This window comes from Columba livia, chromosome 2 (genome assembly GCF_036013475.1).
Source record: "Columba livia isolate bColLiv1 breed racing homer chromosome 2, bColLiv1.pat.W.v2, whole genome shotgun sequence".
NCBI classification, from domain to species: domain Eukaryota; kingdom Metazoa; phylum Chordata; class Aves; order Columbiformes; family Columbidae; genus Columba; species Columba livia.
In genome coordinates this window covers 163,158,400-163,439,235 of record NC_088603.1, presented here as the reverse complement: position 1 = coordinate 163,439,235, position 280,836 = coordinate 163,158,400, and the positions used below count along the sequence as shown (strand labels likewise).

The 280,836-nt window shown below is 58.9% G+C and overlaps 7 protein-coding genes, 3 long non-coding RNA genes and 2 other non-coding genes across 58 annotated transcripts in view; 4 read left to right on the top strand and 8 right to left on the bottom strand.

The window, feature by feature from the left end:
- Positions 1–845, bottom strand: part of LOC135578762 (uncharacterized) — a 4,478-nt gene extending 3,633 nt beyond the window's left edge. For 3 of the 5 annotated variants that reach the window (XM_065054857.1, XM_065054858.1, XM_065054859.1), the window contains exon 1: positions 1–845. This exon is cut by the window's left edge and continues 48 nt beyond it. In XM_065054857.1, coding sequence (XP_064910929.1) covers positions 1–434 — 434 coding nt within the window. In that variant the 5' untranslated portion in view covers positions 435–845. The other 2 variants (XM_065054860.1, XM_065054861.1) reach the window with 1 other exon arrangement.
- A 393-nt stretch (positions 846–1,238) lies between these two features.
- On the bottom strand, positions 1,239–1,429 carry LOC135578900 (U2 spliceosomal RNA). Its single transcript, XR_010471009.1, has one exon. It is a non-coding gene; the product is annotated as a U2 spliceosomal RNA (small nuclear RNA).
- Positions 1,430–1,742: 313 nt separating this feature from the next.
- LOC110356053 (uncharacterized) lies at positions 1,743–6,616 on the top strand. Its single transcript, XR_002409095.2, has 2 exons — positions 1,743–1,810; positions 3,109–6,616. It is a non-coding gene; the product is annotated as an uncharacterized LOC110356053 (long non-coding RNA).
- On the bottom strand, positions 3,209–7,988 carry LOC106146023 (uncharacterized). The gene is made up of 3 exons (XR_001230553.3): positions 6,412–7,988; positions 4,580–4,788; positions 3,209–3,857 (listed from the first exon to the last, which is right to left on the bottom strand). It is a non-coding gene; the product is annotated as an uncharacterized LOC106146023 (long non-coding RNA).
- On the bottom strand, positions 7,719–7,909 carry LOC135578899 (U2 spliceosomal RNA). Its single transcript, XR_010471008.1, has one exon. It is a non-coding gene; the product is annotated as a U2 spliceosomal RNA (small nuclear RNA).
- Positions 7,989–8,206: 218 nt separating the features above from the next.
- On the top strand, positions 8,207–16,285 carry LOC102084499 (uncharacterized protein DKFZp434B061). 2 transcript variants are annotated; one of them, XR_010470832.1, is made up of 3 exons: positions 8,207–8,290; positions 11,693–14,858; positions 15,011–16,285. XR_010470832.1 is itself a non-coding variant. In XM_065054868.1 (3 exons), exon 3 carries the CDS (start codon positions 15,020–15,022, stop codon positions 15,989–15,991), a length of 972 nt encoding a protein of 323 aa, XP_064910940.1. In that variant the 5' UTR covers positions 8,238–8,290; positions 10,315–14,858; positions 15,011–15,019; the 3' UTR covers positions 15,992–16,285. The 2 variants fall into 2 exon arrangements, 1 of the variants encoding a protein (XP_064910940.1); XM_065054868.1 differs by having other exon boundaries at positions 8,238–8,290; positions 10,315–14,858.
- A 533-nt stretch (positions 16,286–16,818) lies between these two features.
- On the top strand, positions 16,819–18,122 carry CCDC166 (coiled-coil domain containing 166). The gene has a single exon (XM_065054869.1). The coding sequence runs from the start codon at positions 16,819–16,821 to the stop codon at positions 17,743–17,745; it is 927 nt and encodes a 308-aa protein (XP_064910941.1). The 3' UTR covers positions 17,746–18,122.
- A 697-nt stretch (positions 18,123–18,819) lies between these two features.
- Positions 18,820–46,693, top strand: MAPK15 (mitogen-activated protein kinase 15). 2 transcript variants are annotated; one of them, XM_065054854.1, is made up of 14 exons: positions 18,820–20,117; positions 23,018–23,116; positions 28,875–28,904; positions 31,357–31,447; positions 31,957–32,087; positions 32,242–32,399; positions 33,297–33,436; positions 34,720–34,777; positions 36,319–36,456; positions 36,704–36,809; positions 40,193–40,595; positions 40,880–41,031; positions 43,762–43,989; positions 45,486–46,693. In XM_065054854.1, the coding sequence occupies exons 1-13, from the start codon at positions 20,049–20,051 to the stop codon at positions 43,966–43,968; spliced, it is 1,782 nt and encodes a 593-aa protein (XP_064910926.1). In that variant the 5' UTR covers positions 18,820–20,048; the 3' UTR covers positions 43,969–43,989; positions 45,486–46,693. The 2 variants fall into 2 exon arrangements, with proteins under 2 accessions (XP_064910926.1, XP_064910927.1); XM_065054855.1 differs by lacking the exon at positions 45,486–46,693 and adding an exon at positions 44,101–44,285.
- A 2,542-nt stretch (positions 46,694–49,235) lies between these two features.
- Positions 49,236–74,947, bottom strand: FAM83H (family with sequence similarity 83 member H). The gene is made up of 5 exons (XM_021283590.2): positions 74,659–74,947; positions 55,800–56,260; positions 54,671–54,835; positions 54,227–54,351; positions 49,236–52,124 (listed from the first exon to the last, which is right to left on the bottom strand). The coding sequence occupies exons 1-5, from the start codon at positions 74,867–74,869 to the stop codon at positions 49,478–49,480; spliced, it is 3,609 nt and encodes a 1,202-aa protein (XP_021139265.2). The 5' UTR covers positions 74,870–74,947; the 3' UTR covers positions 49,236–49,477.
- A 30,192-nt stretch (positions 74,948–105,139) lies between these two features.
- SCRIB (scribble planar cell polarity protein) lies at positions 105,140–238,686 on the bottom strand. Of its 40 annotated transcripts, none has more exons than XM_065054809.1 (46): positions 238,299–238,686; positions 210,772–210,889; positions 210,464–210,542; positions 208,777–208,866; positions 208,125–208,181; positions 203,309–203,372; positions 202,132–202,206; positions 201,900–202,044; positions 195,777–195,895; positions 194,422–194,621; positions 191,488–191,654; positions 190,850–190,974; positions 189,728–189,853; positions 187,962–188,183; positions 187,185–187,499; positions 185,198–185,260; positions 170,952–171,041; positions 164,866–164,943; positions 162,289–162,603; positions 161,798–161,878; positions 155,930–156,178; positions 155,592–155,702; positions 154,106–154,282; positions 152,778–152,894; positions 150,644–150,832; positions 149,899–150,018; positions 149,608–149,664; positions 145,079–145,132; positions 144,063–144,146; positions 138,891–139,277; positions 137,502–137,570; positions 133,601–133,651; positions 132,980–133,021; positions 132,020–132,145; positions 130,620–130,727; positions 128,119–128,166; positions 127,158–127,305; positions 125,327–125,495; positions 122,877–122,966; positions 122,398–122,586; positions 118,175–118,339; positions 117,401–117,540; positions 116,240–116,277; positions 115,337–115,411; positions 112,756–112,807; positions 105,140–107,568 (listed from the first exon to the last, which is right to left on the bottom strand). In XM_065054809.1, exons 1-46 carry the CDS (start codon positions 238,458–238,460, stop codon positions 107,408–107,410), a joined length of 5,907 nt encoding a protein of 1,968 aa, XP_064910881.1. In that variant the 5' UTR covers positions 238,461–238,686; the 3' UTR covers positions 105,140–107,407. The 40 variants fall into 40 exon arrangements, with proteins under 40 accessions (XP_064910881.1, XP_064910882.1, XP_064910883.1 ...); XM_065054810.1 differs by lacking the exon at positions 238,299–238,686 and adding an exon at positions 228,871–229,013; XM_065054811.1 differs by lacking the exons at positions 138,891–139,277; positions 238,299–238,686 and adding an exon at positions 228,554–228,748.
- Positions 238,687–252,624: 13,938 nt separating this feature from the next.
- On the bottom strand, positions 252,625–279,658 carry PUF60 (poly(U) binding splicing factor 60). 2 transcript variants are annotated; one of them, XM_065054781.1, is made up of 11 exons: positions 279,538–279,658; positions 269,064–269,159; positions 267,303–267,392; positions 266,285–266,335; positions 262,549–262,710; positions 262,054–262,146; positions 260,942–261,155; positions 260,354–260,544; positions 255,573–255,708; positions 254,636–254,871; positions 252,625–253,049 (listed from the first exon to the last, which is right to left on the bottom strand). In XM_065054781.1, exons 1-11 carry the CDS (start codon positions 279,562–279,564, stop codon positions 252,750–252,752), a joined length of 1,596 nt encoding a protein of 531 aa, XP_064910853.1. In that variant the 5' UTR covers positions 279,565–279,658; the 3' UTR covers positions 252,625–252,749. The 2 variants fall into 2 exon arrangements, with proteins under 2 accessions (XP_064910853.1, XP_064910854.1); XM_065054782.1 differs by lacking the exon at positions 266,285–266,335.
- Positions 257,569–260,347, bottom strand: LOC135578758 (uncharacterized). Its single transcript, XR_010470831.1, has 2 exons — positions 259,874–260,347; positions 257,569–259,786 (listed from the first exon to the last, which is right to left on the bottom strand). It is a non-coding gene; the product is annotated as an uncharacterized LOC135578758 (long non-coding RNA).
- Positions 279,659–280,836: the final 1,178 nt, after the last annotated feature.

Below are 280,836 nucleotides of genomic sequence, written 5' to 3'. Positions count from 1 at the left end.
GGGCGCTCCGCCGCCTCCCGCCCCGTTAACACGGAGTACCCACCGAGACACGGACACGCCTGCAGACACAGCTGTTGACGATTGAAGGGCCCGGCGCGTTCTGATTGGCGGCTTTCCACGCCACCTGGCGTCTCATTGGCTGCTCCTCCCCGAGCAGGAGCTCCCCAGGGGCGGACACAGAAGAGCAGCGCGCACAGAGCACGCGTGGGGTCCGGAAGGCCCTTTTCCAGAGGCGTCTCAGACATTGAGCTCGCCGTGGTGCACGCGGCCTCCTGGCCCTTGGGGGTGACCAACCAGACCCCCACCTCCGGGAGGGTCCACGCACGCTGCCCAGTCCCTGCTCCCCCCTGCAGCCCCCACTGCCCTCCCGCCCCTGCAAAACCAGCCCAACTGCCTTCTGCTTTTTGCCCCAAGACAGCTCCCTTAGCGCCCATTTCTGAGCCTAAAACCCAGCTGCCAAGCCTGTTCTCGAGTCCCAAAAAGGCAGGATTTGGCCCCTGTTTCTGAGCCCAAAGCGACACAACTCAGCCTGTTTCTGAGCCCCAAATTCAGGCGCAGGAGCGTGTTTTTCAAGCCTCGGGAAGGGAAAGCTTCGTCTCCATTTGTGGCCCCCACACAGCTGCTTTCTGGCCCGTTTGCAGCGCCCGTGTGTGATGCTGAGGGACGGGGGGAGCTCAGCCCCCCGCAGCCCTGCAGCCGCAGCCGCCCGCTGCCGCAGGAGCGCCCCGGACCGGCCCCGCCCGACCCGCAGCGAGAGCGGCAGAAGCTGCCCGGCCGCGGCGAGGGGCAGCGGGGACGGGATGAGGCTGCTCCTGCTCCCCCCGCCCGGACACGAGCTCGGCCCCGGCGCTGCTTAAGAAACGCTACGTTTAAAAGCCAAGGGGGTGTTTTTGAAGAGTCTGTTAGTTGCCGATTTAACGGGATGAGAAGAGGAAGGGTGCACGGCGTGGGTGGGACGCGCGGGGGCGCCCTGCAGCGGGACATTCACCCGGGACAAGGCGCAGCGCAGCGGAGAACGCGCTCCGGAGAACCGGCCCACGGCACAGAGTGCCCAGCGATGCCCCCGCGCGTCCCGCAGAGCGAGAGAGCGAGAGCCAAGGAGCCGCGGAGGAGCTCTGTTTCGGGCAGGAAGCGATGAACTGCCGCCAACATCCCCGTCACAGCTTTCCCCCCGCAAGACAGAAAGAGCGAATCAAGAAAACAACCAGCTCTGTCTTTCACCGTTACAAGGTCCCCCGCGGGGGTGCACCGTTCCCGGAGGCACTGCAATACCGGGACGATGCGCGGAGCGGAGGGAGCAAGCTCCGGATCCAACTCCCAGGCCCAAAAATCCGTTTAATATAAAGTCCTCTCATCGAGGACGTATCAGATATTAAACTGATAAGAACAGATACTACACTTGATCTTAGCCAAAAGGCCGAGAAGCGATGCCCATCCGCCCGCGCCGCGACGCCCCGCCCGCCACCCACACGCTCTCACCTCACGGTCACGCTCCCCGCGCCCGCGCCCGCCTCCCGCCTCTCTCCCCGCTCCGCTCCCCTCGCTCCCTCCCGCGGGCTCCGCGGCCGCTCACCCCCCGAGCCCCGCACACCCCCGCGCCGGGGCCTCCCGGCGGCCCGCTCGAGCCCTCGGCTGCGCTATTTGCGTAGCCACGCCTCGATTTGCTTTCGCCCCGCCCCTCGCTCCCTGCGCCCCGCCCCGTCTCGTTCCTCTCCGCCCGCTGCTCGCACCATGCGCGTCGCCATTCGCGTTCTCACCTCATTTCTGTGGCGTTTCTGTTTCTGGTTCGAGTTCTTCCTGTTTCTTGCCGGTAATGTTTCTTATTCCCGGCGGTCCGTTCGACCGCCGACCTTGTGATTTGCATGTCCCCGCCCCCAGTGGCCCCACGGAGCCTGGTCACAGAGCGCCACCGCGCATGCGCGGCTCTCGCGGGGCAGCGCCGCGGGCTCGCCAGCAGGAGGCAGCAGCGCGCACCCGCCGGGAAGCGCTCGGGGCTTCTTCCCAACCTCGGCTTTGGGGGGCGGCTGCTTGGGCTGTTTGTTCCCCCCGCCCCGTTGCAGACCCAGATCCAGGGTGCTGGGGCTCCTCCTGTGCTCTGGCGGAGGCTCCGCTCTGTGTGCGCGGCCCCGCAGGACGAGTCCCCCTTTCGCAGGATCACAGAGGGGCTGGGGTTGGAAGGGACCTCCAGAGATCACCTAGTCTGGCCCACCTAGAGCAGATTGCACAGGAGCGTGTCCAGGCAGGATGTTTGGGGGGAATCGGCCCCAAATCGCAGTGAGAAGAGCGGGAAAAGGAGAAGCGGCAGCTTTTCAAATGCTTTGATATCTTTTTTGCTTTTTTCTTCGGAAGCATCTTGAGCCAGGTTGAGTTGTTAAATCCTTTCTATAAACAGGGTGTCTTTGCATTTAAAAACCTTAAACACCACTGATGTTTACTCTTATGCCTCTTCATACATCTGTAGATGTATTTAGGGGATATATTGGCGCTCTTTCTGCCGCACTGACCCTCCTCAGGACGGACCTGAGCGGGGGCTGCGCAGCCAAGGCGGGGTGGGCGAGTGCCCGCAGGGTGCTGACCCGAGTGGGTCTGCACAACCAAGGCGGGGTGGGCGAGGGCCCGCAGGGTGCTGACCCGAGTGGGTCTGCGCAGCCAAGGCGGGGTGGGCGAGTGCCCGCAGGGTGCTGACCCGAGCGGGGCTGCGCAGCCAAGGCGGGGTGGGCGAGTGCCCGCAGGGTGCTGACCCGAGTGGGTCTGCACAACCAAGGCGGGGTGGGCGAGGGCCCGCAGGGTGCTGACCCGAGCGGGGCTGCGCAGCCAAGGCGGGGTGGGCGAGTGCCCGCAGGGTGCTGACCCGAGCGGGGCTGCGCAGCCAAGGCGGGGTGGGCGAGTGCCCGCAGGGTGCTGACCCGAGTGGGTCTGCACAGCCAAGGCGGGGTGGGCGAGTGCCCGCAGGGTGCTGACCCGAGCGGGGCTGCGCAGCCAAGGCGGGGTGGGCGAGTGCCCGCAGGGTGCTGACCCGAGCGGGGCTGCGTTTCCCCTGAGCGCGCTCTGGCAAACGTCGGGAAGAACACTCCTGGCCTCCAGTCGCCTCTCTTTTTAAATGTTTAGAACTAAGGCACTCCTGCTCAAGGACACCTCAGCAAGGATAAGCTGCACCTCTTCGACAGTTACACTTGAAACAATGCAAGTCAACGTGTAAATTAGACCATTCTAACATTTGTAAAGTCTCATTTATGATTGGAAAAAAGAAAAAACAGTGAGACATGAAATATGGGCTTACTTAAAAATAAAACATTAAAAATAAAGACAGAGTCCAGCGCTGCAGCCCATCATCGGGTGACCAGAAGGACAGGCAGGCTCGCTAACGCGGGCGGCTGCACTGCCGCGCACAGGGGAACACGCTTCTGTGACATCTCGACTCGCACAAGCGAGAACCCAAAGCCCAGCGGTGCCACCAGCCTTTCCAAGACCTGCTGTGCTGGGCTCCGTGGAAGGGAATGGACTTTGGTTGGCTGGTGGTTCTAAAGAGAGCCAACAGTCCTGTTGCTGATGACTTCACCCCGGAGATCCGTCTGAGGAAGGTTCATAAAACGCAGCTTCTTGGAGTGAGGAAGACTGCCGTTTTGGAAGGTCTCTTTCCAGCCGAATTCAGAATTACGCGCTGTAGGTTAAGGAACAAGGACATTATCCAAGCAATAACTCCCCAAAACCACATCAGGACTCACTGTCGCTGGTCACAAGGCTGCTAGTGCTTCTTGGGAAAGCAGCAGACGTGCAGGGGCAAGGCCGATCCGTGCAGGTGCCTGCGCCTCAGTCAGCTCTTCCACTACTAGCCTGAGACTTTGGAAACTTGCTGACTGAAAAAGCACAAAGTGTTCATCATTAGAACAGGCTGTTTCTTCTGAACATCTGGACTCTTACAAACAGCTGGCTTTCCTGTTTCCGTTCAAAATAATTTCCACTCTATCGTATAACAGTAAGCACACAGAAACAGAAGATAACTCCTTCAGGAAGGTAAAATAAAGAGAGAGAAGGAAACTTTGCACAGGCGCACCATGCTGTGGAACAGGCTTCATTTTTAGTACTTGTGTTAAAATATTTCGTATTAAAAATACGGAAGGAGCGTCGGCGCATTCTCCATGTTAGCTCTAAAGTCCACTCTACAAGTACCTAAGGAAAACGCAGACACACATCGCAGACGCACCGTCTACCCGCAGAGCGCCCTGGGTTCTGTCCGTCCGTCCTGTTCTTTCACGGCAGAAGATGCGGCGGCCGCGGTGAGACGGCGGCAGCGGACACCCTGCTGGCAGAGGGAAACCCTCCAGCACTAAGATGGGTGGAATCTGAACCTTCCTTTATTTATTTATTTTAATGAAGGCTACAACGGAGTGGAGGAAAACAAGCATATTTTGCAGCACCTCTGGACGAGCTGTGGATACGGGCCACCAGAGCCTTTGTGGTTTGTAGAGAACTGGGCGCCTTTTTAACTCCTCGGAAGCCCGAGTTTCCCCACAACGCGCTTTCCCATGCACAGATAAAAAGTATCAATATCCAAATTCCACAGAATACACCAACCCACCTACAGCGCTGGGGTCACCACACGCCTTGCGTAGGCAGCATCCGAACAAACCGCAGCACACCACCGCTGGGAAGAGCCTTCTCCCTGCTGATGGGGTCTTACCCGCGTCCCAGGCCGGTCAGATGGTCTGTGCTCCCTTCCAGGAACCCCCTGGTGCCGGCGTAAGGTCCCAGAGATCCTGGGACCCATGCACTACGTTCTGGGGAGGACTGAACGACAAAGCAGAAATAAATCGCATAAGAATCCTTCTCTGAAATACGGTAGATCAACAATGACAGTTGTAAGTCACGGAGACTCCTCCTGTTCTCTCTGCTTCTCACAACAGTGACAAACCAGTGCCAAAGGACAGAAAACACCGGGACAGGCTGGAAACAACAACCAACCCCACGCGTCAGAAACGGTACCAGGCACCTTCGCTAACACTTGAGTGAGCCGAGCAAAAATAACTTACAAAACCCCTCAGGAGAGCTGACAAGAAAGACAAAGGAGCCACGGAGAGCGATACCGAGGTCCTCCCGAGAACACCGTGCAGGTCACAGAAGGTGCTTTGAAGGGACGAGCTTGGACGAGGCCACTCGTCACACAGGTGGATTCTGGTGCCCGGAAGGAAAACGGAGGGGACTCGCCAGAGGGCACACGAAGGGCCCGGAGGGATGCGGGAGCTGATGGCGGTGCCCGCCAGGGCTCCAGGGCACGCTGCCGTTGGAGAGCTCCTGCAGCAACTGGAGCAACATGAAGGGCTCCGGATCGCAAGAAAGGCAAACAGGGGTCTCTGGGCTGCAAAATATACAAACAGGTCCCCAGGCAACAAGAACATGGCGGGGGCAGCTACAAGGAAGGTAAATGGGGGCTCTGAGGTGCCCCAAAAGACAAGCTCAGCTGTCCTGAGAGGAGCAGACAGAAATCGGAGGAGTTCTGAGGGGATCGGGGGCAAAAGAGGGGTCTTGAGGGGAAAAGAGGGAAAAATGAGGCCTCTGGGACGTGCCAAGAGCAAACGGGGAAGTTTTGAGGGGAAGAGAGAAAAGAGGGGAATTTAACGGGGCAAAAGGTCAAACAGGCACCGTGATGCCACCAACGAGCCTGCAGGGACCCAAAGGCAGGCAGGGTGATCGCAGAGGAACTGGGAGGAAACGGGTTTCTGAGGGAACCGGGTGGGAGTAAAAAGCTCATGAGAGGTCCAGAGGCAAACGGATGTGTCCTGAGGAGAGCAAATCCAAAGCGAAGACCAGCAGCAGCAGCATAAAGGTAAATTGGGCTTTAATTCTGATCGTGTACTTAAAAGAGTCTCTCAGGCCTATGAATGACTGGTCCTTTTCAGGAAGGACACACGTTTTTACTTCAAAGACTGAAGACTGCACTGAACAGAAAGTGGATTGAGTCCCAGGACAAGCCATCCACACACGAAACAACACCGCCACACATCGATTCCCATCGTGTCCCATTCATTAGATTTCAACGGGCACCCAGGTGCTCAAAAGTTAATTATACCGACAGCACGTATTACTGAAAATGTAGTTAAACAAATAAAGGGCTATTTTCAACGTGCCTATAAAATTAGAACAAAGAAACAGAAGTTAAACACTTGACCCTAAAGAAAGTAACAGGCAGCTCTTATTTATCATAGACTAAAGTTAATTCTTTTACTTGAAACGTCTGCAGCTATCAAGAGACCAATTCAGGAACAGGGCATGCTCTGTTAACTGTGATTTTCCATCAGCTGCTCTGCACTGGCAGCACATTTGCCTTTTCTCCAGGTCTGATGTGGAATATCTGTGGTGTCCTCGAACTCACACACATTTCTCCCCAACGTCCCAGCCCATACGTGCGATCACCTGAGCAGCACGTGGAATCGACCGCCCAGGAGTTTCTTCACCTGACGCGGGATGCGGCACCGGCAAAAGAGGAGGCAAATTGGGAGGTGATTTCGGCTCTGCCTGCTGCATGCTGCAGTCCGGGCTTTCGACAACGCTGTAAATGAACTGCTGGCAAAAAATTGAGTATTAGGATTAAACACCATAGCTGTACATTGTATAAATATTGCTGACTTTGTATGATTAATTAGTTAACAACTGCTCTCGGCAGCGGACACAGAAGAGCAGCGCGCACAGAGCACGCGTGGGGTCCGGAAGAGCCTTTTCCAGAGGCGTCTCAGACATTGAGCTCGCCGTGGTGCACGCGGCCTCCTGGCCCTTGGGGTGACCAACCAGACCCCCACCTCCGGGAGGGTCCACGCACGCTGCCCAGTCCCTGCTCCCCCCACTGCCCTCCCGCCCCTGCAAAACCAGCCCAACTGCCTTCTGCTTTTTGCCCCAAGACAGCTCCCTTAGCGCCCATTTCTGAGCCTAAAACCCAGCTGCCAAGCCTGTTCTCGAGTCCCAAAAAGGCAGGATTTGGCCCCTGTTTCTGAGCCCAAAGCGACACAACTCAGCCTGTTTCTGAGCCCCAAATTCAGGCGCAGGAGCGTGCTTTTCAAGCCTCGGGAAGGGAAAGCTTCGTCTCCATTTGTGGCCCCCACACAGCTGCTTTCTGGCCCGTTTGCAGCGCCCGTGTGTGATGCTGAGGGACGGGGGGAGCTCAGCCCCCCGCAGCCCTGCAGCCGCAGCCGCCCGCTGCCGCAGGAGCGCCCCGGGCCGGCCCCGCCCGACCCGCAGCGAGAGCGGCAGAAGCTGCCCGGCCGCGGCGAGGGGCAGCGGGGACGGGATGAGGCTGCTCCTGCTCCCCCCGCCCGGACACGAGCTCGGCCCCGGCGCTGCTTAAGAAACGCTACGTTTAAAAGCCAAGGGGGTGTTTTTGAAGAGTCTGTTAGTTTGCCGATTTAACGGGATGAGAAGAGGAAGGGTGCACGGCGTGGGTGGGACGCGCGGGGGCGCCCTGCAGCGGGACATTCACCCGGGACAAGGCGCAGCGCAGCGGAAAACGCGCTCCGGAGAACCGGCCCACGGCACAGAGTGCCCAGCGATGCCCCCGCGCGTCCCGCAGAGCGAGAGAGCGAGAGCCAAGGAGCCGCGGAGGAGCTCTGTTTCGGGTAGGCAGCGATGAAGTGCCGCCGACATCGCAGTCACAGCTTTCCCCCCGCAAGACAGAAAGAGCGAATCAAGAAAACAACCAGCTCTGTCTTTCACCGTTACAAGGTCCCCCGCGGGGGTGCACCGTTCCCGGAGGCACTGCAATACCGGGACGATGCGCGGAGCGGAGGGAGCAAGCTCCGGATCCAACTCCCAGGCCCAAAAATCCGTTTAATATAAAGTCCTCTCATCGAGGACGTATCAGATATTAAACTGATAAGAACAGATACTACACTTGATCTTAGCCAAAAGGCCGAGAAGCGATGCCCATCCGCCCGCGCCGCGACGCCCCGCCCGCCACCCACACGCTCTCACCTCACGGTCACGCTCCCCGCGCCCGCGCCCGCCTCCCGCCTCTCTCCCCGCTCCGCTCCCCTCGCTCCCTCCCGCGGGCTCCGCGGCCGCTCACCCCCCGAGCCCCGCACACCCCCGCGCCGGGGCCTCCCGGCGGCCCGCTCGAGCCCTCGGCTGCGCTATTTGCGTAGCCACGCCTCGATTTGCTTTCGCCCCGCCCCTCGCTCCCTGCGCCCCGCCCCGTCTCGTTCCTCTCCGCCCGCTGCTCGCACCATGCGCGTCGCCATTCGCGTTCTCACCTCATTTCTGTGGCGTTTCTGTTTCTGGTTCGAGTTCTTCCTGTTTCTTGCCGGTAATGTTTCTTATTCCCGGCGGTCCGTTCGACCGCCGACCTTGTGATTTGCATGTCCCCGCCCCCAGTGGCCCCACGGAGCCTGGTCACAGAGCGCCACCGCGCATGCGCGGCTCTCGCGGGGCAGCGCCGCGGGCTCGCCAGCAGGAGGCAGCAGCGCGCACCCGCCGGGAAGCGCTCGGGGCTTCTTCCCAACCTCGGCTTTGGGGGGCGGCTGCTTGGGCTGTTTGTTCCCCCCGCCCCGTTGCAGACCCAGATCCAGGGTGCTGGGGCTCCTGCTGTGCTCTGGCGGAGGCTCCGCTCTGTGTGCGCGGCCCCGCAGGACGAGTCCCCACTTGGGGCTGATTCACCCCTAATGGGGGTGAGAAAAGTGCGAAAAGGAGAAGGGGAAGTGGCAGCTTTTGTAGGGGTTTTTATATCGTTTTTTCTTAGAATTATATCGAGTCAGTTTGATTTTTAAAATAATTTCCTTTAAGAGGGTTTCTTTGCATTTAAAGCTTTTATGTTACCAACATTTATTCTCATGTATCTCTACTATATCTATATATTTAGTTAGGGAATGTATTTGTTGTCTATACATTACAGAGTCCTACTTTAATACATACCTCTTTAGACATCTACACATTCACTTAGATATTTATTTAGACTGAGATATCTGTTTACACTTGTAGAGAAGATATATATACATAAGTATATATAGGTATATATAAATATAGATTAGAGCTGATAATTAGGAGCAAGATTTGGAGCTGCTGCTCCAGGGCAACAGCCAGGGCTGACACCCAGGTGCACCAAACCCCACTAATACTGGCCCAGCCGCAGCTCACCCCCAAATCCTGGTGTCAGCAGACGGTCGGACTGTGGGACGCCGGGAATCCCCCCGGGAGCCAAACATTTTGAGTCTCTCCGCTGCGTTTTGGGGCTGCACGGCTTCACTAGGGGCTGGCACTGCTGGGCCGTGGAGGTTTGTCTGGTGCCTGCTGGGCGCAGCCCAGAATTCGTGTTCCGTACAGTCCATTTCAGTCTCAGCCCTGAACGAGGGGCTCGGGCTGCGGGCCAGTGGTTGTGTTAGCGATCAGGACACATAACCACGGGCGTAGTTATATGTGGTGCTTTATTTCAGCGCTGGGAAACCAGGGGTTCGCACCCAAAGCTGGCTTCGACCACTGACTCGAGCTCCACTACATTTATACAATTTGGTTACATACATATTCATTAGAGTTGCAACGTGTATATTGCATATTCATCAGGTTACACAATTATTTCACAATATCAGTTGCAATATCTTGGAACTACTCTAAGCATGCGCAGTGTCCTCTGGTGGTCGTTTTGGGGTCTTCAGGATGAAGTAAGTAGTCTTCATCACTAGTGTACTTTTCACCTTTCATCACAGCACATGCGCACTTTTCAAAAAATTATATAAATTCTTGGATGATAGCAAATGTACCTTCTCAGCACATCTTATTTTCTCAAGATAAGATAAGTACTAACTTTCAGTTCTCTAAAATATGAACTCGTATACAACCTGCATAGCTTTTAAGATAAGGTAGGAATCTTGGATATGGTCTGCAGAATCAAAACACAGCCCACAAAACCCAATTCAACTATAACAGCTGGAGCAGCTTCGGGTACCCACCTGTCCCAGCCCCACGTCCCAGCCCCACGTCCCAGCCCCACGTCCCAGCCCCACGTCCCAGCCCCACAGCCACGTGCCCCAGCACCTCGAGATTGTGCCAATGGGCAGGTGGATTTCAACAGTGTCCACAGCAAGACCAAAATCCCCTTCCCCCAGCTGCCCCCGCCAGGGAACGACTCCGGCTGTCGCTCTGGGTGGGCGAGGGGCCAGCTCTGCTCACCCTGTGTCCCTAAATCGCCCAAACCCCACCCTGAACCCCCCAAAACCAGACTCTTCCACCAAAGCCCCACTCGGACACCAGCCCTAACCCTCCCATTGCAGCCCCGTTTGCTTTCCCTTTTAATTTTTAGCAAAATTAATCAAATTTCATCCTCTTGTTCCTCACCAGGTTTTCACAGACTGAAAATTCCCCTTCAATGCCATTTTTTGCAGCTCTGCCTTGAAATGGGAAAAACCCAAAGGAATATCTCGTTTTCCACCACAGCTTCGCAGTGCTCATCCCAGATCCCTTTCCAAAGCAAAACTCACCTTGAATGCACATTTTTTCACACATTTAATTATTATTCTTTAAAGAGGGAAAAACATTGAAAGAAGAGAAAATTCCACACAGACCCAGAGCAGAGCAGGACTTTGAATGCTGGGGAGAGGGGCTGCACTTGAGGGCTATTTTTTTTTGCCAGTTCAATGTGTTTTGCTCATTTTTTCCCATCCCCATCACACTGTGTTTCTCCACAAGAAAATACTTCTGATGGAGAACAGGGAGATTTCTTTCAATGGCCATTTATCAATAGAAACAAGGCCCGGAAAAACAGGGAGAACACCCCTCCCCATCCCCCAACAAAACAAACAAAAAACGAACAACAAAAACCCCAAACCCACTCAATTTGAGGAAAAAAAAAGGGGGTGGGAGGGTTTTGCTGCTGGTGGGCGTCTTGTAGGAAGGTTTTGCAAGTCACTGCTTAGGATTTGCGGAGAAATTGGGGGAAAATGGGAGAAAACCACTTCTTGTGTCTACGGGGATTGCTTGGGCTGGGACCCCCCCGTGATCTGCGATCGATGCCGGGATGCAAATGGGGAGCTGGGCCACAGGGGGGATTTTCTCCCCCATTTCACCACCTACAAGTGACCAAAGGGAAAGAAATAAACGCAGCATGTCGAGGCAGCAGAGGGTTGTTATTAGGGTTAACCCACACAATAAAGCACCGTTGCCAGGCCGGTCTCTGTCTCTTACAGCCCAAACCCCGCTGGCTCTGCCGCCAGACTTGCTTCCTCTTGTCCACAAGGACTTGCGGCATCAGCCCGAGGAAAAGGAGAAACCACCAGCAAAAGCAACAGAAAGGGCAGCTGCTTTCATCTTCACGGCCCTAATTTTAAACAAAGTCCCTGACAAACCCGCAGATCGCCACTAAACCCAAATCACAGCCTGGCTTGGTTGTGGAACGAGTCATTTTCCCACTTGACTCACAGTGAGGTGGATCATGAGTGGAATCACCCTCCAAACTCAAGAGCTCATTACAGCACGTGGTCCAGTGAGTCTCCCAAGTGTAAATCAAAGTGCTTCTTCACAGCACCCTGCTTCAACAAAGAAGTTCCTAATGCTCTGTTTCTTCTGCTTTTCCTCTGAAAAAGCCTGATATAGGTTTAATTTGAAAGTCCAGGAAAGAAAATGCAACCTCAACAACAAAAACACCTTTCTGCATAGCTCAGCAGGCCCAGAGCCAGCTCTCTAGAGCTGGGGTGGAAATTCAGTCTCTTCTCGTTTGAAGGCACCGTACGAGATTCACATCAGAGCTTTGGACGGTGGATCGCTCAGCATGGAGGGCGCAGAGCCTCCATTCCTCCAGCAGCGCCAGCAGACGCGCCGCGCACCCCTCCTGCGGAGCCACCACAGCTGCCCCACGGACCCGAGAGCCCTTCCAGGTGTCGGAGAACAGCTGCACCAGCCCGTGACAAAAGCCTGCAGGAAGTAATTTAAGAGGCTTTTTCTGCGAGCAACGGAGCTTCTTCCACAGCCCTGGTGAGCGGGGACAAGGCAGGCGGGTTCGGGGAGGGTTCAGCACTACAGAAGGAGCCTTTTCAGAGCGCCTCCTACCGGCCACCCGCTTCACCCGCGCCATCTCGCTGCTGTTCCCGCCAACGTCGTGCCTCGCCCCCTTTAAGCACCTAGCGCGCTCTGATTGGCTGCTTCCCCCCCACCGCCGCATCCTATTGGCTGCTCCTCCCCACACAGCCCCCACTAACGTTCCCAGTAGCGGACCTGAGTGAGGACTGCGGTTCCCCTCAGAGACCGCCCCCCCCACCTCCCCCGCTCCTCGCTCTGGTCCATTTGAAGTGGAGAAACGCGGGGTTGGGGTGGGTTTGCAGTTCTTCGGGTAAATAATTGGAGGGGGTTTGTGGGCTCCGAAGGCTCTTTTTTAATCACCAGCTCGTTATACCGAAAGGACACCAATGTGGGCGTATTTTGCCCCAAAATACAGCTCCAGTGCAAACGGGGTCCAGGTGGGGGGGGGGGGGGGGGGGGGAGACGGTGTCGTGGCTTTTAATCCTCTGGTTTTGGGAAGTTTTGTCCCATTTGGGGCATTTTCCCCAGTGTGCTGGGAAATGGGGATTTTCCACCTCAACGCAAGTGCCTGCAAGGGGGAAAAATCCCTCCCAGTGTCACCAGTCTGCCCAGTTCCCTCCCCCACCAGAGCTTTCCCCTCTTTTTAACCCAGTTTGCTGGGATAAAGTTTCATAATTTCACTTCTTCCATTTCATAACTTCCCTCACAAATTGCCAGGTTAGATGAATAATTAAACCAGTGAAATTCCACACTCGACACAGAGATGCCCAATTTATACATCTACAGAAAGAAAATTTCTCATGTACGAGGATCAGCTAATTTTCCCTACAAAATGCAGGAACTGCTTCCCAAACTACTCATTTCCTTTCCAAAACAAGAAACCCCTCCATAAATAAGGATTGCATTTACAAAAATCCTTTCTGGTATCTGCCTTTCAAATGTCACAAACATTCCCATACACACACACCCCTTCCGAACTTGGACCGCTTGCCGCCCTCTCGGAAAGAAAACCCAGCTATACGGACCAGAAATGCTTGAGTAGATACTGGCACCTAATTTTCAAGGAGGACCCTGTCTTAAGTCATACCTTTTCCTTCAGCACATCTTATTAGGTAGCTGAGGCTGTTTCCCTATTAATATAGTGGCCGCTATAAATCATATTCTTATCAGCCAAACTGCCGTTGTGTTTCTGCTGAACTGATGCCAAAAGTAACACAGCCTGTCACGGTTTGGCCTCACAACCCCAGGGAACAGGAACGGGAACGGGAGTCCTGCAGAGCTGCCCTTGTGACTTCGCTGTCTCATCACCATGGACACCACAAACACCACGCTGCTCCGCACCACAGCCTGGATCACAGCCCGGCTACAGCAATCGCCATCCTGACCACAGCCCGGCTCCGGCAAACGCCATCCTGACCATAGCCCGGCTCTGGCAAACGCCATCCTGACCACAGCCCGGCTACAGCAATCGCCATCCTGACCACAGCCCGGCTCCGGCAAACGCTGCCTTCACCACAGCCCAGCTACAGCAAACGCTGCCCCGACCACATCCCGGCTCCGGCAATCGCCATCCTGACCACATCCCGGCTCCGGCAAATGCCATCCTGACCACAGCCCGGCTACAGCAATCGCCATCCTGACCACATCCCGGCTCCGGCAAACGCTGCCTTCACCACAGCCCGGCTCCGGCAAACGCCATCCTGACCACAGCCCGGCTCCGGCAAACGCCGCCCTGTCAGCCCGGAACAGGGAGGCAGAAGCAGCTCTTTGGAACATCTGTGAAGACCACAGGAGCCGGAAAGGTCAGCGCTTGCTTTGGTTTTGGTTTGGTTTTGTTTTAAGAACACCACATTTCGTATAGTACCAGCTTTAGCAAGGCCTGGTTTTTCCCAGCTCTGCATTTGCCTTTCCTCCAAAACTACGCAATTTCTGCTAACGCAGCTCCCGTGCCTGCCTGCCGTGACCCGCGTGGCTCTGCACGGCCGCCTCCCAGGGCACCCTGCCCGCGTTTCCGTGCGGATTCTTGTCTCCTCGTACCCGCCCCACTGGTGAAGCAGCTGCCACACTCCCAGCTTGGAACCTGTTCTGCGATTGGTACGACAGGCGATTTTAGTGTATTTATTCTAGTTTGTTCACCTATCTGCTTGAATTTAGAATATTTTCTTTAAAAAGGGTCACCAGTTGTATTAGGATACAGGTACATTTTAGTTATAAATGTTCGTTAAAACCATTAGACTTATCAAACTTCTCTCCAGTTCTAAATCCCTGATTGCTCTGTTTCTCTTTTGAATAGGTAGTTTAGAAATTCAGCATGCAAATTCACTCCTTTAGTTTCTGATTATGTCTACAAGAACTGGTAAAACTGATGCACTTTCCTTCCTTCAGAATCTGTTGTGGACTTTGTGCCTCTTATGTTGCAGGTGTCTCAGCAGTTTTAAAACATAATGTTGCATGTTAAAAAATCTTGATCCTCTTCTGAAATGACTTCTTTAAAAAACAGTAGAATCTTAATATAAGATTGTCGGCATAGTGTGGATAGATCCAAGGGAATCCTCTGTGACCAGCTTTCCAGCCAGGTGCCTACACCTGGATAGAAGCCTCTCATTCTGCCTTAATTAGCTGTTCTCATTAAAGCACTGTTATCTCTGCAGCAAGAGAGGACCCAGAGAGAGCAACTTCTAACAGCACAGGAAACCAAGGCGTCGGCTTGGATGCCGATGTGCTCCCATAGAGCCACGACATCTTTCTCACCATAGAGAAAAACACTTTGCCTCAATCTGCCAAAACACCAAAGCAAATTTCAGGTCTCTCACCTTTAACAAAACCAACACAGCACAGATAAACCATCCCAGACGACTGATCTCAGACAGGTAACCCGGGTGGTCTCAGCAGACGCGTCGCTGTGCACCCGCAGCGCTTGGTGCGTGTCCCCCACCCGCAGTACTGGGTGCGTGTCCCCCACCCGCAGTGCTCATTATGTGTCCCCCACCCGCAGTGCTGGGTGCGTGTCCCCCACCCGCAGCGCTCGGTGATGTGTCCCCCACCCACAGCGCTCGGTGCGTGTCCCCGACCCACAGCACTCGGTGATGTGTCCCCCACCCGCATCGCTCGGTGCGTGTCCCCCACCCGCAGTGCCCGGTACGTGTCCCCCACCCGCAGTGCTCGGTGCGTGTCCCCCACCCGCAGTGCTTGGTGCGTGTCCCCCACCCGCAGTGCTCATTACGTGTCCCCCACCCGCAGTGCTTGGTGCGTGTCCCCCACCTGCAGTGCTCATTACGTGTCCCCCACCCGCAGTGCCCGGTACGTGTCCCCCACCCGCAGTGCTTGGTGCGTGTCCCCCACCCGCAGTGCTCATTACGTGTCCCCCACCCGCAGTGCTTGGTGCGTGTCCCCCACCTGCAGTGCTCATTACGTGTCCCCCACCCGCAGTGCCCGGTACGTGTCCCCCACCCGCAGTGCTCGGTGCGTGTCCCCCACCCGCAGTGTTTGGTGCGTGTCCCCCACCCGCAGTGCCCGGTACGTGTCCCCCACCCGCAGTGCCCGGTGCGTGTCCCCCACCCGCAGCGCTCGGTGCGTGTCCCCCACCCGCAGCGCCCGGTGCGTGTCCCCCACCCGCAGCGCTCGGTGCGTGTCCCCCACCCGCAGCGCTCGGTGCGTGTCCCCCACCCGCAGTGCCCGGTGCGTGTCCCCCACCCGCAGTGCTCATTACGTGTCCCCCACCCGCAGTGTTCGGTGCGTGTCCCCCACCCGCACTGTTCGGTGCGTGTCCCCCACCCGCAGTGCTCATTACGTGTCCCCCACCCGCAGTGCTTGGTGTGTGTCCCCCACCCGTCGTCTCCGGAGGAGGAATCGTGGTCCTGGGCAACCGGGAGGATCACACCTGCGTGGCGCTTTCCTTATCCCATCAGATCCACGGCACACATTCCATGGCCACATTGAGGGGGATGTCTCTTCAGCCGTTATCCCCTTTATCGTCATTCTTTCACTTTATCTGTGTTCTTAAATATTTAGTTTCCTGTGTCATATCTCAAGTGACGCTGTACTTAGGGTTATGCCCAAGAAGATACCGGTTTATGTTGTCTCAGGCAGCGGACGGACACGAAGGTGCTCACTGCACCAAGTAAAGCCCTCGACTGATCATTGAAGCCCTGGGTTAAAGGTGGTTGCAATGTTTCCTTTTCTGCTCTTGTTTTGTAGGACCACGCTGACGTAACTTTCTCAATCCAGGAAAAGGATGCAGCTGTTTCTTCAAATATGAATACAAATACAGGGATCTAACCTTGATGGACGGGGCTTAAGGTATACTGCTAATATTTCCTACAGCTAGCTTCCAGCGCGGCATGATGGCTCAGCACTCGCACTGCAGAGTGTGCTGTATGGCGTGTCTCCATTAGCACTTCCATGCTTACCTGCTTTATGGACAAGATCTACAGCCTACGGAGAGACAGTTCACAATGCACAGCCATAGTAACTCACCAGTGGCACTTGACTACATACTCTGAGCTACAGAAACGAGGTTATATGACAAAAGAGAAATATTAAAAATGTGTGTGTTTTTAGATGAGCAGAACTACTTCTCAGGTAACTAGGAAAGTAAAAATGCAGATACACATATGTACACATGTGCTTCAACTCAAGACTTGGGCTTGACATGGGAAGTTTTAGGTCAAACGTTCGGCTGCCAGAATAAGCACTTGAAAACATAAGAACATAAGAGGGCACGATGGGGGAAAAAAGCAACGGTCACACGTGTCACATAGATGCTCACTTAGAATTTGTGGGTTTTAATTCTGTTACAGTTTGGCAGAGCTTACATGTCCAGTGTGGAATATGGCAGCCAAGACCAAGTCGATGAAACAAGACACGAGTGCTGGGAAAAATAAGCAAGGAGTAACAACCAAGAATGGAGATGTATCCCGAGAAATAAGCGACATGGAAGCACTTGTCAATGAGAGGAAGTTGTACCTGCAGAAGGAATACAAGACTCTCACTGACCATGTGAACGCATACATGGGAACAGTGGAGCTCTTCCTCCAGGAGAATAAATTCCTAGAAAAGGAGGCCAAACAGAATGAGGAAGAGAGCAACGCTTATCTCTCCTACATAGCAAAACACAGCCAAAAGTGCCAGAACATGATAATAACATTAAATGATCAGAATCACACTGATCTGTCTCAAGTCCAGAAGGAGAAAGAGGAGCTAATCTCACAGTATACGGAAAAAGAGAAGGAGGTGAGGAGCCGTCTGACGAATGTGGAGACAAAGTACTCTGTTATGAGCAAGGAGGTTGAAGACCTGCAGCCATTCAAAGCTCCATCTCTTCAGCTGGAACAGAGGAAAAGGATTAAAGAGCTGGAGAAGGAACTGTTGGTCACAAAGGTACGGTATGCGGATCAAATGCACACAATCAAGAGCAGATTTCTGAAGGCCAAGGCTGACTGCGAGATGGACTTTCAACAGAAGATGCAGTTTCTCACCAAGAGAGCAGAAGAAGCAGCAATGCTGTCTCTAATTCAGCATATTCAACAGGTGAAAGCAGAGAATTGCCGTCTGCGCCAGGAACTGCTCAGCCTCATCCAGTATTCAACAATCCTTAAGGAAACCAAAGTTCAGCTGCTAGACCAGCAGGAGCAGCTGCTCCGGGAGCAGCGGTACCTGGAGGACGTGGCCCAGGCGCGCCGCTGGCTGCGGGGGGCGCACGGCGCAAACGGCGCCTCCCGCCGCCCCCGCAGCCCCCGCCGCCCCCGCAGCCCCTGAAGCCCCCGCAGCCCCTGAAGCCCCCGCAGGCCCCGCCGCCCCTGCAGCCCCCGCCGCCCCTGAAGCCCACGCAGCCCCCGCCGCCCCCGCTGCTCCTTCAGGTGTGCCCGGTAACCCGAGAACCGCGTCTCCACCCCTCGCTCCTGCCAATGGACCAGTAGCTGTAACGGCGCTGTCAGCTGCTGCCGTCAGTCAGGTACCAGTGCACACAAGTACATGTTCTGTCCGCGATGAGGGGATTGACTCACACAGCTCACGCTCAGCGTGCAACCCAGGCAAAGATCTTAAAAGTAACCTCGGCTTTAACTTTATTACATCTGTATTAGGACATCTGAAACTGCAGTCTCTTCACATCCCAAAATAAACAACGACATTTTCTCTTTGGGATCAGACTTTGATGTTTGTATTCTTAGTGAGGCAATCTCTATGTTACTTTTCACTGCAAACTACATCTGCTGACACTGTAGTGTGCACCCATGTAGGCCAACATTTCAGCAACATTTATTTTCCCAAATCTGCTGTGTGTCAGACTTTGATTTATCTTACCTTCTGCTGGTTTCCAAAGGACAGAAAACAAATACGCAGCAACCAAATCCTCTAAATAATATAAGCAGTTGGAGTATTTGACCCTTGGTCATAAATATCAACTAAATATATCCACTGAGTATATTCATATACATTTTTACTTCTCATTCTTTTCTCGCTTTACTGTTTCACTCGAGAAGCAGGAGGTGAAGAGTTCTGTCACTGCAGCCACAATCTCTTTGAGTTGAACACTTGCATTTTGATCACTTCAATAGCAAAGACACCAGAGGTCACCCTTGCTCTGAAGTTTCAGCATTCATGCAGGGCTATTTTACACCGAGCAGAGCTTAGCTGAGACTGGAAGGAACGTTGAAGGTCAATCGGAGCATGGCCATCTCCAGGGCTTTTGGGTATCCTCAGTAACAGACTCCACAGCCTCCCTGTGCAGTTGGTTCCAGCGTTTGGCCACACTCACAGGAAAAAAAAAAAAAAAAATAAAGTATTTTCTTACATTGAAATGGAATTTCAATTTCCAACCAGCCTGGCTCCATCTTCCTGCTCCGTCTGATCTTTAAGCACATTAGTGAGAGCCCCTGAGCCTTGTCCAGGCTAAACACCAGCGCTCCGCCCCTCGCTGCACCACGGGTGCTCCCTTGGCTGGGCACGATCCTGTACGTGCGTGTCCGTGCTGCCCGGGGAGCCCACGCCGCACGAGGTGCCCGGGCGCGGTGTCTCAGCCGCGTGGAGGGAAGAAGTGGCTCGCGCCGCGGCCAAGGCCCTTCCCGGTGCCGCCCCAGGTTCGCCACCTCCGCCGCCCCCGCATTGCTGGCGCACCGCCCGCGGTGTCCGCCGGCACCTGCAGCTCCTCTCCCGACCAGCTGCCTTGCGGCGGGGCAGCTGCCAGCCTGGCTGCCGCACGGTTGTTCCTCCCCAGGGGCAGCACCGCGCATTTTCCGGTGGTGAGTTCACAGGGTTTCTGTTGCCCGCCAGGGTCCCTCTGAACAGCAGCAGAAGGAACTGCTGTATTAACCACACTGCTCCTTGTTCTGTACCATCCGCAGACTTGCCAAGGCTGCACTCCAGCCTGCTATCCCGCTGATTAACGAAGAAGCTGAACAGCCCTGGCACCCGAACTGGCCCTGGGGTGCCACTCGTGAGGGACTCCAGCTGGACCCCATGGCACCAGTGACAAACGCTGGTTTTTCAGTCTGTCTCCAGGCTCTTCACCGGTCTGTACTTTCTCCCTCGGACAACAAGGGTGTTGTAGGAGTCAGCGTCTGGCGGAATACAGGGCCGGCAAGGGAAGATTTGCATTGTGGGCATTAGCAACAGGAGTTGCTAGATTTAAATCCAAAGCCGTTTTTCTGTTTGCTTTCACGGCGCGCTCGGATGACACCGGGTGCCGAGGGCGATGTCGGGCATCCTGCGCCGGCACCAGCGCCCGTCGGTTCGTCAGGCGGAGGCACCGGACACGCTGCGCCGGAGAAGTTCCACCTCTTGCCGCGCCGCTGCCGGGAGCGGAGAGCGGCCCCCGGGCCCCAGCACCGCCCGCTCCGCCAGCGAGCGCGGCGGGCGCGGAACGGAGGCACGACGGACGGACCGACGGACGGACGGACCAGCCGATCCCACGCCGCCGCACGCCAGGCTGTGCGCATGCGCCGTGCCCCCGGCCGTTTCCATAGCAGCAGACGCCAACAGGGCGCGGGGCCTGGCGGGCCGTGCCGGGCCGTGCCGTGCGGTGCGGGGCCGGGCCGTGCGGGGCCTGCCCGGGGCCCGCCATGGGCGAGCCGGAGGTGGAGGCGCTGGTTTCCCAGAAGTACGAGATCAAGAGGCGGCTGGGCAAGGGGGTGAGTCCTCGGCGGGCCCGGGGAGCGCGGCAGCCGGGCGGCGGGACGCGCTGCCGCCTGCGTGAGCCGCGGGCCGTGCGGGAGGTCTGCGAGTCCATAGAGCTGGAGAAAAACTGCGCTTTGAGGTGTTTATGATGCAGGATAGAGGAAAAAATGCCATAAGTCGTAGCCTGATAACTTTCTGTGATTTCATAGAGTTGTTTCACAATCGAATTTCAGAGGAAAACAAGTGTTACGTTGTAGTACGTGAAACTGAAAATACCTTCAATTCCCCATCTTTTTTTTTTTTCCTGCGAATTACAGGAGAACCGCCACACAAAGCACTGACCTCGCATGTACACCTGGTTTGTAGTGAAGTTAATCCCAGTTCCAAAGTATATTCTGTATGTGCCTGCCAAATGCTTTCACATGGACTATAACCCTATTACTTCAAGTGTTACGCCACATCAAGTGTATTTTTCCACCTAAGATTACATATTTTGGCAGGTGAGGCCACGTTACTTTCCAAGCCCCTTCTCCCCAGGCAGAGTCTAAACCCTCCGGGTTGTCCGCGGTTCTGTTTGGCAGCGGTTTGCCAGCGTTTGCTTGTGTTGATACTGGTAGTTAAGAACTTCGTGTGCGAGGGACACGTGAGAGACGCTCGTTTTCTTCTTCATCCTCTAGGACAACGTTTGTTTTTCTCCTTTTGAAACCACACTGGTCTTTCTTACGGCTGTAGCTCACTCCAAGTTTGCCCCGACCTGACGTTTTCTGCCATCCTGTTACTTGTTACCGGCTTTCTCCCTCTGACTGAATACTGTAACTGTATGTAACATCTCTATGTAACTGTATGTTACATCTCTAATGTGCTTGGTTCTTCAAACAGAATGACCTGAGAAATCAAGGTGTTTGAGAGTTCTCTTTGGAGACCGTTTTAGCACCCTATTCAGTCTTTAATAGTGGCTGCAGGCCCGTCACCTGGGCATCCCCGACATTACCAAAACTACTGCTTGAGCTCCGGACTCCAGCAGGTCCAGTCTCCCGAATATCGGTGTTTCTGCCTCTTGTATGCAGAAAGTTCTGGGTGTATCTTGCATGTACACAGCTGACGTACTTACCTGAGCACTTAAAAAGCTGCTGGAGTCTCTGAAACAGGTGAGAACTGCCCAAAAAATAGAGCTGAGAAGTGCAGCAGTAAAGGAAATAAGCTATTCCTCTACAGGGAGGCAATTCAAAGAGTTGGGTTTGGGCTTCTGTTGTTTGGGGCTTTTTTTGTCTTGTTTTGGTTTTGTTTTTGTTTAATTAAAAGCCCTGGTGTCTGTTAAGGGCACAAGAACTTCTACTCGTGCTCTCTCTATTCTGGTTGGCTGTGTGATTCTTGCCAATGGTGATTACTCAGTCTCCCTTGTGGTACAGATCCAGTTTTCTTATTTATAGGGTACATAGATTTGAATCTTAACTTTCCACATTCTAGGATACTCCTTATATCTGCACAGCTGGGTTATTTCTCACCCAGAAATGCAGTTAATGTTTAAACATTAACATCTCTGATTAACCACCCGTTTTAAACATCTCTGGTTGGGCAGAGCGGTGGTGGCTGAACCATCCCTGAGACACCGCGGGCCGGGCGGACGGGCTCTGAGCACCCCGAGCTGGTGAAGTGTCCCTGCTCGTGGCGGGGGGCACTGGGGGCTGGGAATGTCCCAACCCAAACCACCGGTGATTCTATGAAATGCTCATCCAAAGTAAAACATTTGGAATATGTGACACTAAGTGATGTTCATTGTTAAGTACTCAGACAGCAGCATTGAGGCAGACTTCCCAAGAACATGCGTGTCCTGGCGTGTGGATTCAGATCCTTTGCTGTGCATCGGGAAGCACAGAGTATCAAGCGTCTCAGATAAGGGCTATAACAGTACATTGTTGGTCTCTTTCCTTTTTTCCCAAGTAACAAGTCATAGGACGAGGGGAAGTGGCCTCACGTTGTGACAGGGGAGGTTTAGGTTGGATGTTAGGAACAATTTCTTCCCCGAAGGGCTGTCAGGCACTGGAACAGGCTGCCCAGGGAACTGGTTGAGTCACCATCCCTGGAGGTGTCTAAAGACGCGTAGATGTGGCGCTTAGGGACATGGTTTAGTGGTGGAGTTGGCAGTGTCGGGTTTACAGTTGGATTCAATGATCTTAAGGGTCTTTTCCAGCTCAAATGATTCTATGATTCTGTGATACTGTCACTATGGGCCTTGGCAAAAGTCTCTCTCCAGCCTTTGCACGAGCCCCCTTTACTGAAAGGCCGCACCAAGGTGTCCCCGGAGCTCCTCCCCAGGCTGACCCCCAGCTGTCTCAGCCTTTCTCCCCAGAGCTGCTCCGCCCCCGGCCCATTCCCGTGTCCCTCCTCCGTCCCGCTCCAACAGCTCCATGTCTGGCTGGTGCTGGACCCCAGGGCTGGCCGCAGAGCTCAGGGGCCACGGCAGAGCCGAGGGGACAGTCACGTCCCTCCAGCGCTGGACACGCTGCTCCCGCTGCAGCCCAGGCTGCGGTTCGGCTCTGTGCCAGCACACATCGCCGGCTCATGTCCAGGTCTTCACCCCCAGCACCCCAAGTTCTTCTCCTGGGGCTGCTCTGCACCCCTCCACCCCAGCTGGATTGGGACCGGGGGTGCCCGGCACACCTGCAGGACCTGGGCCTTGCTGATCTCATGAGCATGCACATCTGTTACTGGCTGCTTTGGGGGCCAGGACGCTTGGCCGTGTGGACCTTTGGTTGGACTCTGCCTTGATGTTCTTAGTCCTTGACTCAACCAAGTATTGCTCGCTGACCTAATCTCTCTTTGCTCTAGCTAGTGGTGATTGCATCTTCCTTCAGTACATTCTGCTTCCACAGTGAAGGTCTGAACCTGTTCATCTGTCTTTTTATCTCCCTAGGCTTATGGCATTGTATGGAAAGCCATTGACCGCAGGACAGGAGAAATAGTTGCTGTTAAGAAGATTTTTGATGCTTTCAGGAACAGAACAGATACTCAGGTGAGAAATCCTTCTAACATGTTCTGGAAGATGTGGTGGGAATTCATAGATATTTTCAGGATTTATGTCTCTGAGAGATGTTAGTTCTTTGACAATTATGCATGTAATAACACAGTCTACACATATATTAGGAGATAACAGAGCAATGAATGTCAAGCTTTGTATACCATGGCATCTATAAAATGCTGTAATGTTGCTGAGAAACAAGTCCCTTCATCAGCACACACAGTTTGATTCCTGCTGTCACGCTGCGGTGTCAGAGCACAGAGCACACGTGTCACGTTCCAGTGATCTGCACTGGGCACACGTGTCACGTTCCAGTGATCTGCACAGAGCACACGTGTCACGTTCCAGTGATCTGCACTGGGCACACGTGTCACGTTCCAGTGATCTGTACAGAGCACACGTGTCACGTTCCAGTGATCTGCACAGAGCACACGTGTCACGTTCCAGTGATCTGCACTGGGCACACGTGTCACGTTCCAGTGATCTGCACTGGACACACGTGTCACGTTCCAGTGATCTGCACTGGGCACACGTGTCACGTTCCAGTGATCTGCACAGAGCACACGTGTCACGTTCCAGTGATCTGCACAGAGCACACGTGTCACGTTCCAGTGATCTGCACAGAGCACACGTGTCACGTTCCAGTGATCTGTACAGAGCACACGTGTCACGTTTCAGTGATCTGCACTGGGCACACGTGTCACGTTCCAGTGATCTGCACTGAGCACACGTGTCACGTTCCAGTGATCTGCACTGGGCACACGTGTCACGTTCCAGTGATCTGCACACGTGTCACGTTCCAGTGATCTGCACAGAGCACACGTGTCACGTTCCAGTGATCTGCACTGGGCACACGTGTCACGTTCCAGTGATCTGTACAGAGCACACGTGTCACGTTTCAGTGATCTGCACAGAGCACACGTGTCACGTTCCAGTGATCTGCACTGGGCACACGTGTCACGTTCCAGTGATCTGCACTGGGCACACGTGTCACGTTCCAGTGATCTGCACTGGGCACACGTGTCACGTTCCAGTGATCTGCACAGAGCACACGTGTCACGTTCCAGTGATCTGCACAGAGCACACGTGTCACGTTCCAGTGATCTGCACTGGGCACACGTGTCACGTTCCAGTGATCTGCACTGGGCACACGTGTCACGTTTCAGTGATCTGCACAGAGCACACGTGTCACGTTTTAGTGATCTGCACAGAGCACACGTGTCACGTTCCAGTGATCTGCACTGGGCACACGTGTCACGTTCCAGTGATCTGTACAGAGCACACGTGTCACGTTCCAGTGATCTGCACTGGGCACACGTGTCACGTTCCAGTGATCTGCACACGTGTCACGTTCCAGTGATCTGCACAGAGCACACGTGTCACGTTCCAGTGATCTGCACTGGGCACACGTGTCACGTTCCAGTGATCTGCACTGGGCACACGTGTCACGTTCCAGTGATCTGTACAGAGCACACGTGTCACGTTCCAGTGATCTGCACTGGGCACACGTGTCACGTTCCAGTGATCTGCACTGGGCACACGTGTCACGTTCCAGTGATCTGTACAGAGCACACGTGTCACGTTCCAGTGATCTGCACTGGGCACACGTGTCACGTTCCAGTGATCTGTACAGAGCACATGTGTCACGTTCCAGTGATCTGCACTGGGCACACGTGTCACGTTCCAGTGATCTGCACTGGGCACACGTGTCACGTTCCAGTGATCTGCACTGGGCACACGTGTCACGTTCCAGTGATCTGCACCGGGCACACGTGTCACGTTCCAGTGATCTGCACAGAGCACACGTGTCACGTTCCAGTGATCTGCACTGGGCACATGTGTCACGTTCCAGTGATCTGCACTGGGCACACGTGTCACGTTCCAGTGATCTGCACAGAGCACACGTGTCACGTTCCAGTGATCTGTACAGAGCACACGTGTCACGTTCCAGTGATCTGCACTGGGCACACGTGTCACGTTCCAGTGATCTGCACTGGGCACACGTGTCACGTTCCAGTGATCTGCACTGGGCACACGTGTCACGTTCCAGTGATCTGCACTGAGCACACGTGTCACGTTCCAGTGATCTGCACTGGGCACACGTGTCACGTTCCAGTGATCTGCACTGAGCACACGTGTCACGTTCCAGTGATCTGTACAGAGCACACGTGTCACGTTCCAGTGATCTGTACAGAGCACACGTGTCACGTTCCAGTGATCTGCACTGGGCACACGTGTCACGTTCCAGTGATCTGCACACGTGTCACGTTCCAGTGATCTGCACAGAGCACACGTATCACGTTCCAGTGATCTGCACGGGGCACACGTGTCACGTTCCAGTGATCTGCACAGAGCACACGTGTCACGTTTCAGTGATCTGCACTGGGCACACGTGTCACGTTCCAGTGATCTGCACTGGGCACACGTGTCACGTTCCAGTGATCTGTACAGAGCACACGTGTCACGTTCCAGTGATCTGCACTGGGCACACGTGTCACGTTTCAGTGATCTGCACAGAGCACACGTGTCACGTTCCAGTGATCTGCACAGAGCACACGTGTCACGTTCCAGTGATCTGCACTGGGCACACGTGTCACGTTCCAGTGATCTGCACACGTGTCACGTTCCAGTGATCTGCACTGGGCACACGTGTCACGTTCCAGTGATCTGCACAGAGCACACGTGTCACGTTCCAGTGATCTGCACTGGGCACACGTGTCACGTTCCAGTGATCTGCACAGAGCACACGTGTCACGTTCCAGTGATCTGTACAGAGCACACGTGTCACGTTCCAGTGATCTGCACTGGGCACACGTGTCACGTTCCAGTGATCTGCACAGAGCACACGTGTCACGTTCCAGTGATCTGCACTGGGCACACGTGTCACGTTCCAGTGATCTGCACACGTGTCACGTTCCAGTGATCTGCACAGAGCACACGTGTCACGTTCCAGTGATCTGCACTGGGCACACGTGTCACGTTCCAGTGATCTGCACAGAGCACACGTGTCACGTTCCAGTGATCTGCACTGGGCACACGTGTCACGTTCCAGTGATCTGCACAGAGCACACGTGTCACGTTCCAGTGATCTGTACAGAGCACACGTGTCACGTTCCAGTGATCTGCACAGAGCACACGTGTCACGTTCCAGTGATCTGCACTGGGCACACGTGTCACGTTCCAGTGATCTGCACAGAGCACACGTGTCACGTTCCAGTGATCTGCACTGGGCACACGTGTCACGTTCCAGTGATCTGTACAGAGCACACGTGTCACGTTCCAGTGATCTGCACAGAGCACACGTGTCACGTTCCAGTGATCTGCACTGGGCACACGTGTCACGTTCCAGTGATCTGCACACGTGTCACGTTCCAGTGATCTGCACAGAGCACACGTGTCACGTTCCAGTGATCTGCACAGAGCACACGTGTCACGTTCCAGTGATCTGCACTGGGCACACGTGTCACGTTCCAGTGATCTGCACACGTGTCACGTTCCAGTGATCTGCACAGAGCACACGTGTCACGTTCCAGTGATCTGCACTGGGCACACGTGTCACGTTCCAGTGATCTGCACAGAGCACACGTGTCACGTTCCAGTGATCTGCACTGGGCACACGTGTCACGTTCCAGTGATCTGCACAGAGCACACGTGTCACGTTCCAGTGATCTGTACAGAGCACACGTGTCACGTTCCAGTGATCTGCACAGAGCACACGTGTCACGTTCCAGTGATCTGCACAGAGCACACGTGTCACGTTCCAGTGATCTGCACTGGGCACACGTGTCACGTTCCAGTGATCTGCACAGAGCACACGTGTCACGTTCCAGTGATCTGCACTGGGCACACGTGTCACGTTCCAGTGATCTGTACAGAGCACACGTGTCACGTTCCAGTGATCTGCACTGGGCACACGTGTCACGTTCCAGTGATCTGCACTGGGCACACGTGTCACGTTCCAGTGATCTGTACAGAGCACACGTGTCACGTTCCAGTGATCTGCACTGGGCACACGTGTCACGTTCCAGTGATCTGTACAGAGCACACGTGTCACGTTCCAGTGATCTGCACAGAGCACACGTGTCACGTTCCAGTGATCTGCACAGGGCACACGTGTCACGTTCCAGTGATCTGCACTGGGCACACGTGTCACGTTCCAGTGATCTGCACTGAGCACACGTGTCACGTTCCAGTGATCTGCACTGGGCACACGTGTCACGTTCCAGTGATCTGTACAGAGCACACGTGTCACGTTCCAGTGATCTGCACTGGGCACACGTGTCACGTTCCAGTGATCTGCACTGGGCACACGTGTCACGTTCCAGTGATCTGCACACGTGTCACGTTCCAGTGATCTGCACAGAGCACACGTGTCACGTTCCAGTGATCTGCACACGTGTCACGTTCCAGTGATCTGCACCGGGCACACGTGTCACGTTCCAGTGATCTGCACAGAGCACACGTGTCACGTTCCAGTGATCTGCACTGGGCACACGTGTCACGTTCCAGTGATCTGCACAGAGCACACGTGTCACGTTCCAGTGATCTGCACACGTGTCACGTTCCAGTGATCTGCACAGAGCACACGTGTCACGTTCCAGTGATCTGCACGCGTGTCACGTTCCAGTGATCTGCACTGGGCACACGTGTCACGTTCCAGTGATCTGCACAGGGCACACGTGTCACGTTCCAGTGATCTGCACAGAGCACACGTGTCACGTTCCAGTGATCTGCACAGAGCACACGTGTCACGTTCCAGTGATCTGCACACGTGTCACGTTCCAGTGATCTGTACAGAGCACACGTGTCACGTTCCAGTGATCTGCACAGAGCACACGTGTCACGTTCCAGTGATCTGTACAGAGCACACGTGTCACGTTCCAGTGATCTGCACTGGGCACACGTGTCACGTTCCAGTGATCTGCACTGGGCACACGTGTCACGTTCCAGTGATCTGCACAGAGCACACGTGTCACGTTCCAGTGATCTGCACAGAGCACACGTGTCACGTTCCAGTGATCTGCACTGGGCACACGTGTCACGTTCCAGTGATCTGCACAGAGCACACGTGTCACGTTCCAGTGATCTGCACAGAGCACACGTGTCACGTTCCAGTGATCTGCACACGTGTCACGTTCCAGTGATCTGCACTGGGCACACGTGTCACGTTCCAGTGATCTGCACAGAGCACACGTGTCACGTTCCAGTGATCTGCACTGGGCACACGTGTCACGTTCCAGTGATCTGCACAGAGCACACGTGTCACGTTCCAGTGATCTGCACTGGGCACACGTGTCACGTTCCAGTGATCTGCACAGAGCACACGTGTCACGTTCCAGTGATCTGCACAGAGCACACGTGTCACGTTCCAGTGATCTGCACAGAGCACACGTGTCACGTTCCAGTGATCTGCACTGGGCACACGTGTCACGTTCCAGTGATCTGCACAGAGCACACGTGTCACGTTTCAGTGATCTGCACAGAGCACACGTGTCACGTTCCAGTGATCTGCACAGAGCACACGTGTCACGTTCCGGTGATCTGCACTGGGCACACGTGTCACGTTCCAGTGATCTGCACTGGGCACAAGTGTCACGTTCCAGGGCTGCTGCCTTTTCCCAGCCTGCCTGCCCTGTCAGGTTTCCTCTCCCTTAGAGGTCAGAATGGGTTTCTCCACCGCATTGCAGTCCACACTCTGTTCTGTCATTTTGCTGAGGTGATCATAAACTTGTGTCTCTTTGTTTGTTTCCAGAGAACGTTTCGAGAGATTATGTTCCTGCAGGTAATGTCCATTTTCCCACCTCCTCTCTGATTTGCAATTATCTCTGAACCTGTTCACGTGTTTTCTTCCCATTCTTTCCTGAAATGCGATGACCAGTGCCAGCGTCGCTGTGCATTAATGTTCTGCGCCGCCTTGGCAGGCGGTCTCTCCCTGACGGGGCAGGAACAGCCGAATGGGATGAGGAGCTGGTGTTGTTTTATCGGGACAGGCCGGTTCTTCCACCGTTCCGAGCAGCGTGTCTGCTCTAGGATCCCCACACACACTTGCACTTTCCGTCGTGTCTTACCGTTTTGTGGGCAGAAAGTGTTTTCTTAGGTTTAAACGCAGCGATTCAGAGGGGGGCCGGGGTGTGGGAGAGATTTACACGCCAAAAGGCTTTTCCTCTGTCGTGTGGGAAGCAACTTGACCACTTGAAATAATCAAAACAAAACTAAAAGGGAAGTTCTGTATGGAATTACCGAAGGCCGCTCTTGTTTTGTTATAACTGACCGCACGCTACACTGAATTACCTGATCGGTGGCACTGAACTTATCTGTCCGTCCCTCCACAGGCACCAATGTTTTTGAATAGGGACAATGCCGTTATAACCGTGACCTCCTGAGGACGTAAGCCAGGGCTCACAGGAGGAGCTGTTTCCTGAGACTGTCAAGTTTATGTGATAAAGAGATGAGGGTTTTTAATTTTTGATCATTCTTTAAGCCTGAAATAGAAGCCGCGAACTTAACAGCTAAAACAGGAGAGCGGTTCCTTAGAAGTTAATTACACGGGTAAGTCAGATCATCTGGAGGTTGTAGCACTTTGGAGCAGATGGGCGGAGGAGGAGCTGGGAGAAGGAAAGGACATTGAGTAATTTTAGGGGAGGGTGGTTAATGTGCCATTAAGCCCTCACTTCCATGACTTTTGGTGCTAAATACACTTAAGAATTTTAGTCCCCCCGCCTATTTTTGAACACATTCTGTAGCTCTTTCTTGAGGTTCAGGACTGAGATCAGAAAGGGAAAAATGCAAGAAATATTCTTTCAATGTTTGTCTTAATTTGCTTGACCGAGCAAACTCCTTTCTGTGCGTGATTGCTCAGTTCGGTCTGTCTGCTCATCAAAAGGGCATTTGATGGACTAGAAGTTCGTCGTGACTGAGAAGTACTGATGTAGAATTGGGGCATTTTGGTGACATCTGGATGATATGTAGTATGCCGGTTGTTACGCTGTTTGGAGGTTTCGTGTTCATTATTCTCTATAGCTGTAGAGCCGTTTGGTGCATTTTGGGCCACATTTCAGAATGTCCGTTTTGGTAGCTGCTTTAGCGAGAGCAAAGAGAAGCAGGCCTGGCTCTGACAAGATTGTTTGCAAGGCAGGTTGGTTTTTCTGTACAGACTGGAACTCTTGTATAACTTCCCGATATAAATTCCGGTGCAACACAGTGTGGAGTGAGCTCTTAAACAATACTCAAGTAACACTGCCAGGACTGACCTGCATCTCTGGAAAAACAGCCCTTTTGGGTGAAAACCTGGTTGAGATGATTTGGGTAGGTATTCTGAATGCTGTCCTCAGCACAATTGCGAAGGCGTTTGATGGGCTGCCGGTACGCTCCTGCTCCGTAAGGGTGTGCTCATGGGCTGCCGCGGGCGAGCGTGCGGCTCTGTGCGTCTTCTAGATGTTGTACATCACAGCCAGTTCTTGTCTTGGCCTCGGGGTCTGGGAAGGTGATGCTGTTGTAAGGCTGCTGGACGTAGCTTAATATGATGATTTTGATGCTGTTTGTAACTGAATTTGTGATGGAACTTGAAGAGTCTATATTACTGGTTCAAATAACAGAAAAATAAAGTATGTATTTTAGATGCCAGCACAGATGTTATGGCACAGCTGTTGATAATTCTGTGCTCAGGGCTCATGAAGATGCTGGTACATGGTGAAGCATTCGCAGTGTCCTCAGCTGAGCATGAAGTGAGCAATCGTGGCACTCTCGTCGGTGCACACGAGGGCAGAACTCGCCCCCGGTTTCAGGGATCTGTGCTGGCGTCTATGCTGCCTGGTGTCCCATTGCAGTCCGACCAACGCCGCCTGCGCGGCGCGGCAGCCTCCCCTCAGACAGACACGTTCTGGTTCATTGGGGCTTTTAATCATGAATGTTGATGGCAACTTTGTTCTCTTTTCACTGCCACAATAATTCTTTGCCTTCAGTAGGAAATACAACGTACTCAAATTGACTGGATTTTATCCACAAATGCTCTAGAGGGGTTTTCAGAACTAATGTCTCAGGCAGTAGACATTTTTTTTTCATACTGTAGAACAAGCTTAAATCCTTTTTATTTATTCCAGTAGAAACCTAGCAAAGGAAATAGCATGTTAATATTTGTTCTAGCCAGTAATACAAAATGAAATAGCTTCCTGTCCTCTTTCATGGTTCATAAGCAAGACCCCTGATTTTGACAGCTGGGTCTCTTCCCTCTGCAGGAATTCGGAGAACATCCCAATATCATCAAGCTGCTCGACGTCATCCGGGCGCAGAACGACAGGGACATCTACCTCGTCTTCGAGTCCATGGGTGAGCCTGCGCCGCCTCATTCTCTCGTGTGAGCTGTCCTTGCTCCCTGCTCTGGGGGTCGCGTGTTGGTGCCTTAGTGAATGTTCATGTTAAGCAGGCGTGTAAGTAGGAGCAGAACACGTGGGGTTCTGATTAGGTGGGAATAGCAATGAAACTTTGAAGAGAGTAATAATTATATGAGAACTGTTTGGTTGAGATCAAGGAAACACAACAGTGAGCAACAAATGGAAGGGTCATAGAGACAGAGTTGCAAATGGAAAAGTGTGTGATTTTATTATAACAGAAGTGTGCAATAACAGAAGGGCTGCTGCAGCATGAGCTGCACGTCAGCCTGGTAACACAGAGATTGCAGCACTGCTAGTGATTACAGTGTTAACTGCTGCTGAGGATGCACCCGCAAGACTGCAGCTTGGACAATGGCTTGTTCTGCCCTTGCTCTGAGGAACCTGCATTCACAACTTGGTAATCCCCTGCTGTTGTCAGTGTGTTACTGATGTAATGTATTACAGAGACGGATTTACATGCTGTGATTAAGAAGGGGAACTTGCTGAAAGATATCCACAAGTGTTACATTCTCTACCAGCTCCTGAAGGCAACTAAGTTCATCCACTCAGGAAATGTTATCCACAGGGATCAGAAGGTATATTTCAGTCACAGTCTTTATCTTTCACTCAGGTTTTCTGCTAAACTCTAAATGGAGAAGTATGAAAAGAATGAAACTAGTAAAAGAACCTTGATGATAATCTGCCATTCAGAGAGTGAAGAGCGGTTTTGTTTTCCCTTGTCCAACTCAGCCGTCCAACGTCCTGCTGGACGCGGAGTGCTTCGTGAAGCTCTGCGACTTCGGGCTGGCTCGTGCGCTGCGTCAGGACGGGGGCGGCGGCGCCGCTCTGACCGAGTACGTGGCCACGCGCTGGTACCGCGCGCCCGAGGTCCTGCTGTCCTCGCGCAGGTGACTGCCGGCGGGCGCGGGGGCGGGCGCTCCGGTTCTTCACCGCCGGGGAACCTGTTGTCTGGAAGTCTGGAACCGTTTCGTTTGAGACGTCAGCAGACGCAGTGTCACGTCAGCAGTCTGCTTTCTCAATATACATTTAAGAGTCAGTTCTGCAACATAAAAACGTCTCATTACGTGTTTATTTCCTTTCTGGCTCCTTACACTGTCCATCTGCATACATTATCAATCAGCTCATCTATTTGTCACCCTTTCTTCTCTACACTTATTCTCTCTAACCTTAAATTTGCATCTTTATGGAATTTGGTTGAGTGCCTTAGTCGTCTTCTCCAAATTTAAGGAGAGTTTTTTGATAGACCTTCAGAAAATATTCTGAAATAAACTGTTAGTTAGGCTTAGTCCTTTTTTCAGTTAAATACACGAGATCTTATTGATCGTAAAGGAAATTAAATAAGGTTTGGTTAGTATCCCAGATGTGAAATGTGGATGTTTTGCAGGTTGTCATTTACCCACTGTTTGGCATTCACTTTGCGCAGGTAATTGCACCTACTTTGTCTCTGCATTATGCCCTGAAAAGCCAGTTGTTTCCAAGGGGCAACTTGTGTCTTCACTCTTGGTCATATGAAATGTATATATTACTTTGTCCTGTCATTTACCTGTAATACATTTCCTCTTATGGTTTCCTACTGTGGAGTTTCAGTAGGACAAATCTCCTTTCTTGCCAGTTTCACTATTCCCAAGTCTCATTCACTTCATAGTTAAAACCTGCGAGCGTCCTTATTCAGGGAGTCATCAAGCTAGTTTTTCTAGCAAAATAAGCTAATGCAGACGATGTGAATACTGGGTACAGAAAAGTGTTTGCTTGATTCAGTCCCAGCTCTGCCTTGTTACTCGTAGGTACACCAAAGGCGTGGACATGTGGAGCATCGGCTGCATTCTGGGGGAGCTGCTGCTGGGGAAGCCGCTTTTTCCCGGCACGTCGACAGTGAATCAGCTAGAGCGGATCCTGAGGGTCGTTCCCGCCCCGGCCCCAGAAGGTGGGCGCTGGGGCCCTTCCCGGGGTGCGGGAGAGGGGCTGGGGGCGGAGCAGGGCGGCCCCGCTGGGCCGGGGGTCCCCTGCGCGTCCCTCTGACGTCTCTCCAGGGAAGTTAAAGACTGAGTTGTGAAATGTCAGTGCTAGAGGAAAGTGGACCCGTGCTTGATTAGATGGGCAGCAAGAGCCAGGCCGTCAACACATTTCTGAGATTTCTGAGAGCATATCAGTTTAAAACAGAGTATTGCACTTCAGTGGGACGTGCACAATAGAGGTAAATTGGACTTTTTTGTGGTTTTTTGGTCTGGAAATGTAAACACAGAGGTGAAAGCTGGAGTAAACACATGTTAAATCCAAAAGGGATTGTTATCATTACTATTATTGTCTTCTGTGGTTTCCAGTCTAACAACCCACACACTTTTACAACAGGTTGGTGTGTTCTAACTGAGCTAGCAAATAGTTTTTAGAAAAATAACTGCCTTCAGTTTAAGGACGTTGCAGTTTGGAGGATTCCACTCAAGCTTACGTTTATTAATAGTTTTTATTAGAGATTGGGTTGGCGTGAATGAAATCTGAATGAAAATGTGTGTGTGTGAACAGCGACACAGGTGTCGGAAGAGCAGTAACAGAGCTGCTGTTCTGTTCTCAGCAAGAGGATCGAGGAACTCGTCGATAACGTGGTAACCAGGTCTGCATTCCGAGACTAACGAGGCGTTAGCAGAGGGTCCCGTGTCCCCCCAGGACAGCGGCTGCAAGGCTGCGGTGAATCGCAGGCGCAAACAGACACCGTTCAAAACATCATTGCAAACAAGGAAAGCCAACCTATGAGCAGCAGCTTTGCGTAGGGTTGATGGGGATCAGAGAAACAAGATCCATTCCATAGCAACCGTTGACTCTTTGGGAGTGTGACGGGTCTGTTCAGAAAACAGGTCATTGTCACCAACCAAGAGGAGCCCCTGAGGATGTGACGAGATCAAGAGCTGGTGTCCCTTGTTCTTTGTGTCCCACACTAGTGATCCTGGCCAGATCATCTGGCCTCAGGTATCTTGGTGCTTCTGCATGTGTGAAGTCTGCATGTGCAAGTCTATGAACTCTGTGATAGAGCCAATAGGAACTGAGAAAGTCAGCTTAGGAAATTTGTAAGTCATTGTTCCATCCCGCTCTATAAGATCTCCTATTGAGTTTTATTAGGATAATTGCCTGTGTTAATATCAAATATTTGCTTTCCTTCATATACCGTGTAGGTCTGGTAATCCTGATCTTAACAGTATCTTTTCATTATTGCAGATATTTTGGCTATGCAGTCAGATTACAGGGCCTCGATTATTAACTGCATGGGTTGCGGGTAAGCCTTGTGTGTTCGGTGTCTCAGAGGTCAACAATTTACTGTGTGATGGTGACAAAATGTTCCCCTGGGGTTCACCTGCGGTGTCCACGGGTGGAAATGATTTCTGCTCTCTGCACATTCACCACCCCGGGGAAGAGGTGTGAACTTTAAAGAAGAGAAAAAAAGATGGGAAGAGCAATGACATGATGTGGGAATAACAAAACTAAATTAGGTTGGGCCTGCGTTCCAGGCTATTGTCATGTGTACTTTCTCAGGACCAGAACATGTTCCTATCGTGAGTCATTTGGGTATCTGATGTCGTTGGTTCGGTCTGACAGCCTCATTCCCGCTGCTTAACAACGCTCACTGTGATGGGCTTTTTCCATATACCTCTCATGGTTCTTTTGGATCCCCCAGTTGTGTGCACACACTACCACATAATCCTGCGTTTGTTACGAACCTACTTAGTAAACATTAGTAAACTTAATGCTTTTACACTGTCTTGTGGCCATAGCAAATTGCTCGTATCTGTCATGACACTAGTGGCATCTGTTCCCACGGGGGAGTCCACAATAGGCGCAGCCCCGCTGTGTGTGGTACGAGTTCTCTGAATGTTTACTGCTATGTTTTTATAGGTTTAGATTAGGGTGGCTCGAGCCATAGGCTTTAGCCGGTCCCTTGCTGGTCACATGAACACCGTATGTGTTTTCATGCTGTCTTCTGACATCTTCTTCAGTTGGCATCCTGGGGCATTGTCCCCTTTCATTCAGGGGTGCCAGGATTCCAGTATCAACCTGTGCCAGGTAGCTGAGGAGCCGAGACCCTTCTGTCCCTGCTGATCCGACTGTCAGCACAGCGCGTTTGACCTTTTCTAGGGGGAGTGCGTGGCCACGATAGCCCAGAGGAGTTTCCCGTGGTGCAACTGGAGAATGCCGCTTCTCGTCCTCTCGCTGTGCGCCTGTACTGGGTTCGGTTAGAAGGGAGTTAACTCCCCTCACGGGGCCCGTGTGCTGCTGTCTGATAGCAGCGACACAGCGTTGCTCGCCCGGCGGAGCTGCTCAGCGGTGCCCGCGCTGCAGCCGTCAGGGCCGTCCCCGCTTCTCGCTGGGGGTGGCGCGAGACCGGGGGACACAGCGGGGACCAGAGAGGAGCTCGTGCAGTGAATGAACCGTCACGCTCAGCAGTAGAACCGGGGTGGGGAGGAACTTCTCCCGAGTGGCTGTTGCTTGGACGCCGCTGAGTACTGGGCTGCTGGGGGTAAATCGTTGCTTTTGCACATATATATATTTTTTCCTCCATTTTTAGTTTTTTTCCCCTGTCCACTTATTGAACCGTCTGTATTAACCCTGCGGTTTTCTGGCTTTTGCCCTTCCAGTTCTCTCCCCCATCCCACTGTGGGGAGAGAGTGAGTGACAGGATGGGCTCTCCGCTGGGGTCAACCCACCAGAGCCCTTTTTGGCACCCAGCAAGGGGACAGAGGGGCTCGACATCACAATAGGCTTGATTGGAGTGTGCTAGGCAGGAATTCATACTAGTTACGCCTGTTCTCTGACTTCCAGGCAGCGAGTAACATTGGAGGAGATTTTGCCATCCTCTACTCCACTGCCTGCCTTGGATCTTCTGAAGAAACTTCTGGTATTTAACCCGGATAAACGACTCACGGCAGAGGAGGCTCTGCAGCATCCCTATGTGAACAGGTGAGCACAATACCAACGTGCAGTTTCCCCGATGTCTTCTGAGATGTTACAGACCTGCTCTTGGCACAATTTCTCTTTATATGCCTGACATAAAATAAAAAGGCAAAGCTAAATCTTGATTTCCTCTAACCCCTTTTTTACACCAGAGGTCACACTAGATGATTTGACAATCCTTTTCAACATAATATTAATCTGTAGTGCTGTTTTCAGTCTCAGTGAATTGCATTACGTGTTATCACCTCCTTAGGTTTCACTGTCCCGCCACGGAGCCCTCTCTGGATCATGATGTGATTCTTCCTTTAGCTGATGATATCCAGCTGTCCGTGGCAGAATATCGAAATAAATTATATGAGGTACTTTCTCTTACCCTGTTTTCCAAAATCCTGATCCTCCAGGTAACCTGCCATTCTTGCACACACTGAATTCTCTCATTTTCTTCTATTTGCATTCCCCTAGGCTTCCCATCCCTGTCTTACAGGTACATCTTGGTGCCTCTATTAGTCAGTTCCACACTGTCGTAATTGTTGAGATGTCTTTATATCCCCACTGGGAGAAGGCTGCAAAGCGTGATGTCTGAGGCAGACTGTTGGAGGGAAACGTGTTATGCTGAATCCCACAGTCCGAGAGAGGTGACGCTGCTGCCGCTCCTGTCCCCGGGTCCAGCCAGGAGCACGGTGTGTGTGTTCCTAGTCGGCACACAGGAAACATGCTCACTGTGTACATACATATGTACGTGGCTGGCCACGCGGACCACAACAGGCACTCAGAGCGCTCACACAGGCGCAGGCAGCAGCGGCAGCCTCATCCTGCTCCCTTCTCTGGCTGAGCAGGGGCGCAGTGCGCTCATGGGCTGCGCACGTACACGCAGGGTGGATCCCGCAGAGCTGGGCTCGGGCGCTCGGCCTGCCGGGCCGCGGGCTGAGCCGGTCTCCTCGCTCGGATATACAACCCCAGGGCCGCAGCCCCGCTCCGGTTGCTGTACGGGCCATCGCGGACGCGTGCAGGCAAACGGCTGGCCAGGACTTTCCGGGACCCGTAGCCAAGTCTGCCCGTCCCACCCGCACCACCAGAGTGACACAGGTGCCCTCACAGCCGGAGCTGGCGCCGGCAGACCCGCTCAGCCCCTCGCTCCTGGGCACTGACCTGTTCACTTGGTACCAGTCCGACCTGGTCTTTGCCGGCGCTCACGGGCTCGCCGGCGCTCTGCGGCTGCCATGGACACACCGGCCCTCTGACCCGTGACCCGGCTGCGGTGCTGGCCCTCACACCTACATACACACATGCGGACAAACAGACAGCCTCCCTTCCAGGAAACAGACAGGAGTTTAGTAAGGTAGATCAGACCGCATTGATCAGGTGCAGGGCATGGGCAGACAATTGACCTGCCAGCTATTTACACAACTGACCGCTTTTATTCCTCTTACTCCCTATTTCCCACACTCGTTCCTCCCCAAATCACATAAACCCCTTTCTTTTCCTGCTTTGGTTCCTACCCTAAACATCACATAAGTCCTGTGTTATCCCAGTGGCTTTTCCCTGCATCCCATAATGTGTCTAACCCCTAGGCAGCATCCTCCACCTCCCTGCTCCCCGCCACCCCTGCCTCCCTTCGTCTAAAAGGTGATCCAAAGAAATCCTGATGATTCTTTGTGATGAGTTTCATGGCTGGACAGTGGGGCTGATGTCTGTGCTGGGACACCCCTGGGAAGGTGTTGAGAAGCCCTGGGTTTGGTTTCCAGCTGCCACAGTGCATCCCTGTGCCCCTCTCAGCCTTGCTGGGCTGGGGCTCCTGGCCGGGGTGGCCCCACAGAGCGCTGTTCGGGGTCCCCATCCTGCCGGTGTCGTTCTGAGCTGCACCGGGTTGTGCACACAAGTTGTTGTCACCCAACCCAACCCACTGAGGGTTTTTGCTGGAGCGCAGTCCAGCGCCATTGCGTGCTGCACCACTGACACGGAGCTGTCGCATTTCGGAGTGACTAATGAACAGAGGAGGAAGAGCAAGTGAAGGATCAGTGTAGCTGAAGTGCTAATAATAAAGGACAGTGATGTTTTAGGAGCCATAATCTGAATGCATTAACACAGGGAAATAGTAGGACTTGAAAAATCGGGATACAGTGCAATAATCAAGCAAATAAATTTAAAAGAGCTTATGCAAAATGTTTAGTTGTAGAGGGAAAATGAAAGATTGTGCTTTTGATGCCATTTAGTATATGCAGAAAGATCAAAAGGAAAATAATAGAATCATAGAATGTCCTGAGTTGGAAGGAACGCACGAGGATCACTGAGTCCAGCTCCTGTCCCTGCCCAGGGCACCCCACGGTTCACACCACGGAAGATAAAAAGCTGGACCCTCCCTGTAGACAGTGGGACTGATCGCAGCCTCAGCAGGTTTGCAGATGGCACAGCCGAGGGGCACGGTGCCGTCCAGAGGGACAGGATGGCGTCCAGAGGGTCCTGGGTGCCGTCCAGAGGGACAGGAGGCCAGCCAGAGGGACCTGGTGCCACCCAGAGGGACAGGAGGCCATCCAGAGGGTCCTGGGTGCCATCCAGAGGGACAGGATGCCGTCCAGAGGGACAAGAGGCCAGCCAGAGGGTCCTGGGCAAGCTCAACAAGTGGGCTGGTGTGAACCTCATAAGGTTAAACGACGCCAAGTGAACGCTCCAACAAGGAAATATGAAGACCAGCAAAACTGGCAGTAAATCAAACCTTCAGAAGGAGAAATTGGTTTTGGCTTAGTTTGGGTTTTTTCCCCCTTCCAACAGTGAAAGAAATCATGTAAATGCCATGTTTTGAGGCAAAGGAGCTGGAGGATGGTGAGGGCGCAGGAGCTGGAATGTAAATGTGGTAAAAGAGGTGTTGGCAAGAATGACAGTGGGAAGAGAAGATTGAAAAGGAAGCTTAGAGATCAGAAAATCCAAGGCTGAGAAAGACTGGTAAGGGCGCCCACCTTCCCCGACAGAGAGGAGAAGTGTTCTTGCTTCTATTAACAGAAATTAAAATTGAAGAACGAAAAATAAAATTGAATTAAAAAACTTGAACCTACTTAAAATTTCTTTTAAGGTCTTTAATAGAAGGAAACAGACAAACGACTGTGATAGAGCAGATCAGTCAGTGAAGTGGGTACTTGCGCAGGTGGGAAAGGTGTTCTAAGTGTCAGTAGACTGGTCTCAGATAACCTAGGAACAAGGGTAGGAAACAGGTGAATAGTTTGAATGATCTCACTGGTGGGGTGTCCGGTTCAGGACCGCTGTGATTACAGACCGTGCACCAGCACCCAGGACCTCAGCAAGGCTTCTGTTGCTGATAATGGCATGGAGAGGTTGATGAGAGATAATTGTGAACTAACTGGAATGAGTGTTGTTTGACCATTAAAAAATAAGCTTTGTGAAGTTCTAGAAGGAGATGATAAGAAACAACATGGTGTTAACCTTTTGGGCTTATAGATTCTGTCTTTTCCAAGGCTCATGCACATTTTATTTAGTGGTGTTCTCCCTCAGGATATATGGAAATTGCTTGTTCATCCCATCTTTTTTCTTAATGCTTCAGCCTATTCTTTCTTTCCACTGATAATATTATTTCTATTTTCTTTCCAACCCTAAATTAATTTTAAAATGACACTTTTTACCTATTCTGTGAAACACATGGCAGTTACTTGCAAGTGCTTCTCTTTGATTGCATGTCGTGTTCCCCTGCGGTGTAGCTGTGTTACATCTGACCGCGTCCTCCTTCCTGCAGATGATCCTCGACAAGAAATCCCGTGGCCGTCCAAAAGAGCGGGTGCCCAGAGAAAACACGCGGCTGGGCCGGTGTGAATCCAGACCGCGCGCTCCCGGCCCCAGTTCCGCGCCTGCGCCCGGCAGGAGCGCGCCGGGCGAGCCAGCACCGCCGCTGGCGCCTCCTGTGCGCGCTGGCGCCGCCGCCCGGCCGGGCGCGTCCGGCCCCGGGGAGGGGGCGGCGGGAGCGCCGTGCCGGAGGTCGGAGGGCAGCGTGATGTGCAGTCCCGTCACACGCGCTGCCGCTGGGTGCACGTACCGCCTCCCGCAGCAGGACGTGACCGCCGCGGCGCTGACCGCGCGGGAGAAAGAGGAGCCTGAGCGGGGAAGAGGAGCCAGGGGAGTTCACACGGCAAAACGAGAAGGTGAAAGTGCGGGAGGAACAAAACACTGTTAGATGAGTTTTGAGCATATGACATTCTCTTTAGCCTTTTCCTGCCCCAGTTTTGACTCTCTGTTCCTTTCTGTTTTCTCTTTGCTGCTATCTTTTCCCAGGCCCTTTTGAGCTGTTTTGTTTGCCGCTACATTGATTGTATTCCCATATTGTGAGATGGAGCGAGGTGGCAGGGCCGACTCGGTTTTATGTTCTGTCCCTGCCCCGGTCAGGGTGTTCTGCGTCCTCACGATTTTCCTGCTTTCCCTCGTGTAGGTAAAGTAAATTCTGGTGCTGTGATCAGGAACGGTTCTGCACCACCTTCTCAACAGATTGGAATCTCCCACAATAGGAGACCGGAGAGACAAATCACACGGACAAGCGCAAATGCCTGGCTGCCTCCTGCAGGTGTTCAGAACCTTCCTAACGTGAGTAGCAGTGCTGCCAGGAAACAACACCCTTAACTTTCCAGGGACCAAAATGTCATAGACACGGAATACCTTAACATGCAACGTGAAGATACTTAATGAGAGGCAAGGTCTACTGCTCTGTGAGTGACTACATAGATTTTTATCAGTTAAAATTACTTATGACAAAGATACACTGCAATTTTGTTGCGTGTACGTGGTGTCAGTCAAATGGTACCGGTAACCTAGTTTGATAAGGCACTTGGGCTTGGACAGAGCATGTTCCCTTTACTAGAGAGCGGAACAGTGTGCTAAGTGAAGAGTTTTTGCTAGTAGGGGAAGTAACGAGACATAACTTGCCTCTAACACGAGGTAAATTCATGTAGAAACTTGCGTATTGCAGTCTTCAGTCTTGCTATACCTGCATTTCAGGTATTTTGGCTACTCATGAGGTTTGCATTAAGCTCTGTGCACAAGGCAGTGTTGGGATGAAGAACATCTACAGTAACCACCAGGAAATGCCAGAGGCACGGACGTGCCTTAAACCGCACACCTCCCGCATACGGAATGCTGATCTTCAGCTAGCGTGGGCTTACAAACACTGACGTTCCTGGGGGATTTAAAGTGTAACCCCGGTCCTTCAAACCGTGAGATCATCTGTGACGTGAGCAGCACGAGTATTTTTGCGCCTCTGGGTTCATGCAGGAGTTCTGTGAATTACTGTTGAATTTAAGTATGGCAATTAGGTGCTTTAGAGAGCACGAAGGAAAACAGCCCTTTTGTAAATCTAGGCTAATTTTGGGCTCCGTTCTGCTTTCGATTTTATCACTTCAGACAAGTGAGGATTTGAACACCATTTCAGATGATCACACTGTTCATGTTGTCAGCAGCACCCAAAACTCCCTTTGACTTTGAGAATCACGGATCAGTTCTTTTACATCATCTTCGGTGATGGTGTGTCCTGCCCAAAGGCAGCGAATTCCTTTTTAGCGAGATTGAGACTGTTGGGTATTCCAAACTCAGCTGGAGCTCTAGCTCTTCTTGAACCAGCCTAATGGATTGCTGCTGCTTGTTCAGGTTTTGTGAAGGTTTTAGTCCTCTCCTCTCGGCTCCTTCCTCCTCCCTGTTCCTGCCTGAACTTCCTTGTAGAAGTTGGTATCCTCATGGGGCTCTTAAATGACTTCCTTGGCCCTGCTTCTTCACAGAATTTCACAGAATCCACCCTCGCGGGCAAGGGTTTGTGTTTCCTGAGCTCCTTGTCTGCTCACAAGCTCTAGGAGGCTCTTCCCAGCAGAGGGTGATCAGAGGCAGGCTGTGGCAGAGGAGGAGTATGGAAAGAGGCACCACAGGTCACCCTTTCCGTGACACTGAAGATTCACTTGTTTGTGGTGGGACTTGCTCACACGCACAAGAGAACGCCGGAGTTTCCGTGGAGCCCCACGCCGTTCGCGGTGCGTGCTGGGCGCGGTGTGGGGGGCGCCGGGCGGGCAGCGCCGTCCGGCTGCGCGGGTGCACTCGCCCGCCCCGTGTCACCCTGCAGCGTCTGCAGACGCTGTCGAGCTGCTTATTGCTGTGGCTGTTCCAGCTGTTGTGACTGACACGGAAATACATCTGAATAACTGCTGAAAGGAGACAGGATTGCCACAACTTTGAATATGTCCACGTGCACACTTGCAACCCATCTTTCAGCCCCTCTGCTTTGGAATCTCAATCAAAATGTTTTGAGAGTGAGAGGAACCATTTATTCCACGAGTGGGGAGCAAGTATGGAAACATTTATTCCACAACATGAGGTTGTGGAGATGCTGCATGTGCAGCTGTACATATGAACAATGCATTTTGAGGAATCTTTAGGTAGTTGTGCCCAACGTTCTGTTACTGGAAGAGCATAATGGGGAGAAGATCACCCTGCACATGCCCCGTGCTCTGTATTTGCCCCGTGAGAGGCCAACGCTGGCGAGCGTCAGAGACAGGACATTGTGGCAGAAGGGCGTCAGCATTCTGGCTGATGTCACGTTCAGTGAACGTCGACTTGCCCATCGTTGTCACTCAGCCCGAGCAGGAGCTGGGGAGCTCTGCTGCTCCAGCTGCTCCGCGCTCGGTCTGCGTCCCATGGTCGTGTCCTGCCACGAGCTCCGCGCTCAGCCGTTCGACCAGGCGGCTCCTGCAGCGGCGGGTGCGACGCGGCCAGCGCCACAGCAGTGGATGGAACCTTGTGCCTTCCAATTAACCGCAGAGGTTCACAAAGCATGCACTGCAGTGCACCCGCTCTCCTCTTGAGCCGCAGATTCAGATGTATTGTGGTGTATCATGTATTGTAATGTGCTGATGTATAATTAACATTTCCTCACCTGGGCTGATAAACACAGTACCCACATGCACCTTCCAACTCAAAGTCACCAAGCCCTTGTCTGGCAGACGGCAGGAGGACATACTGGGGGATGATGATGATGATGATCTGTCTTTTGTACATTTATTTAGAGCATTCACTGTTGTTGAAAACAAGATCCTAGCCAAACAGACTTTCACTCCAGTGCCACTAGTTCATTTTTGTTATGCTTGTCCTTAACACCTCCTCTCTCACATGATTCTCGCCATCCCATTCTTGATCTTACCAAGCAGTCTGGTTTGCTTATTTATGTAACATTCGTGATCTGTCCTGCTCCTCAGCTGAAGCAGAATATGTTGTTCCTTGTTTGTATTTTAGAAAACGGGCTACAAGTTACTATCTTGGCTTTTCTTTCTTGCACAGAATCTGAGAAATACTCAGGTTCACAACAAAGATGTTTGTCCCGTTCTGAAGCCCAGTAAAAAGATGTTCCAGATTACTGCCAATATGGGAGCAGCTGGTGACCCGAAAGCGTCGATGGGCAGTTACTCCCAGGCCTACGGAACCATATGTAAATCTGCACTGCAGAGTCTCCCAATACTGAAGTCCTCCCAAAGCCAGGAGCAGTGATTATGGCTGTGTTCTAACGAGGTGAGTACAGCTCATCCCATCAGTCCCTAACCGAGCCGGTGGCACAAACGAGAGCAAAACCTGACAGGCATTTAACGGCCCAGCTGAAGGGACAAGCTTCATTCGTTGCAGGAACAACGTGCCACTTTCCTCGGGACAAACCAACAGGAGAGAAAATCTGAGCCCTTTGCCTTCCAGTCGTACCTGACAAGGGCAGTGCACTGTTTGCTCCCACACCGTGATAGAAGTGAATACTGTCAGTTCATATTCCTCCTCTGAATTATTGCAAAAAAATACAGCAACCTGCAATCTTCTGATACTTGAGTGTATTTAGACATATTCAGACTATTCAGGGCCTTTAGACATACAAAGACATACTCAGGGCCCACATGAACCTCATGGGGTTCAACAAGGGCAAGGCCCAGGTCCTGCAGGTGTGCCGGGCACCCCCGGTCCCAATCCAGCTGGGGTGGAGGGGTGCAGAGCAGCCCCGGGAGAAGGACTTGGGGTGCTGGGGGTGAAGACCTGGACATGAGCCGGCGATGTGTGCTGGCACAGAGCCGAACCGCAGCCTGGGCTGCAGCGGGAGCAGCGTGTCCAGCGCTGGAGGGACGTGACTGTCCCCTCGGCTCTGCCGTGGCCCCTGAGCTCTGCGGCCAGCCCTGGGGTCCAGCACCAGCCAGACATGGAGCTGTTGGAGCGGGACGGAGGAGGGACACGGGAATGGGCCGGGGGCGGAGCAGCTCTGGGGAGAAAGGCTGAGACAGCTGGGGGTCAGCCTGGGGAGAAGCTCCGGGGACGCCTTGGTGCGGCCTTTCAGTAAAGGGGGCTCGTGCAAAGGCTGGAGAGAGACTTTTGCCAAGGCCCATAGTGACGGAGGGAGCGGCAGTGGTTTCGCACGGAGCGAGGGCGGGTTTGGAGTGGACACAGGGACTGTTTCTCGGGCTCAGGGCGGTGAGGCCCCGGCACAGCCCGGGGGCTGCGGGTGCCCCGGCGCTGGGGCGCTCGGGGCGGGCGGACGGGGCTCCGAGCAGCCGGGGCTGGGGAGGCGCCCGGGCAGCGCGGGGGGGGACGGTCTCTGAGCTGCTCTCCCAGCCCGCCCTGTGGTTCTTCAGCAGCTCCGGCTGCGCTGCCTGAAGGCAGATTGATTTATTTGTAATTCTGAGCAGAACGGGTAATTAAGTGTTTCCTGAAGACCAAGGCGACTAAACTCCTCACAGATAATCTCAAAGCCCCTCATTTTGTTTTCCACTAGTGACTCTTCTGGTGTAAATGAACATAATCAATAGTGACTTATTTTAATTGAAATCAAGTAGAAAAGCATTATAAATATAGATAGGTTCTGCTACAATATTTAATAGCTCACCTACCATGCGATATTGTAAATACTGTAACAACAAATACTTTATATTGCAGTACAGAAAATCTTTGTCTTTCAGTCCATGTTTGCTGTGTGTGAAAGGGGGAAAATACAGGGGCATCTCTTTCAATTAATAATACTTTTTATTTCCTTTCAGAAAGCAATATTCCAAGGGATACTGTCGCTGAAACACCATGAAGTTGTTATCAGGCAACAGTGGGACTGCAGTGAACTTCAAAACTATATTCCTGACTTAATGCTGATTTTTGATACATTAACTTGAAGTTCTTGTAAGAAGTTTCTGTCCCTGAAATTCTACGTCACCTCTGATGAATGGTGGTTGTTGCAGAACGTTGGCACTGCGGTTGCAGAGGGGATCGGGCGCTGAATTCCAGCCCGTGAGCGCGGCTGCCGGTGGAACATCCACGTTATCTTCCAGTGCCCGTGCACCAGGGGCCAGCTAAGGGAGGAACAGCACGGCCACCGGGACCAGGCGCCACCGGGAGCCGGAGCGCGCCTCGCAGGGAGCGCTGGTTTGTCCTTCATGAACAGGCGTTTCCTGTGCGTCTGAGGTACAGGCGCGCGCAGGGAGCGGCAGTGACGGGTGCACACGCCGTGTGGCGCTTCTGAGTCCCACACCGGTTCTCACGCGCGGAACAGGCGCCCGCTGCGTGGTTCGCGCTGTGCTGTCGCTGAAAGCCGAACGCCCGGCGATCCAATACAGCGCAGCCCCGGGACCCCCTCTGGACCCGAGAGGCGATGGGCTGAAACACCCGCTCTGTTCTTGGAACGGCTTTAGCGGGTGAATTCGCTGTTCTGCGGTGTTTGTGTACACCTACGTGATCCGGTGGTCAGATCCCAAAGGAGATGGGTCACGCTAGCTCTGGTCCAGAACTCGCCCGTACACTGTGCTGAGCACGACAAAGTGCCAACGATCTGAAACACAGCAGAATTCTGAGAGGTGATGTAATCTGTTACTGTAGAGATCATTAAACTGCTCACTTGTGTGACAGAGGGTGGTGCTGGAGCAGGTGGGTGTGCAGAGGCTGGGGAGCTGTGGAGTCCTGCAAGTGGGAATTACATATATATGATGATATATATCTAGATATCCTGTCTTCTCTAGAGTAAAACAATCTCTATCCGTATCATCTGGCAGAGAACAGCTGTATTGATCATTATGGTTAATTTTGGGACCCACCAATAACTGGATCTGATTCGTTACTAAGAGCAAACAAAATGAGTATACGTACAGCATTCATTTATGAATTTGTACAGAAGTAGCAGTTTATGTGTTGTATCTGAAATTGTGTATATTTATACATTATGGAATAAGCATAAGAAATTAATTTCAGCTTTTTTTTCCAATTTTGTCTGCATCTACCCTTCTTTTTTCTTCTTTTTCCTCTATTTCTAGGTTTACCTCATATTCAAATGATCATTCCTCTTGATTCCTGCAGATTTTTACCACCGTCTGTATCCATATGCAGGTCAGCTTTTGCTTTGGTTTTTCAGATCAGTCTGTTTGTCCGCACGTTCATTTCCCAAGGTTTTCAACAAATAGAAATCAATCGTCATTACGGATATGCAGATTATGTAAAGCCTGCTGAGTGATTTCGAGCTGGCACCCAAAAACAAACGTAAAGCTTTGAAGAGCCGCTGCAGTTACCGTCAGGCCCGGTGCGGCCTCCTGCCCCTCCAGGCCTGGTGTGCTGAGCGCGCAGCGTCACGGCGGGTCACCGTGGCACCGGGGATGGGAATCACAGCTGGGATCGTGTGGGGACACTCTGCGCTCTCATCTGACCAGGGAATGGGAATCACAGCTGGGATCGTGTGGGGACACTCTGTGCTCTCATCTGACCAGGGAATGGGAATCACAGCTGGGATCGTGTGGGGACACTCTGTGCTCTCATCTGACCAGGGAATGGGAATCACAGCTGGGATCATGTGGGGACACTCTGTGCTCTCATCTGACCAGGGGATGGGAATCACAGCTGGGATCGTGTGGGGACACTCTGTGCTCTCATCTGACCAGGGGATGGGAATCGCAGCTGGGATCGTGTGGGGACACTCTGCGCTCTCATCTGACCAGGGAATGGGAATCACAGCTGGGATGGTGTGGGGACACTCTGCGCTCTCATCTGACCAGGGAATGGGAATCACAGCTGGGATCGTATGGGGACACTGCGCTCTCAGCTGACCAGGGAATGGGAATCACAGCTGGGATCATGTGGGGACACTGCGCTCTCATCTGACCAGGGGATGGGAATCACAGCTGGGATCGTATGGGGACACTGCGCTCTCAGCTGACCAGGGAATGGGAATCACAGCTGGGATCATGTGGGGACACTGCGCTCTCATCTGACCAGGGGATGGGAATCACAGCTGGGATCGTGTGGGGACACTGTGCTCTCATCTGACCAGGGGATGGGAATCGCAGCTGGGATCGTGTGGGGACACTCTGTGCTCTCATCTGACCAGGGAATGGGAATCACAGCTGGGATCGTGTGGGGACACTGCACTCTCATCTGACCAGGGAATGGGAATCACAGCTGGGATCGTGTGGGGACACTCTGCCTCTCATCTGACCAGAACGTGCAAATCCGAAACATAACCACCCCCAGAGCGGCAGCCCCGCTGGCGCCAGCAGAGCCGGTCCCGCAGGGAAACACCGGCAGCCGCCACGGAACGCTGTGCACGGGGTCTTAGCGCTCCCGTCGCTGCCTCTGGCCCGCCAGACGCTGACACACCAGCATGGCCGGGCAGGCCAGCCTGGGCTGCTCAGAGCTGCCTGGTCAAGCTTGGTACCAAACCACCACAAGAAAACAGTTCTGAGCTTGAAAATCCCAGCGGCCTTCCTGCCCTGTCTTCACGTGGGAAGATGTGCTAACGAATGGATGCCGCCTCCTGCCTATGGCCACTTGATGAGTTACAGCGCCAAGGAAGTTACCGCTTGGCTAAGACAGTATTTTAGATGCTTAATTAAACTGCAGCTGGGCTGGAAATGGTCCTAAACCGAGGCCTTTGTCCCCAGCTGGGCTGGAAAGGGTCTTAAACCGAGGCCTTTGTCCCCAGCTGGGCTGGAAAGGGTCTTAAACCGAGGCCTTTGTCCCCAGCTGGGCTGGAAAGGGTCCTAAACCGAGGCCTTTGTCCCCAGCTAGGCTGGAAAGGGTCTTAAACCGAGGCCTTTGTCCCCAGCTGGGCTGAAAAGGGTCCTAAACCGAGGCCTTTGTCCCCAGCTAGGCTGGAAAGGGTCCTAAACCGAGGCCTTTGTCCCCAGCTGGGCTGAAAAGGGTCCTAAACCGAGGCCTTTGTCCCCAGCTGGGCTGGAAAGGGTCCTAAACCGAGGCCTTTGTCCCCAGCTAGGCTGGAAAGGGTCCTAAACCGAGGCCTTTGTCCCCAGCTGGGCTGAAAAGGGTCTTAAACCGAGGCCTTTGTCCCCAGCTGGGCTGGAAAGGATCCTAAACCGAGGCCGTTGTCCGCTGATGGCGCTTGAGCCGCAGTTTCAGCCCACCCCTGAAGCAGGACTCCATTGCTCATGGGGAAGCAAACCCGCAGCAAAACGGAGCCCGCAGGCCGGGAACTGGTAAATAGGAAGCTGAGTCTGTTCTGCTGGACAGGACCGTAACCACAGATACGGGCAGAAAGTTGTTCACACATTTTTTCTCCTGTAAACCTTCAAAACGTGCCTCCCATATTGAGTTCGTCATTAGATACATGAGAAGATAGCAGTACCTGCGAAACAATTGGGTTTTATCACTTTTCCCAGCTAACGCGGATGCCTGTGTGTATTTTCCCTTCCTGGACCGAGCGCAAGTATCGAATTTTCTGTTTTGTATCCTTTCATTCTGAAAGGGGAATTATTTTGTCTGCTGAAAACATTCCCTGCGCATAACACAAAGAGACTCTATTTATTTGTTTTAAGCATCTTGGTAATTTAATACTTTATTTGAAACACGCTGTGATAAGGTTGCCTGGTACCTCGTGACGTTACTGGGCGAATGGTGCCGTAGGAGTCTAATGCTGAACACGTTTCCGCTCACTAACCACGCAGAGAATTTGCCTGTGGTGCTTACAGCCACCGCAAACAAGTTACTTCTCGTTCCCCTTTGACAGTCAGTGATTAGATGGAATTAAATAGTGTTTCTATGATCATTTTTTGGTCTTGAAGGTCCCCAGGATTTTGGGCATGAACTTTCCCATCTTCTTGTCTTTGGCATCTGTGTCATATTCCTCCTCACTTTGACTCGTGTGTTCATCCTTTTTGCAGAAGACCTCGAATCTGCTGTAGACTCGCTTCTCCTTGCGCATGTTCTCCATCTTCTTCAGGAGGGTGTCCCTGTCCTCCGACGGCTGCCGCTGCAGGTTTCGTTTCTGGCTCCCGAAACTCTCTGACCTGTGGATGCTGCAGCTCTTCTCCTTCTCGCCCTTCCTCTCCAGGCTGGTGGTTGATCTCGAGAGGTCGGGGTTGCTGGTGGACGGCAGCTGCTTGGCCAGCTCGGCTCTGTTCTTCTGGCTGTTGGCGGAGATCTGCTCCAGAATCACCTTGGTGTCATCGCGGAGGTTGCTGCTGTACAGGATGTTGGCCGTGGACGAGGGGAACCTGCCCTGTGCCGCCTGGCTGCTTTTGGGAGCACCTGCTGCTGAAAACTTAGGGGTCTTTTCTTCCTCCATCGTTTCCTGACCGTCCCCTATGGAAGAGCGTTTGAGAACCACAGCCGGCTTCTCAGATTTCCCGCTCTCACAAGGGGGCTCCTCCTCCAATTTCTTTTCACCTTTTGGGTTCAAAAGCTGCTTCAGCCGCAGCGACCCTTTTCTTAAAAATTCCATTGGATTTTGCTCTTGTTTTGAACAGTCTTCCTCGGATTTATTGAGAGAGCTGTCGGATCCCTGGCTCATAGATACATTTTCAAGAACTGATGTGGTACTTGTCCTGATCTGTGGTTTCTTCAGTTCCGTATTGACTAGTTTTTGAGTGTCTTCCTTGAACGTCACTCTTTCCTTCTTCTCTGGAAGAGTCAGTTTCTGAGTCTCTCCTACAAATATTAGACTCTCCTTCTCGGGAAGAGCAGGTTTATTCTCAATGGGGTAAAACCGCGATGATAATTTGTCCACTTTAGTGCCGATATGTGCTAGGGGATCTTTACTCAACGCGTCGACGAGCTGGGGGCTTGACGAGGCCATTCCGAACGCCCTGTCGACCTCTCCGTGCACTTTGTAAGTGCTGCAGGAGTCCTTGGCGTCCAGCACCCTGCTCTCCAGAATCTTGTACTGCACGGATTTGGTGCATTTCTTCTCCGCGCTCTGGGACTCCTCCTGCAGAAAGCTGGAGACGGCTTTGGTGTGAGTGACCGTAGCTCGCTCTGGGTCTTTGCCCACAGCTTTGTACTTCTCTAGAAGTTCTGCCACTTTAGATGAGGCAGCTGTCTTTATAGTTTCATTGTCTTTTGTCAGCTCACTGGACATTTGTTCTTTTTGGATCATCTGGACCTTTTCTATTGTGGTGTTAGGCTGGTCTAACTTGGCAGCACTGAAAATCAGAGAGGACCTGAGCCGTGAGCTCCGCTGGATCAAAGGATTTATTCTGGTCCTAAACGCGTCTTGTTTCATTAGAGGAGTTTCGTCACCTATTCTGTCAGGTTCTGCAAATTCTTTGGCACTTTCAATTCCCAGTGACTTGCTATTGAAAGACATTGGAGACTTGAAGGCTGGGATGAGGTCGGTGGGGTGCTTTGTGAGGGTGTCCCCAAGAACATCATTATATGCCTCTGATTCCATGGGCATTGGGAGACCTTCTTCTGGTTCGGACTGGTATGCACTCAGGTATGAGGAAATCCTCCAGTTACGTAAACCTGTTCTGTTTTCCTGGGTGTTCTTGTCTTCATCTTGGTCCTCATCTTTGTCTTGTAAGAACAGGCGTTGTTCCAGGCTTTGCTTCTGTGTAGGAGAAGTCTGGCAAATAAATTTCTGTCCTATATTCTGTCGCCTTAACATCATGCCCATGGGGCCGTTGCCTGCCGGGTTCAGCTGATCGGAGCCGTGTCTTACTTCCCTGGAAGAATTTGAAGGTACGTAATCCAGCCTTAAGGGGAAACCCTCCTGTGGGAAACCGGATTCGAGCTCAGGGTACCTGGGTCCCTCTCCATAGTCCTCCAGTTCATTGAACCCTGGCCGACCGCCTCGGATCCTCTCAAAGAGTCCCTGAGGTCTCCCAGAAAGATGGGGATGCTCGAACTGGTACTGGTAGAACTGGTCCTTCTGAAAATGACTAGACTGGATTTTAAATTCGTCCATGTTGTTCATGAACATCTGCCTGGCGTACTGCTTGGAAGAAGCAAAGTTCTCAAATGTTCCCTCTGCAAAACTGTGTCTCTTAAAAGCATCCAACTCCAGCTGCTTGGAGCGGAGAAAACCCCTGACAGGGTCCATCTGAGAGTTCTCCATCTCCACCTTTTTGTACATGCGCATGGCCGACCCCTCCACGGTGTGGCGCAGCATGTCGTCCCGCCGGAAGTTGGACAGGAAGTACCTGTCCTGGTCAACCCTGTCCATGAAGGAGGGGAAGAGAGCGTCATCCCTCTGGAACATCAGGGGTGCCTTCTTGGGAAAGAAAGGCAGGTTATTGCCAAAGGGGGCCATGGCGAACGCGTTCTCGGCCTTTGCCAAGACGTTGGCTGGAGGAACGAGCGGCTCGGACTGCGCGAACAAGATGCGGAACTCCTCGTCGAAGCTGGCCACCAGCTCCCCCTGGAAGATGTGCGCGATGCTCCGGTGGATCTTCTCGAAGGACCACATGAAGCTGCAGGGAGAAACAGAGGCAACGACAGGGGATTAGCATCAAGTGACTCGATTGTTCCACTTCACATTAAACCCTTTGCTTGCCTGAAGAAAATTGTCCTGATATTATTTACTGGTCAGGAGGACATTCATTACACACCGTTGTTCTCAAGCCTCAGTTACTAACTGATTTGGCATCACATCTTTGCAGAGGATTTTACAGGGGAATAAATGGCTTCTAAGAAGGCCAGTCAGTAGTAACAACGGCAAGAGAGCAACCTGATGATAATCCTTACATGAAGCAGATGTTCCTGCAATTACTTTGGGTTGTAATTGGTTTTTGTAACTGAAATGTTGTGCCCATCTTTTTAAAAAGAGCAAAATGACCAACTAGGGAGCTACAGCAAGTCAGCGTTCCCGCGGTCTGAGCGAAAACTGTGAAGCAAAGCTTCCTGGCAGCCACTTCCAGGCACGGGGAAACAAAGACAACGGGGACCAGACAGCAGGGGTTTACCAGGGAAACCATGCCCGACGCCGTCCGCCCGCCCTCCGCAGAGAGAGGGCACGGGGCAGCAAAGACAAGGGGCGTCTTGACCTTAGCAAGGGTTTCCACGTGCCCTTCACATAAATACTTCTGCAGTCAGAGCGGAACCTGTGGACTCAGTGAGTGTGCCACACAGTAAACAGGAAACTGGCTGGACTGTCAGACTTAATGAGCGGTGGTCAGTGATCTGGAGTCTGACGGGTGGACAGTGGTAAGTGGGGTTCCTGGGGAGTCAGGGCTTGGGGAAACAGTCAACACTGCCATTAATCACCCGGACAACAGGACAGTGTGCACCTCAGCAAGCCTTCAGATGGCACCGCAATGCGGGGCGGTGCAGTTGATGTGCAGTCAGGGGACATCGACATGCCGGGAAAATATTCTGACAGCAACATCATGAGATTCAGGACCAGAAGCAATGGGCACGAACTGAAACACGGGAGTTTCTGTTTGGACAGAAGGAAACACGTTTTCACTGTGCGGGTGACTGAGCACTGAACAGGCTGCTCGGGGACTGTGCGGTCTCCGTCTCCTGGAGCAGGGCTTGGACCACATGCCCACCGGAGACCCTTTCAGCCGCTCTGTGATTCCATGCAGGAAGGAGAAGACATTCAGCGCTGCAGCGTTTTTCTTCCCAAGAAGAAGAGGCATTTTTCTTCCCTCTGCCTTTATCAAAACACAGAATCACAGAATCCCAGGATGTCAGGGGGTGAAGGGCCCTCAAAGCTCATCCAGTGCAATCCCCCCATGGAGCAGGAACACCCAGCTGAGGTGACACAGGAAGGTGTCCAGGGGGTTGGAATGTCTGCACAGAAGGAGACTCCACAACCCCCTGGGCAGCCTGGGCCAGGCTCTGCCACCCTCACCATGAAGTTTCTTCTCATATTTAAGTGGAACCTCCTGTGTTCCAGTTTGCACCCATTGCCCCTTGTCCTGTCACTGGTTGTCACCAGAAGAGCCTGGCTCCATCCTCCTGACACTGCCCCTTTCCATATTGATCCCCAGCAATGAGTCCCCCCTCAGTCTCCTCTTGTCCAGCTCCAGAGCCCCAGCTCCCTCAGCCTTTCCTCACACGGGAGATGCTCCACTCCCTCCAGCATCTTGGTGGCTGCGCTGGACTCTCTCCAGCAGTTCCCTGTCCTGCTGGAACTGAGGGGCCACAGCTGGACACAATATTCCAGGTGTGGTCTCCCCAGGGCAGAGCAGAGGGGAAGGCCAGTTTTCTCACATTTGTCCTTCTGATTCTTTCTCAGATCTTGCTGAGAGTTGTGAGCAAACATCTTTGTGGGGCTTATCTGCCTGCTGGAGTTAATACCTTATAATTACTCTGCCCTTTTTACAGATTGTCTGCACTGTTGATGTGAAGGAAGCTTGACCAGGTGTCTGGGCTTGAGGCCTTGTTTAACTGATGTATCTACCTCAGTTGCCAAATGTGCATTGTTCTGAAAATTGCTGCTCAGCATCCTTCAGTGAGAAGAACTTTTGTCACTGATGTTGACTGGGAAGTGCCCAAGCACAGCTCTATCAGTTAACCAGCCTCTGTGTCACTGAAACCGGACAGGTAACGCTGCAGGGCTTCTCACCTGTAGTTGCCGCTCAGCACCACCATGCAGTCCACCAGGAGGAACTTCTCTTTCACGTGGCCTTTGAAGGACATCCCTGTGCGGCAGTAGTAGGTTGGGCCAGAAACTGTCCTCACCCTCAGGAACTGCAAACCAGACAAGGCACGGACTCAGCTGGACGCTGGAACTTCCCTCCCCTGCCCCTCGTCCTTCCCCTCGCTCTTTTAGCTTCCATCCTGCCGCTCCGGTGACTGTCTGCACACACTGGGTAGATAAACCCCTTTACAGTGTGTCCTGAGCCTTCAGCCCGGTTTTGTTGAGCCGGCTCTCCTAGCTTTCCTCACGCTCGTCTTTCACGAGGCTCCGACCCACTTTCCTCTCTCGCAGGTGCCATAACAGCCCTCTGTGTCCCTGCATCCCCTCGGGACGGGGGCCGGGGGCAGGGCAGGGGGTTGCTTTGCTCACCTCCACATAGTTAAGATTGACTCTGCATTTAGCAGCTGTATCGAGGAAGAGCTGCGAGTTCATTTCATCCAGCAAGATGTACACGGGCACTCTGCGGGCAGCAGCATCCAGCACCTCGAACAGCAGGTCCACGTCGGTGAAAATGTCCATCACTATGGCCACCACCTGGGAAAAGAAGGCAAGAGAGACACCGGCGATGTGAGCCCGCGTGTGCCCGCGTGTGCCCGCGTGTGCCCGCGTGTGCCCGCGTGTGCCCGGCACCTCACTCTCCAGCTGCGCTGCCGCCATTCCAATTTCCTTTTTAAACAGGAGCCTTCCCAATAAAAGGTTCCTATAGACACTGTGGACCCCAGAACTGGAAAAAGAATTGCTATCTGAACTTCCCTGCCACTGAGCGTTCCCTTACTGTTGAATCCAACAAGCAGGTGTGTTTTTGGCCATGAGAGCACTACTGGGGGGTTGTGTTGAGGTGCTGGGTCACTACCCGCTCGCCCTCTCCAACACACCCAGGCCATTTTAACGTCCTGGCTGACATGCAGGCAGCCACTATGTAGCCACATGCTGATAATATGGGGAGCAGCTTCAAAGCTCTGTCTCCCTGTCCTTTGCAACTACTATTTTATCGGTGAGTACAAATACCTGACGGAAGGGTGTAAGGAAGATGGAGCCAAACTCTCCTCGGCGGTACCCAGTGAAAGGACAAGACACAAATTGAAATATAGGAAATTCCAGTTAAACATAAGAAAAACCTCTTATACAGTGAGTGTAACTGAACACTGGAACAGGTTGCCCACACAGGCTGTGGAGTCTCCATCCTTGGGGATATTGGAGGACATGTCCTAAGTGACCTTCTCTACTCCACCCCGCTTTGAGCAGGGGGCTGGACCGGGCCGTCTGCAGAAACCCCTTTCAGGCTCAGCTGCTCTGTGACCTGCTGCTGTATTTCAGCCTGGCCTTACACACTTGTGCATGCAACCAGAGAGCAGAGGCAAGCTGTGATGTGTAAATGGCCGTTTTAGAATCATCCTTCCCCTCTCGGGTCCTGGGAGCAAAATGAATGGAATTAGCAGAGGACCGGGTGCATTCTGACTCATCTTTCACACACAAACAAGGCTCTGCAGTATCTTACCTGCTGCGCTGCTCGAATCATTCTGCGAGCCTCCTCCTTGATGCTGGGATTGTCCGGGGGCGGTGGTTGCACCAGGGTTGTCACCTCTGTCCCCCTGAACCCAAAGACCATTGGCCAGCCCAGGTCAAGCTCAGGAACAGCGAGGTCTGAGTTCATGGGCCAGTAAGTCCCGGAGGACCCATCCATGTCATTGTCGCCACTGGTGTCTGTGCTGCCCTCCTGGTTGGCGTACTGGGGTTTCTGGAGGTTCTGTATGATGTGATCCACCTCTGAGCCGCACAGGAAATCGGGGGCTGCTTCCTCGGCCAGGAAGCGCTGGTAACTTTCTTTGCCCTCCTCGGTAAGCACATCCAGAGCCAGGCGGTAATACTCCTTGTAGTGGGGGGGGAGATAGTTCGGGTCAAGGGGGTTGTCCCCCTGTGAGGAGCTTTGAGACCGACGAGCCATGAGGGGATGGGGGGCTGTAAGGAAAGAACAATCGACAGTGAGAGCAGGTTCCCTGCAGCGACACGTCCATTGCCAGCAGTGGGGGGTCACGATGGCAACACCAGACCGGAGGAGATCCAAAGCACACAGAGTTGCGTCGGAGAAAGGTCACTCTGAGTACATGGGGAACCTGAAATTAGGAAGAGGTGGTAGTCACCTAAAGCATCAACAGTTGAACGGTTTTTGGCAGAATAAGGAGCTAACGAAACTGGGCAGCATTGTGATGAACAAGGATGATGCATCAGACAGAACGCCCACCTTTCTCTTTTTAGCCGTCCGATTGCTAAGATTAATTTTGTCTTTGGTTTTAAAGCTACCTTTCCACCCCCGTCCCCCAAGGAATAATGCCGCTGGTTATTATCTGGGCTCCATTAAAACTCATCTGCAAGTGCTGCAAAATGTAGTGTATGGAATACAGCACTAAACCAAAAAGCATATGCATGTATGCAAATGCACCCTCTGAATCCTTATAAATGCCCTCTAAGTCCTTATAAATGGAGCATCTGAATAGAAGCAGTGGAACGCGGGCAACCATAAGGCTATCCTGCTGGTTTAACATGGTCAAGTCAGACAAGTCTTCATGAGACCTGTGAAGAAATAAAAACAAGGGACATGAGATTCCTTCTTCAGTCTCTTGATCTTCGGAAACACGAGTTGAAGTGGCTCATATTCAATATTTGACAATTGTCTGTAGGAAACCTGTTATTTGAGACTAAAGACACACTTGATTCTAACCAATACTTGGAAGCAAAGCTTGTTCTGCCACAAATACAACTCAATAAATAATATCCTACTGATCTGCCAAGAGCTCCAAAGCACTGTGGCTCCTGACCCGCAGTTAACACGGACGCCTGGCTGTGCGTCCCGGGCCGGCTCCGGCAGAGGCTCCGCGGCACCAGGAGCCGGCGCGGCCGTGCCTGACGCCCAGAGGGACGTTACAGGAGCGCAAGTCGGCACCAGGAGCCGGAGCAGCTGCACTCAGCGCCCACAGTGACGTTACAGGAGCGCAAGTTGGCACCGGGAGCCAGCGCGGCCGTGCCTGACGCCCACAGTGACGTTACAGGAGCGCAAGTCGGCACCAGGAGCCGGAGCAGCTGCACTCGACGCCCAGAGCGACGTTACAGGAGCGCAAGTCGGCACCAGGAGCCGGAGCGGCTGTGCTCGACGCCCACAGCGACGTTACAGGAGCGCAAGTCGGCACCAGGAGCCGGAGCGGCCGTGCTCGACACCCACAGCGACGTTACAGGAGCGCAAGTCGGCACCAGGAGCCGGAGCGGCTGTGCTCGACACCCACAGTGACGTTACAGGAGCGCAAGTCGGCACCAGGAGCCGGAGCGGCCGCGCTCGACGCCCACAGCGACGTTACAGGAGCGCAAGTCGGCACCAGGAGCCGGAGCGGCCGCGCTCGACGCCCAGAGCGACGTTACAGGAGCGCAAGTCGGCACCAGGAGCCGGAGCGGCTGCGCTCGACACCCACAGTGACGTTACAGGAGCGCAGGGGACGGAGCGGCTGGCACTGCCCCAGCACGTCTGCTCCCATGGGGCAGGACTGCCGGGCACGCGGGGACCTCCAGCACGAACCGTCGCTCTCGTTAATTGCTCTACGTATAAGCTAGAATCGTTTCCAGATACAGCCTGAGTGGACTTTCTTATCTGACTACCTGCATAGCACCGTCAGTACAGTGTCACTCGTGCTTCAAACTAACTCCTAGCAGAGCTGCCAGGGGTTTATTGTCACCCCACAATCAAAACTCTCGACAAACGGTCGTGCAGACAGCAAGCTGCTCATGGTGCTCACTCAGAATAGCAACGATGGGAGCCAGCTACAGAAACAAAAATCAAAGCAGCAGAAGAACCTTATGACACTGACTGGACAATCAAAATATCAGAGGGAATATAACAGTGATGAAGTGGTGAAACAACCATAATTTTATATTTTATTGATTAATATAAGTATTTAATTGTTGTTTTAAATCTAGGAGAACACAGACCTTTCAAGTGCCAGCTAATGCTAAGCATTATTAGGTAAGAAACTGAAAATAACGCCTCTACACAGATTCAGAGGGAACCTAAAACCTGAATATGTTGTGAATATGAAAGTCTCACTCCTCACATCTTGGAAAAGCCTATTAAAAATCTGAGCTGTGACCCTCTAGCGTGGAGAAGGCGCCTACAAACTGACCCGGGACAGCTGCCCGTTTCCTCCTGCGCTGGGGGCCTGACAGTGCCGAGCTCAAACCAGCAGGCTCAGGTCCAGCGCCAGGAGGTACTTCTGGTTGTACTCACTCTGCAGAGCTCCCGCAGGATGTTTGGGACGCTTGCAGGCGTGTCCCCGCAGGACAGACACAGCGCCTTGTCGAACACCCGAACACCGCCCCATGGCTTCTGGGGGTCCGGGAAGGGGGGAGCGCTACGAGGGGGGCTCTGTTCAGTAAGAGGAGTCGCTTTAGTTTCCTAACCATTTGTGATAACCAACAGATTAATGAATAAGCAGGAAAAACGGTACCAGTGAAGAAATACATTTGATGCAAAAGCAAAATGAGACTCGTGGTTTTCTCAAAGCCACTGAGAAGAACCAAAGACCTGGAGGGACCCCAGGGTGACCGAGCACTGTGGCCACGGGTGAGGTGGGACAGCCCGGCCCGGGGGTTCACTGCTCTGCCGGGGACGCTCCAGGGGCACCGGGACCGGTGGACACCGCCCGGGGCGCCGGGACCGGCGGACACCGCCCGGAGCGCCGGGACCCGCGGACACCGCCCGGGGCGCCGCGGACACGAACAACAAGGGCCCCTCAGGGACATGGCCCCAGGAACGGGGCCGCTCAGGGACGCGGCCCCGCCGCCGCCATTCCGCTGTGCGGGTGGCGCCTCGGCCGGGGGTTGTTCTGCCAGCCCCCGGCCCGGGGCGTCTGTCGGGCCCCCGGCCCGGGGACCGCTCGGCTCGGCCCAGCTCCCCCGGAGCCGCCTGAGGAGCCCGGGCCGGGCGGTCCCGGAGCCGCCGGGGGCGGGGCGGCCTCGTCACCGTCACCTGCCAGAACAGGTCCCGGGGCTGCCGCGAACACCTGAGCTGGACCTCGGCAGAGCTCGGGCCGCCGGCGCTGCAGGTGCGCGCTGCCGGGCAGGCTCGCTCGTTAACCCTGCTCACTTCCTGCAGGTGCTTTTAATTCCTTCCAGAATAGACGCAGAAATCTGAGAACAGCGAAATAAAGAACGGAACAAGTGCCCAACACGAGCAGCTACAAGAAGGGTGTTTGACCGTTACACTGTTTCCAAGGAAAGGCACAAACACTGTAAAAAAGTATCCTTTTCCCCTAAGAAGACCCTAGATTAGGCTGCGCCTAAGTGTAAGGAAACGATCTACAGTTTGCCCACTTTCAAAGTATAGCTGCCACGTGCTCTGATTCCCCTGAACAGATCCTCGTTTTTATTTCAGAAATGAAGTTCCGGAAGGATTTGGAGATGTCACAGCTTGGTCTGGATTCGCAGCAGCAGTTGTCACCCGAGCGGACGCTGCGGCCATGAGAACCCCACGGAGCGTCCCCAGGAGCTCGGTGTCCCCGGGCAGTGCCGGAGCAGCAGCCCCAGCGCTGGGCGGAGATCCCGTGTCTGCGGGGAGGCCGACACGCGGGACACTTGTCACAGCTGCGCGGGCAGCACAGGTGACACGAGCAGCAATTCCAACGGCCTACGCAGACTGCGCTTTGTGCGCGCTGCAGAGCGTCTGCAGGGAGGAGAGAAGCTCAGCAGGAGCCGGCGATGTGTGCTGGCACAGAGCCGAACCGCAGCCTGGGCTGCAGCGGGAGCAGCGTGTCCAGCGCTGGAGGGACGTGACTGTCCCCTCGGCTCTGCCGTGGCCCCTGAGCTCTGCGGCCAGCCCTGGGGTCCAGCACCAGCCAGACATGGAGCTGTTGGAGCGGGACGGAGGAGGGACACGGGAATGGGCCGGGGGCGGAGCAGCTCTGGGGAGAAAGGCTGAGACAGCTGGGGGTCAGCCTGGAGAAGGCTCAGCAGAGGCTTTCAATACTTAACTAACATTTTAACTAATAGCCTTCTAAGGTCATGCCCCAGTGGATGAGGGGAAGGCAACAGATGTAGCTTTTCTGGATTTTAGTAAGGCTAATTTAGATACTGTCCCTCACAGCATCCTCTGGAGTTGTCCGGTTGTGGGATGGGCAGGTACATGGCGCTCTGGGTGGACAGCAGGGCTCGAAGGGCCACAGTGAAAGGGGCCACATCTGACTGGTGACCGGTCACCAGCCTGTTCCCAGGGCTCAATCCCAGGGCCAGTGCTGCTCAGTATCTTATCAACGATCTGGATGCAGGAGCTGAATGCACCATTAGCAGGTTTGCTGATAACACTGAACTGGGAGGGGGTGCTGACTCTCTCGAGGGACAGAGGCCTGCAGAGGGATCTGGAGAGACCGAACACTGGGTGATCATTAGTGGCATGAAATTCAAGCAGCACAAATGCCAGATGCTGCTCGTGGGACAGAGTAACCGGCGAGCAGCGCTGCGGACGGGTCCGGGTGCTGGTGGCAGCGGCTCCAGAGGAGCCTGCACTGAGCTAGAGCTGGGCTCGCCTGGGCTGGGTTTGGTTCGGGTTTTGTTGTTGTTGCTTTTGTTTGTTTGTTTTCCCTTTGTTTTTTTGTTTTGCTTTGTTTTGGGGTTTTGTGTGTGGTTTTGTTTTGGGTTTATTTATTGTGGATTGACAGCCCTGAGGAACAGCTGTCTGCAGCTGGCCGGGTCTGAGATGCTGGTGCAAACGGGATGTTGTTGAGCTGCCCGCTGCACGGCTGTGTCTCTATTCACTATTTGATATGTAATTCCCCCACAAATCAGCTGAAAATTACAGCACTCCGTTTATGGTTAGTAGCTGTTTGCCACTGTGAGGTTTCTAAGATGTAATTGTATTTTTAAACTACTGTCTCTTAACATTTATGTTATCTGGTTTTGATCCATTCAGATGTGCCAGTTACCGCAGTGAAATGCTGAATTTTGTGAGTACCAATTCACGCTCCTTAGAGAAGATGTGATATATGACTAAACATGCCGTGTTGCCCTGTTGTTGTTTGACTAGGACTGTGTGTTCTGGGTATTCTGTAGGGTACTCAGAACGTGTAATGCCGGGGGGAGAGGGTAAGAACCTTCTCATTCCCTCTTAAACCTCCGACTGCTGTTACGCAGGAGGCCTGGAAGAGCAAGACGAGGGAAATATTTGGCAGAAGCAGCAAGGTCTGGGCGAGAGCCCCGTGACATGCACAGCCCTTGTGGGCCCGTGTGCCCCGTGTGTTCCCAGGAGCGACCGCCAGCGGCGCTCAGCAGACAGCGGCTCGTTGCTCTCCGGCCCGGCTCCGCTACCAGAACACACCGAACCCCTTGCCGGGTTTGCCCAGTTCGGGCGGACCGGGCACAGCTGATTTGTGAGCATTCCTGCTGGACGTTCCTGGATCACGGTGGCATCTCAAACAGCAGAGCAGCTCCACGCAGGGGCTGCTCCCCGCTGGAAATTCACCTGCAAACCTCTTTTCTGCAGCTTCATTCACCCCAGAAAAAGACAGATCTCTTAGTTTTAGAAATCCAAACCACTGTAACTGGCAAAGTAACTAGATCACAAACTGAAAATTCACCTAATGTATTTGGAAGCCTGTAACTGCTGGTTAATACAGAATTCTACTGATTTATATGCTTGTTTATTTTAATTGCTAGTCTCAGTTTACACATTTTTATGACACAAGCTATGGGGAAAATGAAAGATGCTGGTGAAAAATGAAGATGCTAAAAAGAATACTATGTGGCAGCACCCCACTGCCCTTCGGGGTGCATGTAAAGGGTAATAAGATATTCTGTAGCCCAGGTGTAGTTCAGGAACTGAATTGTATGAGACCACGGAAATGCAGATCTGCCATTGTGCGCGGCCACATGACACATGATTAGTACGAACGGAACCACTGAACATCCTCCCCTCCATTTACAAGTACTGAGAAGCAGGACCCTGAAGGCTCTCGGTACACAAGCCCCAGAGCCATAAACCTGCGATGTACCAGCAGGAGGGAGCGGGAACGCTCAGGCACATCACCCGCGTCGCTCACAGCCGCAGAGCTGCCGCGCTATGGGGAAGCACCCCGGGGGACACCCCTGCGTCGGACGGACAGCCAGGACTCCTATTGCATCCTGCCCATACGGCCTGGGAAAACCACTAATTGTTTTAGGCTTGATGTCATGAGCAGAACACACCAGTGTGGGACCTGAGAAGTTCTCTGAGACCACTGGGTGTACTGGCATGTGTCACTACTCATCGTGTTGTTAGAGGAAGCTGAAAGAAAAATTCCACGATCAGGTAGCAAGGAAAATTCCCACTTTCTCCGCATCAACTAGCCCTTGAGCCTCGGGCAAACGAAACACAAACAACGCGCACCCTGCAAGCAGGGCAGCGACCCCGGTGCCCGCGCAGCGCTGCTCCAGGGCACCGAGCAGGGCAGTGACCCCGGTGTCTGCGCAGCGCTGCTCCAGGGCACCGAGCAGGGCAGCGACCCCGGTGTCCGCACAGCGCTGCTCCAGGGCACCGAGCAGGGCAGCGACCCCAGTGTCCGCGCAGCGCTGCTCCAGGGCACCGAGCAGGGCAGCGACCCCAGTGTCCGCGCAGCGCTGCTCCAGGGCACCGAGCAGGGTAGCGACCCCGGTGCCCGCGCAGCGCTGCTCCAGGGCACCGAGCAGGGCAGCGACCCCGGTGTCCGCGCAGCGCTGCTCCAGGGCACCGAGCAGGGCAGCGACCCCGGTGTCTGCGCAGCGCTGCTCCAGGGCACCGAGCAGGGCAGCGACCCCGGTGCCCGTGCAGCGCTGCTCCAGGGCACCGAGCAGGGCAGCGACCCCGGTGTCCGCGCAGCGCTGCTCCAGGGCACCGAGCAGGGCAGCGACCCCGGTGCCCGTGCAGCGCTGCTCCAGGGCACCGCACGCCCGAGGGGCTCCCGCCCGCGCTCCAGCCGCTGCTGCAGAGGCTGCAGGCTCAGCGCTCATGCTGCATCTGCCGCATTTTAGGTACCCCAAGGCACCCAAAATGGAGCTTAACGCCCAAGCTTAGGAACCAGGATTGCTCCTCAACGGTCAGATTCATTAGGTCTCTAACATGCCTACATGCAACCTGACTGCCTTCTGTTCCCCTTCACAGCTGTTGGAGAATAAGGGAACAAAATCAAAGCCGCATGGGATGAGATTAATCTTCTAATACAGATTCTCACATTGGGCCAGGTCTTCTCTTAATCTTACTCCCAGAGACATTAACAAATCAGACTTCCAAAGCTTCGGTGCTGTCTTCAGCTTTTCTAACTCAGAGATTACCTTGATCGTGTCGTACAATCCATCCTATACCTGATGCCAGGAGACGGGTGGTTCCAGAATTTAAGTCTTTGAATGGCTAATATTGGAACTGGAAGAGTTTTTTACCTTTTTAGTTGTATTTTCAAACATAACTTGGACAGCAGGGCAATCAGTCTCAGTTCCAGGCATCTTCACTGCAGGACATCTCCATGGACACCCGATGTCCACATGGCTATTACCAGCCACCAAACTCCAGTCAATACAGCGCGGTCAGTAACTGTCTCACACTAAACGAGACACCCCCATCAAGGCTGGTGGATCCTACAACGTTTTGTGAGCCGTCGAAGCGCACTGGTAGTTCCTTTGTACCCTGTTCCGTTTCCAGGTGCATTCCAACGGTTCTGGCTGTATTTGAGACGGCTGTGTCCCGTCCTGCTGGCACCGCCGGGACGTGGCCGCGGCATCGCACTGAGATCGTGGTGACTCCGGTACCTGTCAGCTCCTGCCACGGCCGTGAGGACACGTGTCCTTGTGTCCCTACAGAATGGATTCTCAGTACCTGTCATAACCGTGATGTGCCAGCTTGCCAAGGATCCAAGGTGCTCCGCGTACCTGCCCTATCTTCTGCTTTTATTGACTTTCCCAATAATCATGTACCTAAAACCTTTATCACAAGTGTTTTTACTTATTTGATCAAGATATTAAAGACAAAACATAACACCAAACTTAATGCAAACCTGTTAAAAACAAGTCTATCTAACAATGACTATTTTTTTAAACAAGACTTCTTAACAATTTAAAGTGTCTATTTAAATTTTGAACTGCGTGTTGCCTAGTGTATATCACAACTGCTTTTCTAAAGATCAGCAGTACACGAAGGGGGATTATTAATGCCCCGATGTAACACCGCAAACCATTAGCTCAGCATTGAGCACCACAGGTGGGTCCCCATGTGTCACCGCGTGTCAGTGACGCGCTCACCCGCGGCGCCGGCCAGCGCGGCCAGAGGAAGGGGAAGAACCCCATGGGTGCGTGGAGCTGTGCAGCGGGGAACGCGCCTCGCGAGCCCTGCGGAGGAGCGCTGCAGCGTGAGGCCCGGCTGCCGCGTCGCGCACAGACCAGCAGGCTCTCCTGCACACCTGCCCGGTAACGTTCCACCCAGGAACCAGCTTAAATATGTACTAGAAGGATGTTTTTTAAATACCAAATATGTGTGCACCATTTCCTTAGCAAGCTACTTCAGCATTCGTTTACGTTTATTGCAGTGAAAGCGCACCTTCTTTCACAAAGCAGCCTTTAACTCCAGATTTTAACTGTATTTCCACGCCTGTATCACCCCCCAGCAGGTGTTTTGTCTGCTCGAGCGCTGTGCACATCGCCTCTCCCCTTCCCCGTGGCGGACGGACGGACGGACAGAACGGGCTCTGCTGGGAGGGCTGGGGAACGGTGCTGGTTTCCTTCACAACCCTCTGAGCTCCCTCTGGTAATTTAAACCATCCTCGCATCACCGAATCTTCAATGCTGTAACTGCCACCTTCACTCTGCATTTCTGTATATGTTTTATATCTGACTGTATTAAAATACATTTCATCAGATTGTGGTTTTGTGATCTTTACCGTTATTTAGTAAATACGATATTTATAACTGCGATACTTACAATTTCCCCAAACTTTAGGTGATCCTTGAACTTCACCGGACTATTTACTGATTATATTGTATCGAGCTCCTGAGCAGCACTGGAGAAATGCTGAATTGCTGGAAAGTCTGATGAAAATGAACATCATCATTAACCTCTAATGACTGATGCTAATAAATTGCTATTTCATTAACTACCTAATGCAAGACCTGCTAATTTAGAATAACGTGGGACTTTAATCACATTTCAGAAAGCATTTATTGAGGTGGTTTGGAGAAGTCAAGGTTCATGACAATACGTATCTTACACGTCCACCAGCCAAAGCTGTGTATTCACCGGGACCCCGGGGGGCACCCAGTGAGACCGGGTTCTTGCTCCGGGTGAACTGCCGTGCGCCAGCAGCACACGGTTTGCTTTACACCGTCCCGCCTCTCCGCTCAATTGGTTGGTTTTTCTCCAAAGTTCCCTGCAATTATCTCTGGATTTAATAATTTCTGTGTTTATTACTACTTAATTTCAGTAAACTTTGTGAGAGGCGGTATTAATCTTTTGAATGCGATGCACTTTTATTCCCTGAAACAACAGGATGCACAGAGAGCAGGACAGAGAGAGCGGGACGCACAGAGTGCAGGATGCAGGCACAGAGAGCGGGACGCACAGAGAGCGGGATGCACAGAGAGTGGGATGCACAGAGAGCGGGATGCACAGAGAGCGGGATGCACAGAGATGCACAGAGAGCGGGATGCACAGAGAGCGGGATGCACAGAGAGCGGGATGCACAGAGAGCGGGATGCACACAGATGCACAGAGAGCGGGATGCACAGAGATGCACAGAGAGCGGGAGGCACAGAGAGCGGGATGCACAGATGCACAGAGAGCGGGATGCACAGAGATGCACAGAGATGCACAGAGAGCGGGATGCACAGAGAGCGGGATGCACAGATGCACAGAGAGCGGGATGCACAGAGATGCACAGAGAGCGGGAGGCACAGAGATGCACAGAGAGCGGGATGCACAGAGAGCGGGATGCACAGAGATGCACAGAGAGCAAGATGCAGGCACAGAGAGCGGGAGGCACAGAGAGCGGGACGCACAGAGAGCGGGACGCACAGAGAGCAGGATGCAGGCACAGAGAGCGGGACGCACAGAGATGCACAGAGAGCGGGACGCACAGAGAGCGGGATGCACAGAGATGCACAGAGAGCGGGAGGCAGAGAGAGCGGGAGGCAGAGAGAGCGGGAGGCAGAGAAAGCGGGAGGCAGAGAGAGCGGGAGGCACAGAGATGCACAGAGAGCGGGATGCACAGAGAGCGGGACGCACAGAGATGCACAGAGATGCACAGAGAGCGGGACGCACAGAGATGCACAGAGAGCGGGATGCACAGAGAGCGGGACGCACAGAGATGCACAGAGAGCGGGATGCACAGAGATGCACACAGATGCACAGAGAGCGGGATGCACAGAGAGCGGGACGCACAGAGATGCACAGAGAGCAGGAGGCACAGAGAGCGGGATGCACACAGATGCACAGAGAGCGGGACGCACAGAGAGCGGGATGCACAGAGATGCACAGAGAGCGGGATGCACAGAGAGCGGGATGCACAGAGATGCACAGAGAGCGGGATGCACACAGATGCACAGAGAGCGGGATGCACAGAGAGCGGGACGCACAGAGATGCACAGAGAGCGGGACGCACAGAGATGCACAGAGAGCGGGATGCACAGAGAGCGGGATGCACACAGATGCACAGAGAGCGGGATGCACAGAGAGCGGGATGCACACAGATGCACAGAGAGCGGGACGCACAGAGATGCACAGAGAGCGGGATGCACAGAGATGCACAGAGAGCGGGATGCACAGAGATGCACAGAGAGCGGGATGCACAGAGAGCGGGACGCACAGAGATGCACAGAGAGCGGGACGCACAGAGATGCACAGAGAGCGGGATGCACAGAGATGCACAGAGAGCGGGATGCACAGAGATGCACAGAGAGCGGGATGCACAGAGAGCGGGAGGCACAGAGAGCGGGATGCACAGAGATGCACAGAGAGCGGGATGCACAGAGATGCACAGAGAGCGGGATGCACAGAGAGCGGGATGCACAGAGATGCACAGAGATGCACAGAGAGCGGGATGCACAGAGATGCACAGAGAGCGGGATGCACAGAGATGCACAGAGATGCACAGAGATGCACAGAGATGCACAGAGAGCGGGACGCACAGAGAGCGGGACGCACAGAGAGCGGGATGCACAGAGAGCAGGATGCACAGAGATGCACAGAGAGCAGGACGCACAGAGAGCAGGACACACAGACAGCGGGATGCACAGAGAGCGGGACGCACAGAGAGCGGGACGCACAGAGCCCGCCGTGCGCAGTGTCACGAGCGGGATGGAGCGCCCGCATCTCTCACAGGTGCTGAACACCAGGGTGACAGGCACAGCCCTGAGACCCCTCACTGTGTCTGACACACCTGTGTGAAACTGTATTCAAAATACCACACTGACATGAGTTTTCTCTGCGAAGTCACTGAGATGGCTTTTCCTCACACAAATCCTCATTGCTCAGGTTGCAGTTCTCCAGAAGCACTGCAGTGCTCCCCAGTCCCACGCAGTGTACCGTACTCTGTACTCTGTGTGTTGTCCCCTTTAACACTACCTGTCTGTCATGTAAAAGCCGCCCTGGGTATCTTTGCATCCCCCCTGCAGTCACTCCTCTCGATCCCTGTGCTCTGCTCCTGGTTCCTCCGGGCAGTGACCGGCTGCTCGGTCTCTCCAGGCCTCATTCTCGCTGTGTCTCTTCACCGTATGTTTCTGGAGAACACGAAATCGCGTGTATGGGGCTGGGTCGAAGGTCCCAGCCGAGGAAACACCAGCCCCCACAGGACTAAGAGCAGATGATGTGGAGAACATACAGAGACAGGCCAAGTATTTATGAGGCTTCACCAGGTTCTCCAGGCCAAGTTTGGGCACTGAGGCTCCAGAACCTCCTCACCTGGGTGCGCTTTAATGACTGTGGAGAGCATCAAAGGGTTTTGCTATCACAGAGTTCGCTCAGCCCATATGAAGTTCAGCATTACAACAGCCAGAGGCAAGTTCTACAGCTCAGCAATAGTCACCAACTGGCTCTTCCTCTTCTGAATCTGATGCTTGGTTTTGTTCTTTGCTTTGGACAGGAAAACCAACATCTAGTGACCCTGTTGTGCCACTCCGATTGTCAACAGGTCAACCCCCACGTCGCTCATCGCCTTTCGAGATGGAGAGCCTGAACTTCTTCAACTGTTCCCTATATGGAAACTGTTCCCTATATGGAAACTGTTCCCTGTATGGAAACTGTTCCCTATATGGAAACCGTTCCCTATACGGAAACCGTTCTGTGTCCCCGACACCCCTGGTCTATTCTCTTCTCTGACTGTTTCACTCTCCTGTATTATTTGCTGAGATGGTGGCGCTGGAGCTGCAAGGGGAACGTGAACTATGGCTGTACAGACAGCGTTACCTGCTCTTCCTTCCTCAATTTGCCGTTGGCTTTTCGAGTCCTGCTGATTCGCAGGATGTGGTTTTTTCTTAGTTCTGCTGTTGCTGAACTGCCCCAGTGACAACTGGTTGATTTTCCTGAATCCCAAGAGGCTACAGGCAAACAGCCTGCTGGTTCGGTTGAACTTACAGTCTGATGAACATCCAGAATCCCATTGTACTAGATGGAGCACCAGCAATATTAAATTGGTTATTGTGTAAGAAGGTCTTATAATCTAGGCCTGATTAGGTGTGATAACCAGGTGAAAGAGAAACATGAGCCCAGAGGTACAAAGGAACAACCGGGAGATGTGCAAATTTCACACTGTACATACAATCAGCTGTGGAATTCAGTGGTCTATAGGCATTGTACCACAGACAGCTTCTATAGGGACATTTCAAAAATGGATTTTGATGCAGTTTCTTAAGATAAGGAGCAGTGTGGGAGAACCATGGCTGCGCCCAAAGGACAGGGGAAGTGACAGACGATGTCTGCCGAAGGACCAGGCACGTGGCCCACGATGCCACCGCCGTCTGTGGGTTCACCGGTCCCACACCGTCTCCAGCTCCACACGAGCCCTGCGGTGCTTCACATTTGCTGCTCCTCCGATGTCCAGTCCCTCGGAATCGGTATTTCACGAAGTCAGGAAAAAAAGCACTGACGCAGTGTCCTCTCTCCATGTGTTCTAGAAGGCTATTATAGTTATTTGGCATTTCATGCGGTTCCCTGCTACCCCAAGCAATAATTTCATAAAATCACGTTCATAAATTTATGAGTTTTGATACCAGCAGTCATCACCAGAACCTCACCACATTACAAAGAGCGAACCAGCCCGCAAAACTCAGCCCCTTCCCAAGAAATCCTTCCTGTCAGTGTAGCAGATGGGACAAGGATGGACAGAGCCCGGCACAGCGAGGCTGCAGAACGAAGCGCGTTTTCAGCGCACTGCCTCTTCAGAGCTCGCTTCCTAGCGCGCTGCCACGGGAGAGCTGGGTTTTCAGCAGGAAGCTGAAGCAGACGGAGAAGGCGGCTTCGTGGGCGTGAGTAACTCCTCCCGCGCTCAGGGGCAGCGGGTGAAGCACGAAGGAGCTTGTTGCAAACTGCACAAGCAGGAGCCGAACGCTGATCTAATGGCTGAGGAGGCAGGACTCGGCTCCCGCACCGCCGCTGGGCTGGCCGCTGCCGTGCCCCCTGCACAAACCGCTGCCTCCTCAGCCCAAAACACATCGGCGGGGAGAGCGAGGAGAGGAGGAGACGCCGCCGTCCAAGCGCAATTACCGGAGCCTTCTTTGGGAAGGGAACCCCCAGCGGACCCTGCCCCTTGGCTCGGCCCGCGGGCGGCTGCTGTTCGCGCTGCTGTAATCCGGAGTGACTTCACAAGCACTCGGCTTTTGTGATCCGCAAAAACCTCAGACCCTCTTATGCTGGAAAGAGCAGCAGTGATGTGTCACACTCTACAACTATCTGCACAGAAAAATGTTCAACGCAAGGAAATATTCCATGTAGGCTCAGCAGGGAAAAGCACCTGAGACACGAAGCCAGGTGGAATATTCTCCCTTTACCTCTAGTTTAACAGTAAAAGCTGAAATTGGAGAAAGTGTAGCACTGTTGGCTTGTGCATCATGTACTGCCTGTCCATATTATCTTCCATTTCAACGGACTTTAACTGTTCTTTTTTCTAAAAGAGTGGCAGGAAATTCTAGTTCCAGCCATGCTGACTAGAAGATCACCACAAAGATTAAAACAAATAAATAAATCAAAGGGCCTGCGCTTTTCCTGATTCTTTGTGCCAGGTGTGAACCGAGAGCGATGGGCTGAATGTACCCAGTCTGAGCAAAGGAAACCGGCTCCGTGTTTCCTTTCTCTCTCATCTGCTGCTGATGCCTCAGCACCCGGGGCTGGCTCTATCTCCCTTCCCATGCTGACTCCAGTGCTTGTTGTGACGCGTTCTGCCTGCACAGCAGGTTCCCAGGCGGCCTCTGGCAGCGATGCTGCCCCGCTGGACCTGCTCCTCCGCTTCGGGACACTCCCAGCCCGGCCGTCCCAGCGGGGCAGCGACCCCGGTGCCAGCCCTGCCGGGACCCCGCGGCCACGGGCGCGCACGGCTGGCTGGGCTGAGGCGCCTCCGCTCCGCACCGCCACGGCTGCCGGCGAGGACAACGGCACCGCGGGACAGCCACTTCAGCCCGCTGGGCTGCACGGACGCCACAGCCCCCCGGTGCGACGGGCCTCCAAAGAACTTCCAAACCCCGGCCAAGAAGTGAATCAAGGCGTTTGGGAGAGTCAGAGAAGCAGCAAATGGTGCATCCCAGAGAAGAATGTAAAGCAGCGATGGCCAAGCCGTGGTCCAGCAGCTGGCCCAGGCACCACGTTCAGTGCCACCACTCACGTCCCTTACGGTGGACTGTGAAAAATGTTCAGGTTTCCAAACTGTCTAGAAGCCCCGAAGTTTTGAAATCAATTATTTAAAAATATCTATTTGGCCTCATAAAATAGAAAACATTATATGAAAACAGGTTGCTAATATTCTGGAAGGGACAGTTGTATGAGAGGACAGTAATGCCTAAGGTAGAACTACCTGAGCAGATATTGGGACAATAAGACATGGAGAATGTTGGTCTGCTCTCAATAAAATGTTGTACCAGGTAAACGACTTTGCGGGGGCCTGTCTCCTGGAATACGGTGCAAGGTGTGATGCGTTTTTAACTGTGCACCGTGTGATGGAGGGACAGCTCGTGACTCCTGATCCTGCTGCACCAGACGGAGCAGCCTCCTTTGCCAGCGGCCGACACGCCGGGCCCTGCGGACGCTGCTCCGGTGCCTGCGCTGCCTGTGAGCAAGGACCTCTCAGTCCGAGACTCCGCGATTCTGTGACTCGCCAGGCTCGCAGCCGTGTGCCTGGAGCACCTTTCGCTTCCGAGCGCACTCCAGAATTTCCTGGTTTAGCTATCGCGCTTTGCCATGGAAATTCCACAAGTGTACAGCGAAGGATGCTGGATACGTCCCTGCTAACTGCTCTTCTCACCCGGCAAGGCTCAGACGTGTCCCCAGAACAGTGCGGTGACACGCGGGTGACAGGCTGAGCTAGACCCCTTCTCAGCCACAGCTGTGCCTGCGAGGTGCTCGCACCAATTCTTTTCCCTGCTCTGTGCTTCCTGTCGAAGGCTGCGTGTCCCCATTCTCAGTGCTCTCCCAGAGTCAGGCCGCGGGCTCAAAGCCTGGGTTACTGTTAGAATCTCTGTTTGGAAGATGAACACACGGAATTTGCTATTCCTGTTAAAATGTCATGCACACAACGCCCAGGCCTGTCCGTCTGGTCCCCTGGCCAGCCTCTGCCGGTCTGTCACCCTACGTTAACGCACCTGAGCGAGTGTGATCCCACTCTATCCCGGATGCTCTTGCACGGATCTCAGTCATCATTAGAGAAAAAGTTATCTGCCTGCCGATGAGAAATTGCTTCAATAATCTAATCACTTTGTTCACTGAGCTTTCAGAGATCATAACTTACACATTACATAGTTGTCAGCTGACCCATGAACTGGCACAATGAAATCTGTCTCCAAGGTGAGGTGCAAGTGTCCTGAACGCCACGGGCGTGCGGAGCAGCGGGACGGGAGCCCGGTCGGCTCAGCACAGCTGCCGGGCGCCCGCTCAGCCCTGCTCGTCAGTCGGCGCCGGGGACCCCGCTACGTACAGCCAGACATTCAGAATGTCCAGGGATCTTCCTACGGGCAGAGGAACGGAAAAGTAGCAGAAAAATTACACGTCGTAATTTTCCTGGGGAAGTGGTTGTTGAGGCAGCACGTCCATCTCACCCGTCCTGTGCAATAAACGGTATGGAGTGACACGAGTAAATCCAGCCTGTCGGGACAACCCGACAAACCCAACGTTACAGCTACTGAAAAATGAGATGTGATCCTGTGTGCAAAAGGGGCCTCTTACAGAGAGAAGATTACCCGAAGAGACAGACTCATAGAACCACTTAGGCTGGACAAGACTGTGCAGGCAATCAAGTCCAACTGTGAAGCAAGCACTGCTGGGTCCACCACCGCACCACGTCCCTAGGCACCACAGCGACGACAGCAGTGCTCACGCCAAGCTCACGCTCCATCGATCCCTTTCCTTGGATTTTTATTGACTAGGTAACGGATATAAGGAAGTCTAACACACAGAACTTCAAGAAAAGGTCCAAGAGAGTAAGGTGCGATCTGGAGAAGGAGCTGCACACCGGCCTTGACTTTTACCTTCCCCCACATCCCGATTTTAGAAATGCGTTCACGAAACTCCTCTTCCTCATCAGGGCTCCAAAAATCCACCCAAATGGGGCCTAATAAGCAGTCCAAAAGTGTCCCATTTAACCATTAAGTACAAAGGCGTCCAATCCTGCAAGGCTTGGAGGTGAATTTCGGCTGCTTGGAAAGCTGCGATTTCCTGACACCATGAAGTCTAGAACACAGACGTGTGTGCTCAGCCAGGACTCTGCCGGGCAAACCACCCCGGCCCGCGGTACCCGACCGCTTCACTTCTTCCTGACATGCCGTTTTCCCTAAAACCACAAAAAGCACGTATCTTTTCTTTTCCTCGGAACACTGCTACTTCCACTGCCACACGACAGCAAATTCAGCTCCCAGTTCCTCACGTACAACTCTAAAGCCCCTCAGAAAATGTGAGTTAGGCCAAAATGAGACAAGTTTCTCTCCCCAAACCTTGGCCTTTCTGTGGCCTCACGACAGGGTGAAGGCATGCTGGTTTTCTGTCTGCTTGCCCCTTCGCGCAGGGCAAACGCATGCTAACGTGGGCTGTGCGAGGGCATCCCAGGGGCCCTACGCGGCTGGGTCTGTCACTGCTGTCGGGGGCCAGTTCGCTGCCTGCAGCTGTTACTCGTGTGTTTGGCTTCCGTCACAGCGGAGCTTACTGCAGCGTTCCCGAACTAGATGTTTTTAGCACAAGGAGGATGCTACAGGCACTTCTGTCCTTTTACAAGCATCTCCTCCCCCTCTAACTGTTTTAGAAGATGGAGAACCTAGGTCCTCAGGCCAGACGAAAGCCATAATTGCCCCCTGCTGACCTTAGTGTAGTGGGACAGGAACACAAGACGTTCCCCCTCCACTCTGCTCGCACACCAAGCCTGAGGTCCGTCAGACAGGCTCACATCGGCAGAAAACAACGTCTGCCTGTGCACGCATGTGTCCGCATGCACCCGTCCGCCTCTGCATGTACGTGCACGACCGTCTGTGTCGCTGCTCGCGGGCCGTGTCGGCAGGCGGGCGCGCACGCCCATGGCGGAGCCAGGGCCGAGCCGGGAAGGCGCACCGGGCCGCGGGAGCTGCGTCTGGAGCTGCAGACCTCGGCCCGTCCGCGCTGCCACCACCCAAGTCCGCCCTGTCCCGGCCTCCTGACCACACACTCACACGGCGTCTCCTAGCCAGGAAGGCCGGCTCAGCCTTACTGTGGGAAGTTGAGTTAGGCTGACGGATCTCTTCTGAAGACAGGGATAAGTCTGGAAATATCCACTCCTTGGGGCTTTCTCAAGGAGACGGGACACAAGCTCGGGGAAGCGTTCACTAAGCAGTTTTGATCAGGCTACCTGAGGACTGACAGGTCTGTTCCCTCACCAGCCACAACGTCTGCGCTGGGACGCGCTCCCTCTCTCCTCGCCTCTGCCGCCCGTGTCCTGCTGGCACGCTCCCTTCGCCCGGGGGGCGGTCACGGTGCGGCCGGCAGCTCCTGCTACCGGAGCCCTTCTGTGTCGGAGCAGCCATCTCCTGCCGTGAACGCCCGCAGAGTCCCTGCCCCACATCCCAGGCACCCAGCCCCGTGCAGGGGAGCAGGGCAGGACCTCCCAGCCCCTGCCCGCCACTTCGCGCGGCCATTCGGGTACCCCGGGAGGTGCCCGAGCTTCTCCTACCTTCCCAGGTGAGCCAGGGCAGGTGGTGGGTCGCGCTCTCCGGCTCTCCGCTCCCCTGGACGTGCCTGCAGCCTGATTCACGGGCACCTCCGAGCCAGCAGAACAAAGCTCCACCCAGGGCAGAGGGTGAGTAAGAGCGAGAGAAAGGCAAACTCCGGAGAGTTATTCCCTCCCCAGGATTGCAGGGGAGCCAGAGATAAGGGCTGCACATTCCTGAGCCTCAGGCGGCCTCTCCCTTCCCGTCTGCCCGGAGCCTGTCAGACCAGCTCGGGCCCGGCTGCCGGCAGGCCCGTCAGCAGGCCCGGCGCCCCGGCCCCGCCGCCACCCGGGGCAGAGGGCTCGGGCTCCCCGGGGACTCTGCTCTGGGGTCCGCTCTGGGGAGACAGCGGCGTGCTGCGGCAGGAGCGCCTGGGCCACGGACCACTGCAGCCGGAGCGCTCTGGGTGCAGGGCCCCGGGCCCTCCTCTTCCACAGAGTGTGCTGGCGAGCCTGCCAAGGGAACCTGTGCCCCCATCTCCTGGGTGCTGTGTGAAGGGTACCTGAGCTGTACCTGTGTCCCCATGTCCCTGGGTGCTGTGCAAAGGGTACCTGAGCCATACCGGTGTCCCCATGTCCTGGGTGCTGTGTAGAGGGTACCTGAGCTGTACCGGTGTCCCCATGTCCTGGGTGCTGTGTAGAGGGTACCTGAGCTGTACCGGTGTCCCCATGTCCTGGGTGCTGTGTGAAGGGTACCTGAGCTGTACCGGTGTCCCCATGTCCTGGGTGCTGTGTAGAGGGTACCTGAGCTGTACCTGTGCCCCCATGTCCTGGGTGCTGTGTGAAGGGTACCTGAGCTGTACCGGTGTCCCCATCTCCTGGGTGCTGTGTAGAGGGTACCTGAGCTGTACCTGTGTCCCCATGTCCTGGGTGCTGTGTAGAGGGTACCTGAGCCGTACGGGTGTCCCCATGTCCTGGGTGCTGTGCGAAGGGTACCTGAGCTGTACCTGTGTCCCCATGTCCCTGGGTGCTGTGTAGAGGGTACCTGAGCTGTACCGGTGTCCCCATGTCCCTGGGTGCTGTGTAGAGGGTACCTGAGCTGTACCGGTGTCCCCATGTCCCTGGGTGCTGTGTAGAGGGTACCTGAGCCGTACCGGTGTCCCCATGTCCTGGGTGCTGTGCGAAGGGTACCTGAGCTGTACCTGTGTCCCCATGTCCCTGGGTGCTGTGTAGAGGGTACCTGAGCCGTACCGGTGTCCCCATGTCCTGGGTGCTGTGTAGAGGGTACCTGAGCCGTACCTGTGTCCCCATGTCCCTGGGTGCTGTGTAGAGGGTACCTGAGCCGTACGGGTGTCCCCATGTCCTGGGTGCTGTGTAGAGGGTACCTGAGCCGTACCTGTGTCCCCATCTCCTGGGTGCTGTGTAGAGGGTACCTGAGCCGTACGGGTGTCCCCCCGCCCCCCTGCTGCCCCCAAACCGTCACCCCCGACCCCGCTGACGGGGCCTGTCCAGGAGCCGGGCGCAGCTGCGGGCGCGGGCAGAGAAGGGTTAAGCGAGATTCCCCGCAGCCCCGGGCGTGGCAGCGCCTGTTGTTTCGCCTTTCATGTTCTATCTCATTCAGCCTGGCAACCGCCGCGCCGCCGTGTGCCGGGCGGTGCCCGGGCGGCGGGAGGGCGCGGCGGGAGGCGGCTCCGCGGGAGGCGGCGGTGACTCAGGCCGGGCCGCCCGGTTCTGGCGGGGCCGGGACGCCACGGGCGCCATGTTACGGCAGCGGGGGGAAGCGGGGCCGCTCGGCGCTGGCGGGGCGCGGCCCACCCGCACGGCGGCAGCGCGGCCGGACGGCGGCGCGGCAGCGCTGAGGCGGCGGGGCCGCGCAGGCCGGGGCCCGCGCCGCTCTGGGTGCCGGGGCCGCTTGGGCTGCGGGGCCGCGCAGGCCGGGGCCCGCGCCGCTCTGGGTGCCGGGGCCGCTTGGGCTGCGGGGCCGCGCAGCTCGGGGTGCTGGCTCCGCTCAGCTCTGGGTGCCGGGGCCGCTGGGGCCACGGGTCCGCGCAGCTCGGGGTGCCGGGGCCGCTCGGGTGCCGGGGCCGCTCGGGTGCCGGGTCGCTCTGGGTGCCGGGTCGCTCTGGGTGCCGGGGCCGCTTGGGCTGCGGGGCCGCGCAGCTCGGGGTGCTGGTTCCGCTCAGCTCTGGGTGCCGGGGCCGCTGGGGCCACGGGTCCGCGCAGCTCGGGGTGCCGGGGCCGCTCCGGTGCCGGGCCGCTCGGGTGCCGGGGCCGCTCGGGTGCTCGGGTGCCGGGGCCGCTCGGGTGCCGGGGCCGCTCGGGTGCTCGGGTGCCGGGGCCGCTCGGGTGCTCGGGTGCCGGGGCCGCTCGGGTGCCGGGTCGCTCGGGTGCCGGGGCCGCTCGGGTGCCGGGGCCGCTCGGGTGCCGGGGCCGCTCGGGTGCCGGGGCCGCTCGGGTGCCGGGGCCGCTCGGGTGCCGGGGCCGCCCGGTGCCGCTGCCTCCCGTGAGGCCGTGTGTGATAATTCACCGTGTTCTAAAAAGGTAGTTTAATATTAAGGTGCCAAGATGAGACGGCACATCCTCAGAATTTGGAAGTAAGCATGATGGTACAGACTCCAATTACCTATTTGTGGGCTATTTTTTTCTGGCAGAACTTATTTCACTCGGTGTGAAAGGTGTAGAGTAGCAGGTGAGGCGGTAACCAGTCCATATTGCTTTAATCGTGCCTCACTGCGTTGCCCTGGGCATTATTCACCACCACATGCCACTTGAACACCACGTTGAATGGAGTTGTTAACTTCCACGTAGGTGCCGCCGTGCTGTTGGTCGGTATCCTGCCGGAATGCCTCACAAACATCAATTAACTGCTCGGTGCTCAATTGGCCTGTGATGGTGTGATTATCCCTATTTTGCAGGGAAGGAACTAGCACAGCAATATTGCATTTAAAATGCTCCAGTCACTGTGAGTAATTAGTTCGAGGTTTCAAGAGTCACACCTTTTAGGGTCTCTGACAGTCAGGGATGTGAGGAATGCAGGTTGGATGGCCCTCTATACACATGAGACAATCTTAATTCTGTAGTTTCTTATTTTTGTAGTGCTTTCAGCCTCCAGTACCTGCTTTCCAGTAGCACATTGTGGTGTGACTAGTGTCTTGTCTGCCTTGCTCTTTTATCTTCTCCTCGCATATAATTGTGTTTGTCCTGGAGTATTTTTCTTCGATAGAGCTTTTATGCTCTGTCCTTATTTTTAATGTGCAGGTTGCTATCTGTGTTAGAAAAGGCAAGATCAAAGTACTGTGTTTTGAAATACAGGTCAGCATTAGCAAATTTGCACTGACAGAAAGTTCTGTTGTGCCATTGGGCTGATGATGAGAGTGTCACAGCTTAGAACCTCAGATGGTCTTTGTGCGCACACAGCTTTGAATTGGGTGTCGATCCAGAGAAGCCAGTGCAAGGAGCACTTGGTGGGTTTGATGTTCTGGAGGCGAGAACGCTGCTGGGGGAAGGCTCCGCAGCGTTCTGTGAAGTCAGCGCCTCGTTGCTTAACCCAAGTCCACTGGCACAGGACGGAACCCGCTAGGAGGGTGTTGTCCATCGTTGCTGTTATCTGAGAGCATAGCTTAGGAAACAAGTATCAGAAGGAACTCAGAATAATTTTTGTTGGAAGGATCTCTTGGGAGCCGTCTGAGCCAACAGCCCCGCTCCCCGCTTGTTTGTTTTGTATGTCCGGGGACAGAGATCCCCACCCCGTGGGCTCCTGTTCCCGTGCTCGACACCCTCACAGTGATGTTTTTCCCTAATATTCAGCGGGAGTCTTCTTTAAAGCTGCTTATGTCTGAGAGCCTAGCAGTACCTGTAAACTACACTCTGACTGCTCCAGTTGTGTGTAACTTCAGCCAAAGAGGTGTACACGTGGTAGAAAGCTTTCCAGAATAATTTACGTGACGTTACAGGCACTTTCTTGCTGCGGTTCTGCCGTGACTAACAGCTTTTCCCCCGTGAGCTGATCTGAACCTCCTGCGCTGTCGTGGCGCGTGTCAGCGCGTGCGCTCGGCCGTGTGGCACCTGGCGTTTCCCCTGAGAGCAGAGGGACCCGAGCGGCCAGCGCGGGTGCTGACCCCCGGCGGCTCCACCGCGGCCCCACCGCGGCTCCACCGCGGCCGCTCCGGGAGTGCGAGCCAGCCTCACGGGCAGGAGCACGGACGCCCGTCCCGAGTGACCCGCCTCTCTGCTGCCAGTGCTGAAACAGAGGAGTTAGCACCTTTGTCTTAAAGAAATTTCAGGTTCTTTCATATTAAACTCACTGAGTATGACTAGTTACACTCGTCTCTGTCAGAATTTCTCCCTTAATAAGTGAGCAGCTTAGATACAGGCCTGTTTTTATTCGTCCTTCCATTTAACTTGCACTGGATTCCCATGCAAATGCAGGTGTGTGCTTTAGTACGGTAAGAGCTGCAATAAAATCTCCCTTACCTGGCAGAACAAAGTTGTACAGAACATCTGAGTGCTGGTCGGGCTGTTGTGTGAGGGAGCGGCTGGCGATCCCGCCTGGCTGCTCACACCAGCCCTTGTGGCTGCTCACACCAGCCCTTGTGGCTGCTCACACCAGCCCTTGTTGTTGCTCACACCAGCCCTTGTTGTTGCTCACACCAGCCCTTGTTGTTGCTCACACCAGCCCTTGTGGCTGCTCACACCAGCCCTTGTTGTTGTTGCTCACACCAGCCCTTGTGGCTGCTCACACCAGCCCTTGTTGTTGCTCACACCAGCCCTTGTTGTTGCTCACACCAGCCCTTGTTGTTGCTCACACCAGCCCTTGTGGCTGCTCACACCAGCCCTTGTTGTTGCTGCTCACACCAGCCCTTGTTGCTGCTCACACCAGCCGTTGTTGTTGCTCACACCAGCTGTTGTTGTTGCTCACACCAGCCCTTGTTGTTGCTCACACCAGCCCTTGTTGTTGCTCACACCAGCCCTTGTTGCTGCTCACACCAGCCCTTGTTGCTGCTCACACCAGCCGTTGTTGTTGCTCACACCAGCCCTTGTTGCTGCTCACACCAGCCGTTGTTGTTGCTCACACCAGCCCTTGTTGTTGCTCACACCAGCCGTTGTTGCTGCTCACACCAGCCGTTGTTGCTGCTCACACCAGCCGTTGTTGTTGCTCACACCAGCCCTTGTTGTTGCTCACACCAGCCCTTGTTGTTGCTCACACCAGCCCTTGTTGTTGCTCACACCAGCCCTTGTTGTTGCTCACACCAGCCCTTGTTGTTGCTCACACCAGCTGTTGTTGTTGCTCACACCAGCCCTTGTTGTTGCTCACACCAGCCGTTGTTGTTGCTCACACCAGCCCTTGTTGTTGCTCACACCAGCCGTTGTTGTTGCTCACACCAGCCCTTGTTGTTGCTCACACCAGCCCTTGTTGTTGCTCACACCAGCCCTTGTTGTTGCTCACACCAGCCGTTGTTGCTGCTCACACCAGCCGTTGTTGCTGCTCACACCAGCCGTTGTTGTTGCTCACACCAGCCGTTGTTGCTGCTCACACCAGCCGTTGTTGTTGCTCACACCAGCCCTTGTTGCTGCTCACACCAGCCGTTGTTGCTGCTCACACCAGCCGTTGTTGTTGCTCACACCAGCCGTTGTTGTTGCTCACACCAGCCGTTGTTGTTGCTCACACCAGCCCTTGTTGTTGCTGCTCACACCAGCCCTTGTTGCTGCTCACACCAGCTGTTGTTGTTGCTCACACCAGCCCTTGTTGTTGCTCACACCAGCCGTTGTTGTTGCTCACACCAGCCGTTGTTGTTGCTCACACCAGCCGTTGTTGTTGCTCACACCAGCCGTTGTTGTTGCTCACACCAGCCGTTGTTGTTGCTCACACCAGCCCTTGTTGTTGCTGCTCACACCAGCCCTTGTTGCTGCTCACACCAGCTGTTGTTGTTGCTCACACCAGCCCTTGTTGTTGCTCACACCAGCCGTTGTTGTTGCTCACACCAGCCGTTGTTGTTGCTCACACCAGCGGTTGTTGTTGCTCACACCAGCCGTTGTTGCTCACACCAGCTGTTGTTGTTGCTCACACCAGCTGTTGTTGCTGCTCACACCAGCTGTTGTTGTTGCTCACACCAGCCCTTGTTGTTGCTCACACCAGCCGTTGTTGCTGCTCACACCAGCCGTTGTTGTTGCTCACACCAGCTGTTGTTGTTGCTCACACCAGCTGTTGTTGTTGCTCACACCAGCTGTTGTTGCTGCTCACACCAGCTGTTGTTGTTGCTCACACCAGCCCTTGTTGTTGCTCACACCAGCCGTTGTTGCTGCTCACACCAGCCCTTGTTGCTGCTCACACCAGCTGTTGTTGTTGCTCACACCAGCCCTTGTTGCTGCTCACACCAGCCGTTGTTGTTGCTCACACCAGCTGTTGTTGTTGCTCACACCAGCGGTTGTTGTTGCTCACACCAGCGGTTGTTGTTGCTCACACCAGCTGTTGTTGTTGCTCACACCAGCGGTTGTTGTTGCTCACACCAGCTGTTGTTGCTGCTCACACCAGCCGTTGTTGCTGCTCACACCAGCCGTTGTTGTTGCTCACACCAGCTGTTGTTGCTGCTCACACCAGCCCCTGTTGTTGCTCACACCAGCTGTTGTTGCTGCTCACACCAGCTGTTGTTGTTGCTCACACCAGCTGTTGTTGTTGCTCACACCAGCCCTTGTTGTTGTTGCTCACACCAGCCCTTGTTGTTGTTGCTCACACCAGCCCCTGTTGTTGCTCACACCAGCCCTTGTTGTTGCTCACACCAGCTGTTGTTGTTGCTCACACCAGCCGTTGTTGTTGCTCACACCAGCCGTTGTTGTTGCTCACACCAGCCGTTGTTGTTGCTCACACCAGCTGTTGTTGTTGCTCACACCAGCCGTTGTTGCTGCTCACACCAGCTGTTGTTGTTGCTCACACCAGCTGTTGTTGTTGCTCACACCAGCTGTTGTTGTTGCTCACACCAGCTGTTGTTGTTGCTCACACCAGCCGTTCTGGCTGCACCGTCTGTTTCCGATCCGTGTCTGGGAAGTTAAAGATTTCCATGACTCTCAGCAGTACAATTCCCCCTGTTGGTGCTCTTTCCAAACTCCTGGTAGACTTTTTTCCCAAATTACCTGCATCTGAAGAGATGATTTATCTGTTATTCGGTTTCTTTACACCATGCACTTGCACATATAACTTCTGCCCTGTGTTCTTCACCTTCATTTCCATCTTTCCTCTGCAGAAAATATCTTTCAAAGTCATGCTCCGTGATTATTATGACTATTATGTTGGGGATTTTTTGCCATTCTTAAAATGCGGAGTTTTGTGCTTACAGCTTGGCCTTTGGCTCGTTTTTGTGGTAATCGGGTCCCCTGGGTGACTGAACAGGTAACTGCACTTGAGCTTTGGACGCAGGGTCCGAATGTGGCGTCAGCGTGCTCGAAAGCTGACTGGAAGGCTTCAGGCCTGCACCGCAGCTCCTGCATAGGCTTGTTTGGCTTTGTTCAGCCACTGTGTATTGCATTTCTTCTCCTTTGCGCTGACCTGCTGCGGGATGCTAGGAAATGGAGACGCGAGGGAGCGGGCGGAGGGCTGCCCGGCGCTAACGCTTCCGCGGGAGCAGGCGGGCGAGCAAGGAGCTCTGTCTGCAGCGCGGGACACAAAGAGAATCTTCGACCGGGGGAGGAAGGGGCAGGCGACTCGCAGAACTGCGGGGGTGTCGCGAGGTTGTGCAGGGGGAAATGAGAAGGGCCAAAACCCGACTAGAACTTAATGTGGTACTGCTGTATGAGACAATAAAAATGTTCTATAAACACGTGAGCGACAAGAGGAGGGCGGAGGAGAATCTCCATCCTCTATTGGATGCCGAGGGAAACGCAGTGACAGATGAGGGAAAGGCTGAGGTATCTAATGGCTTCTTAGCCTCGGTCTTTACTAGCAAGAGCAGTTGTGCCCCGGGTGCCCAGCCCTCTGCGCTGGACGAGGGCTCGGGGAGCGGAACGGAGCGTCCAAGGGAAATGGGTAACAGCCTGCGACTTTGCCCACATGCACACAGGTGCACGGGGCCAGAGGGACCCCCCCGGGGCCTGGGGGAGCTGCGGGAGGCGATCACCAGGCCACGCTCAGGCGTTTATCAGCAGTCCTGGTTCGCTGAGGAGTCCCCGGTGACTGGAGGTCGGTAAATGCGATGCCCATCTACGGAAAGGGCCGGAAGGAGGACGGGGGAGACACGGGCCCGTCAGCCTGAGCTGGGTGCTGGGGGACGCCGCGGGCGGATCACCCCAGCGCCGTCACGCAGCGCGGACAGCACAGCCAGGCGGTCAGGCCCCGTCAGCACGGTTTGTGAGAGGCAGGTTCTGCTCGACCAACCTGATCTCCTTCTACGGCAAGGTGACCTGCTTAGTGCGGGAGGGGAAGGCCGGGGATGTTGTCTCCCTGGACATTAGCAAACCCTTGGCACCGTTTCCCACATTCTCCCAGAGAAACTGGCTGCCCATGGCCTGGATGGGTGTGTGCTTCGCGGGGCGAGGAGCGGGCTGGGTGGCCGGGCCGAAGAGCTGCGGTGACAGAGTCCGGTCCAGTCGCAGCAGTCGGGAGTGGCGGCCCCAGAGCTCTGTGCTGGGGCCAGTTTAATCTACCCGTGGTCTGGATGAGGGGATCGAGCGCACCCTCAGTTTGCAGGTGACACCAGGCTGGGTGCAGTGTTGATGTGCTGGAGGGCGGGAAGGCCGTACAGAGCGCTCTGGACCAGCTGGTCTGAGGGTCACCAAGGCCAATGCCGGGTCCTGCACGGGGGTCACACCAACCCCATGGAGCTGCAGCTGGGGAACAGCGGCTGGAGAAGAAAAGGCCCTGGGGGTGTTGGTGCCAGCGGCTGAACATGAGCCAGCGGGTGCCCAGGTGGCCAAGAGGCCACAGCATCCTGGCTGGTACCAGCACTGGGGTGGCCAGCGGGACCAGCGCAGTGACCGTCCCTGTGCTGGACCTGGGGACAAACCCGAACCCTGGGGGCAGCTCTGGGCCCCTCACGCCAAGAAACCCTTGAGGTGCTGAGCGAGTGGAGAGAAGGGAGCGGAGCTGGTGAGGGGCTGGAGCACAAGTGTGATGGAGACTGAGGGACCTGGGGGTTCAGCTGGAGAACAGGAGCTGAGGGGAGACCTTCTGATCTCTGAACTGCCTGAAAGGAGCTTGGAGCCAGGGGGGTCGGGCTCTGCTCCCCAGGAACAAGCGCCAGGAGCAGAGGAAACGGCCTCAAGTTGCGCCAGGGGAGGTTGAGGTTGGATGTGGGAACAATTTCTTCCCCAAAGGGCTGTGGGGCATTGAACAGGCTGCCCAGGGCAGTGCTGGAGTCACCAGCCCTGGAGGGCTGGACAGACGGACATGAGGTTCTCAGGACAGGGGGTTGTGCTGGACTGGGCAGTGTTAACAGTTGGACTTGACGATCTTAAGGTCTTTTCCAACCTAATGATTTGTGATTCTGTGAGGCGGATCTGTTGAGGTAACGATTCATCTGTTCTTTTGGCTTCTCTTCCTGTGAACAGGGGATTTTTGATCTCTAATAGAATGAGGTTTTTTATTTGATTATTTAAGTCTTTGAGATAATGTATCTTTCTGGGGTCACAAAACTGCAAGAGATCTTTTTTGAGGCCTAAGTGGTTATACTCCTGGTGGTGTCTTGGTTTTGATATGGGTGGTTAAGGCGGAATTTATCAGGCCGAGCACTGGTGCCCGCACCGGGCGAGCTCCCCCGCTCGCTCCGTGGGCGTTGGAGCGCTCGTCTGGGCGTCCGTGGGTGCAGGTCAGACCTTCGAAACAGAGCGACGAGCCGCAGGGGAACCGCACCGCGCGAGGAGGGGTTGGAGCACCAGCCGGAGCACCGCGCGAGGAGGGGCCGGAGCACCGCGCCAGCCGCGGACCTCGGTCCGAGGGGTCGACGGCGCCGCTCGTCTGGCGCTGGGTCCCGAGCGGCACAGGGGAAGGTGGCTGTCAGGACAGCAGCTTCCCGTTCGGGGCTTTTCCCTGTGTGACGCTGAAACCCCTCAGAAGGCCAAACCTAGACTGCTTCGGAAAAAATTGCTGCAGGGTTTCAGTGTGTGGCTTTACAAGCCTTTTATTCCTTAAATAATACCCAGTCTAAAATGTTCTGTACGTGAACTTGAAATCCAAGTGGACTTTGGCTCTAGGTTCTGTCAGCAAGCAAGGTCCTATCTGAGTGATTCTTCTTGGATATCTCGTACGTGAGGACGCCGCCGCTGTAACGGTGTTCGCCTGCGCGGGGTGGGCGGTCAAACCGTCGCTGCTGTTTCAGCCGTCTGTCGCTCCATACACCGAGTTTAATCTAGTTAATCGAGTCTGATAACCTGCATTTGACGGAAAGATTTCTCAGTAATGTAACTAAAATAAACAGATCACTCTTCTATCTTCTCCTTAACTTATGAAATAAAGTGAACATTTTAAAAATCTTTTTTCTGTTTCGCCCTATCCTTTAAACTGTATTTGCGAGCCTTTTTGCTCCAGCTTTTCAACTAACTTAATGATCTGATTATCAAGCCTGTTTTCCCTCTGGGGTTCACTGTTGTGCAGACGCACGCACAGTGTTGTACGGACAAGCACATGGCCAGCGCTGAGCTCGCGCCGGCGCCGCGCTTCCCGAGCCGCCTCCCATTGCTCTCTCCAGTGAAGGTACCCAGATTTCCAGGGGGTGTTCGCATGGTCCGGAGAGGCCCTCGTGTCCACGCTGTGACACGATGGTGCTACCCACGTCTTTCCAGGCAGTAATTAGTAATGAAGTTTTGTTGCTTTCTTATTATGAAGGTTTGTTTCGTTTATTTTTCTTCATTATTTCCAATGTAATATTGGGTATTTTTAAAGAATCCTCAGCCATTGCATTAATTTGTAAATTTTGTTTGCTTTTTTTACTAATTAAAATGTACGTATGCATTCCTATACCAGATTAGTTTAGTAATGCGTCTAGATAATTACTATTTGTAACTAATGGCCTTACCAGGGCTCTTTTATGCTGACTGCCTTCGAACAAACAGACGGTGGTGAAGAGACGTTTCTGCCCCGGATTACTTATAATCTGGGTTAATGACAGGATGTGACGGGATGGAGCAAAGCGGGGATGGGCAATGGGCGAGCTGGTTCCAGAGGGCAGCGGCTGCCGGGCTCAGGCGCTGCGGGTGAGCAGGGGCGGCGCCGGCAGGGGACACCGCGGCAAGGCGGCCAGGCCACCGCGCTCCCCACACCAGCGCCAGGGCTCCACGCGGCCCTGCAGAGCTGTGTCTGTGTCTGTGTGTGTGTGTGTGTGTGTCTGTGTGTGTGTGTGTGTGTGTGTGTGTCTGTGTCTGTGTGTGTGTGTGTGTCTGTGTGTGTGTGTGTGTGTGTCTGTGTCTGTGCCTGTGTGTGTGTGTCTGTGTCTGTGTGTGTCTGTGTCTGCAGAGCTGTGTCTGTGTCTGTGTGTGTGTGTGTCTGTGTGTGTGTCTGTGTCTGTGTGTGTGTGTGTCTGTGTGTGTGTGTGTGTGCACTGGGCTGAGCCCAACGTGTAACAGAACCTGTGTGTGACCAGTAACGGTGCACTGGGCTGAGCCCAGCGTGTAACAAAACCTGTGTGTGACCAGTAACGGTGCACTGGGCTGAGCCCAGCGTGTAACAGAACCTGTGTGTGACCAGTAACGGTGCACTGGGCTGAGCCCAGCGTGTAACAGAACCTGTGTGTGACCAGTAACGGTGCACTGGGCTGAGCCCAGCGTGTAACAGAACCTGTGTGTGACCAGTAACGGTGCACTGGGCTGAGCCCAGCGTGTAACAGAACCTGTGTGTGACCAGTAACGGTGCACTGGGCTGAGCCCAGCGTGTAACAGAACCTGTGTGTGACCAGTAACGGTGCACTGGGCTGAGCCCAACGTGTAACAGAACCTGTGTGTGACCAGTAACGGTGCACTGGGCTGAGCCCAGCGTGTAACAGAACCTGTGTGTGACCAGTAACGGTGCATGGGCTGAGCCCAGTGTGTAACAGAACCTGTGTGTGACCAGTAACGGTGCATGGGCTGAGCCCAACGTGTAACAGAACCTGTGTGTGACCAGTAACGGTGCACTGGGCTGAGCCCAGTGTGTAACAGAACCTGTGTGTGACCAGTAACGGTGCACTGGGCTGAGCCCAGTGTGTAACAGAACCTGTGTGTGACCAGTAACGGTGCACTGGGCTGAGCCCAGCGTGTAACAGAACCTGTGTGTGACCAGTAACGGTGCATGGGCTGAGCCCAGCGTGTAACAAAACCTGTGTGTGACCAGTAACGGTGCACTGGGCTGAGCCCAGTGTGTAACAAAACCTGTGTGTGACCAGTAACGGTGCACTGGGCTGAGCCCAGCGTGTAACAGAACCTGTGTGTGACCAGTAACGGTGCACTGGGCTGAGCCCAACGTGTAACAGAACCTGTGTGTGACCAGTAACGGTGCACTGGGCTGAGCCCAACGTGTAACAGAACCTGTGTGTGACCAGTAACGGTGCATGGGCTGAGCCCAACGTGTAACAGAACCTGTGTGTGACCAGTAACGGTGCACTGGGCTGAGCCCAGTGTGTAACAGAACCTGTGTGTGACCAGTAACGGTGCACTGGGCTGAGCCCAACGTGTAACAGAACCTGTGTGTGACCAGTAACGGTGCATGGGCTGAGCCCAGTGTGTAACAGAACCTGTGTGTGACCAGTAACGGTGCACTGGGCTGAGCCCAACGTGTAACAAAACCTGTGTGTGACCAGTAACGGTGCACTGGGCTGAGCCCAGCGTGTAACAGAACCTGTGTGTGACCAGTAACGGTGCACTGGGCTGAGCCCAACGTGTAACAGAACCTGTGTGTGACCAGTAACGGTGCACTGGGCTGAGCCCAGCGTGTAACAGAACCTGTGTGTGACCAGTAACGTGCACTGGGCTGAGCCCAGTGTGTAACAGAACCTGTGTGTGACCAGTAACGGTGCATGGGCTGAGCCCAACGTGTAACAGAACCTGTGTGTGACCAGTAACGGTGCATGGGCTGAGCCCAGTGTGTAACAGAACCTGTGTGTGACCAGTAACGGTGCACTGGGCTGAGCCCAGCGTGTAACAGAACCTGTGTGTGACCAGTAACGGTGCACTGGGCTGAGCCCAGCGTGTAACAAAACCTGTGTGTGACCAGTAACGTGCACTGGGCTGAGCCCAGTGTGTAACAGAACCTGTGTGTGACCAGTAACGGTGCATGGGCTGAGCCCAGCGTGTAACAGAACCTGTGTGTGACCAGTAACGGTGCACTGGGCTGAGCCCAACGTGTAACAGAACCTGTGTGTGACCAGTAACGGTGCATGGGCTGAGCCCAGTGTGTAACAAAACCTGTGTGTGACCAGTAACGGTGCACTGGGCTGAGCCCAACGTGTAACAGAACCTGTGTGTGACCAGTAACGGTGCACTGGGCTGAGCCCAGCGTGTAACAGAACCTGTGTGTGACCAGTAACGGTGCATGGGCTGAGCCCAACGTGTAACAGAACCTGTGTGTGACCAGTAACGGTGCATGGGCTGAGCCCAGTGTGTAACAGAACCTGTGTGTGACCAGTAACGGTGCACTGGGCTGAGCCCAGCGTGTAACAGAACCTGTGTGTGACCAGTAACGGTGCACTGGGCTGAGCCCAGCGTGTAACAAAACCTGTGTGTGACCAGTAACGGTGCATGGGCTGAGCCCAGTGTGTAACAGAACCTGTGTGTGACCAGTAACGGTGCATGGGCTGAGCCCAGCGTGTAACAGAACCTGTGTGTGACCAGTAACGGTGCACTGGGCTGAGCCCAACGTGTAACAGAACCTGTGTGTGACCAGTAACGGTGCATGGGCTGAGCCCAGTGTGTAACAAAACCTGTGTGTGACCAGTAACGGTGCACTGGGCTGAGCCCAACGTGTAACAGAACCTGTGTGTGACCAGTAACGGTGCACTGGGCTGAGCCCAGCGTGTAACAGAACCTGTGTGTGACCAGTAACGGTGCACTGGGCTGAGCCCAGCGTGTAACAGAACCTGTGTGTGACCAGTAACGGTGCACTGGGCTGAGCCCAGCGTGTAACAGAACCTGTGTGTGACCAGTAACGGTGCACTGGGCTGAGCCCAGCGTGTAACAAAACCTGTGTGTGACCAGTAACGTGCACTGGGCTGAGCCCAGTGTGTAACAGAACCTGTGTGTGACCAGTAACGGTGCATGGGCTGAGCCCAGCGTGTAACAGAACCTGTGTGTGACCAGTAACGGTGCACTGGGCTGAGCCCAACGTGTAACAGAACCTGTGTGTGACCAGTAACGGTGCACTGGGCTGAGCCCAACGTGTAACAGAACCTGTGTGTGACCAGTAACGGTGCACTGGGCTGAGCCCAACGTGTAACAGAACCTGTGTGTGACCAGTAACGGTGCACTGGGCTGAGCCCAGCGTGTAACAAAACCTGTGTGTGACCAGTAACGGTGCATGGGCTGAGCCCAACGTGTAACAGAACCTGTGTGTGACCAGTAACGGTGCACTGGGCTGAGCCCAGCGTGTAACAGAACCTGTGTGTGACCAGTAACGGTGCATGGGCTGAGCCCAGTGTGTAACAAAACCTGTGTGTGACCAGTAACGGTGCACTGGGCTGAGCCCAACGTGTAACAGAACCTGTGTGTGACCAGTAACGGTGCACTGGGCTGAGCCCAGCGTGTAACAGAACCTGTGTGTGACCAGTAACGGTGCATGGGCTGAGCCCAACGTGTAACAGAACCTGTGTGTGACCAGTAACGGTGCATGGGCTGAGCCCAACGTGTAACAGAACCTGTGTGTGACCAGTAACAGTGCACTGGGCTGAGCCCAGCGTGTAACAGAACCTGTGTGTGACCAGTAACGGTGCATGGGCTGAGCCCAGTGTGTAACAAAACCTGTGTGTGACCAGTAACGGTGCACTGGGCTGAGCCCAACGTGTAACAGAACCTGTGTGTGACCAGTAACGGTGCACTGGGCTGAGCCCAGCGTGTAACAGAACCTGTGTGTGACCAGTAACGGTGCATGGGCTGAGCCCAACGTGTAACAGAACCTGTGTGTGACCAGTAACGGTGCATGGGCTGAGCCCAGTGTGTAACAGAACCTGTGTGTGACCAGTAACGGTGCACTGGGCTGAGCCCAGCGTGTAACAGAACCTGTGTGTGACCAGTAACGGTGCACTGGGCTGAGCCCAGCGTGTAACAAAACCTGTGTGTGACCAGTAACGTGCACTGGGCTGAGCCCAGTGTGTAACAGAACCTGTGTGTGACCAGTAACGGTGCATGGGCTGAGCCCAGCGTGTAACAGAACCTGTGTGTGACCAGTAACGGTGCACTGGGCTGAGCCCAACGTGTAACAGAACCTGTGTGTGACCAGTAACGGTGCATGGGCTGAGCCCAGTGTGTAACAAAACCTGTGTGTGACCAGTAACGGTGCACTGGGCTGAGCCCAACGTGTAACAGAACCTGTGTGTGACCAGTAACGGTGCACTGGGCTGAGCCCAGCGTGTAACAGAACCTGTGTGTGACCAGTAACGGTGCACTGGGCTGAGCCCAGCGTGTAACAGAACCTGTGTGTGACCAGTAACGGTGCACTGGGCTGAGCCCAGCGTGTAACAGAACCTGTGTGTGACCAGTAACGGTGCACTGGGCTGAGCCCAGCGTGTAACAGAACCTGTGTGTGACCAGTAACGGTGCATGGGCTGAGCCCAGTGTGTAACAGAACCTGTGTGTGACCAGTAACGGTGCATGGGCTGAGCCCAGTGTGTAACAGAACCTGTGTGTGACCAGTAACGGTGCATGGGCTGAGCCCAGTGTGTAGCACATACTGTGTGATCAGTGACGTTGTGCTGCAGGTTTTGGTACCTGGGGCTGCTGGGTGCTCCTCGGGGGGGCACCAGGTGCTGCCCGTGTGCGATGGAGCCGGTTCCAGCTTACCCAGCGCTGGCCAGAGCTGGGCCCATCAGCGATGCCGATGCCGGTGGCGTCTCTCTGATGGCGAACCGAGGGGCGGGTCAAAGCCGCTGTGCAGCAGCCGGGAGAGCTTTGCTGCGTCGCTCTTTTAAGGAGGCAACGCAGCACACCAAGTTGTTGATCAGGTGCGTGCTGGAGTGCGTACGTGAGCTCTGTTTTGGCAGTAGCCTGCACTGAGGTGCTATTAGGGATCCTGGCAGCTCTTAGGAGGGTCGTGCAAAAATTTCTGTTTTGAAGTGCCACAAAATGGACACTTGGACCTTTAAAGTTTGTGCTTATTTGGTAAAGCGAATGTGTTTTCCTTTTTGCTCAGGGATGTTCAGGCGCCTGCTCCGCAAAGGAATCAGTGTGGCTAGTAAATTCACACACATTCACCTTCGTGAGTTAACAGCAGTGACGAAATGCATGAACCAAACGTGATGCTGAGGCCTCAAGTCACGTCGGTGAAGTGACATGAAGTTATTTCTTTGCAACTGTAAAATTAACATATATAAAAACATTCCACCGTCTTTCACAAATAAGCCAGTTAAAGAGCCCGTGGAGCCACGGAGCTTCGTTTCTGGTTATCCGGCGGCACACGGACCAGAGGCGGGAGCAGACTGGAAATCACGAGCAGCTGGAGCAGCCGAGACGGCGACGGGGGGCGTGAGCTGTGCGTCAGTGCGGGAGACCCCGGCACCGGGACTGCCGGGGAGGCAGGAACAGTCCGTTCAGAATTTGAAAAGGCTGCTTAAAGAGTGATTATTCCATGAGGATTGTTACTGGTTTTCCTCGAGTCCTCCGCAGCAAGAAAACGCTCCGCACCGTTGTGCACTGCATTGCATCTTGTGTTTCACTGGGGTTTTTGGTTTCTAACACCTGCACCTATTTTATCAAAATAAAATTTGGATTTAAAACATTTTAAACCTTGGAGTTCTGTCCTGATCCAGCGCAGATAATCGCTGGTGCATTGCCACACCTGGCAGGAGAGGAAAGAGACAAACCGTGGCGTGGGAATGCATGTCCAAGGCTGTCTTGTCGCCAGTCCAATTCTAGATTTTAGTTGGCGCACCGTGTAGATGGATGTGGGCAACATGGATGAGGGAGACACGGACGCCTGCCTCTGGACACAGAGCTACTGCTCACCTTCTCCTTCGGAAAGCACAGGGGCTGGAGCACAGCGGGAGCTGTGCTGGGGCCTCCTGCAGACAGACGGCTGCACGTCCTGCTGCAGACAGACATCCTGCTGCAGACAGACATCCTGCTGCAGACAGACATCCTGCTGCAGACAGACATCCTGCTGCAGACAGACGGCTGCACGTCCTGCTGCAGACAGACGGCTGCACGTCCTGCTGCAGACAGACGGCTGCACGTCCTGCTGCAGGACGCTGCTTGTAGGATGCTTCCAGCTGCAGGGAGTGAAGAGTTTTCCTGAAGATAAACTGGAAAGAAGGGAAGTTTGGAGATGTTGGGTGTTTTAGCGCCTGGGACAGGCCAGGCCCTGCTGTTTTGTGATTTTGGACTGGCCGAGAGGGTCTGTGTTTCCTGAACACCGAAGGTGACCTGTAGGAGGGACTTGTGTTTTGCTATGGACAAAACGAATTCACCAGGCTGTATTTCTAGATGGTGTGTGATCCTGCTCTGCAAGCTGCAGCACGCTTGTTGGTTGCCTTCAAATCCTTTTCATTTCTCTAAAACTATTTAACCCTATCCGTATCGGAGTTTAAATCAGAACGTCACAAATCTCATTGTTTTATAAATGAAGAGCAATGACGATGGAATAATTCTGAGATGGGAAGGACATTTTTGATACAATACCCAAAGCAGCAACACAGGAGAATAGTGGACTAACGACCGTCCAGGTAGGTACCAGGGCTGTGAGTGCACGGCTGGCCTCAACGGCCCTCACCAGCACCTCCTGTGGCCTTAACCCATATCTTAACCCATGGGCCGCGGATCTACATTTCATCTCAAACCTGGGCCTTCTGTCCTGCTTGAGCTGCGCCCTGAGTGCTGGTGTCCAGCCCAGCCCAGCCAGGCCTGCGCCTGCCGTGGTCCACGGACCTGGGCCAGCCGGTGGCCAACGACCCGGTGTCACCTCGGGCCTGGTCACCATGGACCTGCCCTGTGTCTGACAACCCGGTGTCACCTCGGACCTGATCACCATGGACCTGCCCTGTGTCCGACAACCCCGTGTCACCTCGGACCTGGTCACCATGGACCTGCCCTGTGTCTGACAACCCGGTGTCACCTCGGACCTGATCACCATGGACCTGCCCTGTGTCTGACAACCTGGTGTCACCTCGGACCTGGTCACCATGGACCTGCCCTGTGTCCGACAACCCCGTGTCACCTCAGACCTGGTCACCATGGACCTGCCCTGTGTCTGACAACCCGGTGTCACCTCGGACCTGATCACCATGGACCTGCCCTGTGTCTGACAACCCCGTGTCACCTCGGACCTGGTCACCATGGACCTGCCCTGTGTCTGACAACCCCGTGTCACCTCAGACCTGGTCACCATGGACCTGCCCTGTGTCTGACAACCCCGTGTCACCTTGGACCTGGTCACCATGGACCTGCCCTGTGTCTGACAACCCCGTGTCACCTCGGACCTGGTCACCATGGACCTGCCCTGTGTCTGACAACCCACTGTCACCTCGGACCTGGTCACCATGGACCTGCCCTGTGTCTGAGCCCGGCCCCCACCGCTGGACCTGACCCTGACCGCTGGACTGATGTCCCGGTTTGACCTCAGACCTGCCTTGTCTTCGTGGACCTGCCCGGGCATCAGCTGTGTCTGAGCCTGGTCCGCAGCGCTGGACTGATGTCCCGGTTTGACCTCAGACCTGCCTTGTCACCACAGCCTGTCTGGTGCTCTGGACGCCCATCTGGCCCGTCTGCCAGTGCCACCGCAGCTGCCCTGGTCCCATTGCCCGGGCGTCGTGGTGCCAGCCCGGGCTGGTGAGACCGTGTCGAGGTGCCTGGCCGCTGGTCTCCAGCCGTCCGGGAGCAGCTGTGCCGCTGTGATCACCCGCGGTACACTGAGGTGCGTTATCTGCCCCAAAGACGAGACAAGCCCAAGTGACCCGGGACCTGCAGAACAGTCACCCATCCTGTTCTTTGAGTCACTTACGTTGGCATTTCGGATCCCCTGGACTCTGTTATAAGGGAAGAGAGGACAGTGAATGCTGCTTTTGGCTTAACCTGTGTGCCTAATCATTTCTGCCACTTCTGGTTTTGGTCTGTTCCGGACACTTTATTGGTGTCTATTACATTCTCGGGGTCCAGTGCAGCCTCACTTTCTCCCCTCTCTCTGTGTGGTCTGAAGCTGTTTAACAAGATCTTCCTGGTGTTATTTCAGCTCAGTATCAAGAATTCACAGGCAGTCACTGGCATCAGCAGTGAAGTTGGTTTATGTGGTGAATGAATGCGTGCTTTGTATATCACCGAGGAACCTGTAAGTCCCCGGTGTTTGATTTTCAGCCTTTCTTTGCTGACAGGCGTTGAAGAAGCCTCCTTGGGAACTGTTCCATTCCCCTCACAGTTCTGCAAAGTAATTTTTTACTGTAAAGAACTTTTCCCCCAAGCGTGACTGCAGAAACCCAGCATGACTGTAACGAGTTGTACCGACATCTGAACAGTCGCGGCAGTGGGAACACGACCGTAGTCCTGCGTGGTTTCACTATTTTGCTCGTAAGTTGCCTTTGTTTGTTAGTTTCTTTTTATGCAAACTGCTTTAAATTAATGGGCTAGATGGGAATAGAAGAGGAAGAGTCGCTATTGTCAGTGTGTTCTGTATGGCAGCATTTTTTGGGTACCAGAATGGGGGGTTATTTGGTTGTGTTATTTATTTTCTTACCAGCATGTTCTGCTGTCCTTTCGTTGTGGGGAGGCGCGCAGGAGGCGCCCTGAGGAGCGCAGGTTCCTGTCATCGACACGCGTCCTCGGCCTGCACCAGACTGGTAAACCCCAGCGCCCGCGGGGCGGCTGATCAGCCCCTCCGGTCTGGCTCAGCTCGGCTGCTGGCCTGGCCCCGGCCGGGGAGCAGCTCTGTGCCCGGGCTCCTCGCTCCATGTGCCGGAGTCTCTATGCTCACTTACAAAAGTCGCATTTTAATTTCTAATCTGGACTTCATTTATGTAAACCAATATTGTAGAATGTAGAGACGATGCATAGAGTGTCTTTCTGTCCTCCCTGAAAAGACGAGCAGCATCACGTAGCAGCGCATGCACATTTCCGAATGTTGGTTTACGGCAATTAAATTATTGATAATTCAGAAAGATTGCAGGTAAGCGGTTTCTGTAACTGAAGAACTGAACCCTTGTACTGTCAGATTGCGTGACTTCAGCCTCCAGCTGCGCAGCCCATCGGGCCTGCTGCAGACCGGCCCCCGGGTCTCGGCGCACCGACCTCGGTGCTACAGCCGGCACTAACGCAGGCTCCCCGGTTTGCCAGCGGGGCTTAACGAGCGCTGCCCGGCTGCCACCGGCGGCCCCGCGGCGCGGGGGGCGGGGCTGCGGGCGGCCCGGGGTGGGCGGGACTTAACGGTGGGCGGGGGCTTGGGGTGGGGCCCGGCGGGGCGGGGCTGCACGTCCCGTGGTGGTATCGGGCGGCCCCGCCGCTGGGGCCGGTTCGGTGCCGGGTCCCTGCCCGAGCCCGCGGGGCCCAGCCCGGCTGCGGTGGCCGGGAGCGGGGCGGGGGCAGCCGGTGCCCCGCGGCGGTGCGCGGCCGGGGGCGGCTCCGTGGCTGGGCGGCCCCCGCCGGCCCCGCGCCCGCCCCAGCGCCCGCCCCAGCGCCCGGCGGTTCGGGACGCGGCGCGCCGGCAGCTCGGGCTGCGGCGGGGCTCGGTGCTGGACCGTGTGCCCGCTGCGGGCGCGGGCTGCCGGGCCGCCGGGAGGAGCCGGGGCAGCGGGACGGGCTGTGACAGCGGCTCGCAGGATCAGCGTCGCGGCGTGAGGGACCCGTGAGGATCCTCGGGACCGCCCAGCGCTGAACCCTGAAACCAAAGCGTGTCCTTTGGGCTCCGACAGGCTCGGTGCCGTGGCCGCTTCCCTGGGAGCCCGTTCGGTGACCGGCCGCCCTCACTGAGGAGCCTTTTCCTGATGTCCAGCCAGAACCTCCCTGCTGCAGCTTCACTCCATTCCCTCATGACCTGCCCCAGGTCCTCAGAGCGGACATCAGCGCCCCTGCCCTCCCTGCCTTGGGACCCCCTCAGCCTGCTCGTCTCCAAGATGAACAAGCCAAGTGACCTCAAAAGTCTTGTCCTTTCGCCATCTTGGTCACTCTCCTCTGGACGTGCTCTAATAGTTCAACATCCTTCCGATATCGAGGTGCCCAAAACAGCGCCCAGCGTTCGAGGTGGGGCCAGAGCAGAGCGGGACAGTCGCCCCCCTGCACTGGTGCCCCAGGACACGGTCAGCCCCGCCAGGGACACTGTTGGCTTGTACTCAACGTGCCACCAACCCAGGCCCCCAGATCGCTTTCCACAGCGCTGCTCTTCAGCCTCTCGCCCCGGTTTGTATTTATACCCAGGATTACCCTGTCCCAGGTGGACAGTCAGCCGCTCGCTGTTCTGAAGGGTCGCAGGGTTGGTGCCTGCCCAGCTCCCCAGCCTACCCAGGTCTCTGCAGCGCCTCCACCCTCAAGGGACTCTGCAGCTCCTCCTAATTTAGGATCATCGGCAAACTTCAGGTATGTTTGCCTCCTGCATCCAGATGATTTACAAAGACATTAAAGGGCACTGGCCAAAAGTCGAGGCCTGGGGAACCTCCCCGGTGTCTGGTCACCGGCCTCAGGTGACCCGGTTTGCGGGGACCCTTTGAGCCCCGCCCATCGGCCAGCGCTCGCCCGGCGGCTACGGGCTCGTCCAACCGTGCGCTGGATGTTTCCTCCAGAAGGGAACTGAGACAGCAGCAAAAGTTTTGCTAAATTACAGCCCCCCACACATCTGCTGGCTTCTCGTGGTCAACTGTATGAGAGACCTTGTCACGACAGGACATTAAATGAGTATGTTGTCATTTTACCAAGAGTGACAAAGCTGTTGACTTACTGTCAGGAGAATGAGTATCAGGAAAGTGTCAGGAAAGCACTAGAAAAGTTGCTACTTGCAAAACTGGAAACTAGCTTGAATAATGCAAAACCAAATGTGGACAAACCCCGGCCCAGGTGAGCGGTGGCTGGGCCGGGTGGTGCTGGGCCGGGACAGCGGGGCGCAGACAGCCGGCAGAGGTTCCACTGCCCCGCTCTGGGACGAGCTGCGGCCGGGCGCCGCGCGCCGGGGCTGCTCCCGCGGCAGGGAGGCTCGGCGCGCCCATCTCAGCGTGAGCAGCACGCGCCCGTGGCTCCTTTGCCCTAAAGAAGAAGAACATCCATGTGCACGTGGTACAGTTCTGTAGGTGTCTGTTCTGAACGCCTATACTGATGGTCATTGGGAGCAACTAAAAATGTTTGGAAAAAAACGTTTTAAAATTAATTGGAACGAATGTCAGAAGGGTATTGGTGCTAACAGTAACAGCAGAACAGTAACAGCAGACGCTAAAAAGAGTTGGTAATTTGTGCTTAACGGAGGAAAGAGAACTAAGAGGTACTCAGCGTCATGGAAGGGCTGAACCCTTTTTCACTCTTCAGTGAGGTAATTGCAGAGAAAGTACTTGAAAAACGATAATTTGCGTGTTAGTTAAGAGGTACAAAGCAGACTTTTCAACTTTCCCGTGAAGGCAAACAGGAATGATCAATTACTCCATAGTCGAAAGGATTCTCAGTAATTTAGTAAGGCAGCATTAAAAGCCTCTCTGGGTATTCGTAATGAAACAGAATTCTCCCGGAACTCTCTCTGGAGAGAGAAAGACGACTTTCCGTCTCAGACAGCTCGGTAACGAGCGGTGGGCGGTCTGACGTTCTCCAGTGAATCCGTAGTGCAGCAGGAGCTGAACACGAGCTCCCCGAGTTACAGGCGCTTACTTCAGCTGCTGCTCCATCCCCAAGCAGGCTGAATCAGAAGAACTCTGAACAGCTCTCGTTATTGAAACCCTGCGCCTCCCAGGAGGCCAAGCCCAGCGAACCGGAGCCGGTCGGATAACAGGACACGGCGGTGGCCGGTCCGTGCGCTGGGGCTGCCCGAGGGGCGGAACGGCGGGCGGGTCTCGCGGGCTCGGCTCTGACCCGTTCCGCGCCGTCGCCCCGTGTCCCTGGTCTCTCCGCTCGGTGCTCGGGGCCCCGCACCGCGGGAGGGGCGCTTTGTTTTTGCAGAGCTGTCCCTGCTCGGGTGCTGTGCCCTGGGAACCAGCGCTGTGAGTTACCTGATCTGCTTCGGTCACTTAAGCCGCTGGAAGTGTTTCAGGCTGTTTTCCCCGGTGCACAGTGGCACAGACGCTGCCTCGGGTGGATTTTGCCTTTGCGTTTCCATACGTCAAAGACTGCTGGTGTATGGACATACACCCTGGTGTGCGGGGATCCGTGTCCTCGGGGCCTGGAGAGCGCGTTTCGCTAAAATGCTCATGCTTAAACTCATCACTACATTTGGACTTGGAAAGTGTTCTTCTTAGACTGGGGACCTTGGCAGCTTTTCCTTTCCTCTCCAGGCTGTAATACGGTTTCCTCCCAGGATCCCGTGCTTGTATTTCATCTAATTAACTCTCTTCTATTGGCAGCACGTGGGGCTCGTTCTCTGCGTGAGGCGCCTGTGGCGCGGCACCCGCGGAGCGCCGGTCGCTGGTTCAGTGCGATGCAGAGCGCGAGGCGTTGCCGCAGTGTCGCACCGGACGGGGTTCTGTGGGAACACGAGCACGGCGCGGACTATAATGTGAGGAGCAGAACGCGTCAGGCATAGAACACAGCAGAAATCCTCCAATCCCGATAGAATTCTAGGCTCTTACACTCCAGCCGTCTCCGAGAAGCGCGTTGCTCCTGGTGGTGGCAGCGGGCTACTGAGTTTTCACGCAGGAAACTTCTAAAAGATGTATTCTCTTCTCAATAGAAGCCGTAGGGTTTTTTCTAGCATCCAGTTAAAATTCAGCATGTGATTGAGAATGAAAAGGGATGTTACAGATTTAAAGGAAGGGAGAATAGCGGTAGGAGCGAGTGTGGGATTTAGCAGCTCTGTTCCTACTTTGGCGCTGCTCCGTCAGCCAGTTTCCTGCACCACTGCTGTCCTCTCTAGAGGAACCAGGCCAGATGGGCTCGTTCAGCATCCTTGCTGAAAACAATAACGGTCAACAGAAAAAGCGATTGTGTGGCTGACAAAAGAAAGCACTGAAGTCTAATAGTTAGAGCTGGGAAGGCGGGGATGAGGTTTCTTCTCTTGTCTCGGTTTCTGTACTTTCATTCACTTTAACTGAGCTTTGTATGCAAGATGAAATAAAGGAGTGAAACGAGACCAGCGTTCTGCAGAGGTCAGACACTGCGGTGAGCGGGTCAGGTGGAGCGGATGGACAACGAGATGACAACATGATCACAGAGGACGTGGATCAGAGCGGTCCGTGGATCAGAGCAGGTGGATCAGAACAGTCCATGGATCAGAACAGTCCGTGGATCAGAGCAGTCCATGGATCAGAGCAGTCCATGGATCAGAACAGTCCGTGGATCAGAGCGGTCCGTGGATCAGGATGTTCTGTGGATCAGGATGTTCCATGGATCAGAACGGTCCATGGATCAGGCCAGTCTGTGGATCACAATGTTCCATGGATCAGAATGTTCTGTGGATCAGAATGTTCTCGATCAGGCCAGTCTGTGGATCAGAATGATCCATGGATCAGAATGTTCTGGATCAGGCAGGTCTGAGGATGAGAATGATCCGTGGATCAGAACATTCTGGATCAGAGCGATCTGTGGATCAGAATGATCCATGGATCAGAACGTTCTGGATCAGGCTGGTCTGTGGATCAGAATGACCCGTGGATCAGAACATTCTGGATCAGAGTGATCTGTGGATCAGAACGTTCTGCATCAGGCCGGTCTGTGGATCAGAACGTTCTGGATCAGAATGACCAGTGGATCGGAAGGTTCTGCATCAGGCCAGTCTGTGGATCAGAACGTTCTGGATCAGGCCGGTCCCGTGCCGGGCGCTCAGTCCGCGCTGCACCGAGTCGCCCTGGGGACGCGGGACTCTGAGCGTCTCTGGGCTGCAGCACGGCGGCTCCGTCCCCTGCACGCGCCCGCTCCCTCTGGCCTGTTTCCGGAGTCACGCTTCGCAGCGCACGGCACCTTTGACTGCGGGGGAGTTTTCACCTTTGCTCTTTTTCACCTTGTGTATGCACAGCGTGCTCCGAGCATTCTTTTAGCTCCTTGTAAACCCTGCTGTTTCCCAGTAGTCTTCCTGAGAAACGTGCACGTAGCTGCATCTCGACATTCACTTTGCAGTTTTACTGTTTGATTGGGCTACGGATTTGCGGTAGTTTTAGCATTTCTGTTTTAAAGAAGAGCTTTTTTGATATTCAGATCAGCCAGACTGAGGGACTTGGAGACAAAGTGCGTAACTTCCTTAGGGGGTTACTTATACATTTGCAAAGTTTATTACTTCATTTAATTTATATTGAGTAATTCAATTTATAATAACTAGAATTTTCATATTAGAAATTACAGAGGTTTGTAGGTAGTGGTCCTACCGTTTATTAGACAAACCAATAGAAAGGGTAACTGGAGACATTTAATGAGCTCTGAAGTAGTTACTATACTTGCAGCTTCCCCCCTGAACTGGGATGGATGGGCGCAGACCTTGTCCTTGAGGTTCCTGTGTGTATATCCCAGATTTAATGCCCGTGTGACTGTGGCAGATGGATTAGGGAGGAAACCTTTTCTCCGTGACGCTGCCGATCTGTTCCTCCTCCCCTGCCGCCCCGTTCCTCCCCGGGTTTGCTGTGGTTTCTGGTTCGGCATCGTTGGGAAGCTCCAAGGAAAGCGAGCGGAGCGCTCCAGCCGTGCGGCTGCGCTGGGCGGGCGCTGCGCTCGGCCACGCGTGCGTTCGCGGTGACATCAAACGGTGCCAGGAGAAGTGTGACCGAAAGAATGGCACACGTGGCCTCCAAAGCACTATGTTAACCGCTGCTGTTGTCCTTTGTCCTCATTTCTTTATGAGAACGCGCTGCAGGCTCCTGTCCCTGGACGCCTGTGCGGTGTCCCCGTGGGCGGTGGTGGCAGGAGCAGGGACCGGTGATGTCGCCATCGCCTCCTGTCCCGTGTCTCCCCAGGCAGGTTCTGTAGCTCTCCGGCTGCTCCGGCCAGGTCGTCATCGCCCTTTTACTCCAGTTTCTGCAAAGTTAATGAGGCGTTGCTTTCCCGTGGCTGTGACGGTGGATCCATGACACTGCAGAGCTGCTGGCAGGGGCACCGGCAAATGCACCATCTCTGCGGAGGGTCTTGGTCACCCCACCTGTGGCTCGGGCCGCGGGAGCGTCGCTGCCCACTCCGGACCTCCTGAAACTCGTGTGGTGGTTGGGTGTTGTGGTGGTTGGGTGTTGTGGTGGTTGGGTGTTGTGGTGGTTGGTCGTTGTGGTGGTTGGTCGTTGTGGTGGTTGGGTGTTGTGGTGGTTGGTCGTTGTGGTGGTTGGTCGTTGTGGTGGTTGGTCGTTGTGGTGGTTGGTCGTTGTGGTGGTTGGTCGTTGTGGTGGTTTGGTGTTGTGGTGGTTGGGTGTTGTGGTGGTTGGGTGTTGTGGTGGTTGGGTGTTGTGGTGGTTTGGTGTTGTGGTGGTTGGTCGTTGTGGTGGTTGGGTGTTGTGGTGGTTGGTCGGTGTGGTGGTTGGTCGGTGTGGTGGTTGGTCGGTGTGGTGGTTGGTCGGTGTGGTGGTTTGGTGTTGTGGTGGTTTGGTGTTGTGGTGGTTGGTCGTTGTGGTGGTTGGTCGTTGTGGTGGTTGGTCGTTGTGGTGGTTTGGTGTTGTGGTGGTTGGGTGTTGTGGTGGTTGGGTGTTGTGGTGGTTGGTCGGTGTGGTGGTTGGTCGGTGTGGTGGTTGGTCGGTGTGGTGGTTGGGTGGTGTGGTGGTTGGGTGTTGTGGTGGTTGGGTGTTGTGGTGGTTGGGTGTTGTGGTTGGGTGTTGCGGTGGCTGCGCGACGTGTAATGATGGCAGCTTAGAGACACAAACGCAGGGATCACCCGGTGACCCGGGTGTCTGCTGCTGTATTCTGGAGCAGTTTGCAGCCAGTGCACTGGGCATCCCTTTTTGGAGTCATAATCTTTAACCGGATCGTGCGTGGACTTCTGATCATTCCGCTGTCGCGCCGGCCGCCGGTTTTGCTTTTCTCTGGCCAGCCGCTGTACCAGCTGTGGTGCCGTGTCCGCGGTGTCAGCACGGTGCGCGGTGTGCGGTGTTACCCGCCGGGCCCTGGCGCAGCCTCGGGGGCTGTCAGGGTGTTGGACAGATGGACAGACGGATGGTCAGTGGGGCCGGGAACAGCTGGACATGAGGGCGCTGCTCGGTGAACAGAGTCGGGTGACACGTGGGGAGCCGAAAGAGCTGGTGTGGTGTGGCGTGGCATGGCGCGGTGTGGTGTGTGGTGTGTGGTGTGTGGTGTGTGGTGTGGTGTGGTGTGTTTTGTGGTGTGGTGTGGTGTGTGGTGTGGTGTGTGGTGTGGTGTGTGGTGTGGTGTGTGGTGTGGTGTTTTGTGGTGTGGTGTGGTGTGTGGTGTGTGGTGTGGTGTGTGGTGTGGTGTGGTGTGTGGTGTGGTGTGGTTGGTTGTTTTTAAGACTGATCTGTAAATGTTCACGATTGCCCTATAGCAGTTGTTCATTTCCAGCCTCCCTGTGCCCACTAATACCGGTCACTTTACGCGGGTATGCAGAGAGATCTTCGTGGTTTTCCGTGGCTTCTCTCAAGCAGGATTTGGGGTTGGGTTGGTTTGGTGTGGTGTTAATCCAGCAGTTTTTCTGTAACATATTTTAAGGCATCACATAAATTATTCTGAAGAGCTCACGGCTACCATTCCCTTTTCCTCTCTGTGTGCACTTTCCCTTCATGACCAGAAGATTCTCCCATAGAGACGTTTTTCCCAAGTACTTAAACGTTTGTATGTGTTGTGTAAAACGTTTCTGAACTAGAGACCCTTCCATGCGGAGACGTGCGGTCCGAGCTGCGTGTCTGTCCCGGGCACGCTGGCACACCAGACCAGACCCCGGCCGCGCGGGGGGCGGGTGGTGGTCGCCTTTCACCCTGAGCACGCGCCCCGGCGCCCCCGCTGTGCCGAGTCCGTCCCGGCCGCGCGGTCCGTCTGTCTGTCACCCGGGTCATTCTCAGCTGTGGCGTCCACGGACGCTTTTCAAGTCCTGGGGAAAGATTTACCACATGGGTACAGAACTGGACAGAAAACCTGGCTGTTTCCATTCACGATCATTTAACCCTTCTGCTCATTCCACCGTTACCGCGGTCGTTTCCCTGTAAAACCGACAGGGGTGTTCTTAAGCACGTTTGTAAATCCACTCAAATTACTTCTGGGAAGCGTTTCAATGGAGAACGGGTATGCTTGCGGCTTCCTTGGCCGAAGCTCTGCCGCTCCGGACGCGATGTGTCCGCGGGGCCGTTACTGACGCTTTCCAGCGTTTCTGTACTTGCTGCTCTTGGGCAGGTCGCTCTGATCAGGTTTCCTGTAGCTCCTCATTCGGTTCCGTAAGCTCTTGAACATCTGTCTCGCTCATCACGCTCAGTATGTTGTGCAACGTTTACTATTTGAGTTACATCATCCTCTAATGTCCCAAATCTTTAAAACCCGTGCGTACAGTCCTTCCGTCGCCTTCCAGGAATCATTCCTTGTCTTGCTGCTTAGTCTCACGAAGCAAGAATGTTTCTCAGGGCGGGCACAACTTCTCAAAGATCCGCACACCACCGATTTGTCGTTTCTTTCGGGTAATGACATGTTTGTCGTAAACGAAGCGTTTTGAAGTCAGTGTCTGTGAAGGCGGGGGGTTGGGTGTGAGCGCTCAGACGCGGATCCAGGGGAGCTGTTGGGTCCACGGGGGATCGGACGGGGCCGGCGCTGGATTATCCGGTGACTCGCCCACCGAGCGGCCTGGTCCCCACGTCACTCAGGTTCGATCTGAACACCATCGGCCACGTCACCTATGGACGGTTAATGCTCCAGCAGCCCCGGGTTTCTTGGGTGGTAAACTAGCAGGAGGTTACATTTGAAGTTACCGTACAAATACCACGTAATATCAGAACGGGGGTTCTTTGGTGACCGGGAGTTGAGGATCCGGCTCCTCCAGCGCAGGGAGAGCACGAGCAGGGCAGGAACCATCCGAAGGGCCTGTTCACACACCACCAGCCTGTTTCATGTCCCTTCTGTCCATTTTCCCATCTTGCTCGTAAAGCGTCCGCCTGCAGTTGGCAGCGGTACTTGCCCTACAGGCTGTGACACTGAAGGCACTACGGCGTTTTTTCTCATTTCTGAATTTACCTCCCTGTTTTCTAAACAGGTGCTCACAGGACGCTTTGTGCTGGCCAGGACCTTCACAGACGATCTCGTCCCGCGCCCCCGCGCTGCCCGGGCGCCTCCCCAGCCCCGGCTGCTCGGAGCCCCGTCCGCCCGCCCCGAGCGCCCCAGCGCCGGGGCACCCGCAGCCCCCGGGCTGTGCCGGGGCCTCACCGCCCTGAGCCCGAGAAACAGTCCCTGTGTCCACTCCAAACCCGCCCTCGCTCCGTGCGAAACCACTGCCGCTCCCTCCGTCACTATGGGCCTTGGCAAAAGTCTCTCTCCAGCCTTTGCACGAGCCCCCTTTACTGAAAGGCCGCACCAAGGCGTCCCCGGAGCTCCTCCCCAGGCTGACCCCCAGCTGTCTCAGCCTTTCTCCCCAGAGCTGCTCCGCCCCCGGCCCATTCCCGTGTCCCTCCTCCGTCCCGCTCCAACAGCTCCATGTCTGGCTGGTGCTGGACCCCAGGGCTGGCCGCAGAGCTCAGGGGCCACGGCAGAGCCGAGGGGACAGTCACGTCCCTCCAGCGCTGGACACGCTGCTCCCGCTGCAGCCCAGGCTGCGGTTCGGCTCTGTGCCAGCACACATCGCCGGCTCATGTCCAGGTCTTCACCCCCAGCACCCCAAGTCCTTCTCCCGGGGCTGCTCTGCACCCCTCCACCCCAGCTGGATTGGGACCGGGGGTGCCGGGCACACCTGCAGGACCTGGGCCTTGCCCTTGTTGAACCCCATGAGGTTCACAGGGAACCACTTCTTGAGCTTGTCCAGGCCCCTCTGGATGGATCCTGTCCCTCAGGCGTGTCACCCGCACCACTCACCTTGGTGTCACCGCACTCTGCTGCAGCTGTGCTCAATGCCGCTGTGTCACTGGTGAAGACGTTAAACAGCACTGGTCCCAGTCGAGCCCTCTGAGGGGGGACATGGAGCCACTAACTACCCTCTAGACATGACCATCCTCTGCTCCTCTCCCTGCCCTGCTGCTCTCGGTGCCTCTGCAGCGGGCATGGGTTCAGGTCATTGTTGATTTATACACACAAAAGCAGAAGAACCTCTAGTGTGTTTGCTGCCTTACAGGTGACTGATAATCAGAACCAAAGTGTTGGTATAGAAACGCAGACTTCACACAGGGCAAACCACATTAACTAAAGGCTCTAAAATGTAAAGTAAACTTTATTATCCTTGAACCACAAAATAGATTTCTTTGGTTGTACAAATTTCACTAGTTACAGTCTTGATGCGCTAATTTTCCCTCAGAGTCTCTCAGGAGAGAACGGGAGAGAACCCAGAGCCTGGCACCAGGTACCGCAAAGAGAACCAAGAATCACGAGTTAGTCACCAAAACCAATCCAGGATTGTTTCCAAATCGCTGTTGTTAAAAAGCAAATGCTAAAATTAGATTTAAAAAGGAAAAGCTCAAATTGCTGATGATGGAAGCAGCCGTGGCTGCGGTTTGAGATCGATTATCAGTTCCCCCTTCAAAGCTCTACAAAATTAAACAAGCTAAACACACGCGGTCAGTTCAAACGCTCCACTGGGTTTGGCGCGAAGGGAGATTCTCAGCTACAGGAACCTGCATCCGGAGCTGTCACTCAGCACACGAACAAGCAGAAGCGCCTGTCGCTCCCACGTCACCGGGGGCTGCTGCGGGGTCAGAGAGCAGTGCGGGGGGGGCAGCCGGGCGCTGCCAGCTCAGGCGCCGCCGGCTCAGGAGCCGCTGGCTCAGGTGTTGCCAGCTCAGGAGCTGCCGGCTCAGGAGCTGCCTGCTCAGGCTCTGCCAGCTCAGGCAGTGCCGGCTCAGGCACCACCAGCTCAGGCACCGCCAGCTCAGGCACCGCCAGCTCAGGTCCCTGTCAGAGGCATTAAAAAGATAAATAAAAAAGGGATGTTTCACTCCGTACTGGGCGGTGGAGCAGCAGAGACCGATTTCAGAGCTATCGGCAGCACCCGTCTCCTCCACAGCTGCAGAGCTCCCGTGACACAGCCTGTTCACAGCCCCTGTTCCACCCACGGAAACCAGGAATCGCACCCCTGCTCTCTTCTCATTTTCATTTCTTTTCCTCTTGCCCGGCAAGCACGTGTGTTCCCCGTTCTGCGTGGGAAGGGCCCGAAGCCAAGCTGGCACAGAGAATTGTGTAGTTATTGCAAGACACAGGCCAGACCCGCCGCCCTTCACCCTTCACCCGCCGCGCTGGGCACCCCCGTGTCACCCGTCACTTCACCCACCAGCGTCCTCCTGTGAGACCCCGTTACTCCTACCCTGACCCCCAACGCCACTTCCTAAATCCTAACCCGCTACCTTACTGCTGTTTACACCTCCCACCTCTGCACCGTATCCTAATCCCCAACTACTCTGCTCTCTATGGCGGTCGCGCGGCTGCGGCTGCTCCTCCGGCCCCGCTCACCGGTGCTGGCCGCACGCACATCCCTCCTCCCCCACACGCGGGACTCGCGCCGTCTGCGGGACTCACACCCCGGCAGGCACCTGTGTCCCCAACAGCACCGCCCGCCCGCGGAGCAGCTCCCGAGGACAGACGGAGCAGCTCCCGAGCGGGACAGACAGACGGAGCAGCTCCCGAGGACAGACAGAACAGCTCCCGAGTGGGACAGACAGACGGAGCAGCTCCCGAGGACAGACGGAGCAGCTCCCGAGCGGGACAGACGGAGCAGCTCCCGAGGACAGACAGAGTAGCTCCCGAGGACAGACGGAGCAGCTCCCGAGCGGGACAGACAGATGGAGCAGCTCCCGAGCGGGACAGACAGACGGAGCAGCTCCCGAGCGGGACAGACAGACGGAGCAGCTCCCGAGCGGGACAGACAGCTGCGCCCGCAGGGCAGGCGGCACCGCACTGCCCGGCTCCTGCTGCCAGCCGCGCTCGAGCACACGGGTGTTGGTGTCAGAGGCACTTCACTGAAACTCCTGGTTTGTTTCTTTTTGCCTCCAAGCTGCCCGTTTCCACACACTCCCGAAGGAAAGTGAGGGGACACAGTGAGGGAGCTGGAAAAGACGCTTTTTGGCAAAAGAGTAGAAATTAAACAGGAGCAAAGGCAGGCTGACCTTCCCTGTAATCCATACCGGAGTAGAAGCTCCCATATAAACCACTACAGAAATCCAAGTTGAGGAAATAACAGCTGGGGCCCGACGCAGTCTCACACTCGTGTGTTCCCCCTGTCCTGCCTGTCCCCGCACACACTATTTACAGGCTAACAAGCTGCCCAGCGTCCTACCCACACCTCCTCTCGTCTGCCACCAGTACACCCGGTGCTGTCCCGTTTTGTTCAGGACTCGCCCCGGCGCTGTCGGGGAGGAACGAGGGCGGCTCACAGCCTGGACGGAGCTGGCTGGGCAGGGGGCCCTGGGTGCCGCGGGCAGCCGCGCTGCGCGGGCCGCGCCGGGCCGCTCGTCGCCCGGGGCCGTCGCCCCTACGTGGGCACGGCCGCCTCCAGGCTGCGCCGGCCGTGCCGCAGTTTGCGCTTGCTGCTGTACAGGGCCATCTCCTCCAGCGCCGATGCAGTGGGTGTCGACGAATCCCGTGTTACTAACATCTCCTCTTCCTCCGGCTGCCCGTCCTGCTCCTGGGGAACTGCGCAGACAAAAGAAATGAAGGTTTTAAGAGACGTGCAAGGTTAAGTACACAGATACAGATCTAAGGGTATACCCAGGTGTGGAATTTGGGGTAGCACTGAAGTCTCAGTGATTTAAAGGAGCCCCGTGCCCAGAACTTTCAGGTGACGGCAGCTCAGGTACTGACTCCTGTGGGTTCTGGGAAGAAAGTCACATTCGCGATAAGACACCTGCCCCCAACACCCGCGATTACCGAGCACCATTGGAAGTGCCAATGGAAGGAACGACGGAGGACACCGGGAGGACCGGGGTGTGCGCCCGCGCTCCGAGCGCCTCACGGCCGCAGCAGGGCCGGCGTGCGCCCGCACGGGCTGGCGGGAGGCGGCGTCCCGGCCGCGCGATGCCGGCACGCACCGGGCGCCGTGGGCTGCTCCCGGGCCCTCACCAGAGGACGCGCAGGGCAGACGCAGTGGACTGCGCTCGGGCCTGGGAGGGCGCTCTGCGCCTGAAGCTGTTCCCGTGGCTCCTTTCCGTCCTGACGCGCTCTGACACGCACCGGGGGCATCTGCCCTTCGCACAACTCGGCCTGAGCAACTACCGTGAGACACTCGTGTAAAAAGGAAAAGGTTCCACAAACCCACAGATTTTTTCCCCTCAATTGCAAACTGGCTCCTGGGCAGCCTCTCTGAGGTCTGTGAATGTGGTAGAGAACCTCGGTTACAGCTCCGGTTACAGCTCCCGAGTGCGGAGCTGCTGCAGCTCAGGACCCTCCCGAACCACCAGCCTCTTGGCTGAAAAGGCCCCAGAAACAAACGTAGGCGGTGAGGGGATACGGGGACTGGAGAGCGGAGGATTGGCTTCTAAACAAGGCGAGCGGGTACAAAAGAAAGGTACAGGCACATGCAGATAAAACTCCAGATGGGGAGGGAGAGGAAATCAGAGGGAAGCCATTCCTTTCAGCTCCTGGGCTGGCGTTTGCCCAAGGAGCCATCCAACATGCAGGCTCAGTGATCTTACACAGCACCCTGAGCTTCCAAGAACTCCTGGCAGTTCCTCAGCCAAAGCTGTTAATGAAAACGAGCTGCCCCGGGACGGGACGGCACGGCGCGGCTCGCGCTGGGTAAACGCGGTTAAAACTGCAGGAGCTTTCTGGAAACATCAGCACGTCTCGGCAACACCATTTCACTTCTGAGACCCCAGAAGAGACGGGAAAGCACACGGAACGGGTTCTGCTGCTCGCGAACGCTCCGTGTGCCTACGCTCGCGATGCTGCACGCAGCGCCCCTGCTCCACCTCTACAACGGCACAGAGGAAACAAAGAGGTACAGAGGGGTGCGGGGACGATCCCCGCGAGGAGGACCGAGGAGTGTTCGGCCTGGAGGGAGGAAACTGGTGGCAGATGTGACACCGGCCGTGGGAACGGTCCAGAGCGAAGCAGACAGCTATTCACTGCAGCCCACGGGACCCGAGGCAATTATCAGGAAACAGAATGAAAGAAAATACCTCGTAATGGAACTCAGCGCCACCACAAATGATGAGAAAAGCCAGTTGAGACAGTTTTACAGAGGATGGTTCCACTGATGATCCAGACACAACACCTGGCTCACACAGCCCAGCTAACAGGCACTTCAGAAATCTGAGCGCGTGCACCTGTGCAAGCTCGGTTTCCCTGCTCCTCAGATATTTTCCTAAGAGCTCCCTTCCGCGCACATGGATGCTGGTGCATTCGGAAGCAGCAGGAGCCTCCCTTGCACGCTCCATGAGAAACGGGAGCACCCCGGGGAGAGCACGGGTGCTGCAGCCGGTCCGAATCCAGAGACTCCGCTTCTGTGAAAACCTGGTAAAAGGGCAGTCTGGGGGACAAACGGGGGCTGCACCTCTCTGGAATGGGGACGTGGCTAAAAAGGCCGGATGGGGTAAATGAACAATACAGGAAGGGGGAGAAGGGAACTTCTGTTCCCAGGAGCGCCTGAGCTGCTGAGCCCGAGGCAGAACTAACAGTACAGCAGTGATGAGTCCGTGTTACAGCCACGGAGCGCGGGAACCGCTTAGGACTTCTCCACACGGTCATAAAGCCATAACTCCATGATCAAGGATGATCGTGATGAAAACCCCGATGTGTGTAGAGGGGTACAGAGAACAGCGTCATTAATGCAGCAATCAGACCTCTTCACAGCCGTACCCAGTACGGACAGCGGCGAAAGGCCTGACGGGACGCGTCAAATCGGTGCCCGTGGTGCTGGCAGCTGCCAGCGGACTGGTGGGGCAGGAGCAGAACACACAGCGTTGCTCTGGGCACAGACGCTCCTTTGACCTTCGGGACTGGTTTCCGTTCCTTTCCCTCTTACGGTGAACAAAAATGCCAGCAAATATCACTAATTCTCAAGTGTGTTCCCAGAGGATGATTTAATTCCAAACGACTCCTCTACATATTCTGAGCAGGGTCTGCACAGTCAAGGCAGGACTAGCGGGCGGCTGGAACCGGGGCAGAAAAGGAGTCTTTTAAATTCCACGTACAGATGTTGGAACTTACCAAAAATCTACATAAAAATAATGATAAAAGATCTATATAGATTTCTATATCTTTTTCTATGTGTGTTGGCTGGAACGTTGCGCTGCCTGGAAGAACGAGAGGGGACGACGGAGAAGCCCCGGCAGCCCCGTCCCGCCCCAGCGCGGCTGCGTCTCCATCCGCCGCCGCCCGCTCCGGGGAACCCGCGTGCCGGAGCCTCACAACAGTCACACCTCACACAGTCGGGACGCAACAATCACCCAAGGACTGGGTAACAGCTCTGAACGGAGCACCACGCGCTCTTCTTCACGTCTTCTGCTCTGAGAACCAGGGCAGGCAGCGGTGAGGTCTGACGCCCCTGCACCATCGCTGGTTATTGCCAGACCGTCGCGACCGCCTCGTTACGTACGCTGGCTGAACCGCCTCGGGACACGAACCCCACAGGTTTACCCCGAGAGATGAGGAACACGCGTTGTTCTCGGGAAAGTGAGTTTTCCATGAGTATGTCTGCAAGAGAACAGCCCTCTGGAAACGGTCCATACGGGGGTCGGCTGTATCAGCACGGCCTGTACCCAGAGAGACCGGCCAAGACAGAACGGAGGAAATAAAGCAGGAAAACCAGCTGTAACACAGGCAGAAGGAAACCAGCATCCGGGCCGGAAGGAAACGGAGGTACCAGCCAGGAGCAGCAGCCCCGCGGGGCTCCACATCCCCGATGGGCTCCGCATTCCCGCTGGGCTCCACATCCCTGCTGGGCTCCACATCCCCGCTGGGCTCCACATCCCCGCTGGGCTCCGCATCCCCAATGGGCTCCACATCCCCGATGGGCTCCACATCCCCAATGGGCTCCACATCCCCGCTGGGCTCCACATCCCCGCTGGGCTCCACATCCCCGATGGGCTCCACATCCCCGCTGGGCTCCGCATCCCCGATGGGCTCCGCACCCCCACTGAGCTCCACATCCCCGATGGGCTCCGCACCCCGCTGGGCTCCACATCCCCGCTGGGCTCCACATCCCCGATGGGCTCCACATCCCCGATGGGCTCCGCACCCCCGCTGGGCTCCACATCCCCGCTGGGCTCCACATCCCCGATGGGCTCCGCACCCCCACTGAGCTCCGCACCCCCGCTGAGCTCCGCACCCCCGCTGAGCTCCGCACCGCAGCTGGGCTCCGCACCCCACTGAGCTCCGCACCCCCGCTGGGCTCCGCACCCCCGCTGGGCTCCGCAACCCACTCAGCTCCGCACCCTTGCTGGGCTCCGCATCCCCGCTGAGCTCCGCACCCCACTGAGCTCTGCACCCCCCCTGAGCTCTGCACCCCCGCTGAGCTCCGCACACCACTGAGCTCCGCACCCCACTGGGCTCCGCAACCTGCTGAACTCCGCAACCCACTGAGCTCCGCAACCCACTGAGCTCCACACCCCCGCTGAGCTCCGCACCCCCGCTGGGCGCCGCACCCCCGCTGGGCTCCGCGCCCCCGCTGGGCGCCGCAACCCACTGAGCTCCGCACCCCCGCTGAGCTCTACACCCCTGCTTGGCTCCGCAACCCACTGAGCTCTGCACCCCCGCTGTGCTCCGCACCCCCACTGAGCTCCACACCCCCACTGGGCTCCGCAACCCACTGAACTCCGCAACCCACTGAGCTCCGCACCCCCGCTGAGCTCCGCACCCCCGCTGAGCTCCGCACCGCCATTGAGCTCCGCACACCACTGAGCTCCGCACCCCTGCTTGGCTCCGCACCCCCATTGAGCTCCGCAACCCACTGAGCTCCGCACCCCCGCTGGGCTCCGCACCCCACTGAGCTCCGCACACCACTGAGCTCCGCACCCCACTGAGCTCCGCACCCCCACTGAGCTCCGCACCCCCACTGAGCTCCGCATCCCACTGAGCTCCGCACCCCACTGAGCTCCGCACCCCACTGAGCTCCGCACCCCCACTGAGCTCCGCACCCCCATTGAGCTCCGCACCCCCGCTGGGCTCCGCACCCCACTGAGCTCCGCACCCCCGCTGAGCTCCACACCCCACTGAGCTCCGCACCCCCGCTGAGCTCCACACCCCACTGAGCTCCGCACACCACTGAGCTCCGCATCCCGAATGTGGGGGACGGTGCGAGCTGTCAGCTGGGGACAGGCACCCCAGAGCCAGGGCAGCCGGGGAGGCACAGCGCCCAGGGCTTTAATACTGTTACTGAGGGGATGGGGACACAGACGCAGACGCACAAGGGCAGACCTGGACGGTCACCTGGGTGCTCAAGCACCCCAGCACTCTTGAGTCTTAACCCAGGCTGAGTTATCATCTGCAGCTGCAATTCTTTGCTCCTGCAAACGCGGCACAAGGCAGGCCCTGAACAATGGCCGTTACCCACTAACAGCGGGTGACAGAGGCCAGAACGTTCACCCACGTTCTACCACCGCTCCACTCCAGAGCACAAAACTGGAGGAAAACCAGGCATGCTTGTCACACACCATTCCCAGCAAATCAGCCATCACTACAGCGCCATGCAAACATCCTACCCAAAACTGAACGTGGCGAGTTTGGAGGTTTCATTCTAGAACAGACAAAATAGGACATGGCTTCAAGCAGCAAGAAGCTGAAGTTCTCGGGGCTGATTCCACAAGGAGGCAAAGGGGAACCCTCGAGAACCGTGCTGGGAAGCAAGTAGGACAAACACAAGTCCTCTGGCCACGAGCTTACCTGAGTTGTTTCTGTCATCTACGTATCTGAGGTCGTCAGCTGCATCAGGTGACTGGAAGAGAACAGGAGACATGAGCACCCACGCGTGCCGACCAACCGCCCGCCCGTGTCCCGCGCACCACGAGGGCGTTCCGCGCTCGAGGTGCCGGTCCCGCGGCAGCTGGGGCACGGCCCTCGGCGGTGCCCGGGACACGGCGGTGCCCGGTGCAGCCCGGCGCCCGAACTGCGCGCAGCCCGGCGGAGCTCCCCCTACACTGCGCGTGGGGAGATCGGAAGGGACAGGGAAGGCAGAAAGCGTAAAGCCTACAGAAAACGAGCAGAAACACGGAGGAGAGCAGACAAGAGCGACATTTCCCGGACAGTCCCGGACCCTAATGCTGCAGCTGCTCTGTTCCCAGACCCAGCTTCTCACATCCAATCAACCTCCTTGTGTGCAGGTCGGTGTAGAGGACACAGGACAGGAAGCATAAAACCATAGAATGGTAACCCAACACTGCCAAGTCCACCACTAAACCATGTCCCTCAGGGCCACCACCCGTCTCTTAACGCCTTCCAGGATGGTGACTCGAGCAGCCACATCCCAGCAGACGGCAGGGACAGTTGGAGACGTGGACAAGGGACAACCAGGAGCCTCCACCAGCTCCTGCTGATTTTCAGCCTTCACCAAAGGAACACCGTTCCAACAACCAGCGCCGTCTGTGGCTCATCAGACCGGGGCAGCACCAGGAGAAAACAACGTTGTCCACAGCCATGAACTTGAGGTGGCCTGAAAATCAGCACTACTCCGCAGACACGGCCAAGTGTCCCGTGCCCTACTTGTTTAGCTGAAATAGAGAGTTTAATCTCGCTGTACAAAGTGCTTCAAGGATAGGAAGGTCAAAGCGTTCTGTTGAGGTATTCTGTTTACTTCAAAAGTGGCGGCATTTGTTACTTCTGCTGTTCTTTCTGGTTTCGTACACAATGCGCTGAGCTGAACGCTTCCTGAGCTGCACAAGCGCACGGGCAGGGTTTCAGGAGAGCGCAGCATTCAGCAGGTTTGATAATGCCCAACTCGGCCGAAGGTTCTGGCCACTACTGAGCAGCATCTGCCTTTCCGGGGTCGTCTTGCTCAGCTCAAGAGCACAAGCGAGGGCTCGCTGTGACTTTCCTTCAGCTGCAGGATAAAGAATGGCAGCTCTGTAGACGTCTATGGAAAGCATCAGGGCAGGTTCACGGCTGTGAGAGCAAGAAGCCCTAATTCCCAGATAAACTGCCTGTTTTGTGCCAACAGCAAAACTGGAGGAGGCACGAGAGAGGGGGAGGTGGTGGCAGCCTGTTCAGAGCTTTAGAAATGAAGGTCTGGTAGAAGAGACGCTGTCCCCGCGGAGCGGAACACGGGCTGCGGTGCCGCTGTGCGCGCTGCTCTGCGCCACCCAAAGCGGGCGGCACACCGTGCCCAGGAAAACACCGGCTCCGGGCTACGGCCCGGCCACGGAGGAAGCGCCGCAGGGTCCGGAGACGCAGCTGCCTCCGGAGGCGCCTTCTCGGCTGCGGAACGGCCCGTGGGGCGCCGTGGCCGCGGCAGAACCTGGGGACACTTGGTGGTCCGGAGCACGAGCGGCCGGTCCTCGGACTCGCTGGGTGCAGAACCCAGACGGGGCACAGCCCAAAAGGGAGCGACCCGCGGAGGAAAACGTGTGAGTACCACGGGCTGGGTGACACCGTTAGCAGAAGGAGTCAGCCAGCAATGCGCACCAAATAATGCCCGAGAATCCACCAACTGCAGCTCTGGCTTTGGGGACGACCCCTTGGGGCTGGGATCTTTTGTCAGTGCTGTCTAGCTCTGCACACACAGCACACACCTGACGGCAGCTACCCGCTCCCTTGTCTGCGTAAAACAACCAACCTGAAGAAACCATTACAGACACACAATATCTGCTCAGATCCGCTGTCACAAGTGCAACCGGTGAACGAGTGGCCCAGAGAACAGCAGGAAGGCAGCTCAGCCCTGCGCGGGCGCGGGGGGCGGACACGGTCACCCCACAGGTCCCCGTCAGCCTCAGCTGCTCTGTGGTTCTGTGGCAAAGCAGCTTCAATGAGGTGAGGTTCTTTTAGGCTGGAGAACCATGGTGCTTGCCCTCAAAACCTGCTGTTCTCTTACCGCGCCATTACTTCACAGTTCATCTGCAGCGGGTACAACGTGAGAATGCCAGCACAGCTGCTGCGTGGGCAGGGCGCCGGGTACAGTCCGGCTTGAAGTTAAGGTTTACTCCAATTTGCAATTTGCTGGCAATCATTTCCATAGTCTTTTCTTCCCTTTTAGTTCTCATCTGTCACTCAGAAGCGTTTCAGGATCAATTAAGGTGAAGACGTAGCTGCTTTCTGTTTGCACAGGTTTCGTAATGAACTTTAACACCATGTGGACCAACTGTCTCACGGCCCCGCGAAGCCCTGGGTTGCACGGCCCGTGCAGCCGGCGCCCGCGCCTCGGGGCCCGTGGGAGCACGCGCCCGGGTGCTCGGCCGCCGCTCCGACCGCCGGCGCCGCGCCCCGCGAGCGAGCCCGGCCGCGGCCAGCACGGCGCCCGGCATGCACCGGATACCTGCATCTCGTAAACAGGTTTGGAGGAAGGAATAGCAGCAAATTCCCGGTAGTCAAACTTCTTTTCAGACATGGACTAGAAGGGACAGCAAAAGAGAAGAAACAGAGAAGAGAGAGTAAGGGCAGAGAAACGGACGGAAAACCAGCGGCGAGCGGAGCCACCGGTGCAGAGACAGAGCGGACGCAGAGCGCCATCCCCGGCGCCGGAGCCCCGGACACAGCCTCTGGAGACGAGGCGGCTCTGGACAGGGCCTCTGAGCTGCTCTGGTGCCAGGACGGGGCTTCCAAGTGGCGTTTTACTGCGGCACACGATGCTTTCTCTGCACACACACACCACGTCAGGCAGGAAACCTGCTTTCATGGGAACAGTAGTGGCAAGGTGCCCGACGGTTCTGCGACAGTCAGGACTTCAGTCGAGAATGGGCTGTACTGTGTGACCCTGGGCAAGACCAGGTCCCCTCGTCTGTCCTGCTCATCCTGACTGTTCTCTGCAGCAGCGTCCTGTGTCCTGCTGTATTTATACAGTGCTGAGGAACAGGAAAACGCTGATTTCAGCTGACGTTCTCAGCTTTATGCTGCTGAGGAGAAAAGGGGCCAAAGTCTCCGCATTGAAAAGCTTTCTGAACACAGAGATGGAGTAAATGAACCAAGAAACGGACGAAATAATAAAACACAGAAACAGAAGCTACATCGTAGCTGTAAAAGAGGGGGGTGCCTCTAGCAATGGGTACGACAGAGCTCCGTCCACCGCGCCCTCCTCACAATGCTGCAGATCACGCAGGCGGACCTGGCTTCAGTATTCAAGCAGGGCTCCCGTGGCCGATGCGCCGCCCGCACCCACGCTGAGCAACTGAGGAACCCCAGGATTAGAGCAGAGAGAAAAGCAAGCAGAAGTGTGTCATACCAGCCTGCCCGGGGAAGTGACGTTTCTGGGACTGCAATCTGCAAAAGATGACAGGAGAGCACTATTCAGTGAAGGGCTGTATTAGACACGACACCTCCCCACCTCTGCCCCTTCCATCTAGCAGCATTTCAGTGGGACAGAAGCTCAGAATGACACTGCCTTCCTACAACAAATGCCTCTCTCCTCCTTTCTAGTCACGACGCTGGTTTTATTTCTGCTCTGGTTCCCTAGAGCCACCCCCAGATGATGTGGCACGTTTCTAGATTGGTCCTGTCACAGTATCACACAGTATCACAGTGTGTTTGGGGTTGGAAGGGCCCTCAAAGCTCATCCAGTGCAATCCCCCCATGGAGCAGGAACACCCAGCTGAGGTGACACAGGAAGGTGTCCAGGGGGTTGGAATGTCTGCACAGAAGGAGACTCCACAACCCCCTGGGCAGCCTGGGCCAGGCTCTGGCACCCTCACCGGGAACAAGTTTCTTCTCATATTCAAGTGGAACCTCTTGTGTTCCAGCTTGATCCCATTGCCCCTTGTCCTATCGTTGGTTGTCACCAGAAGAGCCTGGCTCCATCCTCATGGCACTCACCCTTTATATATTTATAAACATTAATGAGGTCACCCCTCAGTGTCCTCTTGTCCAGCTCCAGAGCCCCAGCTCCCTCAGCCTTTCCTCACACGGGAGATGCTCCACTCCCTCCAGCATCTTGGTGGCTGCGCTGGACTCTCTCCAGCAGTTCCCTGTCCTGCTGGAACTGAGGGGCCACAGCTGGACACAATATTCCAGGTGTGGTCTCCGCAGGGCAGAGCAGAGGGGCAGGAGAACCTCTCTGACCTACTGACCACCCCTTCTAACCCACCCCAGGTACCATTGGCTTCCTGGCCACAAGGGCCAGTGCTGGCTCATGGTCACCCTGCTGTCCCCAGGACCCCCAGCTCCCTTTCCCCTCCACTGCTCTCTAATATGTAATTTCCCAACCTATACTGGAACCTGGGGTTGTTCCTGCCCAGATGCAGGACTCTACACTTGCCCTTGTTAAATCTCATCACTGATGTCGCAGGGCCCAGGGGACCGTCCCGCCCAGGCTGAAGGAGGAAGCTGCTCCCAGCACATTCAGCGGGAGGAGCACTCGCGTTTCCCCGAGGCAGAGGCCGTGCGGTACCTTCCAGCGGCGTTGGCGACGGGGTGGGAACCGGCGAGGGCGACTCTGCCAGCTGCTCCAGCGTGCTGCGCTTTTTCCCCTCCTTGGACTTGGCGATCACCATTTGGGCTTTAAGAGCATCCTGTTCGAGTGATTTCATCCTGCCTCAGAAACGAGGGAGAAAACCCATCAGCCCTTGCCTTCCGTCTCAGAGAAAACGCCTTCTGCGCCCAGACGGCAGCCAGCAGGCTGAGCGCAGAAAGGCAGAGCTCCGGCCCGCTTCCCTGCGGCACACAGACTTCCAAAGCAGAACCAGAGCAGCTTGGTTTGCTGCCATCCTGAAACGTGTGCCGCCGTACGTGTTGAAGACACAGAGCCTGGAGCCAAGATCAACGCACTGAGACGCTGCAGGACTTTCCAGGGGTGCCGCACACGACGGGAGAGCAACCCGAACTGGAAAGGAACTGCAGGGGCTGGAACGAGGAGGATCGGTTCTGCGCTCTACTCTCCCCTGCGCTCTCAGTGCGTTGCTTCTTAACCCTCTTCAGCCACCACGCGAGCACGAAACAGCTACGGAAAGGCGGGCTGAGCCCCCAGGAGTGTCTGCGCCCTTCTCCCAGTCAAACGGCCCCGCATCCCCCCGTTCTCGCTGGGACAAAGCGGGCAGTCGGGGGGACCCCAGGGAAGCGAAACCAGCAACACGGACGTTTCCTCCCTACCCCGGCCGGCGCCGGGAGCACCGCGTCAGGACGAGGGACGAGCGCCGAGCATGCAGCTGCGGGGGGCCGTGCACACCTGGATTGGCTTCCTGACCCGGGGGCTCTGGAGGCGCGACTCTGCTCGGGGCTGCTCATCTGAGCTGGCCTGGCCCCGCGAGCACGTGCCCGCTGCTGGGACTGGTACAGCTTCCTGGCCAGATCCTGCTCGTACTGTTTAATACTGTCTTCAAGAGCTGAGGATCTGAGGAGGAGGAGGAGGAAGAGGAGAAGGAAGAGGAGGAAGAGGAAATGATGGTGATGAACATCGCAGCGGACAAGCGCAGGGAAAGAAAGAAACAGATACAGGAACACACCCTGGCAAGGACAAATATGGGTCTGATGCAGGGGCTGCCTGGATCAAACAGGCTCCTCTATCTGATCCTGCCCAACTCCAGCTGCTGCAGAGGCAGGAGCCTCCAGAGGACAACCTGGGCTGACGTGCGCGGAGGCACCAGCCTGCAGAGCCTCAGCTGCCCCACCGGGAGAGCCCCGGGGCACCCAGAGAACAGCTGGAGAGCCCTGAACACCCAGAGAACAGCTGGAGAGCCCCGGGGCACCCAGAGAACAGCTGGAGAGCCCTGAACACCCAGAGAACAGCTGGAGAGCCCTGAACACCCAGAGAACAGCTGGAGGGCACTGGAACACACAGAGAACAGCTGGAGGGCACTGGAACACCCAGAGAACAGCGGGGAACAGCCCAGGAGGTACTTACAGAGCGTGTCTGCATGTGTGTGACGCGGACTGAGGGCGCACAGGGCGTGAGTGAGTGTGCGGGCGGTGCGGACACTGCACGGTCTCCAGGGCACACTTGCAGACGTGTATCTGAGCCCCTGCTGGCACGCACCTTTGTCTGGCCACCAAAAAGGGGGAGCAAAATGGACAAGCACGTTCCCAAAGGCATGTTTGCCACCGGCCCTGGAACACGTGCATCTGAAGAGGCGCGTGCACCCGTGAAACAGCGTGTGTGTGTAGGAAAACTGGCACGCTGCATCTCGCCCTTGCTGGCCACCGGCCCCTGGAGCGTGAGCCCTCCGGGCAGGAGCGCCAGCGGCCGTGTGCCCACAACACTGCTCTAGCGGGGTCCCCGGGCGTCTGTCCCACAGGGCAGGGGGGTGTGCGGGGAGGGGACACATCGCATGTCCTGGCACAGCACTGATGACACAGGGAGAAAAGGGAAAGCCCAAGAAGGTGCAAACTGATGGGGTCACGAGTGACAGCACACAGACCAGAGAACTGGAAAGAAGCAGAAGATAGAAAATTAGAAAGAAAGTAATAAAATCAGCAGCATGCACTTAAAGAAAACACAGGTTAGTGAGGCTGCAGCACCATGCGCAGGGCACGTGTTCCCTCCGGACACCGGACCCCAGCCCTGGCTGCCCCGGGTCACCGAGCTGCTCCAGCGCCAGCGGACGCGGATCCAACAGGACCAGATCACCTGGGAGACCTGCGGCAGCAGGGACAGCCCGTCCTCGCGGTACGAGAAGGGACACGTTATCACCAACTGACTCCTGCCAATGCCGTAAGCAGGGCCCGAACTGAGCCGAGGAATCAGCCAACGCTTCTCTAACAACTGAATTAAAAGCTCTAACTTGGTATTCGAAGCAAAATGGAGCTAAGGACCTGGTCTGCAGAACTTAATAGCACTGGATCTGGTAAACAAAAAGCCAGACAGCTGCAGCAGCTTCTCCTCGTCATGTATTCTTCCCTCTAAAAACCTCTCTCTTCACTAGTTCATTTTCCATGAACAAAACATGCTTGGGAGAGAAGAGACGGGAGGTTTGGGACGCAGTCGCCTCTCTCCTGCCCGCAGTGGACAAACCTCGACACTCATTGACCCTTCCGCAGCGTAACACAGCACATCTGCTGTGCCCGGAGCATTTCAACGAGATCCTCGCCAACCCAGAGGCGTAGTCAGATGTACAGCGATGTTCCAGGAGCAAATAACGCCATCACCTACAAAACATCCTGCAACCTCCCCAGCACGTCTCCGATTTCATCTGCTGGCACCAGCACCAAGTTCACGGCAGAACAGACTCGCTGTGAGTCGCGCACCGTGAGCCGTGTCCTCGCAACGGCTTTGCTTTCAAAGGTCTGCACAGGCAACGTCATGTTTCTGCTCTCTACACCCACCTGGAACAGCCGTTATTACAGCGTTCCTCAGACATGTCCGTGCTCAGGAGGAATGGGAGCTGACATCACCTCGTAAAATCTGCCCCATCATGTGAGGAAACGCATGGGAAGCGGAGGTGCAGGGGCGAGAAAACCCTGCGCGTCTAATTGTGAAGGGATGACAGATCAGTCTCTACCACCTCTCCAAGCACAGCGATGCTGATTTTCAGGACAAGCCCGACAGACAACTTCTGTTTTGCTGGATCGAATACAACCGTGGAGGTTGTTTTTTTAGGAGCAAAGATGGGGCAGGAACCCTGTGCGGATGTCGAGCGACGACACCGCGCTGCTTACACAGCATCGCACTGGGCAGGTTTGGACGCATTCAGTGCCCAGAGCCTTCCCGGGACACACGAAGCGCCATGACAGCCGTCTCTGTGCATCCGCAGCGCAGGGGCCTCGGGGCCCAGCCCAGACCCGGTCACCCCGGTCCCACGCGGCCTCTCCGAGCCACCGTTCCAAACACCATTTGGCTCCACAGCAGCCACACGGCTTCCAGTCCCACAACACAAGGGCAGGGTGCTGCTCTGGCAGGTGGTGTTCACAAATCCTGTTCCGTTTTGTAACAGAGTTGTTCTTGGCTTAATGTGAAAACAGAACTTCCATCTGCAGGTGACACCACCTGAAAAGCTGTGACACGGAACCCATGGGAACAGCATCAAGCGGAACGGGCGTGAGACGCCCAATACAGCAGCACACGCGGTGGATCCGAGCAGACAGGATCCGCAGGACGGGGAGCAGCCCCGGGGCCCCGGCCCACGCAGCCTGCGCCATGAGCCCCGTTAGCGGGGACACCGCTAATTACACACCCCAGGGACCTCGAGTCCCTCTGGTCCCAGAGCTGCTCAAAGCAGGGCCGGCGGCAAAGGCCTAACGAACGTGCCACAAGACGACGGGAGCCAAGCCAAGGCTCCGTGTGACCAGCAGGCCTTCCCGTGACCTGCCCAGCGTCCTGAACGTGCAGGACAGTGACACCGAGGCCGCGATTCCGAAAACAGCGTCCCACTGAGGCAGAGCACAGGACTCGGGCCCGGCAGAGAGCCGGAGCACGCGAAGAAACTCTTCCTGACGGGCAAAAGCGCTGGTACCAGGAGCATGAGTCCAGCTCTACATAAACCACAAGCAGATCCGTTAGAGGATCGGGTAGTGCTGGGAAGCTTTGTGCCCTTCAAAGCCCTCCGTAACTCGTCAGTTCTCGCTGAGGATTCCACTACGTATTTGTTGCTCCTCTGAGCCCCCCGGAAGGCGACAGCACCACTGTCACCACGGCCAAGCACAAGCGCTGGGACTGCCAAGCGGCACCAGAGCTCGAGGCGCTGGCTCCAGCGCCTCACCAGCCGGCGGGCAAGGCCGAGCCACCCGCAGCCCCGTTCCTCTGAAAGCTCCTGTTCCAGCCCCAAAGAGGCTGTTCCAGTGTCCTCTGAACGCCTCCTGCAGGAACATCATGGCAAGGAAACGGTAACTAGTTACAGGAGCAGCCTGACTGATTTTGAAAGGAACTCTGTGACGCAGTAAACGCCTGGACTGGCTTCGACTTGCGTTCTGAGGCGGGAAGTTCTCTTTCTCCCAAACCGATTTTCAATCACTCTTCCACAGCTGGCGAACCAGCTCGTGTGGACAGAACGCCCTCATCTGCTGATCCCTTGGCTCCAGCAGTTCTCCAGTCCAGCAACACGGGATATGAGAAACGCTCTTTCCGTCTTTCACTTTGGATGTGTCACCTTGCCGCTTGAACAGATACCATCTTTTTTCATGGGTTACAAAGGGGCGGGAAGCTGTCTGCTGAGAGGGAAGGAATGCATTCAGCATCGCACAAAGGCGTTGAAGTTATGTTTGTGATAAAACTCCAGTGATTGTGCAGCAGGGCTGGAAGCGGAGACGCCTCGCCATGTAGCTGCCAGCAGGAGCTGAGCTCAGCCCAGCGGCGGACGCTTTGCACCGTTTAAACGGGTGCTACACAACCTCCCCTAACACCCGACCTAGGAGGCTTGTTCAGTCCCTGGATTTAATACCACAAAACCCAAGACATGCAGCCGGTGCTCCTCTCCTGCACTGCCTAGTGAAGAGAACAGAGAAGGCTCTTTGTCTCACCGTGCCGCCCTCCACATCGCTCGCTTCTCCGCCTCCAGAGCACGTCGTTCTGCTGGAGAAAGCTCCTTCTCCTGGCTGCTCAGCAGCTCGGGGCTCTGCATGCGCAACCGCTCCTGGTGCCGCCGCTCGGCTTTGGCTGTCCGCACAGGCGCCACCGGGTCCCCCGCTCCAGCATACAGCGGACTCAGCCTGGGACAGAGAGAGAAGCAGCGCGAGGTGGGCGGCCTGCTCCGCCACAGCTCCTGTCTGCCCGTTTCCGACAGCCCCAGCCAATGGGTAGTACCACATCCGAAGCCACCATCTCGGGAGGTGGAAGGACACCTAACAGAGGCGAGCTGCTCTTTTGACAAGTCAGTTCTGATCACAGTTTCCCTTTCTCCACAAAATCCTTCCTTGTGCACGCTACGTCTGCTAAAAAGCAGGAGCCACCTGCTCCACCGCGGCAGCTCCTGGGCGCAGGACACCGCTGATCCACTTACCCAGACATGGAGCCGGTTCTCTGCTCGGGCTTCATTCCCTCCTCCAGCGAATTCCTCTGGGAGCTGCTGTTCTCCGTGACCTCGGGGGGCCTAGAGCAAAACGAGCGCGTCAGCCGGGGCGGCGCGCGCCCAGGAGAGGTTTGGGACCGGTCCATGTCCCAGAAGGCAACAGTTAGTTCAGGCTGAAGACACAACCCTTCACGATTCTGCTCAACAGCTCCTCGTCCTCTGCTGCAAACATTTCCCAGTTGCTTTCACCAGTGCTCACGCTCCCTAACAGAACTCACTTTCTTCGTCTGGAGGTGAAGCGCGTCCCCTCGGCTAACACACACCGCAAGGGTGACACACTGTGCTGACCAGCGCTCGTACAGCTCCAGCCCGACTCTTTGCAGCCGCCACCGCGTGACGCGCCTGGCTTGCTCCAGCGCTTGTGTGCCGGCGACAGAGCCGCGTGGGGATGACGCGTCCCGGCGGCCTCAGCACAGCGACTCTCCAGGCGCCACCCCACGCGCAGCCGCAGCGCTCGCTGAGGGCTTGTGCTCTTCCCCAGATCACCGCAAACTTCGGCTGAGCTGCCGTTACCGTCTGCGCTGCCGTTAACGTCTGTGCTGCCATTACCCTCTGCGCTGCCGTTACCGTCTGTGCTGCCGTTACCGTCTGAGCTGCCGTTACCGCCTGAGCTGCCGTTACCCTCTGAGCTGCCGTTACCCTCTGAGCTGCCGTTACCGTCTGCGCTGCCGTTACCGTCTGAGCTGCCGTTACCCTCTGAGCTGCCGTTACCCTCTGAGCTGCCGTTACCCTCTGAGCTGCCGTTACCCTCTGAGCTGCCGTTACCCTCTGAGCTGCCGTTACCGTCTGCGCTGCCGTTACCATCTGAGCTGCTGTTACCGTCTGTGCTGCCGTTACCGTCTGTGCTGCCATTACCCTCTGAGCTGCCGTTACCGCCTGAGCTGCCGTTACCATCTGAGCTGCCATTACCACCTGAGCTGCCGTTACCATCTGAGCTGCCGTTACCGCCTGAGCTGCCGTTACCGTCTGAACTGCCGTTACCGTCTACGCTGCCGTTACCGTCTGCGCTGCCGTTACCATCTGAGCTGCCGTTACCGCCTGAGCTGCCGTTACCATCTGAGCTGCCATTACCGCCTGAGCTGCCGTTACCATCTGAGCTGCCATTACCGCCTGAGCTGCCGTTACCATCTGAGCTGCCGTTACCGTCTGAACTGCCGTTACCGTCTGAACTGCCGTTACCGTCTGAACTGCCGTTACCGTCTGCGCTGCCGTTACCGTCTGAGCTGCCGTTACCGTCTGAGCTGCCGTTACCCTCTGAGCTGCCGTTACCGTCTGTGCTGCCGTTACCGTCTGTGCTGCCGTTACCCTCTGAGCTGCCGTTACCGTCTGAGCTGCCGTTACCGTCTGCACTCCGAGCCGCGCGCAGGCCGGCACTGCTCAGTTTGATCCATAGTAAAAGGCCGCAGGAGCCTGTGTTCCGCAGGTCAGGAACACGCACGCAGTCTCTGTGGCTCGGGTGGCAGTCAGAAGGTTTACCACGACTCTGAGCTCTGATTTTTACTGCTCAAGTTTATTTTGATTAAATTTCAGTTTCTGTTCTAGCACGAAAAAGAAGTATTTCAAGAAACACGAATTCAGTCTACTCTACTGCCTTGCCTCTGTCCAAGCGTAAGCAATAAGAAGCTGGACGCCATCTGATGGCTCCAGCCTCACTGCTCCCTAACTCCCACGTGTCAGCATGAGAACAGCAGGCACAGCGGGGCCTCCACGGCAAACAGGGTTCCAGCTGCTGCTGTCCCCACGTGTCAGCATGAGAACAGCAGGCACAGCGGGGCCTCCACGGCAAACAGGGTTCCAGCTGTTGCCGTCCTCGCTCAGAGCCGCTCAGGGCACTTGTTATGGAGAAGTTCCTCAGCAGAGACTGGACGGAAACGATGGGGAGAAGTGGGCTTCAAAATGTCAGGTAAGTGCTTTCTAAGACTGACAGAAAACGTGTTTGTGAAGAGAGGAACGCAGCCCAGACTCAGAAGAGAATCAGACAGGGACATCTTCAGCTTCATCCCAGCGCATCCCTATTTCTATCTGAAGTCTAATGAGACTCTTCCTCATTCCCCAGCTCTACGCCCAACAATTAGAAAAATAACACCAAGGCAACCTAGAGGACAAGCCCAGGAGAACCTGGACACGAGGGTGTGAAAAGCCGCGCCAAGCCTCGGGTCAGCACCGGGGCTCGTCTTGAATCAGCTCTCTCTAAACCCAGCTCCTCCACACGGCCCGCGCGCAGCGGCCGAGGAGCCATTCCGCTGAAAAGGAAGAGCTGGAAAACCTGCCCATTTCTGAGCCGAAGAAGAAATTCTGCCCAGCCCGCTTCCCTGGAAACTGCTGATAATGGGACCCGTCTGACACGCGTGGGTGGTGCTGAGCTGCCCGCTGTGTCTTACCGAGTCGCTGGAGCCTGGATGCTCCTTCCGTTCAGTCTCTCGATCTTGTACTCGACTCCTTCGATGATGACGCTGGACTGCATGCTCGTCTCAGGCACCTGTTTTCCCATCTCACCCTCCTCTGCCTCCTCCTCCAACAGCAGGGCACGTTTCTGCTGCAGTTTTCGAGCTGCCAAGACAAGACAGACTCAGAGCACACAGCGCTCGCTAAACCCCCACAAGGACGCAACCTCCGGGCAGGCCCGGACGCTTATTATCCCCGCAAGTTTGTGCTGGTTTGAGCCCGCACCCTGCCCATGGGAAACACGCCGTCGTCTCTCCTCCGCTCCACTAACGCGTCACAGGTGACAAGCTCTGCACCGGGCCCTCGGTCCCCCCTTCCTTACTGACTGAGCGTCCACCCCTGAGCACTAGCGAGCGCATCACGCCGCGTGTGCTCATCCCGGGCGGGAGGCTGCGTGCAGATCTCCTCCTTCCCCAGGAACCCGCGCGCGGTGCCGGCTCTGATCGTCCCGCTTGCCCGGGAGCCACCAAAGTGCTGGTGACGGGCTCCCACACGTGGCAGTGGCACCAGACACAGGGGTCACCAGAGCAGCGGGGACGGAAGGGACCGGACAGCAGGCTGCTCTGGTGTTCCGGGGGGTCAATCCCAGTGCTGCTCAGTATCTTATCAACGATCTGGATGCAGGAGCTGAATGCACCATTAGCAGGTTTGCTGATAACACTGAACTGGGAGGGGGTGCTGACTCTCTCGAGGGACAGAGGCCTGCAGAGGGATCTGGAGAGACCGAACCCTGGGTGATCATTAGTGCCACGAAATTCAAGCAGCACAAATGCCAGATGCTGCTCGTGGGACAGAGTAACTCTGGACACAAGTATAAATCGGGAGAGGAGCGGCTGGAGAGCAGCCCTGCAGAAAGGGCACTTAATATCGTTCCTCATCAGCTTTTAAAGCAACTCTCAAGCAGGAGGAAATTACATCAGAAAACGGTGGCAGTAACTTCCCTGCTGTCGCAAGGCCTGTGCAAGCTCGGAGCAGCACAGGAGCAACAGCAGCTCTGCCGTGGGTACCACGCGGGGCACTGTGGGCAGCACAGGAGCAACAGCAGCTCTGCCGTGGGTACCACGCGGGGTGCCGTGGGCAGCACAGGAGCAACAGCAGCTCTGCCGTGGGTACCACGCGGGGCACTGTGGGCAGCACAGGAGCAACAGCAGCTCTGCCGTGGGTACCACGCGGGGTGCCGTGGGCAGCACAGGAGCAACAGCAGCTCTGCCGTGGGTACCACGCGGGGCACTGTGGGCAGCACAGGAGCAACAGCAGCTCTGCCGTGGGTACCACACGGGGTGCCGTGGGCAGCACAGGAGCAACAGCAGCTCTGCCGTGGGTACCACGCGGGGCGCCGTGGGCAGCACAGGAGCAACAGCAGCTCTGCCGTGGGTACCACGCGGGGCACTGTGGGCAGCACAGGAGCAACAGCAGCTCTGCCGTGGGTACCACGCAGGGCGCCGTGGGCAGCACAGGAGCAACAGCAGCTCTGCCGTGGGTACCACGCGGGGCTGCTGCACCCAGCCTGGGCGGCTGATACAGAAACATCACCATTTGGGCAGCTTTTCAAAACTTCCTCGGAGCGTTCACCGGGTACAGGAAACGCAGCTCTTCACCAGCCCACACAGAACAGGGCGCACCCACGGACCGCCTGGACGGTCACGTCGGGCTACTCCCAGGCCCTAGGGTTAGAAGCGCTGGATTTCTGGTGTGTGCACCCTCGCGCCTCCCTCAGAGAAACGATTCACTTAAAGGGCCCAATGTCCTCCCAAAATTCCAACGTACCTTCCTCTTCTTTCATTTTCTTCAGGTCGTCCTCTCCTACCAAGGAGACGCGCTTGGGAGGTTTATCCATCTGCTGCTGCTTCACCTCCATCTCGAAATACTTCTGCCTCTCGCGGAAGGATCGCTGCTCGGGGCTGTGCGGGGCCACCTGCCAGAGCCACAGCGGCACTGCCGGCGCCGCCAGCGCGTCCCGCATTGCCCCTCACCTGTCCCGCAGCTGTCCCGCACCTGTCCCAGCCACAGCGGCATTGCCGGCACCGCCAGCGCGTCCCACACCTGTCCCGCACCTGTCCCAGCCACAGCGGCACTGCCGGCGCCACCAGCGCGTCCCGCATTGCCACTCACCTGTCCCGCAACTGTCCCGCACCTGTCCCACGCCTGTCCCACGCCTGTCCCGCACCTGTCCCACGCCTGTCCCGCGCCTGTCCCGCGCCTGTCCCGCACCTGTCCCACGCCTGTCCCACGCCTGTCCCACGCCTGTCCCGCACCTGTCCCGCGCCTGTCCCGCGCCTGTCCCGCGCCTGTCCCACGCCTGTCCCACGCCTGTCCCACGCCTGTCCCACGCCTGTCCCACGCCTGTCCCGCGCCTGTCCCGCGCCTGTCCCGCACCTGTCCCGCACCTGTCCCGCGCCTGTCCCGCACCTGTCCCGCGCCTGTCCCGCACCTGTCCCGCACCTGTCCCACGCCTGTCCCGGCCTGTCCCACGCCTGTCCCACGCCTGTCCCACGCCTGTCCTGTCCCACGCCTGTCCCACGCCTGTCCCGCGCCTGTCCCACGCCTGTCCCGGCCTGTCCCACGCCTGTCCCACGCCTGTCCCACGCCTGTCCCGCACCTGTCCCGCACCTGTCCCGCGCCTGTCGCACACCCTGGGCCCACCCGAGATCCCGCTCCACACCTACGGCCCAGGCGCCCGAATCCCCGCGAGCCCGTCCCAGCTGCAGCCCCGGCCTCCAGATCTCACCTCCGGGGCAGTCCCGGCATTCTCCGCGCTGGTCTGACCAGGCAGCTCCTACGGGCACAAAGCAACGGGCGTGCTCAGCGGGCTTCCCAGCCCTCCCGCCACCGCCACCGGTGCCGCAGAACCGCGCCGCCGCGGCCGCTCACACAGCCCCGGGGCTCGCACAGGACAACGTAGTGCAGGCTCGGCCACCGCGAGCAGCGAGGGCTGAGCTTAAAGTGAGGGGGCAACTGGGACGGACGGTAACACTGAAAAGGGGGAACTGAAAAACGTGTGAAGAAGAGCAGCACAGGGCGCAGCTTAAGACGGGGCAGCTCAGCCTGCCTTTAAATCAGACCCGGCTACCAAAGATTCACTTCTGAGAAGCGGAAACACTGCCAGGAGAGAAACCAGATTTTACCAGCTAAATACCCGAATACGGGTGAGCAGAGCTGCAGGAAAAGAAACTGCACAAAATCCGCCTGGGAACAGGGGTCGGAACTGGAAGAAAATCAGAACTGACAAAAGTTATTAAAAATAGGAAAGTTTCTTTAACTACACAGACAAACGGAAACACAAGAGGAGAGCAAACAACCCACCTTCAACTCAGCCTTCTTCAAACTGCAAAAACTAACCAAGATTTAATTTTGTGTAAGGAGCAAAATCACAGAAAAAGGAAAAGAGCTTCTGGCTGAGAAGCGAACGTCTGGAAACAGAAATTGCTGCTACCACAGAAAACCTGGGAGCAAAGCACACTCACCGCGGGAACACGACAAGCGCTGCCCGACAGCTCGGAACGGAACGGCTTCGAGATGCGCTAGCACGGATCTTTAACTGACGTGTTTAACTGGGTCTAAAAAATAACTACTATGTTCTCAGAGAAAACAAGAAGCGGGCAAAACTAACTTAAGCAGCGGAGCTATCAGTCTGTTCAGTTTCAACAGGACAAATATGCAGAGATTAATAGCTAAAACTAAATAGAAAAGATTAACATGGAACAGGTGCCATGGAGATGAATCTGACACGCTCCTTTGACAGAAAAAATCATTTTTGAAACAAATGAACTGCAGAGATTTGTCTGAGATTTCAAATATCAGTTCTGTGACCAATCTTGCTTAACGTTTTAGTCACCAAATTTGACTCAGAAGCCAGCTGGCGTCCAGGCACGAGTGCGGTCCCCAGGGCTCGGTACTGGGGCACTTCAATCTCTTTATCCATGGCCTGGACGAGGGGATCGAGCGCACCCTCAGTTTGCAGGTGACACCAGGCTGGGTGCAGTGTTGATGTGCTGGAGGGCGGGAAGGCCGTACAGAGCGCTCTGGACCATCTGGATCGATGGGCTGAGGCCAATGGTCTGAGGGTCACCAAGGCCAATGCCGGGTCCTGCACGGGGGTCACACCAACCCCATGGACGCTGCAGCTGGGGAACAGCGGCTGGAGAAGAAAAGGCCCTGGGGGTGTTGGTGCCAGCAGCTGAACATGAGCCAGCGGGTGCCCAGGTGGCCAAGAGGCCACAGCATCCTGGCTGGTCCCAGCACTGGGGTGGCCAGCGGGACCAGCGCAGTGACCATCCCTGTGCTGGGACCTGGGGACAAACCCGAACCCTGGGGGCAGCTCTGGGCCCCTCGCGCCAAGAAACCCTTGAGGTGCTGGAGCGAGTGGAGAGAAGGGAGCGGAGCTGGTGAGGGGCTGGAGCACAAGTGTGATGGAGCGGCTGAGGGACCTGGGGGTTCAGCTGGAGAACAGGAGCTGAGGGGAGACCTTCTGATCTCTGAACTGCCTGAAAGGAGCTTGGAGCCAGGGGGGTCGGGCTCTGCTCCCCAGGAACAAGCGCCAGGAGCAGAGGAAACGGCCTCAAGTTGCCCAGGGGAGGTTGAGGTTGTATGTGGGAACAATTTCTTCCCCAAAGGGCTGTGGGGCATTGAACAGGCTGCCCAGGGCAGTGCTGGAGTCACCAGCCCTGGAGGGCTGGACAGACGGACACGAGGTTCTCAGGACAGGGGGTTGTGCTGGACTGGGCAGTGCTGGGTTAATGGCTGGACTGGATATTAAAGGTCTTTTCCAACCTAACTGATTCTGCGACGCAAGGGTTGCCCTGTTTTGCATGGAGGATGGAGACAACCTCCAGAGGCCTGATCTAGACTGAATGGCTCCATGATTCAAACACATGGAGGGGACAAGGAATAGTTCCAATTAAGCCAGAAGACCATAATCTGATTAAAAGTTCTTCAAAACAGGTTTAGCCTGACCCTGAAAATTCTGAGAGTTTCTTTATGTCACAGCAGCGCGGTTATACAACAGCATCCCCGTGTCCAGGGAGAACACCGGTGACATGGGACGCAGTGACCTTTCAGGACGCGCCGTGTTCATGGACCGGACTCTGCAGGGTGACCACCCGCAGCACCGACAGGCTCAGCTCCCGAGGGGACCCGGCACGCCGCCGCTCCGCAGCAGCTCTTTCTGCTCCCGCCGCCCTCGCTCGCCCGCGAGGCTCCATCTCCCGCGCCCTGCCCGGCGCCGCTCACCTGCGGCTCCAGCAGAGGGTGTGACAAGGGCACTGCCGCAAACGTCTTGTACGCCTGCTTGACGTTGATGGGGATCTCGTCAGGAGAGGGCGGTGAAGGCGGCTTCTGCTACAGGGACAAGGGCAGGAGGTCAAGACAACCACAGATGTTACAGAAGATCACACGCGAGGGAAACGCAGCGCAGCCCTCGGCCTGCAAACCCCAAGAGCGGAATACGGCAGCGGCTCCTGCGGCCGCGGGCGGGAACGTGAGCAGCGTGCCGTATACGTGCTATAGGATACGTGCTCTGAACAGCGGCACCCGGATCACAGCCCGTTCCGCCCCTCTGGTGGCGCGGAATGACAACTCCGGTGCTGCAGATCCTCAGTGCCGGGACCGGAACTCTGTGGCAGACCTCTGGGCCGAGGAGACTGCTGTCCGTCCCTAAGGACTTCCACCCCGCTGCACCTGCGTGTGCACAGCGGAACAGTGGCGCCTGGGGGCTGCACCAGGACCGCCGCACAGCGCACTGAGACCCCTACGCAGGGCTGGACAAGCCACTTTCAGTTCAGTAGAAAATTAAAGATAACCCTGGCAATTTGGGAGCTGTCTTAATGGGAAGGGACCTTTACTCTCCTTTTCTTTTTCAGTGGCTATTACACTTCTGTTTCCAAGACGACCAGTGTGTACTCCTGTGTACTTCAAGGCTAACAGTTCTAGTCTCCCAAATCAGAGTGGCAACCCATTCAGGGACCTACGATCTGGAGACGACCTGTCTTTGGTCTGCAGTCCTCCCCTCACAGAACTCCAGTTACTCAGGAACACCTGAGCAGGTCCACGAGGACCCTCCTATCGCTCGTCACTCGTCTCTGCTGGTCCTCTCCTCGCCCATCTGCCCACGGCCCCTCCTGGCCCATCCAGGGAGGAAGAAGAGCTGGGATGAAGTGCTCAAAGCGCCACCGAAATGGGTGGGAGTGGGGGTGGAAATGACACCACCTTCCCTTCAACCAGAAAGCCAATACCCTTTAGTTGCTCTATTCCTTCAACCCCTCCGGCTGCACTAACTCAGCTTCAGGTGCTTGTGGTTCTTTGCCCTGGACTGAAGATACATGATGTTGTGTGCTGATGTTCCCTTCTGCATGGGCTAAAGAACCGCACATGGAGATCAGAAGAGACTGTAAAACACGTGAATTTGGGCTGATCACGTGGGTGCACTGACCGTGACTGCGTGTCAACAGTGCGGGTTCTTACCTGGGGCATCCAGACTGATGCATTTAAAGCAGCCTTCGCTAAGGCACACGGTCTTTAGGCTGCGCCACCCCCACGGGAGGGCGCGCTCAGCCTACACAGCGGGAAAGCGGCGCTAGAGCAGCCTGGGGCAGACGGACAGAGCTCAGCGAGGAGAACCGCAGGCCACTTACAGAGTTCTGGACACCGAAGCACGGCTCAGGTTGCTGGAAGGGGTTGGGGCTGTCCCCGTCCTCTGAATTATGTGAGGCAGCATTTTGTCGCACTCGGGCGAGAGGCTGAATGACGCCCGGCTTGGTCTGCTCGTGTCAGTGCCACGCAACGGGGAGAGGCAGGGGAGGCGGGGTGAGAGAGACAAAGAGAAACGAGCCGTTAGGGCAGCGAGACGCCTCTGCCATGCAGGTGAACGAGAAATGCATGCACCGGAGCCCAGCGCCTCAGCTCCGCTGCTGCCTGCGGCCCCAGGCTGGGAGCGCGACCGCAGCAAACACGAACACGGCCCTGGCGCCGGCACTTGGGACAGGCAAAGAGACCCAGACCAGCCAGGGTCGCCACAGGGCCAGCGGGTTCCAGAGGGGCCGGGACTCGAGCAAGAATTCGCTGTACAAGAAGCCGCTGCAAGGCTCAGGGGGTATGAGTGTCCAAGCCCGGCGAGCGCGCGCGTCGCGAAGGGAGGATGGCATGGGGAAACGTCAGCCAGGAATGGGAGCCGGCAAACGCTGGGGCTGAAAACGAACTGGGGCCAGCGGGGGCGCCATCAGAAATGCAGACAGAGGAGTCTGAGATGCGCCCTGGACGTCATCACTGTTGGGTGCTGTGTGGAACCGAACAAAACATCTAATACTACCGAGCGCAGAAGCAGGAATTGAGAAAGCCAGCAAAAGCTACCCGAGTGAAAGCTGCACGGGGAAATGGGAATAAAAGCTGCAGAAACACTCGCATCAAGTTTTCAACTTGACAATGTTTAGACCTAGTGCATTTGTACAAACTCGAGGTACAGTGGAGGATGGAAGATGGAATAAGAACCGACAGAGACTTGCAGGGCTGGGAGCGAGCACACAGGCCAGGCCATCTCCCCGTGCTGCAGAACGCACAGGGACACTGCAATGAGGTCTTATGGCGGGTGTACTCACCGATTTACTGTCATCCTGTGACGTGATGAAGTTAATGGAAGCCTGAAAATAGAAATACACATGTAAATTTGGAGACCTTACAGGAAGCCTTTAGTTTTCCCTGCTCCATACAAGGAGAACTATGGAACTCCCAAGCGCTGCCCGCCGTGTAGAGGGAAAGCGCCCAAGCCCCCACCAACCCCGCCCAACCTGCGCCGAACCTGCGCCGAACCTGCGCCGAACCTGCGCCGAACCTGCTCCTCCGCGCGGGGAACAGCCCGGCGCGCACACAGGCGCTGCTCCCGGTTGCTCTGCGATGCGAGGAGGCGCAAGCAGCTCTGCTCATCTGCAGGCACCGCGCCCTCCCTCCCATCTCCCATCTCATCTCCCATCTCCGCTGCAGCTCGGCCGGTCCCGCCCTGTGCACAGCCCTGCGCCTGCGCCGGCGCCGAGCTCCAGCGAAGCCACCAGCGCCCAGCGTCAGCGGTGCCGCAGCAGCGGGCGAGCGGACGGGGCTGCGCTGCGCAGCCAAACTGGGACACGGGGCATGGGACATGGGACACGGGGCACGGGACATGGGGCGAGGGCAGCGGCGCCGGGACAGCAGGAGCAGCAGCCACACGGCACACCAGCAGCACTTACAAAGCGGGTCTCCCTGCCCGAGAGGTGAGCGGGACGAGGGGCCGCAGGCGTCTGCAGAGGGGACACGCCAGGGACGACCACCGGGGACAGCGGGAGAGAAAACGGAGAGAGCAGGTTTTCCGCGTGAGAGGCTGAGACGAGCAGCGTTCCCGCCCAGAGCGCTGTGACCGGAGCTGCCGCGTCCGCGCCGCGGGGCGCCCCTCTGGGCACACACGGCCCCGCGGCCAGCGCCTCCGTCCCCAGACACCGAGAGCTCTGGCCAGCCCGGAGCAGCGACACGGCCCCAGGCCACGGGATTCAACCGCCCCCGAGCTCTGAAATAAGCCTATAAATCTGGCTGCACTGCGAGATGCCAAAAGCGAAGACTTTACATCAAAAATAGATGGCGGCAGAGAATTAAGAGATGCGGTTCCTTGGAACTCCTGTGCTGGAGCAGCCACCTGAAGGTCAAGTCTCCCGAGTCCCAGCAAAAGGACAAGCCCCGAGGCCAGGGACTGCCCTGCGTCCTTCAGGATCACCTGCTGGACCCGTTCCACTTTGTGTAACATTCGCCGTCCAGAGAGAACTGAACCCACCGCGCGGCGCCTCCCCGGGCGAGCAGGACACTGCCACACGAACGCCGAATCACGCAGAGCGGCAGAAGCTCCCGCGCCAACGCGGGGTCGAGAACACGGGAGCCGGAGCAGCGGCCCAGCTCCGTGACACCGAGGCAGCTCCAGGAACACCTGCCAGTCGCTCATTCAGAGCGGCCGCAGACCAAGGGAGGAAAAGAGGCTATCGAATGACACACGGACTGGATCTCAGAAATCAAAGCAGCGAGCAAACCTGCTGAAGACATTAAAAGGCTAAAATAAAGGATAAAGTAATGAAATTTGCTATAAGTGCTTTAAGAATCTGATAGAATATCACTGAACAGAGAGATAAAACAGGAAAACAAAAAAAAAGCTGTATAGATTACTCAATATGTGGCTCAAGCTACAGAGAATTCATGACACAAAATCCTGAAGTGACAGAGCAGACCACAAATTACAGTGAGTGCCCCATAAAGGAGCTTGAGACACGCAACTTAAACCAGAAAGACGCTCCTGGGGTGCTGTGAACCCCGTCAGACCGTCAGTGAGATCCGTCTGCTCCCAGAGCCACGGGGAACAAAGCGAGCGGTGCCACCTGGGCAGCGTCCCCGGCCAGAGCAGGGAGCGCGACGGAAGACAAAAGGGGCACTGCTGCCGCAGGAGGGGATGGTGACGAGCCACGAGACTCTACGGGCAGACAAGTGACCCGTGAGCAAGCCCACCTGGGTCAGAAGAGCGGGCGGCGTGACCGCCAGAGGCTGCTGGTGGCACGGACGTGGGCACTGAGCCTCCCACGGCAAAACACTGATCAACAGACACATCGGGGCACCAGGAAAGCTGCCTGTGGCAAACTGGAACGAGGGACACTGCATCACCAAGGCCAATGCCGGGTCCTGCACGGGGGTCACACCAACCCCATGGACGCTGCAGCTGGGGAACAGCGGCTGGAGAAGAAAAGGCCCTGGGGGTGTTGGTGCCAGCGGCTGAACATGAGCCAGCGGGTGCCCAGGTGGCCAAGAGGCCACAGCATCCTGGCTGGTCCCAGCACTGGGGTGGCCAGCGGGACCAGCGCAGCGACCGTCCCTGTGCTGGACCTGGGGACAAACCCGAACCCTGGGGGCAGCTCTGGGCCCCTCACGCCAAGAGACCCTTGAGGTGCTGGAGCGAGTGCAGAGAAGGGAGCGGAGCTGGTGAGGGGCTGGAGCACAAGTGTGATGGAGACTGAGGGACCTGGGGGGTTCAGCTGGAGAACAGGAGCTGAGGGGAGACCTTCTGATCTCTGAACTGCCTGAAAGGAGCTTGGAGCCAGGGGGGTCGGGCTCTGCTCCCCAGGAACAAGCGCCAGGAGCAGAGGAAACGGCCTCAAGTTGCCCAGGGGAGGTTGAGGTTGGATGTGGGAACAATTTCTTCCCCAAAGGGCTGTGGGGCATTGAACAGGCTGCCCAGGGCAGTGCTGGAGTCACCAGCCCTGGAGGGCTGGACAGACGGACACGAGGTTCTCAGGACAGGGGGCAGTGCCAGATTCAGGTTATGGTTGGAATCGGTGATCTCGAGGGTCTCTTCCATACAAATGATTCCAGGATTTTATGATCAAATACTCGTTTAAAAAAGTGTGAAAGAGCAGCCAAATACTGGCGCTGGCATCCAGAAAGACGCAGACTTGGCACCTCTAGAGTATTTCAGAATTTGACTGGACATGGCCTTGAGCAACCTGACCTAACTGGACCTGCTCCACGCGTGGTCTTTGCCTTGCTTCCCGCATCGTTCCAGGAGCAGCCCCACGGCCGCCCTTTGGGATCCGGGCTGCTTCTTCACGTAAGAGCCGAGGATCTCTAAAGACAGGGCAAATTAATACCTTGATATCATTCTACTGTAGAATTATCAGTACTATCCCCACCACATTCCTTCTACATAGAAAGAACCCAATCTCAAAGAAAATTTGTGCTTTGGTAAAAGGAAAACCTGGAAACAGCCCCGAATAAACCTCCACTCAGCACACAGCTGCTGTTGTAAAAACAAATAAGAAACCACACAGAGCTGGAACAGGAAGCATTGAAATAGTAGTGCTGCAATGAACAGTGTCCCTTCTGATCCTTCAGTGTCCCCGGTGGTGACCCAGTGCCACGGGCTGTCGGAGCTGAGGGAGCCGTGGGACGGGCCGGGATCGGCAGCAGACGGACCCGACTGCTGCGCAGTGCGGATCCAGCGCGGATCCAGCGCGGATCCAGTGCGGACCCAGCGCGGATCCAGCGCGGACCCAGTGCGGATCCAGCGCGGATCCAGTGCGGATCCAGCGCGGACCCAGTGCGGATCCAGCGCGGACCCAGTGCGGACCCAGTGCGGATCCAGTGCGGATCCACCGTCCTGTCCGCTGCCCCTTCCCCAGTCACCGCTCGTCACCCCGCCCCAGCCGGTGCCGTGCACCCCGCTACGCTGAGCTAACGGAGCCAACACGCAGCTTCTGTCCCGCTCAGAGAGCCGGACCGGCCCAGCGCACGCGGGCAAGCGCCGGGGCAGCGGGACCACAGCCCCGAGCGCGCCTGCACTGCAGAAGTGCGACAGACACAGAACGGCTGAGGATGAAGTGCAAAGTACCATTTCCAGTTCTTACAGCCCCTAATACGAAAAACAATAACGTGCAATGACTGTGAGGGGAAACTTTACAAAAATCCATTGAATAGTATTTACGTTCAAAAGTCTCAATGACCTTGTGAAACCCACTGCCACGGGGTAAGAGTGAAACGGAAGACTTAGCAAGATGTAAAAGAGATGGTCAGAGCTGACGTGAGAAACAGGAACAGCTGCTGAGAACAGGTAAAGCTTGCCACAAAACAAACCCCGAAGTTACAAGAACTGAAGGAAGACCCCGTTGCAGAGGGAAAGCCGGGCTCTAGAGTCTGAGAAGCTGCTCCGCAGGGGCAGGGGAGCCCGCACTGCTGGGGGTTCCTGCGGCACCACACACGAGGGGCCTCCGGAGACTGCACAGCGACAGCTCGCAGACCTGGCTCCTCCAAAGCCCCGCTGCTCCGTCCTCTGCCGGAGTTACCCCGCGTGAGGCTCCGGGGAGGCCATTCTCAACAAGACAGAGCGCTACCATTGGGTAGTCGCTCCGGGCACCCTGCTGCTCATTGCTCTCCGAACTAAGTCACCCCCCAGAGAAATAACTTTCTGCTGAGTTTGTGACCTCCTGTGTCTCTGAGACGTCTGGGGGAGCAGAGTCTCCCCCAGGTTCTCCAGGGGCCCCTGGGAAGGACAGCCCTCCACCCCAAAGCCAGCGCTCAGCTCCCCGGACGAGCGCCCCCGCCTGTCCCACCCGGGGACACGCTCACCTGATGGTTCCCAGGAGAGCAGGGGGTTTCACGCCTGGAATTTCCTGCCCCAGACTCGCCTGCAGGAGCCTGAAAGAGAGAAGAAAGAAAGAAAGAAGAAAGAAAGAAAGAAGAAAGAAAGAAAGAAGAAAGAAAAGAAAGAAGTAAGAAAGAAGAAGGAAAGAAAGAAGAAAGAAAGAAAGAAAGAAAGAAGAAAGAAAGAAGAAAGAAAGAAGAAAGAAAAGAAAGAAAGAAGAAAGAAAGATCCTCGTCAGCACTGTCAGGACAGAATGTGGCTCCACGGGCTGGGCGCCTCACGCCTCCCGCTCCGCAGCCCTGCGCTGCGCAGCACGCGCGGTCACAGCCCGCAGGGACGGGGCTTTCGGCGCCCTTTGCCAGTGCAGCCCGCGGACACGCTGCTCCAGCACGTCAGCACGTGCAGATGGGAACCGGGCCCCTCCGACAGCACGTGGAACCGGACGAGCTCCAGCTGACCGTGACACCCCCGCAGGCCGAGGACAGCCCGCAGGCATCAGCTCTGCCTTCAACAGGGCCAGCGCTCTGACCACTGCTGGCTGACCCCTGAGCCTGCATGTCCATAGTGCCCAAACCACAGCCGCTGTCTTCTAACGTACGGGGAGGCTACAGAGGTTCAGCTCTGCCTCACTCTGCCTGCACACCCGTGAAAACACGTTCTCACCAAGGAACTGGCTACAAACACCCAAGGGACCGGAGCTGGCTGTTGCTTGTTTGAGCTTTTGCTTCTGTGTGTGGCAGCTGTTTGTGGTTTTTTGCTTCTCTTGCTTTTCAGACCTTCCGAAAGGCTGAGAAAGGAAAAGGGGAAAGTGGTGTGGTGCTGATCTGGAATATGGTATCTTTGTGTCTAGTCCTTGCTCTGCCACAGGCGCCCTCTGCAACAGTCAGACAGTTAAATACAGACTTCCAAGACCAAAAAGCCAAGTTCTCCCCTGAAATCTGAAAGTCCAGATAGGCTGAGGTGTGTCACGCACAGCAAGCCCCCGGGCTGCAGATTAACTGTGCCAGCTGCGCCGCCTCCTAGAGTCAGAGGTCTAGGACCGGCCGTGTTTGTTTGGGCCCAGGAACACCCGTGTGATGCCACCACCAATCTCCAACGAGCCCTGCCAGCTCCCCGCGGCGACAACTGGTGCAGACAGGGGCCACGGCGCCCTGCCCCGCTCCTGCCCCAGCGAGAGCCGGGGCTGCCGACAGCGCCGTGTCCCGCAGAGCTCAGCAGCACGCTCGGCAACAACGGGGAACGTTAGTGCTGGGAGACAATGGTCCACACACCACACTCGAGAAGCGCGTGTTAGGGGGGATCAGGCTCGGCAGGACGCGGGCGGCCGCCACGGCGTGACCACGTGCCACACACCGCATGCCAGGGCTGCTTGCCTTGGAGTACAGGTTGGTCTTCAGCACGCCCCCCTTGCCGTAGCCCAGGGGCGGCCCCCCCAGCGCCGTGCCCCTGCGGTTGGCCACCACGAAGGGGTTCTCGCTGAAGAGGATGGGCTGGGAGTCGATCAGACACTCTTGCTCTGGCGCCTCTGGCGTCTGGTCCTGGGACAGGGGGCAGCCCGCGGGATCCTGCTTGTCTCGCTGGGGCTTTTCTGCCCCGCTCGTGCGCGCGTCGGGCGGCGCGGGGTCCCGGGGGCGGGCGGGCGCGCTCCCGACGGGGCCCGCAGCCGCGGCTGGGGCCGAGTCCCGGCTGTCCTGCGCCGGCAGCGGCAGCACGGCCCCGGCGCCCTCCATGCCGGACCTGGCCTTAATATACTGAACGAGCTGAGAGGAAACAAAAGGATCAGAAGGAAACATGGAGAACAGAGTCAAGGAGAGGAGGGAGAAAATACAGAGCAGCTGGTGCTGCTGAAGGACAGGGGAGAGAGGAATGCCAGTGCTGATGCCCACACGACCACCCCTTCCCCCGCTCTGGCACCAGTCCCGGGACCCCCAGTGGTGCTTCCAAGAGCAGAGCTGAGGACCCGGCTGTCAGCACGTGAAACACGCCGAGCTGACGGGCACGAGCGCTCCCCGCACACCCAGCTGCCCGCACACCCAGCTCCCCGCACACCCAGCTGCCCGCACACCCAGCTCCCCGCACACCCAGCTGCCCGCACACCCTGCACACCCTGCTGCCTGCACACCCAGCTCCCCGCACACCCTGCACACCCCGCACACCCTGCACACCCAGCTGCCTGCACACCCCGCACACCCTGCACACCCAGCTGCCTGCACACCCTGCTGCCTGCACACCCTGCACACCCAGCTGCCCGCACACCCTGCACACCCTGCTGCCTGCACACCCAGCTCCCCGCACACCCTGCACACCCAGCTCCCTGCACACCCTGCTGCCTGCACACCCTGCACACCCAGCTGCCCGCACACCCAGCTCCCCGCACACCCTGCTGCCTGCACACCCTGCACACCCAGCTGCCCGCACACCCAGCTCCCCGCACACCCTGCTGCCTGCACACCCTGCACACCCAGCTCCCCGCACACCCTGCTGCCTGCACACCCTGCACACCCAGCTGCCTGCACACCCAGCTCCCTGCACACCCAGCTCCCCGCACACCCAGCTCCCTGCACACCCTGCACACCCAGCTGCCCGCACACCCAGCTCCCCGCACACCCTGCTGCCTGCACACCCTGCACACCCAGCTGCCCGCACACCCAGCTCCCCGCACACCCTGCTGCCTGCACACCCTGCACACCCAGCTGCCCGCACACCCAGCTCCCCGCACACCCTGCTGCCTGCACACCCTGCACACCCAGCTCCCCGCACACCCTGCTGCCTGCACACCCTGCACACCCAGCTGCCTGCACACCCAGCTCCCTGCACACCCAGCTCCCCGCACACCCTGCTCCCCGCACACCCTGCACACCCAGCTCCCCGCACACCCGGCTCCCCACACACCCCGCCTGGCTGCAGCAGCTCTCCAGACTCGGCTGCTCCCCAGCAAAGCCCCATCCCACCGCAGCACATCCCCGATGCAGCGCCGCCATCGCACGCCGAACACAGCTGTCTCACCCCAGCGCACTTTCAGGTATTTCCAGCACCGTCACACAGAACAACGCCTCTCACCTCGCTCGAGCGCGCTTCCATACAGTCACACAGCTATCACCACGTCACCTATCCCATGCAGTCCCACCACACCTTGAGGGGCAAACACGCTTTTACAGCCCCACTTCACCATAACACACACCAACAAGCAACGGGCGGCTGAGGAGCAGCGAGCCGCACAGACCCCTTGTTGCGCTCACTGAAGCAGGACTGGAACCCAGCTCCAGTTCTGCCAGCGCTCAGCTGCTCCGTCCCAGACGAAGCACCCACCTTCCCTCGGGCAATGCCAAAGAGAGACACGTTACCCCCGCCACAGCCTTCTCCAGCGCAGCAGAGACACCGGAGAGCAGCCAGCCAAGCTCCCTCTCTCCGGGCGCCGGCCGGGGAGCAGAAAGACCCTCTGCTCGGGGCACGTTCTCCAGCACGAGTCACGCAGCGTCCACAGAAATAGCTCTGCGGGGCCGGGCGGGCTGCGAGTACAGCGGCAGCTGCGAGGCTCCGGATTCCTGAGCCCTTCCCCAGCGCTCGCCCAGCCCAAAGCGGCGGCTGACACAGCCCTGGCTCCTATCGGGTTTCTTCAGGCGCTAAACCCCTGCTGCCCTCAGAAATGTTGCTATTGTAGCTATGTGCCTTTCCAATGTACAAAACACCTACAAAACCCAAAACCAACCCACTGAAACAAAAACAACCAACAAAATCCCCAAAACAAGACACATCCAAATTCCAACCTTTTTTCCCGGAGTGCCACAAATTACAGCAGCAAGCTGCAGCACTTGTTGCAGCGCGCAGGAGGTGACGCCGGCCGACAGGAGCTTTGAGGACATGACCTGTCCGTTCGGGCGCAGTAACGACACCGCTGCGCGCTGCCCCGCAGCACGGATCGGGACCCCGCCGCCTCCGCGCCGAAGGGCACGGCACCGGCCCGCCGCTCCAGCCGGTCCCTCCACCACCAGCGCCTCCTTTGCTTTGCCAAGGGAGGACTGACCAAGGCCTGGAGGGCACAGTGGAGCCGGACGTCCCCCGGCACCCCTGAGGTCCCGCGGGCCACGGGGAGCTCAGGTCCCGCTCGTCCACGGGCAGGGCTGGAACCGAGCGCCATGACCCGCCGTTCGGGCTCCAGCGCCGCTGCGGCCGCTGTGCCGGCGCGGCTGCCGCCTCCCGTGCGCACCGGCGGCTATTTCTGTCAGACGAGCGGCCATTTCTATTCCGGGTAAGAAACGACAGTGCCGTGTGCTCTTCCCAGCCCTGCCTCTGTCACCCCTGTCGAGCAGCCACGACAACTGTGTTCTACCCGCCACCCAACACAAACACTCAAGAAATGCACCTGCAGTTCCGATCCATCGCTTTGCCACAGAGGCTGAAACAAATCTAATCTTAAATCTAATGAACAAGTACAGAGAAAGAATCAGTGCTTGGAAACTGAAGAGAAACACATTGAGACTGATAAGCAGAGACTGTTAATGAACTAACTATAGTGATACGCTACTGAGAGATGTGAAGTCTCCTCCATTGCTTACAGACCAGAAAGCAAAGCTGGATTTCCAGCGTGTGCTGCGTCAGACGCAGCCCTTCAGAGCTGCGCTTCTCAGGCCTGCGCTGCGCGCAAGACAGAGCGCGCGCCCGCTCCCCAGCGACTGCGACGCAGCGCCCGGCACCGCTGTGCGCCGGCACCCCGCGCACGAGCGACTGCGGAGCGGGTGCAGCCGCGAGCACCAGATGAGCGTTCCCATGCAGCTTCCAACGGGGGTTTAACAGTGTACAAACAAACAGACATCTCAGTAAGCCCGATAAATCTTGCCCACTAAAGGACCAATACAGGGCAATACAGATTAATGCAAGACAGACAACTAGCTGCCCCCTTCTTCGGGGCAGTTCCCGGGGAATCCTCGTGACAAATTCCACTCAGCCTATAGTGGTCAGGACAGGGGTCGGCACCTCCTGCTCAACGGTGCACCTGCAACACCAGACTCGTAGGCACCGTTTGGAGAATGTACGTGGTGAGGAAGCTGGCACAGAGACAGGAGGAAAAACACTGAGGGCACTGGGCATTAGTCAGCTGAACGCAGTCAGAGCGTCTGGAGACGGACAACGCGTTACCTGGACCGCGTGCTTTGTGTCGGCCGGACCGACCCGCGTCTGTCAGCCCCAGCGGGGCCGGCGGCTCCCGGGGAGCGTCCTTGGAGCCGTCTCCCCGTCCCGCCCCCCGGGCAGACCGGCCATTTCCAGCAGAGCAGAGACGGGGCTGGCAAACGACAGCTGGAAAAAGAGAACCGCGGGCCCCAGTTGGCCCTGCCCCTGCAGCGGGACATTTACAGCTGCCGCCCGCGCGCTCCGGCGTGCCGGCGCGTCCAGCCCGCGTTCCGGCCCGGCGTTCCTGCGCGGACAGGCGGCTGCGGCACGAGCTGCCCGGCGGCACCGGGCGCCCAGCACGCAGGCAGCTGCCGCGTCGGGCTGGCTCTGCCCTGCCCTCCAGCTGCCGCGTTACACGGAGAGCTGCTAAAAATATGTTAGAGCTTTGCCTGATAATACTTTCTGTGTGAACAGCCAGGAGAGAAAACCCAAAAGCTGGGGAGTATGGGGAGGAACAAAACACGACAAAGCTGGAGAAAAGCAGGGCTGTAATCAGTGTGAAAGCAGAAAGCAAGAGAGCCTGAAGTCAACGAGAGGACAGATGGACAGGAGAGGGACCTGTCTGGATGGAATGAGGTGGACAGTGAAGGTAAAAGAGATGATCCCGAAACAATGGAATGGGAATGCGGGATCTATGATCAGAGTGAAGGGATCGCTCTTGCTGCCGGAGGAGGTGAGGACCGGAGTGTGAGGAAGCAGGCAGAAGCCCGGTGCACTAGGCATGATGCAGGCAAGATAAACCACGGCCAAGGGAAGCGAGGAGGTGAGGTAAGGTTTTAAACAACACAGGAGAGACAGACGACTTTGTGAAGCTGTGAAATGTGGGCTTCTCTTGGCTGAGCTGCCACCGCGCACCAGGGACTGGAACGCAGGTCCCGGGGCAGGAGCACCCAAGGCTGTGCCAGGACCGAGTCACGATGCACAACCGCTGACGCTTTGCCTTTGCAGTCCTGGATGGATCTCGATTTAGTACTTTTGGCACCAGCACCCCCCATCCCTCCTCGCTAAACACCATCCGCAATGAATTCACGCACAACTCTGTCAGAAGGCATCCTCCCTCGCTCCGCTCAGCTTCCAGCCGTTCCTCCCTCGCACGCCCCCTCTCCGCTGGGCTGTCCCTTCTGCCGCAACCAGGGCGCTTTCCTGTCTCGGCAATTACCCGGGCCGCCTCCCTTTCCAAAATGCCAAGTGACGCGGCTCCCTGCTCTCCCCAGTTTCTTGTTCTCATCTTTCTTTGTGGCTACCTCCTGTTCCACCCTGCCCGGTTCTACCGCGGTTCCGCTCCCGTGTCCCGGTGCAGGGCGTCGCCACCTCCCCTGGCGGCGCCGTCGGCCCCGCGCAGCCCGCGCCCAGCCCGCGCCCCGGCCCGCACTTACGGAGCGGTTCCCGCGCTGCAGGCCGCTGCTGGGCAGGGCAGCCAGGGTCCGGTAGTCCAGCCGCAGCGGCTCGCTCGTGGCGCTCTGGAGAGGGCAGGGGAGGAGAGAGACAACACCGGGAGGAGATCAGGCCAGAGGTCACCTACATCCCCTAGACACAGCGACTAAAAGGAAACCACCCCCGGCAATAACCAAGGCTTATCTCCAGGCTCTGCAGGAAGTCCCCACTGATGGAAAATGAACCAGACACAAACATGGCAGAGGCTTGAGAAACACTGCAGAGGCGCCGTCGCTCTGGGTCCCCACAGGTGCACAGGTCCCCCCCTGCTCCTGCCACACGTGCACACGTCCAGTCCCTCGTGCGGGGAGAGAACGTGACGTACCTACCGGTGTCCTCCAAAGAGCACCTGAAAGGCTTACGGCCTGGATTTGGAGACACTGGGGAAGGCACATCTATAACTCCTCTACAGCATCACAGAACCACAGTGTCCTGAGCTGGAGGGACCCACAGGATCACGGGTTCCAGCTCCTGTCCCTGCCCAGGACACCCCACAGGTCACCCCGTGTGTCTGAGGCCGGTGTCCAGTCTCTTGTTGAACACTGTCGGGTTGGGCCGTGACCCCTCCCTGGGAGCCTGTTCAGTGTCCAGCACCTCTGGGGAAGAACCTTTTCCCCATGTCCCACTGCCCCCGGCACAGCTCCGGCCGTTCCCTGGGCCCCCCCATCAGTATCTTTTCTCCACCTTAACTCACACTCATTGTATAATTTTGTTTGATTTCACTCCCCGTTTGCATTTTTTGGCTTTTCTAATTCTAGCCATTGTTTTTCACCATTCCCTCCTCAATCACATCACAGATTTCTTAATTTCTGATATCTTCTCCTATACTCAAAAGTGTGTTTTTGGGGGGTGCGGACTATGACCTGTGGAGAACGGGAGTTAAGGGGAGCGAGCGGTGTCGGAGGTCCCTGCAGCCGGCAGCCCCCGCGCGCCCCGTCCTGCGTCGTCGTGTCCTCACCTCCGCCTCCTCCAGCTGCCGCGTGGCCGCCTCCCGCTCCCTGCGCACCCGCTCCTGAACGGCCGAGCAGCGTCCGGCAGGGAGAGACGACGGAGACCAGGACAGAGATCAGCACCGCGGCGGGACAGGAACAGGAGCAGCGTCCGGCAGTGCAGGCAGGAAGAGAGGACAGAGAAGAGGACAGAGATCAGCACGTGTAGGGACAGAAGGACAGAGAAGAGGACAGAGATCAGCACGTGTAGGGACAGAAGGACAGAGAAGAGGACAGAGATCAGCGCGGGCAGGGACAGAGGACAGAGATCAGCGCCGCAGCGGCACACGGAGCAGGAGCCACGCGGGGCTGCAGCCGCCACCAGCACCAACACCGGGCATGGGGAGAGCGGAGCTGGAATTGTGTGTGAGCTCGGTCATGCCAGCAGCACAGACAGGAACAGACGCCCCGTGTGACATGAGCCGGGGTGTCACCAGAGCAGGGGAGACAGCGGATGTCTCTAAATCCCCAGCAGGGTCGATCTCGGGGAACACCAAAGGGAGCTGAAGCCCCTCGAGCACAAGCTACAGCACGGCCAAGGGGAGGAGAAGGTTCTTATTGCTGCAAGTTGTGCCCTGGCAGAGCACAGGCTGGGGAGGCGGGAAGGGAACGAACCTGCAGAGCACAGGCCTCGCTGGACTAGCGAAAAAGACCTAAAAGCCCACATACTTGTTACCAGCACCGCAGCCAAAGGGCTACAGACAGAGCCGCTGTGTGAGCACGGGGCAGGGCGTCAAACCCGCGGGGCAGCGCTCGGCCACCCAGCGCAGCGCGGGAACGGCCTCAGGGCGAGCGGCGACCCATCCCACAGCGCCAGCTCCGGCTTGCTCCCAGGCTGCAGGACGGACGTGTGAGCACGTCACTGTCTCCAAGCGGGACTTCTGTGCATTTATCCACCCTGCAGCAGCGCCAGGGCCGGGGAACGAGCAGCATCGCTGTCCCGCCGCGCTGCGCAGCGTGACCCCCCGACGGTGCAGCGCGACCTCCCGACGGTGCAGCGCGACCTCCTGATGGTGCAGCGCGACCCCCCGACGGTGCAGTGTGACCCGACGGTGCAGCGCGACCTCCCAACGGTGTCAGCACGACCTCCCGACGGTGTCAGCACGACCTCCCGACGGTGTCAGCGCGACCCCCCGACGGTGCAGCGCAACCTCCCGACGGTGCAGCGCGACCCCCCGACGGTGCAGCGCGACCTCCCAACGGTGTCAGCGCGACCTCCCGACGGTGCAGCGCGACCTCCCAACGGTGTCAGCACGACCTCCCGACGGTGCAGCACGACCCGCCGACGGTGCAGCGCGACCCCCCGACGGTGCAGCGCGACCTCCCAACGGTGTCAGCGCGACCTCCCGACGGTGCAGCGCGACCTCCCGACGGTGCAGCGCAACCTCCCGACGGTGCAGCGCGACCTCCCAACGGTGTCAGCGCGACCTCCCGACAGTGTCAGTGCGACCTCCCGACAGTGTCAGCGCGACCTCCCGACAGTGTCAGCGCGACCTCCCGATGGTGTCAGTGTGACCTCCCGACAGTGTCAGTGCGACCTTCTGATGGTGCAGCGCGACCTCCCGACGGTGTCAGCGCGACCTCCCGACGGTGCAGTGTGACCCACCCCGCGGCCGGGACAACGGGACGGGGACGGTGTCTGAGAAATACAGAGGGAGCTACTGAAAACTCAGATAAGCACCGCCGCGCTTCTCTTCCAAAGCTCCTGTGCGTTGCCACCAGCAAATAATCAATGTGCCATGTCGCACGCCTGACCTCCAGACAACAGTGAGCAAGGTGAGAACACACTAACGCTCTGGAGGATCACAAGACCCCAAGGGGTATTTAGGGATAGTTAAGGTGAAGTCCAATTTTGGACAAGTGCTACATGTAAAGTGAGTGTTCAAGCTAAAAGTAATCACCTCGTACGTGACTGTTCTGTGGGGTCTCCAGGTGAAGAGACAAGAGCCGCAGGCAGCCCAGACTGGGCCGTGGGCTGTTCAAAGTCCGTCCTGACAACACCTGGAGAGCCAGAGAAACAACCACAGCCACAGAGCTGGGGCACAGGAACGCACCACGAACCGGTCCCTCGAGAACTGGGGTTACTAATGCTGCTGTTAGAAACTGAGCTATCAAAGAACTGAACGGGGAGATAGATGCGGTGAGTGAAAACCTCTGCAGCACTGATGGTGAGCACGGCAAAGCCAAAATCCTTCACATTTCTTCAGTCCACAACCTTACCGTAAGGAGACACATTTGGTGTCTGTCACTTGTGTGCAAAACGGAACACGAAACCTTAAAGTATTAGAGAACAGGTCCAAAAATGGTGACACAAACAGTGTCACTGAGGCTCTGGCACTGAGGTGGGAACCTCCTACAGCTTTACAACAGCCACCACTCAGCACTGGCCGTAAGGCAGCGGGGCTGGGGAGCCCTGTCCCTGCCGTCACCTGCAGCCCAGCGCCGCGGGGCAGGACACAGCACGGCCGTTACACCTGGCACAGCAGAGGAAGAGGCGGCAGGTGGGAACACAGACCACAGAAGTGCTAAATACACGTCACGGCAGCCTCGGAGTAACCGCAGAAGTGTTAAATACACGTCACGGCAGCCTCGGAGTAACCGCAGGAGTGTTAAATACACGTCACGGCAGCCTCGGAGCCCCCAGGCAGGATGAACCGTGATCCCGGCGCGTGGTTCGGCCTCCACAAAGAACAACGACACCCTCCATAAGGTGCCCCAGGTCCCTTTCCCCTCCACTGCTCTCTAATATGTAATTTCCCAACCTATACTGGAACCTGGGGTTGTTCCTGCCCAGGTGCAGGACTCTACACTTTCCCTTGTTAAATTTCATCAGGTTATTTCCCGCCCAACTCTCCAGCCTGTCCAGGTCTCTGATGGCAGCACAGCCTTCTGGCGTGTCAGCCACCCCTCCCAGCTTGGTGTCATCAGCAAACTTGCCGATAGTGCACTCTATTCCCTCGTCCAAATCGTTAATGAATATATTGAACAACATTGGCCCCAGCGCTGACCCCTGAGGCACTGCACTGGATACTGGCCTCCAGCTGGACTCCGCACCATTGACTACCGCTCTCTGGCTTCTCTCCTTAAGCCAGTTTGCAACCCACCTCACTGCTCTGTTGTCCAGACCACACCTCCTCAACTGAGCCGTGAGGATGCTGTGGAGACTGTGTCAAACTCACCGGACCCGAGGTCTCCTACAGAGTATTCAAGTCCATACGCTACCAACATTAACTGGAAGGAATACCCTTTGCTGTGACAGTAACGCCATGAAATTGGGTTTTCTGAAACCACCACACACCATTCTCGGGTCCTTCCTTGGCAAGGAACAAGACACTTCATAGAACAAATCACTAAGTCTGATCTAAGCCGGCTCCGCTCTGGGCTGAACCGAGGGACGTGGAGAGGCTCCCTCCTGCCCGAATCGCTCTGTATGGCCATTCCGCTGGAGTCAAGCCCCGAGGACAGCTCGCGGCACTCGGACAGCACCCCTGGTCCTGTTCCGCACGTGTCGGCGCCGCAGAGCGAGGACCAAGCGAAGCTGCCCGAGGAGCCCGCGGGACGCGCAGCCCCGTGCCTGTGCCCCGCTCCCATGGACCCGGAGCGCAGTACGATTATACAAATACTGAATGTACTTATGTGTATTTAATAACTACACATAACACGTGCCTGAAAGGTCATATGGCCATTTTCTGGCTCGTGGCTCTGTCCTCTCAGTCTGTTCCAAAGCAAACAAAATCTCAGGTGCTAACTGAGTTCTAAAGCCCACCTGAGTCCAGAACCGCCGACACACCTGCACTCCGGTGGGGCAGCAAATGTAAAAGGCTGCCTGGTGACGGCTACAGAAGGAGCCTGGAAGCAGCAGCTGCGTCCGCTGGCCGGCTGCAGAGGCTCCTGCAGGACCCACCGGCGCCGCGCGCCCCAGAGCGGGTTCCTGACGGCGACACCGGGGAACGCCATCTCCCCTCAGCTCCCAAAGGGACCTGGCTGAATAAACTACCGTCTGAAGAGGGACAACCAGAAACCCCACGTCCTCGAGTGGCGTGACTCTGCTGACCTGGTTCTGTGAAACAGCCGCAGAAACATGGAATTCACAGAACCAACCAGAAAAACGACAAGTAAACTGAGGAGCACACGCCTGAGATGAACAGCGCTGCTTCCTCAAATCCAGGGCAGCTCTGAGCCGTGTGTTCCCATCCCTGCTCACAAAATGCGTCAGGTCACAGAGTGCTGTACAGAGAACCGATTAAACGCGGGAGTCCCGGGCTGAAGGTGCGGCAGCGGGCAGCGGAGGCTGTAACGAACGGACAAGCGCCACAAAGGCGCACGGGGAGGCGCGCAAAGGCAGGAGCAGCTGCACTAACCCAGCGTTCACTACCGAGAGGGAAGACCCGAAGCCCCCGCAGCACCGGCGTCTGGCTAGAGACAAGCCGGCGCTGCCAGCGCTCGGCCGCGGCAGAGCCGCCGGAGAACAGATTCTGCTACGTGAAACATCTCTCACCACTTTCTCCATCTCTTCTCTCTCCCACTGAGCTGCTTCTCCCACCATTTCCATCTCCTACGAGAGAGCAGAGTTAGAGCCGCTCGCCCCGTGCTCTCTCCCTTCTCGCCGCACCTCTAAGCTCAAGAAGATCTGAGTCCCGTCACGACCGAAGCGCTGGGACCGCTGATCCAGCAGAAGGAAATCCACTACCCGTTACGCTGCAGGTTCAGTGCACCAAGGGAGACACTGGAGATCTCAGTCATTCTTTCCACCCTGTAACGTTCCCCCAGTCGCAGCCATCGCACCCACCTTCTGCAGGATCTCCAGCTCTTCAGGGCTCAAGTCCCGGTCAATAGAAGAGATACTTTCCAGGCTATTCTTGCGCCCAATGCCAGCAGCAAAAGGGTTTGCAATAATCCCTGGAGACATCTACAAAGCAAAAAGGCAATAAAACATGGTGTGTTACACAAAAAGTCCATTCCCTGGGCTCCCAGATTCAGAGCACCGAGATGAACCTGGGCTGGTCGGAGCTCCTTCTCACCTTCAAACCTCATCCCAGCATCAACTATTGAAGGAGCTCGAGGGCCAGAGAAGATGAGTTTGGATTGAAACGAGTACAGAAAAGGGATAAGGAACATATTGGTACTGGGGACTGGGCACTTATTCGAGTGGAGAATAAAAAAGCTTACTTGATAAGCCTTGAAAAGAGAAACTGAGAAGGCACAGGATTACTATGGGTAAGAGTTTCCCTGCGGGGAAAGGCGAACACCAGTGAACAGACAGTACAGCATCGGCACAAGAAAAACCAGGCACAAGCAGCCTGGAGAAAACGAGCGTGAAAACCGCATTTCTAAGCAGCGCGGTGACACTGTGGAACGGTCCCGCAGCCAGCAGGGGCGGTCGCAGAGACTCGGTCTGGCAAACTGGCCACCGCCGCCAGGTCACCGAGCAGGAGAGCCGACGTGGGGGCCCAGGGCCTCAGAAAACCGAGACCTACAGCAAAAGGTGTGAAACGGCCAGCAGTCGTTAGGAAGCAGCAGGGGCGCAGCCTCACCTCGATGGCGGCCGCGGCGCGGGGGTCGAAGCCGTCGCACACCAGCACCAGCAGCGCGTCGCCCACGCCGCGCAGGATCTGCACGGCCTCCGTGTGCGTCATGCCCAGCAGGCTCTGCTGGTTCACCTCCAGGATGCGCATCCCCACCTGCAGCCGCCCGTCCCGCGCCGCCGCCCCCGACGAGCTCACCTGCAGCGGACGAGACGGGGCTGAGGATGAGGAGAGGGGACGGAGCGCGGGGACCGGCGGGAGAGGAACCAGAGCGCAGGAACGGGGAAAGCTGCGGCTCCACGTCCGCGTCTGAAGTGTTTGTGTGTACTTACAGACAGGGGAGAAAATTAATGAAGTGTACAGTGTGACAGAGGAAACAGGCGCAGAAGAAACCCCAGAATCCCGGGGTGTCAGGGGTTGAAGAGCCCTCAAAGCCCATCCAGTGCAACCCCCCCATGGAGCAGGAACACCCAGCTGAGGTGACACAGGAAGGTGTCCAGGGGGTTGGAATGTCTGCACAGAAGGAGACTCCACAACCCCCTGGGCAGCCTGGGCCAGGCTCTGCCACCCTCACCAGGAACAAGTTGCTTCTCCTCTTGCAGTGGAACCTCCTGTGTTCCAGTTTGCACCCATTGCCCCTTGTCCTGTCCCTGGTTGTCACCAGAAGAGCCTGGCTCCATCCTCCTGACACTGCCCCTTTCCATATTGATCACCATTGATCTTTCGGGAGATAAAAAGCATCTAAATTTGAAATGTGCTGCCCCAAGGAAAGAAGCTGCTTTTGCTTTGCCGGTGCCACAGTGAGAAAGCTCACCCTCCTCCGATTCGGCTTCACAGCATGGAAAGTGGAACAATTCTTTTGTTGGGAAGAGACAGAAAACGCAAGCATAGCGATCATTTTTGTGGGTAAGAGACAAACGAGGCATGAAGACTTTCCACTGTCTTTGTGGTAGAGACAGACCTAAATTACACGTATCTGTCATTTTCCACCCTCTCTTTCGGCATTAACTCCCGTTTTTTCCTCAGCCAGCCACAGGTCCCATCCTGCCTCGTGCACGCCCCGGGGGGCGCTGCGCGCAGACGGGCGCACGGACCCCGGCTGTTCTGGAGAACACGCACCCGCGCGTGCTCCGGGGAGGCACCGGTGCGCTGCGCCGCCACCGCACGGGCGGGGAGGCAACGAGGCGAACCCGCGTTCTGCACTCTGGGACAGGAGAGGAGACTGTGGGACTTGCTGTGCGTGCAGGGTGAAAGAAAACAGCAAAACACAAAAGCAACAATCAAAACAACCCCAAACCAAACAAATGCGAACATGAGATTTTGCTCAGGAGAAAGGCGTGAGGTGGGGAGCGAGAAAAAATTGTACGATGGCGGCAGGAGAAGCTGCTCCCAGGAACCAGACAGAAACACAGGGAACAGCGTGAAGTGCCTCAGGGAAAGAACAGAACCACCAGATGGGCGTTACCGCTTCAGTGGAAGGAGAACGCATGGTGAAACGGGGTGTGCCCAGGGCACGCTGGACGAAACAGAGATCTTGGTGCCTCGTGTTACAGAGCCAGAGCTCAGAGTGACTCTGGAGACTGAAGAACACCCGCAAGCCAGAGGCCAAGGAACCAACAGGACCAGGCGCTGCGGAGCTACGAGCAGTGCAGCCCCGCAGCCGCCCCGCAGCCGCCCCACCGCAGCCCCAGAGCAGCCCCGCAGCCGCCCCATAGCAGCCCCATAGCAGCCCCGCAGCCGCCCCACCGCAGCCCCAGAGCAGCCCCGCAGCCGCCCCGCAGCCGCCCCATAGCAGCCCCGCAGCCGCCCCACAGCAGCCCCAGAGCAGCCCCGCAGCCGCCCCACAGCAGCCCCAGAGCAGCCCCGCAGCCGCCCCACTGCAGCCCCATAGCAGCCCCGCAGCCGCCCCACAGCAGCCCCAGAGCAGCCCCAGAGCAGCCCCGCAGCCGCCCCAGAGCAGCCCCAGAGCAGCCCCAGAGCAGCCCCACAGCCGCCCCACCGCAGCCCCAGAGCAGCCCCGCAGCCGCCCCGCCCCAGCCTCACAGCTGCCCCACTGCAGCCCCATAGCAGCCCCGCAGCCGCCCCATAGCAGCTCCACAGCCGCCCCGCGGCAGCCCCGCAGCCGCCCCGCCGCGCTCTGTACCTTGGAGATGAAGATGCCTTCGTCAGTGGGATCGAACGGGTTCCCAGCGTGACCCTTGGCGCCACCGCGGATGCTGATGCCCAGTTTTTCTCCCGGGGCCTTTTCAATGCATATTTCCTGCGCACACAGAAAAGGTCTCCTTGTTTCTGGGTCAAGTTTGGACAGGAATTGCTAAGGAAACACCCCCAGGAGGTGGCCATGTTCTAAATACCCTGGAAAGGACCTGAATTAGAGCTTTTGGTCGTGTGGCACAGTTCACTGGTTTTGATGGGCTCCTTTTCCGTGTTTTTGTCTCCTGTTCAGGTCCGGCTCTCAGGAAACCTGATCGTTCTCTGACCCCGAGGTGCCCACGGGCATGGCAAGAGACCCTCCGTGGTCCCCAGCTGGAGGTACACTACAGTACTCACCAGAGACTGGATGCTGCCACCGAGAAGAACATCTCAGCCCCAAGTCTGGCTGTATCCAGGCCCAGAGCTCCACCCCGCGGCAGCTGCACGTTCCCCTGAGACCTGGAGCCTCCACCGGGGCCACTGATGGCCCTATAGCTCCTTCCGCGCCCCGCTGTGCCTGTCCCCACCGCACCAGGGTGGTCCCAAGGTGCTGACAGCCACACCCTCCCCCGCCCCGGGCACGGTGACGGTGACGTCACCTGCACTGGCTGGGGCAGGAGGGTGGGACCCTCCGTCAACAAACAGGGTCCTCAGCAAAGGAGGCGCCCAGAGCAGCTGAGGAGCTTCCGGACCACGTTGTGGTGCCCACAGCCAGATCCGACCAGGTTATAAAAGGGGGTCCCCACAAAGACCCCCTGGAGCGGTGTGGGAGCAGCGGGTCTGTGAACTGGAGCCCTCCCCTCAGACTGGGACACTAAGGAGACTTTGTGGCATGGAGAGCACCTGACATCCTCATTGGGGTGCGTGGTTATTAACCGGACATATCCTGGAACGAGTCCTTGCCTGACCAGGCAGGTGGGAGCCCTCGCCTGAGCCGGGCGAGTGGTCGTTCCTGTGGGTGCCCTGCAGAGAGAGGCCTCTGGTTTTGTTTCTGTTGAGTGAATGCCTGTATGTTGTGGATCCTCGTTGTTCTTGTGTTGTCGTAGCCCAATAATCTCCTCAACTGATCGCCAAACCTGTATTTTATGTTGTTGGAGTGCTACATAATGGTATAAACCCTTTTCCTAGTCGGTGTATTTGCTACATTTTCCCAGCTAGAATGAAGTCTGGTTTGGAACTTGTCCACCCAAAACTGACGTTTGGGGTGCCCCGGTGACGCAGCCGGTCGGAGTCCCGCTCGGCGGCGCAGCGCTGGCGCGCGGCTCCCGCTGGACGCACCTGCATGCCGGGCGGCGGCGGGTCCCTCCTCACCAGCACGGTGAGCTCCTGCGCGCTGGACAGCAGCGCGGTCACGGCCTCCTGGTGCGTGGCGTGGCGCAGGTCGGTGCCGTTCACCTCCAGGATGCGGTCCCCCACGCGCAGCCCGCTGCGGGACGCCAGCCCGCGCGGAATGACCTGCACAGAGCGTCAGCATGGCACCTCCGCCCGCAGGGACGCCCATGGCGCCCCAGGCCGCCTGCAGCACCTCCGGGGCCTGTCCCTCTGCAACCAGAGCTCCTCGGGAGGCAACTGTCTGTGAAGAAGCTGCTCGGTGCACTGACGTGTTAAGCACTTGTAGAAAGCCACCGTAAAATGACAATCCTACCCTCTAAGCGCAGTGTGCGCGGGTACTCGCACTCCCCCCCAAACCCCTTCTCACTGGGAGACTTCCGAGGCATCGGAGCAGAAGACGTCGGCACCTCGGGAGGCGAGACAGGACCAGAGTTACAAACCGCCTCAGTGCCACAAGGCTGGGCTGATGTTGCAAAGGGTGCGAGAATGACTTTAAAACGGCTCATACATCATGACAGGGAGGCTGCGGCACCAGAAGGAAACACACGCTCTCCGTCACTGCCAAACCCGATTCCACGGGCACTGCTCAGGGCACCGATTATCTGCTACTGGCCGATGTCCAGCCGGCGTTTCCACCTGTATTGCAGAGCCGGGAGGAATCGCCGGCGCAGCGCGGGGCCGAGTGCCGAGCACCGCGGGTGCGGAGCCAGCCCAGCACCCCCTCTGACAGCCTCAGCTCCCACACAGCGTCCGGCCCCAAGGTGCCGAGGGCTGCGAGAGCTACAGCCAGCCTGGGAGGTTTTCCCAGTGAAAAGTCCCTCCTTCTCCTTGAACACTTTCCTCAGTTTTAAGCCAAATATTGTCTACCTCCCCTTTTTTTTCCAAGTCACAGCTTAGGTCTTTCTTATTGGGAAATAACCACTCTTCAGTACTCCACAATTTCTTCCCACGAACATAACAGTCCTTCAATATTTGACTTTCCTCTCCAGCTTGGAATAATCGCTGCAGCTTTTATTTCCCCTTCTCCATTTAATTTTTTTGAAACTGCAGATCCTTGGACTGGATAAGGACTCTGATCTTGGCTTAGCCAGCACTGCCAAAGCCAGTTTTGTTTCCCTCCATTGTCCCTTATTACACGTCCAAGTAACGGCTGACGGTTTTGCACCAGGAATTCACACTGTGGTTCCTTTACCGTAACCGACTTGTGCCTTCCAAAGTCACTCCTTTCAGAACAAAGTGCTGCACAAGGGGAACTGCTCTGTGCTGTTTCTAGATGCAAAACCTCAGGCCTGGCTGCATTAGAGTGTATTGCTTGGAAGAGGAGAAAGTGATCAGCTCCACAGTTTTGCACATATTTCTTAGGCTCTTGGATCAAAACCCCTCATCCCAAGCCCAGCCAGTGACCACCCGGGGGTGCCCAGGCAGGACGCACCTTTGAGATGAAGACACCTGGCTCGTGGATCCCGAAGGGGTGGCTGGAGTGGTCACTGCCCCCCACGATGCTGAGCCCCAGGGGACCACCCGCCTTCACCAGCTGGATTTCCTGCAGGGAACACGAGGCAAAGGCAATAAGGGATGAACCATAAGGACCAAAGGCTGAACACCACGGGGTCGGGTGTTCTGCGTGGGTGAGACAAGGTGAGCACCCGCAGGATGAGAGGGTTCCCCGTCACTTCTCAGCACCCCAATAACGCAGCGGGCCAGCCCAGCCCGCCCGTTTCCAAACGCAGAACAGCCGAGACTGGGCGCCCCGCGCCCCAGCAGACTCACCTCGATGGGGTACTGGTCCTCCAGGCCTTTGGGCAGGGGGGTCCGGGGCGGCGGCTCCTCGGGGGGGCTGTCCCCATGGCTGGGGGGCGGTGGCGAGTGCATGCGCCCCCGCGGCGCCCCCGGCGCGTCTCCCTCGCCGGGCTGCTCCGCGGCCTCTCGCTCTACCAGCAGCACGATGGTGGGGGAGGACGCGGTAAGCAGCGCTACTGCCTGATCATGCCTGGCTTCTGTCATGTCTACCCCATTGATCTAGAACGACCCGCAAACTCAGCGTCAGACCATCGCTCCGGCACTCCTGACATAGAAGCACTCGCCGCGCAGCCTAAGGGACCCCGCTGCTCCTCAAAAGCCTGTTCCCCAGAGCCCTTGGTGTCGGACCCCACTCCTCTACCCGGCAGAGGGACACAGGTACCTGCCCGCGCCCACCGCACTCCTCTTTCCAGACAGACGGACAGCTTTCAGCCCTTTCCCACCCTCCCCGGACACCTCCAAGCCCCAGCAGCACCCTGACGCCCCAGTGACCATGAAGACCACGCGTGACGCTCCTGGAGCACCACGAACCAGCTCGTGCCCGGACTATGCCACGGCCGCGGTCGGGACAGAGCCCGTCACCCCCGGCTGTGCACACCGGCTCTCGGCCGGCTCGCAGCAATGCAGGTGCAAGAGGGGCGTTCAAAGGGATGAGTCCAAAGACCTTCATAAGGGAAGAAGGCAAAACGGTGATTCCCAGAGCGGTGCCACCAAAACGCCGTGGCACCGGCCGCCTTTGCACTGGCTATTTGCACACACGAACCGCCCCCAAAGCCCAGAGACGGGCACTGAGGAGCGTGATCCCGTGTGCGACAGGACCTGTCGCGGCGGGCGCGTCACGGCAGCCGTGAAAGCGCCGGGTTCAAGCCATGAGAAGCGCACCGGGGTGTAAAGAGACTGGGGAGCGCTGAGAAGGACCCTGCTGGTCCGCAGGACTGACCGGCCGACACTAAAGGAGAACTAGAACTCGTTTGGACAAGAAACATTACCCAACATGCCAGGCCAAATGATTTAAAGAGCACAGCTGCCGTCTTGCTGAGACACCAGCGGAAGACACACCGGTTCAGACACAGAGCTGCTCCCAGTGCGCGCCGGGAAGCAGCAAAGTCCAAGACTGGAGAGAACTCCTCTGAAAACTGTACACTCCTGCTGTTCTTCACACACAAAACCATTATCTAGCACAGTTAATTGGATGTGTGGAGAAAAGCTGCTGTGACAGATGGAAACAGAGAGCCTGCCTGCAAAACCAGGACTTAAACCAGCTTGCCCAGGAAATCAAAGGACCATGAAGGATGCGACTGTTCTCCATGAACAGAACAGGCGCAGTAAGAGGACAGAACACCGGGAGGAGAGCTGAGCTAGGTGAACACTGCCAAAAGGACGGCACTTGCCATGAAAACTGAAAGGTTTCTAGCTCTTTGGTTCCACAAAAGCCTTCAAAAATGGACAAGGAGGACACAACAAGAACAGCTGTTAAGATGGAGTTTGATCTTAAAATAGCAAGGTGACTCTGTAACAGACGCAGCAACTGGATGTCGCAGCCCAACTCCTGGCTGTCCGATCCCTGAAACGCCGCGGTTACTCGCCAGCTCTCTCCAGGGACGCAGGTTCTGGACAAAGCTGAGCGCCCAGGGTCCGCCCAGGCCCGGTCCAGGGCCCCGGACACCAACCCCCGGCCTGCCCGCCCCACCCACAGCCAGGGCCACAGTCACCTCGGTTGGAAAAGACCCTCGGGGTCACCGAGTCCAGCCATAACCCCCCTGGCACCGCCCCTGTCCTGAGAACCTCGTGTCCGTCTGTCCAGCCCTCCAGGGCTGGTGACTCCAGCACTGCCCTGGGCAGCCTGTTCAATGCCCCACAGCCCTTTGGGGAAGAAATTGTTCCCACATCCAACCTCAACCTCCCCTGGCGCAACTTGAGGCCGTTTCCTCTGCTCCTGGCGCTTGTTCCTGGGGAGCAGAGCCCGCCGTGGGGCGTAAGAGGCACCAGCCGCACGTCACGCAGGGAGGGTGGGGGGGTCCCTGGTCACGGCTGCCGGGCGCCAGAGACAAAGCAGTAAGCAAGAAAGATCAGAAACTGAACACACAGGTGCATGAACCTGCACGAAATGCAGCTAACAGAGCCGAGACTTGAGACACTCACGGATGATCGTTATGGGAACCACTCAAGCGGTGACATCAGAGAACTGTGGCCGAGAGCGTGGTAATCAACACACGGAGGAAAGCGAGATTACCACGGGTTATCACAACAGCTCTCCTGGGACACAGCAAACTTGCTGCAGGAGGTTTTATGGGAGACTGCGGGCACGTCCAAAACGTACTATGGGATGTTCAGCAGAAGGATCAAAGGTGGGAGAGGGGAGGAAGAAGCACAAGAAAGCGGAGAGGTGGAGAACAGGAGGCTGACGGCAGGCTGCTGGTCGGGCTGAGCCCTGGCCAAGCCCGGTCGGCGCAGTCGGCTCTGTCCTTCTGCCAAACGCTGTTTAACTCACTGTGCAGGTTTTGTCTCTGCTCGGGCTCTGTGTGCAGGATCTACCCGCAGGATTCAAGTCGGACTGGCCAGCAAGTAGGAATCCTGAATGCGGACAGACCCAGCAGCAGGGCCAGAAACTGGATGAAGGGCTCCGGGTCTGACCAGAGAGCCCTCAAGAGCCCGATGTTTGGGCCAGAGCCTGAAGAGACCTGCAAACATGAACACCTATGGGAGCTGAGTGCGCGATGTGCGCGTTCCACTAGCAAACCTTGAACGTGACGAGCCAGCGGGCAGGAAACGGGTGAATGCTGCGTGCAGCTCGCGCCCCGCGAGCGCGGTCTGTGTGTGTGCCCGCACGGGGCTGCTGCCCTGCCTGCGGAACCGTGCCCAGCCCTGTCTGCGGCGCGGTTCATCTCTGGACCTGCGCTGACGGCTGGACCTGGGAGCCGGAAAACCCCGTGTCCCGCGGCCGGGGCCTCCCCTCTGCCACACTCCCGTTTTTGACACGGACGACTCGCTTCAACACGGACAACACGCGGAAAGACCTGGCCCCGAGCTCCTGATGGCCGGGTGGGGGCCCGTCGCGCCCCACGGGCAGCCCTGCTGCAGCAGCACTCTTCCCTTCACACTCCCCTGTCATTTTTCTGCCACAAGAAGATGGGAATGGGGAGACTTGGACAGCCCAAACATGCACAGTGGTAGCTCCCCGAGCAGTGACAGGGACACAGGAACACCCTGAGTCGGGCACAGCGCAGGAACAGCCCCGGTGGCCCTCTCCTCGCTGACTTCCCCGCTCCCCGCAACGGCGGTGCCGGCCCAGCCTGGGAGCGCTGCTTTCTGTGGCCGTTGTGCGGTGACTGCGCTGACCAGAACGAGCCCGGCCGGCGCGGTGCGGCTCTCGAAGCGCCGGAGGGGAACGTGTCATCTGTCCCTTCCCCGCTGCACACGCTGTGTGCCAGGAGTTCTGCTATGTGGCCGACCCACGGATCACACTGCTCCCGCGGGGACCCCACGTGTCACCTGGTGCCACTGCTGTCCTCGGTCTCCCCCAAAATCAGTTTTCTTCAGCCCATTCCCAGTCCCATCCCAAAGACCAAGCTGCCCTGAGCTGCTCCCAGTCCTGCACTGCCCATCCCACGAGTCGAGCCCTGCAGCAGCCCCCTGCAGCGCCCTGCCCCGCGCCGCCCACGGCCAAAACGACTCTCGGGACACAGCAGAACAAGGGGAAGGCTGCAGTTAGTAGTCAACCACTGGCGAGCTCTGCGGGTGTTAACTCTGAAGACAGATCTAGGCTGGGCTCTTCAGTCGTGTACTCAAAGCTCCCTTAAGAACGCCAAAGGAGCGATCCAGTCCTTCCCTGCAGAGAAGTCCAGGATGACTTAGAGCACAGGAGAAGAGCATGAGGCTGTGTTGTATTTCCTGTCCTAAAAACTCCAGAGAACTGAGGCATGACTAGGAGGCCGTGGCTTTGGAAACGGGCCTCTGTCTGCTGGCCCTGTGAAACCCCGTGTCCCCAGGAGCCTCCTGCTTCCCCCGCGCAGACACGGGAACACACGCAGCCCGCGCTGCACAACCCAGCAGACACAGTCCTGAAGAGCTCTCCAGTAGAAATGGGCACCCCTCTCCAGAAGAGCAGAAGAGCTGTGGTGAGCAGGACCGCACGCGGTGCTCCGCGGGCGCCGTTCTGGTGAGCAGACGCTCTCAACGCCCAGCACCGCCCAGCACCGCCCAGCACCGCCCAGCACCGCCGGGCACGGCAGCCCCGCAGCTCCAGCAGACCAGAGATGGAGCCAGACGTGCAGCTCCAGAGCTGCTCGTGCAGCTCGGACAGCCAGCAGGTGTTCTCGAGGACAAACGGCACCGAGAGGCCACGGGAGGACGTGGCACCATCACCACCATGTGGGTATCGTGCTCAGCACGGACCCCGCAAGCAGGGCAGGTGGGACGGGAGCTGCTGCCAGGCTGGGCACACAGGACTGATGTGAACAGTCCAGACCCGGGAAGTGCTCTCCTGGAGAATAATCATTTGCTCCTGCTTTCCTGATAGCTGAGCACAGGGCTTGAGCTGCGGCTGGCGCTCAGCACCGAGCCTGCTACGACTGCACAGAGCTCAGCACCGCTGACGTCCCCGAGAGCGCAGGACCGGCTCCCACGCAGGGACAGGTGTCTGCGCAGGGACACGGCACCCGCAGCGCCGCGGGCGCGCAGGGACCAGCGGCAGCGCGGCTGCCCCTCTGCAGATCTAACGGAGGCCCCGAGCCCACACGTGGCAGTGTGAGCACGCTGCAAGCTATTACGAGGGAATTAGATCCGCTTTTCCTATGAAGCTGCCCACAGATATAAATAGAGCTGCTAACGGGGGTGGAGGCAGGTTTGACTTCTGACTCTATTTGGAGACCTTGTGTTTCCTTTTTGCCACAGGTAGAGCAAACTAACATCACTTGATAAATCGTGTGCCTGCCGCTATGCTCTCAGTCATGCCTCTGTACCAGTGGAGCACAAGAAATGAGCAAAACCAAACCAGTTTAGGTTATCTGGCAGCAATCAGGGTCAGGGATTGATTTTGGGAGGAGGGGGGAGCATTAGCAAGGAGAGAGATGCTGTAACAGTTCAGGTGTCCTGCCAAGATACAAGTGCCAGACCCGGGCCAGAGCTCCACTCAAACGTTGTGCCAGAGCAAATACAACACAGCCCCCTGCCCAGGGATAGCGCAGACAGAAGCCAGCACTGACGAGGCCGTACCCGTGTTTACTCACGCCAGCCCTGCGGTAACACGTGCTCTTACCGCAGCAGCTGGATCAGAAACCCACCACCAGCACGCGAGGCAGGAGCTGTCGCGGAGGCAGCATGCGGGCTCGGCGGGGTCCCCGCGGGACGGGGAGCGAGGGACACGTTAGGCAGAGAGACCTGAGGTTAGAGGCAGCAGTGAGATCCGCACCAGCAGCAGGAGCAGGAAGGGAAACTGAGGCCCGAGTTGCGGCCGGGAGCGGGGGACGCTGCGGTACGCCTGCCCAGCTCACGCCCCGGCAGCCTCCTCCTCCTCAGCCGAGCCGCGGCGGAGCCCGCCGAGGCCGCCAGCAGGCTCTGCAGGGACCCCGGCTCGGGCAGCGCCGTCGTTCCATCCCTCCGGCACAGCCTGGGCTGCCACACGCCATTCCTGCGGGGAAGCGGCAGGCACCGGGAAAGGGCAGGCAGCAGCTGCACCCAGCGCCCGCCACGGGCAGGGCACAACCACCCAGGTTAAATGCCCTCCCAGAAGGCTCAGGAGCTGAACAAAGGACCCCCAAAATCCAGCTCTGGTGATGGAAACACAGCCCCTGCACGAGGGAGCGGAGCCGGAGCCCGTCCCTGCGCACGAGCACTCACCGAGATGACCCGGTCTCCCACGCGCAGGATCCCGTCCCGATGGGCCGCGCCGCCCTCTGCGATCCGCGAGATGAAGATCCCCTGAAACGCAGCGGGAGGGTCAGGCAGCCCGTGTTCCCCCGGCCCGCGCCCTGAGCCCGGGCAGGTCTCCCCCTGCCCTGGCACTTCTGGTTTAGCCCTCGCTCCACACAAACCCTCTGCTGCTTCCTGAGCCACCTGCAGCAAAGCCCGAACGTGGCCGAGAGCCCAGAATATGTGTCAACAGGACAGCGGCAGGATTAAGTGTCACTGGCAGGGACTGTGAGCCCCGGCCCCACCTCCTCCTCAGCTTCTATCCCCGGTTTCGGAGCAGATTCTGGCTCCCGGAGCCGCCCGCCCACCGGCGCAGGGTCCTGCTGGGCACCCATGGGCGCGGAGCACCCTGCGCTGCTGCCACAGCGGTGCCGAGGTTCGGGGACCGAGCACCCTCCTCCCAGGGGATGGTCACTGACCGTGTCGCCAGCCCGGTAGGGTGTGGAGCCTTTGCCGCCGGCGATGCTGAAGCCCAGGCCCTTCTCGTTGCGCATGAGGCAGGTGGAGAATCTCTGGGTGGGAGGCGTCCCCTCGGGGCGCTCGGGGAAGCGCAGGCCCCCCCGCCTCTCCCGGGGGCTGTAGTCGTCCTCGGGGCGCAGCGCGGTGACCGTGATGGCGTTCTCCGGCTCCACCATCCGCTCCCGCAGCACCGTCATGGACACGGAGCTCCCGGACCCGCGCAGAGCTTCCACGGCCACATGGTGCTCCGCGCAGTGCAGGGACACGCCGTTCACCTGGGGACGGACACGGGCACGGGCCTCAGCTGCACAGGGAGCTCCACAGCACGGCCCTCAGCTCCACAGCACAGCCCTCAGCTCCATAGGGAGCTGCACAGCACGGCCCTCAGCTCCACAGCACGGCCCTCAGCTCCATAGGGAGCTGCACAGCACGGCCCTCAGCTCCACAGCACGGCCCTCAGCTCCATAGGGAGCTCCACAGCACAGCCCTCAGTTCCATAGGGAGCTCCACAGCACAGCCCTCAGCTCCATAGGGAGCTCCACAGCACAGCCCTCAGCTCCATAGGGAGCTGCACAGCACAGCCCTCAGCTCCACAGCACAGTGCTCTGTGCACCTCTGGTGCATCTCAGTGCTCTGTGCACCTCTGGCGCATCTCAGTGCTCTGTGCACCTCTGGTGCATCTCAGTGCTCTGTGCACCTCTGGTGCATCTCAGTGCTCTGTGCACCTCTGGCGCATCTCAGTGCTCTGTGCACCTCTGGCACATCTCAGTGCTCTGTGCACCTCTGGCGCACCTCAGTGCTCTGTGCACCTCTGGCGCATCTCAGTGCTCTGTGCACCTCTGGTGCATCTCAGTGCTCTGTGCACCTCTGGTGCATCTCAGTGCTCTGTGCACCTCTGGTGCATCTCAGTGCTCTGTGCACCTCTGGTGCATCTCAGTGCTCTGTGCATCTCAGTGCTCTGTGCACCTCTGGTGCATCTCAGTGCTCTGTGCACCTCTGGTGCACCTCAGTGCTCTGTGCATCTCAGTGCTCTGTGCACCTCTGGTGCACCTCAGTGCTCTGTGCATCTCAGTGCTCTGTGCACCTCTGGTGCATCTCAGTGCTCTGTGCATCTCAGTGCTCTGTGCATCTCAGTGCTCTGTGCACCTCTGGTGCATCTCAGTGCTCTGTGCACCTCTGGTGCACCTCAGTGCTCTGTGCATCTCAGTGCTCTGTGCACCTCTGGTGCATCTCAGTGCTCTGTGCACCTCTGGTGCATCTCAGTGCTCTGTGCATCTCAGTGCTCTGTGCATCTCAGTGCTCTGTGCACCTCTGGTGCATCTCAGTGCTCTGTGCATCTCAGTGCTCTGTGCACCTCTGGTGCACCTCAGTGCTCTGTGCATCTCAGTGCTCTGTGCACCTCTGGTGCATCTCAGTGCTCTGTGCATCTCAGTGCTCTGTGCATCTCAGTGCTCTGTGCACCTCTGGTGCATCTCAGTGCTCTGTGCACCTCTGGTGCATCTCAGTGCTCTGTGCATCTCAGTGCTCTGTGCACCTCTGGTGCACCTCAGTGCTCTGTGCATCTCAGTGCTCTGTGCACCTCTGGTGCATCTCAGTGCTCTGTGCATCTCAGTGCTCTGTGCATCTCAGTGCTCTGTGCACCTCTGGTGCACCTCAGTGCTCTGTGCATCTCAGTGCTCTGTGCACCTCTGGTGCATCTCAGTGCTCTGTGCATCTCAGTGCTCTGTGCACCTCTGGTGCATCTCAGTGCTCTGTGCATCTCAGTGCTCTGTGCACCTCTGGTGCATCTCAGTGCTCTGTGCACCTCTGGTGCACCTCAGTGCTCTGTGCATCTCAGTGCTCTGTGCATCTCTGGTGCATCTCAGTGCTCTGTGCATCTCAGTGCTCTGTGCACCTCTGGTGCACCTCAGTGCTCTGTGCACCTCTGGTGCACCTCAGTGCTCTGTGCACCTCTGGTGCATCTCAGTGCTCTGTGCACCTCTGGTGCACCTCAGTGCTCTGTGCACCTCTGGTGCACCTCAGTGCTCTGTGCATCTCTGGTGCATCTCAGTGCTCTGTGCATCTCAGTGCTCTGTGCACCTCTGGTGCACCTCAGTGCCCCGTGACTGGTCCCGTTTGCACAGGACTTGAGGACAGACGCACAGAGCACGGCTGGCTCCGCGGTGAGGAAATTCTCCTACAAGGGCCACTTTATTCCAGGTAGGAAAGCACAAACTGGAGCACGTTAGAGCCGTCTGGTCAGCCCGTGGGGGGCAGGAACGCGCTGATGGGGATTTCTGCCCACTGGGGTTACACAGCACTTGGAGTTGGGGAAAGGGAACACAGGAGCAATTTCTCTCCTTATAAAGCAGCAAAAGATTAACGTTAATGTTAATTAAAGAACTAACTCTTTGAGCCAGTGGAATTTAGCTTTGTTCTTACGCAGCTCCTGATGCTTAGTTTGGCCTACAAATGAGTGCAATGCAAATGAACAGCAGACCGTACTTCTCCCCCCAGCTCAAGTCATGAGCAGCGTTTCCTTCTTCACGGGTTCTTACCTCCAGAAGCTTGTCCCCAATACGAACCCCCGCGCGAGCGGCAGGACCCTCTTCAGACACACGGGAAATAAAGATGCCCTGCAAACAAAAGCGCTTGTTAGAAGAGGTGGAAGCTCAGCCCTCCAAAGTGTGGAGCGAGACCCCCCCACGTCACCCAGCTTCAGGGAAAGGGAAAGCCCTCGCCAATCCCGCACCCGGGATGGGGGCCAGGACAGGCACATCGCCCCACCAGCAGCTGCGAGAAAGGGGAAAGAAATCCCACTGCAGGGCTGCCCCACGGGTGACAAAAGGGGAAAGGGAACAACGCTTTGATCCTTTTCCAGTGGGGCGAGACCATGACACAGCTGGTATCACCACATGGGCGGAAAACAGTCCCGTGCTCTTCGGAAAACAACCCTGCGCTCTTTGCCTCATGAGCCCGGTACACCAGGACACGGACGGGAAGGAACGGGGAGGGGAAGGAACGGGGAGGGGAAGGAACGGGGATGGGAAGGAACGGGGAGGGGAAGGGAACGGGGAGGGGAAGGAACGGGGATGGGACAGGAACGGAGATGGGACAGGAACGGAGATGGGAAGGAATGGAACGCGGATGGGAAGGAACTGGGATGGGAAGGAACGGGGATGGGAAGGAACGGGGATGGGACAGGAACGGGGATGGGACAGGAACGGGGATGGGAAGGAACGGGGATGGGAAGGAACGGGGATGGGAAAGAATGGAACTGGGATGGGAAGGAACGGGGATGGGAAAGAATGGAACGGGGATGGGAAGGAACGGGGATGGGAAGGAACGGGGATGGGACAGGAACGGAGATGGGAAGGAACGGGGTTGGGAAGGAACGGGGATGGGACAGGAACGGGGATGGGAAGGAATGGAACGGGGATGGGAAGGAACGGGGATGGGACAGGAACGGAGATGGGACAGGAACGGAGATGGGACAGGAACGGAGATGGGACAGGAACGGAGATGGGAAAGAATGGAACGGGGATGGGAAGGAACGGGGATGGGAAGGAACGGGGATGGGAAGGAACGGAGATGGGAAAGAATGGAACGGGGATGGGAAGGAACGGGGATGGGAAGGAACGGAGATGGGAAGGAATGGAACGGGGATGGGAAGGAACGGAGATGGGAAGGAATGGGGATGGGAAAGAATGGAACGGGGATGGGAAGGAACGGAGATGGGAAGGAACGGAGATGGGAAGGAATGGAACGGGGATGGGAAGGAACGGGGATGGGAAAGAATGGAACGGGGATGGGAAGGAACGGGGATGGGAAGGAACGGGGATGGGACAGGAACGGGGATGGGACAGGAACGGGGATGGGAAGGAACGGGGATGGGAAGGAACGGAGATGGGAAGGAACGGAGATGGGAAGGAACGGAACGGGGAGGGGAAGGAACGGGGATGGGAAGGAACGGCTGCTCTCGTCGCTGCTCTCGGTGGTCAGCAGCGGGAGGTACAAGGAGTTGTGCTCCAGGGCCAAGAGCCATCCCAGCCCTGCCTGAGACTGTTCCCACGTGCTGCGTGACAGCCCAGCCCAAAGCTGGTGTGCGTGGATATCCAGCCCAGTTCTGCTGTGCACTGACATCCAGCCCAGTTCTGCTGTGCACTGACATCCAGCCCAGTTCTGCTGTGCACAGACATCCAGCCCAGTTCTGCTGTGCACAGACATCCAGCCCAGTTCTGCTGTGCACAGACACCCAGCCCAGTTCTGCTGTGCACTGACATCCAGCCCAGTTCTGCTGTGCACTGACATCCAGCCCAGTTCTGCTGTGCACTGACATCCAGCCCCATCCTGCTGTGCACAGACATCCAGCCCAGTTCTGCTGTGCACAGACATCCAGCCCAGTTCTGCTGTGCACTGACATCCAGCCCCATCCTGCTGTGCACTGACATCCAGCCCAGTTCTGCTGTGCACAGACATCCAGCCCCATCCTGCTGTGCACTGACATCCAGCCCAGTTCTGCTGTGCACAGACATCCAGCCCAGTTCTGCTGTGCACTGACATCCAGCCCAGTTCTGCTGTGCACAGACATCCAGCCCAGTTCTGCTGTGCACTGACATCCAGCCCAGTTCTGCTGTGCACTGACATCCAGCCCCATCCTGCTGTGCACTGACATCCAGCCCAGTTCTGCTGTGCACAGACATCCAGCCCAGTTCTGCTGTGCACTGACATCCAGCCCAGTTCTGCTGTGCACTGACATCCAGCCCAGTTCTGCTGTGCACAGACATCCAGCCCAGTTCTGCTGTGCACTGACATCCAGCCCAGTTCTGCTGTGCACTGACATCCAGCCCAGTTCTGCTGTGCACAGACATCCAGCCCAGTTCTGCTGTGCACAGACATCCAGCCCAGTTCTGCTGTGCACTGACATCCAGCCCAGTTCTGCTGTGCACAGACATCCAGCCCAGTTCTGCTGTGCACTGACATCCAGCCCAGTTCTGCTGTGCACAGACATCCAGCCCAGTTCTGCTGTGCACAGACATCCAGCCCAGTTCTGCTGTGCACTGACATCCAGCCCAGTTCTGCTGTGCACTGACATCCAGCCCAGTTCTGCTGTGCACTGACATCCAGCCCCATCCTGCTGTGCACTGACATCCAGCCCAGTTCTGCTGTGCACTGACATCCAGCCCAGTTCTGCTGTGCACAGACATCCAGCCCAGTTCTGCTGTGCACTGACATCCAGCCCCATCCTGCTGTGCACTGACATCCAGCCCAGTTCTGCTGTGCACTGACATCCAGCCCCATCCTGCTGTGCACTGACATCCAGCCCAGTTCTGCTGCGCACTGACATCCAGCCCAGTTCTGCTGTGCACTGACATCCAGCCCAGTTCTGCTGCGCACTGACATCCAGCCCAGTTCTGCTGTGCACTGACATCCAGCCCAGTTCTGCTGTGCACAGACATCCAGCCCAGTTCTGCTGTGCACTGACACCCAGCCCAGTTCTGCTGTGCACAGACATCCAGCCCAGTTCTGCTGTGCACTGACATCCAGCCCCATCCTGCTGTGCACAGACATCCAGCCCAGTTCTGCTGTGCACTGACATCCAGCCCCATCCTGCTGTGCACAGACATCCAGCCCAGTTCTGCTGTGCACTGACATCCAGCCCCATCCTGCTGTGCACTGACATCCAGCCCAGTTCTGCTGTGCACTGACATCCAGCCCAGTTCTGCTGTGCACAGACATCCAGCCCAGTTCTGCTGTGCACTGACATCCAGCCCCATCCTGCTGTGCACTGACATCCAGCCCAGTTCTGCTGTGCACTGACATCCAGCCCCATCCTGCTGTGCACTGACATCCAGCCCAGTTCTGCTGTGCACTGACATCCAGCCCAGTTCTGCTGTGCACTGACATCCAGCCCAGTTCTGCTGCGCACTGACATCCAGCCCAGTTCTGCTGTGCACAGACATCCAGCCCAGTTCTGCTGTGCACTGACATCCAGCCCAGTTCTGCTGTGCACAGACATCCAGCCCAGTTCTGCTGTGCACTGACACCCAGCCCAGTTCTGCTGTGCACAGACATCCAGCCCAGTTCTGCTGTGCACTGACATCCAGCCCAGTTCTGCTGTGCACAGACATCCAGCCCAGTTCTGCTGTGCACAGACATCCAGCCCAGTTCTGCTGTGCACAGACATCCAGCCCAGTTCTGCTGTGCACTGACATCCAGCCCAGTTCTGCTGTGCACAGACATCCAGCCCCATCCTGCTGTGCACTGACATCCAGCCCAGTTCTGCTGTGCACTGACATCCAGCCCAGTTCTGCTGTGCACTGACATCCAGCCCCATCCTGCTGTGCACTGACATCCAGCCCAGTTCTGCTGTGCACAGACATCCAGCCCAGTTCTGCTGTGCACTGACATCCAGCCCCATCCTGCTGTGCACTGACATCCAGCCCAGTTCTGCTGTGCACTGACATCCAGCCCAGTTCTGCTGTGCACAGACATCCAGCCCCATCCTGCTGTGCACTGACATCCAGCCCAGTTCTGCTGTGCACAGACATCCAGCCCAGTTCTGCTGTGCACTGACATCCAGCCCCATCCTGCTGTGCACTGACATCCAGCCCAGTTCTGCTGTGCACAGACATCCAGCCCAGTTCTGCTGTGCACTGACATCCAGCCCCATCCTGCTGTGCACTGACATCCAGCCCAGTTCTGCTGTGCACAGACATCCAGCCCAGTTCTGCTGTGCACAGACATCCAGCCCAGTTCTGCTGTGCACTGACATCCAGCCCAGTTCTGCTGCGCACTGACATCCAGCCCAGTTCTGCTGTGCACAGACATCCAGCCCAGTTCTGCTGTGCACAGACATCCAGCCCAGTTCTGCTGTGCACTGACATCCAGCCCCATCCTGCTGTGCACTGACATCCAGCCCAGTTCTGCTGTGCACTGACATCCAGCCCCATCCTGCTGTGCACTGACATCCAGCCCAGTTCTGCTGTGCACTGACATCCAGCCCCATCCTGCTGTGCACTGACATCCAGCCCAGTTCTGCTGTGCACTGACATCCAGCCCAGTTCTGCTGTGCACTGACATCCAGCCCCATCCTGCTGTGCACTGACATCCAGCCCAGTTCTGCTGTGCACTGACATCCAGCCCCATCCTGCTGTGCACTGACATCCAGCCCAGTTCTGCTGTGCACTGACATCCAGCCCAGTTCTGCTGTGCACTGACATCCAGCCCAGTTCTGCTGCGCACAGACATCCAGCCCAGTTCTGCTGCGCACTGACATCCAGCCCAGTTCTGCTGTGCACTGACATCCAGCCCAGTTCTGCTGTGCACTGACATCCAGCCCAGTTCTGCTGTGCACTGACATCCAGCCCAGTTCTGCTGTGCACAGACATCCAGCCCCATCCTGCTGTGCACTGACATCCAGCCCAGTTCTGCTGTGCACAGACATCCAGCCCAGTTCTGCTGTGCACTGACATCCAGCCCAGTTCTGCTGTGCACAGACATCCAGCCCAGTTCTGCTGCGCACTGACATCCAGCCCAGTTCTGCTGTGCACTGACATCCAGCCCCATCCTGCTGTGCACTGACATCCAGCCCAGTTCTGCTGTGCACTGACATCCAGCCCAGTTCTGCTGTGCACTGACATCCAGCCCAGTTCTGCTGTGCACTGACATCCAGCCCAGTTCTGCTGTGCACAGACATCCAGCCCAGTTCTGCTGTGCACAGACATCCAGCCCAGTTCTGCTGTGCACAGACATCCAGCCCAGTTCTGCTGTGCACAGACATCCAGCCCAGTTCTGCTGTGCACTGACATCCAGCCCAGTTCTGCTGTGCACAGACATCCAGCCCAGTTCTGCTGTGCACAGACATCCAGCCCAGTTCTGCTGTGCACTGACATCCAGCCCAGTTCTGCTGTGCACAGACATCCAGCCCAGTTCTGCTGTGCACAGACATCCAGCCCAGTTCTGCTGTGCACAGACATCCAGCCCAGTTCTGCTGTGCACTGACATCCAGCCCAGTTCTGCTGTGCACTGACATCCAGCCCAGTTCTGCTGTGCACAGACATCCAGCCCAGTTCTGCTGTGCACAGACATCCAGCCCAGTTCTGCTGTGCACAGACATCCAGCCCAGTTCTGCTGTGCACTGACATCCAGCCCAGTTCTGCTGTGCACTGACATCCAGCCCAGTTCTGCTGTGCACAGACATCCAGCCCAGTTCTGCTGTGCACTGACATCCAGCCCAGTTCTGCTGTGCACTGACATCCAGCCCAGTTCTGCTGTGCACTGACATCCAGCCCCATCCTGCTGTGCACAGACATCCAGCCCAGTTCTGCTGTGCACTGACATCCAGCCCAGTTCTGCTGTGCACAGACATCCAGCCCAGTTCTGCTGTGCACTGACATCCAGCCCAGTTCTGCTGTGCACTGACATCCAGCCCAGTTCTGCTGTGCACAGACATCCAGCCCCATCCTGCTGTGCACTGACATCCAGCCCAGTTCTGCTGTGCACAGACATCCAGCCCAGTTCTGCTGTGCACTGACACCCAGCCCCATCCTGCTGTGCACTGACATCCAGCCCAGTTCTGCTGTGCACTGACATCCAGCCCGGCAGGCGGGCGCTTCACCGGTGACACGGCGCAGGGTCTTACCTCGTCGTCACCCTTATAGGGGGTGGAGCCCTTGCCCCCCGCGATGCTGATGCCCAGACCCCCCGTCTGCCGCACGATGGTCAGAGTCAGCTGGAAGCAAAGGGACACAGGTTACGGGTCAGCACAGGCAGGAACAACCAGAACACCCTGGAGAGCGAGGGACGGCTGCTCCCAGAGTGAGCACCGGCGCCTAAGCTCTATCTGCACGAATCTGTCCACACACTGGTGTAGCTGCTCTGCCTGTGCCTCACAGGGACCAAGTCACAAATCCTTTTTCACAGTGGGGTCCTGAGCTGTACCTCCAGACCCAGGGTCAGTTTGCCTGTAATGAACACGTGGGAAGGAGACGCCCACCACAAAGCAAACTGAGCAGCGGTGGCATGGAACTGGACAAGGAACCGGGGGCAGTGTGGACACCGCAGCCCAGCTCCAGCGCGCGGCTCCCTGCCGGCGTCACCCCACACAACCGCGGGGACACACCGGGTCACCGCTGCGCACCGGGCAGTCACAAGCACGGAACCTCTCCCCGAACAGCCTGGACCGACAGCTGGCTCTGCTCTGCCGGTGGAAACCAACGTGGGAGTCCAGAAAAGCCGCCCGCCTTGTGCGGCCGCTCAACCCAGACGGCGCTTCTCTGCCTTGTCTACACACCAAACTATGTGCTCTACAGCAGCAAAACTTCTGGTCAGACCCATCCAAAACTGCTTGTATGCAGGAGACCAGCACAAACCGATGACGTTGCGCCGGTCCCGAGGAGGAGGAGGGGAGCGGGCGGTAGGATCCGCGGAAAGGACGGGACAGGTGGGACACTCGGGGATCTGTCGGGGCCAAGCAGCGAGGAGCTGGCGAGGTGAGCGGCAGAAAGGCCACAGAGCCTGCGAGGACCAGCCGTGCTGCTCCCGGGCTGACCCGGGGCACGAGGCCCAGCGCCGAGCGGCTGCTGCAGAGGCTGCGGCTCCGAGCACAGCACCGCGCACCCGGCGCAGCGCGGGAGCAGGACACGGCCTCCCTGAGCACCCCCCAACCTGCCCACCCCACAGACACACAGACACGCAGACAGACACACAGACACGCAGACATGCAGACACACAGACACACAGACACACAGACAGACACACAGACACGCAGACACGCAGACACACGCAGACACGCAGACACACAGACACACAGACACACAGACACGCAGACACGCAGACACGGAGACACGGAGACACACAGACACGGAGACACACAGACACACAGACACGGAGACACGCAGACACACAGACACGCAGACACACAGACACACAGACACGGAGACACACAGACACGGAGACATGCAGACACGGAGACACGCAGACACGCAGACACACAGACACACAGACACGGAGACACGGAGACACGGAGACACGGAGACACGCAGACACACAGACACGGAGACACGGAGACACGGAGACACGGAGACACGCAGACACACACAGACACACGCAGACACACAGACACACAGACACACAGACACACAGACACACAGACACACAGACACACAGACACACACGCAGACACGCAGACACGCAGACACACAGACACACAGACACGCAGACACGCAGACACGCAGACACGCAGACACGCAGACACACAGACACACAGACAGACACGCAGACACGCAGACACGCAGACACGCAGACACGCAGACACACAGACACACAGACACACAGACAGACACGCAGACACGCAGACACGCAGACACGCAGACACGCAGACACGGAGACACGGAGACACGGAGACACGCAGACACGCAGACACGCAGACACGCAGACACACAGACACGCAGACACACAGACACGCAGACACGCAGACACGCAGACACGCAGACACACAGACACGCAGACACACAGACACGCAGACACGCAGACACGCAGACACACAGACACACAGACACACAGACACACAGACACACAGACACGCAGACACACAGACACGCAGACACACAGACACGCAGACACACAGACACGCAGACACACAGACACACAGACACGCCTCTCCCCCCAGCCGCACAGCCAACAGCCCCCGGGGCTGCTCGTCCTGCAGCGTTTGAACACAAATAAACCCAAAGCACGGCCCGGGCAGCAGAGCTCAAGTGAAGCTCCTCTCCAGCTCCTCTGGTGTCCAGACTGGAAAAGCTGCCGGGATCCTCTCAGGGAAATAGCCCCCGGCTCCAGGCACCGCGAGCACGTCACCCAGGGACGGGAACGGCCCCCGCTGAGCGACAGGGACTGTGCGGGCGACACAGCAACGTGGGGCTGTGAGACGGACACTGCAGGGCCAGACCAACGCTCGAACACGTCCGTCACGACCTAACCACACACACCACGGTATTTCTTACACCTCCCTGGATTTCAGTAACGCTCGCAAGATTTCTATCCATATTCAACACAAAAACTCCTGAGACGATGGAAAACTGGGTGTCCAGCCACAGCCTAGGGAGTATCCTAACAACAGGATGCAGGTGTTGCAGGCAGCGCAGCAGCGGCTTGGCTCGGTGCCTGCATCGGTCGGGCAGCATTGCTACTCTGGACAATGAACAAGGATCATAGGACGTCTCTGGTTAAAGAAAGTCACTTTCAGTGGCACAGGAAGCTGATTGTGTGAACCAACTGAAAAACAAACAGCAAAACCCTTGGATTTCGGGAATTCATAGAAACCCACCTGCAACACAGCGAAATTTGCCAGAAAAGTTACTGGACTGAGGGTTGAGAACCTTATGTCTACCAACATAAATTGAAAGCCAAACGCCAAGGAGGAACCAGAGCTAATGAAACCGAAGTACACCGCCAGAGCGACAGCAAATGGCCTCGAATTGGACAGAAATACGTCCAAGCTGAAGGATTTCAGGCTCCCAAAGCAAGCGGGTTCTCCCACAGAAGCAGTGCGGTGGGAAACGGAACCGGTGGGGGCAGCGGGGGATGCGACGTCAACACGAACCTCAGAGAGAACCGGCTCCAGCAGCCCACCATCGCCTTTCAGCTCCACGTTCAACATTCACCCCGCAGCCAGGACGCTGCTTCTCGCACCAAACCAGCGGGTGTTTGTCCCCGGGAGCACGGCAGAGCTGCCCCGCCGGACACCGTGTCCGCGCCGACGCGGGAGCTGCGGCCGCAGGGACGGCACGGCCGCCCGCCGGCGACTCGGGGGCGCTGCTGCCCTTGTCTCTCCCCAACCCGGGATCTGTCACCCAGCGAGACCCATCGGACACCGCACCTGATCTTGTCACCCGCTGAGACCCATCGGACACCACACCTGATCCTGTCACCCAGAGAGACCCATCGGACACCACACCTGATCCTGTCACCCAGCGAGACCCATCGGACACCACACCTGATCCTGTCACCCAGCGAGACCCATTGGACACCACACCTGATCCTGTCACCCAGCGAGACCCACCGGACACCACACCTGATCCTGTCACCCAGAGAGACCCATTGGACACCGCACCTGATCCTGTCACCCGCTGAGACCCATCGGACACCGCACCTGATCCTGTCACCCAGCGAGACCCATTGGACACCACACCTGATCCTGTCACCCAGAGAGACCCATCGGACACCACACCTGATCCTGTCACCCAGAGAGACCCATCGGACACCGCACCTGATCCTGTCACCCAGAGAGACCCATCGGACACCACACCTGATCCTGTCACCCAGAGAGACCCATCGGACACCACACCTGATCCTGTCACCCAGAGAGACCCATCGGACACCACACCTGATCCTGTCACCCAGAGAGACCCATCGGACACCACACCTGATCCTGTCACCCAGCGAGACCCACCGGACACCACACCTGATCCTGTCACCCAGCGAGACCCACCGGACACCACAGCTGATCCTGTCACCCAGAGAGACCCATCGGACACCACACCTGATCCTGTCACCCAGAGAGACCCATCGGACACCACACCTGATCCTGTCACCCAGAGAGACCCACCGGACACCACAGCTGATCCTGTCACCCGCTGAGACCCATCGGACACCACACCTGATCCTGTCACCCAGTGAGACCCATCGGACACCACACCTGATCCTGTCACCAGAGAGACCCATCGGACACCACACCTGATCCTGTCACCCAGCGAGACCCATCGGACACCACACCTGATCCTGTCACCCAGCGAGGCCCATCGGACACCACACCTGATCCTGTCACCAGAGAGACCCATCGGACACCACAGCTGATCCTGTCACCCAGCGAGGCCCATCGGACACCACACCTGATCTTGTCACCCAGCGAGACCCATCGGACACCACACCTGATCCTGTCACCCAGAGAGACCCACCGGACACCACACCTGATCCTGTCACCCAGCGAGGCCCATCGGACACCACACCTGATCCTGTCACCCGCTGAGACCCATCGGACACCACAGCTGATCCTGTCACCAGAGAGACCCATCGGACACCACACCTGATCCTGTCACCCAGCGAGACCCACCGGACACCGCACCTGATCCTGTCACCCAGCGAGACCCACCGGACACTGCACCTGATCCTGTCACCCAGCGAGACCCACCGGACACCGCAGCCGCCCTGCGACACCCGCTCCTGCACACCTGCCCGGCGGTGCCGGCCGTGCCGCCGCGGGAAGGACGAAGCCTCGGCAGGCGGGCAGCGCATCAGCCCCTCCCGGTTTTCCAGGGTGCGTGTGCCCTCCACAGCAACGCGCTGCCGGGCAAGGAGAAGAGCGGGAGAGCGGAAAGAGCCGCCAGTGCAGGCTGGAGCTGTCATCTCCTCCAGCTCCCACCAGAGACCGGGAAACCCCTGCCCGTCCACGGCACCGGTACGAGCCACGGGAGCAGCTACACCTCCCCCATCCCACCTGTGCACCCCAACAGCGACCAATTCCATCTCAACCTACTTTTCATGCGTTTTCAACATAGCCATCTTTTAACAGATCCACTCGATCCTGCGAGGCTTTCCGCCTGCAGTGAGCAGGCGTGCATGCCGTCCTGCAGAAAGCCGAAGCGCCGCACGCGCGGGCAGGCCCGCTGCCCGGCATCGGCCAGGGACGGCCGAGCGCTGCCCCACAGAGCCCAGGCCGCACCTGGCGCGTCCCGCGGCGGCCGGCGCGGGGCTCCTGCGGCTCGCTGCCCGCGCACAGCGGCCACCGCGGCTGCGAACGCGACGTCCACAGCGTTCAGCAACCACAGTGCGAACGGCTGCTCGTCCCAGGCTGCTGCATCACCACGGGGTCCGCCAGACATACCCACGGAGCGGGGTTCAGGGGCTTCGCTGCCGGGGCAACAACTTCCGCGGCACACGCGCCCTTTGATAACCTGCTGTACATCCGGAGCCTGATTAGTGTCTAATCCCTGCATTTACATCACTTGGAACTTCGGATGAGAATGGATTGTCAACAATGACGAAGACATGCAAACACAATAGATAGGTCTGATTTGTATCTGGACAGAGCACGATGACGTACACGCACCGCATGGAGGTGATGGATCACACTCCACCAGCAGCTGAAGAACCCAGCTAACGCCAATGTAGAAGCCAAAAGGACTGGATAACTCATACCCAAGAGTCCTGCCGGCCGCCTGAGATCGCTGATGTGCTTACAGAGCGCTTCTGAAACTCTGGAACCCTGACACCCTGAAGTGGCGCCTACATGGTGCCGTCAGGCCACGAGACCCCCGGACGACGCCTGCAGCTGTCCGCCGGTCCTTCACCAGCTCCAGGACGTCCCTCCCCGGGCACGCGAGCAGCCCCCAGTTCTACAAACCCCGACTTCGTTCTTTGACAGGACTCTGAGCTCGGCGGATGAAGTGAAGATTCAATAAGCAGACTTCTGTCAAACGTGAAACCTGTTATCGTGAGGCACTGTTACTGACACCGCGTGACGCTGGTCTCAGGTGTATTTTACGTTACACAAGACAGAACCAGCAGAGGTCCGGGACCGGTCCAGGGAAGGACCAAGCAGCCAGGCTGTCGAGAGCTGCATCGGCCCTGATCTGCCGCAAATCACGGACAGGAAAAACGTGAATATGGCCATGTGAGGGGGGCTAGGAGCCTCAAATACGGGGGGATGGGCATCTTTCGATCTGTTCGTGCCATTAATAACTGCACAGGAAATGATTATTCCATGTTTGTAACAACAAAGGAATTAGGAATACTCAATCAAATCTCAGCAGCAGGCATAAAAAAATGCTTTTTAATATAAAGCCCAATTAAATAACATAATTTTTACCAGCAAATACTGTGGAACTAAAATGCATAAATGGGACTGGAGAACTCGGCCAGTTTGATGGGCAGCAGCTCCGCCGTGTCTCGCTCCGGGTACAACCACCACCAGCGACAGCGCCAGGGAACGGCAGGAGCTGTGCCGGGGGCAGTGGACACGGGGAAAAGGTTCTTCCCCAGAGGTGCTGGACACTGAACAGGCTCCCAGGGAGGGGTCACGGCCCAACCCGACAGTGTTCAACAAGAGACTGGACACCGTCCTCAGACACACGGGGTGACCTGTGGGGTGTCCTGGGCAGGGACAGGAGCTGCAACCGATGGTCCTGTGGGTCCTGCCAGCTCAGGACACTGTGGTTCTATTAAACAGTCCAGAAATCCTGAAGTACAGACTGGAAGGACCTGGGGAAACACCAGTGACAGGAGCAGCACACACTATGGTGCTGCTGATCCCCAAGGAAAGACCCTCACGCCCAGCAGAGCCGTCGCACGACACGGTGTCCAGCGCCGGGCCTCGTCCAGAACTCCCAACCAAAGCGGGTCCCGCGGGAGGCGCAACCGGAGGGACACGGAGCCGAGAGCCCGCGGCGCTGACTCACCAGGACGGATTAGAAGAGCTAAATCTGTCCAGCTTCAGGCTGGAAATACCCGTGACCAAAGGGGAGGTGGGACATTGCTGCGCGAGGTGCTGGGAGCTAAATTAAAAACCAACAGCCCAAAAAGGAACGCGAAGGGAAGCGCCAGCCCTGGCAGAGCAGCGGCCTGCTGGGTACGAGCTGAACATTTCTGGCTCTATGTTGTTTCTTCCTCCGCTCAGATGTGTTTCAGCTCCAAGGGAAGGGATTCACAGTATCACAGTATCACAGTATGTTTGGGACGGGAAGGGACCTCAAAAGCTCATCCAGTGCAATCCCCCCATGGAGCAGGAACGCCCAGGTGAGGTCGCACAGGAGCATGTCCAGGCGGGTTTTGAATGTCTCCAGAGAAGGAGACTCCACAACCCCCTGGGCAGCCTGGGCCAGGCTCTGCCACCCTCACTGAGAAGAAGTTTCTTCTCAAATTTAAGCAGAACCTCTTGTGTTCCAGCTTGATCCCATTACCGCTTGTCCTATCGTTGTTTGCCACCGAGAAGAGCCTGGCTCCATCCTCATGGCACTCACCCTTTATATATTTATAAACATTAATGAGGTCCCCCCTTAGTCTCCTCTTCTCCAAACCAAAGAGCCCCAGCTCCCTCAGCCTTTCCTCACACGGGAGATGCTCCACTCCCTTAATCATCTTGGTTGCCCTACGCTGGACTCTCTCCAGCAGTTCCCTGTCCTTCTGGAACTGAGGGGCCACAGCTGGACACAATATTCCAGGTGTGGTCTCCCCAGGGCAGAGCAGAGGGGCAGGAGAACCTCTCTGACCTACTGACCACCCCTTCTAACCCACCCCAGGTACCATTGGCTTCCTGGCCACAAGGGCCCAGTGCTGGCTCATGGTCACCCTGCTGTCCCCAGGACCCCCAGGTCCCTTTCCCCTACGCTGCTCTCTAATATGTAATTTCCCAACCTATACTGGAACCTGGGGTTGTTCCTGCCCAGGTGCAGGACTCTACACTTGCTCTTGTCAAATTTCATCAGGTTATTCCCCGCCCAACTCTCCAGCCTGTCCAGGTCTCTGATGGCAGCACAGCCTTCTGGCGTGTCGGCCACCCCTCCCAGCTTGGTGTCATCAGCAAACTTGCCGATAGTGCACTCTATTCCCTCGTCCAAATCGTTAATGAATATATTGCGGATTCCCGCGCGGCGGAGGTGGCGGGCGCAGACCCGAGGAGCCAGCGCCTCGCTGCCCGCGCGCCGAGCGGCTCTCCAGCCACCGCAGCGGAACCGGGAGCCGCGCGGGCAGCTTGCAGGCGCAGGGACTGCACCCCCAGCTCTCCCAGCCTCCCTCCCCAGGGCTGTTCCAGCTCGGATCATTCCTGTGGCTCCAGCAGTCCCCGTCCATCCTGCGCTGAGGGCCCCGGAGCTGCACGCTCAGACGTCTGCACGTGTGTATGTGTGTCTATATGGAGAGGTGATTTCATCTCGATGTAAGGCAACACTTCTACAGCGAGAACCATCAGTCGCTGGAACAGCCTCCCCGGGGACGCGGCCGAGTCCCCATCGCCGGAGCGTCTCACGGGGTGACTGGCCAGCTCTTCTCGCCCAGGCTCCTTCCCCACAGCCGCTCGCACCAGATGATCTCTGCAGGTCCCTTCCGACCCGCGCTGTTCTCTGCTTAGTTCTCCCATTACCAATTCCAGAGCAGGGGTTTAAGCAGCGCGTCCCCTCATCCTGACGGGCACCCAGGTTTGCCACAGGCACGGACCCCAAAAGGGTCAAACCACGGAACGCAGCAGGACACGGTCCCAACGCAAACAAACACCTTCAAGGCCCAGACAAAGAGACACAAGACGAGTAATGGACAAAGCTACGGGCGCTGAACCGCTCCCCGAGCTGGGAGCAGGACCAACCCCAGCCGCGGGACAGGAGTCACACCCAAGCACGTTCTGTGTCTCTTTCTCTTCGGCAGTAAAGAACTCTTATTCCTATCCTTACTGATTTTGTGCGGTAAATCGTGGGCGTAGTCATTCATTTTGCATCATTCTGACTATGAAAGTTCACTTAGAAAATCCTCTCGGCCCAATCATTTCTTACAGTTCTGAAGGTCTATTCTAGCCCATCATGCAATACACAATCAAAAGACCAAACCGACCGAAGAACGTAGAGTTGTCGCTCAAATGCGTCCGGCAGGCTGGCCGCACACCGAGAGCTGCGCCCGCTCCGCAGCCCAGCGGGACGGTGCCCGAGGTGGCGACGAGGTCAGCGGAGAACGCCGGCACCAGAACGTACGGAGACGTGCTCGAGTGCATCGGCAGCCGCAGGACAAGCCCGCGAGGCACCGCGATGCTGAGCGCAAGGAGGAAAGCCAGGGCCGTGAACAGAAACTACCACAGCTGAAGGGACAGAGACACCGGAATTTAGTGAATCTGAATAAACTCTGTAACGTCACCCACAGTCCACAAACCTGAACTCAAGCAGAAAGGCAGCGAGAGGTGGAATGGAAATCTGTCTTCCAAAAGAACACGAGAAGGATTTGGTTCCTCAGCCTGTCAAACGGAGGCTGGAAGGAGATGAGACTGATGTCCATGAAAACACACCCAGGACAAGCAGACAAGGGGCAGACAGCGGGAAAGCATTTTTCAGGATGTCATGAAAACAGTGAACCAGCGAACATCAGTTCAGCTTGAAAGTAAGTGTTGTAATCATTGAGGAAGGAGAAATCTGGGTGAGCTTTCGGGTTCTCCCAGCAGGAGGAACGCGAGGGTGCACACACGGAGTAACGGCAGGAAACAATCCATGTGTCACAAGAGGGGTGACTGACGAAACACGGCGCTGGTGCTAGTGATGGCAGGACGCCGACTGCAGGATTTCTTCCAAACAACCCGGTATCTTCGGTGTCAATGCAGCTGGCTGTTCCTCAGCTGAGCACAGCACCTTATTTGGCTCAAGCGTATCTCCAGAAACAGCAATCGATCGCAGCCTTGCCGCGTTTCAGCTCCCGGATCCGAGCTGGGCAGTGTCCCCCATCACAAGGTAGCTCATGGCAGCGGTGTCACCGCATGAAGGGGACAGCTCGTGGCAGCGGTGTCACCGCATGAAGGGGACGGCTTGTGGCAGGGACAAGGCGTCCCGAATGCCCCAGCTCAGCCCATTTCCCCTGGGGAGGGACAAGGTGTCCTGGACACCCCAGCTCAGCCCGTTTCCCCTGGGAGGGACAAGGCGTCCCGAATGCCCCAGCTCAGCCCGTTTCCCCTGGGGGGGACATTCCCCAGCCAGCCTGTGCGCTGCAGAATCGCCACCGGGGAGGCAAAGCCTGCGGAGCGGCCGGGTCAGCACCGGCCGTGCCAGCGCCGGGCCCTCCCGAGCGTGTCTGCGGGTGCTCGGGGGGGCACACACAGCACCGCAGGCACAAAGCACCGGTCAGCTCCACAGAATCTGGAACCCTCTTTCCGCTGTTACCTTCAAGATGCACGGCAGCTCTTTGTGAACTGCTTCTCCAAAACTCATCTGAGAACAGACTTCAGGTGCAAGCTCATGCCTTCAAACAGCAGCTCAGTACGACTCTCTTCTCATCCCAAATCCTCCCTACAGCCCAGATACAGCCAGTTCTGCAGCACAGATGGAGACTGAGACAAAACACAGGGAGCAGAGTCAGCAGCGGAATGCAGACCCGCTGTCAGCCGCCGTGTGCTGGAGCATCCTCCCTGGGCGCGGCAGAGCCCCCGCAGCTCCGGCTGCAGCGGCTGCAGACGCCCGGGCGCAGCGGGACGGGGACCTGCGGCTCCAGCTCCGCTCTGCACCATCGCTCTTCGACGCAGGGTTACGGTCTAGGCTCAAAGAACGTGCCGTCGGTGGCTCCTTCTTCTCTCTAAGAGCCGTATACATTCACACCAGGAGCGTGGCAGCAGCGTTCGGACCGGGAGCTGTGCTGCGCCGGGGCACCGGCTCGCCCCTCGGCAACCGTCTGGCTCGGTTTGGTCAGCGCGCTGGCTTAGCTGCAATGGGCTGTTCTCGAGGACGTGAAACCATCGCTGGAAACAGCAGGTAGCTGCTATTTCTGGGATCGGTCACTTCCCAAGTCGTCTTTAAGGCCCTGGATATTTCTCCCGTTTCCCTCCACCTGTCCCCGGAGCGGCAGGTGCTGCTCGCAGCCCACGTGCTGGGGAAGATGACAGGGACGTCCCTGTCCGCAGGGGGTGTCCCAGCCATGGGGCCCCCAGCTGCACCACAGCCCTGCGGCACCCGCTGCTCTCACTGCCCTTTCTGGAGACTCAGTCTCCCACCTCAGCTGCAGTGCTGGCAGGTGCCCGCACGACTCCTCCGCATTGAGGGAATCGCTGACCGGGGAGGTCGGCAACCACCCAGCTGAGCCGAGCTGAGCTGAGCCGAACCGAGCCGAGCTGAGCCGAACAGAGCTGAGCCGAGCCGAGCCGAGCTGAGCCAAGCTCAGCTGAGCCAAGCTGAACAGAGCTGAGCCGAGCCGAGCCGAGCTGAGCCAAGCTCAGCTGAGCCGAGCTGAACAGAGCTGAGCTGAGCTGAGCCGAGCTGAGCCAAGCTCAGCTGAGCCAAGCTGAACAGAGCTGAGCTGAGCCGAGCTGAACAGAGCTGAGCCGAGCCGAGCCGAGCTGAGCCAAGCTCAGCTGAGCCAAGCTGAACAGAGCTGAGCTGAGCTGAGCCGAGCCGAGCGCTCCTCCCGAGCCGCAGGACAAACAGCCGCTTCCCAACGCCGGGCTGCTCCGGGGCCACCTGAGCGAGCACCACCCACCTGCTGCACCCCCGGCGCTGGCCCCAGGAGCTGCTCTGCACAGCACGGACCAGATCTGCACCATGAGGGACCAGATCTGCACCGTGAGAGACCAGATCTGCACAGTGAGAGACCAGATCTGCACCATGAGGGACCAGATCTGCACCGTGAGGGACCAGAGACCAGATCTGCACCTTGAGAGACCAGATCTGCACAGTGAGAGACCAGATCTGCACCGTGAGGGACCAGATCTGCACCGTGAGAGACCAGATCTGCACCATGAGGGACCAGATCTGCACAGAGAGGGACCAGATCTGCACCGTGAGAGACCAGATCTGCACCGTGAGAGACCAGATCTGCACCATGAGGGACCAGATCTGCACCACGAGGGACCAGATCTGCACAGAGAGGGACCAGATCTGCACCATGAGGGACCAGATCTGCACAGAGAGGGACCAGATCTGCACCGTGAGAGACCAGATCTGCACCGTGAGAGACCAGATCTGCACCATGAGGGACCAGATCTGCACCACGAGGGACCAGATCTGCACAGAGAGGGACCAGATCTGCACCATGAGGGACCAGATCTGCACAGAGAGGGACCAGATCTGCACCGTGAGAGACCAGATCTGCACCGTGAGGTACCAGATCTGCACAGCACGGATCAGATCTGCACAAAGGAGCCAGCGCTGTGGGGACACCAGAGCCAGCCTGCGGCCTGACCAGCGCCGTGGGGACACCAGAGCCAGCCTGCGGCCTGACCAGCGCCGTGGGGACACCAGAGCCAGCCTGCGGCCTGACCAGCGCTGTGGGGACACCAGAGCCAGCCTGCGGCCTGACCAGCGCTGTGGGGACACCAGAGCCAGCCTGCAGCCTGACCAGCGCTGTGGGGACACCAGAGCCAGCCTGCGGCCTGACCAGCGCTGTGGGGACACCAGAGCCAGCCTGCGGCCTGACCAGCGCTGTGGGGACACCAGAGCCATCCTGCGGCCTGACCAGCACTGTGGGGACACCAGAGCCAGCCTGCGGCCTGACCAGCACTGTGGGGACACCAGAGCCAGCCTGCGGCCTGACCAGCGCTGTGGGGACACCAGAGCCATCCTGCGGCCTGACCAGCACTGTGGGGACACCAGAGCCAGCCTGCAGCCTGACCAGCGCTGTGGGGACACCAGAGCCAGCCTGCGGCCTGACCAGCCCTGTGGGGACACCAGAGCCAGCCTGCGGCCTGACCAGCCCCTCCAGCCACCACAGAAGCTATCACGGAACCATTCCGGTTGGAAGAGGCCTTTGGGATCATCGAGTCCAGCCATAATCCCACTGCAGCACTAACCCACGTCCCTAAGAACCTCTATGTGCCTTTTAAACCCCTCCAGGATGGTGACCCCACCGCTGCCCTGGGCAGCTGTTCCAGCGCTTCACAGCCCTTTCTGGGAAGAATGTCTAATCTGAACCTTCCCTGGTGCAACCTGAGGCCGTTTCCTCTTGTCCTATCACTTGTCACTTGGGAGAAGAGAGCAACCCCCGTGCTCCTTGCGGGCGCTGCAGACAGCGGTAGCGTCGCCCCTCAGCTCCTGTTCTCAGGCTCCAGGTTCCCATGAGACGCGGTGGAGCAGGGGCAAGCACTGTTCCCTGGTACAGGACTGGGGACTCCTGGGCACCTTTGAGGAGCAAGAAAACTCTCCAAGCGGAACACGACGTCTAACAGCTGGAAGGAAGGACCAGGAAGCACCTGGCTACACTCCCTTTTGTCTCTGAGTCACACAAGAGCTACGCAAGAGAGAAATGCAAGAAATACCCGTGTGTTTTTCAGTGGCCTACAGCTAAGGTGGACAAATCTTCACGACACGCTACCAGCAGACCACACCTGAGCCAGCTCACGTCTCACCCGAAGCGGAAAGGATTTGTCATCTCGCTCCTGGAAAATCCTGCTCCAAACCCAGGAGAGAAAAGCTCCGTTTTGCAGCAGACAGCGGGCCAGCAGCGCGCGGTGACGCGTCTGGCAGCGCCGCCCGTCCCCGGGGAGGAACCCCGCGCGCCACCAGCGCCGGGAACCGCGGCAGCCGCTGGGAACGCGGGAGCGAGCTCGGGAGGTCAGGCAGCGACAGCGGGACTGCAGGCTCGCGTGCACAACAGCACACGCGTGCCGCGGCTTCACGGACCCTCCAGTGCCACCTGCCCGTCCTGGCAGCCCCCGGTGCTGCACTGAACGCTCGACGGGACTCGGGGGCTGCGCGAGATGCGAGAACCATGGGCTCCAGCGCCCCCTCCTGCTGCCGTGCGCCGTGCCCGGGTCACATCCCCTCCCGCTCCCGTGTCCACACAGCACCCGCAGAGCCCCGCGCCCTGCGCGCCTGCAGGGCCGCCCACCGCTCCCCAGTGTGCTTTGCCTTTCTTCCACCTTGTCTCTCCTCAGTGCTCAGCAAACAGGAACCGAACTTCCCACCTCAGCCCCCCCGGCCTTGACATTTGCTCCGTCTCACTCCTGATCTGCAGCAGCCATTCTCACCTCAGGGATGGAAAGGGAGGGAAAGGAGGTGCAAGCAGGGCAGGAAACAATCATTGTGTGTTTGTGATCAGGTCCAGAAGCCACTTGACCCAGAGAGATCAGAGTTCCCCCTAGAACAACGGGTGAGCCTGGGAAGCAAATCAAGCAGACTGAATGATTTTTGGCAGAGAGAGAACAGTAGGAGTGGTACAGACCTCTTCCTCCTCAATGCGAGCAGGTTCAATCAGCAGATTATTGGCTTGATCAAACGACACCCCCTGTTAGGACAGGAACCAGCAAAGAGGCATGCGGATTAGTGGAGCATAAACCAAACCCGCCACCACGACCACCACCACCCAACGCAAACGCAGAGCGCTCGGCAGGCCCGGCCGCGCCGCCCGGAGCAGCCGCTCACGGCTCGCACCGGCGCCGGCTGCTCCGGGGCCGGCAGCCACCGGCATCGCCACGGCCACCGGCATCGCCACGGCCACGTGTGCCCGCCGTGGCACCCTGGGGCTGTGAACACCAAGCTGAGCGCTCCTGGCTGACTTTCCCCCCTGTACAGAGTCATTCCGGGAAGAATTAACACAGGAGCAAAGCACAGAGGGGCCTCTGGAGCACCCAGCTGCTGCCCAGGAGTGAAGCGATCCCAAACCAAGGTGCGCCGGTCCCTCTGCGAAGGGAACGGCCCCGGGTGGGACAGCGTGTCCTGCCACGCGCCCGGGATCCCGCTCCCCAGCCGGGAAACCTGAGAGAGCTCCTCCTGAAAATGAACTGTCTTTGAAAACCCCCCTGGTTAAGGGATTCACCCTCCGGCACGCCCTGCCCTGCCCCCTTCTTCAGGGCACGTGTGTGGCACCCGCAGGGCACAGGGACGCTGCTCCCCATTCCCGTTCCTGGGAGATGGCTCGGGAGAGCAGCTAATGAATGGGCCTCCACGGAGCCGCGTCCAGCCCGGCCCCAGAAGGGAAACCCCTGGTTTCCAGGCAGAAGGCTCAGCTGACAGTAAAGGTCACTTTTTGGTAGATGCACGCGCGCAGACTCCAGAGGCTCTGCCCGTGCGTCAGTGCATCCCCAGTTTTGAGTCCCTGACTGAACTGAGCTTTTCGGGTGAGGACGTTTCCCAGGTACAGCAGGTCCTGCACGAAGGGGACTCGAGATGGCTCCGCACACTCTTACAGCAGCAGCAACTCCTTTCCGTCCTGAAGAACTCCGCAGGCAGTAAGTGAGGTTCACCACTCGCCTCGTCCCGGGGAGCGCGGGAGCTGCTCCGGCTCAGACCCTGAGAGAAGGCTGCAGGGCACAGAGTGCCAGAGCCCACCCGAGCCACCGGCCCCCAGCGCGGGGTGGGAACGGCCCAGCAGCCTGGCGTGTGCGGCAACAGCAACGACACTTTGACTCCAGCACCTTGCGCCGGTTCAGACTCACATCTCACCTGCGAGGTTTGCTGGTGTCAGACTGACGGATGTCCAGGCACATCCTAATCCCTGCCCACCAAACACGCCTCAAAAATCACCCCAGAGCTCCAGTGGGACCCGGTCTGACCTCACGCAGCGTCCCTCATCAGAACATTCCTGCTGCACGGCCAGGACGTTCCTCCAGCACGAGTGACTCAGCTGAGCAGAGCCCAGGGCCCCCAGCACCACCAGAGGGGCCATCGCGGCCCCCGGGAGCAGCAAAACCCAGAGCACGGGTTCCCCAATCCCCACGCACAGCTCGCGGCTGCACGCGCGGGTGGGACAGCGGGAGCGCCGCTCCTGCCTGCTCTCCCCACGCGCTCCTCTCCAGGAGCAGCGCGGCGGACAGACAAGCGCGGGCAGCCGGGACGTCAGCCTGAGATCAGACCCGTCAGGGACAAAGCTCATCCTGCTGCAGATGAGGTGCCACAGCCAGCCAGGAGGCCACTGAGAGCAACGGAAGAACCTGTCCGTGATGGGACCGAAGGAGTGTCCCTGAGCACAGAACAGAACGCCACACACGCTGGAGAGGGTGCAAGAATCTGGACACAGCACGAGGAGTCAGACACAGGCAGCGTGGCACAGCCCCTGGACAACCGTGCGAGCCCCAAATAAATGGCAGCTCTCCCACCCCCAGCACGCCTCCCCTGAAGCGCTGGAGCCTCGTGCCAACACTCGTGGGCGCCACGTCCCCGGCTGGCAGTCCGGAGCAGCAGGGGCAGCTCCCGGGCCCACCGGGCCTTACCTTCACGGACGGCTGGGACAGCGCTCCGTTCTTCCGGCCGTCCTCGTCCCACGCCTCCTCCTGATCCTCGGCCTCCGCGTTGTTATTGCAGCCGCCCAGCTCCTCCTCCTCCTTGGGGACCCCGTCGCTGTTCAGCCCCTGCAGAAGTGCCACCACCGCCTCTGGCTTGGGCAGCTTCGTTATCTTAAAGTGTTTCTTGTAATGGGGCGTGTCCTTGCGGATAAGCCTCTGTTTCTCCACTGGGAACGGTCGTTCTTCATCTTCATCCTCATCCTCACTCCGTATTAGCGTGTCCTCAGCAAAGTGCACAGTGGGCTACAACGGCAAAGCCGAGAACGGCTGTGAACCGCGGGTACCAGCCGCACCTGGGGCCAGAAACCTGCTGTCCCTGCTCCCAGCGCGGGCGCAGCCGGTGCTGCTGCTGCTGCTGCTGCTGCGCGGCAGGCGATGCAGGAACGCACACCGAAATCCCCCCGCGCTTGCCCTGTTCTCTGTCGCCGGCGCCCGCACACCGCTCCCGCCAGCCGCGGGGACCGGGGCGCTCAGACCCTAACCCTGTTTTCCCAGAGGCCGTGCCTGGGTCCCGCGCTGTCCTCCCCCTCCCCCGGACCCAGCCCCCACAGCCGCCCTCCACCTTCACTCCACTCGGCTTCCACAGCCCGAGCCGGCCTCCAGTGATGCCCAAATCACACTCTGCACATCCATTTACCATTTTGTCTGAAACTTTCAAGCCCTTCCACTTTTTTCACGACCCTGTTGCAGCTTCTAGGCTCCTACCTCATTGTACTCCACTTCCACGTCCTCGTCCTCCTGCTCGGCGGTCTCCTTGCGCTCCTCCTCGGCTCTGGGCCTGGGGTCCCTGTCCGGCGGGAGCCCCTCGGGGAGCTGCCCGTTGGGCCAGCCCCGCTGCCCGTCCTCGCCGCGCTGCTCGGCAGAGCCCGCGCTGCTGGACACGTGCGAGTCCTCGCTGCGGCTGGACATGGCGCTCAGCCTCTTCTCCTGGGGATCACACAGTGCCGGGGCTTGGAAGGGCCCTCAAAGCTCATCCAGCCCAACACCCCGGAGCAGGAACACCCAGATGAGGTGACACAGGAAGGTGTCCAGGGGGTTGGAATGTCTGCACAGAAGGAGACTCCACAACCCCCTGGGCAGCCTGGGCCAGGCTCTGCCACCCTCACCCCAACAAGTTGCTTCTCCTCTTGCAGTGGAACCTCCTGTGTTCCAGTTTGCACCCATTGCCCCTTGTCCTGTCCCTGGTTGTCACCAGAAGACCCTGGCTCCATCCTCCTGACACTCCCCCTTTCCATCTTGATCCCCAGGAATGAGTCCCCCCTCAGTGTCCTCTTGTCCAGCTCCAGAGCCCCAGCTCCCTCAGCCTTTCCTCACACGGGAGATGCTCCACTCCCTCCAGCATCTTGGTGGCTGCGCTGGACTCTCTGCAGCAGTTCCCTGTCCTGCTGGAACTGAGGGGCCACAGCTGGACACAATATTCCAGGTGTGGTCTCCCCAGGGCAGAGCAGAGGGGCAGGAGAACCTCTCTGACCTACTGACCACCCCCTTCTAACCCACCCCAGGTACCATTGGCTTCCTGGCCACAAGGGCACAGGGCTGGCTCATGGTCACCCTGCTGTCCCCAGGACCCCCAGGTCCCTTTCCCCTCCACTGCTCTCTAATATGTAATTTCCCAACCTATACTGGAACCTGGGGTTGTTCTGCCCAGGTGCAGGACTCTACACTTGCCCTTGTTAAATCTCATCAGGTTATTCCCCGCCCAGCTCTCCAGCCTGTCCAGGTCTCTGATGGCAGCACAGCTTCCAGTGTCACCACTCCTCCCAGCTTGGTGTCACCAGCAAACTTGCTGACAGTCACTCTATCCCCTCATCCAAGTCATTGATGAATATATTGAATAACACCGGCCCCAGCACTGCCCCCTGAGGCACTGCACTGGGTACAGGCCTCAACTGGGCTCTGCCCATTGACCACGACTCTCTGGCTTCTTCCCTTCAGCCAGTTCGCAGTCACGTCACCACCCGCTCATCCAGACCGCACTCCCTCGGTTCAGCTGCGAGGGTGACTGTGAAAGTCAAGGTGGGAGCCAGAGCAGCAGAGGGACAATGGGAGCGGTGTGAGGTGGGGCGCGATCGGGACTCCAGAGCCAGCTGTTTCCTCAGGCCGCGCTGCCCCCCTGCCCAGCCCGTCCCGCCGCCCCTGCGCGTGTTTGTTCTCAGCGAGCGGCCCCCAGCGCTCTGCTCCCATCGCTCTTCATGGGGAGACCAGAACCTTCTCTGCTCCCCCGCGTTACGACAGAAGGGGGAGCACTGCACACAAACCCCTCGCGCCTCTCTCTGGGTCCCGGTCGCTCTTTCTGCCGTTGCCCTGGCCCCAGCTGACACCACAGAGCGGATCCCGGCCCTCGGGGTCCTGCAGTCCCAGCTCGGGCCCGGTCTCTCCCAAGTCGAGTCGTCTCTGCCCAGCTCACGCCGCCCCGTCCCCCTGCTCAGCCACGTGCTCTCTGTTACCCCTTTCTGGTGAACTGCACTCACGTCTGCGTTCGGAGACTTGGGGTCAGCATCGGGCCTCGCAGCGTGCGCCTCGCTGCGCCGAACCTCGATCACCTTCTTCATCACCTTGAGCTCGCTGGGGTGCGGGGTGGCCCTGCGCTGCAAGCCCTGCGGAGACAGACACTGAGCCAAACCGCCCCGAGCCGGTTCCGTACAGCCCCGCAGCCTGGGACGCGGCCCCCGCGCCACGCTGCGGGTTCTGGTCTGAGCCTGCGCTGCAGGAGGAAAACAGAGGCAGACGACGCCTCCCGGAGCTCCCGCAGACTTGTCCTGCGCTCCATCGCACAGACGGACTGCGAGGAATTACACAGACGAGTTTTACTCTGTGCCTCAGTCTGCGCAAAACTGCTCAACGCAGGAAGTCCTAAAGGAACACGCAGGTGGAGCATCTTCTTAATCCCCCTGGTGTCTGTTAACATGCCTGACGAGCCCCTACGCTACCAGAATTTGTGATGCTGGCGGGTTCCACCCCAGCTAAGCGCCACGAAAAACAGTATTCCAGAATTCTGAAATACCAACATCAAGGGCAATCAAAAAACCCCACAAAACTTCCCAAGAGCAGCAGCAAGTCCATCCTGCAAGGACAGATGCAAATACCATTTACCAGAAGGACTCAGATCTCAAGAGAATCTCTCTGCACAAGATAAAAAGTTAAAACCAAACACCCAGCAAAGCAAACCTGCAGGAGCTTTAAACCGAGCGCCTGCTGGAAACAGGCACTGTCCTCCCGCCCGCTGCGGCGACACAGAGCGACGTGGCGGTGCCGGGCTGCCCGCGGCTCGGCACAGCTCTGCGCCGCCTCCCACCGCCGGGCAGCCAAACCCCGTCCCGACAGCCCTGTGGGACGCCGGTGCCCCCGCGCTCCAGCTCCGTCCCCCGGGACAGTGTCCACCGGAGAGCACAGCGCCTCCCGGGAACCCCTTCGCACCTGCTGCCTCCTCGGGGCGCCACGTGCCCTTCCGCTGCAAACCTACGGCAGGCATCTGCCCCGCTGTCACGGGGCTGTGAGCAAGGACCACCACGGCGCTCCCCGTCTTTGGAAAAAGCTCAGATTGTGCTCGTGTTCCCACAGCAACCCCACGAGCCTCCAGAAACTCTTCCTACCCGTCTCTCAGCTCCAGGCTCCTCATCATCATCTCCTTTGGGCTCATCCAGGAACTGAATCACGCTGACTCTGTTTAGGTTGGTGTCCGTCCAGCTCTCGTCCACACTGTTCTGCAGAAGATTCTCTGGACAGAAAGATAACACAGTGGGAGCTCCTTTCGAACGAGCAGGGTCGCAGGCTCAGATGAGGGCAGAAACCACAGAGGCCTCCAGACCCCGTCCCCTGGTACGTCTCCACCAGACCCACGGCAGCCTCAGAAAACGTGCTGACCGGTTCAGGCCCTGCTCTCGCCCGGGAAGCAAGGAAAAGGCAGCACTAAGCCACGGCTGGAAGTACTGACACAACATCAGCAGGACAGGAAGAACCTGACAGACACCGAACTGCTCCGCCAGCTGACGGAGGCAGAAGACTTGCGGGCCGGGCTGCAGCTTCCTCAGCACCCGGCGGAGAAGCCATTTCTCGGTTTTAACACCCTCTGCCTGGGCAAGTTGCCACAGGCCACCGAGGAGCCGAGTCTGCTCCGGTCCCCCAGCACCAAGGACGGGCCAGCCCGGCAGAGGGGCTCACGGTGCGTTCCCTACGGCGCCCAGAGCGCGCGGCTCCGCAGACCGCGCTCGGCTCACAACACGGCCCTTACCCAGGCTGGGCGACGGCTGCTGCGGCAGCAGGTAACACGTGAGGACTTTTTCTCCCGTCTTCTCATCATCCTCGGTCTGGAACTTCAGCATGGGCTGGGACTGGTTCTCTGCCAGCCACAGGGCTTTCAGGTTCAGATTTGTCAGGGCGAACGGCAGGTTCTGCAGCCTGCAACAGAACACAAGAGCTGTGCTGGACCTCGAACCTCGGCTGAGCCCCACGGTGCTGGGGAAGGACGGGGCCCGGTCCTGCGCACCTCGCCCGGCCGCGCTGCTCGTGCTGCTCGGGCTCCGCACGCCAGGGCTCAGCAGAGCGCCGCTCCCGGCAGCTCGCGGAACGGCGGACTTTGAAGCGGGGTTTAAGACAAAAACGGTGCTTTCACAGGACAGTATAGAGGGTTCCAAACAGCTCTGGTCACCTCCCAACTGCTGCAACAACCACCAGCCCCAGCGGGCACAACCGTGGCTACGACCCGCAGGATCTTTCGGAGCACATCACAGACACCTGCACACTGGGGGTCATTCTGGATTGTTTTTTGAGGGGCTTTTTGTTGTTGTTGGTTGGTTGGTTTTTGTTTGGTTTCTTAGCTTGTCTGCCTCTAGGCTCTGAATTCCAGCCTCTCGTTTACCTGCTGCACGTAACACGGCACCTGGCAGAAATTTCACCTTCTCACGGTCAGAATACAGAAACGGCCAACGAACCACATGCGAACTGGGACAGAAAAGCGTGGGTATCGCTGTGACAACGGAGTGCTGCTCAGGCTGCGCTTTGCACTGCCCTGCTAACGGGACTGCGTTTCACTCTATAAACACCTGAGCAGCGCAAGAACTGAGCTGGAGCAAAGCCGAGCAGCGAGGAGCGGGTGTGGCTGGTGCCTCAGGCACCTGCGGTCAGGTAACAAACACCTTCGCAGCGGCGCAGAACCGAGGGCGCCCGCGGCTCCGCGCAGGCGGAAGGCGCTCAGGAGCGCACCGCGACAAGGACCGCGCGCGAGCACACGGAGGCAGAGCCGCTTTTCCGCCGGACTGAAGGCTGTCCGGCAGCCTCAGTGTCCCCAGCACACCGGGCGGGGGCACAGCGCCGGGCTTCAGCTCCAGGCACCTGGGCACTGGGGACACAAAACTACACCTGCAGGAGGGGAGTCCACGGGCCTGGACTGCCCAGATCTTTATTCACACGTGGCAAAATGCCCCACACTTCTGAATTAGCTCTGCCCCGAATTCGGGTAACACGGCGAAGGGCTGAACAGGCACAGGCTGACACGCAGACCCTCCCCGCAGAGCAGCCAGGCTGGGCCTCTCCAACACCGACCCCGGGCTCAGCGCAGACCCAGCGCCTCCCTTCAGCGGTGCCCAGCGCCAGGGGAGGGGCAACGGGCACAGGCTGCGGCACGGGGGGGTCCCTCTGAACGTGAGGAGAAACCTCTCTGCTGGGAGGTGCAGAGCCTGGCCCAGGCTGCCCAGAGCGGGAGTGGAGCCTCCTGCTCCAGGACATTCCAACCCAGACATGATCCTGCGTGATCTGCTCTGTGACCCCGTGTGATCTGTTCTGCGACCCTGTGTGATCTGCTCTGTGACCCTGTGTGATCTGCTCTGTGACCCTGTGTGATCTGCTGTGTGACCCTGTGTGATCTGCTCTGTGACCCTGCGTGATCTGCTCTGTGACCCTGTGTGATCTGCTCTGGTGAGACTGCGTGATCTGTTCTGGTGACTCTGCGTGATCTGCTCGGTGACCCTGTGTGATCTGCGCTGTGACCCTGTGTGATCTGCTCTGGTGACCCTGCGTGATCTGCTCTGTGACCCTGTGTGATCTGCTCTGGTGACTCTGCGTGATCTGTTCTGGTGACCCTGTGTGATCTGCTCTGGTGACTCTGCGTGATCTGTTCTGCGACCCTGCGTGATCTGCTCTGTGACCCTGTGTGATCTGCTCTGTGACCCTGTGTGATCTGCTCTGGTGACTCTGCGTGATCTGTTCTGCAACCCTGTGTGATCTGCTCGGTGTCCATGTGTGATCTGCTCTGTGACCCTGTGTGATCTGCTCGGTGTCCATGCGTGACCTGCTCTGTGACCCTGCGTGATCTGCTCTGTGACCCTGTGTGATCTGCCCTGTGACCCTGTGTGATCTGCCCTGTGACCCTGTGTGATCTGCCCTGTGACCCTGTGTGACCTGCTCTGGTGACCCTGCGTGATCTGCTCAGTGATCCTGTGTGATCTACTCAGTGACCCTGCGTGATCTGCTCTGTGACCCTGTGTGATCTGCTCTGTGACCCTGTGTGATCTGCTCTGGTGACCTTGCATGATTTGCTCTGTGACCTGTGTGATCCGTGCTGTGACCCTGTGTGACCTGCTCTGGTGACCCTGTGTGATCTGCTCTGTGACCCTGCGTGACCTTCTCTGTGACCCTGCGTGACCTTCTCTGTGACCCTGTGTGATCTGCTTGCTGACCCTGCATGATCTTCTCTGTGACCCTGTGTGACCTGCTCGCTGACCCCGTGTGATCTGCTGGGTGACCCTGTGTGACCTGCTCGGTGACCCTGCGTGACCTGCTTGGTGACCCTGTGTGACCTGCTCGGTGACCCTGCGTGACCTGCTTGGTGACCCTGTGTGACCTGCTCGGTGACCCTGCGTGACCTGCTCGGTGACCCTGTGCGATATGCTCTGGTGACCCTGTGCGATATGCTCTGGTGACCCTGTGTGATCTGCTGGGTGACCCTGTGTGACCTGCTCGGTGACCCCATGTGATCTTCTCGCTGACCCCGTGTGACCCGCTCGCTGACCCTGCGTGACCTGCTGGGTGACCCTGCGTGACCCGCTGGGTGACCCTGCGTCAGCCGGTGGGTTGGATGGGTGATCTGCAGAGGTCCCTTCAAGCCCAGCCAGCCTGTGCTTCAGTCTCCCAAAACACGGCGGGCCCCGCCAGCCCGCGCGCCGCTCACCTGTTCCCGGCCACGTCCAGCACGTGCAGCTCGGTGGTGTTGGCGAGCTCCGGCGGCAGCAGCGCCAGCCGGTTGTCTCGCAGGGACAGCACGTTGAGGTTGGCACAGCCGCCGATCTCGGCTGGCAGGGACGTCAGCCGGTTCCGATCCACGTTCAGGTTGGTCAGCTTGGCCAGCTTGCCAAGGGACTTGGGTAAGGCCTGGCAAGGAGACGGTTCAGTGGTTGCAAAAGACGAGAGCGGAACAAAGGCGTAAAGCACAAACCCTCCCGCTGCCTCCTGTCCTAACAGACACATTCTCGATAAAGCCCTCGCTACAACCCTGGGACAGTTCTTGCCCCGGGTTCACCGAGTGCCACGCGCCAACTCCAGCTCGGCAGCACTCCGGCACCTCGGGTCAAGAATTCTCTTCGGTTCACCTGTCCATGCCCGAAACTCGTGTTTTAACAATCACATCACAGCAGTTTGGAGCGGGGCCGTCTCACAGAATCACAGAATCGACTGGGTTGGAAAAGACCTCAGAGATCATCGAGTCCAACCCTTGGTCCAACTCCAGTCCGTTTACTAGATCATGGCACTAAGTGCCATGTCCAATCTCAGTTTAAACACCTCCAGGGCCGGTGAGTCCAGCACCTCCCTGGGCAGCCATTCCAATGCCTGACCACTCTCTCTGCACAGAATTGCTTTCTCATCTCCAGCCTCAATTTCCCCTGGCAGAGTTGAAGCCCATGGCCCCTTGTCCTATTGCTGATGCCTGGGAGAAGAGCCCAATCCCCACCTGGCTAGAACTGCCCTTCAGGTAGTTCTAGAGAGTGCTGAGCTCAGCTCTAAGCCTCCTCTTCTCCAGACTAAACAAGCCCAGCTCCCTCAGCCTCTCCCCATAGGTCTTGTGTTCCAGTCCCTTCCCCAGTCTTGTTGCTCTTCTCTGGACCCGCTCCAGCACTTCAATCTCTTTCCTGAGCTGAGGGGCCCAGAACTGAACACAACACTCCAGGTGTGGCCTCCCCAATGCAGAGCACAGGGGAAGGATCACTGCCCTGGTCCTGCTGACCACGCTATTTTTGATACACGGCTCCATGGCCCCTTCCCAGTGCAGCTTTTCCTGTAGCCCATGACCGCATGGGCTCCAGGCCGGTCCTAGAGCAGCAGCCTGGCTGCCCTAGAGAACCTTCCAGAGAAAAAGCGACAAACGCCCCTTCCAGCAGGGTGTCTCCAGAGCCCGGGGCAGGCCGAGCTGACCCAGAGCAGCCGAGGGAGGGCGGGGGGCGCGCTCGGGAGCCTGGCTCGGAGGCGCTGCGACCCCGGCCCGTGGCTGACGGGGCGGCAGGGCAGGGGCGGGCGGCTGCGGGGCCTCACCGTCAGCATGTTCTCCGTCAGGATGAGTTCCGACAGGTTTTCGCAGTCCCCAATGGACTCTGTCACCTCTGTCAGCCGATTCTGGTCCACCTTGAGGATGGAGAGCTGCTTCAGCTGACCTGGCCAGGGAACAAGCTAGGTGTGAACTGTGCCGCAACACGACGCTGCTCCACATTCGCCTGCCCGAAATGCCACCAGGGACTTCGCAACCTAACGATACACAATCTACCCTTCTTCCCCACGGGCTTCGTCTACGTGCAATGCAGACGAAGAACCCCAACTAGTCATCAGCATCATCTACTGCCCTGCACTCAACCAGGGCGACTACGTCCATCAATAACGCCCTGTTCCAGACGCCCTGTCCTGCAGCCCCGCAGCCGGAGCTCCGCGGGGCAGCGACGTCCTGCACTGCTCCCCATCCCATCCCAGCACTCACCGACCCCATCCCGCACTGCTCCCCATCCCAGCACTCACCGACCCCATCCCGCACTGCTCCCCATCCCATCCCAGCACTCACCGACCCCATCCCGCACTGCTCCCCATCCCATCCCAGCACTCACCGACCCCATCCCGCACTGCTTCCCATGCCAGCCCAGCACTCACCGACCCCATCCCGCACTGCTCCCCAGCCCATCCCAGCACTCACCGACCCCATCCCGCACTGCTCCCCATCCCAGCCCAGCACTCACCGACCCCATCCCGCACTGCTCCCCATCCCAGCCCAGCACTCACCGACCCCATCCCGCACTGCTCCCCATCCCAGCACTCACCGACCCCATCCCGCACTGCTCCCCATCCCAGCCCAGCACTCACCGACCCCATCCCGCACTGCTCCCCAGCCCATCCCAGCACTCACCGACCCCATCCCGCACTGCTCCCCATCCCAGCCCAGCACTCACCGACCCCATCCCGCACTGCTCCCCATCCCAGCACTCACCGACCCCATCCCGCACTGCTCCCCATCCCATCCCAGCACTCACCGACCCCATCCCGCACTGCTCCCCATCCCATCCCAGCACTCACCGACCCCATCCCGCACTGCTCCCCATCCCAGCACTCACCAACCCCATCCCGCACTGCTCCCCATCCCAGCCCAGCACTCACCGACCCCATCCCGCACTGCTCCCCATCCCAGCACTCACTGACCCCATCCCGCACTGCTCCCCATCCCAGCCCAGCACTCACCGACCCCATCCCGCACTGCTCCCCATCCCATCCCAGCACTCACCGACCCCATCCCGCACTGCTCCCCATCCCAGCACTCACCAACCCCATCCCGCACTGCTCCCCATCCCAGCCCAGCACTCACCGACCCCATCCCGCACTGCTCCCCATCCCAGCACTCACTGACCCCATCCCGCACTGCTCCCCATCCCAGCCCAGCACTCACCGACCCCATCCCGCACTGCTCCCCATCCCAGCACTCACCGACCCCATCCCGCACTGCTCCCCAGCCCAGCACTGACCGACCCCATCCCGCACTGCTCCCCATCCCAGCACTCACCGACCCCATCCCGCACTGCTCCCCATCCCAGCACTCACCGACCCCATCCCGCACTGCTCCCCATCCCATCCCAGCACTCACCGACCCCATCCCGCACTGCTCCCCATCCCAGCCCAGCACTCACCGACCCCATCCCGCACTGCTCCCCATCCCAGCCCAGCACTCACCGACCCCATCCCGCACTGCTCCCCATCCCAGCACTGACCAACCCCATCCCGCACTGCTCCCCATCCCAGCACTCACCGACCCCATCCCGCACTGCTCCCCATCCCAGCACTCACCGACCCCATCCCGCACTGCTCCCCATCCCATCCCAGCACTCACCGACCCCATCCCGCACTGCTCCCCATCCCAGCACTCACCGACCCCATCCCGCACTGCTCCCCATCCCAGCCCAGCACTCACCGACCCCATCCCGCACTGCTCCCCATCCCAGCACTCACCGACCCCATCCCGCACTGCTCCCCATCCCAGCCAGCACTCACCGACCCCATCCCGCACTGCTCCCCAGCCCATCCCAGCACTCACCGACCCCATCCCGCACTGCTCCCCATCCCAGCACTTACCGACCCCATCCCGCACTGCTCCCCATCCCAGCCCAGCACTCACCGACCCCATCCCGCACTGCTCCCCATCCCAGCCCAGCACTCACCGACCCCATCCCGCACTGCTCCCCATCCCAGCACTCACCGACCCCATCCCGCACTGCTCCCCATCCCAGCACTCACCGACCCCATCCCGCACTGCTCCCCATCCCAGCACTTACCGACCCCATCCCGCACTGCTCCCCATCCCATCCCAGCACTCACGGACCCCATCCCGCACTGCTCCCCATCCCAGCCCAGCACTGACCGACCCCATCCCGCACTGCTCCCCATCCCAGCACTCACCGACCCCATCCCGCACTGCTCCCCATCCCAGCACTGACCGACCCCATCCCGCACTGCTCCCCATCCCAGCCCAGCACTCACTGACCCCATCCCGCACTGCTCCCCATCCCAGCACTCACCGACCCCATCCCGCACTGCTCCCCATCCCAGCACTCACCGACCCCATCCCGCACTGCTCCCCATCCCATCCCAGCACTGACCGACCCCATCCCGCACTGCTCCCCAGCCCATCCCAGCACTGACCGACCCCATCCCGCACTGCTCCCCATCCCAGCCCAGCACTCACCGACCCCATCCCGCACTGCTCCCCATCCCATCCCAGCACTGACCGACCCCATCCCGCACTGCTCCCCATCCCATCCCAGCACTGACCGACCCCATCCCGCACTGCTCCCCATCCCAGCACTCACCGACCCCATCCCGCACTGCTCCCCATCCCAGCACTCACCGACCCCATCCCGCACTGCTCCCCATCCCATCCCAGCACTCACCGACCCCATCCCGCACTGCTCCCCATCCCATCCCAGCACTGACCGACCCCATCCCGCACTGCTCCCCATCCCAGCACTCACCGACCCCATCCCGCACTGCTCCCCATCCCATCCCAGCACTCACGGACCCCATCCCGCACTGCTCCCCATCCCATCCCAGCACTCACCGACCCCATCCCGCACTGCTCCCCATCCCAGCACTCACCGACCCCATCCCGCACTGCTCCCCATCCCATCCCAGCACTCACGGACCCCATCCCGCACTGCTCCCCATCCCATCCCAGCACTCACCGACCCCATCCCGCACTGCTCCCCATCCCAGCACTCACCGACCCCATCCCGCACTGCTCCCCATCCCAGCCCAGCACTCACCGACCCCATCCCGCACTGCTCCCCATCCCAGCACTCACCGACCCCATCCCGCACTGCTCCCCATCCCATCCCAGCACTCACCGACCCCATCCCGCACTGCTCCCCATCCCAGCACTCACCGACCCCATCCCGCACTGCTCCCCATCCCAGCACTCACCGACCCCATCCCGCACTGCTCCCCATCCCATCCCAGCACTCACCGACCCCATCCCGCACTGCTCCCCATCCCAGCACTCACCGACCCCATCCCGCACTGCTCCCCATCCCAGCCCAGCACTCACCGACCCCATCCCGCACTGCTCCCCATCCCAGCACTTACCGACCCCATCCCGCACTGCTCCCCATCCCAGCCCAGCACTCACCGACCCCATCCCGCACTGCTCCCCATCCCAGCCCAGCACTCACCGACCCCATCCCGCACTGCTCCCCATCCCAGCACTCACCGACCCCATCCCGCACTGCTCCCCATCCCAGCACTCACCGACCCCATCCCGCACTGCTCCCCATCCCAGCACTGACCGACCCCATCCCGCACTGCTCCCCATCCCAGCACTGACCGACCCCATCCCGCACTGCTCCCCATCCCAGCACTCACCGACCCCATCCCGCACTGCTCCCCATCCCAGCACTCACCGACCCCATCCCGCACTGCTCCCCATCCCAGCACTCACCGACCCCATCCCGCACTGCTCCCCATCCCAGCACTCACCGACCCCATCCCGCACTGCTCCCCATCCCATCCCAGCACTCACGGACCCCATCCCGCACTGCTCCCCATCCCAGCCAGCACTGACCGACCCCATCCCGCACTGCTCCCCAGCCCAGCACTCACCGACCCCATCCCGCACTGCTCCCCATCCCAGCACTCACCGACCCCATCCCGCACTGCTCCCCATCCCAGCACTCACCGACCCCATCCCGCACTGCTCCCCATCCCAGCCCAGCACTGACCGACCCCATCCCGCACTGCTCCCCATCCCATCCCAGCACTGACCGACCCCATCCCGCACTGCTCCCCATCCCAGCACTCACCGACCCCATCCCGCACTGCTCCCCATCCCAGCACTCACCGACCCCATCCCGCACTGCTCCCCATCCCATCCCAGCACTCACCGACCCCATCCCGCACTGCTCCCCATCCCATCCCAGCACTGACCGACCCCATCCCGCACTGCTCCCCATCCCAGCCCAGCACTCACCGACCCCATCCCGCACTGCTCCCCATCCCATCCCAGCACTGACCGACCCCATCCCGCACTGCTCCCCATCCCAGCCCAGCACTCACCGACCCCATCCCGCACTGCTCCCCATCCCAGCACTCACCGACCCCATCCCGCACTGCTCCCCATCCCATCCCAGCACTCACGGACCCCATCCCGCACTGCTCCCCATCCCATCCCAGCACTCACCGACCCCATCCCGCACTGCTCCCCATCCCAGCACTCACCGACCCCATCCCGCACTGCTCCCCATCCCATCCCAGCACTCACGGACCCCATCCCGCACTGCTCCCCATCCCATCCCAGCACTCACCGACCCCATCCCGCACTGCTCCCCATCCCAGCACTCACCGACCCCATCCCGCACTGCTCCCCATCCCAGCACTCACCGACCCCATCCCGCACTGCTCCCCATCCCATCCCAGCACTCACCGACCCCATCCCGCACTGCTCCCCATCCCATCCCAGCAGTGACCGACCCCATCCCGCACTGCTCCCCATCCCAGCACTCACCGACCCCATCCCGCACTGCTCCCCATCCCAGCCCAGCACTGACCGACCCCATCCCGCACTGCTCCCCAGCCAGCACTCACCGACCCCATCCCGCACTGCTCCCCATCCCAGCCCAGCACTCACCGACCCCATCCCGCACTGCTCCCCATCCCAGCCCAGCACTCACCGACCCCATCCCGCACTGCTCCCCATCCCAGCACTCACCGACCCCATCCCGCACTGCTCCCCATCCCAGCACTGACCGACCCCATCCCGCACTGCTCCCCATCCCAGCACTCACCGACCCCATCCCGCACTGCTCCCCATCCCAGCACTGACCGACCCCATCCCGCACTGCTCCCCATCCCAGCACTGACCGACCCCATCCCGCACTGCTCCCCATCCCAGCCCAGCACTCACCGACCCCATCCCGCACTGCTCCCCATCCCAGCACTCACCAACCCCATCCCGCACTGCTCCCCATCCCAGCCCAGCACTCACCGATCCCATCCCGCACTGCTCCCCATCCCAGCCCAGCACTCACCGACCCCATCCCGCACTGCTCCCCATCCCAGCACTCACCGACCCCATCCCGCACTGCTCCCCATCCCATCCCAGCACTCACCGACCCCATCCCGCACTGCTCCCCATCCCAGCACTCACCGACCCCATCCCGCACTGCTCCCCATCCCAGCCCAGCACTCACCGACCCCATCCCGCACTGCTCCCCATCCCAGCACTCACCGACCCCATCCCGCACTGCTCCCCATCCCATCCCAGCACTCACCGACCCCATCCCGCACTGCTCCCCATCCCAGCACTGACCGACCCCATCCCGCACTGCTCCCCATCCCAGCACTGACCGACCCCATCCCGCACTGCTCCCCATCCCAGCCCAGCACTCACCGACCCCATCCCGCACTGCTCCCCATCCCAGCCCAGCACTCACCGACCCCATCCCGCACTGCTCCCCATCCCAGCACTCACCGACCCCATCCCGCACTGCTCCCCATCCCAGCACTGACCGACCCCATCCCGCACTGCTCCCCATCCCAGCCCAGCACTCACCGACCCCATCCCGCACTGCTCCCCATCCCAGCCCAGCACTCACCGACCCCATCCCGCACTGCTCCCCATCCCAGCCCAGCACTCACCGATCCCGTCGGGAATGCTCTCCAGCAGGTTCTGGGACAGCAGCAGGTCCGTCAGCGCCACCAGCCCGCTCACCTCGCTGGGCAGCTGCTCCAGCTTGTTCTCCGACACGTCCAGGCAGACCAAGCGGCGGAGATTGCCCAGCTCCTGCCCCGGGAAAGGAGACGCTGGAGCTCGCCGGAGGAGCGGAGGACGGGAGCAGAGCGGTGACCCAATGCCGGAACAGGTACTCACCGCGGGCAGGGCCGAGAGCTGGTTGCGGTCCAACCAAAGCTCACGCAGGTTCGGTAACGCTCCCAGTGTGTCCGGCTGTAACGGAGCGGGACAGTGACAGCATCAGTCCCTTCCATGGGGAAACCGCTCTAGGATGCTACAAATCCCCTCTGCGGAGCTAGAGTGTTACTAGAACCATTCACCATGCGGTTTACGAGGCTGACGTGGTGCTGTGCCACAGTACAGCCGCGTGTGTTCGGAAATGTGAGGAGCAGCTCCCCGGCTTCTAAAGGTCCCAGCAGGAAACACGGAGACAAGAGCAGGGGCTGCGTGGGAGCCGGCGAGACCACAACTAAACGGGGCTTTGGAAATTCTGGCCCCACGGAAGAAACGAGCCTTTCTCTTCTTCCTCCTCGCAGACATGAAACCACATTGGGACACCCTGGCCAACCCAGCGTGACGCGGCAGCACCATCGGCAACGGCAGACGCGTTCACAGCGCCACTGCCAACGCTCCAAACTGGAGCTAATCCCTGCCAACCCATCCCCATGGGAGCTGCCGTGCTCTGCACAGAAAGCTGCACGAGCTGCTGCTTTGCCTCCCAATTTAGGTGGCTTCCTGCCAAAACGCATTCCAGAACACTGAGAGCAGGATCCAGTACAGCTCAATCCATAGCGGCAAAATTAAAGAGCATCACTGGATGCCCCCGAACGCCAGGACACGCTGAATCTCGAGACCGTGCACCGGCTCTCAGCGTGTCCGTCCATGAAAACCCCCGTCCGGAGGCACAAGCCCGGGCCCGGCTCACTGCCGGAACAACGCGGAACGGCTCTGCACCGCCAGCACGGGACTCTGAGGGAGCGGGGAAAGGAAAGCTGGCAGAGCACACAGCAACGGCCGGGGCAGCGGCACACGGTGAGCCGAAGCGCCAGCAGGCAGCTGGGGAGCAAGAACCAGCACCCGGAGCACAGCGGCTCGAAAGAGCAGAGCAAGCTGCGCCGGGTGCCGCGGGAGCAGAACAGTAGGGCCAACACGTGCAGAGAACGTTACGCTGGGAACAACAAGCAGGCCATGCTGGGCGGATCAGACCCCTCCCAAACAATCAGCCTCTATTTCTTTGCATTTCAGATGAAATCCCACTTGCTTCCACACAGGCACAGGGTCCGGCCCAACCGCCCTCCCGTGTTCCCTCACCTACCAGCACTTCCAGGTCATTGCCACCAAGATCCAGCTGTTCTAACTTGACGAGGAAGGAGAGCGAACTGCAGGACACGGGGAGCAGCGAGGGGAAGAGAGGAGACGAAAGAATGAACAGAGGGTTAGCACCTGCGATGCACATCTCACAGTCACGCGGCTCTGAACGCCCCCCAGCACAGCCGGGGCGACCCCGACCTCCCCGCAGCCCCTCCGGGCTGGTGCCCCTCCCTGGCCGCACCGACTGGGGCCAGCGGCACCGCCAGCCCCAGAGCTGCTGCTCTCCCCGTTCCCACCCCGTCACCAACCCGCCTTCTCGCCCCCACGAAACCCCCTGCGAGCAAACCCGTGCCGAGGGACACGCCGCAGCTGAAGATGCTGCCCACGGCTGCAGCGAGGCCGGGGCCTGGCACAGCCTAGCGGGGCAGCGCGGAGCCGGCGGGTGACAAGGGACGCCGGGAGGCAGGGGGCAGGGCTGCGGGGAGAGGCAGCAGCCACCAACGCAACAGCCTCAACCCCCGAACGGGACGCCCATGCTGAAGGGCAAGGGAGAGACACGCGGGCACGGTGTCTCAGAAGAGGTCAGGACACACGGACACACGCTCACTGGGCCGAACGCTGCGAGGAGAACCAACGGGAACCACCACCACCACACCAGCGCCCCAGGGACGTGCCCTGGGCACCAGCACACCGCGACCCGGCGACGCCACGGTCGGCAGCCCTGCGGAGCCAGGACTCGCCGTGCCAGCACAGCCGGTGCTGCCGTGCCCGCGGCTCAGTCACATATCACAGTATCACAGTATGTTTGGGGTTGGAAGGGCCCTCAAAGCTCATCCAGTGCAATCCCCCCATGGAGCAGGAACACCCAGCTGAGGTGACACAGGAAGGTGTCCAGGGGGTTGGAATGTCTGCACAGAAGGAGACTCCACAACCCCCTGGGCAGCCTGGGCCAGGCTCTGCCACCCTCACCCCAACAAGTTGCTTCTCCTCTTGCAGTGGAACCTCCTGTGTTCCAGTTTGCACCCATTGCCCCTTGTCCTGTCCCTGGTTGTCACCAGAAGAGCCTGGCTCCATCCTCCTGACACTGCCCCTTTCCATCTTGATCCCCAGCAATGAGTCCCCCCTCAGTGTCCTCTTGTCCAGCTCCAGAGCCCCAGCTCCCTCAGCCTTTCCTCACACGGGAGATGCTCCACTCCCTCCAGCATCTTGGTGGCTGCGCTGGACTCTCTCCAGCAGTTCCCTGTCCTGCAGGAGCTGAGGGGCCACAACTGGACACCTGGTCCACCCGCAGCTCCGGCCCACGGCCCTGCCGGGGCAGCCCACGAAAATACGGGGGCCACACAGGAACCGCGCGTTTTCACCCGATGCAGTGGTGGATTCTGAGATACTGCATCAACTCCACCAAAGGTTTACCAAGAGGATCATCAAGGGATTCTGCCGTACAGCAGCTCTCACGACTGTACATCTGCTCTTTGACTCCTCTGAACAGTCAAGCGGCCCTAACTGTCCCCTCACAGCTCCACAGCCCGAGCTCCCAAATCGGGCGAAGAGCCGTGGGATCCCCGTTGATAGCAGGTCCTGCAAAGCGCCGCAGTGCAGGGCACCCTCCGCCACCCCACGGGAGAGCAAGAGCCGCCCTCCCCAAAGCACGGGCGACCCATGTGCCACCGTGTGCCGCCATGTGCCGCTGTGTGCCACCGTGTGCTGCCGTGTGCCTCCGTGTGCCACCGTGTGCCGCCGTGTGCCACCGTGTGCCTCCATGTGCCACCGTGTGCTGCCGTGTGCCGCCGTGTGCCACCGTGTGCCACCGTGTGCCGCCGTGTGCCACCGTGTGCCTCCATGTGCCACCGTGTGCTGCCGTGTGCCGCCGTGTGCCTCCATGTGCCACCGTGTGCCGCCGTGTGCTGCTGTGTGCCACTGTGTGCCACCGTGTGCCTCCATGTGCCACCGTGTGCCACCGTGTGCCACCGTGTGCCACCGTGTGCCACCGTGTGCCACCGTGTGCTGCCGTGTGCCGCCGTGTGCCACCGTGTGCCACCGTGTGCCACCGTGTGCCACCGTGTGCCACCGTGTGCTGCCATGTGCCACCGTGTGCCACCGTGTGCCACCGTGTGCCACCGTGTGCTGCCATGTGCCACCGTGTGCTGCCGTGTGCCGCCGTGTGCCACCGTGTGCTGCCGTGTGCCACCGTGTGCTGCTGTGTGCCACCGTGTGCTGCCATGTGCCACCGTGTGCCACCATGTGCTGCCATGTGCCACCATGTGCTGCCGTGTGCCACCATGTGCTGCCATGTGCCACCATGTGCTGCCGTGTGCCACTGTGTGCCGCCGTGTGCCACCGTGCGCCGCCGGAGCCAGCGCGCTGTGCGAGGAGCGGCTTCACCGCTCCGCTGGCAGCACAGCAGCCCAGGAAACAGAACTTCACAAGAAAAGGTCACTGCGAGATGATCTGCTCAGCAACTGAACAACAAAGATCAAAAGGACAGTGATGCACAGCGCAGCTGCAGGTTCACAGAACTGAAGCCCATGTACCCGCTGGGCTCCACAACCTTGACAACTGAAGGCACTTCGGTAAGTCATTCTGCTCTTTGGCAAGGTCTCCTGGACCTGTTCAGGGCTGTTCTTGGGCACAATTTGCAAGCAGGCTGAGCACAAGAGCTGCAGAGCTGGGCAGAGCAGCTGGCAGTGCCACTGAACAAACAATGGTGGGACAAGGGGCAATGGGATCAAGCTGGAACACAACAGGTTCCACTTAAACTTGAGCAGAAACTTGTTTGGGGTGAGGGTGGCAGAGCCTGGCCCAGGCTGCCCAGGGGGTTGTGGAGTCTCCTTCTGTGCAGACATTCCAACCCCCTGGACACCTTCCTGTGTCACCTCAGCTGGGTGTTCCTGCTCCATGGGGGGGTTGCACTGGATGAGCTCTGAGGGCCCTTCCAAGCCCTGACACTCTGTGATTCTATGAAGCATCTCTGGCCACTGATTTCAGCCTCACATTAGACTGGCAGATGTGATGGAAATTGCCTCGGCCTTCAAGACCCTTCCTCTGCCCCTGGAAATCCCCTGTGACTGAGGAACGACGGAAAGCAGCCGTGGTGGCACAGCAGAACGGCTGCCAAGCCCGGGCCTGCCCTTCAGACAAACGCCGCAGAATGCCGAGCAGCCGCCCGCCCCCGCGGGGTGCTGCACAAACCCGCCCAGGGAAACGAGCGAGCGCCGCGAGCTCCGGGAACCACGCGGCTGTGTCACTCGCTGAGTGCTCGGACCCCAGGTACCCGGTTCCCGGGTGGTGAGGCCTCCGGGACCCCTGTAAGCCCAGCTCTGTCTACAGTGTATCCCGGCGGGTACCTGTCTGCACAACCACGACTCACGCGCAGGCAGCGGCGGGTCCAGCGCAGGACCCGGCCTCTCCGCCCGTTCCCAGCTGGCACGAGGAGCTTTGGCTCCCACGCTCTCCCGGTGGTTCACCCACACGGGGCCGCCTCGGCCGCTCTGCGCTCGCCTTCCCGTGACGGCGCTTCCGTGCTGACAGCTCCTGTGCAGAAAAGATCCCGCGCCTTTGGCACCAGAGGCAAGAGGGCAGCGCTGGTCTGAGCGGTGCTGCTCCCTACAGGGGCCACACCCGCTGTGCAGCCTGGAGCTGCCCGGCGCAAACCCTTCCACCCCGTCCTGGAAGTGTCTGGTCCTCCGGGCGAAGGCTGACACAGGCAGATACAACCCATGTCACACAAGCCCAGAGGAAAACAGCCATCAGGAAGAGTGTGTACCGGAGCCAAAGCAACGTCCCGGGCGGCGCAGCCATCGCAGACGAGCCAGAGCGACTGCTCTCAGTCTCCACGTCCCGCCTGGAGCCTGCATCGCTCCCTTGCCCTCCGTTTTCAACAAAGCAGGGCGGCAAGGGGAGAAAACACAGGTGCTCAAAGTGAACACTTGCGCTGAACAGCGAGAGCACCGTGGGAAGGTGACAGCAGCCGCAGGCCGCTCGCATTCACCGAGCAGTCTGTGCGGCCCCAAACGCACTGCTGTTTCAAAACAGTCAGCTGGAATCCCTTCCAACACGCTCAAGGAACACTGAGGGGATCAGGAGCCGGATGGGTAAGTGAGAAGACAGCAAGATGACAGAGCTAACGTAGTTAGAAAACTCACACAGCTTCCACGGGCTCCAAACAGCCACTAACGTACAGCCCCACCAGCTCCTCACAGCCCCTGTACCCGACAGCACCAGCGGTACCGGCGGCTCCTCTGTCAGCGAGTCACCTCCAGCGCCGGGACACTCAACACGGCTCACCCGTGTGCCCTGCGCCTGCTCCCTTGCTGCAGGACAGCCAGTTGTCCACCCGCCACGCACCGCCCGACCAGCGCGATCCCGCGGGACGCCCGAGAAAGCAGAGACGTCAGCCGCAAAACGAATCGTCAGCCGCACTCTGCCGCTTCCCAGATCGTGAACTTCGCTGCACGCAGAGCTCTGCACCCACACCCGTACGTCCTTCCCTCCTTTTCCACGACCTGCTCCAGCTCCCCGGGGAAAAGCGTTCTCCTTCCTGTGGAGCCCGTCTGCTCCAAATCAATCCTGCCACAGACGCTGAGCACCGGCTCTGAACGCCCTTCCCTGCTCTCAACCCTGTGCCGTCCCCCTCCCTCCTCACCCCGATTTACAGGATCCCCGCAAGACAGAGCTAATTAACACAACGGCTTGAGCCCTCCCAAACCAGGTGCTAGAGCCCGAACTACAGACACACAGTCCCTGCGGAATCAGTGGGAACGACCAGGCAGGACAGTCCCGAAGACCCAGACGGACGGACGGACACGCAGACGGACACTCACGTGGGGAGGGTCTTTAGCAGGTTCTCACGTAGCTCCAAAGTCACCAGGTTGGCCAAACTGCAGGAGAAAGAGGAGCGAGAAAGTCAGACTCAGGGAATGTGGCTTCAGGGACGCGGGAAGATGCTCGCACCCGCCCGGGACCAGCGCTCAGACCTGCACTAACGCATCCCTTGGTACGGGAGTGCGGACGCTTACACCGAGACAACAGGAAAACAAAACCAGCGAGGACCCGACGGGACTGCTGGTGAAGGCGGCTGCTTGTTGCAAACCACGGGGAAATACACTGTGCCCAAACTCAGGACAAGGAAACGCGGTGTCGCACACAGAGCTGCCCCCCAGAAAGACAAAATCCCTCGTGTGGAGAGCCAAATCCCATGGGGGGCACCGCGCCCCACGGGGAAAGCCCCACGGGCTTTGCCCTGGACGTCCGCTGGCAGCATCAACCATTTCAACACCACTGGACAGACCGCGCCTGTTCGTAACGGGGCAAACGGGCAGGGGCAAACGGGAAGAACACGGTGTCCCCACCCCAATTCCTGCTCCCCGTTAGGAGGAACATGGCGTCCCCACCCCAATTCCTGCTCCCCGTTAGGAGGAACATGGCGTCCCCACCCCAAACCGTCCCCGTTAGGAGGAACACGGGCACACTCACTTCCCGATGTCATTGGGGAGGCTCTGCAGGGACACATCGTTCAAGGCCAAATGGCCCAGGCTCCGAAGCTGCGTGAAGCCTTCTGGAAGCCTGCGAAAGCGAGACAGAACACAACACCGTTAATTCTGTGCAGAAAACAACCCCCAATTCCTCACTGAAATCCCCCAAACCAGCCTCATCGCAGCCGGGATCAACACGTGCAAGGGACGAGCAGGACCCAGCGCTGGCTCCTGATCCAGGACATGCCCCGGTCCCAGGACACCCGTCCCTGGCACCGGAGCCTCCACACGGCCAGGGGAGCTCGCCTGGCTCTGCGGGACTCGGGCACAACGCCCAGACTGCGCTACGGCGTGTGATCGTTTTAACGTGGAAGCACGGAGGGCTACCAAGGAACCCACATGCCCACCGGAGAGGACGTGTGCAGGCGGCAGCGCAGCGTTCCGAGACCCGGCAGTGCCACGACCACGGCCCCGCGGCGCAACAGAACAGGGACGGGCTCGAGAACAGGGGAAATCCCTCGCCGTTCACAGGCCGCTCCGCTGCCCACGACATGCATCTCGCAGGTCTGGGCCACAAAACGGCTCTGACAAGTAACTTCTGGTATAGAAGCGCTGCTCACTGCTGCGGCTCAGGGGTTCCCGCCCACTGAAACGCTCGTGCCATCGGCGCAGCGCCTGGCGCCGCAGGAGGGGAGCAGAGTCACAGCTGTTTAGAGCGCGACTGGGGCAGCGCGTGCCCAGGGGCACAAAGGGCAGCGGTCCGGGGTCAGGCTGGCACCGGAAAGCACGGCGCCCCGGGCAGAGGACACACTGGACTCCCAAAACGTCCTGGGTTAGGAGCTGGACAGACTGAGAGAACCGAGAGAACAGGCAGAGAGCCCGTTCTGACGTAGCTCTGGGCACCCAGATATCGGGGAAAGCCACCAAACACACAGCTCAAAGCACTGCCATCCTCAGTCATGGATCGCACAGGGAGCAAAAGGGACGGACAGCGAGGCAGAGGATGGACAGGGAGGCAGAGGACGGACAGGGAGGCAGAGGATGGACAGGGAGGCAGAGGATGGACAGGGAGGCAGAGGACGGACAGGGAGGCAGAGGACGGACAGGGAGGCAGAGGACGGACAGGGAGGCAGAGGACGGACAGGGAGGCAGAGGACGGACAGGGAGGCAGAGGACGGACAGCGAGGCAGAGGACGGACAGCGAGGCAGAGGACGGACAGCGAGGCAGAGGACGGACAGCGAGGCAGAGGACGGACAGCGAGGCAGAGGACGGACAGCGAGGCAGAGGACGGACAGCGAGGCAGAGGATGGACAGCGAGGCAGAGGACAGTGCCAGGCCTTGCTCTGCTCCTCTGCAGTACGACTCCACGTCCCCTCTGGTTCGTGCGCCGGGGTGAAGGGGTGAGGAGGGATACCACCGCTATTCCAAGAGGACAGGAGTCCTCGCTGCTCACACCGGTGGCACCGGGATGACCAAAGCTCGTCCGCCGGAGCCACCGGCCCCGCAGACGGGGCAGCGCTAACCAGCTCCCTGGCGGGGCCCGTGTGCAGGAGAGCGGCCTGGCGCCTGCGTCCTGCGCAAGGGCAGCGAGCGCGGGCTGACCGCGGGGGACGAGCACGCGAGGAACAGGACGAGGAGCTCAGCCTTCCTCCTCAGCCCGGCAAGAGGGCTGCACAGGCCTTCCTACCTGGAGAGAGGATTCCCACTGAAGTCTGCGATCTCCAACGACTTGCAGAATTTGATGCTTTCAGGAATCTCTGGAATGTCTGGAAAAAAATATGTGAAAGAAAAAAAGAAGCGTGAGAAGAGCCTGTAAAGGAAAGCAGGACAGCGGTACTGGTGACAGCCTAAGACACAGAAACACAACCTCGTTTCCCAGCTCAGGACCCGCGAGAGGGTCTGCAGCACCGCGAGAGGGCTCGGCCTGTTCCCGACCAGGGCGCAGGACGGCCCCACCGCGGCGGGAGGAGCTCGGGCCACGGGCTCTGACCTTACCGTTGCGAGAGATGTCCAGCTCCACCAGCTGCATGAAGTTGGCCACCTCGGGGGGGAGCCTCTGGATCTCATTGTCGCTCAGGCCCAGCTTGCGCAGGTTCAGGAGCCTGAAGAACGGCTGCGACAGGAGAGCAACGGGGTCAGCGGCAGCGCCGTGGGGAACCCGAGCGCCCGCCCCGCGGACGCGGCCTCCCCAGCACCCCTCCTGCTGAGGTCCTCAAAGCGACACGCAGACCAGAACCTCCATTAACGTCTACACGAGATGAGACTGAAAGGACAAAGGCGTTCATCAGGGACACGGAGCTGGTGCAGGGTCTGGAGATGGAGCCATGTGAGCAGCGGCTGCAGTCCCTGGTTTGCTCAGCTGGAGCAGAGCAGACTGAGCGCAGAGCTCATGGGCTGCGGGTTCCTCAGCAGGAGCAGGAGGGGCAGGCTGAGCTCTGCTCTGTGACAGTGACAGCGCCAGGGAACGGCAGGAGCTGTGCCGGGGACAGTGGGACACGGGGAAAAGGTTCTTCCCCAGAGGTGCTGGACACTGAACAGGCTCCCAGGGAGGGGTCACGGCCCAACCAGACAGTGTTCAACAAGAGACTGGACACCGTCCTCAGGCACACGGGTGACCTGTGGGGTGTGCTGGGCAGGGACAGGAGCTGGAACCCGTGATCCTGTGGGTCCTGCCAGCTCAGGACACTCTGTGATTCTATGAATTACTTCAGCTTGATGATTCATTTAACATCTGCTATCCCAACGCTCTTCTCCCTCCCTTGTAGGACACCAAGCAGACATTCTCTGTTTCCCGAGACAACAGTTCATCTCAGGCACCCAAGGAGCATGGCGAGCAGCCTGCCGGCACACACGACAGCGTCCCGAGTCCGGTCCAGAGACGCCCGCACGGGAGAACGCGAGGGGACCTGCAACCAGAGCCCGTCCCTGCTGCCACACGCCTCTGCGGTACAGCACGCTTGTCGGGACGCCAGCGACAGGCCCCCCTCCTGCACCGTGCGCCACCCCTGCTGGAGAAGAGCAGCACGGAGGAGCCAAGAACATTCCAGAAACAGCACAGCCACGGCGACGTGGACTGAAGTGACAGCACCCAAGCTCTTCACACCTGCTCTTGTCCTCAGAAGTCAGTTATATTTGCTATAAATGGTAAATTCCAAGATTCATCAATGGTACTCTAGACACCAACAGCCTCTTGGTAAGTTTACTAACCACAACATACTATAATGATCAACCGGACAAATCCTGCAGCTGCTTCTCAGTGCGGGGCACTGGGCAGGATGGAAAGCAGGACTGTGGTGTTTGCTGCGTGTCGGGGACGGTGTAACAACACCCGAACGACGCCGACGGCTCGAGGAGCTCTACCCGCGTCCCACGGGCACGAGAGGCAGAGACGGCAGCACACGCGTTACCACGGCGCCTGGGTCCGACAGCCGATCCGCTCCAGCCCGCCGGGCCCCAAGGACCTGACGACTCAGCCCGCCATGCGGAAGGAAGGAGCCGGAACAAAGCCCGGCCCGTGCAGTGACGCCGAGGCCACTTCTGACCCGTGTCACCACCTGCCCGTCACCGAGGGGCCACAGTGCGCGACAGATGTACCCGCAGGACCCCTCACGGGCCAGCAAACAGGGCCAGGGCTGCCCGCACACACCACACCGGGAGCACCGAACCACAACCTGAGCCCTGAACCTTCTTTCTCGGTTGCGTCTCCAGGAATCCAGCTGCACAAGGGGCTGCTGAAACGGGCCCCGGGAACAGCCGTGGGGCACGGGCGCCTGTTCTGTCCGGGGGGCGGGACACCCGCACCTGTCACCCGGGCACTGACCCAGAGCAGAGAGGGCCGGGTCGAACCGGAGGGGCTGCACAACACGGCCACGGCAGGGCAACGCCAGAGCCGCTCCCCACGGCACGGGGGGCAGGACCACGCCGGAGCTGCTCGCCATGGCACGGGGGGCAGGACCACGCCGGAGCCGCTCGCCACGGCACGGGGGGCAGGACCACGCCGGAGCTGCTCGCCATGGCACGGGGGGCAGGACCACGCCGGAGCCGCTCCCCACGGCAGGGGGGGCAGGACCACGCCGGAGCTGCTCGCCATGGCACGGGGGGCAGGACCACGCCGGAGCCGCTCCCCACGGCAGGGGGGGCAGGACCACGCCGGAGCTGCTCGCCATGGCACGGGGGGCAGGACCACGCCGGAGCCGCTCGCCACGGCACGGGGGGGCAGGACCACGCCGGAGCCGCTCCCCACGGCAGGGGGGGCAGGACCACGCCGGAGCCGCTCGCCATGGCAGGGGGGGCAGGACCACGCCGGAGCCGCTCCCCACGGCACGGGGGGCAGGACCATGCCGGAGCCGCTCCCCACGGCACGGGGGGCAGGACCACGCCGGAGCCGCTCGCCATGGCAGGGGGGGCAGGACCACGCCGGAGCCGCTCGCCATGGCAGGGGGGGCAGGACCACGCCGGAGCCGCTCGCCATGGCAGGGGGGGCAGGACCACGCCGGAGCCGCTCGCCATGGCAGGGGGGGCAGGACCACACCGGAGCCGCTCGCCACGGCACGGGGGGCAGGACCACGCCGGAGCCGCTCGCCACGGCACGGGGGGCAGGACCACGCCGGAGCCGCTCGCCACGGCACGGGGGGCAGGCCCCGGCCTGAGAATTTCCCTGCTGCAGATCCAGACCCTGCGGTTTCACACAGAAACGCCTCGGTCGGACACAAACACAGGTCCCTGGCAAGGAAATACTCTCACAAATATTTGCTTATGTATACATACGTACACAGAACATGTGCATTAGTGTATGTGTGCATACAAAAATACATGGAGCTTTACATACAACATCCAAATAAGTGGCAAATTTACAGCTTATGAGACTCGCAATGACTGCAGAACAAAGACAGCTAGAAGTGTTTCCTGCCCTAATGAAGCCACATGAACCTCACCGAGTTCTCTTTCAAAACCTTTACTTGTATCACAGCATCACAGTATGTTTGGGGTTGGAAGGGCCCTCAAAGCTCATCCAGCGCAACCCCCCGGAGCAGGAACACCCAGCTGAGGTGACACAGGAAGGTGTCCAGGGGGTTGGAATGTCTGCACAGAAGGAGACTCCACAACCCCCTGGGCAGCCTGGGCCAGGCTCTGCCACCCTCACCCCAACAAGTTGCTTCTTCTCTTGCAGTGGAACCTCCTGTGTTCCAGTTTGCACCCATTACCCCTTGTCCTGTCCCTGGTTGTCACCAGAAGAGCCTGGCTCCATCCTCCTGACACTGCCCCTTTCCATCTTGATCCCCAGGAATGAGTCCCCCCTCAGTGTCCTCTTGTCCAGCTGCAGAGCCCCAGCTCCCTCAGCCTTTCCTCACACGGGAGATGCTCCACTCCCTTCAGCATCTTGGTGGCTGCGCTGGACTCTCTGCAGCAGTTCCCTGTCCTGCTGGAACTGAGGGGCCACAGCTGGACACAATATTCCAGGTGTGGTCTCCCCAGGGCAGAGCAGAGGGGCAGGAGAACCTCTCTGACCTACTGACCACCCCCTTCTAACCCACCCCAGGTCCCATTGGCTTCCTGGCCACAAGGGCCCAGTGCTGGCTCATGGTCACCCTGCTGTCCCCAGCACCCCCAGGTCCCTTTCCCCTACGCTGCTCTCTAATACTTGCACGTAAATTCAAAAGGAACAAGTGTTACACCAGTTTGCTGCAGAAGAACATTTGTACCCAGCCGTAACTGCAATCATTGCAGAGCACAGCAAAGAGATTAAATAGACTTCGCTCTGCGGGGATGGGGTAAACAAGAGGATATTCCCATTACGGCCTGTGCGAGCAGCCCCGGCCACACCGGCCCGGCGAACCGGGGAACCGCGGCGGCACGGCGGCCGCGCTCCTGCTGTCCTGCACACAAACAGTCCTCGTGACGCTGAACAGCGCGAGTTCTTCTTAGTTCAGCTTATCTAATGCAAATCGGCTTAACAAGAAAGGAAGTAGGTGAAAGTCTAAACGACAACAAAGGTCCGAGCCAGAGCAGGAGGCCTGGAGACTTGATTTGCTATTGTTTCCTAGACCCTTCTCCTAATTATAGAACACAAGGAAATTCCAAGCAGGACATTGTGGTGACCGGCTGGAGCGGACACGCGGGGAAATGAGGTCCTGAGCACCGACGGTGCGAGCGCCCGGCGCGCTGCCCGCGGGCCCGGGGCAGCGCCAGCACCAGCTTCAGAACACCAGCAGAAATCCACCCCGGTGTCCGCTGCACTGCCAGGCATGGGGAGCGTCTATCCACACAACGGGGATCCAAGAGCTGCCTGCGGGCAAACCGGTCGCTGGGAGCACCAACGCGGGTTTCACCGCCGTCACCTTTCACCTCGGCAGCTGGGCCATCAAACACCAGGACGATCCGGTTCTTCGGCACAGCAGCTGTTCCCATGCTGCTTATTGCGATATCTGGTTCATTGGCCAGCAGCTGTTCCCATGCTGTTTATTGCAACATCTGGTTCTATGGCACAGCAGCTGTTCCCATGCTGTTTATTGCAACATCTGGTTCTCTGGCACAGCAGCTGTTCCCATGCTGTTTATTGCGATACCTGGTTCTATGGCACAGCAGCTGTTCCCATGCTGTTTATTGCAACATCTGGTTCTATGGCACAGCAGCTGTTCCCATGCTGTTTATTGCAACATCTGGTTCCATTGCACAGCAGCTGTTCCCATGCTGTTTATTGCGATATCTGGTTCATTGGCACAGCAGCTGTTCCCATGCTGTTTATTGCAACATCTGGTTCTATGGCACAGCAGCTGTTCCCATGCTGTTTATTGCGACATCTGGTTCATTGGCACAGCAGCTGTTCCCATGCTGTTTATTGCAACATCTGGTTCTATGGCACAGCAGCTGTTCCCATGCTGTTTATTGCAACATCTGGTTCTATGGCACAGCAGCTGTTCCCATGCTGTTTATTGCAACATCTGGTTCTCTGGCACAGCAGCTGTTCCCATGCTGTTTATTGCAACATCTGGTTCTCTGGCACAGCAGCTGTTCCCATGCTGTTTATTGCAACATCTGGTTCTCTGGCACAGCAGCTGTCCCCAGCCCGTCACCCTTGCTCCAGGGACACACCTACCAGAGATGCCGTTCGAACTGCCTTGCTTCCTGTGCTTTTTTATCGGGATCTTTTATTCCCCGAGGGGAAAAGCTCCCGGCGCCCAGTGCTGCCAGATCCGCACACAAACCGCGCCCGGGCAAACGGCGGGACCAGACCACAACACCCACTTCTTCACGCTCAGTCCAACTGGCTTGAACAAAAGATGCCGATGGGACAAAAAGTTCCAGGTAGTGAAGAGTCGTGGGTGGAGGCCACGAAACCAAACGCGAATTGCAGCGTCCGTGGAGAACTCAGGCTCTGGGACGCGCGGCGACGGGCAGCGCCGGGGCACCGACCCGCGGCCGGCAGCGCCGGGGCACCGACCCACGGCTGGCAGTGCCGGGGCACCGACCCATGACCGGCAGCGCCGGGGCACCGGACCCGCGGCCGGCAGCGCTGGGCAATCGACCCGCGGCCGGCAGCGCCGGGCACCGGACCCGCGGCTGGCGTTGGCTGAGCCGGCGCTGCGCTCCCAACCGCAGCAGCCGCGCTCGCGGAGCCGGGCTGCACTGAGGTTCATCTGCGCACTGAGACCGAGAGCAGATCCAACTAAAAACCGTTACTGCAAGGAAAAGTGAACGGTTCTGCAAACGCCTCTTAGGAGACCGGTAATTATCCCTTTTGCTAACCACCGTTAACCCTGTTTCATAAAAGAAATCTAGCAGTATGCTGAACGTCCTATTGAGGCGAAACTTCAAGATCTTCTGAAGATAAAAACAAAAAGCAACCAACCAAAAATCCCACAAACCAAATAAATATCCCCAAAGGTGCACGAGGTGAACGTTTCAGCTCGGAGCGCGGCGGAAGGCGTCGCACGGTCATAAATGGTCCAAAGGCTGGGGAGCACCCGGACACACTGAGAGCACGGCCGGTAAGGGGGGACGGAGCTGTTGCAACCAGAGCCTATCGCACGGGTGTTCCGTGCTGCGGCCCGTGAGCGGCTACGGGACAGCTAAGACGGAAAACAACCGCAACGCTGTCTCGCAAATACGCTTTGGGGGTATAAATTCGTACAACACCCAGAGCAGAGCAACTGCAAACCAGCGGGCTGGAAACACACAGGCGCTGCTCCCACGGACGCACGGGCTGGCTGGAGGGCGCTGGAGGCCCAAGGAGTCTGTAAACTCCGTGAACCACAAGAAATACTCCACAAAAGGCAGAAAAATGTGAAATACGGGCTCTGCAGCACGTGAGAGCCGCACCCCGCAGCCTCCCTAACGGGGAAAGCAGTCGAAGACAGGAGCCCGCCTGGGTGCTTACCGCTTCCAACAAATTCTACACTTCAGTCTCCCGGAAAACCGACAGGGAACCTGGATCCATGGATTCCAGTCCAAAGGAACAATGAGCAGTATCCTCCCAATCCTTCGTGTATCGCAGCCCTTCACCAGAGCCGCGGAACAAACCCAGCTGGAGGGAACGGCGGGTGCCGTCCAGCCCAAGCCTGGCCCAAAGCTGGGCCTAATGTGAGCTCAGACCAGGTCGCCCAGGCCTTGCCTGGTCGAGTCTTCCAAACCCTCCAGCCATGGAGGATCCAAAAGTCCTGCGGGCCCAGGGTCCGGCAGTGAACCGTCCCGGTCCCGGGGCGCTCCTGCTGTCTGTCTGTCCCGCCGCTGGTCACCGCGGTGCCAGGACGCCCTGCAGACCCCTGGGTGCTCCTGCTGTCTGTCTGTCCCGCCGCTGGTCACCGCGGCGCCAGGACGCCCTGCAGACCCCTGGGTGCTCCTGCTGTCTGTCTGTCTGTCCCGCCGCTGGTCACCGCGGTGCCAGGACGCCCTGCAGACCCCTGGGTGCTCCTGGTGTCCGTCTGTCCCGCTGTCAGTCACTGCGGTGCCAGGACGCCCTGCAGACCCCTGGGTGCTCCTGGTGTCCGTCTGTCCTGCTGTCAGTCACTGCAGTGTCGGGACGCCCTGCAGACCCCTGGGTGCTCCTGGTGTCCGTCTGTCCTGCTGTCAGTCACTGCAGTGTCGGGACGCCCTGCAGACCCCTGGGTGCTCCTGGTGTCCGTCTGTCCTGCTGTCAGTCACTGCAGTGCCGGGACGCCCTGCAGACCCCTGGGTGCTCCTGGTGTCCGTCTGTCCTGCTGTCAGTCACTGCAGTGTCGGGACGCCCTGCAGACCCCTGGGTGCTCCTGGTGTCCGTCTGTCCTGCTGTCAGTCACTGCAGTGCCGGGACGCCCTGCAGACCCCTGGGTGCTCCTGGTGTCCGTCTGTCCTGCTGTCAGTCACTGCGGTGCCAGGACGCCCTGCAGACCCCTGGGTGCTCCTGGTGTCTGTCTGTCCCGCCGCTGGTCACTGCGGTGCCGGGACGCCCTGCAGACCCCGCGAGGCGCCCACCTCTGGTCCACCGACGGCGGGTGAAGGGCGAGCACCTCGTGGCACAAGGAACAGCAGCAGAGTGGAGGAGATGGTCGTGCACAGAGACCACAGCCAACAAGCGTACACGCGACACGAACTCAAACTCACAGGCCCGTTTGCAGAACCAAATGTCCCTTTTTGCTTCTGACAAGCAAATATTGAAGCGTGCAACCAACATAAACAACGGAAGAGAAGGACCAAAAGGCGGGGAGCGCCCCGGCTGTGGCCACCTTCACCTGCTGGACACGGGCTGGGCTCCCCCGAGCCGCCGTGCCGTTCCGCCCCGTGGGTACGTGACGCTCGCTTCTCTGCCAGGCCCCGGCAACCGCAGTTAAACCGGAAAGACTTCTGTCTTAACAACGACTGACGCCTCGGCAACTTTGAAGACCCACTTCAATAATGAAACATGATGACACAGGCAGAAAGGAGAAAGGACGAAACCCCGGTGCGATTATTAACGAGTGTCTTGATTCAGATCACTGCCCTTGGAGTAATTTTATAGATGAAATCTATCAGGCTAGCGGAGCAGAATCACTGCTGTGACAGCCAGAACCGCCGGCATCGCAAAGGGAAAGGACGGCAGCTTCAACCTCAACTACCACAACCCGCTGAGCAGAGCGCGATCCTGGCTCGTCTTCGGTGCTTGGCTCAGTTCTGCTAGGGACCGCTTCCAAACACCGCACTGTGGTTTCATCCGAGATCGGCCACAGAAACAGTAACAGGCTCAGCCAGTTCATCAAAACAAGACGCGCTGGTGGCGCAAACACGGGCTCCATTTGGCAGAGCCACCGCTGGCTCCCACGGGGAACCGGAACGGCGGGTGCTGAGGCCCCGCGCCTCCCGCGCTGCCGGCGGGGCGCCGGTGCGGGACACGGATCCCACGGATCCAACGGATCCCTCGCCTGGCAGCGCCGCGTGCGCGCGGCCCCGAGCCCCTGCAGCTTCACCGCGCGCCAGGTCGCACCGCGGCCCTCTCTGGTCGGTGGGGTGTTCCTGCGCGGGAGGCAGGGAGAACCGGGGGGAGGAAACACCACCGCGGTTAGAAACGACGAGCCGTGAGTGCTCCCCGCTCCCCGCGCTGCAGACGGGCGGCACTGCCGCCAAACTGAGAGGGACACGCCAACGCCCGCGCAGAGACGAAGCCTGACGGTCCCTGTGCCCCTCCTCATCCTCTGTGTGAGCGCGGGCTGTCCCACCCCAAAACCGGCTGCACCAGCCACCTCCTGCTCCGCAGGAGCGAGCGGAGCTGCCACCTCACACAGACCAGCACGAGACGGGCGCCTCGCGGCCCGCGGACACCGGCAGAGCTGCCGGCCACGGTCAGGAACCAGAGCAAGGCGCTGGAGAGCCAGGGCCTAAGAAACTGCCCCGGAGAACGCAGCGGGACAGCGAGCGAGGGGCGCGCGTTTCCAAACACCGTCCAGCCAGAAACACAACCTGCATGATGGAGGCAGGCCCAGCAGAACGTGGAATGGCCGTAGCCACCACTGGACTCTCTCCAGTAATTCCTTGTCTTTCTTGAACCGGGGGCCCAGCACCAGACCCAGTTCTGCAGATGCAGCCTCCCCAGGGCACAGCAGAGCGGGACGATTCACCTCCCTGACCCGCTGCTCACACTCTTCTCAATGCCCCCAGGTACCATTGGCCTCTTGGCCACAAGGGCACATTGGTGACTCATGGTCACCCTGTTGTCCCCAGAACTCCCGGGTCCCTCTGCAGAGCTGCTTTCAGCAGGTCACCCCAACCTGTGCGGGTGCCGGGGGTTGTTCCTCCCCGCTGCAGGACCCTGCCCTTGCCCCTGTTGAACTCCATCGGGTTCCTCTCGCCCAGCCTGGCCAGGTCTCAGCGTGGCAGCGCAGCCGCTGGTGTGTCGGCCCTTCCTCCCAGCGTGGTGCCAGCAAACGGGCTGAGGGTGCACTCGGTCTCTTCATCCAGGTCACTGCTGAACAGCGCGAGCGGGGCTGGACCCAGCACTGACCCCTGGGGAACCCACCAACTACAGGTCTCCAACCAGGCTCTGCACCGTTGACCACAAACCCCTGAGCTCTGCCGTCCGGCCAGTTCACGATCATCTCAACGCGCACTCATCCTGCCCGCACCTCCTGAGCTTCCCTGTGAGGGGGGTGTGAGAGACGGGGTCAAAGGCCTCGCTGAAGCCAAGGTGGACAACGTCCACTGCTCTTCCTCGTCTGCCCGGCCAGTCACCACCGTAGAAGGCCACCAGGCTGGTCAAACACGATTTCTCTTTGGCGAACCCATGCTGACAGCTCCTGATAGCCTCCTTTTCCTCCACACGCTTGGAGATGACGTCCAGAATGGGCTGTTCCATCACCGTTCCAGGGATGGCGGCGAGGCCGACTGGGCTGTGGTTTGCTGGGTCGGCAAAGACCGGCCAGCCCAAGCCCTGCGCAAAGCAGGGTCAGCTACCGCAGGTCACCCAGGGCCGGATCCCCTGCATGGGCACCGCACTGACACCCTGCGGCCTCCCGGAGCAGCACGTTCCAGTGTCTGACCATCCCTTCAGTAAAACAAACCAAAAAGGTGTTTCCTTATGTTTACAGAGAATTTCGCTCCGTGCCTGTTACCTCCGGTCCCGCCACCGGACACCAGTGAGGGGAGTCCGCTCATCGCCTTGAGCCCGACAGCACATCCACAGTGGCACAGCGCGGCGCCGCCGCTCCGTGCTGACCGGCCCCGCGCTCCCAGCCTCTCCCCGTGTCACGGCCGCCCCGTCTCCTGACCACTCCTGCGGCCCGTCACAGGACGCTCGTGTACGGCCCCGTCTTCCCGCCCCGGGAGCCCAGCGCAGACACGGTCCTCCGCATGCGGGCCACCTCCCCCGACCTGCCGGCAATGTTCTTTGAGCTGCTGGTCAACCGTGGTGCACCAGGACCCGCGGTGTCCGCAAAGCCGCTTCTCGGGCGGTCAGACCCTGTGTGTACCAGAGCACGAGTTCACTCCTCCCAGGCGCAGAAAGCGGCACTTCCCTCTGCCGGGTCCCGTGACACCTGCGCTGGCCCATTTCTCCAGCCTGCCAAGGTCCCTCTGAACGCAGCACAGCCCGACACGCAAAGTCACGCACAGCACGTAAGTACACGGCAAAGTCATCAAGGGCCCACGTAAGCCCAGGTTGTCTATAAGATACCCTAAAAATCCGTCCGAAGGAGCTCCATCCTCCTCTCTGCAGCCCGCGTGCCCCCAGCCGCGCGGCGTCTGCAGCGTGGAGACGGGTCGTGCTTTCACCAGACGGGATCCTGCCTCCCGGACCACCAGTGTTCACACCTGACACTCCCGGCGTTACTGCTGCGGCTGAGCAAGGCCCCAGGACTCGGATAAAGGTGAACAGAGCTATTAGGTTAGCCCGGAGAACCACAGCATCCAGATACCGGTGCTGGGAATTCGGACACCAGCCCCAAGGCTCCCCTGGTGCTGCAGAGCAACGCCCAGCAGAGCTTCCCCTCGCTCACTTAGATCCAGAGCTGGAAAAGGAGAGGAGGAGAAGGGGCAGCGGATGAAAGGACCAGACAAACCCGCTGAGCTACACCGCTTCCCAGAAACAACCAGATCCTGACGGCAGGCCTGGAAAGCCAGCCATTCCCAATGGAGCCGGCCCGGCTGGGCTCCGCGGGGCTGGCAGCCACGGGCGACCCCGGCCACCCCACGCGGCCACCCCACGCGGCCACCCCACGCGGCCACCCCACGCTGCCACCCCCACGCGGCCACCCCCATGGGGCCACCCCCACGCTGCCACCCCCACACTGCCACCCCCACACTGCCACCCCCACGTGGCCACCCCCACGCTGCCACCCCCACACTGCCACCCCCACACTGCCACCCTACACGGCCGCCCCACGCTGCCACCCCCACGCTGCCACCCCCACGCTGCCACCCCCACGCTGCCACCCCCACGCTGCCACCCCCACGGGGCCACCCCCACACTGCCACCCCACGAGGCCACCCTACACGGCCACCCCACGCTGCCACCCCACGCTGCCACCCCACGCTGCCACCCCACGCTGCCACCCCCACACTGCCACCCCACACTGCCACCCCACACTGCCACCCCACACTGCCACCCCACACTGCCACCCCCACGCTGCCACCCCACGGGGCCACCCCACGGGGCCACCCCCACGGGGCCACCCCCACACTGCCACCCCACGGGGCCACCCTACACGGCCACCCCACGCTGCCACCCCACGCTGCCACCCCACGCTGCCACCCCACGCTGCCACCCCACACTGCCACCCCACACTGCCACCCCCACACTGCCACCCCACGCTGCCACCCCACGCTGCCACCCCACACTGCCACCCCACACTGCCACCCCACGGGGCCACCCCCACGCTGCCACCCCCACACTGCCACCCCACACTGCCACCCCACACTGCCACCCCACGCTGCCACCCCCACACTGCCACCCCACACTGCCACCCCACACTGCCACCCCACACTGCCACCCCACACTGCCACCCCACACTGCCACCCCCACACTGCCACCCCACACTGCCACCCCACGCTGCCACCCCACGCTGCCACCCCCACCTGCCACCCCCACGCTGCCACCCCCACCTGCCACCCCCACACTGCCACCCCACGGGGCCACCCCACACTGCCACCCCCACACTGCCACCCCACACTGCCACCCCACACTGCCACCCCACACTGCCACCCCACACTGCCACCCCCACCTTCAGAAGAGGCCCAGTGGAGCTGGGTGTGCAGGAGGGAGGGAAACGGCTTCAGTCCGGGACAACCCAGCAGTCTGATGACGGGTGGCACAGCAGGGACACCGATCCTCCCGCCCCACCGAGCCCCCACACCACGCAGGGTCAGGGACACCGACCCTCCCGCCCCACCGAGACCCCACACCGTGCAGGGTCAGGGACACGGCTCCTCCAGGCCCCCGAGCCCCCACACCGCGCAGGGTCAGGGACGCGGCTCCTCCAGCCCCCCCGAGCCCCCCCGAGCCCCCATACCGCGCAGGGTCAGGGACGCGGCTCCTCCAGCCCCCCGAGCCCCACAGCAGCTGCCGCTGCCCGTCCGGCCGCAGCGCCTGCAGCGCGGCCAGAGCCCTCTGCCCACCACAGCCCCCAGAACCACACACCGGCTGTGGCTGCGAGGGACCTCTGATCCCTCCTAGTCCAGGGTGTCGAAGTCATTTCCACCGGGGGCACGTCAGCCTGGCAGCGCCTTCCAAGGGCCGAACGCAATCTTAGGACTGTAAAGACAGCGGTGCTGTACAGTTCTAACGTTACGTTCGGCCCTTGGAAGGCAGCCGCCAGGCTGACGTGCCCCCGCTGGAAACGACTGTGACAGCCCCGATCTAGTCCAACCGCTGCCAGCGCGGGGTCACCAGAGCAGGTCGCACAGGATCACATCCGGGCGACTCCGAATGTCCCCACAGGAGACCCCACAACGCCCTGTGCAGCCCGTTCCTGGGCCCTGGCACCCTCAGTGACGAAGATCCTCCTCGTGTCCCGAGTCCTCGTTTCGCTGAGGCTTTCCCAGCAGGGTCCCAGCCTGTCCCAGGGGGCTCCTGAACTGTCCCAGGGGGCTCCTGAACTGTCCCAGGGGGGTCCTGAACTGTCCCAGGGGGCTCCTGAACTGTCCCAGGGGGCTCCTGAACTGTCCCAGGGGGCTCCTGAACTGTCCCAGAGGGCTCCTGGCCTGTCCCAGTGGGCTCCTGGCCTGTCCCAGAGGGCTCCTGGCCTGTCCCAGTGGGCTCCCGGCCTGTCCCCAGAGCTCCGGCTCTGTCCCCGCTGCCACTGCTCCGGTAGGAGATCCTGTGCCCTCCACACCAACGCCGAAACCCGTGTGAAGCCATTCCACCCGTCTGGGCAGGGGCACCCGTCCCGTCCCACCCCGAGGGCGCTGTGCCTGATCCCAGGGGAAGGGGACAAGGACACGGCGGTGTCCCCAGCATCCCCGGTGCTCTGCTCTGACCGCCAGCCCCACGCTGCTGCTGGCCTGGACATGGGGACAGCGAGGGCAGATGGACGCCGGGCTCCGCAGCAGTTTCTGTGCAGGAGGAGCGGGGGTCCCAGGGCACAGCTCGGGGGTCCGTGCGGGCCCCTCCCAGCTCAGGACACTGTGGTTCTGCGGGGCTGCTGCGGTGCCAGGCCCCGCGGCACACGGCAGAGAGCGGGGCGCTGCCAGGTGCCACCAGGCTGCAGGACACTCCTCCCTTAGGCGAGGCGGCTGAAGGGCGCAGGGCGCGTGCCCGGGGAGCCAGACTTACACAGCCCACAAAGACCTCCTTGAAACCACGCGGTGACAAGTTACACAGCCGCAGAGCAGGCGCCGGGTCTGTGCTGGGAGCACGGCCTTCACGCCGGAATCGCACAGAACCTTCTCGCCTGTGCAGCCAAAACCATCAAGGTGTTCCCAAGCTCTGCAACCCGAACAGTGTGTCCCAGACGTCACCCCTTCCTCAAAACCACTGTGACAACACTCGCTGCCCCGAGACACCGGCCCAGAGCCAGGGGTGTTTGAGCAGGTGACGCTGCAGGAACCGGTCGGCGTGAATTCACCTCCGGTATGGGCTACAGGGATCCAGAGCAGAGGTCCTGCCAGCCTTCCCGACCCTGGAGGTGCCAGTGACACCGACAGCTCCCCCTCACATCTTATCCTTATGAGAACCTCCCGTCCCGCCGTCAAACCTGGCTGGTTCAGCCCCAGGGCCTCCAGCAGGACAGCACACGTTTAATTAGAGGCAGGATCGGACTGTGCAGCATGAAAATAATGACAGCTCTCGTGCTGATGCAGGAGCAAGGCGAGGGCCTGCTTTCCCGCGGCAGCGCACGGCAGCGCCGCGCCGTGCCGGCGGAACCAGCCGAGGGCTGCGGCGCCGCGGGCACGACTCGTCCGCCAGCGGGAAACGCAGCAGCTCGGGCGGCTCCTCAAACACCCGCAGCAAAACCACATCACGTATTCGAGCCTCGTGTTTCGTTCGCATTTTCCTGGTGAAACGCGGCCCATGGAGGAAGCAGCGACTGCTGCGTGTGTCTGCCTTCAGCGCGAGAGCCACGGCTAAGCAGTGAAACGCCGGCTGCCTCCTCCTACACCCGCGCTGAAAGCAAGAGCTGACTCCGCCGTGCCGGCGGGATCGCCCTTGGGCAGCGCTGGCCGCACAGAGGGACCCAGGCGGAGCTGCAAGCAAAAACTGCAAAGCAGAACACTTGGGAGCTGATGAGCTCTGAGGCCAAACTCGGTCCTGCCGAGACGCTGTGCCCGAAGCCAGCACCTCGCAGGTGGGGCTGCCAGGCACACAGACCGCTCCGCGGCCGCCGCGGGACGCCAGCGCGAGCGGCCCCGTCCCCGCAGCACAGCCCGCCCGCGCCCACGGCCGCCCGTGACACGGCTGCGTCCCCTGAGCACTCGACTCCACACGCCCCTTGCCCTGCATTGCGAGAAACAACCCGAGCAACGTGTATTCCCAGAGCAGCCAGACTCGAGAAGAACCACTCCACCTGAAATCTAGTGAGGATAATGGAGTTAACGGTAGCACAGGTGACAAAAGTGACTTCTGAGAGATGAGAACATCAGTTTGGAGCTCCAGCAGAGCAGCTGCAGCCCTGGAGCCATGGGGAGGGCTCCAGCACTGCAGTCCTGGCAGATCCTCACACCCGGGTGCTCCAGGGAGCTCCAGCACCGCTGTCCTGGCAGATCCTCACACCCGGGTGCTCCAGGGAGCTCCAGCACCGCTGTCCTGGCAGATCCTCACACCCGGGTGCTCCAGGGAGCTCCAGCACCGCTGTCCTGGCAGATCCTCACACCCGGGTGCTCCAGGGAGCTCCAGCACCGCTGTCCTGGCAGATCCTCACACCCGGGTGCCCCAGGGAGCTCCAGCACCGCTGTCCTGGCAGATCCTCACACCCGGGTGCTCCAGGGAGCTCCAGCACCGCTGTCCTGGCAGATCCTCACACCCGGGTGCTCCTCCCAGAGCCTCGTGCCAGTTTCCTGGAGGTGCGTGACAAGACCACGGGCGGTGGACACAGCCCCGTGTACCACACCGGCCAGGGATCTTCCCAAACAACGGACCCCAGCTGCAGCAGGGTTTCACTCTCCACGCCTCACCGCATTTACCACAGATACTGAACTGGTTCAGCCTCCTCTGGCCACCCACGTAACCACGAACTCCCGAAGGCAGCAGCTCCGCAGGGTCCCGGGGAGGCAGCCGAACACCCGGCGCAGCAGCCTCGGGACACACGCGGGTCTGCAGCCACTGTCACAGGCGGCACCGGCCACCTCCCCGTGCCCCGGGGGGACAGCAAAGCGGGGCTGTCCCCGCCAGCCCCCACAGCGCAGGAGGGGGGGACGCCTCCCAGTGCCAGCCCAGGTAGACCCACAGCACGGCCGGGCCTGGAGGGGCACGGGATGTCCCCGGGGGCAGGATGATATCCCCATGGGCATGGGATGTCCCCATGGGCACGGGATGTCCCCGGGGGCAGGATGATATCCCCATGGGCATGGGATGTCCCCATGGGCACGGGATGTCCCCGGGGGCAGGATGATATCCCCATGGGCACGGGATGTCCCCCGGGGCAGGATGATATCCCCATGGGCACGGGATGTCCCCCGGGGCAGGGCCATGCCCCCAAGGGCACGGGATGTCCCCATGGGCAGGGTGATGTCCCCATGGGCAGGGTGATGTCCCCATGGGCAGGGGGCCGTCCCCATGGACATGAGATGTCCCCCGGGGCGGGGCGATGTCCCCTGGGGCAGGGCGATGTCCCCATGGACATGGGATGTCCCCACGGACACGGGATGTCCCCAAGGGCACGGGATGTCCCCTGGGGCAGGACGATGTCCCCATGGACATGGGATGTCCCCACGGACACGGGATGTCCCCATGGGCAGGGTGATGTCCCCGTGGGCAGGGGGCCGCCCCCATGGACATGAGATGTCCCCCGGCGCAGGGCGATGTCCCCATGGACACGGGATGTCCCCCGGGGCAGGATGATGTCCCCATGGACACGGGATGTCCCCATGGACACGGGATGTCCCCCGGAGCAGGGTGATGTCCCCGTGGACACGGAATGTCCCCCGGAGCAGGGTGATGTCCCCGTGGACACGGAATGTCCCCCGGAGCAGGGCGATGTCCCCATGGACACGGGATGTCCCCATGGACACGGGATGTCCCCATGGACACGGGATGATGTCCCCGTGGACACGGGATGTCCCCCGGGGCAGGGCAGCAGCACCCCACACCCGAACACAAGCAGTGCCCATGGCCATGCGCCCGGAGCCCGGAGCCCGGGTGACGGACCCTGGCAGGCACCGGCTGCCGCGACACAGCCCTCCTAACGCAGACCGGCCGGATTTCCGACTATTTAACCCCACTATCAGGCCCTGAGGAATGCACTGCAGATATATAAAAGTACTTGAGCGTCAGGAACACATTCCAGCTAAGACAAAGCGAGTTGTCTCCAAGCCAGAGGCTCGGCAGCTGCTCCTTCCCAGGCAGTTAAGCCGGGACTGAGGAATGCCGACCCTCTGGGCCGGACGGGGCAGCAGGACGGCACGGGGGGCAGACGGAATCTCTGCTCCAAACGAACCACAACCCAGTTCGGGGCCACCGAAAGGAAATCCCCGAGCCAGAATTAGATCACGACGGACACCCCGCTCGGCAAAGAGCTGCGGGGAGTTGCAGCGACTGCAGTGCACGGCGCCGGGCTGCAGCCCGAGCACAACGCAGCGCCGACCCCGCGCAAGCAGAAACCAGAGCACAGGCGGCCTCACCCGTCCTGCGCGGTGACAGTGTCACCGGCCCCTGCGCGGTGACAGCGCCGGCGGCCCCTGCGCGGTGACACACGGTGATGGCGCCGGCGGCCCCTGCGCGGTGACATGGAGCAAACGCGTTAATCTGGAGAGATCTGTTAATACCATTTGACAGGACAGCACCTGGCGCAGCTGAAGGAACGAGCCTAAGAAACCCACGCCGAGCCCCATCCACAGACCTGCCCCTTCTTGCCTGCTGTGCCGCTGACCTCCCCCCGCCCAGCGCCCCGGCAGCAAGGGGACCCGGCCCACCAATCCAGGTCTCTTCCTCTAAACCGCCTTCCGACCAAAGGAAGGTCAGCTGGCAATTACAAAAACATAATTCGCTTATCTGTAACGCCACAAATATCAGCAACAGGGAAAAATGCCAAGAGTTAGACAATAACCTGTCTCTATCGTTTCAGATGGGATTGTATTTTCTTGAGGCAGAAAATCATATCACCCTGTAAGTTTACACAACAGATGCATCTCCAGCACTGAGTGGCACCACAGAACAAACCAACCCCAACAAATGAGCTCTAACCTCGAAACGGGGAAACCGAGAGACGGCGATGAGACGAAGTTCACTAATGGAGCAGAGCGGGGCATTCAGATCGCAGCAGACCGAGCGCCCCGGGCTCACGGGAGCACGGCCGCGCGCCGGAAGAGTCTTTAGGAGGGGTAAAGTGTCCGCGCGTGGAACGGGACAGCAAGACATTCGGACACAAAGACAAACAGCTCCGAACAGGAAGAGTACAAAGAGCAGGAAGGTGCCCGAGCAGCTCTCGGGGAACAGCTCAGCTGTCCACCATTAAATCCCCTGGACCAGAGATGGAAAAGGAGGCAGAAGCTGCAGAGAACCTTGCGACGCGCGAGCTCCATGGGCCGCCACATCCCCGCCGCGCACGGCCGTCCGCCCAGGCGCCGCGCTCCTCCACCGCCGCAGCCAGGTCACGCACCAGGAACACCAGCGGAACACACATAACAGGTCAGAGCAGACCCGAAGAGGTGAACCCAGCCCTGTCTCTACCTCTAACCGTCAGTGACGCGCCACCTAAATCGCTCCTGGCAGGTGTTCAGACAAGAGCCAAGGGGAACGAGCGGAGATCCCGGAGACGCGCGCAGACCGGGCCGCTGCAAGCGCTCCGCAGGGATATCCACCGGGACAGCGCGTTCACGCTGCGCACGAGCGGGGGACCCGAACCAGGGCAGGAGCTGCCGCCGAGGTTCCCGAGGCTCCGAGGCACCGCAGGCGTGGGACACGTTACCGGGCACACCGCACAGACACACCGAGAGATTCACAGTAACCGGGGGAGCCGAGCCCTGCCGAGGAGGCGCCTCCCCCGCGGACCCGCCGGGCTGCACACGGCCAGCGTGAGGGGGCGTCTGGGGAGGCAGCACCGTTTAGGCCGCAGCCGCCTGAACCTGATGAGCTCCGTGCTCCACGGAGCCTCTTTGCCGCCCAGCACGGCTCTGCCCTTCACCGCGAGGCTGATCCGAACGGGCCCAAGCCCTGAGCTCCTCCAGCACCCAGCAGGGCCACCCGCGGCCCCACCGCGACGCCGAGCACACAGCTGGCAGCTCCCAGACAAGGAAATACCAATAGGCAACTCTTATTTGTAGACCTTGAAGCATAAAATCACTTCCGTGCTCTCTTCCCTGTTCCCTTGCTCGTATGTCCAAGCTCCTTTTCCCATAACTGAGCCTGTGCTCAGCTAGCACCACTCCAGCATGAATCCTGAGCCCCCAGGTAAACCCAGGATTTATATGACACACGAAAGGATGAGGGTGAAACAGCCTGCATTCACTTCAGCTTCTGGGCAACAGCTCATCCAGAACACCCGGCTGCTGGAGGAGCAAAACCACGTCCATCTGTACACACTAACTCGGGCGGCTCCCGAGCCCCTGGAGGAACGGAGCGGGACGCCAGCTCCGCGCACAGGTCTCCCAACGATCAGGCAAAACCAGTTTCTTGACTGGATTTGTTAAACAAATGCAGCTCGCAGCTCGGACAGGGCCCGCGATGCAGGGAATTCACATGCAGAAGGCGCCCACCCCGACCCCAGAGCCGCCCGGTCACCCACGGCCGGCCCCGCCGCCGGCTCCCGACTCTCCCGGGGAAGGGCTGGTCGTGTGGGGACACTGAAAGGAGCGGCTTCGCTCCTCCACGGAGCTGAAGAAAACCTGGGATCCTCCTTGCAGGGCCCAGATGCCAGGAAATTAATCGCTGCCCTTAATTAGCTTTGCAAGGCCCCACCTTGTCTTGGGAAAGTGACACTCGGGTTTCACCGCGGGCTGCAGCCCATGGTCCTGGTCCCGGCAGCCGAACCGGAGCCGCTGGAACTCACGCTGCTCCCGCCAGCCCAGAACCGGCCTCGCCAGCCCAGAACCGGCCTCGCCAGCCCAGAACCGGCCTCAACAGCCCAGAACCGGCCTCACCGAGGCACCAACAGCAGCGAGCCGGCACGGGAGTGACGTGCCCCGGCCCCAGCGGCCCCCTGCCCCAGCGGCCCCCTGCCCCGGCCCCAGCCGCCACAGCGGCCCCAGCAGCCCCCTGCCCCGGCCCCAGCGGCCCCTGCCTCTCCCTGCTGCTCTGCCCAGTGTCACAGAATCACAGACTGTCCGTTCCTCAGTTTCCAGCGCCAGCTTCTAACAGCTCCCTGGGTGGTGCGGACAGAGGGTTCTGCAGCGGGGCAAAGTGTTCAGGGGAGCTTTAGTAAGAAAAAGGAAAAAGGCCGGGAAAGGCAGCCCCTCCATCGGACATCGCCGGGCTTGCGCCAGCACCGCTACCAACACTCTTTATTTCCCCCCTCTCCCCGTCTCATCCCTGCCCAGGTGTCCCTCGGCGGGTGGGCGTCCAGCCGCGGTCCCTGTCCCGGCACACAGAGCCGCTCCCTGCCCCACACCGACCTGTTCCCCTGCTCCCCTCCCACGCCGGCCCCGCTCCACCCAGCGTCATTCCGACCTCTCCCTTGGCTTCGCACACCCGAACCAGCACCTGGGATCCCTGCGATCGCTCAGCGCTGGGCTGCGACCGGCCCCGCGCCACCTCTGAGCTCCAGAGCTACAGGAGAAAGTTTACACGAGTTCAGGAAGGAAAAGGACCAGTTCATGGAGGAGAAACTGCCCCCAAACGCGTGTGTGCAGAGTCACCGCGGTGCTCGTGCGGCCCGGCCCAGCGCCGGCCCGGGGTCGCGTTGCTCCGGGCTCGCCGCGCTTGTGCAGCGCTGCCTGCGGCCGCCGCGCTTTCCGCAGCCGGGACGGGTGTCGGCGGAGCCTCGGCGCCCTTCTCGAGCGCTGCAGGGTGAGGGGCAGAGGGGAGGCACGAGCGCCCGAGCGCCGCGGGAACGGCCGCGGACGCTGCGCCTGGAGACGGGGACAGGAGCGGGACCCGCGGCCCTGCCGGTTCCAGCCCCGCCAGGTCCCTCCAGCGAGGCCCGCGCCCCCCAAGTGCCCGTGGAGAGCGGACCGAAGGAGGCAGGCGGTTTTTCAGCTCTAACGTAATGACTTGGCAGGCTGTATCCCTGAAACCCGTACCCCAGCCGCAGGACCGGCTCTCGATCTGCTGCTGCGCGACGCAGTCCCGCAGAAATCGCTCTGTGCAAGACGTTCCCTGCTTGGGAACCAGACACCCTCGCGAGGAGCACACGAACTCCCCAAATGGAATTTATCCTTTCCCATTAAATCGAGCCGCGTCGCCCTGGCAGCAAATCCCTGCAACAAGGCAGCAGGTGCTCCCAACACAGATCTAATCTATCACTTCAAACAACCAGAGCAGAGCCACCGTAACGAGAAATCTGGATGCAAAACAGGCAAGAGTCCACGTGTGACAAACAGAAAGGCCGCGGGGCAGACGGGAGAGCGCTCGGCGCTGCGGGACGGAGGGACGCGGCCCCGCCACGGCCCGGAGGGCGGGCTGGGGGTGGCGCCCAGCGCGGGCAGCGCATCAGAGCAGGAGCAGAGCGCAGGGGACGCACAGGTTCTGGTGCAGAGGAAACGGTGCCGCAGACAGAGCGAGAGGGCGCCGGAGTTCCTGGGCTCCGGAGCCAGCGGAACCAAGGCAAACAAAAGCAGCTCAGGCGGGGGGGCCTGGCAGTGGGTGCGGGGTAAGAAAACCCACGGCGGCCTGACACGTTTGAACGTTTTCGAAGGCAGTTGCTCGCTACCTGTGAAACAAGACGACCTCTCCAAAAGCCACCTCCACGTGGAAGCCTTCCCAAAGAGTCCTGCTTGGGCCCTTAGAACACGCTTGCTCTGGGCAAACTTGCTCCCAAGCCTGCGGACCGTCTCAGTTCACGTCTGCTCACTGATCTCCGCTCGCGCTCCCTCCTGTACCCCCACGGGCACATCTCGGGGTCCGGCTCCTCCTCCCAGCAGCGGGGCAAACAGCCCCGCTCGGCGAAACACCCACTCTGGGGGTTCACACGCACCCTCCTGCCGTCCCTCGCACAACCGGCGCGTTCACACGCACCCTCCTGCCGTCCCTCGCACAACAGGCGCGTTCACACGCACCCTCCTGCCGTCCCTCGCACAACCGGCGCGTTCACACGCACCCTCCTGCCGTCCCTCGCACAACCGGCGCGTTCACACGCATCCTCCTGCCGTCCCTCGCACAACCGGCGCGTTCACACGCATCCTCCTGCCGTCCCTCGCACAACCGGCGCGTTCACACGCATCCTCCTGCCGTCCCTCGCACAACCGGCGCGTTCACACGCATCCTCCTGCCGTCCCTCGCACAACCGGCGCGTTCACACGCATCCTCCTGCCGTCCCTCGCACAACAGGCGCGTTCACACGCATCCTCCTGCCGTCCCTCGCACAACCGGCGCGTTCACACGCACCCTCCTGCCGTCCCTCGCACAACCGGCGCGTTCACACGCACCCTCCTGCCGTCCCTCGCACAACCGGCGCGTTCACACGCATCCTCCTGCCGTCCCTCACACAACCGGCGCGTTCACACGCATCCTCCTGCCGTCCCTCACACAACCGGCGCGTTCACACGCATCCTCCTGCCGTCCCTCGCACAACCGGCGCGTTCACACGCATCCTCCTGCCGTCCCTCGCACAACCGGCGCGTTCACACGCATCCTCCTGCCGTCCCTCGCACAACAGGCGCGTTCACACGCATCCTCCTGCCGTCCCTCGCACAACAGGCGCGTTCACACGCATCCTCCTGCCGTCCCTCGCACAACCGGCGCGTTCACACGCACCCTCCTGCCGTCCCTCGCACAACCGGCGCGTTCACACGCACCCTCCTGCTGTCCCTCGCACAACCGGCGCGTTCACACGCATCCTCCTGCCGTCCCTCGCACAACAGGCGCGTTCACACGCATCCTCCTGCCGTCCCTCGCACAACCGGCGCGTTTGCAGCGGGAAAGGGCCCCTGCCCCGACCCAAACCTCTCCCCCGCCTCCCACAGGTCGTGTTGCTGCCTGGCGGAAGGGCCATTTATTTTCAGTTTCACCCCATATCGACCTTGTGTAACATGCAGTTCTTACCCCTGTGTCAGGTACCTGTCCTACCCACATGCCACGAACAGTGACATCCGTTACTAAGGCCCCTCCCGCGCGTGGGACCAGAAGCGCCCTCTGCACCCTCCGGCCGCTCCGTTCGCACGAACCCCAGGTCTAACCCTGCGTCCCGGCTCCACAAACCGCACGTCTCCTCAGGGACCATCCTGGCACCAGCTGGAGGGACCTGGCGGGGCTGGAACCGGCGGGGCCGCGGGTCCCGCTCCTGTCCCCGTCTCCAGGCACGGCCACCGCGGCCGTTCCCGCGGCGCTCGGGCGCTCGTGCCTGCCCTCTGCCCCTCACCCTGCAGCGCTCGAGAAGGGCGCCGAGCACCGCGTCCCCGGGCCGGCGCTGGGCCGGGCCGCACGAGCACCGCGGTGACTTTGCACACGCGTTTGGGGGCAGTTTCTCCTCCATGAACTGGTCCTTTTCCTTCCTGAACTCGTGTAAACCTTGAACATCCATTATGTCATACGGCACGAAGTTCCACCCTTCAGCTTAGCTACTCTTTGCAAGAGAAATGATTTCATTTATTCTGAACGGAGCCCCTTCTGGTTTCACTCGATGCCCTCATGTCCTCGTGCAGGAAGAAACCCGTGGCCAGTGGCTCCCCGTCCGTGCCGTTTGTGGCACTCCAGACCTCTGTCACCCAACAGGAACGCCACCGTGCTTTCCAGACTGAAGGGATCTCGTAAACGTTTATTTTCCTCGTGCAAAGCTGTTGCGTATTGGGTCTGACCACGCCGTTTTCTGCTCCTCGTTCTCGGCACCTCTCCTGACTTTACTACGTCTCCTTTGAGACCAGATGCTCATCTGTCTCTTCTCGGTTGTTTTGGTGCCAGAAAAGTCTAAAATGTGGGGGAATTCACAGAGCAGAGAGGGAACCCACGACCCAGGACCACGGCAAGAGCGCTGCTGCTGCCGAGCCAAGCACACAGAGAGCTGCGGCGAAAGAGCCGCGTTCAGAAACACCGGCTCCCGCTGCCAACGAGGGGACAGACGCGCAGCACCTGCCCCGCAGCCACGATATCCACCTGACCACGCGCTAAAGGCAGAATCAGCTCGTGTTTATAATCCAGCGAGGCTCTTCAAAGCCGCCGAAGCGCAGGGACGCCTCAGTCCGGACGCGCTCGGTGCGCTCGCAAGGCGGGACTGCGGCGTTCAGGACACGCGGCGGCCGAGCAGCGCGGGCCGGCAGGGTCACCAGGGCCGGCAGGGTCACCGCGGCCGGCAGGGTCACCGCGGCCGAGCAGCGCGGGCCGGCAGGGTCACCAGGGCCGGCAGGATCACCGCGGCCGGCAGGGTCACCAGGGCCGGCAGGGTCACCGCGGCCGGCAGGGTCACCGCGGCCGGCAGGGTCACCGCGGCCGGCAGGGTCACCGCGGCCGAGCAGCACGGGCCGGCAGGATCACCAGGGCCGACAGGATCACCGCGGGCCGGCAGGATCACCACGGCCGAGCAGCGCGGGTCGGCAGGATCACCACGGCCGAGCAGCGCGGGCCGGCAGGATCACCGCGGCCGGCAGGATCACCGCGGGCCGGCAGGATCACCGCGGGCCGGCAGGATCACCGCGGCCACGCCGCCGTCAGCCGCCTCGGCAGGACGGGCCCGCGCTCGCTCATCCCGACCTGCGCACGACACACGTTCTCCGCTAACAGAAACACCCCACCTGACGTCCAACAAGAGCACACGGTGGAGAGATCCGGTAAAGCGCCACGGCAGCTCCTGCACAGCCGGACAGGCAGCGGCCTGGCGCACAGCACCACGGGCGAGCAGGAAAGACAGACGGACGCAAACACGTGAGACAGCGGGAGAGCAGGCGTGTGCGTCTCTATACAAGAGTTTGTTTAGGTAGGAATGCAGGAGTCGCACGGTTTCACAAAACTGAACCAAATTATTTTGGCCTGGATCAAAACCTGGTTTTTGGTTGGCACTGGGTTTCCTTTTCCAGATTTCCCGGCGGGTTTCATAACACGTCAGTAATTACCATAAAGAGCAACTTTAATAAAAAGGCCAGTCTGTATTTACCGGCTCCCCTGCTCCTCTCTCTGGCACGGGAACACGTAACCACTGGAAAGCGGCACCGTTTCCACAGGGGACACGAGGTGAAGCCTCCTCCGGAACAGCCCACGGCCCGGGAACGCCCGGCGCTCCTCCCTGCCCAGGGGCGGCCGCACAGCCCAGACCCGGCACCGCACCAACGCCCCCCGGTTCCTGCCGGGCGGCACCAGAGCTCGGCCCGCGCCCGGAGCCAAACCCGCCGGGAGCCGCGGATCTCCCATCGGATCCACGGGAACCGCGGATCTCCCACTGGATCCACCTCCCATCGGATCCACGGGAACCGCGGATCTCCCACTGGATCCACCTCCCATCGGATCCACGGGAACCGCGGATCTCCCATCGGATCCACGGGAACCGCGGATCTCCCACTGGATCCACCTCCCATCGGATCCACGGGAACCGCGGATCTCCCACTGGATCCACCTCCCATCGGATCCACGGGAACCGCGGATCTCCCACTGGATCCACCTCCCATCGGATCCACAGGAACCGCGGATCTCCCACTGGATCCACCTCCCATCGGATCCACGGGAACCGCGGATCTCCCACTGGATCCACCTCCCATCGGATCCACAGGAACCGCGGATCTCCCACTGGATCCACCTCCCATCGGATCCACAGGAACCGCGGATCTCCCACTGGATCCACCTCCCATCGGAACCGCGGATCTCCCACTGGATCCACCTCCCATCGGATCAACGGGAACCGCGGATCTCCCACTGGATCCACAGGAACTGCGGATCTCCCACTGGATCCACCTCCCATCGGATCCACGGGAACCGCGGATCTCCCACTGGATCCACCTCCCATCGGATCCACGGGAACCGCGGATCTCCCACTGGATCCACCTCCCATCGGATCCATGGGAACCGCGGATCTCCCACTGGATCCACCTCCCACCAGATCCACGGATCCATGGGAACCGTGGATCTCCTGTCCCCTGGCCCAGAGGAACCGCAGATCTCCCATCAGATCCATGAGGGAACTGCAGATCACCCATCGGATACATGGGATCCGCAGCTCTCCCACGGGATCCACGGGAACGGCGGGTCTCCGGTCCCCTGGCCCCGAGGAACGGCGCCCGCGCGGCGTGGGCAGCACGGAGGGTTTATCACCAGCGTTACCTGCGCAGACGGATTCCGCAACTCAGTGGAATTGTGAAAGCGGCTGCAAGCGCCGGCTGAAGTCCCGGGTGACAAGGACAAAGCACCTCAATTGCTCTCAATAAACTTACCTGATACCTTGTGTGGTTTAGCGGTTAAAGCAGAGTTATTAAACTGACGCTGAGCTTTGCTGAGCCCCTCAGGACACCGGAGCTGCCGCCCCCGCCCGCCCACCCGGGGCTCGAACGGCAACGAGTGCCAGGCACATCTGACCGGCACATCTGACCGGCACCCCCTGACCGGCACCCCCTGACCATGCACCCCTGACCGGCACCCCCTGACCATGCACCCCCTGACCATGCACCCCCTGACCGGCACCCCCTGACCATGCACCCCTGACCGGCACCCCCTGACCATGCACCCCTGACCGGGCACCCCCTGACCGGCACCCCCTGACTGGCACCCCTGACCGGCACCCCTGACCATGCACCCCTGACCGGCACCCCCTGACCATGTACCCCTGACCATGCACCCCTGACCGGCACCCCCTGACCGGCACCCCCTGACCATGTACCCCTGACCATGCACTCCTGACCGGCACCCGTGACCATGCACCCCTGACCATGTACCCCCTGGCCGGCACCCCCTGACCATGCACCCCTGACTGGCACCCCCTGACCATGCACCCCTGACTGGCACCCCCTGACCATGCACCCCTGACCGGCACCCCCTGACCATGCACCCCTGACCGGGCACCCCCTGACCATGCACCCCTGACCATGCACCCCTGACCATGTATGCCTGACGATGCACCCCCTGACCATGCACCCCCTGACCATGCACCCCCTGAACGGGCACCCCCTGAACGGGCACCCCCTGAACGGGCACCCCTGACCATGCACCCCTGACTGGCACCCCTGACGGGGCACCCCGACCATGTACCCCTGACCGGCACCCCCTGACCGGCACCCCCTGACCGGGCACCCCTGACCGGGCACCCCTGACCATGCACCCCTGACCATGCACCCCTGAGCGGGCACCCCTGACCATGCACCCCTGACCATGCACCCCTGACCATGCACCCCTGACCATGCACCCCTGACCATGTACCCCCTGACCATGCACCCCTGACCATGCACCCCTGACCATGCACCCCTGACCATGTACCCCCTGACCATGTACCCCTGACCATGTACCCCTGACCATGCACCCCCTGACCATGCACCCCTGAGCGGCACTCCTGACCGCCCGGGGCTCGAACGGCAACGAGCCAGCCCAGCACCCCCTGACCGGGCACCCCTGACCGGGCACCCCTGACCGGGCACCCCCGACCGGGCACCCCCGCCGCCCGGCCCACCACCCGCCGCGCCCGCGGAACCTGCCGGGGATCCCGCTCGGCCCCGCGGGTTCCGGCCGCCCCTGTGCTCCGCGGCCGGCGCTCGGGCAGCCCGGGGCGGGCCGGGGGCGCGGCGGAGGCCGCTCCGGAGCGGGTCGGGAAGGCCGGGGCAGCGCCCGCAGCTCCGCTCCCGCGGCGGCCCGGGCAGCGCGGCGGGGCGGGGCGGCTCCCCAGGCCCCGGCAGGCCGGGCCCGCGGCGGCCCGAGGCCGCGGCCTCACCTTGGGCAGCTCCCGGAGCTGGTTGGCGTCCAGCAGCAGCTCCTCCAGGGAGCGGCTGTAGCGGTAGATCTCCTCGGGCACGGCCTGCAGCGAGCAGTGCCGCCGGTCCAGCGCCTCCACGTGCCGGTTGCAGCGCCAGAGCGGCGGCATGCACCGCAGCATCGCGCCGGCCCGGCCCCGCGGCGGCTCCGGGGGCAGCGCCGGGCGCCGCCGCGCCGGGAGCGCGCTGCCCGGGGGAGGGCCCGATGCGCGGGGGGCGGGCGCTGCCGCAGCGCCGGGCCGAGCGGCGGCCCCGGTTCCGCCGATCCGGCTGCGCCCCGGCCCCGCCGCCCCTCGGGCCTGCCCGCCGCGCCGGGCCCGCCGCGCCCGCTCGGTCCTGGGGCCGCGCCGCCCCCCGCGAGCGTCCCTGGGAAACCGAGGCCGCTCCCGCCCTGCCCCGCGCCGCCCCGCCCCGCCCCGCCCCGCCCGGCCGGAGCCGCCCCCGGGAACCGAACCCGGGGCCCGCGGGGCCGCCCGGGAGCCCAACCCGCCCGGCAGCCGAACCCGCCCGGGAGCCGAACCCGCCCGGGAGCCGAACCCGCCCGGCAGCCCAACCCGCCCGGGAGCCGAACCCGCCCGGGAGCCGAACCCGCCCGGCAGCCCAACCCGCCCGGGAGCCGAACCCGCCCGGCAGCCCAACCCGCCCGGGAACCGAACCCGCCCGGGAGCCGAGCCCGCCCGGCAGCCCAACCCGCCCGGGAGCCGAACCCGCCCGGCAGCCCAACCCGCCCGGGAGCCGAACCCGCCCGGGAGCCGAGCCCGCCCGGGAGCCGAATCAACCCGGGAGCCGAATCAACCCGGGAGCCGAACCCGCCCGGGAGCCGAGCCCGCCCGGGAGCCGAATCAACCCGGGAGCCGAATCAACCCGGGAGCCGAACCCGCCCGGGAGCCGAACCCGCCCGGGAGCCGAATCAACCCGGGAGCCGAACCCGCTCGGGAACCGAATCAACCCGGGAGCCGAATCAACCCGGGAACCGAACCCGCCCGGGAGCCGAACCCGCCCGGGAGCCGAATCAACCCGGGAGCCGAACCCGCCCGGGAGCCGAATCAACCCGGGAGCCGAACCCGCCCGGGAGCCGAATCAACCCGGGAGCCGAACCCGCCCGGGAGCCGAACCCGCCCGGGAGCCGAGCCCGCCCGGCAGCCCAACCCGCCCGGGAGCCGAACCTGCCCGAGAGCCGAGCCCGCCCGGGAGCCGAGCCCGCCCGGGAGCCGAACCCGCTCGGGAGCCGAATCCGCCCGGGAGCCGAACCCGCTCGGGAACCGAATCCGCCCGGGAACCGAGCCCACTGGGGACCTGAACCCGGAGCGCGCCGGGCTGCCCGGGAACTGAACCCACCTGGGACCCGAACCCGGGGCCTGCGGGGCTGCCCGGGAACTGAACCTGCCCGGGAGCCGAACCCACTCGGGGACCGAACCCACCCGGGAATCCAATCTGGAGCCTGCGGGGCCGGGGGAGCGGGGCTGCCCGGGAACTGAACCCGCCCGGGAACCCAACCCGGAGCCCAGGCCAGGGGAGCGGGGCTGCCTGGGAACCGAACCCGTTTGGAAACCCAACATGCCATGGAGCCGAAACCGGAGCCCACGGGGCCGGGGCTGCCCGGGACCCGAACCCGCGGTGCTGGCGTCCCCTCCCGTCCCGTCCAGGCCGCGGCACCGCGGCGATCGCCTCCGCCCTGGGAGCTCCTGGTCGGCACCGTGGGAACAACAACCCAAATTCGACCTATACAGCGAGAGCTGCGGTGGTTTTCTACATAATATATATATATATGTACACACACTTGGTTGGCAGCTGCTGAGTATCAACTTCACAACGCCAGACATTGTGAGGAAAATACTTTTTAAAAGCCTGTGCCGTGTGTAAAGTTCCGTGAGGCGCCAGCGCTTCCCCGGTAACACCGGGTCAGGGGAAGGTGTTACATGGGGCGATTAGAGGCGTGAAACAGGTGAAGAGAGCCCGGCAACCCCTGCGCACCCCACGAGCGGAGGACATGGCACGGGGTGTGCGGCAAAACCAGCGACCCCGGCTCATCCCCCACCACAGCCGGCGCGGGGACGTCCGAAATCCCACGGCACGGGGTGTGCGGCAAAACCAGCGACCCCGGCTCATCCCCCACCACAGCCGGCGCGGGGACATCCGAAATCCCACGGCACGGGGTGTGCGGTAAAACCAGCGACCCCGGCTCATCCCCCACCACAGCCGGCGCAGGGACGTCCGAAATCCCACGGCACGGGGTGTGCGGTAAAACCAGCGACCCCGGCTCAGCCCCCACCGCAGCCGCCACGGGGACATCCGAAATCCCACGGCACGGGGTGTGCGGCAAAACCAGCGATCCAGCTCAGCCCCCACCGCAGCCGGCGCGGGGACGTCCGAAATCCACACGAGTTCAGTTTGGGACGCGCTGCCCTGGGCGCTGTTTTCTGCCGAAAGCGTGAAGTCTGGAGCTGTCACCCCGAGGCTGTCACCCCTAGGCTGTCACCCCGAGGCTGTCACCCCGAGGCTGTCCTCAGGACGCCGGGTCCCCTGCTCTCACCTGTGGTGCTTCCAGAGTTCCCTGGTCCCTTTATCACTCTTATTGTCCCTGCCCGGGTGTTTATCACCTCCGGGTCCCCAGCCTGCCACCTGTCACCAGACTCGGCCGCGCTGGGTTTCCTGGTGCACAGGTCCCCCTCACCTCGCACTGACACTGCGATACACGGTTCATTCCTCGCTGAACGCGTCTCCTGTCGCTGCGTCCCGGGCAGCCCCGAACAGCCCCAGCTCCCGTGTCCCCGTCTCCCCGCTGCACAGGGTCAGAACCATCCCGACACCAAACAGGCGTGCAGTGACTAATGAAGGAGCGACGCTAACGAGCGAGGCCCCGGCCCCGGCGCCGGCCCCGGCGAGCGCTGTCCCGGCAGCCGCAGGGCCGTCCAGCTCCTCCGTGGGCAACGGGCACGGCCGCGCAGTTCTGAGCGAGGGACCGATTTAAACATTCGTGTTTATTAACGTTTCATTTGCCTCAGTTTCAGTGTGTTCTGCACTAGATAAATCATGCCATGTCAACCTAGGACTTAACACAAATTACTTCTTTTTCTGGCCAAAAGTACTAAGTTGGTACCATTTGGTGCTGCACCCCATCCAGAACCGGCCAGGAAAAAGACGCGGAACTGTAAGACAGGTGATGAACCAGCTGTCAGGAAACAGGTGAGATTCGAACTGCAGGAACAGCCCTCAGCACTCGTACCGCAGCGCACGAACAACCCTCAGCACTCGTACCGCAACGCAGGAACAGCCCTCAGCGCTCGTACCGCAACACAGGAACAGCCCTCAGCACTCGTACCGCAACGCAGGAACAGCCCTCAGCGCTCGTACCGCAACACAGGAACAACCCTCAGCACTCGTACCGCAACGCAGGAACAACCCTCAGCACTCGTACCACAGCGCAGGAACAACCCTCAGCACTCGTACCACAGCGCAGGAACAGCCCTCAGCACTCGTACCGCAACACAGGAACAACCCTCAGCACTCGTACCGCAGCGCAGGAACAACCCTCAGCACTCGTACCGCAACGCAGGAACAGCCCTCAGCACTCGTACCGCAACACAGGAACAACCCTCAGCATTCGTACCGCAGCGCAGGAACAACCCTCAGCACTCGTACCGCAATGCAGGAACAACCCTCAGCACTCGTACCGCAACACAGGAACAGCCCTCAGCACTCGTACCGCAACACAGGAACAACCCTCAGCACTCGTACCGCAACACAGGAACAACCCTCAGCATTCGTACCGCAGCGCAGGAACAACCCTCAGCACTCGTACCGCAACGCAGGAACAACCCTCAGCACTCGTACCGCAACACAGGAACAACCCTCAGCACTCGTACCGCAGCGCAGGAACAGCCCTCAGCACTCGTACCGCAACGCAGGAACAACCCTCAGCACTCGTACCGCAGCGCAGGAACAACCCTCAGCACTCGTACCGCAGCGCAGGAACAACCCTCAGCGCTCGTACCGCAGCGCAGGAACAACCCCGCTACGTTTCCCAGAAATGGATGGGCAGCACGAGACAGCACCGGCGGTGTCCTGCAGGTGGTTTCATTGACCGGCCTGCCTCCATTGCACAGCGCGAGGTTGTATCAGACAAGGAACAAGAATCTCCGTTATGCACAAGCTCACGTGTTAGACACGATGCAGAAGAAACAGAAACAGTTTGGGCAGAACACAAAGGAGCCCAAAAGGCGCCCGTGAGGGACCCGAGGAGCGCGGACGCGCCCGGTGAACGCGGCACGCGGGCAAGCGACCGAGCGGACGGGACTCGAGGCGCCCGAGACGCAGGTTCCGGGCACACCAGGAAACGGGAGCTGAGACCTTACGGAAGGAGATTCTACAAGCGTGATTCACCTGCTGAAACCCTTTAACAGCAAGGAATCAGTCTGTGAAAGTGCTCTGAAAGGCTAAGAACGAGAGCCGCCCGAGCTAAATGAAGACGCTAACACGGGAGCAGGGGTGAAACGGGTTGCGAGCGTCAGGTTTGCACCTTCAGCAAGCTGGGAAAAGTCTGTCTGTAAATCTCAGCGTTTGAGATCAGAACTCTGCACGTGTTCCCCGTGCCAGCTGCATTTGGTGCTGTTCTCCGGGGCTCTGGAAGCGGGAGGGACGCGGTTTTGCTCAAGGGTTCGAAGCTCCGAGGCAGAAGGAAGTTGTGTCCCCGAGCAGCGGGGCGGCCCATGAGCTCCAAGGCACCGACCACGGCGCAGCTTCCAAAGCACCCAGAGACGGAGACGCCGCCGACACCGGCTGGTTCCCAACAGATCGGGGGCTGCTGCGCTCTCCTCCAGAAGCCTCTCTACCTGTTCAAAAGGAGGAAACTATTTTCTGTTCAAGCTTCTCTGCTCTGCCGCTCCTGTGGGCTGAGCTGCCATCAGGGCTTTGACCCCCACCGCAGGAAGGATCTGACACCAAATCAGTGCTGAACCACGCTGACTTGCAAACCAAGCCGAAGATAAGATTGTCAAAGCTTGCTGGAAGCGTCCCGCGACAGCGCGGCTCCCGGCTCGCTGCGGCGGCTGTAACACGATGGGTGTTCTGCGGCCGGACCCGTGGCACGAACGCGCGGCTGCTGCGGAGCGGGCGCTGGGCGCACCCTGCGGCGCAAACACGGTGTGTTTTCTGTTCTCACTGCAAACCAGCACGTCCCTCCCACGGAGCTGCACCAGCGACGGGGTCACGGGGGAGCTTGGACCCAGCATGTCCTGAGCACAGCCCAGCAGCCCTTTGTGCTGCACCGGTCAGCTGGTTCAGCCTCAGAACCCTCCAGAATGTCGCCAGATCCATCATCCACGCAGGCACCTCCATCAGCTTCAGCGGGACGTTCACTGAGCCAGGCCCACGGGGGAAAAGTCTGTTCTAGAAGCCCCAGGAGCTGCGGGTTCCTGAGGGGCTGAGGCGGTCAGGGCCGGGGCAGCAGAGCTGTGTACAAAGGACCCTTTGATGGCTGCTCTGGAGGATCCAGTGGAACCTGCGCCCCGGGAGGGGTGAGAAATTCAGCCCGGTGCTGCACGGTGCCCAGAATGAGGATGGAGGTGGTGGGGTGTGAATCGACGTGGTCCGTCATTTAGGAACCCCCACCTGTGCGCCGGTGGCACCTGAGGCAGGTTCAGCCGCACTCGCCCTGTTCTCCTGTCTGTCCAGGAACCGGCACCGGCTGCGGCCCCGGGCACACGGGCCCATTGTCCGGAGCGGCGGAGCTGTCCGTGAGTCCACCTGCTCTGTTCTGGACAGCAAGGACGGGGCGGCGAGAGAAAGGGGAAACCTGGGGTGGTGCAGTCCCAGCTGTGCAAAACCAAGCACTGCCGGGCGGTCCCACGGACGGTGGAGGAAGGACGGCCAGGGGAAAGCAGCCGGGTCCAAGGGAAGAGCAAAACCACGGCTTCCCGGCTCGAGTTTGCTGCACCAGCCCCTGGGAATTACAGGTTCAGCGTACGAGGAACGTGGCTACCCCAGGAAAATACTGGAACAGGTTCCCAGAGAGGTGGTGGCTGAACCGTCCCTGATACATCCCAGGCCAGGCTGGACGGGGCTCTGAGCACCCGGAGCTGGGAAATGTCCCTGCTCATGGCAGGGGGGGCACTGGGGGGGTGTGAGGTCCCTCCAACCCAAACCACCCGTGATATGTGAACATGCACACGCGAGATCTGCCACGTGAGATCTGCCACGTGAGATCTGCCGCGCGAGATCTGCCGCGCGAGATCTGCCACGGGAGATCTGCCGCGCGAGATCTGCCGCGCGAGATCTGCCACGCGAGATCTGCCACGCGAGATCTGCCACGCGAGATCTGCCGCGCGAGATCTGCCGCGCGAGATCTGCCGCGCGAGATCTGCCACGCGAGATCTGCCACGCGAGATCTGCCACGCGAGATCTGCCACGCGAGATCTGCCGCCCGCAGCTGCACCGGGTCCCTGCAGGAAGGGAGGGGCAGGAAGGGTCCGCAGCACGAGGTCCGGGGTCAGTGGGCAGAGGGACAGAGCTGAGGCCTCGGATCCGCGTGCGAGATCCAGGAGAGACCGTCGGGAGAGACCAACGCGGCTTCGGGAGGAGCTCCAGGGCTGGACAGAGACTGGTCTCCTTAGCTCATACGAAGAAAACAACCAAACACACACCATCCTTGGCGGCCAATTCAGGTTGTTTCAACTACCCTTGTGTTTATCTGAAGGAGCAGTCTCAGAAGCACAAACTCTAACCCACCCGCCTGCACCGAGCTGTCGAGCCCTCTCCTCTCTCGCTAGCAGGACGGGGCCCTGGCGCCCGCGTTACTGACGCAGGGTCCATCATTGCGGCCGCCTCGCCGGCAGCTCCGCAGCCGTAAAACTGGAGACCCGCGGCCAGCACGTAGAGAGAAGTGCTGACAAAGGAGGACTCTGCCTTGCTCATTCCGAAAGCTGAACCACTTACCCGGAACGAGGATGACGGGGGCAGATTGTGCACATGCCAGTGAGATACTGAAATCCTTCTTGTGTAGGTTTTGTTTCAGACCGCTCCTTCCCACGTTATCTGATGTGCTCCTGCTCACCAGCTGTGCGGAACACGCCGTCACCCGCTGGTGCGGTCCTGCTCACCGGCTGTGTGGGAACACGCCGTCACCCACCGGCTGTGCGGGAACACGCTGTCACCCACTGGTGCGGTCCTGCTCACCGGCTGTGCGGGAACACGCCGTCACCCACCGGCTGTGCGGGAACACGCTGTCACCCACTGGTGCGGTCCTGCTCACCGGCTGTGCGGGAACACACTGTCACCCACCGGCTGTGCGGGAACACACCATCACCCGTGGGATTTACAGATGTTCACCTGACACAAGTCAACAGCAGGACCGGCACGAGGAGCAGCGCTGAGGTCCCGGGCCAGGGAAAGCACCGGTGCTGTGCGGCTCTGTAACGAGGTGTATAGACGCAGGATTTGAGCTGGGGATTATTATCCCTTTTGTGCAAACATTCCAATCCCAGGGGCTTGGGAAACAGCGTTTCAAAGCTGGGGCAGGTGGGGTGGGGAGAAACAGGCGCGACAGATACAGGAACGGACCGGGACCTGTGTAATTCAGACTGAAGTCTCCTGGAACTGTGGACTCCCCGGCTGAGTTCCGGAACCAGGGACTCCCCGGCTGAGCTCCGGAACCAGGGACTCCCCGGCTGAGCTCCCGGAACCAGGGACTCCCCGGCTGAGTTCCGGAACCAGGGACTCCCCGGCTGAGCTCCCTCGAGCAGCCGTGTCCCTGGTAGGACGCTGTTCCTGGGGAGCAGGAGAGGTCTGGGCAGGGCACGCGGGGGCACAGCCCGCTGGCTCTTCTCCCCGTTCTGCCGAAACCCAACAATCGACCCTGCATGGCCGGTACCGACCCTGTGGTACCGATCCTGTGGTACCGACCCTGTGGTACCGATCCTGCGCGGCCGGTACTGATCCTGCAGTACCAACCCTGTGCGGCCGGTACTGACCCTGCATGGCTGGTACCAATCCTGCACGACCGATCCTGCGCGGCTGGTACTGACCCTGCGGTACTGATCCTGCACGCCTGGTACCGATCCTGCGGTACCAATCCTGCGCGGCTGGTACTGACCCTGCGGTACTGATCCTGCACGGCTGGTACCAATCCTGCGGTACCAATCCTGCGCGGCTGGTACTGACCCTGCACGGCTGGTACTGACCCTGCGGTACCAATTCTGTGCGGCCTGTACCGATCCTGCGCAGCCGGCACTGATCCTGTGGTACCGATCCTGCGCAGCCGGTACTGATCCTGCGGTACCGATCCTGCGCAGCCGGTACTGATCCTGCGGTACCGATCCTGCGGTACCGATCCTGCGCAGCCGGTACTGATCCTGCGGTACCGATCCTGCGCAGCCGGTACTGATCCTGCGGTACCGATCCTGCGGTACCGATCCTGCGCAGCCGGCACTGATCCTGCGGTACCGATCCTGCGCAGCCGGTACTCATCCTGCATGGCTGGTACCGGGCAGTTGCTGCGCAGAGGTTTTCCCACCCCCCTAGAGCCGCATCCCCTGTAAACTGGTGCCTTTGGGCTGCAGGGACAGCCCAGAGTCTCCCGGGGGCTGTGGGTTCCGCCGCCTCCCCCCAGGGAACCCATGACCAGTAAAGGCGCCAGAGCAGCGCGCTGGTTGCGGCTTCCACAGCGCCGCTGAGGAACCACAAAGGCTGAACTGGTTACCGGTTGGGCCCGGCCCGAGAGCTCCAGCTCCATCCTCACCCCGGACATTTCTGGGACGTTTTCAGCAGAACGCGGCGCCTCCTCTGGCACTTCCAACAGACGGAGCAACTCGATAGCTTGTGCAGCTGCTGCCGTAAACAAGGCAGCGAAGCGCCGCAGCCGCCGGGCTGCGCGCGGTGAGTCCGGGACCGGGACGTCACACGCCGTGCTCAGGGACACGCGGCCCCTGCGGCCCCAGGGCTGTGCCGTGGTCACCGTCCCGCGCCGGCCGCGCCCGAACACACAGACCACAACCGCAGCACAGCGAACCGGGGGGCTCGGCCCGTGAGCTCCACGCGACTCCTGCAGAGCCGGGCCTGAATGTCCACGAGTCAGCACCAGCTCCATGCTGACTCAGGGCTGCAGCCCAGGGAAGCCCGTTGGCGCGGACGCGCGGGAGGAGTTTCCCACGTGCTGCGGCTGCTCCTGAATTGCCCCCGTTTTTCAAACGATTCACCCACAGGCCAACGCTGTCGCAGCATCGGTTGAGAAAGCGCCACCCGATAACGAGCTGAAACCTGCTCCTCTGCCAAGAGGAAAAGCCTGACGGTGAAGTCACTTGAAGACACCGCGTTGTCTCCCCACCAGAAAACTCTTCGGGCTACAACCATTTGAGGAGCATCAGGAAAGACGGACGCTGGACCAACAGGCTCTATGGGGGATCCCTCCTGGTGCTCCCACCGGACCCGCACTGCACCCGGAGACATGGACAGCTGCTGCTCCTCCTGCGCACGGGAACAGCGCGACTCGGACAGGACACCTGGGAGAACACGGGGTGAAAAGGGAGCTGGTGATGGCGCAGACACCCCTGAGGCATCGGCACGAGGGAACGGGCAGGAATGGTGAGAGGACACCGGTGAACCCAGGGCAGGGGCCAACACACCCGGTTCCTGGGGAGCGACCGGCTCACCGGCCCCTGGCAGATCCTCCAAAGGTGCCCAGGGGGCAGCTTTGTGCTCCTTAGGTCCCCGTGTCACCCTCCAGTCACCGAGAGGCCAACTGCACAATGGAGAACCCGTCAGAACGTGTCCCAGGATGGAGAACCCCTCCATAGAGGAACACCGCGTCCTCCGTGGATGGAGAACCCCTCCACAGAGGAACACCGCGTCCTCCGGGGATGGAGAACCCCTCCATAGAGGAACACCGCGTCCTCCGTGGATGGAGAACCCCTCCACAGAGGAACACCGCGTCCTCCGGGGATGGAGAACCCCTCCACAGAGGAACACCGCGTCCTCCGTGGATGGAGAACCCCTCCATAGAGGAACACCGCGTCCTCCGTGGATGGAGAACCCCTCCACAGAGGAAAACCATGTCCTCCGTGGATGGAGAACCCCTCCACAGAGGAACACCGCGTCCTCCGTGGATGGAGAACCCCTCCATAGAGGAACACCATGTCCTCCGTGGATGGAGAACCCCTCCACAGAGGAACACCGCGTCCTCCGTGGATGGAGAACCCCTCCACAGAGGAACACCATGTCCTCCGTGGATGGAGAACCCCTCCACAGAGGAACACCGCGTCCTCCGTGGATGGAGAACCCCTCCATAGAGGAACACCATGTCCTCCGTGGATGGAGAACCCCTCCATAGAGGAACACCATGTCCTCCGTGGATGGAGAACCCCTCCATAGAGGAACACCATGTCCTCCGTGGATGGAGAACCCCTCCATAGAGGAACACCATGTCCTCCGTGGATGGAGAACCCCTCCATAGAGGAACACCATGTCCTCCGAGGATGGAGAACCCCTCCATAGAGGAACACCATGTCCTCCGTGGATGGAGAACCCCTCCACAGAGGAACACCATGTCCTCCGTGGATGGAGAACCCCTCCATAGAGGAACACCGCGTCCTCCACGGATGGAGAACCCCTCCATAGAGGAACACCGCGTCCTCCGTGGATGGAGAACCCCTCCACAGAGGAACACCGCGTCCTCCGTGGATGGAGAACCCCTCCACAGAGGAACACCGTGTCCTCCGTGGATGGAGAACCCCTCCATAGAGGAACACCGCGTCCTCCACAGATGGAGAACCCCTCCACAGAGGAACACCATGTCCTCCGTGGATGGAGAACCCCTCCGTAGAGGAACACCATGTCCTCCACGGATGGAGAACCCCTCCATAGAGGAACACCATGTCCTCCGTGGATGGAGAACCCCTCCACAGAGGAACACCGCGTCCTCCGTGGATGGAGAACCCCTCCATAGAGGAACACCACGTCCTCCACGGATGGAGAACCCCTCCATAGAGGAACACCGTGTCCTCCGTGGATGGAGAACCCCTCACTGCGTCCTCCACCACTGATCAGCCCCCAATCACCCCCATGCCCTCCTCATCCTCCGAGCTCCAGCTTTCCGAGTCAGAGCCCCCACTGCCGAATAAACCAGTTTAAACACAAACCAAAGCAGACAATAAAGACTTAAGCCAAGCTTAATGTGCTACTGCCCTGCCAGGCTAGCCCGCTAAATCCATATTTCTATACCTGCTTCAACATCCTAAATCATTAGGTATGTGTACGTTTGGCCTCAACCAGATTTCTATAAAGACCCAACATACCTGGGGCTTGGACTGGATGACCGTCAGAGGTCCCTTCCAACCCCAACTATTCTGTGACCCCACGGAAGAAACACCCTTTCTCTTTTTTGTTTAATATATTTAGGTTGCATTTTGTCAGCTGTCAGTAATCAATTTGTGTTTCGCTCATGCTGTAGCATTTTAATTACGATGTTGTACAGCACCTGACCCCAGTTCATGGAAGCACAGATGGTTTGGGTTGAAGGACCTTCCCAGTTCCCCTGCCACGAGCAGGGACGTCTCAGCAGCTCCGGGTGCTCAGAGCCCCATCCAGCCTGGCCTGGGGTGTCTCAGGGACGGTTCAGCCACCACCTCTCTGGGAACCTGACCCGGCTCTCACCACCGCAGGGGCAGAATTCCCTGTGTCCGCTCCAAACGCAGCCCCTGTGCGTTAGAGCCGGTTCTGACACCAGCAGCCCTCTGGACGCGGCCGCCCGGCAGGTCCTTGTCCATCCCACAGCTCGCCCACCGTATGGGCAGCGTTTGGTCAGGGGCGCTGTGCAGGACCCTGCCAAGTCAAGATCCGTGATCTCTTGTCAGAGTTTGGACTTGCCAAGACACTTAGGAAGTTACTTTTGTAAAATCAAGATGATCGTGCACATGAACTTGCTGATTAACCCCTAAGCTGCCATTCGTCAATCTGTGCTCTCACCCGCCTCAACTTTTGTCCACTTTGCTTTGTCAAACCATCGACGCCACAAAGGAACCTCTCGTGCAGTTTGTGCTCCTAAATCCAGCCAGCGGGACAGAGCGAAGAGCTGGAAACGAAGCCAGACAGAGCAGCTCAGCCAGGGCAGAGGCGTTTGGGCTGGTTTGTAGGAATAATGAAGCTCTGGGAGAATTACAAGCGGGGAATTTTCTCCCGCCTCGCAAACAGGAGCCGGGCAGCCGCGCCCACCGCAAACCAGGACAGCGGTGACAGGGACGTCCCAGCAAGGGACAGCAGTGACAGGGACATCCCAGCACGGGACAGCAGTGACAGGGACGTCCCAGCGCGGGACAGCGATGTCCCAGCACAGGACAGCGGTGACAGGGACGTCCCAGCACGGGACAGCGATGTCCCAGCACGGGACAGCGGTGACAACGACGTCCCAGCGCGGGACAGCGATGTCCCAGCACAGGACAGCGGTGACAGGGACGTCCCAGCGCGGGTCGGGAAGGACCAACGCATCACACAACGTATTCAGCAGGTCCAGTCACCTGCTGCCAGGAGACGGGAGTGAACGGTAACAGGCACAGGGCCGGCAGGGACGGGACGGGAGGAGCGGGGCGACCCCGGGGCTCGGCCGCCCAAACCCCAGCCGAAGAGCTCCATCCCACCTCGGGACGGCTCCCGGAGCCGCTGGGCAGGAGCAGGATGTGGGGACACCTGATGCTGTGATTGTCACCAGCGAGGCCCATGCCACTGAGGGGGAGGCTGGAGGGGACACGGCTGGGACAGCGGATCCCAGCACCAAAGGGACGTCCCATCCCGTCCCATCCTTCTCAGCGTGTGAACTGGGAACGGTGACGGGGGATGCTGCCGGGGCTGTGCTGCGCATCGCTCTCTCCTGCGCTCTGCTATTGATGTTTCTCTCCTCTGCTGTCCTGTCAAACCATCTGCATCTCAACGCACCAGTGTCACCTTTTCCAGTCCTCCTTTGCTGTCCTGTCAAACCGTCTGCATCTCAACGCACAGTGTCACCTTTTCCAGTCCTCCTTTGCTGTCCCGTCAAACCATCTGCATCTCAACGCACCAGTGTCACCTTTTCCAGTTCTCCTTTGCTGTCCTGTCAAACCATCTGCATCTCAACGCACAGTGTCACCTTTTCCAGTTCTCCTTTGCTGTCCTGTCAAACCATCTGCATCTCAACGCACAGTGTCACCTTTTCCAGTTCTCCTTTGCCCCAGCGGGGTGGGCGCGGTGAGCGAGCGGCTGCGTGGCGCTGACCTGCGGCTGGGCTTAAACTGCGACTGATGGGCATAAAGACGGGGAAGAGAGGCTATTTTAGCTAACGGGCAGCATCAGTGCAAAAAGAAGCAGATTAACCATAAACCAACTGCAAACAGAAGTGCCTAACCTCCAGCAGAAGGGTTCCTTCGAGAACAAGACGCACACATTCCATTTGCAGAACGCGTCCGAGCTCAGAAGCAACACGCAGCTGAAGGCTCCGAACTCCTCACCCAAACTCCTCTGAGACCATTTTTCCTTCATTTGAATTTCTAAACTCAAATGATGTTCGTCAGATCTGTGCTGTGTACCAGTCAAATGTAACAAGCAGTACGGTAGCCCCTTACATACTTGAAATATTTAAAATAACTAACATGAGCTAATTCCCTTCCTACTCATTAGCTAGATGGAAAGATTACTGAACGTATTTAAGCTTTGTAAATGTTACTAAAGCTTTGAGTCCTCAACAGAAAACCCCCAAACTTCCCTTTGGCGCGTTCCACGGCGCGTGTTCCCGGCACTGCGCGCAGTCCCAGGGCCACACTGGCCTCACAAGCCGCCTCCGGTGCCGCGGGCCAGCACCGCGCGGGCTGCCAGCCCAGCCGCGCTCGCCGTCCCGATCTCCACACCTCCGGGGAGGGTCAGGAGCGTAGAACGGCGAGGTCCACGCTGCGGTACCGGGACAGGCGTGGTGTGAACACCCCAGGAGGGCCCGGCGGGTCCGTTCTGGGCTCTGACCCACGTTCAGGCTCCCGGGTCCCCGTGCAGGTCCCCAGAGCCCCCACCCACACCCCACCCGGCAATGCCCGAGACACTTCTGAAGAGACTCCCTCCTCCGTTCCAACCATATACAGCCCAGCTGTGAAGAAAACGGCCGTTCCAGCCCTAGGAGGCGCCGCGGGACCGTGACCGGGGTGTTTGGGAGGCGAGCGCAGCGTGGGGCAGGAGCACGACCTGCCCGGGGCCCGGCCCCACTCTCCAGAGCAGGCCGGCCCCGCGGAGATGCGGCCAACGGGACGTCAGCCCCGGACACACACACAGATGCACACGAGCTTTCTTTGCGCCTTTATCCAAACTACAGGTACATCACGGATGTGCGCCCGCCCGGAGCACTCTTACACATGGCTAAAAGGGGCCGGGCAGGCGGCGGGGCCGGGGCCCAGTCTCTCCCGCAGAGTTCATGCGGACAGGTCGCTGTTGTCGAACCTCTCCTGGTCGTACACCTCCGCCACCACCTTCCTGCCCGCGAACCAGCGCCCGTTCAGGGCCTGGATGGCTTTGTGAGTCTCTGACGCCATGGAGAACTCCACGAAGATCTTGACAATGATCTCAGCGTCCTCCTCTTCTCCTTGCTTCTCCTGGTAGATGATGACCCTGTTCACGGCCCCAAATTTGCCGCATTCTTCCGTCACTTCTCCCTCCAGGTCGTCATCAATGTCCTTTGGATCCACCATGTTGCGAAGCACCATCACAGTGGACTGCAGAGAGAGGGCCAAGAGGAAAGCGTTAACGCACGCGAGAGACAGCGAGACAAGACGCGCCAGCCATGCTGGCCACGCCAGGCCGTGCCGGCCATGCCAGCTGTGCCGGCCATGCCAGCTGTGCCGGCCATGCCAGCTGTGCCGGGCCATGCCAGGCCATGCCGAGCTGTGCGCAGCGTGGCCGAGCGCCACCACAGGCGTATTCCGGGAAACCGGTGACATGCCAGGTTCTCAGGGACGAAGGAGTCAATCCAGATTGCCTCCCCGGGCGCAGCAGCGCACCCAGAGCGCCCTGCGGCCAGCTGTGCCGCGGCTGGAGCCCCGCGCCGCTCCAGGGCTCGTCTCAGACACAGCACGAGCGAGCTGGAGACCTCTGTTTTTCTGTGCTGTTCCTATCCAGTTTCCTTTTTCGCTTTCTTATCGACACCACCATGGTGTATTTTGGGGAAATTGTTCCTCATCTCTAAACGAAGTAGAAGGGTTAACCAGGCCTTTCAAACCTCTGTCGACGGGCGGTTTACCGCGTGCTGCATGACGGGGATGAGGGCAGAGCCACCGGAGCGCCCTGGCGCTCGGGCCTGTCACGCTGCTCTGGGAACGGAGCAGTTTCAGGCTCTTTTTGACACTGCTGAACGTTTTCAAGCGAGTGTGCAAGTGAACTGGACTCTCTGGGAACGGTGCCCGAGCCAGAGGAAAAGCGGCTGCCAGGTCAGCAGCTCAAGCATGTGAAACGATGGACCCTTGGAAGGTAGAGGAGAACGCTCCCGGTTTAGCCACCAGAAGCTCAGGAAACCTGTGCCAGACAGGAAACGCGTCAGGCACAGGAGCACGGCTCTGGCCAGGCCTGAACCAGGAGCCTGACGGGAGTCTCAGTGCAGCCCCTGAATCTCATGATGTTCAATGTTCTGACTTGCTCCATCACCCATTCTTGTCCTCTTTCTCATTGTAACTTCCTTGAAATTGTGTTTTACAAACACCTCAGTTTCATTTTCTCTCTGTGACAGTGACAGCGCCAGGGAACGGCAGGAGCTGTGCCGGGGCAGTGGGACACGGGGAAAAGGTTCTTCCCCAGAGGTGCTGGACACTGAACAGGCTCCCAGGGAGGGGTCACGGCCCAACCCGACAGTGTTCAACAAGAGACTGGACACCGTCCTCAGACACACGGGGTGACCTGTGGGGTGTCCTGGGCAGGGACAGGAGCTGGAACCCGTGATCCTGTGGGTCCTGCCAGCTCAGGACACTCTGTGATCCCACAGGAAAAGGTTGTGGGGAAAAGGCGGACTCAACAGTTTGGAACAGATTGCCCCTGAGCATGTGCCAGTCTTGCTTCTTTAACTATAAGCCTAAAGGCCATCACAGTTTGCTTTAATGATGTGAAGCAAACACACAGCTTAACCAGACGCCTCCCAGCCCCGGCGCTCTGGCCTGGCGACAGGTCTGACCGCCCAGAGGAACTCGGAGAAGATCCCGGAGGCAGAACAAGCACCAGCACAAGCGGCGCACACGCAGGCGGCCGCTGCGGCCCCGCGGGCTCGGCGGGCACCCACACCGTGCTGACCCCCGGCCAGCCCCGCCGCGCTCACCTCCTGCTTACGGAGCAGCTTCTGCATCACCATGTGCCGGGCGCTGCTGCCAGAAATGCTCATGTGCTCCTGCTCGCTCAGCATCTCGGGCCGCTCCGACTCCTGGAACACCTCCTCCTCCTCCTTCTCCTTCTTCACCTCCACCAGGCCCAGCGCCGGGGGACTCGCCAGGATGGGGTTCACAACCCCCACTTGCGGGATAGTGACGGGAATGGGAGGCCGGGCGGGGGTCACACCTGCAACAGTACAAACTCTGTAGCGTAACAAACAACTGATGTTGTGACACTTTTGGGTCACCAGCCAGTTGTGAAGAGGATCACAGCATCTGGATGACAGAATCACAGATGGGTTGGGCTGCAGGACCCTCCCAGCCCCCCAGTCCCCCCTCCCACCAGCAGGGACATTTCCCAGCTCAGGGTGCTCAGAGCCCCGTCCAGCTCTGGGGTGTCTCAGGGATGGTTCAGCCACCACCTCTCTGGGAACCTGGGCCAGGCTCTCACCACCCTCAGGGCAACAATTCCTTATATCTCATCTGAATCCCCCTCATTTAGTTCAAAACCATCACCCCTTGTCCTGTCACAACAGGCCCTGCTCCAAACTCCATGCCCAATGGGTGGTTTTATTTGCTCTGCACCAACGGCGACCAGGAGACATAAGCAGTGGCAGCACCCAGGACATGAGCACTCGATACATCACAAGCTGTCCCAGAAGGGAGACAGAGTGCAGGACTCTGCACGAGTAACAATTATCCAGGTTCCACATGCATTCCTGTCCTCGCTGTATCTATTATATACCAAACCAAACTCCTGCTGTGCTGCACAAACAAAACAGCAGAGCTTGGAGGAGGATTTCAGCTTCCCACTGTCCCTAGCTGTGACCCCGGGTACAGAGCACCGTGCTTCGCAACAGGCACGTGCGGGACGAAGAGTGCACACACCTGTAATGACGCCGGGCGCTTGCGCGGCCATCACAGCCTGCGGCAACGCGCCCAAGGGCTGCGCCAGCGTCAGCGCCGGGGACACCAGCCCGGGGGTCGCCAAGGTGCCGAGAACCGCGGCTCCTGCCACCGCCTCCTGCAAGACAAAAACCCACCGTGTGAGCTGTGCAGCGAGCAGCCGTACCGCGGGCTGGTTCAGCTGAGACTCGGCTTTGTTCACACCTAAGAAACGCCACGTGAGCAGCCGTACCGCGGGCTGGTTCAGCTGAGACTCGGCTTCGTTCACACCTAAGAAACACCACGTGAGCAGCCGTACCGCGGGCTGGTTCAGCTGAGACTCGGCTTCGTTCACACCTAAGAAACGCCACGTGAGCAGCCGTACCGCGGGCTGGTTCAGCTGAGACTCGGCTTCGTTCACACCTAAGAAACGCCACGTGAGCAGCCGTACCGCGGGCTGGTTCAGCTGTGGCTCGGCTTCGTTCACACCTAAGAAACACCACATGAGCGGCCGTACCACGGGCTGGTTCAGCTGAGACTCGGCTTTGTTCACACCTAAGAAACGCCACGTGAGCACAGATTCCGAGGATGGCAGCTCTCCGGAGCTGCCGTGCAAGACAAGCAAGCGTGCCAGCCAGCCCTCCGGAGACACAGCTACACCACCGAGCCCTGGGAAACCGGCTCTGGAGACTCGGCCGCGACGCGCCCCAGCCGCGGGGCTGACCAGACACACGGGACCCAGCACGGGCTAAATCCAGAGCAAGAGGAACCTCTGCTTGTTTCCACCCTCTCCGCAAAGAAAGCCTTTCCTGACGCGAAGGAACGTGCCCCGTGCACAGCGGCCGGTTGAGCCCCCGGGCACCCTCTGCTCAGGGCACTCGCAGCGCCAGCTTTCCCCGAGCGACGGGGCAGGACAACCCTTGTCTGACTCGAGGGACGCCGCAGCGAACGCGCCCTGCGAGCACACGGGCAGGGCAGGGCAGGGCAGGGCAGGGCAGGGCAGGGCAGGGCAGGGCAGGGCAGGGCAGGGCAGGGCAGGGCAGGGCAGGGCAGGGCAGGGCAGGGCAGGGCAGGGCAGGGCAGGGCAGCACTACGCTGCCTTTTTCACAAGCTGCACGCTTCTAGATGAGCCCAAACCAAAAATCTTCTCTCTCCAGCCTTCACCCTCTCGGTGCGGCCAGCAGGACAGCACTGAAACCGGCTCGAGCTCCCCGACTCGAGCAGAAGCACTCCGTGTGCGCTGCCCCGTGCCCCTGCCCCGCAGGCCGGACCTGCGCACACCCCGTCGCACCTTTCGCATTCCTCTGCCGCTGCGCCAAGCCAAACGCCCCCCGTTTCCTCTGCAGATCAGCCCTTCCAGCCCTCCCGACAACCGCGGTACGTGTCCTCACCTCCCGGAACCCCAACAAACACCCCGACTCCAGAGGACCAAACAACATTTGAGACGAACACGCAGCTGAATTATAAAACACTCCGTTAAACTACTGAAAATACATGCTCAAAATAAACCCCGGAACCCCAATTATTTTGTTGTTGTTGCTTTCTAGGCTATTATACTCGTGATTGAGTTACCCAGATCCTTCTCTTCCTCGTTTTCATGGCGTTCCTATAAATCACCTGGACACCGTGGAGCAGAAGATTCCAAGGTTTTGTTCCTTAAATGCAGCATGTTGTACTCTGCTAAACGCCGCACGTATCCCGCGCTCCGGTCTGCTGCGATATTCCAGTTCTCCTCCACGTGAGTAACACCTCTCGTGTCTGTGTTGCCGACTAATGTTGAGTATTCTTGTCCTAAGGCCTGGAGCAGGTCGGTGACGGTTTCTGGGAAGGGAGCCTGTCTGTATGTCTGCAGGTCGTCCGCCGGCAGCCGCCAGCACAGCTCCTTGCACCTGCTCTTCTCACCTGCCCACGCGTCTCCACGTTCACAACAGTGCCGGTCCTGTCTCGCAGCTGCTCACAGGTCCTCACCAACTCCTCAATGTCCATAGCAGGCGCTTCCTTTTTCTTCTTTACAAGTGTAACAGTATTTTCAAAGAACATTATGTTCGTCTAGCATGGGCATGTCCCTAAAGCACTCAAACGTTCTGCATCTGTTCCTTTTGAAACTTTAGTCCGTCCTGTACAGCTTGTCCCGAGCCTTTCCCGGCACTGGGTGCGCACAAAGTCCACAGACCCCAGCCCTCCGCGCTGCGGCTCCTCGGCCGTGCGGCAACAGCCCCGACACGACACACCTGTCACACAGAACCAACCTAAAGCCATTACACGTGCACCTGCACGCGACGAACTCCGTGCGCGACGCCGGCTGGGCTGCGGAACAGGCGGGCACCGTCGCCAGCCCGCCCCGCGCTCCTGACGCGGGCAAACGCCCGCCTCAGCGTTCCGCGCCCCAACAAGGCAGCACGACGTGTTACTACACCGGGGTATCGGCTGCCACACTTCGAACTTCCGCGGCTAAAGAAACTTGTCCTAACAGCTTCAGTTCCTTCGGTTCTTTTGCAAGACTGATGTTTCCCGTCATTGCCAAGACGTAACTGTCCTGGCTGCCCAGTACGTACCTCCCTGCTTGTTCCGCGGGAGAGCGCAGGCGCCTCGTCCCCTGGCTGCAGGCTGAGCCCAGGCCACAGCTCCAGTGCCCATCCAGAGCTGCATCCCTGACCCAGGCGCCTCTCCTGTCCTTCACTTATTTAGCTCCACTGATTATCTCGTGTTTTAAAAACCTGGGAAATTAAAGGCCTTACAGACCACGACTGCTTTCTTGTTTCAAAGATGCTGTTCCACACAACTACGCTAGAAGCGTAAATAAGAGATTTTGCCTTCTGTAACCGCTCTTACTGTGTCTTCTCCCTTGTCATGTACAACCACCCACACGGCAAATCAGACAGGTCACCCACATTTGAGCCGTGTCCAAATAAGGCAGCAAGACTGCCCAGTGTCTCTGAGGTCTTTCAGAGCCTTCTCTCTATGTATGGACTTCTAAAACTTCCTCACAGTAACAAACCCTGCAGTATTGTGCAGAAAGAAACAGTAAGACGTATCCATCCTGTAACAGGTCTCTGCCATTTCACTGAAGAGTTCGTAGTTGTGCCCCAAAGTGACTTTGATCGCAGTAATTCTTGCCGCGCACCTCAGGTCCCTTCCCGAGCCGGCTGCGGGGCTTCCCGCACCCGGGGACGCGCAAACCACCCGAGTTTCGCCTTAGCGGCAGCTCCTCCCTCTCCCGCCTTCAGCTCACAATCCAGCGGAACGCTGTCCAAAGCGGAGCGGTTCACCACGGGAAGCCCCGGCAGGCGCTGAGCAGCACACGCAGCCTGCGCAGCTCAGCAACGGCTCCAGAGAACCCGAGAGCCCGGCGGCGCTGGGACTCGGCTCTTTCACGGGCTCTGACGACGGGGAGACTCTGCTGCCAGGCAGGCGCCACGGCCACAGACACGGGGCTTTGCTCCCACAGGCGACGCTCCCTGTCAGTGCCTGCTGGACACAGCCCGGAGCGTCTGCCACTGCAACAAGCTGCAGCTCCGACACCCCAGACTGCTCCGTCCACACCCGGCGCTGCTCCATCCACACCCAGGGATGCTCTGGCACTGCTCCATCCACACCCAGGGCTGCTCTGGCGCTGCTCCATCCACACCCAGGGCTGCTCCATCCACACCCAGGGCTGCTCCATCCACACCCAGGGCTGCTCCGTCCACACCCAGCGCTGCTCCATCCACACCCAGGGCTGCTCCGGTGCTGCTCCATCCACACCCAGGGCTGCTCTGGCGCTGCTCCATCCACACCCAGGGCTGCTCTGGCGCTGCTCCATCCACACCCAGGGCTGCTCCGGTGCTGCTCCATCCACACCCAGGGCTGCTCTGGCGCTGCTCCATCCACACCCAGGGCTGCTCCGGTGCTGCTCCATCCACACCCGGCGCTGCTCCCCATCCACACCCGGCGCTGCTCCATCCACACCCAGGGCTGCTCCATCCACACCTGGCGCTGCTCTGGCGCTGCTCCATCCACACCTGGCGCTGCTCTGGCGCTGCTCCATCCACACCCAGCGCTGCTCCCCATCCACACCCAGGGCTGCTCTGCCACTGCTCCATCCACACCCGGCGCTGCTCCATCCACACCCGGCGCTGCTCTGGCGCTGCTCCATCCACACCCAGCGCTGCTCCCCATCCACACCCGGCGCTGCTCCATCCACACCCAGGGCTGCTCTGGCGCTGCTCCATCCACACCTGGCGCTGCTCTGGCGCTGCTCCATCCACACCCAGCGCTGCTCCCCATCCACACCCACGGCTGCTCTGCCACTGCTCCATCCACACCCGGCGCTGCTCCATCCACACCCGGCGCTGCTCCATCACTGCGTTCCCTTGTTTCTGAGCAGCCCGAAGCCGCGACAGCCGTCACATCCTCACCGCACAGGCAGAGCGTTCCCAACAGAGAGCGGTGCTCATGCGACTGGCACTGGTCTCACGAGCCTCCTGTCCTGCACTCCACTCCTTCAGCCCCTTCTCCAGCACCTCCCTGCTCCTGGTTTGCCTATTCAGACACGGAATCCCCTCCCACCTTCCCCCACTGTTGCTTTGGCTCCATTCCAAAACTGCGGGTGTACCAGGCCCTCACAAGTGTCGAGGCAAAGCTTCTACGTGTGAGGCCCTGGGAACCAAGCACCATCTAGGCCAAGGGCTTCATTCAAGCCAGCGAACGCGGCTGGCTGGAGCGGTTTGCCAGCTGCTTCTAGCGGGTGACGAGCACCTCCCACGCGGCCGGGCCGCGGCACCCGCGCCTCGCCCACACCTCACCTGCGCCGTGATCTTGGCGGTGGCGGCAGCCGCGGCCACGGCCGCAGCGGGGGGCAGCCCGCCCGGCGTCGCCGGCGTCAGGAGCGGCATCGGAGGCGTCACGGCTTTGCCAACGCGGAGATACTGACCCCCGAGGTCAAAGAGGTTCATGGACGAGACAGCGTCTTGAGAAGACTGTGCTTTCTCATATTCTGCGGTGAGAAAGAGGAATATTTACAAAGGACCCTTTGTCCTCCAAACTCAGCCGCTCTCTCATCACACCACTGCCACTTGTATTTGCAGAAAACGACCGCTCAGGAGAGCCGGTGAGAAGACGCTCGGCGCTCAGCGCACCCACCTCCCCCCTCCGACCCACGAGCATCGCTGGCAACGCTCAGCACAGCAACATCTCTCAGCCTGCCTAACAGTGAGTAAAAATATCTGGCTGTCAATTACTCTTCTAAGTTCAGGCACAGATCTGCTCCAAATTCATTTCTATCCCATGGCCTAACACAATTCTTTCACTAGAGTTTAAAAACAACAAAACAGAAAAGGAGACGAGGACGCTCCTGGCCACTCTGCCCCACAACCACCCAGCAGCTGCTTTACCGATGAAACCATAGCCTTTGTGCTTTCCTGTCGTGGGATCTCTGGCTAGCGTGCAGGATTTGATCTTCCCGAAGGCCTCGAACACGCTCTTGATGTCGTCATCCGACAGGTCCTGGTGCACGGACGCCACGTAGATGCGGTTGAAAGCCCGCGCCTCCTCCGCCAGCTGGTCTATGATGGGCTGCGCCTGACCTATGTTACTGGGTCTCCCGACCTGCAGAGAACACAGCGAGAAGCGTGAGGAGCAGCAGGGCGCAGCGCGCGTTACCGCAGAGGAGCGCTCGGCCGCCCGGCGCCCTGCACGCCGCACGGCGCCTCGCACAGCGCCCCGCACGGCCAGCGCGAGCACAGGGCGGCTGCGGGCCCAGCTCTGCACCCCGCGGCACTGCGGGGACTCCAGAGGTACCCAGAGCCCGCACACGCTCTGCTCCCTGCTCCGCTCCACGTCCCCCGTCTATGTTCCCTGAGCCGGCACAGACCACTTTCCAGGAACTGAACACAACGCTGAAAGCACAACACAAAGCTTCTATATTCTTCTTTTGAAGGCTCCTGAAACCCCCTTAGAAATCATGCACTGCAGACACACAGTGTACCAGCGATACAAATGCAGGTTATCACACACCTTGCAGAAAATGCTAATTTCACCCCCAATTTCAATGCCCAAAGCTTCACCTTTGCAAGATCTCCTCCTCCTGCCTCCAAAAGCACAGCCCCAATCCTTTGCTGCTTCCTGCGTGCGCTGATGCCCCCGTCACGTAGGGCAAGGGCGGCCTCTGCTGCGGCGCCCTGCACCGCTGACCGGCACAACGGCACTGCTGCTCATCTCCCGGCCACACCAGCACAGCCTAAGGTGGCGTTCTGTCCTCGAGAGGCGTCCGTTCCGCGTGCGGCAGACAAGCCCAGCCAGCCTACCAGAGCAGGTGCTGAGGCTTTACTAGTGCGCTGGGGGCTCCTCAGACAGAACGGGACCCAACGCCACCACGTACTCAAGGTCTCCCAGGGGACAGATCTGTTATGTTCCATGCTACAGAGCTTGGGCAACGTTTCTAGGCACAAAACCATTATTGGCAGTAAAGAGAACTAAGGCTTTTCAGAGCATGCCAGCTACTCACCTTTATATTTCTTCCCCCCAGCATGACAGAATTCATCTGCTCCAGGGCGAGCTGTGCGGCCTCAGGCACCTCGTACTCCACAAACGCGAACCCCTAGGGCAGAAGGATACGCCTGTTGAATCGCACCAGCTCTATCGCCTTGAATCTGGGGCCAAGCTCGTGCAGCCAAGACGTCCCACGTCTCAGACTGCTGAGAAGATGCTCCCTTAAACCAGCTTTCTATTGGAGCAGAAAATGGCTCGCAGAAGCACTGACACGGGCGCCTGCTCTTGTACTTAGAGGCCCAACAGCAGAAGGCCGCTGCGGACAGGACTGAGGGCTCTCGGCACAGCGCCCCAGGCACGGCTGGCTCCGGCTACAGGGTCCTGCCAAGCCGAGCAAGCAGGCAGCCACCGATATTTAACTCGACATGCTAAGGGCTCCCTCTTCTCCTGGGTCTGTTCAGAAAGGCCTTGGAGAGCAGAACAAACACCTCCCTCCAGGGCTGTCACCAACCTTGTGTTTCATGGTGACAGAGTCCCAGGACATGTCAATGCTTTTGATGGGTCCGAAGGGGGCAAAGGCCTGGCGGATGGTGTCTTCTCCCAGCTCGTAGTATATGGAGCCCACGTACACGCGGCACATGATGGCCAGGGCGCGCTGCCTCTGAGCTGCCATCTGTATCGGAAAGAAGAACTGGTTGGTTAGCCGGGGTGGCCGCGGCCGCCGGCACCTCCGTCCCTTCCTCCTTCCCTCCCCGAGCAGGCGGCTCCGCGCTGGGCTGCGGCGCAGCCTGCCACGCGCCGTCATTCCGAAGTACTTTCCTGCTCTGTGCGCTGCTGGAGCGGACAGGCGGCACGGCGCCCTCCCGGGGCAGTCACGTCTCTGACGGGGCTCGGGAGCCTTAACTCCCCCCCGCGGCGAGCTCTGACCCTCCCCAGCCTGATCGCGTCTCCAGCAACGCTCGCAGGAGGAGGAAATCACTTCGTTCTAGGGCAGTTCCCCTCCAGGCAGCACAGCTCTCGGTTCTGACACTAGCAGCGATCCCTCCCCTCCCTCCCACAAGGGACAGCGAGAGATCCAGCACCGGTCACTCCCTCCCGCCCCCGTCCTCCCAGGCACAGGATCTGAATTGGGAACCTCCACCCACCCCCCCGGCAGTGTGATCCAGTACTGGGCACCACTTCCACCGCACCGCCCGCAACCAAGCAGAGCACCCTCGGTGGTCGAACGGAGCGCGTGCGCGTGGTGCCAGTACTTATCACGCCCGGGCTAGCGGCTCACAGCGGTGCAGCCCCAAGACTCCACCCTTAGCAGTTTGGGTGCAGAGGTCTCTGTGCTATTTTCTCCTAGGTACGACTGAGAACCTGTCTGCAAGACAAACCCAGACATTTCTTACAGCAGGTATCCAAAAGAGCAGTATATCCTTCCATTAGTTTTCCCCCTCACTGCAATTCTAGGATTGCTACTACTAACGAACGCTGTTCTAGGAAGACGCTGCCTACAAAAAGCGACCGGTTTGGCCAGCAGATCCCAGCAGCGCGGCTTGGGACCAGGGCAGGAACCGGGTCTCTGCAGAGGCAGCTCCCTACGACCAGCAGGACTGGGCTGCGGTGCGTTGGAGATGTACAGGGGCTTCCCTCCCGCTCTGCCTGGAACGCCGGGCGGCACGGGCTGTGCCGAGCAGGCGCCGCAGCGATGCGCCCCGGGCCTCTCCTGCCACAGCCCAGCGCCTGGCGCCGAGGCAGGGACTGCGAACACCCCTTAAAGGGTCTGTAACTGGGCCCTGACCAGAGGCTGCCTCTCAGAACGGCCTAAGGAGCACGGCGAGCTCTGAGCGCCTGGGGATGCTGCAAGTGGAAGGGACAGCGTCTGACCTGGGACAGCCACGGGAGCACAGACACAAACTGTACCTGAACAAGTCCTGCTCCCTCTAGCACCTGTGCACCACTGACACTGCCCACAGGAGGAATCAAACAGTAACGGTTCAGCTCCTCTTATTCATACAGCAGGGATACTGTAAACAGGAATGGTTCTCACCCCGTGCTGCTGCTCCTCAAGTGACAATAAGCTCGCCTCTTGCCTGGGTTTAAGTATTTCAGTTAAAACAAGCTGGTTTTCGCTTTACTCTGCAGTGCCGTGACTAGGAGGACTATGGCACGTGTACGCGCAGGACAGCGGACGGGTTCTCCCAGGTTCTCCAACACTCTCCCGGCTCTGGTGCAGGAAAGCCAGTGATCAGCAGCCCCTGGGCCTGTGCAGCGTGTCCATGTCTGGGTTCAGAGCCATCCCTGTTCTAACCCCACGTGTCCGAGGGAAGCGCCTCGCCTCCTTTTGCTAGGAATGCTTCCTGACAAGACACTGCAGCCTTGCAGAGGCATTTTTCACCTTCTAAAAGGTCTATGGATAGAGAGAGGACATCCTCCTCAGTTACCAATGCAGCACGTGCAAGAAAAATGGCATTTGTCCTGTCCCGTGGCAGCCACCTTGGCAGCAGGAAACCCAGAGCTGCCCTGCTGCAGGGAGCCTAACAAATTCGGTGGGTCGGGAGGACTTTGTCACGTCAGCGACACGTCAGAGATGTGGCTCTACAGAAGGCGGAGCTGGGTGGACCAGGATGGACCCGACAGGAAGCAGGGACCTCGCTCAGGGACGACGCACCGTGCACGCGTGAACCGGGCACGCGACAGCGTCACAGCCTCCTGGCCAGACACCGCGCCACTGGCTGCGCCGGGCAGCCTGCTGGCCGCCGGCCTCCTCCTCCAGCCCCGGCGGAGCCGAGCGTGCCTGCAGCCTCCACAAGCAGCAGCCAGCGGTTCCAGCTATCAAACGCTGCTGTCAGATGCTTGTGAAGGCCATTTTCAGGGCAAACCCAACCATCACCTTGGCGTGCTCCTTTAAACAAAAACATCGCCACTAGCTTCAATTGTAATCAGCGCTGGGAACTGCGCCCATCTTGCTGAGGCGACACGGAAATATTGTGCTGCTGCACCTGGGGATTAAGCAGACAGGGAACTTAAATCCCGGGCACTGAGACACTGCAATAGGAGTTCAGGCTGCGCTGCCTTCGTGTGGGAACTGAGGCGTCTTGGAAACAGGAAAGAGCGGGTGTGCTTGCGTTTCCTACGCTCCCGCAGGCTGTGGGGTCGAGCGCCGGCTGAGCGCGGGGGTCCCGCCGACACCCAGCAGCCCGGCCGCCCACAGGAGGACCGTCCCGGGAAAAGGACCCGCACCGCTGACGACACAGCAACGAGAAGCTGAACTTCTCCTGCTACGTTAGCGCTGCGCGCTTCTCATCTGGTGCCCGGCTGCGAATAACTTCCAAGCAAAACTGACGGGGTTACGCTATCTGGTAAGCGTTTTGGACAGGAAGGCTCAGAAACCAGCTATGCCAAATTCGCATCAAGATGCGCGCTGCTGTTCCGTTCCAAACTTACATACTCCCAACAGCATTCATTTTGGCTGCCCTGCTGCTGCAGGAGGGAAAACAGGCGATTTGAGTTTTAGTGCCTCTTTCATTTTGGAGTATAAGCCTCCGGCTGCATTTTACACCAAGCAGAAATATTACATTCCAGCAAGATGCAAAAATATTTACAAATGAACCTCTGTATGCAGAGTGGAGCTCACAGGACACTTCCTGCAGTGGCCATTGTTCAATACGTTGAGGAAAAAGGAGAGGATGGATAATCTCTTTGGGGCGTCTGCTTAGGAATCCCAGCACTAAAGGACCGCACAGGTTCTCTGGATAGTCCTGCGGTTCGGTTATTTCCGTCCTGCTTTTGCTTTACTCGAAACATGCCATGTTCGCCTAGTCTGGAGACACGCACAGTAAAGAGCTCCGGCACGTCTGCGGCGCCCCGGCGCCCCCGGCACCTCAGCTGCTGTCAGAAGACATCGCCCGCTTGTGAGTTACCTTGGCAGTCAGTTTTAGGTCAGGACCTCAGAACTGTAGCGTCCCTAGAAATGCAGCTCCCACAATTTGACGGGTGTGTTCAGAACTGGTGGAAATCTAAAGCTTTCTTTGCCAACTGCCTCCGGGGCCCCGACTGCCAGTGGCCCAGCAGACTGCCCCCAGCCCGGGCTCTTCCTCGGGGGAGTTTACACTTTGCCTCTGCTTGCTGCGCTCGTCCATAACAGGTGGGGATGTGGGAGGGTTGTGCTGGGTTGAATTAAACCATGGTATTACCACTACATACTTCCCCACTCTAGGCCCTGACTAAGTGCCCGAGAAGAAGTGAATATGTCTATTGACCGATTGTAAAGGTGAGAGAGGATCTCCAAAGCCCATTGTCACTGCTGCCATCTGAAAGACAGTAAAGACAGAGTTCAGTCTGTTGGAGCTGAGCATACTACGGCTGTTTGTACAAACTCAAGCGGAGCGGCGGCACAGGGAACCTGCGGAGAGGCCTCTCCTTCCTCGCCCCTCACTGCCTGGTCCCAAGGACTGTCCAGCGCGGGACCCTGCAGACTCCAGTCCCACCAGCGCAGGGTGGGGTTGTGCTGCTGCCGCTGCCTCGGGAAGGAGGGTCTTCTCCCAGGGGCACTCAAGGCAATAGTAACCTCTGCAACCACCGTCCTCGGTTCACCCCCAGCGTTTAAAAAGGAGCCCCTCAGCTAGGTCAGCACTCAGAAACAGGCACAGCCCTGCCGGCCGGGGCCGCCTCGCGCAGCGGGCACACCCAGGGCCGCTCCATTAAAACCCGGTGTTTTGGGCTTCCTAACCGTGAGCAGGGGCAGTGAGGCGTGTTCAAGACGCCTCTGAAGGAAGGGAGGTGTGGATACCGGCCGAGGGCTCTCCCGGTACACAGGCAGGAACCGCCACGAGAGCTGCTCTGAATGGGGAGAGCAGCTGGCGAGGGGGCACGGGGCAGCGCTGTCAGCAGCAGGGACAGGCTCCCTCCTCCCAGACACGAGGTGACGGGATACTGCTCCCAGTAACCCCGGGCACCCCCTTCAGCGTCAGCCAAACTGAAGCCCACAGCAAATTCTTTGGCTTCTGGCATTTCAAGAAGCGTTTGGCCAGCCCACGGGAGAGAAATTCCTCCAAACTGACTCTCTGAATGGGCGAGATTTAGGGGGCAATTTGCACAGGTGAGTACAGGGGCTTTCTTCAGTGGGCTGAAGACGGTCTGTCCCAACGTCACTGTGGAAACAAGCAGATGTACCTGGCTGCGGGCAGGCCAGGGCTGTGCTCTGCTTCTGAGTGCACAAAGAACTCCACCCTGCGGGGGAGAGCACGACACAGAAGGAGCATCTCAGGGGTCTCTCACCTGCAGGTTGGTGAGCTGCTGCTGCTGGTGGGCGATGGTTTGCTTCACCAGCACGCTCTTGATGCTCTGCTCCATCGCATACTTCTTTGCCTAGAAAGAAATGCAGACTGTAGTCATAAGACAACACCAGAAAGGAGGGAACAACGTTTGATCTCACACCGCAGATCCCCAGATGCACACAGCTGGCTGCCAGTGGAACTTTTCGGCGCTGCAGCCCTAAGCACTAGGGCCAACAGCTCACTAACGTCTGGGTCTGCAGCTCGGAGCCGCGGGCGCTGAGATACGGGGGAAGGCTTGAGCAGAGGACGGGGCGGACTCGTCTGCGCGGGCGCAGGGCCAGGGAAGCAGCATGCACTGGACACGGAGCGTCTCCCGCTTCCGCCCTCTGCCCCGGGGACCCGCACAGCGCCTTACCTGCTGGGCCGGGGGCAGGACTCAGAGCGCCTTCAAGTCCTCTCCGCTCAGAGAACAGCTGCACAAAGGGTTTCTAGAGAAGGGAAGGGTCTCCGCGTCCCCACGGCCAGTCTCTCGACTGGGCGCTGCCCCTCTCTGTTCTCTGTTCTCAGCGCGTCTGGCCTGCTCTAGCTGGGAGGACCCACTGCTCCTGCTCACTACAACGCGCCCGCTCTCCTGCGGTCCCTAGCCTGCAGACACAAGACTGATTCGTCTGTTTCTTTCAGCCTTCTACGACTTTGGCAAAGCCTGAGCATTAGGGCCAGCGGTGCTGACGTGGAGGCTCTCGCCAAGGGAAACCAAACCCCCAGGTGTGTGCCTGTTTGCAGGGGACGGTACGAACACACTCAGCCAACCCCTCGGGCACCTGCTCTCCATGGCTGTACGTGTTTGGGAGGTGCCAGGGAACGGGAGGCTCTAAACCGTGGATTTGAGACGTGTGCTTCGGAAACCTGGAAACGGACAAGGGGATTCACATCTGTCAGCTACGGAGAAGCCAGAGGAAACGAGGCCGTTTCGCACTGTGAGCCGAACGACACACACACGAGCAGCTTCACCACGACGGGAACATTCACATGAGGGCTGCGAGGAGACGCCGCTCGCCCGGCCGGGCACGCAGGACGCCTGGCCCACGGCCCCCACGCCTGCTCCGGCTCTCCTTCCCCCTTCTCCCGCTCTGCTCTCCCCAGTAAGAGCGGGGAAGGGGCAGCGCCCGCAGTGACCCCCCCGCCCCCTGCGCAAAGGGACCGACCACCAGAAACCAGAGCTGGGCTGGACTTTCATCTACATTAACGCAGGCTGGCTCAAAGGGATGGAAAACTCTCTTTACAGCAGCACCGGAAAGAGCAGGAGGCAGAAATAGGGATACTTCAGGCTGTGTTCTTGCACGGAGAGAATAAAAGAGCAGCTGGAGCAGCTCGGAAAGCTGTGCCTTGCGAGCAAAGGCTGCTCCTGCAGGAGCTTTGTGGCAGCTGCATATTGTCTTCCCATTACAACGTGATCTTAAGATGTTATTTAGCTATGATTTTTTTAATTAAAAACACTGTCTCCATCTCCCCACCCCAAGAGCAAATTCCACGCCAAGCTCCCCAAAAAGCAGCTACAAGTTCTAAACCAAAACAAGCAGCTGTTGGGCACAAACGTGACGGGTGACGGCGTGAACCCACCCACAGCACGTGTCCTTGGTGGGCGAGATCCCTTTTGTAACAGACGGCTGCTCGTTAACAATAAAGGAACAAAAACCCAAAACAAACAAAAAACCAACCAAACAAGAGCGTTCGGAAGCAAGTGCAGGTCAGGTTTACTCACCTTCTGGAGAGCTTCCTGCTGCTCCGGCGTAAGGGGAGGGAGCCCCAGCTTCGCTGCCGTGCTTTGTCCATTTTCCATCTTAATGGACTCTGTACCCTGAAAAACAGAAAACACTCTGGCAAAAAATGGCCTCACAAAAGCTACCAACCTTTTCATTCCCAGAAACGCAAAGCGCTCCATGTCACAATGTCTCAAAGCCTCCCCAAACCTGCTAGTAATTAATGACAACCTGTTACCGTTGCAGGCACCCCCAGTGGCAGAGCTGTCCCATCAGCCGCACAAGCCGATGAACACGGTGGATACTTCAGGAGTTCCGAACCAGCACATTTCCAGTTAAAAGAAATCAAACTAACCCCCGTCCTCACTCACATCTCCATCCTCCCTCCCACTCCCAGACCACCCCTCTATTTCCCCCCGACTCTCCCTGTGCTGCTCTGCCGCCCTTGCTTCCTCTGGGTCTCTCCTGAAACCCCCGAAGCGCTTCCAAAGCTCAGGCCGTGCTGCAGGAGCGGGTGACACGGCAGCGCTGCGCCCACGCTGCGCACACGCTGCGCCCAGGCCGGGCCCAGGCCAGCGGCCAGCAGGGCTGCAGAGCGGCTGCTGCGCCGGAACCCACGCCACGACGCCACGCACGTGGGGACGCCACGCACGTGGCACCAAACACTGCTGCTCTGGGGTTTGGTTCTGCTGGGACCTGCACCGACTTGGTGACTCCACACGCGTGCGTCCGCACTGAACCGACCCGGTGACTCCACACGTGTGCGCCCGCACTGAACCGACCCGGTGACTCCACACGCGTGCACCCGCACTGAACCGACCCGGTGACTCCACACGCGTGTGTCCACACTGAACCGACCCGGTGACTCCACACGCGTGTGTCCGCACTGAACCGACTCGGTGACTCCACACGCGTGCGTCCACACTGAACCGACCCGGTGACTCCACACACGTGTGTCCACACTGAACCGACCCGGTGACTCCACACACGTGTGTCCACACTGAACCGACCCGGTGACTCCACACGCGTGTGTCCACACTGAACCGACCCGGTGACTCCACACACGTGTGTCCGCACTGAAACGACTCGGTGACTCCACACACGTGTGTCCGCACTGAACCGACTCGGTGACTCCACACGTGTGCGTCCGCACTGAACCGACCCGGTGACTCCACACACGTGCACCCGCACTGAACCGACTCGGTGACTCCACACACGTGTGTCCGCACTGAACCGACTCGGTGACTCCACACGCGTGTGTCCACTCTGAACCGACTCGGTGACTCCACACACGTGTGTCCGCACTGAACCGACTCGGTGACTCCACACACGTGTGTCCGCACTGAACCGACTCGGTGACTCCACACGCGTGTGTCCGCACTGAACCGACTCGGTGACTCCACACACGTGTGTCCACACTGAACCGACCCGGTGACTCCACACGCGTGTGCCCGCACTGAAACGACTCGGTGACTCCACACGCGTGTGTCCACACTGAACCGACCCGGTGACTCCACACGCGTGTGTCCGCACTGAACCGACTCGGTGACTCCACACGCGTGTGTCCACTCTGAACCGACCCGGTGACTCCACACACGTGTGTCCGCACTGAACCGACTCGGTGACTCCACACACGTGTGTCCGCACTGAACCGACTCGGTGACTCCACACGCGTGTGTCCGCACTGAACCGACTCGGTGACTCCACACACGTGTGTCCACACTGAACCGACCCGGTGACTCCACACGCGTGTGCCCGCACTGAAACGACTCGGTGACTCCACACACGTGTGTCCACACTGAACCGACCCGGTGACTCCACACACGTGTGTCCACACTGAACCGACCCGGTGACTCCACACGCGTGTGTCCACACTGAACCGACTCGGTGACTCCACACGCGTGTGTCCACACTGAACCGACTTGGTGACTCCACACACGTGTGCCCGCACTGAACCGACTCGGTGACTCCACACACGTGTGTCCACACTGAACCGACCCGGTGACTCCACACACGTGTGCCCGCACTGAACCGACCCGGTGACTCCACACACGTGTGCCCGCACTGAACCGACTCGGTGACTCCACACACGTGTGTCCGCTCTGAACCGACCTGGTGACTCCACACACGTGGCACCAATCGCTGCTGCTCTGGGCTTTGGTTCCGCTGGCTTCTCACCCCATGTTCCACACTGCCCGCCACTCCTGAGAAACAACTGGGCAACTACTCGCACCATGCTAAGTGACAGTCAAAACAGGGTTTGTCTGTAAAACCCTATTAACTGAGGTCTCCAATTCTCCAGTTTAAGAAGAGAATCCGGGTAAGCACTCTGGAGCAAGCACAGCATAGAAAGAAGGAAAAGACGCATTCCAAAGCAAAACCAAAGCAGCTGCCCAGCGCAGGAGCCACGCTGTCCCTTGGAAATGACGTAACACCAAAGTAAGTGGCATTTTAGCAGCAGAACAGTGAGAATTCCCGCACATTTGGCGCCTGTTCATTCAGAACAATCGCTTCCTCACAGCACTGGTAGAACGGGCCAACAGTGTCAATGTCACTGAAACACCCATCTCCTCTTCCAGAACGAAAATAAACTCACAGGTACAGCAAGACCTTACAAATATCATACCCAAAGTGGAGAACAGCAAAAAGGTGCTTTTTGGCTACACCTGAGGCCACAGAGAGAAAAAACATATTCAGAAGCAAAAGATCCTGCCTGACGGCTGGAGACAAACTGCACGCTTGATGCGTCCTCCGCATCATACGAGGAGGTGACGGGGAACACACAGCGACGGGGACGAGCTGTCGGCTGTCAGCGGGACAGCACAGACCTGTCTGCACTCAGCGGTACAGCCGAGCTGCCGGTTGTCAAAGGGACAGCACAGGCCTGTCTGCACACAGCGGTACAGCCGAGCTGCTGGTTGTCAAAGGGACAGCACAGGCCTGTCTGCACACAGCGGTACAGCTGAGCTGCCGGTTGTCAATGGGACAGCACAGACCTGTCTGCACACTGCGGTACAGCCGAGCTGCTGGTTGTCAATGGGACTGCACAGAACTGTCTGCACACAGCGGTACAGCCGAGCTGCCGGTTGTCAGCGGGACAGCACAGACCTGTCTGCACACAGCGGTACAGCCGAGCTGCCGGTTGTCAACGGGACAGCACAGACCTGTCTGCACACAGCGGTACAGCCGAGCTGTCGGCTGTCAGCGGGACAGCACAGACCTGTCTGCACACAGCGGTACAGCCGAGCTGCCGGTTGTCAAAGGGACAGCACAGGCCTGTCTGCACACAGCGGTACAGCCGAGCTGCTGGTTGTCAAAGGGACAGCACAGGCCTGTCTGCACACAGCGGTACAGCCGAGCTGCCGGTTGTCAAAGGGACAGCACAGGCCTGTCTGCACACAGCGGTACAGCCGAGCTGCTGGTTGTCAAAGGGACAGCACAGGCCTGTCTGCACACAGCGGTACAGCCGAGCTGCCAGTTGTCAATGGGACAGCACAGACCTGTCTGCACTCAGCAGTACAGCCGAGCTGCCGGCTCTCAATGGGACTGCGCAGGCCTGTCTGCACACAGCGGTACAGCCGAGCTGCCGGTTGTCAATGGGACTGCACAGACCTGTCTGCACTCAGCAGTACAGCCGAGCTGCCGGTTGTCAATGGGACTGCACAGACCTGTCTGCACTCAGCAGTACAGCCGAGCTGCCGGTTGTCAATGGGACAGCACAGACCTGTCTGCACACAGCGGTACAGCCGAGCTGCCGGCTGTCAATGGGACAGCACAGACCTGTCTGCACTCAGTGGTACAGCCGAGCTGCCGGTTGTCAATGGGACAGCACAGACCTGTCTGCACAGTGGTACAGCCGAGCTGCTGGTTGTCAAAGGGACAGCACAGACCTGTCTGCACTCAGCGGTACAGCCGAGCTGCCGGTTGTCAATGGGACAGCACAGACCTGTCTGCACACAGAGGTACAGCCGAGCTGCCGGTTGTCAATAGGACAGCACAGACCTGTCCGCACACAGCAGTACAGCCGAGCTGCCGGTTGTCAATAAGCCGCTGGTCAATCCAGATACAGCGCTGAGATAACCCACCAGCTCCCAAACCAAGAGAGCTGCTGGTCAATCCAGATACAGCGCTAAGATAACCCACCAGCTCCCACACCAAGAGAGCTGCTGGTCAATCCAGATACAGCGCTAAGATAACCCACCAGCTCCCACACCAAGAGAGCTGCTGGTCAGCCCAAACACAGCGCTAAAATAACCAACACGCACAGGACTCTCTTTCTCTTGACTGCAGACTGGGAAGCAAGGCACGAGGAAACGTGCTGCTCCCAAAAGGGACGGCCACCTTCCCTGACCACCACCTCGCCGGACCAACCCTTCAGCGCGGCTCTGACAACGCAGCAAGCGCGGCCGCAGAGAACTCCCGTAAGCCACACGTTCCACCCACCGCCTGCTCTTCGCAGAGGATATTACTCTCTTGCTCTTATTTGACACTTTCACGCTCCAAAGTGACTTTTGCCAATGTAAAACATGACTGAAACTCTTGAGATTCCCAACACTCCTTATGTCTCAAGTAAAAAAGTTTGCTGCCAATAAAGAGCTGATGAAATGCAAGGAGGATAAATGCTGTGTCCCACAGCTGGGTCGGGCTAAGCCCTCCAGGACAGCTGCGTGTCGCCGCGGCACCCGGCCCACACCAGGTACGGCACGCAACAGCTATGTTAACTTAATTTGGCTTGTTAGCTCTTGCTGTCACCAAAGTCACCAGCCCAGCTGCGATTTTAAGAATGGAAGAGGCGAGAGGGGCGAGCAGCTGCACACGAGCGTATTATGTGATGGCAAGAAGGGTCAGTAATACTACTGGATGCAAAGAAATAACACTGCGGTGTGTTCATCCTTACAAAGGGAACTGGTGAGAGAAATCGAGACACACCGTATCCACTTCTGCTGTGTGCACGTATGTACCACATTATTAACTACACTCCAATGCCCGCTCGCCGCCACGAGCGGCACACGCAGTAGTGCACCGCGCGTAGCAAACACGTCTGGCCTGTGGCAGTGGTACAGGAACTATGAGCTATTTATTTCAAACACACAAAAGAGATTCAAGAACTACTTCAGGTCAAAAAAAAAGAAACATATGTGGTCTTGAAGTAACTTGTAGAGGTCCTCATAAGCTTAACAGGGAACCTGATTACCTCTTCCAGGCTAAGCAAACGGATCTCATAAACACTACAGCTGAATTTTCTACCTCAAATGCAGATACACAACCACTTCCTCTAAGACATGACTTCACAGCCAGAATTAAGAATGGTCGGTCCAGCGTCTACATTTAGAAGTACTTGAGGATCATTGTGCATCACTGGTGTTCTTCAAAACCCCTCCAAATTCACATGCCATTAGTAAACTGCAAATACATTAACCTGCGCAGCGTCGAGTCCTGAAGTGGCAGTGCAGCACGGCCCTGCAGCGCTCTGCTGGCTCTCAACGCAGGAACTCCCCACGGAAACCAACCTGCAGATGTTTCCACCCGTCCCTGGTGCTGCCTGCAGACCACGGGCTCTTACCCCAACGGCAGCTCTTACGCCGCTGCCCTTACCCCAACGGCAGCTCTTACGCCGCTGCCCTTACCCCAACGGCAGCTCTTACGCCGCTGCTCGTACCCCAACGGCAGCTCTTACGCCGCTGCTCTTACCCCAACAGCAGCTCTTACGCCGCTGCTCGTACCCCAACGGCAGCTCTTACGCCGCTGCTCTTACCCCAACAGCAGCTCTTACGCTGCTGCTCGTACCCCAACGGCAGCTCTTACGCTGCTGCCCTTACCCCAACGGCAGCTCTTACGCCGCTGCCCTTACCCCAACAGCAGCTCTTACGCCGCTGCCCTTACCCCAACGGCAGCTCTTACGCCGCTGCTCGTACCCCAACGGCAGCTCTTACGCCGCTGCTCGTACCCCAACGGCAGCAGCGAGAGCAACTGAACAACGCAAAGCTGAACTCACTTCAGCAACGACGGTGTCACAGCACAGCCGGGCCGGGCCGGGCCAGCAGCGTCACGGCACAGCCGGGCCGGGCCGGGCCAGCAGCGTCACAGCACAGCCGGGCCGGGCCGGGCCAGCAGCGGCATGGAGCAGCCGAGCCGGGCCGGGCCAGCAGCGTCACGGCGCAGCCGGGCCGGGCCGGGCCAGCAGCGTCACGGCGCAGCCGGGCCGGGCCGGGCCAGCAGCGTCACGGCGCAGCCGGGCCGGGCCGGGCCAGCAGCGTCACGGCGCAGCCGGGCCGGGACAGCAAATGCAATTATAGTTGCAGAACTGCTTCAGCATAAAGTCTAATTCTACCCAAATCCAAATGAGAAACGGGAACGCGTATTCTCAGTAGCAGGAGGGCTAGAAGGACCAGGTAGGTAAAGAAGTGATGATTCCCATCGTACACTAATCAAACGGCACGACTCTCATAGGAGGTGCATTCAATACGTGTTCACCGATGGGCTCAGTGCAAGGTGACGTATGGCACCTGATAAGCAGCAAACACCTTGGAACTCTGCCTCATAATCCACAGGACCCAGCTCCTCACAAGGAGCACTCCTTTGCAGAAACAAAAGCCCTCTGCTCTCTATTTTAGTTCTTTTTCCCATTTAGCTGTTTCCACCACAACAGCAGAGCCTGTGCCGCAACCTGCTTCCGGAAAGTCTGCTGAACGCAAAAGCCGAGTCTATCAAAGTCCAGAACTGAGCTGCTCTTAACTGAGGCTGCTCTGTCCTTCATTCTCAAGCCTTCCCGGCCAGCCCCCATGATTTGAACTGTCCCAGAACAAAGTCAACCTCGCAGCTGTTCTGACAAGGCAGCAGAAGCGCTGGTCACACCACAGAGCAGCCAATTTCCTCCCAGCACGGAAAGCACATTTAAAACAGAGGCGCTTGAGCTGGACTGGAAGAGGAAGAAGGCGGGGAGCACGCAAAAGGTGCTGTGGGGACATTTGAACCGGGTCTTCACTTTAAGGACTGCAGCCCCCTGTGCCCCCACAGCCATCACTGTTCCTGCACCCCCTGTGTCCCCACAGCCCCCTGTGTCCCCACAGCCATCACTGCTCCTGCACCCCTGTGCCCCCACAGCCCCCTGTGTCCCCACAGCCATCACTGCTCCTGCACCCCTGTGCCCCCACAGCCATCACTGCTCCTGCACCCCCTGTGCCCCCACAGCCATCACTGCTCCTGCACCCCTGTGCCCCCACAGCCATCACTGCTCCTGCACCCCCTGTGCCCCCACAGCCATCACTGCTCCTGCACCCCTGTGCCCCCACAGCCACCACTGCTCCTGCACCCCTGTGCCCCCACAGCCATCACTGCTCCTGCACCCCCTGTGCCCCCACAGCCATCACTGCTCCTGCACCCCCTGTGCCCCCACAGCCATCACTGCTCCTGCACCCCTGTGTCCCCACAGCCATCACTGCTCCTGCACCCCTGTGCCCCCACAGCCATCACTGCTCCTGCAGCCCCTGTGCCCCCCAGTGGCTGTCACTGCTCCTGCAGCCCCTGTGCCCCCCAGTGGCTGTCACTGCTCCTGCAGCCCCTGTGCCCCCCAGTGGCTGTCACTGCTCCTGCAGCCCCTGTGCCCCCCAGTGGCTGTCACTGCTCCTGCAGCCCCTGTGCCCCCCAGTGGCTGTCACTGCTCCTGCAGCCCCTGTGCCCCCCAGTGGCTGTCACTGCTCCTGCCGGCACAGCCCCCAGCCCTGGAACCCGGCTGGCAGCTCTGGGGCCCACAGGACCGCCGCTCCTCGCTCCCAGATCAATCCCCCATTCATCAGACTTGCAGGGACTCGGTGCGACACTTCACCAGAACAGGACTGTGACTCTGGGAACAGGAACGTCCGCTTTCGCCAACAGGTTTAAGCTCAAACCCCTGGTGTTTGAATTCAGTCAAACAAATACAAACCACCTTCGTACACTTCCAGTGCTCTGTTCAACTCTTAATACTCCATACCAACGCCAAATTTGTAGAAAATAACAAAGTAGCTTCTTTTAGTGTTGATTAGATTTGTAACAGCTGCTCCACATACACACACAGCCACTGGCGGGCTGGGGTGTTCTGTCTCCGTTCTCGGGTGCTGCTGGTCCCGGTGAGCAGAGCTGCGGCTCTGGGCTGGTCACCTGCCTGCAGCCAAACCGCGCAGCGCCTGCTTGCTACAGCGTTCGCTAGTCGTTTTGGTCCCGAAACGTGCCCGCACCAACCGCGCGGCGACGGCAAACCAGCGGTGAAGCGGCGTGCGGTGAAACACGGGCCAGGCGCCACCTCAGCTCTGAGGAACACCACAGCCTGGTGCCCTGGCGTGCCACAGCGTCACACATCCCGCGCAACGCAACCTTCCTTCGGTTCCCATCATCTCTCCGTTACATTGAACCTCACACGCTCAGCACTCATTCCAGTGTTAACCTGGCAAACCTCCTAACCTAATGAAGTCTTAAATAAGCAAAGACGGGATGGGAAACAAAGTCAGAACCGTTTGTATTTCTCCCAATCATGAGCACCAATATCTCTGAATCCCAAAAAGAAAGGAATATGGTGAAAAACAGCTCGTTCATGGTCCGGTGGGGAAAAAAAAAGGTAGAAAACACAAATAAAACATGAAGAAATATCCTGGTGTGTCGCAGCAATTGTCTGTGCAACCCTGCGCTCCATGTGCGTCCTCCAATACCTGCGGGTGCTCCCGAGCCCGAGGAACCCACTGCCCTCTGCTCTGCCCTGGGGAGACCACACCTGGAACATCGTGTCCAGCTGTGGCCCCTCAGTTCCAGCAGGACAGGGAACTGCTGCAGAGAGTCCAGCGCAGCCACCAAGATGCTGGAGGGAGTGGAGCATCTCCTGTGTGAGGAAAGGCTGAGGGAGCTGGGGCTCTGGAGCTGGACAAGAGGACACTGAGGGGGGACTCATTGCTGGGGATCAAGATGGAAAGGGGCAGTGTCAGGAGGATGGAGCCAGGCTCTTCTGGTGACAACCAGTGACAGGACAAGGGGCAATGGGTGCAAACTGGAACACAGGAGGTTCCACTGCAAGAGGAGAAGAAACTTGTTGGGGTGAGGGTGGCAGAGCCTGGCCCAGGCTGCCCAGGGGGTTGTGGAGTCTCCTTCTGTGCAGACATTCCAACCCCCTGGACACCTTCCTGTGTCACCTCAGCTGGGTGTTCCTGCTCCATGGGGGGATTGCACTGGATGAGCTTTGAGGGCCCTTCCAACCCCAAACATGCTGTGATGCTGTGTGATACTGTGATGCTGTGTGTGATGCTGTGTGTGATGCTGTGTGTGATGCTGTGTGTGATGCTGTGTGTGATGCTGTGTGTGATGCTGTGTGTGATGCTGTGTGTGATGCTGTGATACTGTGTGTGATGCTGTGATACTGTGATGCTGTGTGTGATACTGTGTGATGCTGTGATACTGTGATGCTGTGATACTGTGATGCTGTGATGCTGTGTGTGATGCTGTGATGCTGTGATGCTGTGATGCTGTGTGTGATGCTGTGTGTGATGCTGTGTGTGATGCTGTGATGCTGTGACCCGCGGCCGCGTTGCCGGAGGAGCCAGGCCAGCTGCCAGGGCTGTCTCGCGGTTCACACGGTTCCCACTGAGCACAGGGCAGGACAGGACGCGACCCTGCGGGCTCAGGCAGCTCACGGCACACGCACAAGCCTCCGGAAGCACACGGCGCTCTGCTTTCCTACAGCGGCTGTGCGGTCGGGAAAGCTCTAGAGAACGTTCCCGAAAACGCAAAGAGCTCTTATAAAAGCCAATGCTGTTGGGATGCTCTAGCGAACGCGTAAAGCAGCAATGCGACATTTCACAAGAACCGGCGGGTCCCGGAGCCGCGCGGCCACGCAGGTGCCAGCCGGCAGGGCCCCGCGGACAGCGAACAGCCCGTGCGGCCCCGGCCCCGCGGCGACGCCCGCCGGGCTCCGCACAGGGACCGGGAGCGCCCGCGCGGCCCCGCGGACAGCGAGGGGACGGGCCCGGGGGAAGGAGGACGGGCCCGGGGGAAGGAAGGACGGGCCCGGGGGAAGGAAGGACGGGCCCGGGGGAAGGAAGGACGGGCCCGGGGGAAGGAAGGACGGGCCCGGGGGAAGGAAGGACGGGCCCGGGGGAAGGAAGGACGGGCCCGGGGGAAGGAAGGACGGGCCCGGGGGAAGGAAGGACGGGCCCGGGGGAAGGAAGGACGGGCCCGGGGGAAGGACGGGCCCGGGGCGCAGCCGCCGCTGGGGGCGCAGCCGCCGCACGCCGGGCTTGCAGCGGCCCGGCCGCGGGAAGAGGAGCCGCCGCCCCGCAGCGCGAGCGGGCCGGCAGCGGCGGGAGGCCCCGCGGGAGCCGCCGCTGCCCGCGCCCAGCGGAGCGGAGGCCCCCGGCGGCCGGACCCTGACCCGCCGCGGCCCAGAGGAGCCGCCCCCCCCCCCGCCCCCGCCCCGGCGGCGCCGCGCAGCGCGGGCCCGATCCCGCCGCTCACCAGGGACATGGTGGTTGTCGCCGCCATCTTGTCCACCCCGTCGGCGGTCGGCGCGCGGCTCTCGCGAGAGCTCTGCCGGCGCGCGCGAAGCGGTAAACTCTCGCAAGCGCTGCGGTGGCGGCGGGGAAGAGTTCTCGCGAGAACCCGGGGATCACGTGACTCGGCGGGCTGAGGGCGGGGTCGTCCCGCCGCTCCGGGCCCTGAGGAGATCGGGGGGTGGGGGTGACGGGGGCGGCCAGCGCGGGCACGGCCTGAGCCAGCGCCCCCCGAGCCGGCACCCCGCGTCCTCCGAACCGCCGGTCCGCCTGCCCAGCCCTCCGGGGCTGGTGACTCCAGCACTGCCCTGGGCAGCCTGTTCAATGCCCCACAGCCCTTTGGGGAAGAAATTGTTCCTAAATCCAACCTCACCCTCCTCTGGCGCAACTTGAGGCCGTTTCCTCTGCTCCTGGCGCTTGTTCCTGGGGAGCAGAGCCCGACCCCCCTGGCTCCAAGCTCCTTTCGGGCAGTTCAGAGATCAGAAGGTCTCCCCTCAGCTCCTGTTCTCCAGCTGAACCCCCAGCTCCCTCAGTCTCCATCACACTTGTGCTCCAGCCCCTCACCAGCTCCATTCCCTTCTCTCCACTCGCTCCAGCACCTCAAGGGTTTCTTGGCGCGAGGGGCCCAGAGCTGCCCCCAGGGTTCGGGTTTGTCCCCAGGTCCAGCACAGGGACGGTCACCGCGCTGTTCTGGTGTCCGGCTGTGACTCCGGCGCTGTGCACGGGGCGCGCCGGGGCGCTGCGGGAGAGCTGTGCCGTGCCCGCGGCGCTGAGCGGGGCCCCGGCTGCCACGGCGCGGTCCCGCCCCTCCCCCGGCACCCAGGACAAGGGCCCGGTTACGTGGCGCAGATCGGCAGCTGCTGGACACACGGTTAGAGAGCAGAGCCCATCTGCTGAGAGCTGCTGTGGCGGAACGTGCCCCTGCTGTCCCAATCCGCCCCAGCCTGGCCTTCGTCATTGCTCATTCTTTAGGGGTGGGGCCCGTCGCTGGCATCCACACCAAGATAAGATGAAGCAGCTGTCGCAGGAGGGAAGGGCTTCTCTGCAATGGGAGGGACCCCAAAGGACGAGACCTCCCTTCCCGAGGCACCACAGTATCACACTATCACACTATCACAGTACCACAGTATCACACTATCACAGTACCACAGTATCACAGTATCACAGTATGTTTGGGGTTGGAAGGGCCCTCAATGCTCATCCAGTGCAATCCCCCCATGGAGCAGGAACACCCAGCTGAGGTGACACAGGAAGGTGTCCAGGG

Excerpts from the sequence above, each read along its gene's own strand:
- LOC102084499 (XM_065054868.1), top strand. The coding sequence starts at position 15,020 with ATGTGTCCCCCACCCACAGCGCTCGGTGCGTGTCCCCGACCCACAGCA.
- CCDC166 (XM_065054869.1), top strand. The coding sequence starts at position 16,819 with ATGGCAGCCAAGACCAAGTCGATGAAACAAGACACGAGTGCTGGGAAA.
- MAPK15 (XM_065054854.1), top strand. The coding sequence starts at position 20,049 with ATGGGCGAGCCGGAGGTGGAGGCGCTGGTTTCCCAGAAGTACGAGATC. Across the intron at positions 28,905-31,356 it reads GAGAGATTATGTTCCTGCAG|GAATTCGGAGAACATCCCAA; the intron begins GTAATGTCCATT and ends TTCCCTCTGCAG. Across the intron at positions 40,596-40,879 it reads TCACACGGCAAAACGAGAAG|GTAAAGTAAATTCTGGTGCT; the intron begins GTGAAAGTGCGG and ends TCCCTCGTGTAG.
- FAM83H (XM_021283590.2), bottom strand. The coding sequence starts at position 74,869 with ATGTGCAGCCCTTATCTCTGGCTCCCCTGCAATCCTGGGGAGGGAATA. Across the intron at positions 54,836-55,799 it reads TGATTCGAGCAGCGCAGCAG|GTGGTGGCCATAGTGATGGA; the intron begins GTAAGATACTGC and ends TTCTTTTCCCAG. Across the intron at positions 52,125-54,226 it reads GTGCTGAGCGGCAACTACAG|CTTCATGTGGTCCTTCGAGA; the intron begins GTGAGAAGCCCT and ends TTCTCCCTGCAG.
- SCRIB (XM_065054809.1), bottom strand. The coding sequence starts at position 238,460 with ATGCTGCGGTGCATGCCGCCGCTCTGGCGCTGCAACCGGCACGTGGAG. Across the intron at positions 194,622-195,776 it reads TGACGGAGAACATGCTGACG|GCCTTACCCAAGTCCCTTGG; the intron begins GTGAGGCCCCGC and ends TCTCCTTGCCAG. Across the intron at positions 154,283-155,591 it reads CAGGTGTCTTCATCTCAAAG|GTCATTCCGCGCGGGCTGGC; the intron begins GTGCGTCCTGCC and ends CGCTCTGTGCAG.
- PUF60 (XM_065054781.1), bottom strand. The coding sequence starts at position 279,564 with ATGGCGGCGACAACCACCATGTCCCTG. Across the intron at positions 269,160-279,537 it reads CGACAACCACCATGTCCCTG|GGTACAGAGTCCATTAAGAT; the intron begins GTGAGCGGCGGG and ends TCTGTTTTTCAG. Across the intron at positions 266,336-267,302 it reads AGCAGCTCACCAACCTGCAG|ATGGCAGCAGTGACAATGGG; the intron begins GTGAGAGACCCC and ends ACTGTCTTTCAG.